The sequence below is a fragment of the Anoplopoma fimbria genome, chromosome 8 (assembly GCF_027596085.1).
Source record: "Anoplopoma fimbria isolate UVic2021 breed Golden Eagle Sablefish chromosome 8, Afim_UVic_2022, whole genome shotgun sequence".
Taxonomy (NCBI): Eukaryota; Metazoa; Chordata; class Actinopteri; order Perciformes; family Anoplopomatidae; genus Anoplopoma; species Anoplopoma fimbria.
In genome coordinates this window covers 637,027-920,921 of record NC_072456.1, presented here as the reverse complement: position 1 = coordinate 920,921, position 283,895 = coordinate 637,027, and the positions used below count along the sequence as shown (strand labels likewise).

Genomic DNA, 283,895 nt, shown 5'->3' with positions numbered 1-283,895 from the left:
ACACTCCCCACATTTCTTTGGGTTTTGGTAAATAAGATTTAGGAGGTTCCTTGTTATCATTGTTCACTGTTAGACAATAGAAAACGCAGTTATGTATTGGGCCACGTCTTTGTCTATTTTGCTTTCTTTTCTCTGTTTAAGCAATGTTATTCTAAAGAGACTGTAAACTTCTGGTACAATATAGTTGCCAGTTTATTAGGTACATCTGTGCAATCTGATGTAATCCAATACAACAAATAGTTCCATCTTGGTGAAGCTTCTAAGGTTAGTCAGACGTGTTTCTACTAATCTGTCCAGGGCGGACATTATTGGAGTGATGCAATCCAACAGAACAGATCTGACATCCTCTGCCTGCTCAGCTCTACCTCTATGTAGCTTAAACAGTTTAGTTTAGACAGGATGTATTAGGCCGTTGCATTGGATTGCATTAGGTTGCGCAGGTGTACACGATAAACTGCAGGCTCATAACAATAAAAGCTTTCACTTGTACCAACAGCAAAAAAAAAATTCCAATCACTTCAAGTCATGCGGTTAAACATGATCTTGTGCGGCGCGCTCCGAGAGCTGGTGGGCTGGGAATCGTGCCATGTACTGACATCAGCGTGGCTTTGAGTCTGGCTCACAACCTCGCTGATGTCAGGCCCTGTTCTCTTTCATCTTCCAGTCATTCTCTGCTGTGCACAGTCTCATTTCATGAAAATGCCATACACTTTGACTGGAAGAAATTATTTTATTGAATTAATATTTTTGATCTTTTAAGCAAATACATTTATTTTTTTTACAATTGTTAGGACATACATTACCCTAGATATAACCTTCTAAGAACAGAAGTTAGTCACTGCTATCATGGGACTTTACATTGACATGGGGAAAGTGGCCTTTGAGCAAGACAAAACAGATGTAGCTGCTATGTAACATATATGACACATCAAGATGCAGGGGACTGACTGAGGCAGAAAAAAAACATGCTGGACTATGGACGAAGTTAAAGGGATAGTTTGGGACTTTTGAAGTGCGGTTGTATGAGGCACTTATACATAGTCAGTGTATTACCTGCAGTAGACGGAGAAGAAGAAATAAGTACAGTTGCAGGAGCAAAGCAACGTACTTCTGTGGCAGGGGATGTCCGCAAAACGTATTTCAGACATTATCCATCTACGCTCTTGCCAAAGCCACCAGACTCCATTGAAAAAAACCGGTAATTTTACCTTGCAGAGCACAGGGGTTGCTGGTCTACCACTGCCTTGACCGTTAGTTTATTTGTGACATAGAAAGTGTCAACGTATATAGAATACATTTTGTTATATATATTTTGTTTATTTCTTTTATATTCTTGTGTTCTTTGGGGATGCAAAACAGCAGAGTTTACAGTTACTCTAATATTAAAAATAGTTGTCAAGAGTTGATATAATAAGTCCATTAACTGATTAGTGAATTGACAGAAAAAAATTTAAGCCATGTATGCCAATATGGGTTTTGGACAGTTGGTTAACCAAAACATTAGACAAAGTGGCCTTGGAGTCCAGAACATTGTAATGGTAATTTTATTGTAACAAATTTAACAATAAAAAGACAAACTGCTTAGAAAATGATTTAGTTGCAACCCAAGTCAAAGTCCTGCTTTCCACTACAAACACAAACAATTAAAAGATATATCCATAGTGACACTTCTTTTCATCAATTATTTAACACAAACAACTGAAATAGCCAAACTTAAAAGTCTTGGGAGGACAACACACACATTGAGTTTGGCGCTGTAGGCTTGTAAGGGCTGAGAGTGTCTAAGCAAATTCCTTCTCCTTGTTCGACTGAAGACCCGGGCTGGCAGCACAGTGGAGACGACGCTAAAAACCAACTGGGACCAGTCAGCCAAACCATTTCAACCGCCGGAGCTGTCTGTACGGATCAACAGCCAACCTCACATTCCTCTGCCATCGCTTCTTGCTGGAGAAATGTCTAAACAAGGGGAGCCGCGGTCCCTCAAGTACCGCACTACACAACTTCCTCGGCTAATGGGAACTATTGATTTATTTGACACAATGTGAATTTATGAAGCTGCCTCTTAAGCGTGAGAGTATCAAAGCGAGGCTCAAAAACAAACAGACGGAGATTCGGCTTGACATTCCGGTAATCCCAAGGTGAGTACATTCTCTCAGAGAAGGTGCCACAACAAAAGGAAAAAAAAGAAAAACAATGTTAAATTCTTCTTCTACTCTCTTAGCCCCTGCAGTTCTACACACGGTATCAAATGGCAGAAGAGCAGGAAGAAATTAGCAGAATACGCCACAAGCCAAATCTCTTTTTTCCTCAATGTGACGGAACAACATGAAACTTAAAAATACAACAGCAGCAGATTTCACGAAACACCCCAGATTTTCTTGAATTTGCACAGGAGAAATAGAGAGGGGGCTTCACACGCTGTCTTTGTCTGGATTACGCACTCTTTTATCCCACTGAATTCTTGTCACCCAAAGGTCATTTCCATAATAATGGCCTCCATCCTCCCTAATGGGATTTTGGCTGTGATTATGTATGCCAGCGTCTTGTGCAGACACTATCAGCCCTGTCATCCTGAATTGCACAAATGTAATTACACAAAGCCTTTGATAACTAAACAATGTAATTTACTGCTTGAGTGAAAATAGATACAGAGTTATATGACTCAAATTATACATTAAAGGAAAATGAGTGAGCACCAGAGGTAGTGTGTTGCAAAGAAAATGGTATTCTTTATTGTTAGAAAATTAAACGCTAATGCATGCTTTAAGAATATTGGGTGCCAATTCGAGCGATTTAAGACAAAAGTACTACTGGAAGTGGTTTTACTTTAGAGGAATAGTTCCACATTTTTGGGATATACTCTTATTCAATAACCATAGCCAATAAAATAGCCATATTATCTGTCTGCTAAATATGAAGCTGCAGCCTTTACGCCTAGCTTAGCATTAATACTGGAAACTAATAAAAAGAACTAGATCTTCGGTAAAAATGTGAACACACGTTCATAACAGAGAGCCAAAGTGAAACAGGAAGCTTCACTTTTTGTTCAGGGGTAAGAAAACCTCATTCAAAACCCCAGTGACATTTTTACTACGTTATTAACCAAAAGTCCAGCCTTGGAAAATAACTTTAACTAAAAATTTGACTTTGTGAAAGTCATGAAGGTTTTTTAATATCTAATAGCAAGGGTCTAATTCAGTGTCAGGGATATTTACTTATTGACTCACGGGCCAAGTTGCCATTTTTTGTGTTTCATATACATGAGTTCATTCAGTACATTTCATTGAGATAATCAGACATCATAATCAGGGTATCATAGCCTTCAGAGATTTACTCAGAAAACGGAAAATCTCCCTGCAATTGCCACTTGTCAGGCGTTATTGTCTGACCCTGGTTGTAGTGGATGCCCATTTGTCTTGTTAATATGGACAGTAAGCCCAGAAACTTTTCAATTGCTGAATGAGAGATTACAGAGAGGGAACAGGGCTGCACATTACCTAGGGATATCAGCTAACATGATCTGTCAAAAGGTAACCACATTCAACTATCATCAGCTCTACAGCTAATTAAAAATACATCATATTTTGTTAGTTTAATGTGTAGAAAAAGTTAATGACAAGTTGTTGATGGCGTATTATGTTACCTTCAGACAGAGCCAGGCTAGCTGTTTCCCCAATACCAATCTTTATGCTAAGCTAAGCTTACCAGCTGCTTCATATTTAATAGATATATAATATATATATAAAAAGGCATCGATGAATAAGAGTATTTTCCAAAATGACAATCTAAATTGTTTTAATACAATTTTGAAAAGTATAGAAAAGGGAGGTATATGTACATATAAAATAAATATGTGAACTTGCAGTGGACACTAAAAACAAAAAACAACAAAAGACATATGGAGACAGGACGCGGGTTAAACTGGTGAGAGTGGTGACTTGAACCAAAAGGTGAGACTGAATCTGGCGAACCAAAAATCAATCCTTCGTCCGACTTCCAACAAGAGCAACACATATCTGAATAAATAAAATCCCCAAAAACCTGCCCACAACAAACTTCTCATTGCCCCCCTCTCCTTAAAAAAAAAAAAAAAAAAAAAAAAAAAAAAAAAAAAAGGGGGGAAGGAGCGAGTCGGCTGTGATGGTAGATTTACTGATGAAAAAAGGTGAAGCGAGAACATTGGAAGTGATAAAAGGGGACAGGGAGCGAGTGACAGTTGGGTTAAGACAGAAGTCATGTTCAATAGCAGGTAGAAACATCAAACAGGGAGTTCACAGGAAACCCATGCAACCTTGTCTTGAAGGAGGATTTTCTGTTGTGTGGAGTAGATTATATCTGTTCAAGCTGCTGACACGGCCTCATTTGCTGCCCGTAGTGTTGGAGGGGGATTAAACGATATAAACTTTAAAGCTTTAAACAATACCTTTCAAAATTAAATGGATTAAGGGAGGGATGTCTGATGGGGATTTCCCAAGGCTTTGTTAGTTTTAAACTCTACTCCTTTTAAAAAAAAAAAAAAAAAAAAAAGAAGAAGAAGCGGTTGGAAATTTCTCAGGCATGTGACCGTTTTTAATGAGGCTGCTCTCACGTTGAAGAGGGCAGCGGGCTGCCGAAGCAGATGGCTCTCATAAACATCATATCTGCTCTGTTTAGATACACGACTTCTCATCTCCCGACGCCGAGAGGAAAAACAAACCCCGACCATCACCGCCAGAGCTACCCACTTGCCCACTTTTTGGCACGCTGCGCCGGCTCGTCGAAATGGCACATTTCCATTTTCCTTCCCCCCCCTTCGCAACAATATGCATGAGCTTCGCAATTTATACACATAACCTCTAATCTGTTCTAAGTATACGCAGAGGAGATGCAGCGACTGCGGCGCCGGGTATTCTTGTTTGGCGCCAGTTAGGGTGTTGACTTTTATTAAATGTTACGATTACCATATAACTGAAAGTGTACAAACACGAGGCAAGACAGAAGTTGTTGCTGGGATTGGGCGGATGCTTCCCTCTTGGGTTGAGATACGTTTATTAATATATATCAAACTTTGTTGCTGCCGCTTTGCTGCAGACATGTGACCATTCAGATGAAAGGGAAGTCGGTGTCAAGCTGCTCTCCAAATTGAGGACGGGCTCCGCATTGCTCAGCAGACATCAGTGAGCTTAAAATTCGGAGGGATGTCAAGTATCGCAGGTATTAGGATGAAACCTCTCATTATCTTTCTTTAAAACATAATGTGAGTGCAGCGCGGCAGGAATGGAGGGAGGCGGGAGGGGTAAAGCTGGGAGCATGGGCCCTCGCAGTCACTAATGGCAACCGCAGTGAGCCCTCAGCAGGCACCTTGAGTTCTATTATTAGACCGGGACAAACAACTCTAAACAGTAGCTGGATCAAGTGTGTCGTGTGCAGCCTCTGATTTGGGTTTAGGGAGCTCAGAGTGGCCTAAAAAGAGCTCCGGCGTGAACACGTGGGGTCAAAGAGATGAAAAACTGCGGCCGTTAAGAAGTCACGTGGAATTCGGATGGGCCGCCTATTTATCTAACTCCATCGGGGAAAGTGGACAGCTTGAGCGCCGCGGCCTTGAAAGCGACGGGATTCCTCTTGTCATTTCCCAAGGTCCACGTACGTACACACACACGCACACACACACACACACAGACACATGTAAGGCTATTATTCAGCGCCGCTTGTCAATTGTACCTTTTCAACCCAGATCAATGAGTCGTCTTGCACCGGGGGCCTGTATCAACGCCAGTCATTAACATGTGAGTGCCACTCTATCGGCCCCGGCTCCAAATAAATCAAAGGGGTCGGGCCACAGAAGAAAAGGGGCTAATATTTCCTCAATAACCCCAGAGGGACACCATGGAGAGATGCAAATTGCCTCCCAGGAGACCCCGGGGGATGTGGAGGAGAAGCTCGCTGGGAGGCAACGGGAAGCTAATGAGTATAATGGTAAATGTATACAAGGAGAAGGAGAAGAAAAAAAATCCTCCTCTCTATTCATACCAATTAATGCAATCTTATCAATGGAGGTGTACTGTAGGAGGAGGGCCCGTGTCTAACCCCTTGCCCTCCTCCCCACTTCCACCTTCGGAGCGTCTGTATTATTCAACGCGGGGCCAGGCTGCGGTCATTAGCCCTGTGGGAGGCTGGGCCAGGCCCGGGGAGTTAAGGAGATTTTAAAAACCACTCACTCCTCACATCAAAACAAATCGGGCCGAATCAAAGGGGCTCAAAAAATGTCCTTTCTCGGAGGGGCGAGGGAGGGAGGCGGCCATTGTTGCGAGAGACAGCTCTTTCTACGGCGCAGACGCCAGGAAAATACGAGATAGCATCAGACAGAAGTGGCTCTGCCAATCGTGCCGGGTTTGAGGGAAAAGGATTAGCGATGATTAGAATGTCGTGACATGAAATAATATGAATCCAAACCGTGATAGTGTTAAATGTCTTTGCATAATAACTAGAAAATGATGCCATCAATACATTTAATTGATTAAATGGGGATTAGCAACTGTGATATTAGAGCTTTCGTTCATTTCTTTTTTCTATATCATTAGCGGATTAACAGGATTTTTTTTTCAGATACTCGTTAGAGAGAAACGCTTAACTCTGGGAAATGAAGACATCCTTTCCATGCAATCTAAACCTTTTATAGTTGCAACAACTGCTGATACCACATCAGAACAAATAAAGTCCCAAAAATGTGTATTTCCTTCAAACAAATGAAAAGAAATGCTTATTAAATCTTTCCTAAAAATCTAAATGTTTTTTACTGGTGCAGAAATGAGTTTTATTGTGTTTTGATTTGACATGTTTTCTAGAAGTCTACATGTGAATTTGTGGTTGAAAACTGGTAAAAACAATCTCTACCCAACTGGCAGATTTCTACTTGTTGTTGCTATTAATAAACAAAATGTATTTTTAAGATGGAGATTCTAGTTGCAGTGCCTGAACGCACCTCTGGATTTCTTAAAACAAACATTTGACCCTCTATAGATCAACTGCATTCACACAGTGAAGCAAGCTGATAATAAATATGTAAATCTCTTCTCTTTTTTTTGCAGTAATTTCAGTCATTATAGTTGTTACTGAAATATAAACAGTGCACCAAATGGTCTACAGTACCAACAGATGTCACCTGCGGCCATGGAAACGTGCGTAAAATACAAAAATGATTTGCATGACTAGTTTCCGCGTCACTTACTATGATAGCTTTACTTTAGTTATAATGCCATGTTACGTGACTAACACTTTCTTTTAAGATAAGGATAATGAAACAGACCACTAGGATAACTAAAACGGTGCACAGTGAGGTGCTCCATGGCGCCTCTGGTGGTCAGAAACTACACAGCAGAACTTTTAGGTTGCCTCTGAATCGATAAGGCCGCGCCGCTGAAAGGAATCAAAGTGAAATGTAATTTAAGGAAGCATTTGAACTACCTGAAAGGGCAAACAAATGCTTCGAAAGCACAAAGAAGAAACGGGAATGCCTCGATCTATCATTCTGAAGGTCACTTATCAAGGCGGAGAAACGCACCTGACGGCGGGAGGATTTGCCTTGGAGAGATCACCGAGGGGACTCAAATGAAGGTTAATCACTATATAACTTTCTACACATCTAATCCTGTACTCCACGTTTCATTGAGCATAGCTGTAAAAAGCCCTCCGTCAGCATAATTGCGCCTAACCTGTGCCCCGCGTTGCTTGAATCTCGAGAATATCATATCCAACTCTGAGAATAAGTGGGAAATTAATGAGGAAAGTGCTGAGCTCAACCTCAGATATGTATCACAGGAAGGGTTAGCCGCCTCGCAGCTCATGCACAATAGAAGCTCGCTAATCCGAATCCTCAGAGATAGTCGCTGTTTGGACTAGTGAAATGTTCTGAGGGGATAAATTCTGATTTGACATTCTGATCAGACCTAAAATATGTAGCCTGGAAATGTAGATATCATTATTAGTTTAGTTAATTTTGTTCTGCGGAAAGATTAAACAATATTATTATTATTACAAAATATTAGTATTAATCATAAATACTATTTTTCTGTTATATTGGTACATGATTTACTTCCAGGTTTTCTTTTATGACAACCCTGTAAATAAAAGTTTTTTTAATAATGACCTATTCTTTGTGTGTATATGTGTTTGTGCCCCCCCAATCATTCCTTTTATTATTAATTCAATTTAATGAGATTACACAGTGCACATTTAACTGATGCTGCTTTCCAATGCATCATCCCTCTGAGCGAGGGCCGAGTGCATCAGTGATCATATTCTGCCCCTTAGTGGAGGAAACGCTCCATAACCGGAGTGAGGCTCATCTGCAGAGGCTGAGCAGCCGGCTGGATTGAAGACATCTGCAGCTCTTTACTTGGTGCTTCATTCAGGCTTTGATGGACCAAACTGCTCTCACCTCCCCCGACCCCTTAGGCTTAAGTAGCTGAAATTCTTTAAAACAAATACTTTTTAAAGAAGAAGTCACTATAAAAAGAACAGTGCCACACAATTAACATGTACATAGCCAAAACTCAAAACTGAAGAGAATGGGATTCTCAAGTTAGGTTGTGATGACATAAACTGTCTTCTTAAGCTGTTTGCTTGAGGGGGTTTGTATAATCAGGGTTGCATCGTGTGTGAGAGAGTCTGAAGCCAGAGAATGAATCCTGATCCCTGGAAATTCATCAAAATTATGTTTCCGTGAATCCCTCTCAGTAGAGCTGCCGTGGCAAGTTGAGGAAAGCCAAAAGATGCCTCCTCTCAACTCCGAACCGTTTTCTACTGCGGCAGCAGACCGTGAACGCTCACTGACATGAACTGAATATAAGCAGGGAATAAGCTGATGTTTCTGTACGAGGGTTGAAATTAGAGGCAGCAGTGTAAAACCAATGATATGTCTGAAATACATGTATATTTGTTCCAGGTTATTCTAGTTACAATCAGATGATCCTCCCTTATGCAACACATGGATTAAAAATGCATGACTTTATGAGCTGGAGCAAATGATATAAGGCTCCAGATGTGTAAAGAGGTGGAGGCCTTGTTAATGCATTAGGGTTAACATGTTTTACTACATGCATGGTACTTAATGTATTTGGTTGCATGAATTTGAAAGTATTTGTAGCTAGAAAAATATGAAAAGAGCTAAAAACTGGATAAAGTTCAATAGTATTGGGACGTGACCAATAAACAACGAGAAAATGAGAAACACTCGCCAGCAGATATTTGGTATCAAAACTATTCATACCAACAGCGATGCAAATTTGCGACAGTTGTTACACTTTCAATAAAGGTTGGAATAAATGTGTGAAGGTAGAGGACCAACTACCAGAATCCTATTGACCCAGAGCAGCGTCCTGAAGTCTGTCGGAGGTAAACTGGTGTATGAACTAAGCTACTGTAAGCTATTTGAGTTTCCTTTGGTGTAATAATCTGAGTTAACTTCAGTTCCCTCTGGTAAACAGTTACACATTGTTTATGTGTAGGGCTTTTATTGTGAAAGGTAAGAATGGAAGGACTGGATCTGGTCTACACTGCCTTTGTCAAGGTTGAAAGCAGTAATAAAGTTTGCTGTCTTGGTTCGGACTAAAGAACCTCTATGTTGTTGTAGTCTTTAGTGTACATTTTAAATATGCTTGTTCCGCGCACGTGATTGGTTGACGCCTTATGTGCAAAATCGTCCTTATTCAGAGAAAAATGTACGTCACTTTTTCAAGTAATATTCGCGTTCCATGTGAAAAAACAAAAACATCAGCTTGAAAAAAACATTATGAAAAAAAGGCTACAGTGTGTAAAGACCTTTAAACCCAAGGATACTTTACTGGAGACAAAGAAATGAAGCAAATCTTCATATTGAGAATTTTGATATTGAGAATGATTCATTTTCTTTCATCAAAAAAAAAGGGTGAATCAGTAGGGCAGTGTAGAGCCCGTCCTCATGGATCTTCATTTAAAAAGGGCCGACATCTTTGAGTACTAGTATTAAAAATACTTCTTTAAAACTTCTATGATACACAGCTTCTTGTGTATGCAAAGTGAGTGTTGTTTAGCCATGACCAGCATTGAACTATCTATATTTTGCAAAATTGTGTATGTAAATAAGAAAGTGCATCACCTCAAACGACCGCTTTGCAATACTTTAAACCCAGATTTAAATTATTAAAACTATGATGGTACAATTTCAAAGTAGTGACGGTTTCTCCACCGAAATCCTCCAGTGTCTTACATTTTAATAAAAAATTAAACTGGAGACTGGATCATCGTAAACACTTGTGTGTCAGTGATTTTTTTGTTTCACACTGGAGAATAATCAACAGCCAGCTTGTCACTCCCAGCAACCTGCCAAGTGTAGGAGTGGAAGCACTGACACATGTAACTGACATCTCAGATTTAATTTGACTGGTAATCACACCCAGCCATAGTTTCAGAGCATTTCACACATCTGAGCTACAGTTTCAGGTGTCAAGCTGCTGGGGAGACGTACAACTGTGCCTCTGAATGATCACACCTCTTCAGAGTAGGGTCACATTTTAGCTTTACGCTCCGCCATTGTGATTAAAATGACGATAATGCTAATACCAAGAACATTAGACACCGCACAACACAAATTATCTTGCTCTTCAATTTGAACGCAATCAACACTCGTTGATAGTCATAGTCATTTCAGTTCAGCGGCTATTTGAAACGAGTTCTGAACGTGTGTGTGTGACGCTTCACAGCGGGTCACCTTGTTGTGATTCCTGTCTGAATAATAAGCCATATAAAACACTTCTAATAAGAGACGCTATTCTGCTAATACCACCCGTGTTTGTCGAGTTTGAGCGAAGTGCTTCTCAGTAATCATGCAGAATGTTTAACAAGATAAAAATGAAATGAATGTGTACTTACGAGTCTATGTCGAATCACCGATTCCACCGCATGGCTCTGAGAAAACACACCTGTAAACAGAGAGAAAATGTTCTTTAACTACATTAATAAAGCTGATCAATATACAGATCCCTGTGACTTTAAAGAAGAAGAAAAACATTACAGGATTCAGTAAGATTTCATGATTACATGTGACACACCCTGCCTCGGGGAATCTGTCCCCTAATATTCAGACGCTTTTTGGATCCAAAAGTTAAAAAGGTAAGGACATTTATTTTTCATTGGCTTAACTTGGTAATTGTTTGGGGTCTAACACAGACCCTACTGCTGTAGCAAAAACTTTCTTACTCCCAACTCTTTAAATACTTTAACGCCATTTTACAACGTGCAGGGTAGCACGATGCACTTCAACACATGGTTAACGCTGTGAATTCAAACAAAACAACTTGTCTGGGTTCAGGCAACAAAACTACTAAGTTAGTTTAAGGAAAATATCCTTACGTACGTCAGTAAAGAACGTTACATAGGAACATTTTACAGTCTCTATGACCTACATAAGTACTGGAGACAATCAGCGACAATGCTTTTCATCTGTTCCACCTGGGTCGGATTACACACAGAATCAGATGAAATCATTCAGAAACTCCTTCAGCTCAAACTCCAGCAGGGGGCCTCCAGCAGCGACCAGTCTGCCAGGAACATTGCCCGTCATTAGCCACCACCCACACCACGCTGCTGGAGACACATGCCGTATCGCTGGGCCTGGTGGAGGCACGGGAGAACCAGAACTAGGCCTTGCGCGTAGCAGACTGTCAGACGGCTTATGTGGTAAAATGAGAGGTTTACTAAACGGACTAACGTGCTATGAAACGCTACCACTTTCTACCACAAGAATCCACACAAAATGAAAGTTCCTTGTAGTAGCTTTAACCTACACCTCAATATGATGATCAAAACACATAATGTTTTGCCAAGGTAGTGCCTTGACGTGTACAATGTTAATAAAATGGATCTAGAGCTGAAATGCTTTGTCAATTAATCAATCAACATTTTTTTAGAACTATTTTAATAATGTAACTACATTTCAGGTTAAATGCACCAAATAAACCACAAATCAGTGGTTCTAGCTTCTTATGTGTGATAATTTGCTGTCTTATGTTATATTGAACTGACATTCAGACTTTTATTTAGACAAAACAAGCATTCATTGACATGATGTGGAAGTCTGGGACATTTTTCACTGTTTCTTAAAAGTTCAACACAATAATGAAGATAATCTTTGTCAACCGCTCTAAGGGGACCTGCTGTTTATATTTAATTTGAGTGTAAATGGAAAACGGAACAGCTCAATGTGTTCGCCACTGAGAGAAACAACTGCGACAGTTATTCATTTCATGCGGAAGCTTTAAAGAGTCGAAGCACTAATTCAGCCAGTGTGATTGTACGAAAACCACGCCGCCCTTATTTCCCCCACCCCGCCTCCGATATATTTCTGCAGACCTTAATGTTCAGGGTAGACCCACCTGATTACTAAAATATCCCATCTCCACAGCTGCTCCTCAGCTGGGTTGCTAATTCAGGCCAGTGTACTCCCATTTAAGTAGTCCCAGGTGTCTTCATTTATAGCTGTGTAAGCAGCCGTCCAGGCCAACAGAGAACACAGAGCTGTTTGCTATGCTGAGCATTCAGGGACTACAGGCATCTTGGTTAAAATATTTGACCTTGTCAAGTGACACATAATCAATTTGTGGATAACACGCCTCGACCATCTCATTTATTTAGTCGAGCGGTTGACTCCTTCACTCTCGGCGGTATACTAATGCAGCACATCCGACACTTGGCCGTTAAGCTGCCACTGACTCCTTCCTATGGAAACGTAAGCTCGTCCTCAGACACCTGCAGGGAAGCGATGGACTCACTCATGTAGGTCTACGCTTTACAGACCTCCGATCCTGAGCAGACAACAGGGATATGAAGATGCGATGTGTGCGGTGGAAACGTGATGATCATTATTTCAACACTGTGCTCGTTATCTCTGCAGTCAGTTCTTTTGTTTATGATTGACAGTTGTCACAGAAAATAAATTATTGCTGTATTGTTCACAGATTATTGGTAAAATGATTCTGAGTGGGCACCGTAGACCAGATGTAGATGTAGATAGATGGAGGGCGGCTGTGGCGTAGTGGAGAGCAAGGTAGTTCTCCAATCAGAGGGTCGGTGGTTCGATACCCGGCTTCAGCAGTCGATGTGTCCTTGGGCAAGACACTTAACTTAAGTTGCTCCTGAAGGCCATCAGTGTGGACTGGATGATGAATGTTAGTTAGAGTCTGATGGTGGCACCTTGATGGTAGCCTGTCATCAGTGTGTGAATGGGTGAATGATATGTAACATACTACTGACTGTAAGTCGCTTTGGATAAAAGCGTCTGCTAAATGACTGTAATGGATCACCATTTTAAATGAAATGGGTCTTATCTGCTGATATTTAATTCACAAAGCACATTTACAGTTATTTTGTGGTAACCTGTGATGCATCTCCGCTAGCAGCTATGCTATTAGATGCTGTCTGGCGAGTGCCTGCACGTTGCTGTTTATTCAGGATTAGGTGACTGTTGGTCGGCCCGAAATTCCTTATTAAGCTCTGTTAATGGCACAGTTTTTGTTGGGCACATGTGTAATGTTCACTGCCACAAAAGATAAATATGTCTTCATCACATAGTGTTGTTTTCCCACTGGCTCTTATGAGGCTTGCTATTGCCAACGCAACCTATGCCCGAGGGAGGACAAACTGGGTCTTCTGCACAATCGGCCATTTTAGACGTCAATTATTGCAAAACTCAACTTCTGCACACTTACACATGTATTTTGACTATATTTGCTAATAAGAACCCTCAACTTTGTCCAAAACCACTCCTTGTTTACTCATTATCTACTCCCTACATAATGCACAACAGTTCACTCTATAACGAGCAGTAAAATTCAATTTTGGAGACTAGCTTATCAAAGTAATTTGCTTCATTGCCGACCGGTATAGTATTGCAGGTCTGTAATCGAGCATCTATAAAAATGACATGCAATGCATTGTGGGATTGTTAGCGGAAAGTAGATCGAAATCAATGCCTTGGACACGTCTTTTTTTTTTTTTTTTTTAAATGTGTGTTCGGTTTCTGTAATTCACACAAAATAGGCGGAGTGTAAATATATTGCACGATGTAGTATATAGGGATTGATTGTTTAGTTTAGTCTAGTCTAGTAGAAGTTGGTGGGATATTACAAATTGTGGCAATGGTGTGAGTAGCTATGTTTTATGCTGACTCAGTAGTTTAGTCATTGAAGTACTTCCACAGCTCTAGTTGGTCGCCTAGGCTTGTCATGTCTTTTGTGCCGCCTACTCTGCACCCAGCATTCTGTCCCTGCAGAGCCATCTCATCTGGACTTGAGGGTTGATTAGAGTTTAACTTTAGCCACTGGCACTACTTTTAGCGTTAAACAACTTCCATACAACAGGGGTATTATAATCCCCCCACAGCCACACTGTGCCTCACTCTCACAGTCACTCTCTGTTTCTAATGGGCCATTTAAAGTAATAAAAAAGGCTCTATATTGTGTCGCCACAAATTGACTGTCCTTTCGTACAAAGTAGTTTGTAGCACTTATTGTATTCGTATTAGTCTGTTGCAATTATTGTTTTCGTAGTAATTTGCCTCTGCACTATACTTTTGCTCTGGTTTATGCTTTAAGATGCTTGTTTAAGAAAGGAGATGCACTGATGACTTCTGGTGACTAGTAGTTCTCTTGAATACCTATGTTGAATACACTTCCTGTAAGTCGCTTTGGATAAAAGCGTCTGCTAAATGACTGTAATGTAATGTAATGTAATGTAATATAATGTAATAATGTAATGTAATGTAATGTAATATAATGTAATGTAATGTACTGTAATGTAATGTAATGTAATATAATGTAATGTAATGTACTGTAATGTAATGTAATGTAATATAAATGTAATGTAATGTAATGTAATGTAAACCTGGTTTTTTTACTTGAATAAAACCTTTGAATACAACTATTGACTTACTCCATTAAAGGTTAATGCATTTCTTTTGAAATATATTTCAACTTAGTTTTTACTTTTTATATGGAGTAAATGATTGGACTTAACATTTTAACATTTTAACTAATTGTACTTTTGCTCTGGTTTATGCTTTAAGATGCTTGTTTAAGAAAGGAGATGCACTTATGACTTCTGGTGACTAGTAGTTCTCTTGAATACCTATGTCTCTTTGGATAAAAGCGTCTGCTAAATGACTGTAATGTAATGTAATGTAATGTAATGTAATGTAATGTAATGTAATGTAATGTAATGTAAACTGAAACACCTGGGCTGGACAGCAGGGACCTGCCCACCACTAACGTTAGCCGGGACTGAACTTTGCCAGGCTATGCGACAGTAGCTGCTCCTCCCTCAGACTCAAAGCCTCACAGAAGAAGCTGCATCAGCATGTCTCGGAAAGACACTTTGTGTAGCAAAGGCAAACCAGTTGAAGTTGCATTAGCAGCCTCTCTCCCAGCTCTCGGTCAATGCAGTGTTCTGATTCCTTCACATTGAGCCGCGACAGCGACTCATCCCTGACGAATGACCACACCTGTCCGCGACGCTACCTGCGCACATAAAGGCTTAAGGCTTACCTCGGGACGAAGAGTCGTGTCCTCAGGGTCGTCATTGCACTGGACACCGTTACCCGTCCTCTCCTCTCTCACACTGTCGCCATTTTGCTTTAAAATCTCAGGCAGGTTGCACTGTGGTCCGGAGGAGAGGGATGGAGGAGAGGGATGGAGGAGAGGGATGGAGGAGGGAGCGTCACCCAAACTGCACACCGAGTCCTTTATGTCCTCTTCAGAGTGTCTCCCCTCCACCCAACACCTAGACCAACTAACCAGCCAGCAATAGTTGTATTGCTGGCTGGTTGAATTAAGAGCATCACGAAATGTATCAATACAACTTTTTTTTTTTAAGTTTGTGAATGGGGTCATGACCTTGAACTGAATGCAGCATTAATCGACAATTCACTAACAAAGACCACGCTTATCACGAGATAGGTTATGACTGATTTATTAGGAATGTGAGTCAGAGGGATGAGTTAGGGAAGATAAGATAGATAAGATAAGATAAGATAAGATAAGATAAGATAAGATAAGATAAGATAAGATAAGATAATCCTTTATTAGTCCCGCAGCGGGGAAATTTGCAGACTTACAACAGTGTAGAGTAAAGTGCACACAAGAGACATAGTAGAAGAAGACAAGCTAAAAATAAAAAATAAAATAAAACAAGTATTATAAATAAGCAATAAAAAAAAACAGTAGAAAAAACAACAATAACTGAAATATTATATTTACAGACAGAGAAAAAAAACACAACTATTTTAACTATTTTTAACTTTTTTAACTATTATTGCACAGTGTAATGTGTAATGTATTGCACAGGTTTTTATTGTCATGTTATTATTGTCATGTGGTCAAGGGGTTGGAGGGATGAGGGGATGAAGGGATGAGGGTCGAGGGATGAGGGGGTAGGGGTCGTGGGAGGAAGGGATGAGGGTGAGGGATGGAGGGGTGTAGGGTAGAGAAGCAGGGAGGGTAAGGAAGGTTGATGACTGATGGTGGGAGGAGAGCGATGGTGTCCGGTGGCTGGCAGGAACAGGGGGATGGGAGACTCTTGGGTGGGGGCTGTCTCTCCGGAAGGTCAGGTGGCGCAGAGTCCCCCGTTGTTCCTGTAATCCTGTGAAAGAGCGAGAAGGAAGGAGAGAAGAGGGAGAAAGATGAATGGTAAATAAATAAAAAAGGGGTTGGATGGATTCGTCATGCTTAAATACTTTGTGCAGAGCCAATTAGGTGTTCAGGGCGTGGTCATTGTTCCCGAACTACGTTATTTAAAACTTCATTTAACCTACTACATTCGGCCTACTTTCACCTAGTGAGTGGACTGTCAATATCATGTGGGTTAACTAACATTTAATAAAACATTATTGCAGATTATTATTTATGTCAGCTAGTTTACATGACTGTAAACAGGGAAAAGCAGTTACAGTTGCTCTGTTCTGGGTTTAACAAACCACAACAGTGTAACTAGGACAGAAAGGGTTAAATTTGTCTCATGTCAACCAAGATCTGAATTTAAAAAATATATATTTATTTAAATTTGTCCAGCTTTAACCCTCATTTAAAATGTAGACTAATGATGCAGAATGCATGCTGGAAATATATTATTTATATTTATATATATTTTTTGTTTGTTCCTGCCCAAGTGTTATTTTCATGATTGCAAAGGAGTCCATCAGGCCTTTCAGACCTCATCATGTCAGCATTGACATGTTTTTATTACAATGATCATTTCTTTTAATGTTGTTTGACTTGACATGATTGTCATCGGACTGGAACACAAGCTTTAAGCATGGTTAGCTTCATTCCTGATTGCAGCAATGACGAGCTAATATGTTTTAATTGTATGTCTCTTCCATCTTATTAGAAGGCATTCAAAATGTCTGGATGCATTTTTATCAAATGTTAAACTGACTGGAAAGTGGAAGCTTTGTGCATTGGAATATAGTACCAGTGTGCGGTTTCCATTTCTCCACTGTAAGGCTCATGTAAATGCTACGACAGACCTTGTTATTGTTACACAAAACAAAATAATGTAAAGCAGACATTCCAAACCCTGATATACTTTTATTGTGTATCACACTTGCTTTGCGTTGAGGAAAACATATTGTGTATGTGTGTGTGTGTGTGTGTGTGTGTGTGTGTGTGTGTGTGTGTGTGTGTGTGTGTGTGTGTGTGTGTGTGTGTGTGTGTGTGTGTGTGTGTGTGTGTCTACAGTGGTTGATTGGAGTGGTAATTCTCATATTCATATACATATAAAATATTGAACGGATTAAGCAAACAACTAACAAATCTTTGAATGTACTTTGCTCCAGCGACTGCTATTATCAACACAAAATAGTCCGCAGACAACTCTCCAAATCAGCTGAATATTTATTAGAGTGGGCAAAATATGACTTATTTATTTTTGCTAAATTATTTAATGTGTGGAATGCAGATCATTAATCATTAATATTGATATATTGAGAAACTGTAAGACATAAATATTTGTGCATTAATATTCATTCACTCCACGCCAGTGTGTATTAGCGCCCGCTTTAGCTCCTCATTCAACAGAGATGTGTTTCTTTCAAAGCTGTTTCCAAGTCACTTACTGTATTTGTGCTTGCCTCACTGTGATCTGAGCTTATCGGCGCACCCGCCCAGATGGCAGACAACACAAAGCAATTCCGAGGAGTGCGTTGTCTTTCTGCAGTGAGATATAGGGATTGACACAAGCCCTCTGTTTTTAGAGCATGAAGTAATTCTTTTAATGGCCTGCCAACTGTGCACTCCAAAGTTTGATTTTGCTCCGCGAAATGAGAGCAAAAATCTCGAAACAATTTATTATGCTGTTTGTGCTTCGCTTCACTAGTTATCGTCTGCAATTTATTTCCTACCTTGGGGTACTGCGAGCCATTTTTCTCCATTTTTCAGTGGCTCACTTTTTTTTTTCTTGATCCTGCATGCTGCTGACTAAACTCCTGCCTCCAGCCATGGTGTTGGAACATCACAGAAAACTACATCATTATACTGAAGCCAGTTAACAAAGAGAGGCAGAGAAGTTTAAATCACAGGGGCACAAGACAGTACGAGGAATTACTGAGTTCACTCGCTCAGACGTAGCTGCCTCTCTCCGGTTGCTCAGGTGAAGCGGCTCGCTAATGAAGGCTGTTTCAGGCCTCGGTTTGAATTCAAGGTCGGCACCGGACCACTCTTCGCTGCTTGAAATTCATTTTTCCTATCAGAAATGATGCCTTAGTTCAAACGTGAGTCCCATGTCTGCATCGGCTGAGCACCAGTGATGACCTTTTTAAATTTCCACTCATTGACATGTATTCATACATTATTTACACCTGTGCTTTTCCTGCTGCGACATGTCATAACGTGTGTCCAGAAAAGGCCCCATTACTTTCTCTACAAACTATCCGACTTAAGAGATGACAGACGTTTTCATTTTAGCCATATGAAGTCACTTGTGGTCACAGTAACAGTAATTATCATTCAATGGGCTTTGGGTTTCTACTAGAACATGTTCACAGGCTTTTATGTTCAAAAAACACATTTTTCTCATACTGTTTGTCACAATATACCTGTATTCACCTTCTTTCTGAAACGCTTCGTCTCTTTAAACCCGCTCCCTAAAAAAGCCCGGTCTGTTCTGATTGGCTTGCAAGAAAAATATGGTGCACCTTTGGCCGAGATACTCAGATAGGGGATGGGGGGTATATGCTAATGAGCTGCATGTGGCATAGGAAGGGGAGCCAAATCTGATCGGCCTGTTAAGTCACATGCATTTGGATCTAGGCTGGAAAAACTGACTAGGTCATCTTATTTGTACATTTGTAGTTAATCCAGATACCCAAATGGACTTAAGCAGTGCAAAAAAGAAAAAAAAAAACTACAAAACTCATTCACGATATGGCCCCCTTTTAAGTAATCGGGTCAAAACAACAAGTAAACATCCTGTATTAAAATGTTACTCAGAAAAAGTTCAACAATATTTCAGCAAAATGTAATGTAAAGGTAAAACTATTCACTATGCAGCTAAATATATATTCAAATGATCTCAAGTGCTTCTCCAGTAGTGCTCTCAGTATTGTACTTCACAAAAGTCAGAGGCCTCTAATTAAAGCAGCATACTTAGGCCTTAATATTCTGACTTTTCGTTCCCAGTGTGTGTCTCTCTGGCTGGTAAATGCTTTTCAAACTCAACACACTCAGTTTGTAACGCAGTCTTTCTGAGCCCAGACTGAAATAAACATGATGATTCTTATTTATCTATTTATTTTATCTAGTCTTTATTTTATCAGCATGTCTCACTGCGATCAAAATCCATATAAACAGGACTTCAATAATTTTGTTACAAGAAATATAAAAAAAAACATAATTTAATAACGCTTTAAAATCTCCAAGGGGGAATGTTTAACTCTAGTCTGAGGGCAGTTTGCAGTTCACTCCATTCAATTGTGCATAGCAAACCAGTTTTGCCAACATTAGTGGGCATACATGAGGGAAATCTCAGATGATGTACTTACTGGATCGTGTGCTGTAGTTAGGTTTAAATGAGAGAAGACTTGACAACGCTCCTCCAGAGCCAAAGAAGACATTATAATGAGGAGTAATACTCCTAAAAATGCAACTCTAACATGAACCTCGTGGAGTATATATAGTACTTCATGATGTTTGAACAGCCCTTCCTCCCTGCAGTGGTATAAATCGACCACTAGGTGGCAGAGGGAAGCCTGCTGTGTCCACTCCTGCTATGCCTTTTGAAATGAGTCTTATTAACTACCATTAAATCACCGCTCACAAATTGTATTTTGATATGCAAAACGCTTTTTAAACGCATATTATATGCTGTTTTAATCCCTAATATCAGTAAATATGGCATATTAGGGCTTTTAATATTCTTAAGAGATTACCAGGCACTCGTTGCCTGTGTGCTTATGCAGGCTTTCAGCACTATCAAATATTAATTCTTCTAAACTTGCTCTTTTAAGAGGACTTCTTTGATGTTGATGTAATTTTTCATCAGCTAAGCAGATCTCATACGGCGGCGTCTGTTGGAAAGCAGTGGGCCATAATTCATTGATGAGCCATGTGGGGCGCAGATATCCACATCCCGAGTGCTGGTGCGAGATCTTAAGCAGTTTTTAGATGTGGAATGGGTTTAACAGAGTGGCACGGTGCTGGGCTGCCCGGCCGCAATGGAGCCACAGATTTAAGGGCTAAGTAGAGGGCGAGGGAAAGTAATCTGTGTGAACTTTGCAAACATTTAAATGCTTAAAAGTAATTTTCTAAAAACTGCTTAGCCATCAGGGTAGATGAGAAGACATCAGGGCCTCAAAGACAAAAGCTTTGCACGCCTCCTTTCCAAATCTGTTAACAACTGAAGGTCAAAGCACTTTTATTTTGTCACCACCGTGAAATAAACGCGCACCACTTTGTTTCATGTTTCTTTGGCGGAGAGAGTGAATAAAAAAAAAATCAGGAAGAATATTACAGGGGCAATTATGGCAAAACAGAAAGTTTAAGGTTATCATTATTAAACTATTCATTTCTGACAATGTCGGCCCCTCGGAGTTGGGAATTGATCTCTCTGTAAACACGCTAAAGCAAGCGAGATTGACACAAATTGCGAAAGACGGAGCCCCTCTTTTTGAGCGCCCATACTTTCCCTTTCATGTTGCCTCACTGTGGGGGCCGAACACTGCTAATAAAAATAAAAAAAAGAGCGGGAAGACCTTGGGCGAGTAACACGGGGCTGATTAGTTTTGCACACTGGAGAGCAGCGGTGCTTTGGAGTCGGCAACGAGATTTGTTTGCTTCTCGCAACATATCTGAGGAAAGAGAGGCAGAGAGAGAATGCTTAAAAGTTTTCACCGACATGTTTGTTCTCTTCAAAGCGGAGAGAGATCTCGCGAGTCCGTGTCAGGGCGTGGTGCGCACATGCTCATTATTGCGATGAGCCCATTTTGGCTCCCTGTGATTGCTCTGTAAAGAGAATAGTGGATGACCCCTGGCTCTGTTGTTAAGTTAATGCTTTTGCACGCAAAGAAAAATAACTGGTTTGGGGCCTTGTTATCCGGGGCTAGATGAGAACACGCTGGTTTTGCTTGAGCTGGTAATCACGCGCGAGAACAACAAGGCCTGTTTGGGTAAAGTTCTGCACTAATGGGATAATTGATTGACAGTCTTTGAGCTTTCATGCAGCTGATTTATTTACTGTTTGCACTTGTATGCTGCAACGCTTTCAATTTAATTGAGAAGCAATTGGGTATAAGGGCAACACCGCCATGGGGGGGAATCAAGAGATGGGACTGTTTTAATGATTCCCCTGCTAGAGAAGTTAGAAGATCCACATTGAATTGAGTTTCTTTTGTACTCTGATCTCACAATGATAGCATGCTGCGATCATCAATTTCTGTGGAACCTAATCCCAGTTGCATATAAATATATATACGTATATGTTGCGAACGCAGCTTGTCAATTTCAATATCAAAGATTAACTCTTTTGTTTCCCAGACAGTTGTGGTGCAGTTTCACTGGGAGTGTGGCAGCATGTGATGCTCTCAGAGGCCTACAGGCCAGTTATTCACACACACTTTGGCGCCATGAAGCAAACGAGCCGAGCAGCTTCCGGTACATCCAGCTGCTGTAATAAATGTGCTACAGTTTTCTGGACAGTGCCAGCACCGCCGTGGAATGCAGACTCTGGCTCCAAGTCACAGTCTGCGATCCTCCTCCTCCACACACACACTCAAACTCATCCGTCTAACTGTCTGTCTTTCTGTGCTGGAGGGCTTCGATCAAGTTCAACAGCATCTCAAAGCACAATGCACTGTGTTTGTTTATGCATTTCAGTCAGAGGAGGGATTGGTGCACTGTGTGCATGAATTCAAAGAACACTCTAATGAAAGAACTGCCTCATTAGCTGTTTTTCTGTCTAAAGTTATAGGTTTAAATTTACTCTATTTTTTTTTTCAAACCAAATGTGTGACACACACAGCAGCTGTGGTAAAAGAGAAACAGGATGTTTGAATGTTTGCATTAACTGGAGAAAAAAAAGGTTAAATATAATATAATGATACAATGGTGCATGAGGCCACTACTGCCCTTGGGTTAAATTATTTTTCAAGCTGCCAAAAACACTAAATTATAAGTTAATATAACTTTAAACACTATTATTTCCTTGTGCCCCCTTCATCAGGTATTACCTACATTATTATATAGACCCTCCATGCAATAGATGTACATGCACACTATGCATTAACAAACGTTCTAAATGTGTTAATCACACTAATAGTTCAAATACTATCTGTTATTGTGTATGATTTACCACAGCTGAAGCATTTTCCATCATTCTGCTGTAGTCTCATTTTATGTCCACTAGAGGGTACTGCATATGAGCCAATTCTTCTCAGTGACTTCATCCTGCTTATACTTTCATACCTGAGCAAGATAAACAGAGCCTAACTCTCAAGATGCTGCATTAACTATGTATAATATACATATACGTATTATATGGCAGTGTATAATACACAATAATGTATGCATCGTTGAATTATCTCCGTGCACACCAGTGCATATGTGTGCAATTCTGCTGGTTCAATGCATGCATGCATGCCAAAATGTTTGCTTTATAGCATACAATATGTGCATCTGGCAAGCATGTGTGTGCACAACAAAGAGCTCGGTCGGCACCAGTGTGTGTGTGCGCGTGTGTGTGCACACATGAACTTTGCAGGCGGTAAGACAAAGTTTTATAGCGTAACCACGCTGACCTCAAAGAGAATTATGATGTTGTGTGTGTGTTATATCATCTCACACTCTGTCCTGAGGATGAGCTCACCGTTACAGCTTCACCTCCTGACAAGTCTCTCCGTGTCTCTTGCGCGCACTGACACGCGTACACACACTTGGAGACCCGGTTCTGGCTTATCCAGACAAAGACTCTGTGACAGAGCCGGAGTTGCGCTCCACTCATCACCTTTTATTAGAGGAGGATTTGGACCGGTCTTCCTCGTTGGACAGCTCGGCTCCCATTTTTTCTTCCATATAACTCTCTGAGCTGCCTCTGTCCCTCCCCTTCAGAGATATTACGCAGGGTGAGCTCAGCCGAACTTTGCGCAACTCTCTCTGCTGGTTCCCATCCAACACCAACCTCCTCTGCCTCTACAGTGCGTTACCGCGGCCTCTCTGCGGTGCCAATGAACACATCTCAGGCAGCAGCAGAGACCACACTTTGTGCCATCTGTAACTCCCTGGGGGGGAAGGTTTTCTCTGAGCAGGAACAAGTGATGGCTTCACTGCCCCTTCATAATGAACGGATTTAAAATGATCAATAAACAAGACCGGTGTTTGTTTGCTTTGGAACCCGAGCCACGCTGCTCCATGACCGTTCATTATGCTCTTCAATGGTGATCACCAGCTGTAGTCTTATTAATAATTAATGGGTCATTAAAGGTGTTGAATGATGCCACGCCTCTTTCTGGAGATATACCAAGCACAACTGGCTGGATGGAAATACTGGTTTGGAGCCAGGACTCGGAGGAAGGACTACATCTCCCAGCTGGCCTTGAGGAGCAGCTGCAGAAAGTTGCAGGAGAAATACTGTAGATGTGTTGTGTTGTCTAGTTAGCCCTGTTTCTTTTAGCATTATTGAGTTTCCTAGCTACGACCATTTAATATAAGTTTTGAAAAACCTGAATATGCTTTATTTTTAAAGTTACCCATTACTCCAAACACTAAAGCAGCTAGTTAAAGCTGATGTTGGTAACTTTCTTAAATATATATTTTTTCAATATTTTTTCAAATGGTCACTCTGTACTGACAGTTGTACATGAGACAGATAATCTGTAAGCAAATCTGATTTCTCTTCCTCCTTTTAGTACTCCATTTGGCATTTTTAAAAGATTCCACCAGGCCTAAAGAAAAGCAACCAATCAGAGCAGAGGAGTCTCAGCTGTCAATCACTCTTCATGAATCTGAACTCCGATCAAACTGTCAAACTAGGCAGTCCTAATCAAATGTGGATTGAGATTATCCCCCCCCTCAAAGTTTTCAGAAACATATGTTAGTTTGCTGTTAAGCTGTACAAAGAGAAGTTTGACCCGGCCAAAGGGCGATTGTTGTTTTTTTGGCTCGACTATATTCAACATGGTGGCAAACTTTAACAAACTTTTTAATTTCACAGCTAAATGTACAATCAAATGTATCCCTGTAAACATTTTAGGTTAAGCTACCAACTGCTGCTTTAATGATGTGCTCTTTGGCCATTGAAGTCTGTTTACAGCTGTAGGTAGGAAGCTAGTTGGCAAGACTTGCTAACAACTGCGGTTTAGATTAGAGCAGATAAACACACTGTTTAGTATTTTCTGAACACTTTTGCTCCTGTGGTTTTGTTTTTAGAGAACTTTTAATAGGCCCCCATCTTTCTCGATAACACTCTGGATGGATGGAGCTGGGTTTGTCTGAGGCTGATCACCAGACATCCACAGTGACCCTTTGGCAGCGTTCATACGAGGATGAATTATTCCTCTCCGTCCCGACACCACTCCTCGGGGAGTCGCTTCCTCCACACATCTGGATCACTGAGCCTCTTTTCTCTCTCTCTCCTGTCCTTGCGCTGAGGTTATTAGCATTAATCTGCAATGCAACATCTGTGAGTCCTTCTTCATTTCTCCATTTTTTTCTCCTCCTTCAGCCCTCTATATGATTTGGTGTCTGCTCACTGGGCTTACACCAGGCGGCCAAGTCTCTCCAGAGCGCAGATGTTTTTTGCTACCCTGTGGGGAAAAGCAGGTGGCCCGCCGGACTGCAGGTAGACAACCGCAGCTTCCAGAAGACGAGCAGTCTGGGAAAATGCCATGCACTGTTTCGAAAGATCTCAACAACAGACGCCACATTTACAAAAACGTTAACCTCTACCCACTTTTACCTTTTTTTTTTTACCTTCCCCTGTTAGTTGTGGAATAATAAAACAATACACCTTTGCTCAGTTTTCTGCAACTCATGGAACTCAATGAAAACGATTTGTTATTCTCTTACTCGATTTCCTGTTTACCTTGCTGAATGTGAGAATACATGTGACAGTAGTCTTTCTGAGAAACTGAAGACAGCTGATGTAATTTCCTCTGCTTAACACCCTCTAAGTCACATGAACGAAAATGGCCTCAACCTGGAAACATCTGGTCCAGATAATAAGGACTACCCATGCACGTTGAAACCCAATAACAACGGCACTGTTTACTGTGACAGGGTTTATTCCCAGTAGAGCTGCAAGGAATCAATATTTCAAAGAGTTATTAAATTAAAAAAAACTTGAGTATGGCAGACACTTGCTCGCTCCGTGCAAAGATTGCGTTACAAAATCTGAACCAGGCTCTGGAAACTGTGTGTGGGACAACCAGCCAACAGCCAAATTGTCAGTTGTGGCTTATCTAATGACCTAAATATGCTTTATAAGAGAAAGGGGGGGGGACTTTTTGTGTTTATGCCGCAGTTTTGATCACAACAGAGCCTGAATCTTAATGATTGCCCACGTGATTGCATTTTACCCCTGGGAACAGAGATTTGCTGCGGCCCTGCCACCACACGAGCTACGCTGCTGCCATTAACCACGCACTTTATAGCCAAGGAGGCCCGCCATCCGCTCTGAGCCCGCAGTCTGCACCTCTACACTACATTCCCTTGGCACCGCAGCGTATCAGATGCTGTGATGCAGACCTGGACTACACCACTAACATAATGTGAGTTTTCTTTTTTACACCAAATCCTGTTAATAGTCATGCATTAGTTTTATCAGTATCAAAGTCACACTTGTTTATTTCAGAATCTGAACACAGATTGCATCTGTTTTCTTTTCTTAGCTGCAGGTAAATGCAAATAACATAAATAACCCCCCAAAAAGTCCCTGGGGTTGAATTATTAGTGGTTGGCACTGCGGTTTCTGCAGAGATTACAGTAATCATGCAGTATTCACATCAAGAGCGTTATTTCTGTAGAGGGATTGTGTAAAGAAATGTATTAAAGGGGACACTTTTAAGGACTAACAACAAAGTGTCAAAAAAAGTTCACAGTTCATACAGATCAGAGGGAATATGGGGGATAGTCGCTGAATGCTTGATACAGTCCATGACAGAGACTTTGCATCTGCGAGTATCTGACCACTGAAGTCTTTGGATCAACAGCGGAGCGAGAGATGAAGAGCAGGAGTGATGCGTTTAGGACCTGCAGGGCACCGATGGAGCTCTTGAAGGACTGCAGTGGACTGTGCATGTCCCCGATGACACGGATAACAGAGCTGCAGCTCTGTGATGCCTCAAAGGGCTGCTTTGAAATCTCAAGAACACAAGTCATACACACATCAATCGGTGGGCCCACACTACCAGGAAAGGTCACAACGTGGGCCAAAGCCACATATAAGTTCATACACTGGTTAGGGCTGAACTTCTTGAGCTTTCTAATTCATTTGTTAGATCGGTGGTTGTTTGATGATCAGATTCACGTTTTTATTTTCTATTATTATCTTATCTATTCTATTTTTAAAAAACCAAAAATGGTAAAAGGATGGATAAAAGGGAAATTCTGTATCAGTCAATTCCAATGAAAAAACAAACATATATAGGATGCATTCATTCAGTATAAATTGAAATCTATGTATATAGTATTCATTAGGACGGGCTGGTTCTGGGGTTATTACCAAGTCAATGGCTTGTTGGTTAGGAAAGATGAGCAAAGGCAGAAGTTTGAGTCCAATCTTTAAATATTGCACAGTTCAGCTGGTTTATCTGACAACAGAAAAAGAAGGATAACAAAGGGATATTTAACTAGACATCCTAATTCCTAATTTCAATAATTAAAGGTGCAGTGTGTAGGATTTGGCTGCATAGTGGTGAGGCTGCAGATTACAACCAAATGAAACTTCTCCCATGTGCGCAAAGTCTATAGGAGAACTACTGTGGCCTTCATTAAAACGCAAAAGGCACCATGTGGAGCCAGTGTTTGGTTTGGCCGGTCTGGGCTACCATAGGAACTTGGCAGACTCTGTGAAGTGGACCGGCTCCCTATGTAGATACAAAAGGCATATTGTAAGGAAAACTTTCATACACACAGATGAACTATCAGAGGGACGAGGCATCCACATGAGGCCATCCAGCTTCTTTGTTCTGCTGGCTGGCCTCATTCAAAGCGTCGGCCCTGTGATAGTCATGCAACCTGTCAAGGGTGTACACTGCCTTCACCCAATGACAGCTGGGATTGAAACACCTGTAAATATTTTACGTCAAAACTATTCATACAAACAAGTGACCCAGAGACAGTGTCTGGCAGTATTATGCCTTAAAAGTCAGTTTAACTGCTCCACATCAGCATCCGTAGACATACAACACAGAAAGCACCGCTCTTCTGCCACAACAGTGATGGAGGTCATCATTACATTACATTACAGTCATTTAGCAGACGCTTTTATCCAAAGCGACTTACAGTCAGTAGTATGTTACATATCATTCACCCATTCACACACTGATGACAGGCTACCATCAAGGTGCCACCATCAGACTCTAACTAACATTCATCATCCAGTCCACACCGATGGCAAGCCTTCAGGAGCAACTTGGGGTTAAGTGTCTTGCCCAAGGACACATCGACTGCCGAAGCCGGGTATCGAACCACCGACCCTCTGATTGGAGAACTACCTTGCTCTCCACTACGCCACAGCCGCCCATTCGTCATCATTAAATACATATATGAAATACAAATAAAATCAGATCCAGTTTTGTTCCATTATTACTTAAGGTTTTTAATGTACGAATTTACAAAAGAGGTTTAAGGTCAAATTACATGTCTAAATGAAGAATCCTGTTGACAGTAGAATTTAAAGCTCTTGTATTCCCGAGCATCAAAATAATAAAGAGAAAACCAACCTGGCTCCCTGGCCAACAGGGAGTTAACAGGACCTTCATGTCAATGCTCATGGTAAACACTCAGGGGAACAGCAGGAGAAGATACTGACAGAGTGGAGAGAGAGCTAACCTTGATGAGTGCCTTGCCTACAATAGCAGCGAGGCAAAAAATAGAACTCAAGAGACCCAGTCAGTCAGCACTCACACAGCAGAGAGACAGTAGAACAAATGAAGGGAGGCTCAGGGCTAGAAATATGGCAGCCTTCAAACAGTGAGGCTACTCTGTCAAGGTTGTGGAGTAAATACATCGCTGATAGGAAGGGTGGAGGCTGGTGGGAGGCAGACTGAGTAGGATTCATTATGGATGCAACCAGTCGTGTTCTGCTGTGTCCCCAAAAAGCTAATGACCAAACGCTTCTGTGAGAAATCATAGGATTTAGTTGCTTAAATATGTAAATATAAACGTATTCTGAGCTGGCAGAGGAGATTTTACAAAGACAAGACTTTTTTTCCCATAGAATCGGGATGTTGAGGGTTTGTATCACAGGCAACTTTACTAGGAAACTTACCTTTCATGGATGAAGGTCAGTACAGTTGATGTTTAAGGGCCAATTATGTTGCTTGAGTTAACTAAGTCTTACCAAGTGTCATTTCCCACCATTCGGCGGCATGAACTTTGTTAATTTGCATATTAACCTCCACTTGGCAACGATACAAGGCCGGCTGAAAATATGCAACGTTTCCCTTTATGTCTCATTTGCCTCATTCAATGAAATTCTATGATCGGAGGGATCATTTTTGATAAGTCGATATAATAACATTTACTGCATGATTTTTTGTCCCTGCTACAGCAACCATTAGTTGGGCTTGTGTACATCTAACTCGAGCTTCTGTGTGGAATTTCGGCCTGAATTATGAAATGCAGCTGGTGCGGGGAGACAGGAAGAGTTCAGTAACAAAATGAAAATACAAAAGCTCACTGGCTTGGGAAGCTGGTCTGAACTGAATTAACGGAGAGTCCACCGGTGGACAGGAACAGGAAAGGTAAGAAGTACAGGCAGGCACATATTGGGGTTGACGAACTGGCAGGAAATGAGGGGAATTGGAAACAGGTGAGCGGGTGGAAGTGAGGGTCAGGTGACTGGGACAGGTGGGAGGGTCATAATAATAATAATAAAAACAGCTGGGACAGACTCTCTGTCAGATAATATTCTGGGTATCACTGCAGGGTTGGTTCGTCATCTTTAACACATATTTGTGTGAGTTTCATAATTTACTGTACTTGTTTTAAAAATGACACGTGCCTTTCATGAGCCTCGTCAAACTGATACTAGCAGTTCACTTCTACTGCATGAAGTATGGTGTATCACCTAATACAAATACAAACACATACAACTCAGGTCAAAGGAAGGATGGAAATTGGAAAGGTAGACATTCTACACATATTCTATTTACTATGAGGAACTTTTAACTGGTTATGAAATCAATTTAACACTGATGTCTCTATTTGACTTTGTTGTATTTCTTTGTTGTTTTATTTTTGGCCTTATGGTTTTACGTGGTTATTATTCTAATGTTGTTTTGTTGTGTTGTTTTTATGTCTTTGCTACATTGGATTGTGCAGCACTTTGATCAACTGTTGTTGTTTTTAAATGTGCTCTATAAATAAATAAAGATTGGATTTGGATTCATAAGTAAACAACCCCATCAGTGAGAAGATTGTGTATTTCTAGTCATTCTTAACGCTTGTCATCTGTGCCACATGGTGGGATTCCCCTTGAAATCAGACGAAATCAAACACAATAATTTTAGTTCACCAACTCCTTCAGCTCAGACTCAACAGCAGCATATAGCCTGCGGCAGACAGACCAAGATCTAGCTTTGCTACAGCCTACAACCTGCAGTCGGATCTCCAGCAGGAGGTGGAGAGATCGGCAGCAGCATCACCTCCTGGCCCCTGGCTGTATTACTGGGCCAATTGGAGGGAAGGAAGGCACAGGAGAACCAGAACCAGGACTACACGGTGCAGACTGTCAGACCTTACTGCAGTAAAACAAATCTGGTGTTAGAAAACACTACCGCCAAAATCAACACAAAACGAAAGATCCAGGTATCATCTTTACCTTTAATACATCCCAAAAGCAATTTTGATATGGCCAACTTCATGCAAGACCTCCATAATAAGAGAGTGGGGGTGGAAGCAGCTGGGTAACGCATTAGCAGATCGACCCAAATACCGTCTGTGCGACTATAGCGAGCTCTCACCACTGACCGGCAAGGTCACAACGCTCTGCTCTGCATCACATCCACATCTGATTTATGCCAGCACTGAGGTGTTTGCGCCAGTAAATTCCCCTTCATTACGGGAAAAACGATGAAAATGTTGTATTCCTAACAAACTGCATAGCTGATGGTGAGCAACCGAAGAGAGGTCCCGCATGGCGTTTTCAGGGACCTGAACTCTAATCCTGTGTATGTGACATATTGACCACGAGGGATTGAGATGTACTATTCGATGCACACTTACTACTGTACAGGGTGTTTCTCTTCCCTTTGTTTTCGGACTGAACTTTTGTGCAGCTGGGCTCCAGCAGACGACAGGAACTTCCACAAAAAAAATGTGAAACATTGAGACGGTGACACTTCCATAAACAGAGGTCCCTATGAATCATTGGTTTTCAGGCCCCTAGCCCCTGAGTGTTTTTACTACGCTGACCATATAGGGTGTCGACTCTCCGCAGGGTAGCGGAGCGTGGCTGGATCTGTTTATGCCGGAGCAATCAGGCCAGCGGGACTTTTATAAGAATCAGTGGGTTTCTTAGCATGCGTTAGCGTGCCTCCTGACAGCTTCCAGAGTAAAAAAGAAGCTCACAGAGTCTCGATGCGGTGTGCAGGGGGCCCTCATCACGAGAGCTGTTTATGTAATCCTACCGTCGCTTGTCTGCAGGATATTATTGATCTTCAGGGGAACTCAAGAGCACGTCAAGCCAGGCTGTCAGAACGTGTAAACAGGTAGATTCGTAATGAGGAGCATGCACAACTTTGCTTAAAAAACACCCACAATCTTGGTCTCAATCCTGGAAGACAAATGGCAGCGGGTATTGTGTTTTGGTGAGGGAGGGGGAGGGCCTGCTATAGCAGACGGAGACGAGGAGGAGAGAGAAACCATAGCCAGGTCTAACCTTGCTGTGATGACTGGGCTGCATGGAAGAGTCTGTTATTAACATTGAGATGAAAACTCCTCAGGGAGTCTTTATGGCAGCGTGTCTCTGGAATGCAACTCAGTTCGGCCAACATACAGGGCCCCTTGAAGGGATATATACCTTTGACAGTTGTACTCTGATGTTTTTCTTCGCCCGCCACGTGACCGATATTGGAAAAAAAAAACGTTCCACATTTGTCCTTGAGCTACCCTAAAAACAGACGTCAGCGTTCACCTTTGAGGCACCACTTGCTGCTACCGGCTGCTTTTTAAGGCCAAATATGTGCAATGAAATGTGGTGAAAGGACAAACCTGAGCTGTTTTTCCCTCAGTGGTTATACAATCCTCCAGAAACGGGGACAAAGTCACTGTTTTGCAAGTGACTAGTGAGTCTCAAATCTTGGCTAAGAGCCTCCAATACACTTGATTTAAAAAAGTCATCATCATGTTTCTTTTATGAAACCTAAAACTCTTTTTAAATGAATGCTTCAAGGAAAGTTAATTTGCTACACACTTTTTAATAATTATATATTTTTAATAAAAAAATGTTTTGTTATTCATTAGAAACAGATCAAGTTGAGTCACTTGTGTTTTTTGTGAAGTCATTGAAGTCCGACTTGTGTCCAAGTAAACGGACTCAAATCCTTTTTGTTATCAGAACCTGCTGAATTGATTAAATTAATACGATTGATGATTTTTCTGATTAAACCTTTTTCTCTTCACTTTGGCTCTGGTTCTTTTCCCTGAATATCAGCTTTTTTTTTGCAGTGCAGCCCACAGCTTCCCTCTCCACGCTACATTAGACTATTTTCTTAACTACACCTCTGCTCCATTCACCTTTCAGTGCTGCCTCGGGCTGCGAGAGTAATTTCTACGCACACAGTCCGCACATCTGTTTTCTGGATGACAGCTTTCACTGATCAGCTGGGGCTTCCACTGGAGCAATGGCAGGAAAGTTCTGTATTTTTCTCTGATTATTAGTTGAGGGCAGACATCTGGTTGTATTTAGGAGCGGGTACTTGGACCTGGCTTATTTGGTTTGGTTGCAGTGCAGATTTGCACTCTGGAGGCCTGGCGCGTCGGTTCTATGTGCAGGATTCTGGATGGAAAAACAAATCTTAATGAGGTCTGGCCTTCCCTCCCTTTCCCTCCTGCATCTCGTGCTGTGTGTCGATAGACGAGCCCCCAACGGCAGAGACGGCTGCGTTTTCATCAGGAGGACAATTTACCAGAAATCAAAAACATACCTTTTCTTCTTTGGTCAATTTTGAGATTTTGGGCTATTCGGTTTATATAACATGTCTTCTTTCAGTCTAGCGTAAATACATCACCCCAAATACACATTTAGGTGTTTTCTTAACTCACTTTGTCTATTTTAACAAGACAAATCTTTAAAGGCCGTTTTCTTAAAATGAGTTTTCTCTCAGACTCTGAGCCAGAAATCTCTGCTTCATTAACACTTACATACCACAAACTGTCCAGTTTGATTCCTATCTATATTCTGAAGGTTTTTACAGAGGTGTTTGTTCATATATCATTCATAGCCTGATTTATATGACATTTTATTTCTAAAAACATGGCCAAAAAGGCAGATATAGAGTATATTCTGATTTATGGAGTGAATAAAAGAAATAAACAAAATTCCACAAGTACAAACCTTTGATTCCTAACATGTAAACAAAATGAAACTATCATTTTAAACCTCCTGCTTTACCCAATGTTTAGATTTATGTTGTGTTAATGTATGCAAATGAGCCAATATTTAATAAGACAATGACTAATTTGCATATTCAAACAAGTTTTCAGAAAACTTCTCATACAGAAGATAATTGTCTTAATGTAAGTTATTGACTGAGGAAGATTAGTGGTGATAACCATTAGTTAAAAAGTTTTACCCTATTCACATGGGCTGTTCCTCTTAAATGGAAAACAGACTCAAACAACAGGTTCTTTTTGTGTTTTTGGAAGAATACGCTTCCTATTAGAATCATTTTATCTCAAACTTGCCTATATTACTCAACCCTCACTTCATGGCAAGAGCCCCGATCAGTCATGTGACCATGGAACACCCCAAACATCCCCACAGTGAAAATACAGCCATCATATCAGTTGCAGAAAATGGCACGCTTAAGGTGCGGTCCTGCTCCTGGAATTCGGCTCGTTAACTTCAATTGTTTGACATGTCCAGTATTTGTTGTTTCACTGAAATGTTTCTTTTTTCTTTCTTTTTCTTTCTGCAAAAATTATAATTAAATCAAAAGTACATGTACCTATTGGACCCTTGTACTGACTACATTGGATATGTGATGTCTCTTCCAATAAATAGATTTTTACTCAAATAAATACTTGTATCTGACACACTCAGTGCCATAGGTTTACAAATGAATTTCTTTCTCTATGCAAGTCTAAGGTTGTTCTGGTAGAAATATAATGCTGTTAAAGAGGGATTTTCAGGCAGCAAACACACAAGCAGTCACCGTCTGTAGCATGGTTTTGGCTCTGATCCAAACGAGCACTGCAAAAAGTTCCACTATTAGAAATAAACAGCGGCCGTCCTTCTCTATGGGAGTTTTGGAAGAATAGCCGTCACTCAGAAAACTTAAACCCACACTGAAGTTTAACTTCTGTAGTTGGATCAGTGTTATAATATGATCATTTAAACAATCTATCAGCATAAATGAGCTGATGAGCTGACACAACTGAATGATATCTATTTATCCATTTTCATCTGAAATTTGTCAATTTCTTTCTTTCTTTTTTGTCAAATATGATGTAATTTAATTTACGGCCACTTAAGAATCACGCACCTTGTGCCAATATGTCACAAGTTTAAAAATAAATAAAACTGGGATCTATATGAATGTGAATTTATGAAACAATTTTTGGACGAATAAAAATGATTTTTTTATTTTGAACTAAAGCATAAATACTCAGGATTTAAAATAACAAACCTATTTCTTAATATTCACAAGTTACAGCTGAACTGATCATCACTAACTTAGTTAACACTAACTTCAGAAACAGTTCTGCTCTTGAATATAATTTAATAGCTTATGAAAACTCAATCTGTTAAAAAGTATGTTAAATAAATTAAAGTTAACAAACAAATAAGATAATAAAATGGCAGATAATTAAACTTCAAATATGCTAAAAGACCATTTGTTGCGCTTGCTATATATATATATTTTTTGTGTGTGTCAGATGTGTTAAGGCTTCTGGCTGTGGTTCTGGTCGATATCTGAGTGTTGAAGGTGTTCGAAAGAAGATGGACCTTAATAAAAGAAACAACGGTAACTTAAGGTTTGGACATTTTATTTTCAATTTAATTCAGTTTAATATTTTATTATCATCATCACCATCATCATTATTAACAATGTATATTATATTATTATTATTATAATTATTATATATAATCCATTCAAAAATAAGTGAAATCATGTAAATTTGGGTGTGAGGTCAAGTCAATTACATTTTATTTATATAGCCAAATATCACAAGTCATATATATTTTTCAATTCATGATCCTCTTTTTTAAATAAAAGTCCTTACAGTCCGATTCGGATGAGGGAAAACTCCGCAAACCCCTTTAACAGGGAAAAAAATGGAAGAAACCTCAGGGAGAGTAACAGAGGAGGGATCCCTCTCCCAGGATGGACAGATCATAGATGTCATATGTACAAAATAGCAAATAAATTAAAGTATGGACAAGTTTTTTAAATTTAGATTTTAGATCAATTGTAATGGGGTAGATGAAGGATGATTAGTTCTTTTTTGATTTTTACAATTTTGTCATTCTGATGTCTTTTTTTGATACGTTGTGTTTACCTGACCCTCAAGATGTGAACTCATCTGTATAATCCTCGTCATCATAGAGGTCCATGGTAGGTCCGTCTCCGTTGGTGCTGTGGTGGACTCCATCGCTGTGGACGCTGTTGTAGATTCCTGGCAGAGGGACTCATCGTCATCCAGCAGGTTCATCATGTCGGTCACATTCATCGTCAGTGGATCGACTTCTCCGTCCTCGGCCAGGTCGTTGGACTCCGTGGTTTGATCAGCAGGGGGGCTCAATCGCTGTGGATGCTGTTGTTGTCGAGTCCAAGCAGAAGGACTCATAGTCATCGAGCAGGAGATTTAAGCTGCTGATGTCCACAGTGGCTAAACTCTCTGTGTATGGACGCTGTAACTGGACGGTCTCCATCACACCGTTCTCTGAGGTGGACATCTCTGTCACATATTTGTGTGTGGGAGGATCCTCCACCACGTCTGGGTTCACTGAGGTCACACACAGCTTCTTGGCATTCTGGGTGACTTCTTCAGATGTAGAAGTTGCAGAACAAACAAACAGAAACACTGATCAATCCTCTAAGACTTGGTAGAACTTGGTAAAAGCTTCTTATTCTATGTATTTTGACTATCTATGCTCTATCAAAGTCCAATATGATCCCGTCTTGGAGTTTTCATCCCATTTCACATGAAAACAAGCTGTGATCCTCAGAAATATTGTCTTACCTTCAGCCATTTTGGCGGCATTACTCCTGTCCCTCTTTCTCTTTCCCTACACAAAAACAAACACGTTAGACTTTCCATCTGACATGAGCTGATAAAAACAAGACTCTTTCAGTGATTTTGTTTCATAAACTCTAGTGTTCTGGTGTTAACAGGAGTTGTACTTACATAATTGTTGCTGGGTGTCCAGTCGGGGTGACGCTCTGCATGGAGACGTCTCTCTATTTCTGCCTGTTGGTAATATTTGGCCTGCTCATCGTTGGACAGAGACTTCCACTGTGGAAAGAGGACAACATTAATGAGAGCGGGCTCCAACAAACTCCCACAATGCATTTGTGTCGTAACAGTTTGCATTAAGACATGTTCTTTAGTTATGAGACAATAACTGAAAATCATCAAAAGTTGCTGTCAAGATGTGAAGATTTAGAGTCAGAGGAAAGAGTTTTCTTGGACACTGATCAATAAAGAATCTTTTTACCAAACTGTCATGAAGGTTGTTTAACATTGAGTGTCTCACAGAGCAAACACACTTACCTTCTGTCCCAGGATGGTGTTTACGACTGCACTCCCGCTGGTGTTCATTTCAGTCACAAAGTTTGGCCTCTGCTCCTTCATGAACAGGATGAAGGCGTTGGGTGGCTTCTTAACGTACGTCCGATCGTTGTGCTTGTCTTCACGCTTTCTCTTTCTGTGGGGAAACAGAAAAAAACAAAGCATTTTAGTAAGAAACAGTAAAGTATAATACAATCGAAAAACAGCTGCAAGGAACTAAATATAAGGTGAATGTGTTCAAAATTGCAGAGCTTACTTAGTCTTGACAGTGTTCAGTGGAGGAGCAGCTGAGGTAGAAGGGACGGAATAATCAGCTGGAAGCCTGTAGATCGGATGTCCATTCCTACACAGATGAAGAGAGACAGAGATACTTTAGTTCATAGAAAGATTGTGTTTGAAGATAGAAACAGAAGCTCAATATCTGTGTACACTCCTGTGTGTTTGTTTGCATTCATGTGCGTGTTACTTACAGGACTCCAACAATAGGCAGGTTAAGGGTCTTGTCTTGCACTTCTGGAACATTGTTATACTGGAGACACAAACACACACAGAGCAGATGGTTAGAGAAACTGCAATAGTGTCACCTGTCTATCAGGCTACATCACTAAAAGAAGATCTGGACAATCTTACTGGTTTACTGATCTAATAACCTAAAATTCAGTTGAATTTAAAGGTGAACTTGAGCTCAGCCTGACAAGTGTAACTCTGACGCAGACAGTTAACACATTTATGAATACATTGTTTATTTATCCTAACAAATAAATGCATCTTACTGGCTGTGGAGGAGCAGCAGGGTAACTGGTGGCTGCTGCACTCAGGACGTAATAGACGATAGGAAGGTTCTGTGAAGAGAGAGGGAAGGTTAGCCAGCCATAAAACACCAACACTCATCTCAAATGTATGTTAACACACAATAGAAAATCAATCAAGGAGTATTTTGTTAAACTATTATTTATGCCATTCCTCATAAATAATATAGCCAGACAGGCTTACAAGACACCATTATTTAGAAAAAGATGAAACCAGAGTAGAGACAAATAATTACAATTATCACTAAACAAACAAACCATCCTGACGTTTTTTTCAAGCTTTAGAAACAAAAGGTAGCCAACTTATAATAACATTAAACAAACATTATATTCTTCATGGTGTAAGTTAAGGTAGGGTTTGTAAGTTGTTGACAATAATTAAGAAAGTTTGCCATTTAGAAAAAAAGTTTGATCTCATGAATATTTCAGAGAACATTTTCTTTTTTTCAAATAAATGAAAAAATATGTTATTCAGTTATTAATCTTATGATGAGCAGAGTCGTATATGGCTGTTGTACAACTAATTACGTTCAACATCACGTGGAATAAAAGTGTATTTATATTAAAATAAGTCATTTTCTGTCCTTCTGTTGTCCTAATGCATCCACCATTGATACCCGGGCTGCTACTCATGATTACTTTCATTATTGATTAATTGACTCTTTAATCTGTAAATTTCAGTAAATAGTCCAAAAAATGTTTATCACAATTTCCCAAAGTCCGAGTTAACATCTTCAAATTCCCTTTTTGGTCTGACCAACAGTCTAGGACCCCAAAATATTAAAAAAAGTTAATATTCACATTTGAAAAGTGATTTATGGTCATTGTTGTTTTAAAAATAAAAATGTATGGATTAGCAAAGTAGTTGCAGATCGATCCAAATTAATGAGCTAATCCTTTCAGCTCTGACGTATCTTTTCTGATGCAGATATTGATAAGACTCTAATGATATCTCTCCCTAACCTCTACTTAGTATCTCACCTGTCCCTGGCTATAAGAACCTGCCTGACTGTACTGAGGACCTGGCTGCATAAGGTTTACTGGTCCTTGGTAGACGATGGGAGCAGCCGGTCCAACATTGAGAGTCTGAGGAGCCATTGAAGGATTTGGCTGCTCAGATCTGTGTGGAGGTGGTGTTGGAGGATTGGGTGTTTCCACGAAATCACCAATCACATCCTTGAGTGTGGAGAACAGGTCGTCGAACTCCATATCCAGATCTAATGTAGGTTCTGCATTCATATCCATGTTGGAAGACATTTTGTTTGCTGTCTTCCTACAGTTTGTTGTCACTTTCAGAATATTGACTATTATCCGAAGGTAACTGGGATCCTGTGACAAACATTGATAAGAAGCTGACGTTGAGACACTTTTATAGGGAGTCAAATCAGGGATTAAAGCTGTGTGCTTGACAGTAAATGTCTCCAATCAGCTGACAGAGTCATCACAGAATCTTGACTAATACCATAATATTAATAATAATAATAGCTCAATTAGAAATATCAGTTAAAGTAAACACACAGCTACACAATAATAATCTATTACTGACAGAATAATAAAATCAATATGTTACTGGAGGGAAAGTTCCCCATTGTAAAATACAATTGTTATTTTTTATCTGCTATTTTCTACTTCTACTGTACTACAGTTCAAAAGAAAATACTTTACATTTAACTTCACTACAACTATTTAGCAGAAAACATTTTACACAACTTATTTACACCTTTTTACAGTTTCTTTTATAAAATATGATTTAGCATTTTTAAAGAGTGAACTAAGTTACCCAACTATATGTAAAGTTGATAAATGGTTTCAGCTGAAGAGCATACTACGTTTAATATTTGAATCAGTATTGATAATGCAATAATATAATACATGACATAAAACTTTGAAATGAGCTGCATGATGAGTACTTATTTTAGTAATTTAGCTGATAATACTTCTTAAAGTATTTAACTGGTACTGTGTCTGAAAACAGACATTTACACGTTAAGCTCATAAGCTTGCTGTTTGAGTACTAACCTTATTGTTCTCTGACGGTTGAGTTTTCTAGCTAACTTTGTCTAAAGTGGTTTTCTTCCTGGAGAAAATGAGTAGTTCACTCGTTGAGGTCAACAGGTGAAGTGAGGAGAAGTGAGCAAAACGTTTGTCTTATAGGAACACACACATTCTATGGAACCCCACCGAACGTTCCGTCTTCGCATAAATTAGAACTTTACATTATGATGGACTACATTAATTTGCATATTAGATTACCTGAACAACATCAAAGTAATATCATAATCCATCTCTCCTCCTGACAAGTTCAGGTGACATGCCGAATAACACGCATGCGCATGAACCAACGTCGCACACAGGCCCCTCAGTTTAATATTTAGCACCCTCAGTTAAAAGTTGAATAATAAATGCAAGGCGCAAGGTTGTAGGTTCATCTTTTATTTTGGTTCATGGATGTGCAGCTGCGCAACTCGCAATACTGCGGGTTGAAGGTGGAAATCAATCAGCTGGTGTGTTGATTATTAAATACTCTCTCAGCCAATCACATCACTGCTCATAGATCTGACACAGCTGTGCTAATCACAGTTAAACATGATGAAAGCAGCTCAGCAAAGGGAACGCTTTACCTCATATCTGGGGGGTTTAGAGCATTTATGCTCTAGAGAAAGTTGTAAAGGAGGCTGTAATGGTCTGGTAACCGGTTTCCATTGTAAAAAAGCAGAATATTGAGATAAAACTGACAGTAGAGGCCTGGTATCGTAAACAATGTGCACGTTTGCGTAGCGGCACTGCCCTCTGGCACAGCACTTCTCAGATGCTGCAGAGATTTCATGAATTGAAGGTTTTCCCAAAGTATAAAACACAGGAAATTCATTCCAGTCAGTCTTAAAAAATATTTATTTAAAAATAAACAAACACAAGAACTACAACGTTGCAGGCCAGGCGCGAGGCCCCTAGAGACTCGATTCTGGTTTTGAGACACTTTGGGGTTGAAGCCACAAGTTAGCCAAATGTAAATGAATGATGTGTCTGCACAAGCCACGTGCACCGCTGTGCTCCTCCTAAAAAGTTAGGACTTCAACCACACCAGCGGAAACACAAACTCCAAACCACCTCAGTTATTTTCACAGGAAACTGTCGGGTCGATGCAATCACAAGCTCCTGCTGTGTGAGGGAAGATGTGGCCAGGTGTAAATCTGATGGGGATTATGCCTATAGTGAGATTTTGCATGAATCTTTAGATGCTGTCGTTGTCACCTTCCCAAGTCGTCCATTTTGACATAAATACAGCTTACGCAGATAAGACAGTTTGTCCAAACAGAGCAGTAAGAGTGAATGCCGCATGGTTAATTTTTTCCAGTTTGTGTTTGTTTTCAGTCTAGATTTGTGGTTTGGGCAGAAAATCAGTCAGTACAATTAAGTGCATACAGGAAGGAATCTGTGCTTAGAGATGAAGGAGAAAGGGGTACAGAGAAAAAAAAAGACTAACATTAATTGAGAGGGAGATGTTTGTGGTATAAAGCTAGTTATGATTGAGCCTTTTCATTATGAGCAATGTAATTTTAGGCTACAGAGATTTTTTTTCTCATACTTTTCTTCCCACTGGAAACACGCAAGTGTTTTCCAGCAGTAAGTTGGAGGGCCTCAGATGTCTAAAAAAATACACACATGCTGTACCCATGTGCCACAATGAAAACAGGGTTTGCAATTCAGCAAAATGAGAATGTTTTATGGATTCTGGCAGCAAAATGAAACGTAGCGCAGTCATATGTTGGTGCAGCATAAGAACCAGCTGTGATGGGAGGCTAAAGTTAGCTCAGGGGCTATACTGTTTCTGCATGGCTAAAAAAGAACAGCCCTGACAGGAAGAAGGACGCTTACTGGAGCAGATAAGGACTTAAATGGCTTAATATTTTAACTTGTTGAAAGTTACATTTGAGGAATATCTCAGGGGAGCCTCGTCTGTACTGAAAATGTATATCTGTATAACTGTGTGAGTGGTGGAAATCCTTTGGCCATTGTTACCCAGTGTGCTTTATAGTCAGAAAATGAGTCGCTTGTATGCTTTAAAAACAGGAATATTTGGTGTCCATTTATTTGAAATAAGAAAAGATTGACAACGAAAGTATTACTGGAAATGGTAGCTCTGGTCATAGATCCATTTTCTTGACAAATCTCTTATTTGATAAGATAATACAGCACTCATATTGAATTCAATAAAACTAAACTAAACCAGGGAAAAAAGGAGGAAACCTCTGAGGAGGGATTCCAGGACAGCCAGAGGTGCAATGGATGTTATATTTCAGAATGACCAACATACTTAATCGATATGACAGAAAAAATGCATATATTAGTAGTAATAGCAGTATTAGCACACAGATAATAATAGCAACAAATGTGAGTAATGAGTATATAATATAATAATATAATAATATTATCCTATATATGAAGCTACAGCCAGCAGCCAGTTTGCCTAGCTTAGCATAAATACTGGAAACTATTAAAAAATAAGAAGAGCTTTGTAGTAATGTTAACACGCTTACATAGTAGAGAGCCAAAGTGAAACAGGAAGCGTCATGTTTTGTATCAGGAGTAAGAAAATCTCTTTCAAAACCCTGTTGACATTTTTACTTTAAGAACTAAAAATCCAACTTTGGAGAAAAGCAACAACTAAACGTTGTTTAACTTTGTGAAAATCATGAAGTTTCTAATGTCTTACGCATTTTTCCTTTTTTTTTGTGAGTGTGAATGTGATTCTGTGAAGCAACATCTTCAGAGTGTGTCTCTCTGGCCCCAGTTCCTCACAGGGCGTGCTGTTATTGTTCCGACCTCATCGCAGTGTGCCATGGGACAGGAAGAGGTGCTGTTAGGGTTGGTACACACACACACACAGCCTTCTAATATGCTCTCACCCCCCCCACTGTTGTAAACCAGCCAGAAAACTCCAAAACATCCCACTTAACTCAATTCAAGTAATCGTGTTTAGGACAAAAGGTCTGGTCCAAATTAGTCCAGCCTCCCCTAGCGTCACTGTTTGGAATCCTGTCAGCTAAAATAAAATAAACCCCAAGAGCTCTTTTTAATGCGATCTCGTATTTGTCATGCACTATTGTCTGGGGCACATGCAATCAGTGACTAAATGGATTAGCTGCAGAATATGTAAAAGCCAAACAATGAATTTGTGTTCCAGTTACTAAAGGGGGAGAGCTGGAAATAAAAATAATGACAATGAGCGTTCGTTTAAGAATTCGATATTAGTCATTGGTTGGACAGGAGCGCGTCGCAGAGTTACAAGGGCGAGGGCAGTGTGGGGAAAAGAGGTGTGTCATCACAGAGGCCTTGAAGGGGTCACATGGAGCACTCAACCCAAACCTGGGCTGGCATGACGGGAGGCCTCCTATTCTGTAATCACACTGCTCACTCCGGGGCACGCTGCTTACAGCTGTCTCCAAGGAGCTGTGATCAAAAACAAAGATGGAGCAAATGCCGGTGGGGAGGGGAAAACCTCCGACCAGAAGTCCACATGGTCTGTATCACGCTATGAGCTCACCAGAGACGAGTCATGACTTCACCGCAACGGAGCCAAGCACCAACACATCATTATTACAGCTCATTGTTTTTAAACCCACACAGGAGGTATCCAAGCTGTACCCTCGGGCATTTGGAAATCATCAAAGAACACTCTTGTATATTATTACAGAGTTTTTATTGGACATAATAGGTATACAGATATCGTGCGTATTTACAGCATATAAAAACTTTTCAAAAAGCGAAAGAAAATAATAATGGCTTATCAAAGTTTTACACTTTTACAACGCTCCCCACCCATGAAAAAACAAAAGTCAATCTTGGCAACATGGGAAAGCTCAAACTCTTCATCGTTTGCTTTGAGATTGAAAAAATAAATGTGAAACTGCAATAAAACCACGCAGGGCCCCCTAATCGCCCGACTGCAGTATAATCTATGAGCGTCTCTAGAGCTCAAACACACAGAAAACACTCACACACACACAACGTAGCACGCACATTACACATTCATAGAGAAACATGAGGTAGTTAAATGGTAAAAAAAAAAATACAATCGATAACTACATACATGGATTTGTGTTCCGATTACAGCTGTTTTCAGGTCAGCATTAACTACTAGTCATATAGTGATCTACTAATGTAATACTGCTCCTTTTGTCTGACACAGCATCATTATTTCATATTGCATACTTTGGACACATTCGCAGTCATGAGGGGAGGGGCTGCTGGTGGAGCCCCCCCCCCAGCATGCATTGGGGTAAAAGTCAGGGAGGAGTGTTGATATTTGAGCAGCAACTCTCAAGAATTGCATGGTTAGTTTGAGTGGAAGAATAGTCCCATATGTTCTTGAATGAGAAGATTAGATCCAGAACATGAGTCAGGGCTCGGCCTAAGAGAAACCCCCAAACTACAGGAATGTCAGAAAGCCTCCATCCCACAATGACCACTGATTATGGGCTGCAACACATCTCCACTCTGCAGGACACGGATCATTCACTGCATACAGCAGGAAACCGTGTGGTTGTTCACAGTGATGCTGCTTGATAACATCAACATTTCACTGCTGCATATTCACTGAATAACTGAGGTTTTGGCATGGACACACCTGGCAACGGGCCCAATAAAACAAAACAAAGCCGAGTGGTTCTAATACTCAATAACAATTATTTCTTGAGTGTTATTGAAAACAGTTGGGTTTCCATAAACAAAATAATGGTTGGATTTGTTCTCCACCCTCCATTCTATCAGAATACAAACACACACGTATTATACATTCCACTTTCATTTTGGTTTAACTGCTGATATCTTCAGCGTAGATTTCATTTATTTATTTCATTATTTTAAGGGGGTTCCCGTTATTGTGACAACAGTTAGTGATGTGGGGTTTGTTATGTGACACTACAGTAACTGAGGAGGGACATTAAAGTGAGAATTCCCCAATTTGTATGTGGATTTCCAATTAGTGTTGATGTTAAATGTAGTCAATGAGTTCCTCAGTGCCTACATGCACCAGGATGCGTTGCAGCCTGTAGTTCTCCCTTACTTCCAACTCTTGGATGCAGGAAGAACATCAGATTTTCAGCAGCACACTCATATTTCTGGGTCAACATAGAAAGCACTGAGCTGAACTAAGTTTCTATTGACTACATCTACCGTCATCCCTGATTAGACATCAACATGTTGAATTTTCCCTTTAGGTTTGTGTCGAATTGACTCCATCATTTACTGATGCTATGTTAAAATATAGTTTCATATTAATTGCTTCATCATATTTTCAATAATGTGGTTTTATATTTCTGATAGATTAATTTGCGAGGTTCTATAACTTAATTTCTATACCTCATATGAAAATATTAGTGAAACAAATATTAGCTAAACAAATATTAAGTAAAAGGATGATAATGTTAATTTAAAACATTAGGAGTTGTATTCCATGAACAGAAGAAATGACCTGCATTATATACAATAACTATTACAAACTCATAACACGTTTTGTGACACATTCTTCAATAAACAAATGAAATATATAGTTTCAAATGTATACAAACACAATGTCAGTGCAGTAGCAAAGTTTGTTCAGATCAACTACTGGACTGTTGGTAGGCGAATATATCATAATAATAATTATTATAATTTCATTTCATTTTCATCAGTTAAAGTGTCACAAAACATGTTAAAGTGTCACAAAACATGCCACACGGCTTTTATGAATAAACTGTATAAATCCCCCATAAACATGTTATAATCGAGCACATCCACAATTCACAGTACTTACACACATAGAAGACAATAAATTTCTCTTGGTAAATATATTCCAAAATATAATTTTATACACAAATATATATTTAGACTCTGTTCCCTCTGTAGAAAGCTTTACACATGTTTACATAAGAAAGAAAAAAACACAAAAAAATGAAAATCTTTGAGATAATATAGATTCTGTTTTTTCTTGTTATGGTTAAATCTTTACAGGGAGAGCTCCGTTCTCCAATTCAAAGGGCCCAGTTAGTCCCAATAATTTTGATAAAAAACACATACAGGTTAAAGGAAGGCACGACAGCAAACATTCATATCATTCTGAGACGGTGGGGAAGTCGTGGAATTGCAGTTTAAAAAAAACAAAAAAACATGAAAATATATGTCTATAACAATGACCTTCGGCTACAGCTTATTCAACACACTGTCAGTGCCAAGATTTATACAAAAAGATAAGAAAACCCATAAACTGTACAATGTCCGGCTTTATTATGCATCAAATCTACTCTGTCTCATAAGAGGACAATCAGAGTGTGTAGAGAACAATAATCATCATTTAAGCTAGGGTTGGTAATGTAGAGAAACTAGCAAGAGTACGCTTGATTTCTAAAATGATCCGACTGAAAAACTGTTTTTCAATGAAAGCAGCTAGCGGCTCTAGCTCCAATAGTTGCTTAAGTTGTTAAGTCTGCATCACCAACACCCCATCCCTTTTTTTAAATAAAAAAAACATTCACAACCCTAGCTTTAAGTTATTTGTCATGTTAAAATGCTTTTTACAGTTTCTCAACTGTGAATTTTTGATGCTTTTCTTAGTTCTTTAAAGAAGACACTATTAAGTAGCATCCCAAGTGTAAAGGACAGTAGGACCCAAACCACATCAACTCTACGGAGATATGATTTGGAATTGATGTCTTTAAATTATACTCAAAGTTGAAGTATATTCCACATTCTGATTCTTGTTTTATCATTTTAAAACGAGGGATGGTATTAATTTGCATCTCACACTGATTAATCTTGTCTAATCCACAAGTACAGGACCAGCATTTGCACACACTCCGCCTCATAAGAATTTTGAGTATTTACAATATAAACAAAAATATACACGTGTTGAAAGAATAGTTTAGCATTTTGGGAAATATACGATGTATCTTAATTTTGAGCGAGATACGAATAGTGATACCACTGTAATGTCTGTGATTAGCCTAGCTTAGCATAACAATTTGAAGCGGGGGAAAATAGCAAGCCCGGAGGAATAGTTTCTCTTTCTGTAATTTTTTTTTTTTTAAATGTTGAACTATTTCTCTGAGCCAACTGTTTCCCTCTGCTTGTCGTCTTAATGCTAAGCTAATTACCTCCTGTATCAAGCTCACTAAATAAAGCACAGATGTTAGAGAGGTGTCCATCTTATCATTTAACTTTTGGATAGAAAGCAAATAAATGGATTCCCAAAAATGTTGAGCTATTCCATTAACAAAGACTGGTCAAAGGGAACCCATAATGCCCCTACGAAGTTGTGTATAAATCCATTGCAAGGGAAGTCGAAGTCGAAGTACATTATAAAATGTGGCATTTCATCAGCATGTCTTTCACATTTTACTTTCACATTTTTTGGTGTCTACTTTTCTGTATACATTCAATATCTACACTGTCTCACATCTTTTAAAAGCCAGAATCTCTCTGGCACTCTCTCTCTGCTTACAGAGTGTGACCTCCGTTCATACTGCACTTTTGTCCGCATGTTAATAGTGGTTGCTTTGCTCCTTTGCCACCGTAAGGGTTGCACGTTGTGAAGTGTAACAGTCCAGCCATTAACATCTCACCTACTAATACTGACATCACTGCAGCCTGATTGCTTTCCTTTCTCTACGAGTAAACCTGCCTGCTACAAACAGCATGAATCTCACCATTTAGGGTCAAAACAAAAGGCTGTGTTGTGGTAAAAAAAAAAAACTTGGATTGGAAAGAAAAGCCTGAACTCACATTTTGTTGTTGTAGTTTTTCGTACTAAATATGAGGTGAGGCTGCCAAGCTGGGATTGTTACTATTACAAACCAGTAACACCAGGAGAGTATATTTGTCTGCACGCACTTGAATTAGCACAAAAGGCATTTAAACAAGGTCCAAAGGTGTTATTGTGTGTGTTTTTTAGAATCATATTTTTTTTCCTTTCTATCACATCCCCGTAAAAATAGTTCCTTTCATAGAAGGAGATCAACAAACCGGTCCCCCGCCCCATGTTGCGTCCCGGGCTACTCCGTGCTGCTGCTGGAGCAGGGTGTGCTCTGTGTGCTGCCGATGCTGTGGGCCGCGCTGCTGTTCTCCGAGGCCGGCTGGGCCTTCTGGACCTGCTGTGTGCCAGCTGTCAGACCTGGAGAGAGACAGAGAGACATGGGGAGGGAGGGAGGGAGTAGGGGATTGGATCAAAGAGATAGACAAAATGTATATATATTATAGAAGAGCAGAGGTAAAGAGTAACATGACAAATCGGTCTGGTTAAAGCTACAAATTACACTCCTCTGAGATGCAGGAACCTCCATTATTCTTCTGAAAAAAACAATTATGTTTCTATCTCCTACTGTTTACTATGACTGTCACTATTTGACATTAACCTTACACTCTAGCTAAAATAAAAATGATTTATATTTTTTGTGCAAAGCCTTGTGTTAATTCAAATATTCCGTACAGCTAAGGAAATTAGCTAACTTTTATCATCTTCAAGCATAATCTGCCACTGATTCACAAATTGTTTTCAAATGCTCAGGGACTGGAGAAGTTCCAGCTCACAGAGCCCAAAAACAACCAGCCACATCCTCTCTGACAGATGACATTTTGAACGAGAGAGAGTTCATTTTTTTTAGTAATCTGGATTCAATTAACCTGGCTTTAGTAGATAAAGCAGAACAAACACATGACAGGGCCTTCTGACTGACAGACAATGAGCAGTTTTTGAAATTAAGCCAGGTCTGTGTTTAATTTCAGCATATTGCGCACTTATTACTGCAGTATTTTCTTTGTTTGTTTCCTGGCTAGTCCTCTTTGACAAAGATTTTCCAATCGATAGTTTGGTTTGTACTAAAAGTTGTGTGTGTGTTTGTATGACAGGCATATGTGTCTGCAGGCGATCTTGCATTGCGCTCCCTCTTTTGAGGCCCCTCAGTCCTGCTAATGTTTACCAGAGCGGAGCTGCCAGCGGTCTTTTAACCCGCAGGGCCCAGAGCTCTACAAAACAAAAGGGGACTCGGATTCAACTCATCTGTCTGAGGAAAATATAAAGCCCCAAGTTCAATATTATCTTTCAAGACCGGAGAGATAAAGGCTGCTTTTATGTCACAGTAACATACTGGGTATGAAAACTATGCATGTGGTTGTAGAAAAAGATGTTTGACTCGGGGACATTTTGCTTTCGACCTCAATCACAAAAAGCAGAAGAACATTCTCAGTATCTATTGGCTCTCCAAACTTACAAAGTCTTTGAATGACAAAACAGAAAACTCCTTTATAGGCCATGCCATTTCTGAAGCTCACTAATTTGACAAGTGAAAAAATGTATATGTGTGAGAGTTATGTCAATGACTTGATTAACCCTTGATAGACACTGTTGACACTTTGTACCCACTGTGTGCAGTGTGGACCAGCAGCATTATATTGTCATCACAAAGTACGATGAATACTACTTCAGCAGAAGTTTGGACTACTAACATAGAGACATTTTCTATCATCTCTCACCTGTCTCAGTCTCAGGCTTCAGTCTAGCCAATTACAAGAATAGCCTGCGTTACAAGAAATGTCATATCTGAATGGACAAGGTGAGACAGAAAGAGAGAGACATTTGAGAGAAACAAGTCGAGAGCCGAGCTAGCGGATCTGTGAGGCCGTACTTGGACAAGGCGCTGCTTTGAGCTGGATGCTAATGTCAGCATGCTAACACGCGCACTAACATGCTAATATTTGGCAGGCACAGTGGAAACCGCTTATATTGGTTTTCAAAAAGCTTAGAAAGAATAATTCTTATTTGGGGTCTTTTCATATATATGGATTTAGGAATATGTTTTTTCTCACACTCTGTTACAAGTTGGGCTTCGATGCCTACAGTTTGTTTTCCTGCCAGCCAAAAATGTAGAAATTCACTGAAACCACTTCCAAGCGGCTTCGTAGCTTATTGGCTCACTGGATATAGACTGTGGGTCGCCTGGTATCTCACGTGGCAGTGAGATATTCCAATTTTGATCTGAATTAAAAGTGACAATTCGTATTGTAAGTGGAACAAAACAACACAACTATAGCTCATGGTGGTGCTAGAGGAAAGGTCAGGGGATCACCAAAGTCATTAAAATCCATCTTTAGGGTGCAATGAATGTCGGGACAACATTTCATGTCAATCCATCCAATAGTAGTTCAGATATTTTGGTTTGAACCAAACTAAAGTAGGGACAGACAAACATTAGCCACTAGTGTGACTAAAAAATGAAGCTGGTGTGTAGTCTATATAACACAGCTGATCTCACTTTTGTGCAGCATGCGATCACCATTATTTTCTAATCTTGTGGCATGTGTTTGGATTTCAGAGCATGCAATGTGTGAAACTTTCTCCCCATGTGATTTATTCAGCCTGTTTTCACAATCGGTTAGAATGTTTCGTTCGTATGTTCTTTCACCATTTGAGCAGATCTCTTGCCAGACATGACTGCAGCCCTGGCAGAACGCAGACCTACTGTACGTTCCAAGATAACGAGCAAAATGTCAAATAATATATCGTGGAGTACTTTTCAAAGTGCTTATACTTGAAATTGCCTTATATGGAATGAAACCGTATTGGATACAAAACCTCAAATATAATGCCAGTGAGTATGTAACTTTAAATTAAAAAGTTTCTTTCTCAAGAGGCCATTGTCCTCAGAGCCTGAGGGGAAAGACCCAAATTTGTTTTCATGTTTCATCAGTCTGTAGTTTAAAATACACTCTGTACTGATATTTTTGGTGGTTGTTTTGGGGATCTACATTCTAAGGGTGAACATGGAACTGCCAATATTGCCATTTAAGGTAATTTCAGCCCAGCTAAGAGCCTCTTTCAATAACAACAACAGGAACATGTTGCAAAGTCTTCCCAGGACTACTATCCTTACACCTGTTTCTCTGTACATGTCCACTTCTAATATCTTTAGAAAAGCAGCCAACAAGGCACTCTAGGAAACCCATGAAGCTTAAATAAAGTAAATGTTCTAAAGCGTTGCCAATACCAATATTGTGATAAAGATAAAAGGCTCTAAAAATCTGACAGCTGATCTTTTCTGCTACATGAAATCCTGTTCAGCAAAACACTTATAGATGTGACTAAGCATGACTGGAACCGTTTATCTCTGACGAGTGTACAGATCTTTGCTACGCTCACGACATTTACTTATCAGACCGTTTAACACCGTCCAACTGTGAGCTTCTTCCAAACAGTCAACTTAGCGTAAACTTAAACACTCACGTTGTTGTATTTGCTGAAAGAATCTGACTTAAACATCCTGACCCCGTTTATGAAAGACGTTCATGGCGAACACATCAGCAGGTCAGTGGCATGGCAGGTCATCAGTCAAGCGCTCAGGCTGAATGAGAACAGGGCAGCTCTATGCAACGGTGAACTCCAGAGGGCTGCTGGGAGCACACTTCCTCCCAGGGGTCGGCTGGGGTCAGCGGGCCGGGGGACTATGGGGAAGATCTTGGCATCTAATGGACAGATTGTGTGTCTTTTCCTGTGAGGGCTGCTAAACCCAACAAGGGGAATTTCCAACTCGTCTCCAGCCATTGTACTGAGAATATTCGGCCGACCACCCCGCAGCTCCCGAAAACATTCAAAGGCAGGAAAGAGAGGAGCCCTCGCTGCTGACCAACAGGATATATTTACAGTAGAGGAGTCAATCTGTTATTGTGAACTGGCCTCTGTCAGCAGCAGGATGTTTGGCATTCCCAGAGGCACATTTCTGGCAGCAGGACACCCGGATATTCCTTTGCGTCTTATCTTTTCATTAACGTAGAGAGGTGAGCCAGGGTTGTGGAGCAGCAGGTAAGGCACCTACCTGTGTGTGAGTAGATAAACCACAGGGCTCCGGTCAACAGAGCCCCGATCACGAAGGCTGCAAAGGCGATCCCCACCACCGTCGGAGTGTCCAGCACGTACGGCATGTCTGGGGAAACATAGCGGAGCAAGGTTCATACATGTTGTTATCACAACCTTGGAATGTTTAAACCTTTCAATCAAAAAGTCTATGGAGCCCCAAAGTGCCCAATATCCAATGAATAAAAAGACATTGCAAATAACTAATAACATGAGTAAATTGAAGGATGAGCCAATCCTTTTTTTAATAATTCATTCATTCATTCATTTTCCGTAACCTGCTTATCCAGTTAAGGGTAGAGGGGTGCTGGAGCCGATCTCAGCTGTCAATGGGCGAAGGCAGGGTACACCTGGACAGGTCGCCAGTCTGTCGCAGGGCTGACATATAGAGACAGACAACCACTCACACTCACATCCACACCTACGGGCAATTTAGAGTCTTCAATGAACCTTAGTTGCATGTCTTTGGAGTGTGCTGGTTTTTTTTTGTTTTTTTTTAATTATAATAATGAAAAATATAAAAGATGCATTATTTACTAAATAATTTCACTAAAGCCATGTTTTTTATTTAATTGTCATACGCATTTTAAGCAAACTAGGTAAGTAGAGGTTTAACAGGAAACAAATCAAGCCGCCTTGGCAAATCTACGACAGGAAAATGGAGTTTATTTAAACTGGTCACATTTCAATTTTATATCAGCTAGTATTAGCTGTCAGGCAGCAGAAACAGCTGATCAGTCATGTGAGTTTAATGTTTGCTACGTCAGAATTTATTCTGCAAAGGCGTTTCCATGTACCATTTAACACATCAACTCTTTTCCGACAAAGCCAAAAACCAACTCAAGCGAGTGTTATTTCTCACTATTTCATTATTCATGTCTTATTTATAGATTTAACACTGAACATTTTTGGGCTTCGTAAAATTCACATACAAACACACACATGTTAATGTCAAAGACAGTGAGAATAAAATAGTGTTAAACTTTCGTAGAATAACTTACTGACCTTGTGGGCTTTGGGTTACTGCAAAACAAAAATAAAGAATGTAATTTGTAATGGATGTTGACCTTCATATATAGTGATGCACAGTATGAATTATGAATTTGAATTACTCAAAAACTGAAAAAGTCAGCCTGTCAGTCACAGGCCAGAGGATCAGCTGAATACTAATATTGTCCTGTGTTGATAAGCAGCTCTCTGAGGAATGTGACAGAGAAACCTGAACCAGGTAAAAAACGCTGGAAGAGAGCAGCTATTCTGTAATTCGACAGGGTTCCTAAAGGATGAACCTACTGACTCCCTCTGACCGGTTTATTTCAAGCCATCTGGAAGTCTTTCAAAAGTGAACTTGGCTGCAATGATGTCTTAACAAACAATACAAAGGCCCTTGTGTACGGGCAAACTCAAGAGGCGAAGCCTGGTTCATGTCCAAGACTCTGGCACAATGGGTGCTATTCTTGGACCGGACACCTTTGAGTTTTCATATCACATATTGGATGATGACGGGTCATCAGAGGGGACTTTAATATCAGAGGGGACGATGGCCAGAGGACATCCTCTCTGAAAACTCTCCACATGGCTCCAGCTTTATCTGTCTCATGTGACTTGAGCAAAGACTGCAGAGAGTGGTCAGTGATGCTATCAGCCCAAAGCATATAAGTTAGAGGAAGAGCTCGACCAATGGGGACCAGCAAAGTCTTAAACTTGACTCAAAGATTATGTTTAGTGTGGAGAAATTTACACAACTCTCGTCAAGCACATCAAGCCGAAAACTTAATGTAGCTTTTCAAATTAAAAGCTATGGCGATCAATACTCTGCCGGACTCTTGTCAGGTCTTTACAATGTTCACTATTTTAACAGAACCAGACTGAACCCCAGGAGTTAAACTAAGAACTTATGGTTGCAGCTTTAGTCGTTTCCAGAGCTGGAACAGTCTGATATCTCTCTGAACGTCATTTGTTTATCTTAGTTTTCTTCCTCTGGAATGAGCAAGCATGTTTTTGTTCAACTCTGACCTCTGTTCATAGGGATGTTGCCTGGTTGTTCGTACTTATAGAGTTTGTTACTGCGATATAATGTTGCAGGAATGATTCCTTACACAAGGAAACGAGTCAGCATTTTTGCACTTCCAGTTACCTCATCTCAAAGTCAAGTGTTTTTTAAAAATTGGATTTGGTAAGTGCCTTAAATAAGGTCTGTGGTTAACACAATTTTAAGAGATTTCAAAGTTTTGTTCTAGGACATAAAATACGTCAGTAAATAACCCACTTCTCTTAAAAAAGGCAGTTGCTAACACTAACTAGCTTAACTAGCCGCCATTACAGCCTTGTTGTGTATACTCCCGCTGATGCGATTGCGGTGTATTTGTTTATAGCCTAGCGTAAGCTTTTTACTTCTGTCGATTGCATTCACACTTAAAACATTTTAAATGGTGTTAATTTGTGAAGATTATCTTTCTGAACAAAATGTGTAAGTATCAAAGTACAGTTTGTTTGCCACAGAGCTTATTTCCTGCAATAATCCAAACTCCAATGGAAAAATCCCATTGAAGTTTTGTCGAAGGAAACAGTGCGATGCTAACTAGGTAACATATTTCTCTAATGGCCACAGTCTGCTGAGGCTTCATTCCAAACTATTGTAAAAGTAGAAACATCATTGTCTATTGAGTTATAGAACAATAAGTCTTGAGTTTTATTATCATTGTATACTATCTAAGTAAGCTTCTTGACAGCCCACAGTGAAAACAAAAGGACCTCATTCAGCCGATTTTAAGGTGATACATCATTACAGATATCTATCATGGCAGGCAATCTCAACACATTCACTTCCAAAGTACATTTTTAACACTGCAGCTTCAGCCTGTCCAATAGATTTTACTACAATAACCCTGTTACTGAGAGTTTTCTTTTGAAGCAGATTACATTACTGTTCAATGTAATGTAAATAAAGCAGACTTATTATAGGTTTTCCATCTGCTTCCTTTACTCTTTGCAGACTTAAAGTGAAGTAATACTTGTACTGGTGCAACAATATAATCAACACTGCCAACCTCTCACATAAATGATACTTTTCAACCTTTCCTGAACGTTACCAGATCCAGTAAAATTTATTGTGAAGCAGTAAGTCTTCTGATGGCAGAGCTTTGAGGCCGTTATGTTTTTCCATGCACCACGTTGGCCAAAATGTCCCTCTTTGATTTGTAGATCAAGTGGAGCTCTTTGGGATACTGTCCAGTGCTGAACTGTGGCCCTTGAAAAGGGAGCTTGTTTTTTTTTACCTTCCTAGCACAAGAGATGCCTTTTTAAATCACTGTGTTTATTGCATATTTGTGTTTACTTTATCTGTTCCATGGAAAATAAACCCTGCAGACCTGGCACAGTTGTGTGGGCAGTGCCTCTTCTGGGCTAGTGTAGCTCAGTCACTCACTCATTACTGGAAGTTTCAGAGTCTCTGTTCCCCAATACCTTCAGCAGCTTCTCTAACATCAACACTGGAACCTCTGTGCTAAAAAGTGACTGCATCTATATCCCGGCCCAGCCGAGAAACCCTATGTCCAATTAAAAAGTAATAAATTCACCCACTTCTGGTCAGCAATGTTCTGTACAACTCACTCACTACTCACTCTACAGCCGACTGATACTGGGTTGTTGAGGCCGATACTTAACCGTATATATCAATAATTGAAAGTTTTCAAAAATGTTAAAAATTCCTTAAAAGGAGTTGTGGCCAACATAATGTACTGAGCGTTTGGCTACTACTGACAATGATTTTCCTTTTCTTTTCGGATTAATAGAAAATTCTCCATCAGAAAATAGTGGAAAAAGCTCCCTAACAGCCCAAGTTGATATCATCAAATTGCTTGTTTTGCCAGGCCCATCCGAGATATTCAGATAATATCAGAGCAGACTAATGCCTCATTTGTACTTCATGCTTTATCTCCACTATAGGTCTTTTTTCTCTATTTCATTTCCCACTGTGGATAGTACGCCCTCAGTGTAGGCGGGATTCTCAGCTGATCACCATCACGATTCCATGTGAAGCTGCCGTGACATCATCTTCATTGGGAAACTCACTGAATCTTTTCATCAGCAACCAATCCTGTCTTGGTGGCAAACTATGTATGTGACACTTTTTTAAACTGTGTTTTAAACTTTGTCACTTCTCGTGTCACTTATCAGCTGACGTATAAACCGATACAATATATCCACACTAACTTCAAATAGGGCAGTATCGGCTGTGCTGATATATCAGTCAGGCTCCAGCTCACACTGATTAAAATGATGTGATTTATATTAAAACCATGAGTCAATGCAGTTGACTCAAACTGACCACTAGGTTGATGTTGATGTCATTGCTCAGAGGGGATGCTGATTTGAAAAGCTCTGGCAGTCCACCAGAGATCGGGCACTCATGATATCACCCCATCTCAGTTTAGGTCATAATTAGTAAAATGTGACCATGGTTACCTCAGGCCTTCCCCCCACATCTGCAGGGCTGCTCCCTCCCTTCGATCTCACTAACAACCCCAGAGACTCCGCAATACAATGAGCGGCTAAACAAGTGATGACCGAGGGGCCTTTAGGTTCTGGCTGAACTCCCAAAGCCAACGGGAGGACCTCTACTCTCACACACACACACCCTCCTCCCTTCTCAAGTGGAAAGGGGAGGCCACAGTGAAGGACCTAAGTGAAAACAACTGGAGCTTGGTGCTGTATGATTATTCTTTTTCCACCTCTCCCTCAGCATGGACCGGTCCTGAGCAGCCGAGCTGGACCTCAGTGTTAGCATGATCCCCATTATTGCAGTCAACCACATGCTAGTATGTACACACACACCCAAACACACACTCTTGTGTACAGACGGGAATGTAAACAGACACGTGGGCGCACACACAATAACACACACTGCAGTTAATCATGACCAGATGTGAGGAAGTGATGTGCAGTGTTTTGTGGTTTTGGTTTGAACGCAAAGTATCGGACCGAGCTTTCTCTGGCTGCTTTCACCCTCCGACCCACTTCTTACTCCAGTTTCCTTATCGCACTTTAAACTTAAAACAATGTAAGTCAGGGCTAAATTCATCATTTGTAGCGCTGTTAAAACCATAAACATGGACCTAAGTGACTTTTAAGACCGACGTGCCTGTTGAATGTGTGGCATTAGGTCTAAATATGTTTTGCTCTTAACTAACCTGTTTCCTGTGGTTTACTAGGTGCATCCACCACTACCAGTGGCTTGGTAGACATCTTGCTGTTCATCATCATCGCCAGGATGTTGTCCAAAGACATAGAATCGCAGGTCTCACCGGGTTGTAAGCACTGTGTGGACAGAATTTACTTTAACTTAAAACTTAACAGAAAAAAAAAGGTTTTATAAAAACAAAAGCAAACATTCACATTTCTCAAGTAATGTCTTCTGTCATACCTGACAGGAGTATAAACTTGGAAATCAAACAAATGACAAACTCAGGAGCCTACACCAGACCCTGATCAGATCTGAATAGAACACTTAGCTTCGCCGTCAAAAGTCAGCCACAACTTTATCATGACTTTTTTTTCGGTGAAAAGAGGTACAAAAAAAGGAAAGAGGAAAGTGCTTGCAAGAGATTGTATGGGTTGGACAGATAACACAGTAAGATAAAAATGAAAGATGCTTATTTAGTTCTGCAGCTGGATACTTGGCAAACCTGACATTGATTCATGTTTCCTGCTTAGCTCTGGGTGCAGACCTGCTGCTGAATGGCTCGGGCCAGCCAGAGAAAAGATGGTGCACTACACAGACTTAAGATCTACTCAAAATAACACTGCCAAAGAATAAAAAGTAATTTGGAGAAAAATGTAACTGCATACCATTGGTAGTCTCTGGTTGCTCTGAGATCTCTTGGAGCACAGAGACATCTCGCAGTGCAGGAAGAGCAGGGACATGTTGAACTGTGAGTTGAAGGTGAAGCTGAAGATCTTCTTCTCCGCCTGTGTATGAGGGACAGGGAAGTCCCTCTGAGGATAGTACATGACGGAGTCGTCCGTGGGGCAGACTGTCTGGATGAGAGTGTAGTCTGAGGCCACGCTGGGGATGGAGTTGGGAGAAATGAAGCACGATATGAGGGTGAACCCCAGCTCCGGATCGGATGCGGCTGATGTGACCTGGAGAAGAAAAAAAATAACTTTGGTTCTTCAACGACATATTATTTGTAATTTGTAACAGCAAGCCGCTTTGTGTGAGAAAGCTGATGGATGTGTGGATTTTATTGTTAATAACAAAGTTGAGCAAGAATGCAATGCTACTCTGATAAACACTACCACCTTCATTAAATATTTCCATTTCACACCCACTGGAGAGTGGTATTGATCGCATTTAAAAAAACAAAAAAGCTCGTTCCCCATACATTTCCCCCAGGAGTTGGTGGAAACCAGACCAGAGCTAAAAGGAGATTTAATATTGGACTATTATTCATCAGGTGGACACGAAAACGACTCAAAATGAATTATATTGCCTGTTGGATGCTTAACAACTGTTCGCTAACAGATGTTAACAGCAGTCGTATTTCAGTTAGGATGCTAGTGATGTCGTTCCATCCACAACCATTCCTTGAGTTTTTATTCATCCTTCTTTTGGATTGTCAGCGATGGTATCCTCATTGAAAAGGTCTCGCTTACACAAACACAGAAAACCCTTTGTAACCAGCTGGCTCTGCGTCCATGCTCTCACCAAAGCACCTCCCGCTGATATCGTCATAAATCATCTTGTCAAATGACCTCAGAGTACGACTCTTTGCCATCTCTTACATGACCTCCATAATTGTGTTGTGAAAGGAGGATTTTGAGGCAGACAGACATGATACGGAGACAGAGGAGAGGCGATACAAAGAACATGAGGGGGTGAAAGTGAGTATTAGCTTATTTTAGCCGCAACTAGACAAAATACAAATTGACTTTGTTGATGCCACACTAAGAGATCAAAGCAGTTAAAGTGCCAGACAGAGAGCACAGTTTTATTACTAAAGCTTTCATTTGGGAGCAAAAACACACGCTGCATAAGACAAACACTGCATTAATCTGCAAAACACGCAGGACACTTACCCTGACATAAAACGATGATTTATTAGAAATGCAAGGCATACCTCCACAAAGACTTGCTGCTTTTGCGAGACGGTGTAGAAAGCCTGGCGCGAGGGGTTGTGGAACGGCAGTGTGTTGTACAACTCCATGTTAAACGCCACGTTGCTGTCCGGTTGCCTGCCTGGTCCTGGTACAATCTTGGGAAGCGTTGCTGAGGTTTCCTGGTTCTTTCGGTACGTGCAGTTGAACTAGGAGGAGAGAAAGAAGACACCAAGACAAATATCAGCAGGGATCTGACATCTGATACTACTGCTAAGCACTTTCATCATGTGTGTTAGTGTTTAAACCACATTAAGACGTTCAGAAAACCAGGAAGGAACATAAGAGAAACGGTATAAACAAGAACAATAAGTGGGAAAAGAGGAATGGATGAATCAATGGGAAAATATGTTCGTAGAGGGAATAAGATGGAGAAACTTCAAAATGGAAAGAGTCAGGTCAAGTCAATAAAACAGAGGGATCGCAAGATGAGTCTTTACGTGCACCAGGGGACTCTAGGAAATTGGAGGTTCCTCCAACTCTATGATTTACATAGAGATGTAGATGATTATTGATTTTGACTTGTCAACTCTCACCCTGCAATGATGCAGCTCTCACAGTGACAGACCCACAATGATTCTTACCGCTATAACGGACTGGTGCTCCACCGGCTCCGTAAGCCTCTTCTCTAAGTCCACCGGGTCTCTTGGGAACAGCACGTCTCCAGTTTCCTGATCGTCATAATTGCCACTCCCATCCTTGATCTCAGCATGACTTATGAAAACCTGCAATCCACAGAGACGTAGGTTACTCACAAAATCAAAGCAGCGTCAGTTAGTAAGGGAAAGGAAAGCCTTCACAAAAATCCTTTCCAGACGTTTTTTACTTTTTTTTAAACAGATCCAGTTGTGAGTAGTGTTCCGTAAGCCAAAGACACAGCGATTTGAATCTTTGAGAGGAGTTGCCAAAAGACATTCTGCAACCGATGAGTTTGATTTAAAATGTGGGAATGTCCCGTGGCTTCAGCACAGGGACTCATCCTGGACAAAAACATAAAACATACTTTTCATTTCTCAGTAGAACGGAAGAATGTCAGGGGTCTGCCATGAGGGCTCGCCGCTTTAAGAAAACTCAGATTTAATGAGGTGAGGGGACAATCTCGTTGACGCTGACAGTGTTTTTCTTGAGTCTGAAACAAATTAGTTAGTTGATTTGCTGTTGGTGCCACTGCTGAATTAAATCAACATGTCACAGGACAGCAGAAACAACAGCCACAACACATTATCTTTCATGTGTGGGGACCCGGACAATGACATTTTTATCTCTTTTGAGTAGAGGTCAGAGGTTATCCCTGCATCCAAGTGCTAACACAAAAGATGACCTTGGACGTGTGCCCAGGTTTTCAATCTGCGTTGGACAGCAAATGTGTTGTTCCAAATTTCCCCCACAAAAGATCTCAAAAGGTTGGGGAGGAAGTGATTCATCCATGCTTGTTAGAACAAACACGTTGAATGAATGCATTCCACAATAATGAAGACAACTTGGGATGTCGGATGTGAATGCTGAATTCCACACTGGTCAGCATTACATTAAAATGTACTATAAACTCAATATATTTTTCCATTTTCTATTCATCCAAAAAAGAAAAAGTAAAAACTATTTGTGGAAAAAGTGTTTAAGCTTCAAGCCTCTGAGTGGGTATTTCATATCAGCTCTTGACATCTGATAGCTGGCGATGCTAGGAAACATGTTGTCAAACTTCTGTGATGCTCTGCTGACTGGATGATGTCATTTGATCCCTCTTTTTTCAACAATCCCACATAGCCTTGGTTATGTACCAGCAGCGATTTAAGACATTTGTATTCCACCCAGAAAACAGAAGCTGGCCAGCTGCGCTAACTAGTTTTCACTCAGAAAGGGTTTCCACCTAGATAGACTAGTAAAGCAGTGGCTGACAATGTTGGCAACGATGGTTGACTGCCGGTGTTGGAATGGAGGTGATATTATTTCTCAGCACCCATCAAATAACCGACATTGTCAGTTGTAACCAGAAATTCAAGCCACCTGAATAAAGAGCAACGTTAATGTAGAAGATGCTTGCAGACTGCAGAAAAATTAATTAAACGTACTAATTTCTTCTTTTCAGCAATTACAATTTTAACCAAATAAGTACACAAAGCAAATACCAGGGATGCTAACAGAAGACGATTAGGGCTACATGTGAAACATTTATTTGAATTATGACTTAAATGTCAGAATTATGACTAAGCAAAAAAGACTTTGGGGCATCTAGTGGTGAGGTTCAGATTGCAACGAATTGAAAACCTGGGCTTCTGTAAAAACATGCCGGTACAACATTGCGGACTTTGTGAAAAGGATCCGCTCCCTATTTAGCTATGACGGGCTCATTCTAAGCTAATGAAAACACGATTAAACTAAGGGACCACTTTACATGGTTCAGGTCAACCAGTTTTATTGGCATGACTTGTTTTAGACTCAAATAATGGGTGTTGTACTCACAGAGTTGATGTGCAGGGCCATTGGGCTTCCCTGCATGGGATACACAGTGGTCAGACAGCCAATCAGAGGAGTCTCCAGCGTGTAGTGGGTGGCATTGACTGTTGCTTTGCAAGCTGGGTCTTGAAGAGTGATGTTGGCATGAGTAAACCTATTGGTCTGAAGAAATGTAAAAAAAAAAGGCAGCATTGGATAAACATCAAAAAGAAAAACTTTTCCTTTATTAACTCATTTTCAGAAAAAAAAGAAAATGGCAAAGCAGTTGTGTGAGAGTTCCCAGGAATAAACAAATCCCACAAGGTGGTCTAGCTCCAGCCCCAGCTTCTCCTAATTACAGTCTATGCCAGTTTCCATTCTGTGATGTGGGCTGACTGCGCCAGACCCGCGTTCAGACGCCAAATGTTGGGAAACGTCGTGCTTCAATGTCAGCTTTTGTAAAACAGGGACGCTGTCGTTTAAATAAAAAGTAAAAGAATGATGACAACATTTCTCATTGTAGTTACGTATTTCTTTTTATTTAACTTTTGTGGACCCGAAACTTACTTTAATCAGGTCGTATTTATCAGCAGCCAATACTGATCTCTGCAGCTGAAGTCCCACATATGAATCTACAAGTGACCTTAATATTTATTCCCACACTGAGCATTGTGGTATTATAAATTGCATGTTTTAGAGGTGTTTCAGATATCAAAAACCTAGCAACTTGGAGGTTAATGTTGGCATTTTCTAATAGCAGTGCAAAATACATTCATTCTGCCCACTAATTGGTCCTGACAATGGCATTCTCTTTGGGTGTCCTCCATGTTTGTTGTTTTCTGTTCTTCTTGTCACAGTTTGTCACGTCAAATTTGTGCCGCAAGAGCAGAGATGTAAAAAAAAAAAAAAAAAAAAAATACTCTGAGGCAAATGTGATTGATCTGACCCTGAAACAATTTTCAGATGAGCAATTTGAATCGATGAACCTGGATACATTTTTGTTGTCAAACAGAACATTTCCTTTATCTGGTCATTGCTTGAACAAAGTGTTATCAAGCATCAAATATTTTGAAAAAAATGTTCCGTCTGTCTACTTCACATTAGAGGGGAATACTCACCCACTGCTTCTGTGCTGTAACACTTTCCTGCTTAATTGATTAGCTGATTGACAGAAAAAGTATTTATCTAATATCATTATTATTATTATTACTAGAACTGGAGCGACGGGCTGTAGTTCCTGCTCTTGGATAGGGACTGGAGTCGCAACAAGAAAAACATTATTTTCTGGTTGGAGCTAAATAAGCCCTTATATTCTTACTAAAATTAATAAATTATTACTTTTGGTAGTAAATCATTTAATGTTTTTTTATAGTTATATGCTATTCAAAAATAATATGTCTGTGTATCTGGTTGTGGTTTTCTGTGATTTTCTATTGTGCATATTTGAACATGTGTGTTATACTTATCAAAAATAATCATTAATTGTAGACCCATAATATGTCTCTAGGTAGGATCCATGATGGATAGATTATGCTGCCCACTCACTTGCAGGCTCTGTTTATCGATGCTGACCACCATCCTCTTCTCCTCACACTGCACGCTGATGCCGACACTCAGAGCGCCCTGATGCTCTTCGGGCTCCACGTTCTCCCAGGGCCGGTCGTCGAGGGAGGAGGGCCCAGGATGGAAGGGCGGGGGGAAGGGAAAGGGCAGACTGGAGCGACGGGCTGTAGTTCCTGCTCTTGGATAGGGACTGGAGTCGCGCAGGATGGAGAGCTCTGGAGGCAACATGCTCTCCAGAGGATCCACCACATCTGGAAGTCACACATTGTAAGAACCTCATGAGGCTGATTTTACAGGCAGGGAAATTACACAGGACCACGACTATAAAACCGTCTCACGATTTCACGCTAGTTCCTCTATAAGGACTGTAAAATGTGCAATGCTAGTCATGAAACAATTGCAGCAGCTGCTAAAAGTTCAGCTATGATTTACCTGAACACACTTTTTCTTTTTCTTCTTCAGTACAATTTAATTCAGAGGATGTTTCTTCAGTTTACCTGGCTCTCTGAGTCGGATGGTGAAGTGGTTAGCTACGGGAGTGTTGGTGTAAGACGTGACTGGACCGTAGCCGTGCTCCTCTGCCCACTTGATCAAGGCTTGTGGCCCGGATGGCAAGGGCTGCTTGGGGGATTTTGAAACTTGCATCAGTCTCTCCGTGTTCGAACTGACACTCACCGTATCAGAGGCCTGTGGATGAGAAAGCAGAGGTGTAACTTGTCTTATCAAAGAACAAATTGTCATTTCTATAAGTGTAATTTCCATGTATTTACGTAAGCTCCTTTAAGATTGTCAGGAACAAAAGACATGATTTACTGCTCCACAGGTATCCAACTTCAAGTACAGTCCTGCTCTCATTCTGCGTCAAGTGTGAATCATGTGAGGTAATGGTTGTGTCGGTGCTCGATCAATGCTGGGAAACCAACGTGTTAGTTTACTCGTAAAAGTCGTGTCCTGCCCTGCTGCATAACATGCAGTATTGATACTTTCTCACAGCCATTTCCCACACACTCAGGTCTCTTGAGCAACGCTGAGGAGAACCAGCTCTCTGACAGAAGCAAGGCCTCGATTTACGAGACTATCATATCACATAAAATGTTGTCACTCTTCCAACACTGGTTGCACAAGCACAGCATCCCGTGTGTCACTGCTGTCAAATAAAAGTTTAAATGTCAGCTATTTGGGAACAAAAGCGTGGCTTTGTGTTCAGACTGACCATCCCTCTGTGATTTTACACTGATGATAATGTGTGGCAGCAACAAACAAACCAGTCAAACACACATTCACCATGTATTTTGATAACTTAATGTTATTAAATGTTGAGAAAGTTCTGAGCTAAAAGAAATTAAGTAGCTAGATACTAGAGAGTTTTTTTTACAATAAACACAGTCTTTTTACAATCCTCCTTTGTTAGATGTGCTTGCCCCAAACTTACCCCTGCTATGGGCACTACTCTCAGCATGTTGCTAAGCAATTATGGTTTATGTAGTGTATAACCGCGGATGCCACTGATATCGAATTTATGTAATTGGTTTTGAAAAGGTTTCCCGTTAGATAACATGTAAATGTTTTTGAAATACGACTGTTTTACCCAGATTTAAAGTTTTCCCCATCAACAATGAAATAAAACATTAACTGATCAGTTGATTTGTAGCTGGACAGATTTTAGTTTTTGAGTGTGTATAACAACACAAACATATGTGGGGAACCTGCACATTAGGCCTTACAACCAACTTATGCTGATGTACAGTACGACCAGCTCTGACCTGGCAACACGCTCAACAACCTAAATGACTCACTGTACAGCAGTGACCAGGCAGCTGTACAAACACAGCGCGCCTGGCAAAGTGCAGTGTCATGGTTGAGGCAGCCCTGTAGGAGTATCAGCATTACACAGTGATGAAACACAGACCCCCTTGCACACCACCACTGAAACCCAGTACAGGCCTAACAACGACTTACATAAAATACATAAAATACCAAAAGTCACAAGACAAATGAAATATTTTGATGAATGCACAACATTAGTAAGTCTCTTTCACTTTAATACACTGTAGAAAGCCAAGGTTTAAAATTCCATCCCTGGAGCAATTTACAGTGTTTGGACGACTGCCAATTCCCCATCGACATGATCTACAGTTGAACTACTCTTCCAAAGTGTACATAGGTGTCATTTTCGTATATATCCTAAGGGTCCTGAGAGGCTTGAGCAGCACTAATGAAGATTTAATATCAAAACTGCGTACTCATACTGAGCTTTGCTAAGTATAAAACCATATTTCTAAGTAAAGGGGATTCTGATATATCGCAGTAATTAGCCAGCGTTTGTCTTCTGCGTGCGGCGAGAAGCTCCTAGCAGCTCGCAGCTTCAGAAAGTGCCTGAAGCGAGCTCGTATTTCACATTCTGACTAACAGGGGGGAGCAGCATAGGCTCGGTGTGCAGCTGAAGTACAGCAGTAGTCTTGGCTCTGAAAACATGTGTGACACCCCCGACTAATCTCTCCCATCCCTGGCTCTCCGAATGTGATGACAATGCCTGGAGCTGCCACCGTGAAATTTCACAGTTCCTCCAAAACCTGTTATCCCCACCCTCTCCTGTGGCAGGGACCAGGCGCCGATTCAACGAATAAAATATTCTGGTGTGACAAAATTCTTCAGTCATCGGTGCAAAGTGATGACATTTCTGTCTGAGAGCCTCTGTGATGTGATAAGACTGCATTACAGACTTGCAATACAATAATTATTCTGTCTGTATATATAATATTTTAGTTATTGTGGATTTTTTACTTTTTTTACTTACTTATTTAATATTCTTTACTGTGTTATTACTTATTTACTTATTTATAATACTTGTTTTGATCTTGTTTTTTACTATGTCTCTTGTTTGCACTATCCTCTCTGCTGCTGTAATCCTGCAAATTTCTCCGCTGCGGGACTAATAAAGGATTATCTTTTAAATTAATCTTAGTGGTGAAGATGTTCCTGAGTGAAGAGCTCATGTGTGTCGTCATGCTGCTCGCTTACCACCACATCCAGCTTTCCTATCACACTGTGGGCCTTGATGACCCAGTTGACGGACTTGGCACACTTGAGGAGCAAGACGACGTCACGATGCAGCGGGGCATCGTCCTCCAGAGGTCGTAGATCCACTATGACATCCACCTGGAAAGCACTGCAGGAAAGGAGGGAGGGGGAAAAAAAAGAATTTTGGATGCTGGAGTCTACGTGGTGTTATCGCGCCTCCTGTGTCTGGCCAACTAATTAAGAAAAGCTGGACGCATTCCCAGAAAAAAAAAGCAGACATATGCACGACAGACCAGATAGCACTGGAGTGAGATACAACGCAGTTACAGACACATTCCCAGATCTGCTGTCTTTTGGGGCGAACTAAATAATTACTCCACTGGGGGGGTGAGGAGATTATCTGGCAAACCTGGACTTCTAGACCCCGTTTTGAAATATCTTTCTCAAAAAGAACATGGCTAAGTGAAGAGTGAACCCCCACCGTCCCCCACTGCTCTCACAAACTCTGCAGAGATTTGTGAGAGCATCTTGACCTCAAAAAATAAACCATGACAACATGTTTTCTTGGCTTTGGCCGCTCACCTGCTGGAGTTGGGCGCCTGGAGCTCAACGATGTGGACCTCTTGGTCTTTGTCGGGGTCTGATAGGACGCAACCCTTTGATGCCTGTGGTTCCACGTAGCTGCCAAGGTAGTTCAGAGACAGGAACTTGGTATCAATCTTGCAGGTGTCAGAAAACAGCGGATCTGAAAGAGGAGAGATTGTTTGCATTACTGGTCGGGGGTTTCAGTGAGGCTATTTTGATCTCCCATAAGTAGAAATACAGCCTTTTTGTTACCCCCCTCCACAGGGAGGTCAGAGCATGAGGTCAGCTAAAGAACAGCACCCCCCGCTCTGCTCCTGGGTGGAATTCAATGCCCCGCTCACGGAGACTTTGGTAGGGTGGATGTTTGCTTTGTTTGACCCATTAGTTGCAGATGAGGAACAGTCTCCCCGCTCACTTCACCACACAGCCCTGCATCTGGTATTCCCATTGTCTCAGCACTAACTGGGCCAAGCCCTGTGTTGGATGAGGTCGTCCATGCTCTGGTTGGCATGACCTGTTTTTTTATCAACAGGGAAATGTTTTTTCTGTTTTTTACGTGGGAAAACTAAGCAATGTTTTTGTTTTTTTTACTGGAATTCCTCCACAAACTCAGGACAATAATATTCACAAACACATTTTTATATCAAACCTTCTAGTTTTTTTTCCTCCACTTTCACGAATGTTAGAAAATTTGTCAACTGCAAAGAAAGTTCTGAAAAGTTACACCCTTTCACAGCACTGAGAGAAAAACGCAAGACAGCTGCTTCCTTATTTGGCAAACAGAGCCTCGGACAGAGTGTAAACTGAAAGTTGGCACCTTCCTTTCCGGAGCCCTTGTGGCTCTTGAAAGAGCTGAGGGGAGACCTTGACCGCCTGGTTAGGAAGCGGAGTGAGGATCTATCCATCTTCACGAAACACCGCTGATGATGTGGAGGAGTGGAAAACTACGGCTCTTTGCTTGAAGTCAACACTATGGCACTCTGGGCTTCAGCCAAACCACAGCCCCTCTAATGACACAAGCCAAACGCTTGCAGGCTAAGCAACAACTCTGTGCTCCAAAGCAAATAACAACACAGAGGGAGAACTTATCAGCGGCAGTGGTGGAGCTGTTATTTCTCTCCAGACATGAGCCTTGTTTTATTTCCATGTGGTAAAGGATGCTCATTAAAAGTCAAGATGTCCTGACTGAGAGCTGATGCAATGCAAAGTAGGACGTGCTGTTCACTGTATGGGCCTGCCAGTGGAGAGGAAAGTCCACGTGAGGAGATCAATCATAGCCTCCCGTGAGAGTCCTGCAGTCCCCCCCAGCCCTTCCCCTCGCCTTACTCATTGGAAAAATGTGATAGCGATGATCTATCACCTGCTTACCTTTGGGCTTTTTTACAGCGGTCATTTGGTCAACCTATATACGACCTCCAGCAGGTTTTGTACATTTTTTGGGTTGTTTTAATCAAGCCATATTAGCTTAGTGAAAACTATGGCAGTAACACAACTTGGAAAAATATAGAAATCACAGACATTTTAAAACTGTCGGTCTATCTGAGAGCAATTCAACAAGGCAAAGTCTTAAATAGCAACCAGCCTGTTTTATAGTTTTTTCTTCAAATCACTATCGTGGCTTCGCATTTTATTTCTGTAACTTCTATATCTTTATTCGTCTCACACATACATACATGACTACAATTACTGCCTTGTGTATGCCGCCACTAACTTATCATGTAGCATCCATGTCCATGTCTGTCAAAAATGGGGTCCCTTGATTATTTTAACCTAATGGACATTTGTGTGAAATAGATTTATTTGGCCAAAAATGTGAGGTCACAGTAAATTTCACAATTTCTGGGGATTTACAGTTGGTAGCAGTAACTTGCAAATAAGACAACCAGTTACCAAACCTGTATATAAATATTGCATGATTTAAAATATCAACATGTCTTTGTTAGTGTCTTACAAGGAAGTAAATGTGAACATAACTTTACATTTTTTGTTACGAGAAAACTCTATAGGGGCAGCTTTAAGTGAGGCAGAGGTTAACATTTTTTATAAATAACTATGAATAACACATACTACATGTTATTAATTTGAACTTTTTACTTTTTGTTATGCAGCAAGATGCTCAATAACAAACTGTGGTTTAACTGAAAAATCAAATATCAGTGGCCAGCAGGTCAGACTGTTGTTGTACTGGACAGGTGTGACTGTGTAGCTGTGTGAAAGTGATCAGGGTGTTCATGAAAAAGAGAGGTGTCCTTGCTGAATAAATAAAGGTTAAAAAATGATGATAATAAAAAAATAAAAAATACTGAAATATTTGCATATTAATGAATCATTCAACAAATCTTTTCACCTCTATTGAAAATATTATGAGGAGTTTAAAAAAGAAACAGTATATTTTCATACATTACCAATATTTATCTATATAGTGATACTGCATGAAATTATTTAATATGAGCCACAATACTTATATCTGTGAGCTCCCATAGTTCTTCAGCTGAAAAGCAGCTTACTTTTACCACGGGTATCCTGTTAAACAGTAAGAGGGTGAATGCCCGTTGAGGGAAGGAAATTATTTTCCCAGAGTGGTGCACGTAAACCTTTAGCCGGGGTTCAAACACAAAAGCTAAGTAAAGTTATGGGAGCTGAAGGGGAATGGGGAGGGGAGCCTCGGGGCCCAAAAGCTATGTTGGGAATTTGGGGAATCTAGCACACACCTTCTCCGACTTTGATGTAGATGTCTTGAGTCATCCTGAGCTCAGAGAAAGAGGTGACTGCCCTGTACTTCTTCTGGGCCCAGTTGAGGAGGTGCTTGTTGCCATGGGGAAGGCTCTCATTCTGGATCTGGCAGGAGAGGGAGAAGTTTCCCGGCTGGAAGAGGACCTCTGAGCCCTCTGATACCTTTAGGAAGGGAAAGTGCAAGTATTAGGGGACAAAGGAGCTCCTGTGTTATCTCAGCTTTGTGCAATGTGATAGTAAATGATAACTGCATGTTTTCTATATAGCTTTACTGAACTCCAGCTTCTATTTACATTGAGGTATTTACTAAAATGTTCTGTATTTCACCTAACAGTTTAACATTTCAAGATTACAGCCGACGGTGACCTCTCTGTTGAGAAGGATTTGGGTATTAAAGTGAACTAAAAAAGAAGAACCTGCAGGCAACGGGAAAAAAAAAACCCTCAGCTTTTCCAAATTTAAACCTGCTCTCTAAACATTGGTGAAAGCCATCCTTCACACTCCATCCCAAACCGTTATTTCAAAGCTTCCACAAATATTCCCCACGTATTTTTACACATGTTCCACACAATAAGGTGTCTGGTTTCCAGTGTTTGTACCGCATACTGCGTTTGTAGTGCGTCATCGCAAATGTGTAGGTCTATGTGAAAATTGCCACAGGGGAAGAAGACACAAATATTTGACACAGACAGACCGACAAGACAGGAGGGCCGGTAGGTAAGCCCACACTCTCGTTACAGGTCAAATAGAAACAGTCACACAAATGAAGGGGGAAGTCTTAAAATGATGGAGGGCAAAGATCGTTTGACAGGCAAACTGTCCCAGCCGGATTGAGGAGGGACCACCCTTTAGCACTTACTGGAATTCAGCCAGTATGCTTCATTTCAGAGGGATAAACATTCACATGTGCCGAAAAAACCCTACCGGACTACCAAAAAGAGTCCAAGCAAAAGGTCTAGACAGCCTACCTCATTTTATTTCTATGCTTGTTTTTCTTCCTCCCTAGGTATCCTATCTGTATGCATGAGCTGAGACAGTGCTAGCAGGCCCAATTAAAACATGAAATCCTCTCGGATCCAAGAGGAATACGTAAGACCACTTCTTTGCGATGATGTTATGAAGTTGTCCCTAAATTTGCAATCGCGCTTGAACGATAATATAATAATATCCCTATGGGGTGTTGAGGTTTTTCAGACATAACCGTACAAATCTCCCTCATGCACAACATCTGTCTGACCTCTGGACGCTCCTCTCGGTGTTACTGGCATCGTCACCAGAGGCAGTAAATTCTGTGGGCCGAGGAGACAGGCTCTGTCGAAGAACTCAGGTTGATTTTATTTTTAGTGCGTTTACTACGGCGAGAAGCAACAGAGAGAGAGAAACATGGCGAAGTGGTGGTGCCCTGAGCGGGTGAGGAGGAGGGGCCGGGGTTTCTTTGCTCAACCTTGCCAAGCTCAGCAGAGTTTATCAGTTTAATTGCAGGAATACGACTGTAATTAGTCGCAAAGAATTAGAGGGGAAAGCCTGAAAGCCAAATTAGCTCCAGGCCTTCCAGAGCACTGAAAACCTCAGGAATTTGAGCCAGGGAAGTGAGGAACCCACTGTGGGCTTTAACAAACTCTCTCCCCCCTATCTCTCTCTGTATCCCCTGTTGCATGCTCAGTTGACAAACCCAAAATACTTTTACATTTTGGTACAACTCAATGTTTTTATGTCTGCCCCTGTTTGGTAGTTTCCTGGCAACAAAAGAAAAATGTTTGGGCCGAGGTGGGAGGAGAGGCGCAGACCAGGCTGTGTCATGCTGATTAGTTGGCGTGGTGGAATTTTGGTGCTCAATTTGTCACTAAACTGCGTTTGCGTTTTCTTATCGCAGACGCTGGGCAATTTTAGGTGGCTTTAGTTGGCAGAGGCACACGCACAAAAAAAAAAACAACAACACCAATTTCAGAGGCAGAAACACCCTACATGTTTTCCGCTGATCGTGCTCACTTGTGTTTCCTTCTGCTCAGAGCTCAATGGAGGAGAATCACACTCACACATAGACAAATTCATTAATCATTCACATCTTCTGACGAGACATCGGAATTTATTGTTAACTGACATTGTGTGTTTTTCTAAACACAAACTAGCAAATTTCCAAACTTTATATTGCATTTGTGAGTATTAAGATATGAGAACTAATCCATTAATGAACCCCTCCGATATTCCAGAAGCCGGTGCAATATTATATCACCTTTTTATTGTCTCGCTCAGGAACCCCAGCCCCTGGTCTCAATCTCTAGTTTCTTGTCTTCTTCAATACAGCATGATGTTCAATTAGTAAATTATGGTCCCATTCAGAGTAAAATTTATTTAACCCTTTCACAGTGTGTTTTCAGTACATGGAAGTTAACTGCACATGGTCGTTAAAAATGCGTTTGGTTGTACTTAGCTCCTTTCAGATCTTGTGTAACTTCTAGTTACAAAAGAAAAAAGATGGCGACAGCCAAAAACCACAATGTCGAACAAACCTACGTCACTGTGACTATGTCCATTTCTTATATACAGTACGTGGTGATTGGTCATTATTGAAATTTGCCCTGACTCTGACCGTTCATTCCATATTCCTTATTCTAATAATTATTCAGCCTGCTCCCAGCTGGTTGCACCTGATCCGCACCGACAACTGTGGTCACCAAAATTGAAAAAACTTGCTGGTCACGCTTACTTGTGTTTCCTCTCTACTTCAGGATAATAGAGCCCTTAAAGTGCTGGAAAGGATAGAACAATTTCTTTCATGGTCTTAAGTGTTTGTCTTCGCCCTATGTAAAGTGTCTTTGGGTATCTAGAAAAGCGCTATATAAAATTAAAGTATTATTATTATTATTAAGTGTAAAATATACTGTAAATATAAATTCACTAAAGTGATTACTATTATATAAGCTGTCACTCTCTAAATACTGTTATTTTTGTTGCTGACGCACTCCCGTTAAGCAAAAAGGCCCAAGAGCCGAGTTCTTCTGAGCTGCGAGCGGCAGCCCATTGCCAACAAAAGCATAGCCTCACTATGTGGAAACAGAGTTCATATCTTATGAAGCAATCTGTTACTATTACTACCAGAAAGTGTCTTGAATGTAGTTTTTGTTAGCTGCGAAGGCCTTGTAATGTGTTCTGAAGTTAAGAAATACATGAAAACTGGACGTAACCTCGATTTAAGAGGAATTCCTCAGACTTGGCAGACAGTTGAGCGCAAACAAAGAATGTAGAAGAGCAGTTTGTTACATACCATGGGGGACTTAGACTCTTGCTTTCATGTCCTTGATGATAGAAACTCATGTAAATTATGTTTGTAATGGTATTTGCAGGCAGGAATTTTACTTTAACCACTGTGAGTTTGTATTGGTGTATTATAACTGTTTAAAGTACTATTCTAATGTCTTTTAAATTCTAAGATTACATTTCACAGTACGTTTCCTGCCCTTTCTGCCTATAAGCATCAACATATTACAGCCATATGAGCAGTAAAAAAAAGAGACTGCATGCCAAATGTTTGAGATCAATTAAAGCTATAATCCTCCACTGAGCAACACCCTGAGCCTGGGAAATCGCAAACGGCTGTTTAGAAATTAGGAGGTGTTGCACACAGAGGAGGGGGATGGAAAGTGCAGAAAGGGTTGATAGATGATATGAACGTGCATTAACTCTCCGGTGATATTAATGTGATAAATGCTTTTGTGGCTGGTTTGATCTCGTCATTTCTTGATGAGATGCTGCTGATCATGCTGCTCGCTGCAAAACGTGCGTGTGTTCGTGTGAACTGACATGCTCTTTCATTGGGAAAAACAATACCATATGTCTCAGCACCACTCGGGAGCGATCTTCTCCTATTCCTGTCTCCAAATAAAAACCAATAGCGGCTACCCGAGGTTTCCATTAACGGTCACGCCGAGGAGAGAGCTCATGTGCGAGGGGCGAACAAACTCATACCACGAGCATTAAAGTAACAGGCCCTGTAAAAGCAAAGCTTGGCAAACAAACAATAGGCAACGCGAGCCAACAGCAAAACTTTACAGCGTTGTTCCATCCAGAGTCACAAAACATTTGATCCAGATCGAATCTTTCAAGCAGAGATGCAACACAGCCCCTCCTCCCCTAACCATCAAAAAAAGAAATATATGCACTTGGCCACAAAGTCAACAAAGCTCTCTCTGCACATGTGTCTCACTTAGAACCCTAGAGTCCCTTGGTAAAATCAAATTTGGCATGATTTCAACGTTCATATTCCATGTCACTTTAGACCCACGATGATTCCTGGCTGCTGCTGATTGACGTGGAGTACTGCAGAGAACATGTTTTACAACAGAAGTCTGGATTCTGGCATTTTAAAAGGCGGCAGGGTCCGCTGGCCAACAGCAACAGTGTTCAGCGTCTCTGAAGCTTTTCCAGGCAGCTCATCTGTGTCCACGGAGCCCAGAGCACCGGGACCAGGAAACTAGGACTGGCAGGGCCGAATCAGAGTCCAATTAGCCCCAGGAAACAGCCACTCTGATGGAAAGGCAGTGCGAGGGAGGTCTGGCTGTGGGTTTCTGTTCTGAAGTGTTAAGCTCAAAACCAGCTCCTCTTGACTCTGTTACTCTACGATCTCCACACAGCAACTTCTCCACCTGAGAGGCACGGGTGGGAAATGTGTGGGAATTGGCACTAACACGCAGAGATTTTTTAAATCTGTGGTCGTGGTGCATACATAGTTTTGTAACTGCATGCAAGTTTTTTATTTTATCAACTGACTTTTTTTGCTAACCCCCCCCCCCTCCAGATGACTATCCAGCATAGTTTAGCAACCGTAACTAGGTGCTTTGGATTTCACCTTATGTTGTAGCAGGTTGCATAGGGCAAAGAGACTTAGCCTTTGAAGACTTTGGAGGTTGGTGTCCCTGTTTTAGCTTCTTTTTCAAAAGACAAAAAAAAAGTGTAAGGAATAGATCAAATCATGTGTTTACTGCCTAACTGCCTTTTACATTAATCATTGACTGGGAAGGATGCTGACTTTTGTCTGGGACATAGCTTTTAGCATTCATGTATGTAGCCATCATGCATATTAAAGACCCCTTTCACATGGTTTTCATTTTATAATAAGACACATGGAAACACTAAAAACATTGCGTAATCCAGATATGGTGTTTTCAACCAACCCATGGAGCTAATGCTAGCTCAATTCTTGGTAAATATGCCCACATTAGTATGTTAACTACATAATCATACAAAGGTTAATTAAATACATAGTTAAAAATATTAAAAATACATAGTTGGTCTTTCTAAAATCCTAAGACATAAATTAATTCATTATGTTATTTTAGATTTTAAGTTATTTTCTTACAACCAAATTTTGCCACGACCAAATGCAACGACAACCTGCGGAGTCTTCACACTTCCCAAAAAGTATGATGGCTTGGTCATTACTCTCCAGGCAGGATGTTGCGTGGTATTTGAGTTCAGTGGCATGTTAAGGAGGTCACTGTGGAGAGAACCTGAGAACCTGGGACTCCTCCGGGTCACGGCCATGTGAAGTCAGGCTGGTGGATAAGATACCGACAGCTTGTGCCGCCAAAGGGCTCGGTGCTGTCACTCAAACTCAAAATACATAACACCTAATTCAGCGGGGGCCTCTGAAGTCAGTCCAAGCCAATAGATCGGCTTTGTCTGGCTGCAGAGTCCTTCTGCTTCACTGTTAAGATTCCCTTCATCTCTCCGCGCCCCACTTAAAAATCATCATGAATGTCAGAAAGTAGTATCATACTGAAGGGCCAACAGAGAGGGCTAACACCTCAGTTTTGCCTCCAGTCAGATAATTAGCCGCAGCATGTGTTGCTACTGTAAATTATTCAGAAAATACACATTCCCCACATTCAGGGATGTATCATTTAAAACGTATATACATGGCAGCCTCTTGCTCGGTAGAGATTAAGAAGAAGTGCTCTAGAAAAAGCACTGATGTCCAACATCATTAGACACACAGCAACAGCTCTGTAGGGTCTAATGATGGCTGTCAGCTGTTTTCTGTCTGCCATCACTGACAAGGGGGGGACATTTACTGTGATGCAGGCCTGCTGGTCTCTGCAGAAACACACATATCACTGGCCACACATTATCACAGCTTGTGAAAATACAAGCAGGCCAGATGCACATCCATCTGCATGAAATGCTACACTCTCCTTTGACATGAGAGCATTTATTTCCATTACTACAGGAAATATTAATTAAGAGGAGGCACTCGGGCCCCTGTGTCTTCATGTTGTTCTCCGACAGCTGCGGTCCTACTCATGCACAGGACAATGATCTTTAAACGCAAAAGGTTTTGTTTAGAATTGAATTATTTGGATGCAATATGAGCGAAGGTTTTAGCTCTAACCTTTAACTATGCAACCAATTTTTAGCACACAGAAATCCCTCTCAATGCAGAGGAGATGATTCAATGACATCTATTGCATTCTGTCCATCCTGGAGAAGGATCCCTCCTCTGTCGTTCTCCCAGAGGTTTCTTCCTTTTTTCTCCCTGTTAAAGGGGTTTTTAGGGGAGTTTTTCCTGTGCGATGTGAGGGTGTAAGGACGATGTGAGGGAAGGACAGAGGATGTAACATGTGTACAGATTGTAAAGCCCTCTGAGGCAAATTTGTAATTTGTGATTCTGGGCTATACAAAATAAACTGAATTGAATTGAATTGAATTAATATGTTTGCTTAAAGTGACTTGTCAGATAAGTTGAAAATAGTTCCATGTGGTCGCAAATGTGTTTTAATGCTCTGGTATTACAGTATTGTCTTTGTCCCAGGGGCTGGGACAAAGACAATACCATAATCTCAGTGGAGTACAAGGCTCTTTATATGTGTTTGCGTGTGTAAAGATGAGCCTGTGCATAACACAAGGATTTTGCAATCCATAAATGTTTTCCTCTGTGTTGGGGCAGGGCTTTTTGTGCGTGAGGGGTAAGCAAGAAATCACTGGGCCCCATGTGGAAATCACTTGTGTACCTGATACTGCATTCTTGGGGAATGCTGTGGTGTTAACATACGATTGAAAGTGATTACTTCTGGGAAGCCACAAATACAGAAAGGCCTTCAGCGAATATAAAGGCAAAGAGAAAAAAAAAGTTTTCAGGGCAGCATAGTATAGTTGAGCCCAGGCTGAGGTTTCTGGCTCTCATTTTGCTGTGATTTTCTCATGTGATACACAGGCTTTGAACATGGGCACTGAAGCAGTCCATTTTTACATTTTTTATTAAGTTTCCCAGCGAGGCCCCCTGGTACCTTTACTAAAAAAGGCTGGCTCTCCAGGGGACCTGACTCAACTGCACTGGAATATCCCTCTTCCTTCCCCATGTGTACTCTGATCCTAACTCTGTAGAGCTATTTTGATAACTTTAAAGTGACACAAAGTAACTTTTGAAAGAAAGAATAAACACTTTATTTTTCCTACAAAGTTGAGTTCATTTAATAAAACACACTATTTTTGATTAAATACTGCTTCATCCTTCATTACTCTGGTATGACAAGTAGCTTATGGCGGCTTATGTTCGCAAACCTGACCTGAATGAGTCAGTTATGATTGTTCTCAATTTGTGCTGTTGTTACGCTACATTTTAACATGCCACAGAAAAGTAACATGGAGAGGAAATTATATATACAATGTGCTGTAGTCCTGTAACTACCACTTTTAACCACAGAGGCTGCTGTTCTCCAAAAGCAATATTGATCACTTTAAGTCTGCGATGAAAACATATTTTTTGAATGACTGCCTTGCTGATGTTACACATCTGGATCAATGTCATCTCTGATCGTACACCAAAATGCAACTATTAAGATTCATTATTTTACAAACAAATAGGCATTATGGTTCCAGATTCCAGTAATTACCAGTGGGTTAGGGATTAACTCCTTACTCAGCACAGCTTTAGTGGTTTTGTGTTTGCTACCACACATTCCCCGTTGTTAGGGTTTTCGTGGTATACGGATACGCCCAGTATGATTTGAACAGCTGCCAAGCTATCAACAAGACTGTTACCAGGAGGGAGGGAGGTGGCAGGGATACGGCCCCGAGGTTATAGGGTGTGAATAAAGCTGACAGAGCACATTATATCTTTATACATAAATACATTTTACACTTCAATGTGAGGGAGTGATATTGGTTTGAGTTTGGCAAAATAATGATAAAATAAAAAACTCAGTCACATACTGAATCATTTCATATGAATCAAAGAGTATTCATATTAAATAATACTTCTATAACTAGCTCCACCGTTTCTTTTACAATCATACAAAAGAAAACTTGTCTGCACACTTCTGAGGAGAGCGCAGAGCTGCAGCTAAATAAGGATGCACTGATGAAACGCTATGTTTGTGTATATACAGAGATTAATGCCTCGCCACCGTTACCGTGGCGGACCTCTTAGTGAGAAGGCTACTCAAATGGGAGCACAGTTCAGCATGTGAGGAAATGAATGTGCAGCTTTAGGAAGTAGGACTTAAAGTCTTCGAGTGATGCTGGACTCACATGAAAGGTACGTTTAACGCCCAGGGCCAGGTTCTCAGTCTTGATCTTCCATATCAGCGGCTGTGGGGAGTTGAGCACTAAGACCAGTGGCTTCTGGTGGCGCAGCAGAGACTGGATCGGCTTCAGATGCAGCTCAACCTGGTAAGGGCAAAAGAGAGGGATTGAAGTCACACAAAGGACAAACACACCTGTACAAAAAAATGGTATAGCGTGGAAAAGATTTAGGCATAAACAGAGATAATTCACAGCATGCCACGTGATCCAAGTTCACACGGCAAATATCAAAGCTTTGATATTCTCGTGTTCACTAAAACACATCCAAAACCACCAGGCGGTACAGTTACTATGCTGGTGTAATTGCTGTGCTGTGATGCTGTAGATTGTTCTTCTTTATCGGGCTCTGTGGTTGTTTATGCACTCCCTTTGCTGATAAACTCACAAAGACGGCATGCTGTGTTCTCCCTAAAAGGCACTCAGCTCTGATATAAAGCCTCGGCGGGGTCTGAACTTTCACACAGTGGAGTCTTTGTTAGCATGAGGGAAAAAATAGTAAGCGGCGGCTCTCTGTTACTATCTCTAAAGCATGCAGCGATGCCTTTTGGTTCTCAGACTGCCATTTAAAATTGATTTTCACAGTCTGGTAGTGAGACGGGGAAAACAAACGTAATGTTTTGGGACATAAACTGTTGTTTTCTTGTTTCCACCATTTGGACCAAATCTAGTCAGGTGGTTAATGGCCTGAGCCTGCACTCAACTTAAACTTATCCTGGGCAAGGATCTGGCTTTCTATCGTCCTCTTTGCAGATAAGCACACCTTTTAAAAATTACTACTTAATTGGTAACATTGCCACTGACACCAGAGTTGTTAAAAAAATTGCAATCGTTCTCTCTTGCTAAGTGATACTCTAGAGGCTATGGTGATCTGTCTGACACTCTTCTTTAAACTTCATCCCCTCTGTATTCCCAAACTAATCATATCAGCCCCATCCTGTGTGACAGCAGTACAAGCTGCAAATCACTAATTCAACCCACAAGGATTCATATTATATGATAGAACGACCCCTACGGTAACTTAATGAGTCACAGCCCGCGAAAACACTGGCCCGATGCTTTTCTCTATCAATTCAGCGTCTGGGCTTCTATTGAAACGATCTGTAATTAGGATGATGGTGTTGTTGCTGGGGTGTTGTGATGTTGATTTTTCAAGAAAATCCAGACCGTTGCCCTTTGTATAGTGCTATTAATCCCATTCTTTGACGTGGTAATATTTTTTTTGATTTCCTGCATCTGTGCATTTTATGCAAAACATAGTAACTTTCCTCTGTATCATCATAATACTGCTGAGTCTTTCCCTAGATAAACCAGGTGATCACCCAGCTGGCTCGTTACATAGTATGATGTGATTTCATAACACGCTAGCTCATCAGCGTGATTAACTGACAGCTGGTAGATAGTCAAAACTTTTTAAGCAAATTATATCTTTTTGGAGCTTCTAACATTTAAAATTCAGTGCAAAGCTGTACAACTATATCATTAGGGGTCAACAGATTAAGTTTGTGATTACGATCGAAAAAACATATTTAATAAAACCTATCTCGTCGTCGCGGTGGGGTTGCTAAGCAGCGTGCAGTCACCCCTGGAGTCTGTGGCAGGGCCAAAAACCACAAAAGGTCTGAAGACATAACAAGATATAACATGTCAATGAGTGAGCTTGAGATGTGCTGGTATGCGTATCTTGTCACCTTTGGACAGAGCCAGGCTAGCTGTTTCCCCTGTTTTCAGTCTTTACGCTAAGCTAAGCAAACTGGCTGTAGCTTTATATTAATCAACCAGCTCTTCAAAAGAAAAATGTATATGCTTACTTTCCAAGCCAAATTTTTCCACTTTTGATTGCTTGTTGAAAATTAAAAAAATATTGCATGTCAACAATAATGACAACTGGGCAAACTCCATCTGCTGATGAAGATGGTGTGATATGATAGAAAGCTCCAGAGCAGCTACTGAATTAACCTTCAGGTGAGATTGTTAGAGGTCAAAGGTCAAGAGTGAACTCTGAACCTCAACGGGCCCACAGTATCTTGCTCAGTATTACGCAGACCATAAACACAGGCCTGCAGTTCGATTCATAGACAAAAATCACTATTCAAATTTCCATATTGGTCAGAAAGACAAGGTCAGTAGACAAGATATGAAAAATACTGCTCTCTCTCTCTCTGTCTCTCTCTCTCTCTCTCTCTCTCTGTCTCTCTCACATACACACACACTCTATGCTTGCATGCCAGACTCCTGCTCTCCCTTAGAAGAGATCTGTTCTTTATAGTAAAGTGAGATTTTTATCTTCGGGCAGACACATTGCGCTCAAAGACTTGTCACTGTGATGCTGCATGAAGCCATTTAACAAGAGACACCGACAGCACGACAGAGTGAACATGAAGCATCAAAGCCTAATTACCAGTCGTCCTTAGATGTAAGCCCGGGAGGAGAGCGACACAAACGAGTGTTTAGTGATGTGGTCCATGAAAGTGCTGCACAAATCATTAAAAAGTCCCTCCAGGAGAGGAAAGTGGAAGAAATTACTGAACAGTTATCTATCAAGCAAACTGGATGGTGATCCAAATAAATAGATCGTAGACTCGGAGACGCACTGTTCTCTCTCTCTTTTTTTTCCCTGCATATTTGCCTCCCCCTTAGTCCACAATCTGGAAAAAGCGAATGCATCTCTCCTCTGAGAATAACAACAACCAAGATATAATCATACCTGGCTTGGCTTTGAGGCCCTGGCTTTGAGAGATCGAAGAAAGAGAGGCAGACGAAGAATGGGAGTGAGGGAGAGAGTTGTAAAAGAAAAGGAATTTTAAACTCAGACAGAAACATTTCCAGGAGACGTGAGTCACCTGAAAACACTGGCATAAACAAAGTGCTGTGGAGAGGAAGTGCCAAGAGGCACTGATGGTGCAAAAGGGAAAACTGCGGCGATTATCTGCTGTTATTCGAGGTTTAAGCGAGTAAACAGTGATAATACCAAGCTAGATAAGTTCTGACAAGAGCTGGGTTGCACAATGTAAGCAGCGATCAGGATTCAGCAGCAGCTGGTGAGCATCTCTTCTGCCCACAGAGATGACTTCATGAGGTTTGACAGGACTGGCAACAGACCTTGGCCCTGGTTACACTTGCCTTTTCAATGTGAATTTTGTGATCATACCGGAACATAACTGTGTCCGCATATGTGTGTCCACACTTGACACTTCAACGCAGCCTGCCTGATCAGATCGGAGATATTTCGTGGTCAATGAATCGGCTATAAACACATTTCAATTCTTATAAATTCTTTACAATGAAAGTTCTCCAGGCAGAAAAATCTTCTTCAAAATACCCACCCTCCTTTATTTTGTTATTTAAAAGCTTTTATTTTGTAGAAGCAAAATCAGCTTGTGTTGAGTTTTCAGCTTGGCTCCAGCCCTGGTTTTCCTACTCTCTTCCCTTTTGCTCTCCTCAGGAGAGTAACTCCAGTGTGGGGGTGGAAGATAATGTGACATATAAGTTTGATAAATGTTCAGGATTGTGCCCACATGCTGTCCACACCTCACTGAGATCCAAACTCAATGCAAGCCAGGCAACCTCGGCATGCGGTCTGGCTCATTCGGATCCAAATTTGAGCAAGATCCGATCTCGGAGCGCACAGACTTGGCATTTAGCGCGTCCTGGCGTGACTGGATGACAACAGCACACAACAGACAAGTGTCCCCACGGCCTAAGTCACACAGCCCGGGTGTGGAGAGACGAGGTGCAGATACTCTAGGCATCCCAGTGCCTCTAATGGAGTTGGCACGGATCAGGTGGTGCTGAGTTGTCCCTGTTGCAGCTACCTTCAGGAGGCCACGCCTGATTGATTATCAGGAGGCTGGCAATGGGATTTGGGGTTCCAGTGTCGATTACAGTTACGAGGGTGCAATTTGCCAGCAGCCACGGATGGAGGCTCTTCTAGAACTATCAGGTTACTGAAACTACACTCCACACAAGGGACGACAGCTGTAGAAGCATAAGAGGGGCCTGTCACAGAGCATACCATTAGTGGTGGTAGCATGTGTAAACAATGGTAATGTAAAAAAAGAAACAATACAGCTTCAACTTTAACCTCTAAATCAACAGCAAACACAGCGGCAACTGGAGCGACAACCCCAACGATGAATCACACGCTGACCTTAATTGTATAACAAAGCCACAATGTTAGATTTAGAACGTGCTGATGCCTGCACAATTGTAATTATAACGCCTGATTTGTTTGTCCATGTCTTGAGCATGTGGTTGCAATTTCATGACCTTTCAGGCTAACTGAATCACACCATGTTTGGTTTCTTCTTGGTAAACTCCGACTTTGCAATACAATACTTTCACAATATTACCCAGCAGACACCCTGCAGTCGGAGCTCAGTATCAGTGCGGCTCAGTGTCCTTGCAGTTTCCTCTATTGACAGAGCTGATTAAGCGCCTGATGATCCCGTGTTGTTGCAGAGAAAACCCATAACATCCTTTAATTAGCCAAAAAGTGGGACTAATCTAGGAACACACTCTCCCCCCAGGAAATAATTATCAAAGGGAGCACAATGTATTCCATGGCATGAAACAGGGACACGCGGAGCAATGTCTGAATAACAACGACTGGGTTGCGAATTTTTAAATAGGAGAAACTTAAAAATAGAACTTCATCCAAGATTGCAAAAGATGAAAACAGAGAATGCTGGCTAAGAGCTAAGAAGCCATGTCTCCGAGAGGAGAAAGGCTCACTGCCTGGGACCAATCACACTGTTATCTGATGCCTGAGCATGTGCGTGTGTCTTGTCTGTCTGGATCTTGGTTCTTTCTGGATCACCGAGGGTGTACAGAGGGAGGTGGGAGCCGGACAAAAACGTGCTGACCGCTCTTATCAGTGCCACCCACATATTTGAGTGCGATGGGGATGCTACCTGGAGCCTTTCCCCCGAACTGCGATGGCAATCAGTCTGCATGCAGCTCAACGCCAAACTGCAAGAAAACAGCCTGGAAGGACGTCAAAGTGAGACGGGACCTGCTGGATAGCAATCTGTGAGTGATATGGCAGAATGGCAGGACATGCTGAGGAAAATAACACAGCATTGATGGGGGGGGGTCAGGAGGGTAGACCGAGATAAGACTCTGATTAAAGTTGAAAAGGAATTAAAGTAAATTTTTGCAAAACAAATATCCCCAAAAATAACTTCTATTTATTTAAATTAGTATTTATATGTTTTGACAGCCCCCCCCTATGTGTTCACCAGGGTATGAAACTAGATTTCCATCCAACAATGTTGGTACTGTGATTTCATTGGTAATATATATGTATGCAGGCACACAAAATGGTTTGTAGTACCTCTTCAATTTCAAAGGCCACACAGCCAGTTAATGAGCTGATGTTGATGTCACCTTTATTATAATATGTACTCACATCTGGAGAACTCCAGAAAAAACTCCTTGGAGTGTGATAAAAAACGGTATGACTGCATGACATTCGTTGAGCCCTAAAAGCAAGTTTAAACTTAAACGTTGCCTGCTTTGTGTGTGTGCCGTTTGTCTTGTTTGCGAGCCCTACTCTTATCTGACACTGTGCTTTCGCCAGCTGTTTGTGCTCGGTGAGCTCCTCCAGCTAGTCACTCTCACAGTCAAAAGATATCTGGGAATTCCAGCTGATAAAACAATCATCTGCTCTGCCTCACCCTGATTCGGAGCAGAGTGGCTGTGTTTGATGTTTGCCTTTGGTAAGCTGATTAGAAAAAGATGGCAGATTGGCGATATCACCGGCCCCTTATGTTTATTTTCTGCCCCATCACACGGCTGTATCCCCAGACAGGCCTCTTGTCTTTGCTCTACGGTTTGCAGTAACTGGGGAACTAGGTTTCTGTTACAGTTCCAAGCTCATTCTGTGCACATGTGGTGGTGGTGGTTTTTTAGCAGGGTGCAAAAGGCCACTTGATCATGTGACAGGAGGAACATATGGAAAAATGTTCAAACTTGATACCTACACCGTTGAACCACGGCTGGGGGAACAGAAAAAAAAAAATCAGGATGAGGTCATTGTTTTCGTAGAGCTTAAGTTGCATAACACCAACACCTTCAGGTCAATAGTCAACCGGCAAAAATATATTTTGCCTTGAAATCCCTAGGGGGTTAAAGCTCGGATGAAATTTGAGCAGCAAGTTTACAGTCCAGCTCCTCTGGACTGTAACTCACATTTGATCTCTGTCTCTAGAAGATAAAACCTTTTTTATATAATCTAATAAAATTTTGTGAAAATGATTTTACCATTGTTTGAGGAAATCCTTTCCTGCAGACATGTAAAGCCGCAACCTGGCCCTACAGCCTTCACCATGACTCGCCAGACCAGGTCAGTCACTTTACTAGTCCTATTCCAGGACTCTAGCTCTCAGCGTGGTCTTTTATTTAAAGGCCCACATGGGTATAAGAGAGAAAAGGGGCTTCTGTTTCTTTGATCAGGACCACTGGAGCTGAGGAAATCATCATTCTTTTTTCAGGGTAATGTGAGTAACACTTAAGGAATAAAAAAATGATTGTGCAGACGAGCCAGTGGCGGTACTGGCCATTTTATGGTTAGGACGCTATGAAACAAACAGCTCATTGTCTGAAAGAGACTTTGAGTAAAAATCTGCAGTATGTATGATAAAAAAAACGAAATTGTTGGTTTGAAATTGCCAACTGGCCAAATAAAGCCAGTCTGGCAATGCTCAATGGGCATTGTCTAGGGTGGGTGTCATTTCAGATTACAGCAGACATTTTGAATTATTATCGTAGGAAAAGCGAGTTAGTGAGACAACACAATACCAGGCCCTCCCCTGAGTGGAATGCAGCAATTGTTAAAGTTATTAAATACACTTGCCTTCCATGAAAAGCGTCTATGTACCATTGACTAGTCCAGAAAAAACTTGTTACACCTAAGGCTGATGGAAGTGTCATACGTTTGGTTTTTCAAGTATTTGGTCATAAACCATTAGTATTGAACTAATTGAGTTTTTAACCCAATAATGTTACAAGGTGGAAAGTTAATGGTTAATACCAAAGTAATTGCAATACATCCTGAGTGTGACAGGAATACAAAATTCCATGGCAATTCATCCAACTACCTCATCGTTGTACTAGAGGAAAAGTCAGAGGATCATCAAGTCATTAGGATACATCATCTGGGAACCATAAATGTCAATACAAATTTCCATGGCTATCCATCCAATAGTTTTTTATATATTTCAGTCTGTACAAAAGTTGTGGATCGACCAACTGGCCAGCACACCAACAAACTGACAGACCAACATTGCCATCCCTAGAGCCATGGCTAAAAGGTACACTAGTAAAAACTGAGCTGTACATATTTGGCTGCCTTTGCGGGCTTTATCATGTTTAACGAAATCAATAACATTGACTCAACTTGATCAGTCTTCTTCAAAGCTTACAGCTTAAAATGTCCCAGCACTAAATCTAACCAAGAGCAGCAGAAAGCAAATTTTAGGAAGAAGATATGCGGTAAGAGAAATAACAGAGTAGGGGTAGAAGTAAAATGAGACTGAACCAATCATGGCAATGATTATTTTAAATCAGCAACACCTCTATTAAATACAATGGGTAATACTAATCATACTTTAATAATGGATGCATCAAGAACAATAAAAGAAAATGTGACTCATCATGACTTCATTTAAGCTTCAGTCATACAGCATTAAGCTTCTTTCAATGGGGCACAGACGGCTATACTTTCACCTCAGCAGCTTTGAGCACATGGCTTGTACATCACTAGAATACTATCCAAAATATTATGGTGGGTATTTCTAGCTTTAGGCTACATGAATGAACGATTAGCATATTTTCTCCTTCTGTTGTGTTATTCTACGGTGACTGCCGGCCCTGTGAGTGTGATCGTATCTCAGGCGAAGCACTACGCTCAGTCACTACTGAGGTGTTCTGTTGCACTTAATAACTCAGCTGCGGTGTGTAGTTTGGCCAGGAGCCAAAGTGTGTATTCTGAGTCAGGTCCAGCTGTGCATTTCTTTCTGTGGATAGCAGCTCGTACCCCTTAGTTAATACCCGTACTGAATGGGTTCACTGGTGCAGACAGGAAACAATTCATTGCTCTCACGTCTTCACTGGATACATGGACAAACTGCAAGCCGCCACTTTCACAAGTGGATGTGAGAGAGATGTGAAGCAGGCCTCACACGTCGTAGCCCAGGACCATGTGATCCCTTTTGTCCACATTAGTCCATGTACACATCATGGCCAATAGGGGGTTTATTCCCCTACCTGGTCAAGGCCTGGCTTTTGCAGACACTTGGAGATGAGTCACTGGGGCACATCGCATTCTCTCGCAGCCCCCTCAACTCAGACAGCCAGTCACAGCCACAGGCACCCTTTTTGTGCTGCAGGCCTTTGTTCAAAACATTCGAATACAGTCTACTCTGTGGCCAGACACTGCTTTCTACCCTCATCAGCAGAGGTAAGGAGGAGCGCTTTATGAAAAAATCTACAGAGCCACAGGCTGACCAGGCACCTCTCTGCTGACTTTGAAAATAAGCAAAGGATACACATGTGAAAGCAAGCACGGGAAGAGACCCATTACTGAGAGGGAACTCAATTTGGACGCTTCCAAATCTGACAGCCAAAAGCACTTAAATTAAATAAATAGTTCAACATTTTGGAAAATAACCTTTTGGCTTTCCTGTTGAGATTTAGATGATCAATGCCCCTCTTGTGTTTGTACACTCAATACAAAGCAACAAATTCAGCTGTATACATAGCCATATCTTAGCACCGATATGAGTGATTGCCACAAACTGAGCATAGAGATGGACAGAGGAGAAATGGATTATGCCGCAAGAGTGGTTTGAGAAGTTTACGTAAAAGTTTTATTTCGCAGTGAAACTGGGATGCTGTTGGAATCCACTGTAACTCTTGAATCCAAGACTGGCAGCAACTATTCTCCTTTGCAAAAGAGCAAGCTATAAAGTTTTCAGAACCACCTTTCAAACCTAAAGGTGTTACTGTTTGATATTCAAACCTCATTTTCAGTGGAATGTCCCTTAAAGAGAAGTGGTTGTGGAGATTCATGGCTTGTTTTTAGAAAGTACGTTCAAGTAACAGATGAACCTCCTTATTTCCAACTTTACTTGTTTTCAAGTTGCTTCAGAAACCAGGAATATGTTTTATTCTTAAACTGACATTGATCAAAGATAAATCATAAAGTGCACTATGTTCCTTTTTCATAGTCTTTTACGTAAGAGCATCCTTGTCCAAATGGGGCCAAGGGTGTTAAACATTTTAAGATATCCCTCGTTTCAATTTGTTATTTCCTTTTTTCCACTAGATTATCACCTCCTCCTTCACAAAAGATCACAGATCAGGGGTAAATTGTGTCAATTAGACGACAATGTGACGCACTGTGTGTCCTCCAACACAGTCTTGTTGAAGGCTAAGAACTGAAGAGGCTGCTTGTGTCAGAACAGGCCAATCTGTGCCCACGAGCCAGGTGGAAATTCAATCACGGACCAGAGTGTGAGTGCTGATCTTATCTCATCACGAACAGGAATCTCCACGCACGGAACAAGCTTCTGCTGGGCAAACTAATCTCAACCAGAGCTGGAGTGACCTTCAGCAGCCGAGGCTGTGGGCAGAGGGGAACAGACAGCTGGATGTCTGCCTCCTCCGCAGAAGTCCTCACTTGACCACTGAGGTGATGGGTTACCAACAGCTGGTTAAATCGACTTGAAGAGATGGATTTCACAGAAGGTTTTACTGGACTATCTATTACAGTTATGCCGTGAGCTGTCATTTATGGAGCTCATTATTCTAAACATCTGTTAAAAACAAATGCAATTAACAATGTAAATTAAATTCTAAATTGAATTATTCTTGATTTTCTTTTAGATGCATTAAATTCAGTACAGAGCCAAAAGAAAAAATGGACCAAAGTCCAAATTTCTTTAATTTCCCTTATCCCTCTGCCTTAGATTGTAATAATATGCATTAAAGACAAATATATTTAACTTAGGACAAGATAAACAAAAACATACAAAGAATCTGTTTCACTACCTTCTCAGCTGACTGTATTCTTGAACCATTACTTGGTCCATCACTACCACCAGAAGGATCTCTTGAGAGCAAGTTAAACCAAGATTTAGACAGACAGTCTCAAGGGTTGTGGCAGCTTCAACAGCAGCAAAACATATTAAGATTAAGATTGTTTGACTTTCTAAAGTGTCCTTATGGAACAAATTGAAAAACTGAAAAATAATCCTTGTAATTTACGTCAAAGATCTTCACCGTATGTAAGGATTGCACTCAACATGCTTTCCCATAAAGACCACTCAATTGGTCTGAAAATAAAACCCAATACGATTTGTTTTGTGTGAATATAGATCTGAGTCTAATCATTTTCTACCTTCACACATTTATATATGTAGCTACTGTAGATGAAACAAAGCAACCTCACTTGGCAGGACACGCCAGCAGTCATACATTTTAGGGCTGAATAAATCCATCCACTATGTGTATCAGAAAATTTACTTTTTTTAATTTTTGGGCCGGATTAGTGGAAGCAGTATCGGCCGATATTGTATCGGTGTGATATATCACCAATCACAGGGTCTATTTGAAGCCTTCTATTTCTTGCGTGTTTAGCGTCATCTGATCGGCTCTTTTAATCGGCCTTTACACATTTACAGATTCAATTCCCCCGATTCCCATTCCATTCAATTTCAAATTCCATCCACTATGTGTATCAGAAAATTTACTTGTGTCACTTATGTTTGCGTTTTTGGTTTTTAAGTTACGTTGTTATTCCACGTATTTTCTCAATTGTGTCCAAAAAGAGGGCGGGCGCACTGAGCAGACACACACACACACACACACACACACACACACACACACACACACACACACACACACACACACACACACACACACACACACACACACACACACAGACAGATATACAGAATACAGCAGAGGAGCGGAATTGCCAGGCCAGTGTTAACCTGGCATCAGTGGTAATGGTAGTAAAATTTAAAAGAAAGAGTTCTTGTCTTCTGTAATAAATCTTCTTTGTTTAAACTAAAATGTTGCTCAATGGTATGTAGAATTTATTCTCACGATCAATTGGTTTCGTTTTGGCAGTGTCTACTGTCTCTATGTTAAACGTTTTGTTTTTTTTCTTTTTGTGTAAAACAAATCATTCCATTCGTAATAACTGTGATTGGTTATTCAACATCAAAACAGGATATTTATGAAAAAAGAGACACCAAATTTAATTTATTAAGTACTGATTAGGTAATTCATCAACTGGATTACAACGCTTGTCTGTATTACAATGAAAAATAAACTTTGTTACTTTATATCAAGCGGGGAAAATGGTTGAAATATTGTATCATGTTGGACATAATTACAGTGCATCTTTGCAATGTATCTTTTTCTCATTGCAATGCCAATGCTGAAACAACATCCTACTCAGTCCTTCATAAAGATTGTAATCAAAAATATCCGTCAAATCTCAAATGTAAAAGAAGCCTTGTAACTGGTTCAAGTCCTCCACATTACATTGTGTGGCGTAAACATGAGAGACTACAACAAAAGACAAATCCCTCTCGTTGTTATGATCACAGAGCTCTTATCATTTAAGTTCAGAAAAAGCACAGCCTCTCAAACCAGAGAGTCATTCCTGTATTTACCTGCCGATGCAGCAAACTCACTGTGTTTCTGTGTATTTGGGCATGGAGATGTTTAAGCCTGCATCAGCAGCAAAATTGCAATGGCAAGTGTATACATGCTGCTTTTCACACTGCTGTGACTGAGGGGGATGGGAAAGTGGGACTGTTATGTTTTCGAAGGCCTTGGGCACATGATTCACCTTCAAACTATGGCTATAATATTGAGTCGTCTGTATAACACCTGAAGACAGGGAGTGGTTTCTAAACCTCCATCAACCTATGGAACACTATCAGGAGATGTGCTGACAGTTTGAATGAGTGCACTGAACAGATCAGTGGTTGGAAAATACCTCTGTGCAGACATTTAAATGACTGACTAATCATTGTCTTGTTTTTTCACCTTCTAGAAAGTCATGTGTTAGGTAAGGTAAGCTCATCTGATCATGGGGTTTACTGTACCTAGTAGAGCTTCCACTGACAATAGCAATGCTTCCATTCAATTGCAAATATTTAAGCACATTTTTGAAGGGTCGGGAAAAACTAAAAAGAATTAGGTGTGTTTTCTTCAACTGGTTTGGAGCAAATAAACTAGTCTTTGTAGTTTCGTCAGAATTTGGTGCCCTGTGCTACAGATGGCTGTAATCCCCAAGTTAACAGAGTAGAAGAACTAGAGGTTACGACCTGGAAACAAAACAAGTCGCCTTGGCCGTTTAACAAATGTACAATAGAAAAATGGTTAGGTGTTTGTTTCAACTGGGAGCGTTTTAATGGTTCTTTCATGTCAACTGGTATTGGCCATGTTTTATGCTGTCTATAGGCAAAGACTAGCATTAAAATGAGGTCCAGGTTGAAAAATACCAGAGTTACCCTGTTATGTTAAAAAACACTGAAAGTAAATATGGTTTTAGAGAATTGTTGTAGGCTTCCCTTTGTACTATTTCGGTTCAAAGTTTAATTATGAATGTTTTTATTGAGGAGTTATGGTGGTAGACAATATAACTCCAAGTTTAGATCTTTTACTAAGAATGACTCACTTCAGCCGGGGTGTTGTCTGGTCCCTCTGGAACAAGTCCTCTCAGGTTGATGATGTGGACCTCCTGAGGGAGGCCGGTGGTGCCCCGGCTGGCGCAGCCTGACAGGGCGGTGAAGCTCCTCAACGAGGCCTGCACCGGGTGTCCCACCGACAGCAGCTCACATGGGCTGCGGAACAATGGCCCTGCAGGGAAGAGAGGAATAGTTCTGACTTAATAATGTAAATCGTGTATGAGCTCTGGAGTCATGTCCCATGGCCATTATGATCTCCTCCTGAAAAGAGTCAGTCTAAATCCTTTCAACAAAGGGAACTTAAAAAAAATGCGAAATGTTAATTTTTCTGAGAAACTGACTATTTATAATGCCATCCGCAATGAGTTTTTACAAGTAAATCCTCATTGTGACAAGCAACTTATACCAACAAATTTTACATATACAAATTATTAAGCAAATGTCCTTTTTCTCAATCCTCTATAATTAAGTTTTTTCTTCTGGACAAGGTAGTGCCTCTCAGTCTGACCACCTATAAGCTGAGTAACACGTGAAACATATAATCAACACAGTTTGAATTCTCTTAAGGCAATTTCAACCGTTTTCATTTTCCTGGAATGGTCAAATTTGACATTTAATCGCATAAGAGGTGAAGCAGACTTTACACTCTAAGTGCACTCCGTCTTGTAAAGCCTGTAGGTAACCATTAGCTCTGCCCTTCACTCGTTGCCTTGGAGAAGTGACAAGATCCTGGACAAGACATGGTCTATACTACAGCAGTAATGATCCTATTCACACCTTCCTATGTCATACTGCACTGGGAATGTAAGTGAACCTCTGAAGCAAGTGTATCTGACAGGTATCACACTTAAAGTATCAACAAGACTAGCAAAATAAATAATTTGGCTCTAAATAGTAGGGATGCATGATAAATAAGCTGCAGATATATTATTATTGTTCCCATTGCGGAATTGTGGCCAATAATCACATCTGGTAAGGTGGAACTTTTTCTCTTATGTGATTGTGAATGAATACTGAAATAATAACGTCACAGGTAGATAGATACATTTGTTTAAAATGTAAGCACTTTAAAGGGGAGCTTAACATTAATGTCTGTTTACAGGTCTTGCGTAGTGCTACTGTATATGTAAATATAAGTTGTACAAAGCCTTTAGTGTCTCCAGGAGGAGCTGCACAAAGTCTGATAATTGTCATCAAGTGATGTCACTTGAGTCAGCCCAGATTTAAATAGTTTACAAAAAAATATCCGGTGATGCGGATAAGTGAGCTTACCAGACTGAAGCCTACTTTAGCTGTTGTTATTATAATAACACAACAGAATCTCCAACCTGGACTATCGGAAGTCCTTTTGCATTGTGGGTAATGTCGGCCCCAGATTTTGACAAGGATGAGGAATGCATTGGGAAAAAAAGATTACATATCTGGTTCTGATGCATCTATTTTGATGCTCCTTTAAACAGTATAAACAGACAATATTAAAAATTGCAATGCTAAATTGGTGCAGTGTCCTTATAAGAGAAGAAAAAATAAACAATGTCTATAAAAAAAATGTCTTTCTTATAATAACTGCAACTTATTTTCAAAATTGTATTGACAGTGGAAACATAAAGAGGTCTTAACTAGAATGCTCAACTGGCTGCTTCTCAGATCTGATTTGGTCATAACAATCTGTCAATAATAATCAGTGATCTTTATTGGCCATGAAGTTCCATAAAAGGGTTACGGATGGACGCTTATCATCTCTCTATCTCTCTCTAGTAGCTGCTCTCAATTCCGTCACAGACATCACACACGAATACAGAAAACAGAAACTGAGCCCGGTCCATCAAGCAAAGCAGCCCTCAGCAGGACACCGAACCTCAGTCAGTCGGGTCTCTGTCAGTGTTTTGTCTACTGCACAGTCAGCTGTAATCCACTTCTGTGAACGCCTGGGCTACTTGGCTCAAACAAAGTTTCCCTGATGTTTACAAGAAGTCACTTAACATCCACATTTGCTCTCTTATGACATGGAACTTCCATTTCAACCACAAGCTTTCAGGTGGTTAACAAGCTTCGCCACAGCCTGAGATCTTCATTTAGTGCTGGCTGCTTTATGCTCTACCTCTGTATGACCCACTTAATCACATTCAGGGTGTAGATTGCACATACAAGACATACACCCATCTCACATAAAGCCAGGGTGGCACACACCACTGAGGTTTGAGTGAGCAACCAAACAGCCTGTTTCTATTAGAGCGTCATCTATACTGTGAGAACGTCCTCGACCAGGTTTTTTGTTTTTCACGGGGTCAGACCTTGTGTTTTACCCCTCAGCCTTGTGCCAGCCGAGGCCCGCTCACATTTCAAACACATCACGCTACACCCAAAATGTAGCCAATTTGCAATCAGATGAAACATTTGGAAATCATTAAAGTCTGAGTGAAAGACAGTTAGATAACAATGTTTAATTCTCCTCTGACTGACTCCAAAAACATGGTGCCTCAACAGCGGGGTACAGCTAAGGGGGAAACCTTTTTTTCGGGTAGTTTCTCAGAACACATAGCTATTGTTTTCTCCTTCCGTGCTTTCCAATAAGCTTATGGTATATCAGCATAAAGCCAGATATTATGTATGGCATAGCTCCCCTCTCCTTGTTGTGAGTTAAAGAAAAACAGAGGCTTTATTATTACCTTATTTGTCTCTTGAGACGAATCCCAAGCCCTTGACAGATGTCTCAACCTGAACTTTGTGCTGCCTCTTGTCGATTGTGAATCACTCCAGATAGATTAACTGTTATTGGGAGCATACATATATAATAAAGCACGCCAAGGTCCTTTTTTATGTTGATAAAAGGACAAGGCTTCTTAATGGCAAAAACCTGTGGTGCATCAATATTTCAACCCCCGCTTTACCCCCCCCCCCCCCTTACTCCCAAAGGACCGAAGCCTAACCATGTCATCAAGTCTCACTCCCACAAACACGTCTGAGGGCAATCCAACTCACTTTTTCCCCTCACACATGGAGAATAACAAACAACTGCCAGACAAACAAAGAAAAACGTAGTTCTTTCTGGGAGACTGCCAAGACATTACAATACTCATTGGGCAATGATCAGATTTTTTTTATGCTTAAAAATACAACAGAAAAGGGTGGCGTGTGGGAGAAAAAAAAAGGGCCACATGGATAGAAAAGTAGGGCATTTAAAAGTTTTTAAGAGTATAAGAGAGGCCAGTCTCTCTGATCAATACTTTGCTCTAGAGCAAGAAATCTCAACAAATTCCTTCTAGGCTTTTATGACATTCTCATAGATATTCATTGTCTCCAGAAGATGTCATTTAGGTCATTTAGGTGATGTCCCTGACCATGACTACCATTACCACTGATGCCAGGTTAACACTGGCCTGGCAATTCCGCTCCTCTGCTGTATTCTGTATATCTGTCTGTGTGTGTGTGTGTGTGTGTGTGTGTGTGTGTGTGTGTGTGTGTGTGTGTGTGTGTGTGTGTGTGTGTGTGTGTGTGTGTGTGTGTGTGTGTGTGTGTGTGTGTGTGTGTGTGTGTGTGTGTGTGTGTGTGTCTGCTCATTGCGCCCGCCCTCTTTTTGGACACAATTGAGAAAATACGTGGAATAACAACGTAACTTAAAAACCAAAAACGCAAACATAAGTGACACAAGTAAATTTTCTGATACACATAGTGGATGGAATTTGAAATTGAATGGAATGGGAATCGGGGGAATTGAATCTGTAAATGTGTAAAGGCCGATTAAAAGAGCCGATCAGATGACGCTAAACACGCAAGAAATAGAAGGCTTCAAATAGACCCTGTGATTGGTGATATATCACACCGATACAATATCGGCCGATACTGCTTCCACTAATCCGGCCCAAAAATCCTGATCAGAACACCCTTACTTTGTAGCTGACAAGGGGGAAAGAAAACAACTCGTCTGATTTTAATGATGCTATGCTGATTCCTTTGGTGCCACTCTTACGACAATTGTTTGCCTAAACCTGATCTACCTGCAAATTTGGGAAGAGCCAAAACAAGCCTCAACACTGACCTTAAAGTCACCTTTAAATTGATGTAGCTAACGTTTTAGCACAAGGTTGTTTACATCCCCAAGATACATAGCAACTTTAGCGTATATTTGGAGTCATGTTTCTGTGCATCTAAAGAATAAAAGTTAGCCGTTTGTTGCTGGGCAGATTGCATGAATCTGTTTATAAGTGCTATTACAACATCGACTGGTAACATCGATAATGAGACCCGTGAGACTGAACTGAAACAGGTCAATTGCAGGCAATGAAACCAAATCATGAAAAACAATCATATTTTATATATGTGTATTTGTGTTTCATCGAATAATCATTTAGATTCAATTGATGCTTTCAATTGAACCACATATGTTTACTTAATTGGATCAGGTTGATAGAAGGAGAAAATCATGAATCCTTTATCACTCTTTCAATTGTTCTGTCCAGTTCTAAGTCCATCACATATGCTTTTACCATCAGCCTACAGCCTAGATGGACAGAAGACAAAAAAGGTTTTGAGGAGAAAAACACTTACAACTGTTGGCCCTGCCACAGCTTAGTATCTTCTGTCACCTTGTCTGTCTTTCTGCCTCTCTCCCCCCGATTCTGTCTCCCCCGCCTCTCTCACCATGTTCCCTCGGTCATCGATGGAGGACAGAGTACGTCCTGTCCAGCTGCTACTAGTGCCTTTTAGCTGGCCAGGCCAAACGCCCACAGCAGAGGAATGAGAGAAGCTGTTGTTCAGTCTGCCCGAAAAACAAGTCCAGCTAGACACTCTGCAGACCATGACACAAGTGCCGCCTTAACCCGACAGATACAGCCAGATCTGATGTTAAATCTGATACTCCAGCTGTAACAGTAATCTCTCCAATTTATTGAACGTCTTCAGAGACATGAGAATACCAACTGTATGGAAGACGAATCGCAGAGAGTGTAACCCTAACTATATCCTACAATGAAATATGCAAAGACTAAAAAATCTGTTGTGTCCATTTAGATGCCTTTGTAGCTTGCAGCTCACCACTCTTGGTACCTCAGTACTGAATTATTGCCGTAAACTTACTGTACAACTGTATTGTGGTAAGCTACAGACTAATATCTCCAAACCTCAGCTTTCGATATATGAACATGATGAAACATGATGCATTGCCAAAAGGTAATTGCAGTGCACATTTTGGTTTGAACATTCATTTTTAAAAACACTGGAATAAAGTGGTGAGGCGCTTCTTTTCCTCAAGGTCAGACAAAATCTGATCCATGATTTTCATCGTGCACAAAGATGAATGTTCCTATACCTTCATCATACTGTACATCAATCTCAATCCAGCCAACCAAAGCATACTGACCCCGCAGCCAATCCACAGTAAAAAAGCAGGGGAGCTCCAACCACCAATTTCTAGTTCTCAAAGAACTGTGTCTAAATCAGCAACAGCACAGCTTTAGGAAAAGTAAATATGGACAAGTCGGTCAGATCCTGGTCTTCCTGATCTGACCCAATAGACTCAATGTCAACATCTAATCACCACCCCGATCCCATCCCCTTGTCCAGCTGTGAGGTCAAGCCACATTCACAATTAATTAAAATGAAGCAATGATCTGAATGGTAAGTAAGAAAATACATTAAAATCAATAAAAATCAATAATTAAAAAAAGATTTTAAAACTCGAAAGTAAGACCTGAATGTCGGTAAAAATCTGTATTTTTTGTTATTGATATATTTACAAAGTTATTAGCTTTTGCATTTTGTCTTTTTAGAGTCGCAGAAATGTTCAAATCTGCTCTTTGAGCTTTGCATGCTGGGAGTTGTGATACTGTTTTAATGGGGGAATGATCTGAAACTCTGAAAGGAAATAAAAAAACAGTTTAAAACCATCTGAGCAGGACTGGGTACCACCCACCAGCTTGTTGTGCTCTGCGGTTCATACACACACACGACACTGTGCTCAGAGGGGCGTTTAAGATAGCTGCCATATCTAGAGCAAACAAACAAATGGTCAGAAATTGATCAGACTTTATTTAGCCAATAGCGTCTATCAAAAGATGCTTGTTATCGGCAGCTATTCAGAGAATCCAGTAGATCACCTCATCACATCTCTGCATGTCCACAATACCTTAAACGTCTTTTTAATCAGAGTGAGGACTGACGTCTTTGGAGTCAGCAGACAATGCGGCATTTGAATAACTCTGAAATGTCACAGGTGTAAAACCACATCTAAAAGTGTAAGTGGAGTTTTGCGGTTTGAGCTGTGAAAGTGACAAGTTGGAGGGAAATTTCTGTGTGGAAAAAATTACTTTCTTCAACACTTTCGGTTTTCCACTACAGTTAGCCCCAACATAAACCGTTATTTTATTATCTATTTTCACCAACTCAATGAGAGGAACACATTTTAAATTGTGTTGGGGCTTTTTAATTGGAAATATGTTCGCTTGTAATGAACAACAAAGCTAAAGCATATTACACACCAAATAATAGCTGCTTGACGATACTCAGTACCTGGTAAAAAAGTTAGTATTGGATCCTACCACACATTGTAACAAAAGACCCTACTGTATAATAATATCACATTTTACCTGGCTTACTGTGCCACGTAGAAACTAAATAACCTGGGAAATGCTAAACATTTTCTAAAGAAACTTATGCACTGCTGAAAATGTACTGTTAAAACCTTTGAACAAGATGAAATACTGAAAAATGTTGAAGCGGAAGTAGGGGTTCCAACTACAGTTACTGAAGTAAAGTGAAGTGCTGAAAAAAAGCTTTCAGTTTAGGTTGAAGCACTAAATAAAGTTAGAGCAGTTACATACTTTATTCTTGGTTCATCCCTGCACAGCTCATGACCTGTGTGACTCATTCTACACAAGACGTTTAGGACAAGAACATGAAAGATTTGTGACGTGCACCTTAAAGTACCTCTTTTTCTCCGAACCACCCACAGTTAAATGTTTATTTCTTGAGTTATGCCTTTTTGGGGGATCTGCACTAAATATACACAGACTGATTCTAAGAGCAACACTGGATTTGGCATTACAAAACCAAGTGCAAGAGGAATATGTATTTTCTGTAACAGGATATTAATTATCGTCTTTTGTTAATTTACATTGCCAAAAAAGCATGTCGGCTTGGCTTTGATAGTGTTGGAGGTAAGACAGGAAGTGAATATAGTAAATCCAAATTAAAGAGGGAGCATTGTATAAATACCCACTCTTGATATATTCAAACAATGTGAGATCCAGCTGGTGATGTCACTAGACATTCACATTCACATTCTTTGGCAGCCTCCTTTTGGACTATAACCTCTTTTATGATTTAAGAGCTGATATTTCTTTCAGATATGTTGTAGTCCAGTCTATTCCAGCATGTGATAAAAGGACGGTGATTAAAAGTCCTGCCACCATTTTTACACCTTTTACGAGACTACAAGCTTTTCAAAGTGTGTTTTAAAAAGTTTACTATGTCCAGCAGTATTCAAATTGTAAAACATTCAATCACAAATATGAATTTAAAATAATATTTATTTGTTTGTTTCTGTTAATGCATTCCTCCATGGGTGGCGCTGTTGCAAATTGTCTGCAGTGCAAATGATGTGTAGTTTCGAAAACATTACATTACAACCTGAGAAGCAGTGGATTTTTTTTCTCTGCTTAAACATCATGGAAGCATTTTTGCTTAAAATATTACCATAAACAACTTACCAATCATCAAAATACTTTAACAATGAATGAATCATTTCAGATTTAGACAAAATAATCCCTCTTTTATAGTGTATGATCCAAGCTTCTTTCAGTTTCAAAGTTCTGGTTTACTTAGGACATAAACTGGAAAGTGGACCAAGTATTTTAATCTCAAAATTTTTAATTGAAAGATTACGAAAGTAGGACCCTTCCTGTTAGGTCAATTTATCAATACAGTCCTCTCCTATCTTACCAGCGATAAACGCCTCTGTTTCCAAAGAATACACTTTGTTTCCTTCCACACTGTGGCGCTGAGCCAAGACTTGGGCACAGGAAGTGATGTCAGTCTGTGTGCCAGTTGGGGACAAATCTGATATTCCCACAAAGCCATTTCCGAAGATAAACAAACAGAACCTCCCCCCATGTGTGTGTGTGTGTGTGTGTGTGTGTGTGTGTGTGTGTGTGTGTGTGTGTGTGTGTGTGTGTGTGTGTGTGTGTGTGTGTGTGTGCATACACATCCTCACATGTCTAGTTCCCAGTATTACATTGCAGGCTAATTGTGTTTCTGATTCATTATAAAGTGAAAGCAGTAAAGATTACCTTACACAGGTCAACAGATAACACAATGTTATAATTTCCTATTGGATAAAGGACAATAATGAAACTGAATGCCTTTCCAATAAAGTTGTCCAATAATGCAAAGATATAATAAGGCCAATTTCATTAAAGTAGCACAAAGGGGCCTCTTTGTTTCTATATATCTCCTCCGTATACCTGAGATATCCCAGTTTCCATATGAACTAGAGGATTAAATGAATCCTCTGGTCTCCTTTCTTTTTTTACTGCAGGGCATGATTCTCATGAACTACGCAAACCAGTTAAGGGAACGTAATATTCTGCCCGCTTTTGTTGGCCTAAGGGGCTTTGTACTAAAAGAATCGCTGGCTCTGCAGTGTTGACATTAGCGCAGCCCACTCACCCCTGAACCTTGGGCCACTACTACAGGAAGTGAGTAAAGCCTTTCATAAGGGTAATGTAGGTTCACTTCATTGGCCTGACTATGAAAAGGATTTATCTCTTGAAGGCAGAAGAGGAGGAAGCTGGAACGGGATGAAGGGAGGAGGGAGAGGGGTGAGCCTGAATTCCACTAGGGAAGTCGTAAACTCACCCATCAAAGTGTGAAATCTGAAGTTCCATATCTTCTGGAACGTGATGACCCTGTTTGTGTCTTTGGAACTTGGAATATCACCCAAGAACACCTTATTGGTCATCGAACATGATCTTGTCAGCAAGCACGCAATTGAAAAAAACAGCTAAAAGACAGGAGTTTGAATGGTTTTGATTTTATCTATATGGGAGACGTGGAGCAAATGCAAGTATGCATATGTAAGGAAAGCTTTTTTTTCAGTTTGTAAGTATAATAACAGGTGTTCAGACAAAACATTACATCCATGTGGATGGTTAAACGTCCGCAACAGTGAAGGGAGTGGATGCAAAGGAAAACAAAGTGCCATTGAAAAAATATGAATGCTCTTTCCTAAATGTATATACATGTATATTAATGTAGTAAATTGTTATTAAATGTAAAAAATGGTTAATATACTCTCAATAATGTTTATAGTTACCAAAAACATGACTAAGCATCCAAGGCAATGCTACGGCGGCTCTACTAGGCAGGAGCTACATGCTAAAATCAGCATGCTAACGTGCTCAAAATGACAGTGCTAACCTGCTAATGTGTGGTAGCAGGTATGTTTACCATATTGCCACATTTTAGTTTAGCGTCTTAGCATACCAACATTTGCTACAACTGAGGTTGTTAGTAATGGCATTGTGCTGGTGTTTCCTTGAAAAAAATGTAAACCATTTTTTTTAGGAATAGTAGAATTAGGTTGATTTTTTATTGATAAAAAATATATAATAAACTATTCTGTTTGATAAAGATACAGTAGTTGATAGGTTACAATAAAAGGCGGGTAAAACACTTTTACTGCTCCTGACAGTGAGCCTGGTTATTATTCATCAGCCCTGACGGATGAAGTGGGCACCTGTTGGTAAACCATCACCATTAGTTAAAAGAAGTACAAAAAAAACCTGACCAATTACAAGCGGCATAAGAAGCCACGGGCAAGCAGAGGAGATGGAAGCGGGTACATTTCTCTCTACCTCTAAATGCAGACATAAATCAGAGGGCTTTGAAGAGATGGATGACAAGGCTAACTCCCAGAGGAACACAGGAGCCACTGTGTAAAGTGAGACAGCCGAGCATGTGTGCATACGACTAAAGACTTTACTGAATGTGCTGTCACTGTATGTCTTTACTGATGGGTGCTGACATGTGCTGTCTGGACCAATAATATCAGAGAACAAAAAAGTTGTCAGCACAAGTCACAATACAAGGACTGGCTGCATGTGTATCTCAAAAGTAGTAAATGGTTAAGCAGTCAGGTATCTATGTTCCAAAGCAGTAGATTTTGGAGTATAAGGTTGGTTAAGGTTGTATAACGCGATGTATATCTCTTCATAGTTCTTCATGAGGGAGCATTCTCAGATATAAATTAATTATTGTCACACCCTGAGCAAAACTGAAATGAGTGAAGGCTTGGTTGGTAATGACAGAAAATGTGTTAACAGTAAGGCTGATTATCATTTTAAAATGTACACTACCAGTACCCTTAAAGTGAAACCGATACCAATAGAGTTCTTCATTTACACATCATAACTGTGTCCCACTGGCTAGCTAATCGCCACCGAACTGCACAGCCCTCATACAGTGGTTTCAGATTGATTCTTTCTTTGACAAAACTCCTCCTAAAACAGTTTTGCAGAGTAGGTGTCAATAACTGCGGAACGACTTTGCAAAAAAGAAATAACACAGTGCCGGGACCACGTTGTGGGAAAGGCGTAACATTCCCCCTCCCTTCCCCCCTAGTTTAAAAACTGTTAGCTCTGTCAGCACTGTTACCATGGTTAGCGCTGTTTGCTCTGTTAGCACTGTTATCTGCTAGCCACCGGCTTAAACATCTCTGTGTTCAGAGCCGGCTGTATGGGTTGTAGCTGCTGCCGTAGTGGGCCAATCACAGGTTGCATTGAATCAAAGGACGCTTATGGTGATTGGCTTTGAGAAAAATCTTACGAATTGTATTTTTTTACTATACACTAAAAGGATCAATTGCAGGTATCGTTTGACTGGAGAAGTTTTGATACTACTTGGTGCTTGGATATTTCGGTACCTTAAAGGCATCGAGTACAGAAACCCAGCCCTAACCAATAGAATAGTGCCATTATTACACAGTGGTTATGTGGCAAGGTTTCAACCAGATAGGACTTTGTTGACATACTATAAATGGACTGCATCGAGCATGGCAGTACTTAGAAGTATTATAAGTATCCAAGCAGAAGTGCCTTTCCTGGTTAAACAGGGCGATGGAGAGAAATGAACGGCATCTCCATCATCAATCATAAATGCCTGCAAAAGCCATGTTCTCCGACAGCAGCTTGGTGGGGGGTTCGGGAGCTGCTACTTCATCTGCATTCACAAAGATTCAAACCCAGTGGGGGGTGCAGGGAGCTGCGCCCCAGGGTCACTTGTGTTGTCAAACTTGATATCAGCCTCATTCCATTTGTGTAGAATCATCTGCCTCGTCAGAAATACTTAATCCACAGTATTTAATATCAACCGGCGGCAGTGATGGAAAGTCAATATGTTGGACAGGCTGGGGTAAAAGGCTAGCTGGAAGCTTGAAGGACGCTTGTCGAATTACTGTCTGTAAGTCCGGAAATTCCAAAAGCCACAGAATGGAAAGACATTTGAAATACATGTTGTAAAGTAAACACAACACTATAAAACACAATCGATTATATTTGCAATGACTCTTTTCACATTTCATCTATGTCATGTCTCAACTGGATGGTCGAGATCAGAGATATTGTTCCTGGCTATCAAAACGAGCGATTTCTGTTCGAAATGAACATCCAAGGGGGCATGTGGAAAGAATTTTGCTTAATCAATAACAGCAAGCACATTTAGTGCATTGACGTCTAAAAAAAAAAAAAAAAACATCAATCAAATAGCAGCCCCAAAAGAAGTCCTTCCTGTGATCCTGTGATATTTTACAAAAACATCATCACTCAGACGCGATAACGGACGCTTTTGAGAAGCAACAGAAAGCAAAGAGCGACACAATGCCGGCCCTTTGTGCCAGTGTGTGAGCCCAGTGTGAAGGAGCCAGAGAGGTGAGAAAGGGCAAGGCAGGCCGTGTTTTCACACAAGCTGGAAGGGGACTACATTCCTCCGGGGTTCTTCATCTTCAGGAAAGGGAGGGCGAAAAAGAGAAGAATGACTTGTCAAATGCCACGCTGCCGTCGTGTTTTAACACGTACAAAGGACGCTGGGAAGGCCTCTTTACTGGACAGCTCACAAACGGAAAAGTGTGATGTATAATAGGCTTGTTTGAACAGTCACCACACAATAAATACGCTATGAATAGATTGTCAGTAAAAAAAATACAAAGATAGCAGATGATTAAACACATGTGCAATACAGTGATGTGCTACTTAATAGTCATTTATATTAAAAACAAAATAATGACAGCCTATTACAGTGCTTCTTAAAGGGCATACCACTGTAGCTAATGGTTATCCTTTTCCTACAAACAGACCACAAATACTGTCTCTATTAAAAATCTCAAATAAAATTTTGAAAAACAAGTGGAAAAAGAAATAATTTCCAAGTGTGCGTGCGTGTGTTTGTGATCTAACCCAAATGACTGTTAGGGCAAAGTAAAGGACCTGCAGTAATTTTTTGGACGGACACTCCTGTTTTCCAAAGAACTATTCCAAATTTGGGACATTGTCTTTCAGCGGCACTCATCTGGTGGAAAAGGAGTGGGGAAGGTGAGGCCCCAGGAGGGGCCGGTCTGATGAAAGACACCACCTGGAAGCCTTCAGCTAGAATCCCATACTAGGACTTATATTGCAGATAAAGAGTCGTGCGCTGAAAAGTTGGCACCGCTGCAGCCTCATTAGTTAACTAGAGTTCTAATACACGCACGCTGGTTACGGCTGAAAAATAAGAAATTACACCTCATCCAAGGTGTACGACACGATAGCAAAATTATAATTTTTTTCACATTGCTTCTGAAGGTTATCTGAATAGAGTCCAATTTTGTACAATTACTCTCTCTTTCTTCAATGAAGTCACACTCTGCATGACTCTATAACTCTCCCCAGCTCCAGTAGCTTTCTTTTTTTTTTTTTTATAGTGCTGTGAAACACAATGGAAAAAGCACGATAGGCCCAGCTGTCTCCCATTACTGGCTTTGACCAAAATTATTTACACGCCTGCTTACTGGAACTATGGAGAGAGAGAGAGGAGGGGGAGAGGGAGGAAGAGAGAGAGAGAGAGTGAAGGGGGCGTGATTCAGTTTACTCCAGCAGATTTGCGTAAGCGTCCTCTTAAGGGGAGGCTGACAAGATATGAAAGAGCTGGACGAAGATACGAGTCTATCTGTGAAGACCCGTCTACTGCAGCTCATTGAGGTTATTCCTTGTGTGAGAGTCACAGACAGAGTCAAAGTTAAGCTAAATAAATATCCCACAATCTAATTTAAACACGGCTGTAAATAAAACTGAGTAAAACCGGTGTGACCTTTATTCAATAAGCAAAAGACACAAACAGGGTCATCACGGCGGCCTCCTCCACGACAGCCCTGTTGAGATAAAGGCCTCACCGCGGGGGAGAGCAGACCTGTAATTAGACACACACTGGACTCCCGTTGCTACGTAAACATCCCAACCACTGTGCCTAGCAGCCCGTTGCCTCTGTGCTGCGCTGCTCCTCGCATGAATCACGGGGCAACATCTGGTTTAGCGTGCTGGAAGGGACTCTGTCGGTTTGGCACGCCGTACGTGTGCGGAGTGTGTCGATTTGGACCAGACGTCCCACGCCTGCGCCTGCCTCTCTCCTCCCCCTTAGCCCGACCACCCCACCTCTCGCATTACAGCGGTTGCACAATGCATTTTGGCAGTCCCCCCTCTTGCTTGGCCCTGCGAAAGCATTGTGCATATAGAGACGAAGCTTTTGCTCAACCACAGAAAAAACATTAAAACCACTTTTGGCCTCACAGTGACTAGTGTGTCTGCCAGGAGTAAACAAAAATGCAGACAGAGAGAAAGTTGTTTTAGTTACTGTAATAAGTTGAACGTATACGTGCTGTGATTGTGAGCAAAATTAAATTCCCTTTTCCAGTTATTGTTTTCGTTAACAATCCCGTTGTAAGGCTATGTGGTTCCACAATGAGTAGCTGGAGACAGATTTGCACTAATAGCTCCATCATTCATCAAGCCGACCCATAAGTAAAATCAGGAAAGGCTATAGGAGGAGGAGGAGGAGAAAGTGCTTCGGCAAAGACGCTGGTGTGTTTTTCAGTGAGTCACCAGCCCGGCGTTGTGCCTCCAGTATAACCAGCATCCTGTCCGGTGCTGTTTCTGGCAAGTGCCTCAAATTATTATCTGGCAATGGTTCCTGAAAGCGAAACCCAAACTCAGCCCAAATGTGAGCGATATATTCGTCGCAAAGTAACGGTTTTGGCAAGCTGGGGACAGGCAACCACAAACTGGTAGTAAGGAGTTTGAGGAAAAAGTTAGGTAAAAAAACAAAAACAGAGTGAAGCAGCAGAAAGGAGCCTTGAAATATGGATGTCAAGGTGCTCTCGGCCCGACTTTTTTAAGAGTTATGGGAGGCCCAGATCCTGGATAGCATTACACTGAGAGAAGACTCATTGCAGACTAATCTAAACATTACGTAAGAGCTTTCCTGACAAGTTTAGAGGGCAGATGTGACTGTTTACACAGATGCTGCGAGATGATAGAAAAATGCAGAAAAAGAGAGAGAGAGGTGAAAGATAGGCTGAAGTGGTGGTGTGAAAAAAAAAAAAGATGTCAAAATTGGTTGGCTTCCCACTGAAAGTGAAAGTGATTTTGGCCAAATGGAGGTGGAAGAATGACTTAAAATTTTAAAAGAAAGTTAGTTTTCTCTGTGTTAAAAAATCATCTTAAGAGCTTCTGAAGATTTGTCCATAAATCAGTGAGTCCACTTGCTGCCAGTGTACTTTGGGGGAAAGGGCATTTGGTTGACTATCAGTAAATATCAGTCCCTTGTGACACTGTAAAACAATGCGTTGAGCCGTATGAGGAAGAATTTAGAGGAAAACTTCATACGTGACTTCATTGTGTTTGAGATCCTGGCATTGTGGTAGAAATTATGTTTGCTCTACCCACAGTGCATGCTGACTACACTGCTATTGTTTGAGGGAAAAGTCAGCTCTCTGGAGTGCAGTTCAAGCCTCCAGAGAATAGAGAAGAACTTTCAAAATAATAATAAACTATGGCGGCAATCAGACTGAGGGCACGAAAAAACGCGAATACTTTTTTGGAGTGCTGGCTATGCGGCATGCCTCCTACCGGGGGTAATTATTCCTTTTCTACCACGGAACAACAACATGGGATGTTGTAGATTAAAGCTGTGGAGTGAGTTCAAGTCCAAAACCGTACATTGTGAAACCAGTCTCTGTAAACAAGAAATCTCAGTTTTGAAAAAGAGGAATGTACACCATATTCTCATTGTGGTTTTGATTGTTGCCAACTTGACAGATTTTTCATCACACTGTGGGGCTGAGTGTCAGGCTTACGTCAGTAAATTGAACATTTTGGTCAAGTGATGAAAACCGCTGCTGAATTTTCAAGCCAATTTGGACAACAGTAACAATCCTTTTGATTTATAGTGGTCAACTTTACAACAACTTCTAGCCAGTACAGCTATGACCGAATACAGCTTCTGACTGGAAACAGAACATTTATTTCTGTGATAAGAATTGCAATGGAATAAGGAAAAAACATGCATTTCAATAAAACAAGTGTCATTACTGTTGGGAATAACAATGTTGACTGACCATTTTCAATTGGACTTTCCCATGATATATTTTTTGTTGCTGAACACGGCTAAAGCAAAACTGGCTGCCTAATATGATTGGCCAATCTTGGTGTACATTGTTGGCAGTGTGACAGATGCAATGAAATTGTCTGAACCTTGCACTTTTATTACCATACCAAACAGGATATTATTTTAGAGAAATAATCTGTGACATAATGTGTTGTATTTTTAAGTACACTAGCAGCAGGGATCTATAGCAATGTCTGTTGGTCGGTCAGCCAACTAGTGGAGGGATCATCATGAAATATGATACAGACATTAATGGCTGGTATTTTTGTTGTGTCCTAAATCTATACTAATTGTATACCTCATTTGCTGTATATAAATGTCTAATTGGCTGATTTGAGCATTTAGTATACAAAAAAAATCAACATACAAACGATACAATATGTGTATCGTTGGATGTCAGTCAAACAGTAACTTTAGAATGGTCCACAAAAAGGCTAAATGGTTTTCGAAACATTTTATGTTTCTTTCTTTTTCTTTTTTTTTCCATCTCACCACATCTACATTTTTTTTGCAGCCATGAGTGAAAAAAATCTAAATTGCTTTTTTGCATTGCACTGTGGTCAAATAATACATAGCTACGGCACACAAAAAAAACAATAATTTTTTGGTATACTTCATTTTGTATCTTTAAAGGGATCAGACTTCATACCAAAGCCTGCTCAGCCTTAAGACAACGTGCTGTATGGAACTGGGACACAGCTTTTGTGTGTAGTGCTTATTACTGAATGTTAAGGTGCTAATGTGCTAAGCTAAGCTACTGAGCATGTTAAACATTTTACCTGCAAAACATCAGCATGTTAGTATTGTCATCGTGAGCACGTCAAGTTAGCCTTTAGCTTGAAACACTGTGTGTGAGTTTAAATATTATGTCATAGTATTAATCAACAAAAGAATAAAACATGTTGCAGATTTCTTTGAGGGGTAGTATTAGATTTGATTATTTCATGAATAATCTTTCCAATTTGTCATTGCCTCCTGCAGCCGGAAACATTCTTAACAATGAACAGGAGTGCAATATTAAGAAGATAGAGTTGACTGTGACAAAGTAAAGTAAGTGACAGGGTGTCACAGATAAAAGTCTAAGCATTCTGGGAACCTGTTGCTCATATTTACTACTTACTATTTAGTACCAATTGGGAGTATAAAAGGTCATAAGTAGCATGCACATTCCTCAAAGGGAGAGGTACACTATTTCTCATCAATTAGATAAAGTTCCTGTGGGGAAAGTTGTAACATCAGCAAGAGCCTTGCAGCAATTGATATGACACACTGATAACGTACATACGTTTCCTGCATTCGCCTCTGTAGCCGTTTACTTTTTTTTGCTTTCTCTCTCTTTCTCTCTTTGGTTGCCAGTTTAACTGCTGTCAAGTAACAAGGCATTTGGCATTATCTGATAAGCCTCATTCCAATCAATCACACAGATACGTGTAGGCTCGCTGAGTGTTTGTATTCTGAGATTGAACTTGTCAGCCCTTTCTTACACGTAAATCCCCCTTACTCATAACTCTGACAAGCACTGTCTAGAAAGGCATGCTGGGAGAAACAGTGGAAAATCCCAGGGTATGGGCGAAGTTTTGGTTGTCTGACAACGCAGCACTGCAGGGCTTGGTGCATAGTCAATATATTTTATTCCTGATACCAGAGTTGCATGGGTTTGACTTTGGCACCTACCGATGATAATTTAAATTATTTGTATGGATGTGTACAACTCCTTTAGAATCACATGTAACGAAGCAATAGGAAGAACTTACCTGCAGATGCCAGGCAGCAAATTGCAAGAAGCAACCAGGGAATGGGTAATCTTTTAGCCATCCTGCAGCTTCCACTATGAGGATGGTGAGTCACTTTCTCCTGCTTTTCACAAGGGTTCCCCTCTCTATGAAGCAGTCGATAGGAAGTCAGCTTCAAGCCGCAGCTGCAATAATGAACAAAAGCAGAGAAAGTCAACCAGAAGAAGCGGTGTTGTCTTGAGCGTGGACAAACAGCAGGGAACTGGGCTCGGCTTAATAAACCCTGTGGGTGTGATGAGATGAGACAAGAGAAGCAGAAGTCTGGAGATTAATCCAAGAGGGGTAATTGGGGGTCATGCTTACTGCGTCCACCTTCCCGTGCCCACGGCCAGTCAGAGTGTGTGAGGAGCGAGGGACGGCTGACTGGCTCGCTGGGTGTGAAACATTGCCACAGGTTATTACAGCACTTTAATTGAGAGCGCCAGGAAACGCTGAATGCTCCAGTGGGGTCTCCAGTAAGCAGCTTAGTACCACCACGCTAATCAGCATGACCTCGCCTCTAGCTGCAACTTTAGTATCTAACCTCAAACATTGACTAACATGATGCGGCAATAAGTCCATGTATTTTTATACACTGAGGATGTCCATCATTTTTTACATGCTCAACAGAGTTCATCTCAACCGACCTAAAAAAAAATGTCACTTGATTGGTGACATGTGACTTTATGAATTATACTTGAACTAAAACGATATGTATTTTTATATATATATATATATATACATTTATATATTTATATTTTTGATCAGACTTTTAGGCTAATCAACAAAAGAAAGACATCTGTCGTTGTTTTTTTCATTGACAGGCCCCCCTGAATTTTCCAACTCACAATGTTCTGTTCTACATTAGGTTGCAAATTTCCCCGCTGCGGGACTAATAAAGGATTATCTTATCTTATCTTATCTTCAACACCTGTGGAGGTGGGCACAAAAAAATCAACTGTTATATCACTTAAATCCCAATGGTCACATAGAAAGTTAACCAGCCATGGAAGGTCAACGTCGTTAGTCATTGCTTAAGGCCTTTACAGACCTTTTTGTTTTGCACGATTCATTTGTTTTCCAGGAACAAGGTTGATTTTTCTGAGCATTTAAATGATGTGCAGAACGCACTGAGTTGCACCTATATTTATATTTATATCAACTCGAAGGCTTCGTACTCCAAATCAAGAAGGCAAACTTTATTACTCCTTTCAACCTTGAGAAAGACAGCGCGTACCAGATCTAATCTTCCCTTTCACATTAAAAGCCCTAGACCTAAAACATTGGAGTATTTTACTTTTTTGTGTTGTGCCCTCTGTGTTTAAAGGCCTTTAGTAACATCTGTTTGCAGCACTCCTTACATCACTCTGTATAGTGATTTAAAACACTGGGTGACATTCGCGCTAAGGTTACTACTAGTTGTTCCTGTGAGTTTTCACAATCTGGTCATTTGACATTACCACTTCTGATTTTTGACTTGACTTCAAATAAAATGTAATGACATTCGATAGAAAGATATCATTGCCGTTGCATCCATGCAGTGAGCATTGAGGATCAGAGTAGAGAAGCAGAGGTTTACAAAACAAGCAGATTAGGAAGGTATACATTCAGAATACATTTGTTTCGACCCTATTAAATCCAAAATAATACAAGAACTTCTTCATTACAATAATCAACGGCCATCAAGTATCAAAGGGGGATTATTGAAAGGCTGGTGAATCATTTAAACAGTATGTTTTGTGCTGTGGCTAATTCTTGTTACCCGGGGGTTGTAATATTTTTAGGAAAACATCATGCAAACTACTTCTCTAAGTGATATCTGATTCTAAAGACAACTAAACTGTAGGTCAAGTTAAATGTCAAACCCTCAGACCAGAATTGCACCCGTTCACCATTTGAAATCTGCCGCGTGGTAGAAACAGATGTGCACCTATCTGACTCGTGGTGAACCATAGAGGGTGTATGGGAAGTGATGCACAGAACACTAAGGTGCATCGCTCTGCAGCGCAAGCAGCTTGCATGGGACAAAGGGGCCTTTCACAGTGCGGAAGCTGGCGGGCCAGGGAAGTCATTTTGGAAGATCATGACAAATATTGCACTTTCAGCTAGTCAAGGAGAGCCAGTGACCTCTGTTTGATTTACGCCTCTTCTTGACCTTCATCTCCTCTCTGACTAAACGAAGGCAAACTGTGCTGTGGGTGTGAGGCAATGACCAAATCAAAGGAAGGACTGAAAGAAAGCAGTCTCTTACTCTGTTGGTAAAGATTTGGGTTGGAGATGAAAAGACCTGATCCAAAATGTGTTCCCACTATAGTGAGAGGTTGCGTAGGATTTTGATTTTATCGCAATTTGAACTAACTGGTAACGTTAAAATTTAGGGCAACAAAGCTTACCTTATCCTAACTTATTTTGGGTCAACTGTGGAGGTTTTAACCACGGCGCTGGTTTTGTTGCAGCAACAGCTCAAATCACCTCATGTGACTTCTCTTCGACCCTGACCGTCTAAGCCGAGCAACTATTTCACCCAGGAGGAGGATCTGGAAAGTACATCAAAACATGCAAGACCCCGGACTGAACGTACTGCACATTACGGAAACCGAGCTATATACTTGTGGTCACTTCGATGTTAAAGGCCTGGCTTGTATCTGTGTCATCACGTATGCACACGCTGCAGTTAAGCGTTGGTAGGTCCAGAGGGGCATATACTATGTTACCGTAATCACAAAGCCATAAGTGAGGAGAGCAGCAGCACATAAGGCTTAGGCACTGTGTGTGTGTGTGTGTGTGTGTGTGTGTGTGTGTGTGTGTGTGTGTGTGTGTGTGTGTGTGTGTGTGTGTGTGTGTGTGTGTGTGTGTGTGTGTGTGTGTGTGTGTGTGTGTGTGTGTGTGACATGCTGCCTCTTGCGGTACATGAGTGAGACTTTTATCTGAAACATTCATCTAAACGTTCATGTGGTCCTATGACGTGTTGAATGAACCTTACAAGCTCAGTACTAACAAACCACCAAAACTCCCACTCTTTCCATCACAGCCCCTCTCTGACTGACTGTTTACAAGCCTTTATCGCAGCCCTGCTTTCTGGCAGAGCTAGAGACCCTGTCACCACAAGCTAGAGTACAGTCAGACACCACGCCGTATGACATCCTGGACTGCTTTCACAACCTGACACCTTTGCCAAATGAGTCACCATGCAGACGGATCTCTGACACGTGTAAACTATAAAACAAGTAATATAAAGTAAGTCCATTTTGCTGGATATCATTTAGTGTACCTTTATACTAACATTCATGATCGGGAGCGATGGACTTTGTGAAGTCTGCTGACTTGAGCACATCCGATAGATAACATTGTTAAGAAGTGTTCTTCTACACTGCGCCACTCCAAAACATGAACCACCATCATCCTCTGACACTGAATGACATCAGTGGTAACACATACACAGCGATTCACCAGTTTCCAATGTTAACATGCCCTGAATTCATCTAAAAGTCACGTCTCATCCCACAGAGGCGTAAATCCATCCATACACACTCTGTTTACATCTGTCGCATGTTTTTTTTTTTTTTTTTCCCTGTTTTCTCATTTTAAAAAAAGTGACCCCCAAAAAAATGTATGCATGTCACCTCTTCAAGAAGTACTACCCTGAGCCTTCCTCGTAGCACTTATTGAATTCGTATTTGTTTACTGCACTTATCCTATTCGTAGTAGTTTGTAGCACTTATTATATTCGTATTAGTCTGTTGCAATTATTGTTTTCGTAGTAATCTGCCTCTGCACTATACTTTTGCTCTGGTTTATGCTTTAAGATGCTTGTTTAAGAAAGGAGATGCACTTATGACTTCTGGTGACTAGTAGTTCTCTTGAATACCTATGTTGAATACACTTCCTGTAAGTCGCTTTGGATAAAAGCGTCTGCTACATGACTGTAATGTAATGTAATGTAATGTATAATGTAATGTAAATGTAATGTAATGTAATATAATGTAATGTAATGTAATGTAATGTAATGTAAATGTAATAATGTAATGTAATGTAATGTAATGTAATGTAATGTAATGTAATGTAATAATGTAATGTAATGTAATGTAATAATGTAATGTAATGTAATGTAATAATGTAATGTAATAATGTAATGTAATGTAATGTAATAATGTAATGTAATGTAATGTAATGTAATGTAATGTAATAATGTAATGTAATGTAATGTAATGTAATGTAATGTAATGTAATATAATAATGTAATGTAATGTAATGTAATGTAATATAATGTAATGTAATGTAATGTAGTAATGTAATGTAATGTAATAATGTAATGTAGTAATGTAATGTAATGTAATGTAATATAATGTAATGTAATGTAATGTAATGTAATGTAATGTAATAATGTAATGTAATGTAATGTAACGCGTTCCAGAGGCAGATGTTCAGCTGGACCTATGGGCGGTTATGTAAACATAACATAATAAGAATCCTATCACAGTCTCCACAGACACCGTGCACAATAGAAGCCTTTTCATCAACTACTGCTATTCTATAAAGAAGCTGCCGTTAAGTGGAAACTATTCAGAGCGACCTACCATGAAGAGTCTCCAGAAAGCAGCAGTCAGCCTGGTGGAAGTTAAAGTCGCTCCGGTGGATGCGGATGCAAAAAGTCGTTCTTCTCTCTCCTTTCACGTCCACACAGTTCCGTTATATCATTGGGGAGAGGGCTACAGACGATGCTGACGTGATGTAAATCATAAAAAGTATGCATAAACAGCCCCTCTCGCTCCAAGCTTTAAACACTTCACTACTATCTATCTGCTTTTACCAGGGGCTTCATTGGGGGCGGGGCGTGTAGGGAGGAGACTCTGGATGGGAGCTTCCCAAAGAGGGCTGACAAGAGTGACAGCAGGTCCTTCACCCACCTCTCCTTCATCATCATTCTGCAGGTTTCCATGAGTCGTTGTGGTACCTGGACCTGGTGCCTCCTGCTGTGAGCCCACTGACACCCACTGCTACTTCCATTATTATTATTAGTCACATTACTATCCCTATTTTCATGGCTATAACTCTACTGTAATAATTGCTGCTGTTATTATAAGTAGTCTTATTCTATGAATCATTTATGTCATATGCATTGAATGTGTTGTATCTCTGTTATGCTGTTCATTCTGTACACATGACATCTATTGCATTCTGTCCATCCTGGAGAAGGATCCCTCCTCTGTCGTTCTCCCAGAGGTTTCTTCCTTTTTTCTCCCTGTTAAAGGGGTTTTTAGGGGAGTTTTTCCTGTGCCGATGTGAGGGAAGGACAGAGGATGTGAGGGTGTAAGGACAGAGGATGTGAGGGTCTAAGGACAGAGGATGTGAGGGTCTAAGGACAGAGGAGTGTGATGTGGGGTAAGGACAGAGGAGGATAAGGACAGAGGATGAGGGTGTAAGGACAGAGGAGGTGAGGGTGAGGGTGTAAGGACAGAGGATGTGAGGGTCTAAGGACAGAGGATGTGAGGGTGTAAGGACAGAGGATGTGAGGGTGTAAGGACAGAGGAGTGAGGGTGTAAGGACAGAGGAGGTGAGGGTGTAAGGACAGAGGGTGAGGGTGTAAGGACAGAGGAGGTGAGGGTGTAAGGACAGAGGATGTGAGGGTGTAAGGACAGAGGAGGTGAGGGTGTAAGGACAGAGGATGTGAGGGTGTAAGGACAGAGGGATGTGAGGGTGTAAGGACAGGGTCTAAGGACAGAGGATGTGAGGGTGTAAGGACAGAGGATGTGAGGGTCTAAGGACAGAGGATGTCGCATGTGCACAGATTGTAAAGCCCTCTGAGGCAAATTTGTAATTTGTGATTCTGGGCTATACAAAATAAACTGAATTGAATTGAATATTATACATTTCAGTCAAAAGTTAAGAAGGCATGACTGTGTGCTGACATGAATTCGCGCTCAGTCTCCAGTCACAGTGCAGACAGATGTGCAACTCAGTAAGAAACTTAAATAACTGTTATTGTATAGGGTTGCTATAGGTCACTCTTATCACAAAAGGGCCCACAGAGTGATCTCTATCTATATGGGGGTCCTTGATGCCAGATTATGGGAATGTCTGGCTAAGCAAGAGTCTTGTTACTTATCATTGCACACTTGCATGTCTCCGTTGAGCACTTGAGCATCTATTGCTGCAGAAAGAGGGCTTCATTTCTAGCTTAATGTTGAAAAAAGATAGTAAGAATGTCGGGCCATCTATCTGCATGGAAATTCTGGTTAACATTTTAACTAACAAATGGCCCTTACTACATTTTGCATTTAAGTACAATAAAGTGCTATTACTTGACTAGTACTATTTTTGGTACTTTACACATCACATTAGGAAGGAAACGATTGTATTTTTTACTTTACTACATTTATTTAACAGAAATAGTTACAGATCAGTTTATACGATACAATGCATTGCCAAAGATTGAAGCAGTGCTGGTTTCCAAACTGGATGCCGTGTGGATAAAGATATATTAACTGTGTATTTTCGATCATGTTTGACCACATCAAAAACAAGGAAAACATTTACAGAATATTGAAACATCGAAATCGGCACATTAAAAACCCTCTGAGATTATTATTGGATTGGCAAAATCAATAAGGAATGCTACCGCTTAAAAAAGCTAAATTAAATAAATTTGTAATTAGTGTATGAAGTTGATAAAATGAGTGTCAAATAGCAGATTTAGCATTAAGAAGAATTAAAAAACACTGACTGTTGCCCCTGAAAAACCTGAAATATATAATAATAATAATAATAATAATAATAATAATAATAATAATAATAATAATAATAAGACTAACTTGAACTCCCAGCAATAATTATTTTTTACAAAAAACACATCATAAACTTTATAAATATGTATATATGTTTATTTCTATACATATTTGAAATTGAAATTATCCATATTATTACACTATAGTACTAAGTTTTGTTCACTTCATAATGTGAAGTTAGGATAAAGGAAATACTGCAAGTGACCTTTAACCTTTTTGATGATTAGACCACAAGAAACATCACTTGCAGTCTTTAGGTGGCGATGGAATTTGACACAAGACAGTAACCATAATGGCTTACTGGGACACTTTCATACGACAGAGCCATCGTTAATGTTATCAGTAACGATGTGCTTTTACTAATACAACAAAACAACAGGTCAGCTGTTTAAACTGCCTTTATTCACACAGATACTCTCTAGAACTAGGCCTTACCATTTACCATCAAAGGAGTAAGAGCAGTGCAGACTGTGCCATGTCCATGCTGTGTTTCCCTAGTAACATCTGTATGGTCATCACTGGAGATGCTTTGATTAAATACTTAGGTTATTGGAACAATAAAGCAGGAAGTTAACATCTTTATTGACATAATCCATTGCCAATAACAGACATCTGCAGCCTCTGGAACAGCATTCATCAAGAATAATGAATTTTTCAGAGAAGTGGTTTAAAATGCTCAAAAGGCGAGTAGATAAAACGCAACCAACCAATCTGAAAGTCATGTTTCCATCTGGTATTGTTATAGAGATAATTTGGTTATTTTACTGTTTAGGCTATGTATGTATGGTTATGTATGGGATATGTTTGACTCAGTACAGAGGAAAGCACTTAGGTTACATCAGATTCATTTGGCAGATGCTTTTGCTCAAAGCAACATACAATAAATGAGTTAAACTTCCCTAATAAGTGCACTAAACCTCTTATAAATGCTTTACATTTCCTTTTGTACATTGTTGCTTTTGATTTAAGCCAAAGAGGAGTTCAGAGTTACATGCTTCTCATACAAGGAGAGATATTATTACATATGTAAACACAATAAACATCAATTAAATATCGTGGCTTCTCCCGTATTATATTTTGGTTGGCTTCTAATATTAGGATGTAAAAAATAGCTCTCAAAAGATGTTTTTGTCACGCGCTTTCAACCCACCACCCCACAACCCCAATCACAAGCACTAAACTGTGTGCAGAATGATTTCCACGTGTGAAATCCCTCCTTGAACAAACACTGCATTGCTCTGCTGTGATATCAGACTTCCAGTGAAAAGAACATGCCGCGTGACTGGGAACAACATAAATGCCAGCTTAGTGATTTATCGCTAACAAGATGGCACCTGTGACAAGAAGGAAGGAAACTTTTGTTGTGGAGAAACACACATACAAACAAACGCTGCCACTTTTGAGAGCTGACAAGGAAAACGCTCAAAGGGATCAAATTATTTTACATCTCATACATATGCATGTCTCTGTTAAAGTGTTCCACTTTGTTTATTTGCACTGTGTTGGGGTTGTGAATACAGCTGAGAGGAAGGGGAATAGAAAGCGTAACAGTGCTTCAAAGGTATGTGCAATCTGAGGCGTCTTCACTTCCCATTAATGTAACCACAGTTCTTGAGCTTGTATTGACCCAGTTGATTGCACTAGCTGTCAAGACCAACAATGCTCTGTCAGAGGCATCATGCTGCACTCAGTGCGCATGCTTCCAATTATAGAACAGGCATTGACAACTTTTATGATATGAAGTGCCATTCTATCAAAATCCTTGTTAATTAGTGTGCCATATTGACATAAAGGTAAATAATAAGTTTATTAATGACAAATACAAATCTAAAACTACAACAGATCGTTAATTCTATTCCATCCTTATAAGCAACGTGGATCTCAACATTTGTGAAGGTCCCATATTATGAAAAGGGAGATTTTCATGTCTTTCTTATGATAAAGTATCAAACCCTCAGTCCATGGAGAAATACACAAAGGCCATATTCATGAACTGAGCCTTTTAACTAGCCCTCAGAATTTCTGTGCAGTTATGATGTCACAGCTGTACAATATATCCCACAATCAGGACACTGTTATAACATATGAGAGCATTACACAAGATGCACCACATCTGAGTTGAAATAATTAACCCTTTCAACCTCCCACCAATCTTGTTCATCAGCAATAAACTGATTGACGAATTCTGCAAAGATGTCAATGAGTACCAGCCAATCAGAGGTGGAGTAGGGCGGGTATTGGTGGAATGCAGGTGGGAAGAAAAATCAATCAAACTACCGTAACTAACAGGCTGTGCAACTGCCAATGGTTGTGAAGGAGGTAACTTAGCATGCAGATAAGGGGACACTTTAACACACACTTATTGCTAGTGTGACATTGGTTGAGCTACTGTAGGCCGGTGGTCTACAATAACAAATTACATCAGAATTTGAATGGATTGTATCAAAGCCAATAAAGACAATTTATACTTATGTAAATGTCATGTTCTTGAAATGTGTTCACTTTATTGGCAATTTCACCATATCCACCATGATGCACTCAACTGCCGACTCTATTGAAGGCATAATGGAAAGTAGTGAGGAGTTCAAACTGTGTTGTGACCAAAGCTCACCTAAAGGCCTTTATATGCTGAAATTTAAAAAGGAACACCTTTATTTTACAAGATGCAAAGAAATGCATTTAAAACCACATTTAATCTACAATAAAGAGAAGAATAAAATCAATATAGAAATAAAAAGTTTAGAGCACAGTCTCATATATAAAAAGCCATTAAAATTGCTTTACAGTGTGATACAACTTTAGAGACTATAAGCTACAACATAGATACATCCATCCATCCATCTTCTGTAACCACTTATCCAGTTAAGGGTCGCGGGGGATGCTGGAGCCAATCCCAGCTGTCAATGGGCGAAGGCAGGGTGTTCACCTGGACAGGTCGCCAGCCTATCACAGGGCAGACATATAGAGACAAACAACCATTCACACTCACATCCACACCTACGGGCAATTTCAGAGTCATCGATTAACCTAAGCTGCATGTCTTTGGACTGTGGGAGGAAGCCGGAGAACCCGGAGAGAACCCACGCTGACACGGGGAGAACATGCAAACTCCACACAGAAGGTTGTCCAGCCCGGGAATTGAACCCGGGCCCCTCTTGCTGTGAGGCGACAGTGCTAACCACTACACCACCGTGCAGCCCAACATAGATACAGGCAGAATAAAATAATAATAGACACAAAAAAGAAAAACATTTAGAAAAACTTGTCGTCACTGTGAGAATCCTCTTTTCTTTGTCTCCTCTCCAGCATCATCTTTGGGACACTTTAAATATTTGATTTGGGCAGAGATTGTAATTGGAGTGCTGCTGTCTTTAGCTACAAGGAGTTATCAGAGGGCCAGAGAAAAGAGGGATATGCTACCCCCTCAATCAAATAACCACCACAATAAAAAAACGTACATCCAGTGTTAAGACTCTACTCCAGCTGTCTCTTGGTACTATACCCATAGATGATTTTCATTTCTGCACAGCCTGTTTCTTTGCTTCATTTAAGTTGTGTGTCCTAAATCAAAGCAGAAACCCACCTGAATTCTATTTGCAGACTGTCCTTTTAATTTAAAAAAAACCAGGACCACACATCATTATGTACTGGGCCACAAACTTCTTTAGTCATTTAAAACAGACACCCAATCTTTTACCAAAAACATGTGGGAAACTTTAAAAATAAACTTAGATAGAAAGCCAGCTAATAACAGATTCATGCTGCCCCTGGCCAATTTCATTAAAATTTCGAAAAAATGTTTAGACTTTCGTGACTCTCGTGCCTTCATGTGTACTGTATGTTTGTGAGTAGGTAATAACTCGTAATTCTGCATTTTAAACTCAAAATAAACTAAGAAATACAATATTCATCCCTAACAACCAGCTTACCATGTAATGTAATCATTCAGTAAACACAAACATGTGGATTCTGTTGCCCTCTTATGGAGGGTGTAGACCAAGATAATAACAGTATTTTAAAATAATATAGTACTTGTACTTAAGTAAACGTACTTGGTTAAAAGTTGCTTGTTCCATCACTTGTTTTGAAAGTTTATATGTATTCAATCAAAAACAAATTGCTGTTGTTACTCCTCACATTTGAAACATCAGGGGGCAGAGCCCTTTCCTGTATGACCTCCTCCCTTCTGAACAAGCTTCCTGTCATTGTCATGGGAACAGACACTGTGTCAGTATTTACAGTCAGATTCAAAACTCATTCAGGAAATGTGACAATGTGACTTTAAAGCCATGCCTTTCACTTTCTAAATCTCTCTGCACCGCTGTCGTGTATTTGCTGTGCTATAGTCTTGTGGACTCAGATTGGGGGTTTCTGGCACAACTTTACCTAGCCTACTTCCAAGGTGTATGGAGAAGAGAAAATACTGTAATTCAAGTAGTCTGTGAGTTATGAAGGAAAGAGTAAAAATGTTACAATTGCCCCTGGTCTCCCCAGTCGGTCCATATGACAAACTGAACCCTTCAAAATAAAGTCAGCACAGCCTCCTGTGTCTGCTTTCAGGAGTAAAAAAACATTATGTCACACCACAATGAAATGTCTCTTGTCTTTGCATAACTGTAGATATCAAAAACACAGGCCACAACAACATTCCACAGGCTTCTCTCATCAAACCTCTTTTGCAGGACAGTTTAACTCCCACATTTTGGCCCGTGGCTCCATCTTGTGGCCAAAAGGTGTAAATAATCAAGATTATCATATGTTTGAAGTCCTGTGATTTATGAGCTTATATATTGGGTGTTTCACAAGTGTAATGTTTTGCAAGCCTCTTTGATTTATTTGTTTTTTTCTATTGTGGTTACAGAACATATTGGATATTCCCAAAATCCCCTGATCTTTAAAGTTAAAGCTAATATATTTATTTGAAGTCTTCACCTACAGTGTAAGCCTAAATGTGCTGAAATCATATGTTCACATGTAATTCATGGGGAGGCTAAAAGATTCAAGAAACCAAATATTAAATTATGATCACAATTGTTGCTGAATGCATTTGAGGATTTTAGCTCATCAGTATTGTATTTTCATTAGCTGGTTTCAGCAATCCTTACTTAATCACTGACATACTGTGACAAGTATATAGCATTTAGTAATTCAGTCCAGTGTCCTCACCATCATTGGTGATTGTGTTTTCTTCAAGTCAATTACATAGTGAGCAGAAACAGGATTTCCTCCGTGTTTCCAGCACACAGGAAGTAAACGCATGCCTAGTTCGAGTGACCCTGGTAAAGTTCAAAACAATCATGTTAATGCTGTGAACTCCACATTCAACACTCAGAAACAGTATTCCTCAAACATTTGTGATTCTACATGTCGGTTATGCCCAATCTGACTTTCATATCATAAAAGAAAACCTCTATAACATGATCTTTGAAGCTAAGGGAGGTGTTACACAAGTTGTTTTCATTGCATACAATGTGTATATATACATATAACCTGTAATGGGGAGAATCAATCATTAATGTAGTACTGTCCCTGGTAAATAGGGGTTTGTAACTTTAGTCTGTTCAGTGAAACCACGTTTTCCGGGTCTGGGTCTGTACGTGAAACCAGCACTCCGCCCACATCCAGGTTCTCCGTTCCTGTCGGTGGAACGGAGCAGACACGGGCAGGAACCCAAACAGGAACCCAACCAGGAACCCAACCAGGAACCCAACCGAGAGACACTACTGACAGCAGTGTTGGTGGCGTTGCACCGACCAGTCAGTACTCATGACACCGAGTTGCCATTTTGTTTGGAACAACACACATGTTGACTTAATGCTTAAAAAGCCCGGGTAGCTACACCTGTGCAGAGACCACAGTGGGTTGTGTTTTTTATTTATTTTTTATTTTGCATGAAAGAAAATGTTTCGAGCGCCTTTTTCCTGCAGGAAAGCGAAGTGTAACACGTGTAGCTGGTGTGTGGACCAATCAGTCCCAGGCCCCGGCAGAGCCTATAAACGCGAGCCGGTTGCCGTAGAGACGCCTGCGACTGAAGGACGCAACAGCCCCGTGACACGGCAGGTAATGCTAGCAGACAACGGCACTGCTCACCCGGGGCCGGTGAGACAAACGCACACTCGTGTTGTGGTGCTCGGTGTTAACAAACGAAACATTTGCGAAAGCTGTCATTACCGTCGGGGAGCGTTAACTCAACCACAGCTCACTGCTAAGCTAACGCTAGCTGGCTATGCTAGCTGGCTAGATGCTAGCTGGCTAGCTGGTTATGACGCTGGCTGGCTAGCTGCTATGCGCTGGCTAGCTAGCTGGTTAGCCAGCTAGCGTCTAACCAGCTAGCATAGCCAGCTAGCGTCTAACCAGCTAGCGTCTAACCAGCTAGCATAACCAACTAGCGTCTAACCAGCTAGCATAGCCAGCTAGCGTCTAACGTAACTCGTGCCGGCTTTACTGAGGTAGATGCAACACCTGGAGCAAAGGTGAACACACGTAGCTATTGCCAAGAGAACTGTAATAATGTATATGTTGGTTATTGCAGTTCCGAAGCAGTTAGCTAGCAAACAGGCTAATGTGGGCAAAGTCGCCTGGCAACGTTTTTAATGTCTAACATTAGAAAGCTAATGTGACTGCGCGGGTCACGATTCCGTCTTAATTAAACCTCACTCGTCGGATAAAATTGAATATATAGATTATTGTTTTGTGTCATCGCCCTCTTAATTGTTAATTAAACGTGCTCGCAGAGATGTGGAGGTTGCTGACGTCACGGGGGGCGTGGCTTCACCTGTCGGCCTGACAGCAGGGGTCTGTGATCCTACCTGTGTTAAAGGATATAGGTAACACTGTAGATATTTTAAGTCAACCACTTTTGGGTATCAAAAACACAGGCCACAACAACATTCCACAGGCTTCTCTCATCAAACCTCTTTTGCAGGACAGTTTAACTCCCACATTTTGGCCCGTGGCTCCATCTTGTAGCCAAAAGGTGTAAATAATCAAGATTATCATATGTTTGAAGTCCTGTGATTTATGAGCTTATATATTGGGTGTTTCACAAGTGTAATGTTTTGCAAGCCTCTTTGATTTATTTGTTTTTTTCTATTGTGGTTACAGAACATATTGGATATTCCCAAAATCCCCTGATCTTTAAAGTTAAAGCTAATATATTTATTTGAATTCTTCACCTACAGTGTAAGCCTAAAAGTGCTCCATCCTGTGTTAAAGGATATAGGTAACAAATAAAAAATGAAGTTCTGCTCAGCTTTTTACATTTTACCCATCTCATTGTAAGATTATAGTAATCATTAATGCATTTAGAGACTGGAATCCAATCCAACATGTTTCTTCTATTCTTCAATAGGCAGGTAAAGTTATGGTTCACTACCATATGGTCTGTCACATTACAAGGGCACTGGCAGATTCATTTGAATATATTCCGAACAGACCTAAATGCAACTCGATGTTGATTATTGTGAGGGTTTGATGGGGAGCACTATACGGTTTAAAGACAGTCTTAATCACCTTGTTTTCTTCTGACTAGACTCCCTCATCCTAGTTTGTCATTTAAATGTTATTCCAGATTATTAGGTTTGTGTTAACATGCAGGACAAGGTGATGTGTTAGATGTTGATAGTTTTGATGACAGAATGCAAACAGTCAAACCATATGTGTTTTGGCCGAACAACATAATCAGAGTATTGTGGAATGTGTATAATTAAATGTTTACAGTGGAATGTTGGCTGTTGGGGTGAAGACAGCTGCCATAGAGGCCACCATCATTTGAATGATATCAAATTAAATAGCAGATATGTTTCCATTGCCTTTGCTTTGTGCATTGCCCACAGTACTTTTGTTCATGTCTCCGATAAACCTTTTACATTTACTACAATATATATTTTTTTTCCATAGCAAAAGTGTTGTCATAACTTCTTTTGTCCACTAATTGGTATCTTACATTGTCCAGAGTCTGATGAAGCTTACCTCTTTACTACAACATATATTTTGTAGCAGCTATCGCAATGTGTGCCACAAGATATGACTTGGATCCATCAAACCCTTCACAATAATCACCATTAGACATTTGTTTTTATTTTTAGACTGACTGACCCATGACATTGTATTTTTGCTATTAAACCGTCTTGGTTTGGTTGAAACAGTTGGTATGTTGATCTTTCGATCGGAGATGTAGTCGAACATCATTTCTATTTACTCATTTGCATTATGTTACTTTTGAATAATGGAGAGTAAGAGCTTAACAGTGTTCTTAAGAATAATTTATTTGATCGAGATCTATCACTGTTGGTGTTGTTTTTTTCAGATAGACGACAAACTACCCTTTGCATGCAACGCTTTTACAGTAGGATAGTGTCTCATCTTAACCTCGGCAAGAAATTATTTTTATTATCTAGTATTTATAAATTATTTTAAATTTACTGATTTATCGTTGCTTCTTTGCCCTTCACTATTATTGTTGTTCGTGTTCCAAATTATGGCAAATTGCTTGCCTGACCAACTCCTAATTTTGCAACTTAATAACAAACTCATTACCAGATCATTGTGACAGAAAGAAGTGTGACACTGAGGAACTCATCATTGAGTCTCCTAAGTATAGGTCACATTCCCACATGCACCCAACAAAAGGACAAAACTATGATGCGCTGGACTTCACTGGAAATTATTCATGTATGAAAGTACTGTCTTCATTTGTCATCTTTTTTTTGTTTTTAAAGAATAAAATGGAAATAAGAAACAGAACTTGCAATGTAAAATTATTTGGTTTGGGTTTAAAAAGAAAATAATTTGTACATTTGATGTTTTCAACTTGCAGGTTGAGAACCATGATTTTAATAGTAATAAGAATGGATTTCAGTTTTTAATACAAATCTAATTGTTTTACAGGCCCTCTTTTTTTCTACGTGCTTGGTCATTTTGATTCTAATATTATTTTGTATTTTAGGTGCTTTTTCAAAGGGCTGAGAACAAGGATTTTAATAGTTTTTAAAGCTCCTTTTTTTTTTTTTTTTTTTTTTTTTTTTTTTTTTTTTTTTTTTAACAATGAACCTCAGTTCCCAGAAGGCAGGAGTACACTTGAACTGGGTTTTTTGTAACTATGTAGCATCGTTTGTTGATGGAACTCTCTTAGTAGTGCACGGTGTATCCTCTGTTACTTATTTAGTGTTTTACCATATGAAATACTCAAATGCTTGTTAGAAACATGGATCTATCAATGGTTAGTTTTTGCTGAGCTACAATGTTGAATGGAACACTTTCTGATATATGCTGTAGGTGGCAGTGTTACCTTTGTTTAGCAGAAAAGTTGCTCCTGAGCATCAACGGTGCTCTCGTGTAAGTGTTGCTGTCCAATGGCAATTTCAATATACTGTTGTGTCATTCTGTGATTTTTGTCTTTTTTTCTCAGGGAGTTTTTAAGTGCACAGACATAATGAAGGCATATCCTGTCTGCAAAATAATGTCTTCGATTAAATGAATTAGATAATTGTTGCTGGTGTAATCTTCAAAGTTCTGTTGGTGCTTGTTTGTTATTTTACATTAACCTCAAGTGCCCGGTTTTCTGCCTGTATGCCATGATCAAACATCACTTTAAGTGAATAATTAATAGTGACTTTTTTATTTCATAGCCAGTCAGCAACATTGAGCATACTGTAATCAATAAGCTATTTTCTCACCATGTCATGCCTAATGTTGGTAATGAGTGCAGACATATTTGTACATCCAGCCACCCTTTTTTTTAAAAAAATGTTTATACTTGATTTGTTCCGAGGAGATTTCAACCAACCAGCAGGCATTTTGGGCTGTTTCTGTGGTCTATATACAGTGGGTACGGAAAGTATTCAGACCCCTTTAAATTTTTCACCCTTTGTTTCATTGCAGCCATTTGCTAAAATCGAAAAAGTTCATTATTTTTTTTCGCATTAATGTACACTCAGCAACCCATCTTGACAGAAAAAAACAGAAATGTAGAAATTTTTGCAAATTTATTAAAAAAGAAAAACTGAAATATCACATGGTCATAAGTATTCAGACCCTTTGCTCAGTATTGAGTAGAAGCACCCTTTTGAGCTAGTACAGCCATGAGTCTTCTTGGGAATGATGCAACAAGTTTCTCACACCTGGATTTGGGGATCCTCTGCCATTCTTCCTTGCAGATCCTCTCCAGTTCTGTCAGGTTGGATGGTGAACGTTGGTGGACAGCCATTTTCAGGTCTCTCCAGAGATGCTCAATTGGGTTTAGGTCAGGGCTCTGGCTGGGCCAGTCAAGAATGGTCACAGACTTGTTCCGAAGCCACTCCTTTGTTATTTTAGCTGTGTGCTTCGGGTCATTGTCTTGTTGGAAGGTGAACCTTCGGCCCAGTCTGAGGTCCTGAGCACTCTGGAGGAGGTTTTCTTCCAGGATATCTCTGTACTTGGCCGCATTCATCTTTCCTTCAATTGCAACCAGTCGTCCTGTCCCTGCAGCTGAAAAACACCCCCATAGCATGATGCTGCCACCACCATGTTTCACTGTTGGGATTGTATTGGGCAGGTGATGAGCAGTGCCTGGTTTTCTCCACACATACCGCTTAGAATTAACGCCAAAAAGTTCAATCTTGGTCTCATCAGACCAGAGAATCTTATTTCTCATAGTTTGGGAGTCCTCCATGTGTTTTTTGGCAAACTCTATGCGGGCTTTCATATGTCTTGCACTGAGGAGAGGCTTCCGTCGGGCCACTCTGCCATAAAGCCCCGACTGGTGGAGGGCTGCAGTGATAGTTGACTTTGTGGAACTTTCTCCCATCTCCCTACTGCATCTCTGGAGCTCAGCCACAGTGATCTTTGGGTTCTTCTTTACCTCTCTCACCAAGGCTCTTCTCCCACGATTGCTCAGTTTGGCTGGACGGCCAGGTCTAGGAAGAGTTCTGGTCATCCCATACTTCTTCCATTTAAGGATTATGGAGGCCACTGTGCTCTTAGGAACCTTGAGTGCTGCAGAAATTCTTTTGTAACCTTGGCCAGATCTGTGCCTTGCCACAATTCTGTCTCTGAGCTCCTTGGGCAGTTCCTTCGACCTCATGATTCTCATTTGTTCTGACATGCACTGTGAGCTGTAAGGTCTTATATAGACAGGTGTGTGCCTTTCCTAATCAAGTCCAATCAGTTTAATTAAACACAGCTGGACTCCAATGAAGGAGTAGAACCATCTCAAGGAGGATCAGAAGAAATGGACAGCATGTGAGTTAAATATGAGTGTCACAGCAAAGGGTCTGAATACTTATGACCATGTGATATTTCAGTTTTTCTTTTTTAATAAATTTGCAAAAAGTTCTACATTTCTGGTTTTTTCTGTCAAGATGGGTTGCTGAGTGTACATTAATGCGAAAAAAAATGAACTTTTTCGATTTTAGCAAATGGCTGCAATGAAACAAAGAGTGAAAAATTTAAAGGGGTCTGAATACTTTCCGTACCCACTGTATGCAGGAGAATGCATCCCACTTGCTGTCTCAATTAACCTCATTCTTGTCTCATAATGAACTGGATTATGATCAGACTATGTTTTATGAGAGATGGCTCTTAAAGTTGTACCTTACTGAAATCCTGAGCTGCTAAATGAGTTCAACACAGTTTACATCAAATGAAACAAAAATACTATTTTAGGATAGTAGTTGGACAAACTTAGAACATATTGACGAGTTTTTCATACTTTCGTATGAAAGTTACTGTCAACAATCCCTATCGTAAAGACCAAAACCAACAACTTTCTGACTTCCCTACTCCGTCTGTGGTACTAACCCCCAATCCAATTAGCTCCCACTCAAAAGCAAAAGAAATGGGACGCAAATAAACAGTTTTTTTTATGCCTCTGTGCCGGCTACAGCCGCGGCTAAAATAATTATGTTTACGGGTTATCTGTCCATTTATTATGATTCGGATTTGGAGGTCAAATGTCAAGGTCACTGTGACTTTACGTCTATCTATCTAGTCACGTTAAATCTACAGAAAACATGTTCTTGGCCATAACCCATATTATGACAGTTTCACACCAATGTCTAATAGGATAAAAGGATGAAGTGATTACTCTCTTGGACAGAGATGGATGTGAACTGCAACATGAGTGGTTGGTGGAGGCATTCAATTGCGAGGCACTAATTTAAGTTTTTACATTGTTGTTATTTCCTAAATCAGCTGGGCCTTGTTTACTCAAACAGCAGTAAATATGCATTTGATCAGAGACTGTTTTTCACTGGAGGATACATATTTAATGCTCCGCAAACAATGCTATTTGTTGACATGGATAAGCACCATTATTGTTGATTTTGGTCTTGTCATTGGATTATTTGGCAAACACAATATCCCTAAGGCTACATAAACTACTGCTAGCACAACATATCCAAATGTTGGAATCAACTGTCAGCGGTGAAGTTGCAGACTAGGTTTCAGCACTGATGTAGGATTAAGGAGAGACTGTGATTCACTCAACAACTTTTTCTGTTGTTTTTTTTGTGTTCTTTTTACAATGTAATCCCAAATATAATTTTTTTACTGACGCACTGGATACAACTCTTCACTCCTTGTTTAGGAAAACGTTTGATGAACACTAAGTTGCAGCAAAGCATACGACCAACTGTTTCCCCATGAATGGCCTTTGGACAACACAATGACTGATGTGAAAGTCTGGCCCACTGTTAGAGGAAATCCCCCTCCGCCGGAGGTCATAAATCCCAAGAGTCCTGGACGTGTAACCAACCAGCTACAGTACCTGGAGAAGGTTGTGATCAAAGCTTTATGGAGGCATAACTTTTCGTGGCCCTTTCGCCAGCCAGTTGATGCAATATCACTGGGTCTCCCGGTAAGTGATAAGAGTGTTATTGCAGCAACACAGCCCATCTATTAAATGTGTTGTGATTTTTCTTACTCCCAGTTAAATGATAGTATTTCATTGTTTTGAACCTTAATTAGGTCTTGGTTGATATGTTCCATAGGACTGCGATCTGTTAAGGAAAGATTTTGGTGTATTCATGCGAGTGTATTTGTTGTCTTCCAGGATTATTATACAATCATAACAAAGCCTATGGATCTGAGCACCATTAAGAAGCGTCTTCAGAACAAATACTACTGGCAAGCACTTCAATGTATACAAGACTTCAATACAATGTTCACCAACTGCTATGTGTACAATCGGGTAAGAGAACACGGTTTGTGGTGCTGTCTTTCCCACCAACATGGTCGTACAACTGCAAAGGGCATTTCAAACTGGCCGTTAATAGACATACTAAATTAGCTGTGAGGAAGTTTTGGAAGGTAAAAGTAGGTCTGTGAACTGACAGACTGTTCACTAATGCTGTTCTATCATACTGTAATGCAAATGAGGTAATTCAAACTCAACCACCCAGAATTACTTCATTTTTTATAGGCTTTCGCAGTGCTGGATATTATTCCTGCAGTTCAAACGAGATTGGCATAAGAACACATGCTACATTGAGTGCTTTTATTTCATTATAATATACACATTTCTTTTTTTCACAGCCTGGGGATGACATTGTTTTTATGGCACAGACTCTGGAGAAGCTTTTTTTGCAGAAAGTGTCCACAATGCCTAAGGACGAGTGTGACATTACAGCTATCACTACAAAGGACCCAATGAAAGGGAGAAAGACAAATGCAGGTATCTTTCACATTAACAGTCCCTAAATATGTACTCCAATATGATATGAAAATATATATACATCTTTTTTTTAAGCATTCATTTTCATGATTGCCATAGTTGTATTTAAAGGGCTAGTCTGGCTTATATGAAGTAGGGTTGTATGAGGTACTTATCCATAATCAATGTTTTACCTACAGTAGATGGCGGTCAGAATATTTTCACTGATTTATCTCACTGTTAGAAAGTAAAGTAGAATTTAAAGCCACAAGCTCCCATAGGGAAAACAAACAGTATAGATACCTTTAACTTTCATTCAGTTCCTTATCAGAATATATTCTTAATATAGCATACACTTAAACTGATTTATATTCTTTGGTGGGTCTTTTTTTGGGTAGCTAAAATACTACAGAAATCTTGACTGCTCATTTAAAGGACCATTTTCTGAATATAGGATGTGTGCATTTCTCCATTGATTGAGCGATTTCCTTATTTAAACAGTATTCATATATAGCTCTTAGACCTGCTTTACAATAAAGAAAAAAAGACGACACAGGACCTTTAACTGTCCCAAACACCCACTCTGCAGTAACGTCGATTGGATGCTAATTGTGCTGCCTAAATTTACAATTTGAAAATAATATCCAATTCTTGTGCATGTATTTACTCTACCTGTTGTCATGCAGGTCCAATTAAGCAGAGATCCCTTGTGTCAGAAGTCGTTCTCCAGCAGACAGTGACAGTCATTCCACCTGATATGAGTCAATTCATCCCGCCCACCCAGCTCTCACAGATTGATGCAACAGTGAGTATTTTATTGGTTTGCACACAACTTGCACAGTAAACAAACTGACTTTAAACAATGAAGTTCGCGACCGAGGTCATCAAACACTGCGTTCACACCAGACAACAATAAATGTTTTCCTCATGTTAGACAAACCGTCTCCATTGCATGAAATTTGTGAGACTAGCAGACTTTCACAAACTTGAGTCAGTCCCATTTCCAAATACTATTTGAACCACTATACTTTGAACCTAACTTTTAAATGTCAAAAAAGCTAAACAAATTGTAAATTATTTGTCCCACTGCTTTAACTTTTGTAGTGATTTACTGTTTTTGTGCTTCTTTTTTCCCCAGAATATCCAGATTAAAAAGGGTTTTAAGAGGAACGCAGACATCATGACCTCCACCACCTCAGTCATCACCAGTGGTGACGTATCCCTTGCTGAGGATCAATCAGCACCTTGCACATTATTCTCCAGGAGAGGCAGTGGAAGGCCCATCAAACCTCCAAAGAAAGACTTGCCTGCCTTTGAGGGCAAGAAGACCAGACTGTCTGAGCAGCTTCGGTGCTGTAATGACATCCTGAAGGAGATGCTCTCAAAGAGACACTATGCATATAGTTGGCCCTTTTACACCCCCGTTGATGCGGTCGCTTTTGGCTTGCACGACTACCATGATGTCATCAAGCAGCCTATGGACCTGAGCACCATCAGGGTAATATGATTATAATATATATTATAACACTTATTTTCAATATATGTCCGATCAGTTTTTTTATGAAGTGCTATTTCCTCAGAGGAAAATGGATCAACGAGAGTATGCAAATGCAAAGGAATTTGCCGCTGATGTCCGACTGATGTTCTCCAACTGTTACAAATACAACCCACCCACGCATGAGGTGGTCAACATGGCAAGAAAACTGCAGGTATAGATTTTATATACAACGTTTCCCACCAAAATGCCCTCCGAGTGTCCTAATAAGTGTGCTGAAGGTATTTCCTCTTCATAAATAATTTGCAGACACAATTTTTGAAAGAATTAAAAAAAAAAAAAACTATATTCATTTATTCCATGTGTGCTTGCTAGCAGGCCCCTTCTTTCTTGCCTTTTGTTGGCACAATGCTACATCTCCTGGCATTTTACCGCCACCAACTGTTGGTCAGTGGAGTAGTGTGAAACCATCTGCAGGACTGTATATCACATTAGCAACACGCATGACTAACAAAATGGGGACCCATCAGCAAAGCTGCAATGTGTAACATCTGTGAAGAATTTTAGTTTAAAACATTGAAAAAAATGAACTAGCACTATCAACAGAATGTGAAGAGGTTACAGTTGACGTTAGTCAAAGACGTCTATGTATTGTGTTGCAGAGATATCTACTGAAATGAGCATGCTCACCGTCTAGCCCCTGCCTGTATTGTCTTGTTATACCACTTGTTCCGCTAGATGTGAGTGTTAGTGTATTGGATTGAATCCAAAGTGGCAGAAACGAGAAAATGTCTTGCACCCTTCCTTTCCGCCCGTGAGCTGCTTTGCAGTAGAGCGTGCGGCAGCTCCAGGATTTAGAACATGGACTGCCCAGCCTAGTAGTGGCACAGATGGCTAACGTATACTAAAGGCTGACGCCACAGTTGAAAATTATAAGATAAAGTTATTTTGACTTGCTTTCAGGGTTTCAGCAGTTTTGTTGAACTTTGCTTATTCTTGCCCTGCGATTACATACATATTTTTTTTTATAACTGTTTGCTATAAATTTAGATTGTATGGGACAAATAGTAAAGATGAAATACTGCTCCCAAAATGTTACACATTGCACCTTTTTTAGAGTCATTGTTCCAGTGGTAAAACATTACAGAGTAAGTACTGGCAGGATTATTTAGAATGAAAATGTCTAAGTTATTTTGCCTGCCTATACATGCTGTGAATACAGACATCATTCAGTGAATGGTCACTGTTTATTTGTTCGCAATACTGTGCAATGTGGAATATGGATTTATCCCAAATGGATTTGGATTCCTGGCCAGCCCTAAATTGAAGCATTGGTATCAATATTATAATGTTTGTTACTACTATAATAACATTAGTCTTTGTATCAACAGGAAGTTTTCGAGGCCCGATATCTGAAGGTTCCCCAAGAAGAGTGTTGTCCCATACCTCATCAGCGAGTTGACAAGGAAGAAAAAGACAGAGCTCAGAGTTCAACCTCTGAAAGTGAAAGCTCCTCATTGGCAGAGAGTTCCTCCGAAGAGGTGGCCATGCAGCTGGCCAATCTGGAGGAGCAGGTTGCTATATATTCATGCCTGTAACCCTGCAAATGGCTTTTGAGAAGTTATTCTTTTCAGTGCATTTGACCTAATTGGCCCATTGATGGCTGGCTTTTCAGTTAAAAGCTGTCCGTGATGAGCTGAAGAGACTTACCAAAGAGCCCCTGATTAAACCTAAGAAGAAAGACAAGTTGAAAAGGGAAAAAAGAGCCAAAGAAAAGGATATCGCTCGACTAAAGCACAAGTCTTCAAAATACAAGTCTGCTGTAAAAAAAATGGCAAAACACAAGAGCTCTACTTTGTAAGTTTTAATACGGTTTATATTTTGTACCCGAGACAAGTATGGTTGCTCTAAGTATTCCACATGTGCTAAGGCTAACATTAGATGTTTTATATTTACGTCTAGGCACGACAGCAGACACAATACTCATGAAGTGACTTTAACATGTGAGGATGACGCTTCATCAATACCAGTCACTTACCAGGAGAAAAAACAGTTGAAGTTGGACATCAACAAGCTGCCTGGTGACAAACTGGGCAAGTTGGTGAACATCATTCATGCCAGGGAGTCCTGCCTGCGGGATTCCACTCTGGAGGAGATCGAGGTTGACTTTGAGGTGCTGAAGCCCTCCACGCTGAGAGCCCTGCAGAGGTTTGTTGCAGCATGTCTGAGGAAATGCAGCGAGGACGTTCGCAGTAAGTACGGCTCAAACCTGTGTCTAAAGCTAGAGAGCGGAACCTTTTTTCAGCTGCTTTGGTCGCGTCTTTAGATAATATGATGCAGAATATCGCAGAAGTAAATGTTGGTACACGGTAGAGTACGATGAAGCACGTAGGGAGAGAGAGCCTGCCGACCTATGTTTCTAATGAAATTGTGTGGAGGAAACCTCTCGAAAAGAACCATTGTTTTGTTCTGATTCAAATCAACTTATTTATCCCAGACGGCGAAATTGGTTTTATACAGCGCTCCAGACATGAGGACACCATTAAGTCCACAATAAAAACATAGAAAAAAACAACACAAAGAAAGAAATACACAACAGGGCCACAACATACTCATAATAGAACATATTTGATCATGTCTTTGTGGTAGGCTATTTGTCCCCTATATAGGGCACCGCTCAGTGCAGAATTGGCATTTAGTGCTGCGCCTCCATGGCAAAACAATTTAAATACGCTTTAGTGGGCACAGCCCCTTGAGAGGGTTCTCATCTCTTCTGTCCTGCAGAAAACAAGCTGGTGAAGCCCACAGGAAGTTTGCTGACTGGGAAACTAAAGGATGCTGGGACATCACAGGTTGCCAATAAAGAGCAGCACTTGATTAAGAAAAAAAAGCCATTAGGTAAGATCTGAATTGAATTAACAATGTAATCTGCACAGTTGTGCTTCCACATGTGACGCATTGATTGTAAAAATGACCTTTTTTTTTTGTTTACAGCTAAAATCATGCCAGCTCCGGACCTTGGCCTCAGTGAAAGCAGCAGCAGTAGCAGCTCGTCATCCAGCTCTGGCGGCGGCGGTGGCAGCAGCAGCGGCAGCAGCAGTCATTCTAGCACTTCGGATAGCAGTGATTCTGAATCAGGTTAGCTGCTTCCTCCCCCCCATGCACCCTCCCTCACTTACCTTTGGTTCACCTTTCCCTTCTCTCCTTTTTGAAAACAAGAGATATGCCATGGGCATAATTTACCTGGGTGCCTTTCTACAATGTTTCCAACCCTTCTTTATGTTGAACACCGAATATTAAATTGTTTTGTAATTTTGCACATTCTTTAAGTGTTTGCTCTTTGTTTTTAATGACACATAAGACTATTGTGGTCAAATATTTGATTCAACGGTTATTTTACTGTAGTGGACATAAATGTATGTCTGCTAAAATTAAGCCCACATTGGATAAGTCAAGGCAAGGAACACCAGTCTGACGCTCTACACTGTTCTTAGAAGACAGTGTTCTATTTTGAATCAACCCACGTGTAAATTTAAACATATGGAAGAAAAAGATTTGTATCTATGTATTGCTTATTGTCATCCATATTGACTAGCAACCCACTTTAAATTCAAATAAGCGCCCAATAAATGGGAGGGATGATTACAGCAAGCAAAAACTGTTTCAATGCACTTATAGGCATATGAGTTCTGGTTTAATACCAACAAGGAACAAAAGTTAACCTACCCTTTTAAGTTTAATTTGCAATTGTGTAGCATTCCCTGGTATACCTTGTGGCATTTTATTTGCAGTTTAGCAAAGCTGATCTTAAACAGGCCCTATTATGCTATTTTCCGGGTGCATATTTTTATCTCCAGTTACAGTTACAACATGTTTACATGCGTTAATGCTCATAATCCGCCTTGTTTTTCCTCATCCTGGCTGTCCTGCAGCTCCTCTTCTCCCCCTCTCTCTGAAGCGCTCCGTTGTAGCGCTTGCTCCTCCCTCCAGAAAGCAAAGTCTGCTCTGATTGGTCAGCTAACCCGTTCTGTTGTGATTGGTCAACGTTTCACATTTAAAAAAACTTTTCCTCCGGAGCTTCAGCTCCGTCTCTCTCTTGTTGTTTGAGGGCCAAACTAGCCGGAAGGAGTTTTACGTCACTTCTGTAACATTGTGATCTCATAAAGTTACGGAAGTGAAGGAGAGAATTCAATGGAGCTGTTTCAGGAGCTCAGGAGCTTCTGAGGGGGAGGGTAACTCCTTTTAGGTGTGGACTTCAGGTTTTACACTCTACGGACCTTTTTACATGTACAAAAAAAAATATATAACACACTAAAGAAGAGGGGAAAAGCAGAGAAGCAAATTAGGGCCACTTTAACATTACTCAACCATGCCAACTATAACCCTATTGTACTGAGTATTGTTCATTTCTGAACTTAATAGAAGCCTTAAATGGTAACTTTGTTCTGTCATCTCTCAACAAATCACTTTGTACAAGAACCCCCACTTTCTGTTCAGCTGTTTAAAGGACGTAGAACGGTGGAAAAGCATTTCACTAAGGTGCTGTGACAAAATGGACAAAAACCAGTATGAGACTTACCAACTAGCTTACTACCGCTCATTGTATATTTTTATCATATATTTTCACGGCTCTGCAAATAGAAAATGTTGTCTTTTTGAACACGGGGGAAAGAAAGTGGTTTCAAATATTTTTTGTAAGACCTTTTAAAGTGTGGGTTGGGATGAAGATGGATAAAGTTCAGATCAAAATGTATAAATGGCTAAAGAAAGAGGGAATTCAGGGAATATCTAAATAAAAAGTTTTTAATAAAAAAATTATATTTTAGAAATAGTGAATAGAAATAATGATATGTTGAGATGTTTGTGAAAAGCTAATCATTCAAAATCATTTTGACTTTATTTGTCAATGGATATTTAAAGATAGTTGATTTAATTGTCATGTTATATTCACATACCCGTCTACATTACTGGCGAGAAACACTGCAGAATCATGAATGTGCATGTCTTTCAGTGCCAAAACCAAAGAAGACGAAAAGTAAAGACTCTTGCCAAAAGGTAAAGACGAAGGTAAACTCAGTATTTGCTCACTGTAAATCAAGAGTTTCATGGTGAGATCGCCTTACTGGTTAGAATGAAAAGTAAGAGTGTCATTTTTCCTTTAGTCAACGGTGACCAGTGCTGGCTGTGGCAAGCGGATATTGGGGGCGAAGGACTTGACAAAAGCCTTGGTCAAGACTTGCCAGCCCTCTCTTGCTGTGCAGTCCTCGGTGACAGAAACCAAAGGCCACCCAACACATCGTAATGTAGACCTGACCTATGATGGGCTGACTTTATCTCCTCCAGGTACTGCTTACATTTATCCTTAAAGCTAAGCGGGAATTAAGATTTGCCAACGATTTAAAAAAATGCACATTCACATTCATTGCAATTTACAGGATCTTATGGCTTAAAATAATGATTTTTTTCCTTCAGAAATGGAAGTCAATATTTCTTGGGAATGGGGAAAACTGTGTCCCTTCTGCTTCAATGTGATAATTTTAAACAAATATACTTGTTGCCCATACTGGTGCCTAAGTGGAAACTGTTAAAAGTCCATTTAATAGGATATTTGCTTTTACTATTAACATTTTCATACTTTTTTTTTTTCTTTGATTCTGCGTTATTCTGATTCTTTCCCGGCCTTAAGGAGCAGTCTCTTTTTGTACTTCAGAGACCTGGTGCCAGACGGGCATCAATACCTTCCACTAACAGAACTCACAGATCAGCTCTTTTTAACAAATACCTCTCATTGAGATTGTTATTATTCCCTCACTAATGTGTCTCCTCATCCAATGAACCTACCCTTTACGATGCCTCTTCACCTCAGGCTGCCTGTTCCCATTTAAATGTCCCATATGCTCAGTATCCTTCAGAAACAGAAGTTTCACGTGGCTCACTCGGTCTCGGTTAACAGGGCTGAGCAGGAAAGTAAAGTTCCAGTCAGTAACCGCCGCTACTGCTTCCATCTCATGCTGCCTTCAGTTGATTTGACTGTACACTAGCTCTTGCTCGATATTGTATGAATGCACAGTAGTTCCTTGCCCTTTCACATGGTTGCCATGTGTTGAATATCAATATCTGTCCTTTATGGTTTGACAGATCTGTCTGCCCTTTTATCCCCCATGGCATCTCCGGGAGTTATGCTGGACTGGACTGCCACCAGATTTGAGGTACGTATGATGAAATGGCAACACTTCACAAACACCGTTTGCTTTGATTTGTTAAAAACACAACTTTTTTTAAAATCTTGTGGGGCACACTTCTTATGAGGAATCTTGTTACGGACTGCACCTTTTTTTTTTTTTTTTTTTTTTTTTTAGAACGACCTGTGTATCAATGAGATTATACAAGTCAGTAAATCTAGTGGTAAAGGTTCTATGTGTCTTTTCTGCCTTACTGCCGACCTATTGTATCATTTTACAGTGTGATTAACCTTATAAAATCAACACGTCATCGACTAGACCAAGTTGCATTTACAGTGGTCTTCCCTGGCTGTGCTAACAGAGCATTAAAAAACGTCATCAGCCAGTTCTGTTTTATAGTAGACCACCAGAAATCTCCAGATCAGGTGCATCACAGTTGCCTTAATTTCAGTAGAGTTCATCAGAAACACTGTTTATATAATCCTAAATGGTCTAAATTGTTGCTCCACATGTAACTGGTTGCTCAAACACATTTATTGTACCTTATTGCCAATATGTTTTTTTTTTTTTTGTATTCACTCCTATAGTAGCACTTTCCTGTACCAAGTTATCTTCACAGTTTTACATCAGGTATTTTTATGATAAACATAAGGTTTGTTTGTTTGGACTTGAATATTTTGAAATGATAGTTAAAGGTTTTTAATGTTTTTAATCTGCTTAAATCCTGCCTTTCAGCAGGGCCCGGTGCTGTCCCCTCTAAGAGACAGCCCACTGCAGTCCAAAGATGCGACCAGGTCCAGTAAGTCTCTAGAAGACCCCTACTCTAACATCACTATATCTGTTTGTTACTAATCCTTTAGCAGGACACTTATTTTTAAAGTGATTGTGCCAGATTCCAGATACCCTGAGGATTTTCCTGACAGCCAGCTGACCAATGTGCCTTACACCAACACAGCAAGTTACTCTGCTGAAGAGGAAAAAAAACTAATTCCAAAAAAGGTTTGCATAGTTTTAATTGAGTTTACTATTACAAACGAGTGTTAATATCTTGTGGTGCATTTACATGCTCTTTAGAAGCTCCCATTTCACCAGTTGGGAAATTGTTCTTCTGACTTGTGTATTCATAAGCTTTAAGTCGTAATGTGGAAACAACATGGAGGCCACAAAGAAGATGCGTTGTATTTTATTGCTCAGAGCGTTTAAATACAGTGTTGATGACTGTTTCCAGTGTTTGAGTGGCAACAAAGACCGAGGAAATGGTTTATTCCTTCAAACTACTAAAAGTAGCAAAACATTTGCAGTTGTTTTTTCAACTTGAGGGTGAGTTAATGTGACTTTTCCCAGTCGGGAACTCTTTTTTTTTTTTTTTTTTTTTTTTTTCTGATCATTCCGACACCACATGAATGCAGCATTTTTCCTGAACTGGTTCTGCAGATCAGGATGCAGAGGGTGGGTTGCCCCAATAAGGATTCATTTTGTGTCTGTCTGCACCAGGCGGCAGATGGACACATTTCTGCAGGATAGTGACTGAAATTTAGGATAATGTTCAAAATACATACTTTACCATCAAGACACTGGCTCTAAACAGCAGTATTTGCTATTTCACAATATCGAGTTTCGAGTCTATATCCTGCAGAAATGTGTTTTGTGTTTTATTATTTATGCTTTGAAATTAGATGATCTTTTATTTAATGTTTGGATTGTTATGCTATTTTAAGCCTTTAGCACTGATGTAAGGGTCAGTAACTTGTCCAAGGAGAAATAATAGCGTCTTTGAATCGAACCCCTAATGGACATTAGCCCATTTTAATGTTTTTCTGCCCTGAAGTAGCCAGAATTTGTTTAATGCGGCGTTAAACCTGAACACAGTTGGCGCCACAGTTCCCACCTCATTCGAAATAAACACGGTGATTTGTCTTGTTTAGGACATTGTTTTGAAAAATGCTGAGTCTTGGGCGAAGCTGGTGCGGCAGTCGGTCAGTGAGACTGCAATAAAGTCCTCTAAGGAGAGCTTCCAGAAGTTCCGTAAGGCTGCCATAAAAAAAGAAGAATGCGAAAAAGCCCTGAAGAAGAAACATATGGAAGACAGCACAGAGAGGGAGGCTCCTGAAAAGAGCAGGTATTCGGCCAATGCATTAAACTTGCTTCTAAATTGAATACCTTGATCAAAGTTTCCAGGCTAAAAAGCATAACTTAGAGTGTCAAAATGCCAGTTTTTGTAACCGTCCTGATAAACCAAAGCAATATTTTTCTGTACAAATAATTCTAATCACCAAGGATGTTCTCCTTTTAGCTTACCAGGCCCATGTGAAGCAGAAACAAAACCACAACCTATTAAGGAGGATCACGATTCACCGGAGAGCATTTGCACAGAAGTTACCCTGGATGCCCCTAAAGATGTGGAGCGGGAAATGTCTCCCACAGAATCACTACCTCTCACCACACAGTCCCCGGTGGACAGGGAAAGAGAGTTGGCCCGCAGAAAGGAGCAGGAACGTCGCAGGCGAGAGGCTGTGAGTACCCTCATTCGTGTTCCTGTGTTATTTTGTTGATCTGGTGGTAAAATGGCTTTTTAACAACTGCCTTGTGGTTCATTTTCTCTCCATAGATGTCTGGTATTGATATGACTATGCAGCGGGACATCATGACTTCATTTGAACTTAACCTGGACTAAAAGACTTCTTTATGTCGTCTCGGTGAATAGCTGGTGCTGCTGGTTTTTTTCTTGGCGCAAAAGACAACTTCAAAATCAATCGTATGTACGTCCAGGGGACTAGGAAAAAAGAAAAGTTAACTGGGAAAAAAAGGCTCAATCAAATATAAATGGCCCTTGATTTGCATTTGAAATGGATGGTCAAATGTCTGCAGTGATGCACTGTTGAATTTGAGATGACTGGGGGATACACTGTCAAAATTTATTTTTGGATGTAACCTTCAAAGTGTGTTTTTCTGTTCTTTTTACATGTGGACGAGTCCTCCTTCAGATTACAGTTGTGTATGACAAGCTAATTCATGCATTCATGCACTTTAGTTTGCCACATAGTTTTGTTTGCTGAAATGTGCAGTGTTAAGTTCTTTCTATGTTATTCCATTTGATGAACCCTTACCACTTAAAATATACTAAATGTAGACAAAACTCTTGTTTATGTGATTACGTTACATGCACTTATGACTTTTGCTTTCATTTGAAAATTATTTTGGACAAAAGTTAATACAAATTTTGACTAAAAAGGTTGGTAGGTCTTTGTCAAGAGTTTCCAGTGTGGAACTGAAGTTAATAATCTCAGTTCCTTATTTGCCTGACTACTTGAAAATGCCATACATGCGTTAACTGTACACGCACTGCACTTTGTTGTTCATACAGTTCTGGCTGTTCCAAAGTTGCTTTTGGAGATTATCAACATGTTCTGTATGTTACAGTTGGTATAAGCTAAATAAATAAGAATTTCTTTCCTTTTTTTTTTTTTTTTTTTTTTTTTTTTTACTCAAAATAATAAAGCTATTTTCACTAAGCGATCTTCATTACTTCATGACTATATTTAAATATATATACACGCAAACCATTCCTCTACCTTTATGCCTGTATTTTGTCATTTATTTAAATAATGGTAGCCTGCAAAGGAAAAAAAACAAAACGCTTTCTTTAACCACATTTGAATTATTCACGTTATACTATTACTTAGGCTTGCCATCGGTGTGGACTGGATGTTGCATGAATGTTAGTTAGAGTCTGATGGTGGCACCTTGCATGGTAGCCTGTCATCAGTGTGTGAATGATATGTAATATACTACTGATTGTAAGTCGCTTTGGATAAAAGCGTCTGCTAAATGACTGTAATGTAATGTAATGTAATGGATGCAGTTACATTTGTGCTTCATTTGGTCAGTATTGTGGATCCATATTTTGGCGTAAGAAGAGTACAACGGTCTTAATATGTTACAGATGCAGTCACGTGAAAGATTAAGGTAATCTGAAATCGGTTAACTGACTTAATGCGTGTGTTATCTTCGATAGTTGTCGAGTTGTGTTTTGTAACACAATCACCGACCTGCGTATGGTTCACGGTTCACTGATGAAACCTGTCACCATATCTCAGCTGATCAAGGGGACACACCCCCAGGATGAAACACTATTCAAATGTGAGATTGTGGGCTATTTCACATGTCTTCTTTCAGACTAGTGGATGGAAAACATGCAGGATATACGTTTAGCTCTTTATCTTACTACTTTCATTTGCGTCTGTAGCGTTCTACTAAATGCACTACCAGTTAGCATTAATACCAAATTTGCATAATTACGCATACATTTTCAGAAAACTTGTAATACAAAAAACAATTGTCTTAATATAGGTAATCAATTTTGAAAGTTGTTTGACGATATATACAGTGGGGGAAATAATTATTTGATCCCTTGCCGATTTCGTAAGTTTGCCCACTGACAAAGAAATGAACGATCTATAATTGTTATGGTAGGTTTATTTTAACATTGAGAGACAGAATATCAAAAGAAAAATCCAGAAAATCACATTATATAAAAGTTATATATTGATTTGCATTTGATCGAGTGAAATAAGTATTTGATCCCCTAACAAAACATGACTCAGTACTTGGTGGAGAAACCGTTGTTGGCAAGCACAGAGGTCAGACGCTTCCTGTAGTTGGTCACCAGGTTTGCGCTCATCTCAGGAGGGATTTTGGTCCACTCCTCTTTGCAGATCTTCTCCAAATCCTGAAGGTTTCGAGGCTGTCGCTTGGCAACTCTAAGCTTCAGCTCCCTCCACAGATTTTCTATGGGATTAAGGTCCGGAGACTGGCTAGGCCACTCCATGACCTTAATGTGCTTCTTCTTGAGCCACTCCTTTGTTGCCTTGGCCGTATGTTTTGGGTCATTGTCGTGCTGGAAGACCCATCCACGACCCATTTTCAGTGTCCTGGCTGAGGTAAGGAGGTTGTCGCCCAAGATTTCACGGTACATGGCCCCGTCCATCCTCCCCTCGATGCGGTGAAGTCGTCCTGTCCCCTTAGCAGAGGAACACCCCCAAAGCATAATGTTTCCACCTCCATGCTTGACGGTGGGGATGGTGTTCTTGGGGTTATAATCAGCATTTCTCTTCCTCCAAACATGGCGAGTTGAGTTGATGCCAAATAGCTCGATTTTGGTCTCATCTGACCACATTACCTTCTCCCAAGCCTTCTCTGAATCATTCAGTTGTTCATTGGCAGACTTCAGACGGGCCTGTACATGTGCCTTCTTGAGCAGGGGGACCTTGCGGGCGCTGGAGGATTTTAATCCATTATGGCGTAGTGTGTTACCAATAGTTTTCTTGGTGACTGTGGTCCCAGCTGTCTTGAGATCATTAACAAGTTCCTCCCATGTAGTTCTGGGCTGATCCCTCACCTTTCTCATGATCATCGATACCCCACGAGGCCAGATCTTGCGTGGAGCCCCAGACCGAGGGCGATTGATGGTCATTTTGTGTTTCTTCCATTTCCGAATAATCGCACCAACAGTTGTCTCCTTCTCACCAAGCTGCTTTCCGATGGTCTTGTAGCCCATTCCAGCCTTGTGCAGGTCTACAGTCTCCCTGACGTCCTTAGACAGCTCTTTGGTCTTGCCCATGGTGGAGAAGTTGGAATCTGATTGATTCATTCTGTGGACAGGTGTCTTTTAAACAGGTAATGAATTGAGACAGATGTCTTTCATACAGGTAACAGTTGAGATTCAGAGTACTTTCTTAAAGTGAGAGGACTAATCTAACCGGTCTGGGAGCCAGAATTCTTGCTGGTTGGTAGGGGCTCAAATACTGATTTCACTCAATCAAATGCAAATCAATATATAACTTTTATATAATGTGATTTTCTGGATTATTTTTTTGATATTCTGTCTCTCACTGTTAAAATAAACCTACCATAACAATTATAGATCCTTCATTTCTTTGTCAGTGGGCAAACTTACAAAATCAGCAAGGGATCAAATAATTATCCCCCACTGTGTATGTTCAACCCTAAAGCTCTTCCCATGGGAGTCTGTGACCGCCTGCCTGATGAACACCTCTCATCGGACGGCTACCTGCTCATTAAGTCGCCTTGCAGCCACTTATTGTCCAAGACACGACTGAAACCCCCGATCCTGCCTTGTATAGTCATCACCACCTCATCACCACCTCTCCCTCCGAGCAGCCTCACACGCAGGCGTGGAGTCTGACGCTGGTTTGGATCCTCCCTCCAGACAGTCGCTGGTGGATCCACACAGCATCCTCACGACCAGGGTTCTGATTCTTGTTTTGTTTTAGTTTCGTTTCTCCTGCGGGGATGTAAAGATGGCGAGAGTGCTCCACAACCTGCTGCTGTGTGTGCTGAGCCTGGCGCAGAGGACCAGGCTGTGTGTGTTCTGGTCCCTGGTGTACGGGTATTGTGCGCTCTGCACCGCCGTGGCCCTGGTCAAACTTTGGTGGAACATCATCTTGAGGCCGACGGCCACCTTCCAGTGGGTGACTCGGGAGACTCCCCCGGCTTGTCTGAATGACACGTCCTTGGGAACCCACTGTTATGTTCGGATCAAGGTGAGACGCAGGTGTGTGTGTGTGTCTCTCTATGTCTCTCTCTCTCTCTCTCTCTCTTGACAACACCTTGGCCGTGTCGCAGTCGTGCAGACACAGACAGGCCTGGTCTGTGAGCAGATCATGAGACGTCTGTTTGTTGTTGGTGGTGCTGAAGGAACAGCTCCTCCAGCCTGCAGCCTGTCAGCCTGTAAAGAACCCTTCTGTGTTCACGGCTATGTGATTAAATACAAAGGCATGTCTGTCAGACACAAACTATCCTAAGCCTTTCCGAATTGACCATTGTCAGAATCATGTATTATTCATTGGGTAAGGAAAGAAGCGATTTTGTATTCGTATTAGTCTGCTGCAATTATTGTTTTCGTAGTAATTTGCCTCTGCACTATACTTTTGCTCTGGTTTATGCTTTAAGATGCTTGTTTAAGAAAGGAGATGCACTGATGACTTCTGGTGACTAGTAGTTCTCTTGAATACCTATGTTGAATACACTTCCTGTAAGTCGCTTTGGATAAAAGCGTCTGCTAAATGACTGTAATGTAATGTAATATAATATATTTTACAATGTAAACATTTTAATTCAAAGTCCTGCATCTAAAAGTACAGGGGTATTATTGTCAGTAAATTGTATTTAAAGTACCTAAAGTACTCACTTTTCAATCGTTGGTATATTGACATGATGTATTGGATTCTTGATATATTAACATGAAGCATTTAAATATTGTGGCTGGTCTAGAGGGAGCTTCTTTTAATCACTGTATACTCTGTTTAACCTATAACAGTGTACAATATCTAATAAGCTGATCATATGTGAAATCTTATTTGCAAAATGACTACTTTACTGTAGCTGTTGGATTAATGTTATGCGGTCATAAGTACAATATACCATTATTTAATGTTCCGAAGAACAAAGAAGCAGAAAATGGAAATATTCAAGTACTTTAAAACATAAGCACATACGTACAGTAGGCTTGAGTTAATGGTTACATTCTTCTGTCTAGAGTTATTTTGTCCATAACTTTAGGTCTCAGCTAAAGCTGTTGCAAGAGCAATAAATCATGTTTTTTTTGTATTTGCTGGGATAGTACATGAAGCAGATGAAACTAAAACAGAGATGACTTGTAGAAAGTTGACTCCCAGATTCATGTTTCTTTGAGGATATATGCAGGCAAAGTAAAATAAGAATAAGCACGGACAAAGAAAAGCAAAAAAAGGCTGCCAGAGTAGCAAACAATGTGTCCATGCATGCCAAGATATGCTGCGTCTCCAGTGTCCATAGCTGCCTCAATGTTCATTCAGGCTGAAATTGTGCCTGCACAGACACAGTGTGGGGATGTGTCGTTTTCTGTATAATAGGATTTGTGAATCAATCTGCTAAACCCACACATCCAAGGAACAACCTGTTAAATGAGTTTACGGATATTTTTTTGTTTTGTGTGTAACAATGATATCAGACACACATTATCATTCAAATAGGGGTATTTTTTGTGTGCAATGTCTTTAAGTTTATCTGAACACTTCGATAATATTCCAGTAGCAACAGATTCACAAAAGTGACACCCCGACATGCACGACATTGCAAGTCTGTGACTGTGACGTGTTCATTTAGAAGTAAATAAGCCATTCCTGTATTGTTTTCCTGATATTTACATGTTTGTCCACCTATTTCAATGCAGCTTCATCTTCAGTCATAGTCATTTTCAAAATGCTGACTTGTTTCACATTGTGTCCACTAAGTGGCTGTAGATACGACTGGATTTTTGTGTGTAAATACACTTGTGTGTTTTCTATTTCCTCCAGGAGTCTGGCCTCAGGTTCCACTATGTTGCTGCTGGAGAGAGAGGAAAGCCACTCATGCTGTTTTTACACGGCTTCCCTGAGTTCTGGTAGGTCAAAAAAGAAGAAGAAATCAGGGTGGGGGTCAATTGTGGCAACAGTAGCAGCTCCACTCCACTAGACATTAGCAGAAAACCCAGACTGTAAGATTAGTTTGTTCACTTGCTTGGTGTTTCACCTCTCCTAAAATCCTGATTATGGGAATTCTTTAGCTCTCACATTTCGGCTGTACTGTTAAATCTCTGCAGCCTTTCTCCCGGGGCTGCAGAGACTTCACTTCATGCCAGCAAGGAGTCCTCATTCCTGATTTGCCATCGGGGGTAAAAAGGTCCAAAGCATTTAAGATCTCTTCCTCCTGATATGAAATGGAAGGAGAAAAAAAATGGTGTTGAGCGTTGCCACTGGATCGGGGCCAAAGAGGTTGTCAAGAGCTATAAGCCTGTCTATATCTCTAACATACTATCTAAGCTGCTGACAGGACAGGGATTAATTAACGGGAGGTGGGCGCTCTTTCTGCTTCACTTCCCGTATACTCTTCACAGGAATGATGAACTGTGCTGAGAGTGACACGGTCGGGGAGAACTCTTAACACTTTCTGAAAAAACGTGCTAATTCCTGCTCAGAAATGAGAAAGAGGAGAGTGTATGCGTGTGTGGGAGGGAGGGTGGAGGGGTTCTGAGGGGCTTAATCTGCTTTAAACCTCATCTATATTCTAAGATCTGAGGGGTTCAGTGCTGGGGTCTTATACTGACTCATCAGAATCACAGTCAGGGCTCTGCATCCTGCCTCCCCTCGCTGGGAGGAGGTGGAGGGGGAGGAGGAGGAGGAGGAGGAGGAGGAGGGGGATCTCAGGCCTGATGAGGAGCCTCTGCAGCAGACAAGATCTCCAATTAGGAAGTCATCCCAGTCCACATGATAAGTGGGCGGATTGCTGCGGAGACCTTCTTGCTGGAGTGCTAGTTTTAAAAAAGTTTGTGCTGTTAGTTTGTAACTCAAATTTGTATAATATAAGAGTTTAAAGGGGCACTCACTGATTTTGCACAAGTCTAGTTTGATTTGGGATCATTGGGAGTACTACTCAGTCTGTAAAAACAGTTGTAAAATGTGTTGTGTGGTTCTAAAGGGAGATTTTTGAAAGTCTGAAAGTTGCATCATGGGGAATATAGGAAACAATGTTTTGGGGGTTTGACCCCACAATAGGGACTAAAAGTCAGGATATCTTGACTTCTATGATAATTAAAGATGACTTCTAAATGAGAAATCTTTGCACCTGTTTGTGTGTGCAGGTTCTCCTGGCGCTACCAGCTGCGCGAGTTCAAGAGTGAATTCCGCGTGGTGGCCATCGACATGCGCGGCTACGGGGAGTCTGACTTGCCGCTCTCCACCGAAAGTTATCGCTTCGACAACCTGGTCACCGACGTCAAGGACATTGTGGAGTACTTAGGTGAGAGAACGCAGGCGAACTGTGACTGTGTTACTGTAGTCTTTAAATTCCCTCCAAGGAGTGTTTGCTGTTTTGACAGCGTCTTGAGTCAACAATAAACTTGTTTATCAGTCTTATGCTGTGGGCCTCCCTCAGGCCTGCAGCATGCCATGACAAACTTCCTGTGACTCACTCTTACTGAACATGCAACATGGTGCAAATACAGAGCCCACAGCCCGCTGACTGCATGCTAACACTAGCAGGATGCTGTAGCCTGAAGCTGCCTGGACACACCAGCATCCACTGATGATTATCTGGACAGGTTGACATTTTTCGCTCTTTTACTGGCCAGCATCTCACAGTTTTAGCACTGCTTACATGATGTATGAATGACCTGTTTTAGCATTGAAATGTCATTAAAGGTGCTCTGATGCTAATGATGCCAATTCAGTACTGTTTCCCTACTTCACACATGTCACCTCATATTCCAGTGTGGCACAGTCAGGCTACTGTTTTAGTGCAAATCACAAGAAAACTGAAATAGTTCAGATGGTCATGTCTTCATATTGCTACACATTCACACTTTCCCAGTTCGGAGAAACAGACAGGAGCACCAGCACGGGAGAAAAGCAATGCTCTGCTGTGGACGGGGGCAGCAGCAAAATGTATTTTAGACACCTAAAAGAAAAGCCCTCCAAAAACAAATCAATATCAGTTGAAAGTGCATGCTTTATTTAGAATATTTTCACTGTTTTGCCTCGATGCCAGACAGCCCTCTCCAGCAGGGAACTGAAGCTGTTATATCTATCAATGCTTCTTCTAAGCCAAACTTACACTGACTTATACTGACTTTGGTGAATTTGGACTAATCCTTTAAAAAGCCAAACTTACACAATAACACAAACTTACTGACTCAGTGTAGGGCAAGCTATTTGGAAAGTGTAGTGATCGAAAGCTACCAGTTACTCTGAATTATATGAAGAGTCTCTATACTGACGCTTCTCCCCAGAGAAATAGCAAGCTAAGCTACAACAATATGGCAAATGTAGTCTAACTACATCGAAGCAGTTTTTTGTTTTTTTTACTACATTGAACCGACTTCACTTTGGATCATTGCTATTTATGTGTAAATATATAATATAAATATATACAATCATAATAAATCCTTAAATTATATAACTATTTAGTAATATAATTGATGACATAAATAAAATTTGTTAATGTTATTGATGCCCACTTTAATCTCACATCTATGGACAATCGTGCACCTTACTACCATAGCAATATCCACCTGCCTTGCTCTAATGTACAGCGTAATCCAACTACACTGTGGCATATTCATTTAACTAAATGGTGTATGTTCTGGACAAGATGTGTTGGCCTACGACCATGGCCATCCCTCATGTAGTCAAACTAGTGAGGTCACTAATTGGTGCGCTGCTGCTGTCCCACACTGCTGATGGTGGCAGGAGTAGACAGAGCATCTCCAATGTTCTGCAAGGTAAAATCACTGTTTCTGTCATAGGAGACCTGTGGCTTTGTACGGTCTACAGCAGTACATTGCTATGCTCGCTAGCTGGTACTCATGTCTGTTTCTCAAAACTCCGGGCCCCCACTGACTTTGGATAAGTACCTCATTCAAGCCCTCTTCAAAACACACAAACTCTCAGATATTCTTCATCGTTGATTTTTTTTTGGAAGCATGAAACAACCTGCTGGGCTGGGTTTTTAGCGATTCTTTTCACTACAAACAACTGGCTGCTGCATTTCGAAACATAATTGATTAAGTTTAAAAATGAGCTAAAAGACGTACAAATGCTATAAAGCTGAAGGGAACAGAATCAGATGATAATTCTCAATGTGGTTCATCGCTACGAGCCACAACATTAATTTCATTACACACAGTCCATTGTTGTTAAATATTGGGTAGTGCAGCTTTAAATAATGCCACAAACGTCTATGTTTCACCATTTTAACCAAGTAAAGGTCGAGCCCAGGAGAACCACAATCTTTTGTAAATATTCTCAAGCAACACATTTCTTATTAAATATTTACATTATCTTAGAAAGTGCTTTTGAGAGAGGTCTAATGTAAATTGTGTGTAGCTCCTTACATTGTTCTAGCTGTCTACAGCTAATTTCTTAACAGCGCTTTCAGGAGATAAGCACTCAATAATGCATAATGCTGCGCAAATTATTCACTCAATGATCATTTGTGTGGAAGTGGGAGGCTTGCATTGATCACATGTTAACTGCTGTACTCTGATCTGTGATTGGACTACAAGGCCATTTTTACACCATGCTGTTAGAGCCCACATGGTCCACATTACAGTCAGCTAATGGGGCTACGCCAATCAGAGGTTTGGCCTTTAACCATGCATGGCAAGTAGCATTGCCCTTTTCAACAGAAAGGCCGGCAGCAGAAATGGCAACGGTGCTTTCCAAAAGTAGCTCCTGGAGTTAGCTTGTATGACAATCCTTTTCTGAACAGCAGGTGATAATAATAATTATAAATAACATTTATAACATTTATTTATAAAGCGCTTTTCACAGACAGGGGTCACAAAATGCTTAACAGCAGCGGAAATTACAGTCAGCAGGAAAGCAAAACCAATTCAATAAAAACAAGACATAATACATGAAAACGTGTTAAAATGGTACAGAAGACAGTCAATAAATAATAAAAACAAGTTTAAAAGCAGACCTGGAGTATTATACAAAGGCCTTTCTAAAAAGGTATGTCTTAATCTGGAGTTTGAAAGAAATCACAGATTCAGATAACCGTAGGTGTGCAGGCAGAGCGTTCCATCATTTTGGCGCTACTGCCTCAAAGGCTCAGTCACCACTGGTTCTAAGGCGAGTGCGTGGTACCGAAAGCAAATTCAAGTTGTTTGACCGTGATGTCGATTGCTTGCTGGTGTGATTCATACCGGTGGTTGTAAATGGCCCCAGCAAAGGTAAGAGGATTAGTTTGCAGTCATTGGAACAGTAATGTGATCAGAATCCCTCAGACTGATGTCCTGACCTTGACTGCATTTGGCTGTATGTCATGAAATACATCCATTTGATGAGTGTAGATCTCCTCTGAGGGAGGAATAAAGCAATAAAGAATAAAGAGTGAGAACAGTATTGATTTCCAGCCAGTGACATGCCTTAATGCCCTTCTGCTACATAACAAAGCTCCGTCTTATGTGTGTTTGCTTTGCTCCCAAGGATACAACAGATGTTGCCTTGTTGGCCACGACTGGGGCGGGACCATAGCGTGGCTGTTTGCCATTCACTACCCAGAGATGGTGACGAAACTCATCGTCCTAAACAGCCCCCATCCTTCTGTGTTCACAGGTATGATTTTTAACTGTATGCAAACGTTCCCCAGATAGCCTTCTTTATGTTGTGATAGTAAACTAAATCTCTTCATACTAATTAGAGAGACTCTGGGTTCGGCTTTCGGATTATTGCCGTAATTATTATTATGATTAATTAGGAAGCATTATAACTCCAATTCCATGTTTGCATCCATCTGGCAAATCCTCTTCTGCCTTAAGGGGAAGATGATGAGAAGCTAATTACAGGAGGCTAATGGGAAGCCGGAACAGCTGGTTAAACTGAAAAATCGTTGGGAGTTATCGCGCCCCACGACCTCGCAGCCAGCATGTGCAAACTTGGCCTTGAATTACGTTGGAAACAGCTGAACTTTTCTCTCCTCTCCTTCCAGATTACGCTCTGCGTCACCCGAGCCAGTTGCTGAAATCCAGCCATTTCTTCTTCTTCCAGCTGCCTCGCTTCCCGGAGCTCATGCTCTCCATCAACGATTTCAAGGTGGTCTGTTTGTGTGGGCTTGATCGCTTTCAAGGTCAAGGTCGTGTGTGTGTGTGTGTGTGTGTGTGTGTGTGTGTGTGTGTGTGTGTGTGTGTGTGTGTGTGTGTGTGTGTGTGTGTGTGTGTGTGTGTGTGTGTGTGTGTGTGTGTGTGTGTGTGTGTGTGTGTGTGTGTGTGTGTGTTAGTTTGCATGTGGGTGGTGTATGTTGTTATTACAGTGTCAGTGTGAGTAAAAACATCCTGCTGTGATACAGGTTGGTTGTTGTAAACAAAAGGATGAATTAATCTTGGAGGAAATGGTAAAATTATAGATTATTAAAAATCATATGCTAAAATGGATAAGGGCATTTTTGCCATAAATAAGGCAGCGCTGTTCAGAATGTTGAAAGGCAAGATAAAACTTCTGAGGAAACAGAATAGATACATAATGCTGAGACACAACAAGCCACATATGATGCAACTCTAGGCTTAACTTTATCGTTGTTCTCAGTAAAATGTACCCCAAATTTAGTAATGTTATTGACATACTTTGTATACGAATACTAAATCTAATTGACTTGCAGTGATTTAGAGTTGTATGGCCTTTTAAATTTAATCTGATGTTCAAAGTGTTAACGTAGTTTAGTTATATGCTAATTAAATGGTTTTTTTGAATAGTGTTCATTTATGCCTGTGTTGGAGTTTTCAGAAGTAAAAGCACAGCATGTAATGTTGTGGAGCCAGCAGTAAGTCAGAGTGCCAGAGCTGCGACCGAAGGTCATGAGAACTGATTGTAACGCCATAAAAGTACCTTTCCTGACATGGCTGTAAATGTTTTAGAGATCAAATAGTATCGGTCATATAAATTCACCCAGGTGTTTTTCGCTGTCTCTGCTTTAGGCTCTGAAGTCCTTGTTCACCAGCCGCAACACAGGGATCGGAAGGAAAGGCCGATGGCTCACTGCAGAGGACTTGGAGGCCTATCTGTATGCACTCTCACAGCCGGGAGCTCTGACCGGGGCCCTCAACTATTACAGGAATGTCTTCAGGTGGGGGACACTTCACTCACTAAAAGATAGATCCTGTCAAAGGCTCTTTCTGAATTTTTACAAAGATTTGGAAGAAGCATTCCAATCTTTACTGCTGTCAGAGTGCTTATATTTACATTTACACTGTCATTCTTACATGTGAGACAGGCTGGCTGACTGGCTAAGACTGATACGCCACACAGCAGATCAAAGAATATATCAGTGCATGTATTTTTGACATGTGAACAGTACATGCATGGCTGAGCACGCCATCTGCTCCCTTCTCAAGCAATGAGTTATCTCAGAATAGCTTTTATATGCTTATGTAAAAGAGATTTCAATGACCCATGCCCAATTACTCTCTCCACAAGCGCATCCTGTACCTAAGCACCAGGGACACAAATACATGAACCCACCGCAACATCCACCCATCCATGCATTTTATTTATATCCACTTATCCTGTCCAGAGTTGTATTACACCACTGTTTGGGTGAGTCATAGAGCAGCATGAAATTCATAATATTAAAAGACAAAGACCAATTAACATGCAATTCGGAAGATCACATTTCAGACATTCAGCCTTAAATTTGTGCAGTAGCTTACTAGAAACATGACTACATGACTGTGGAGACCATCCAAGAGACTCATTTGAGCCATGCAGCTGTTTTTAGACTTGTTACTTATAATAAAAGCATTTGCTTGGTTCAATTCAAGTGTCCCAGTAAGCTGTGACAGTGTGACAGTGAGCCAGCATGAACAATCATGGGACCCTGTGCTTTTCTTATTGGGACAAGTAAAAAAAAAAAAGCCTGCAGAACAACTTAAAAGTCTCAATTGTCAACGTCATGAATTCAGTTTCTAACTTAAATTGTAGATATTGACTTACTTACTTACTTACTGTCCAAAATTACTTTTTTTTCTCTTTTAAGATACATTTTCCCTCTAAAATCTTTCATAAAATAACCTTTTGGTTGCACTCAGGTTTCTTTTTTACTCTCTTTCCCTAGCTCCCTCCCCCTCACCCAGAATCATGTCAGGTCTCCGGTGCTGCTGCTGTGGGGTGAGCGGGACGCCTTCTTGGAGCAGGAAATGGCCGAGGCCTGCCGCCTGTACATCCGGAATCACTTCCGTCTCAACATCATTTCTGGGGCCAGTCACTGGCTGCAGCAGGACCAGCCTGACATTGTGAACACCCTCATATGGACCTTCCTCAAAGAGGGAGAAGGACGCAAAAGCTACAGGAACTAAATCCACAGCGAGGCCTCCCACAGCCTCTCCCCCACCCGCTTGCCACACCCAGAAGCCTGGAATATGCCTGCAACGCCGAGCGACATCGTGAAAATGCAATCATTCTTTAAATCTTTCACATTTGAAATATTTTTTTAAAGGAAAGAAATCAAAGCACACTTCACTGGAGAGGACACTGAGCAGTACGTCTGACATACACCCAAGATGTTTTTTGCACATGACACCCGCCTTAAAGTCCGTCAGTTACAGCATTACAAAATGTGTGGCAAAATCTCCTTGTGACTTGTATTGTGTGGTGCCTTTTAACTTTTCGAGTTGTTGCGTTGTAAAGATGTGCTGAGAGGCTGAGATGCGGTGTCGTCCTGCTGTACTTGTGCGTTTCACTGGGTCGCTCCACTCTTCTTTGGGCACACTCCTTTGGGAGCCATAACTCTCCCACTCCCTTTGTCAGGCAGTGTTGTCTGAAGGAGCTTTCTTTTTTTGTATTTTTTTTCCTCAGAGATACTCAAATGTAGAGAATGTTGTTATCTTGATCTTCTTGTATAGAAATGTCAGTACCGGTTGACTATTGTACTCTTTTGTATCTATTCCTACACTCTGCATTTTGAAAATTCACTGAGCCAAGTCTACACCATTTGATTTTATAAATAAACTAAGTGTCAATCTGTTGGACTACACTGCTCTTTATTCAAGATAATGATAACAGTGGTGTGTTTGAAGCTGTGCAGTTTGCCCAATGCCCCCAAGTGTTTGCTGCCGTCTCTGTCACTCCGAGTTTTTATACAGAAGAGATGAAAAACACCAGAAATAGTCATGGACGTACTGTTAAATATAGCACAGACCTGAATGACACAGCAGTTGACGTTGGTTATTTTGGGTCTCCTCTGTAGAACAAACATTTATATATATATTTTTTTAGATTCACATTCCATCTCAATGTGGTTATATGCCAACAGAATTGTTGATGTGGAATAACACCAAGGTGCGTATTCATCAGTCTTACATAAACAGGATTTAGTGCTGTGCCAGCACACAACAGCACACACATTCACTGCTCAGCTTTTTAGAGAAGAGATCATTCAGGCAATGCATGATTATGTCTGTTTCAAACAAGCAAACACAATACGAATCATTTAAGTATATTGTCCTTATTTGTTGCTTATTGTTTATAATTTATAAAGCTTTAATAATGTATTAACTATTGATGAACTCTAACTTAACACTATAAAGTATGCCTTTAGAAAGTTGTAAAATCAATATTGCACCAAATCACTCTGCAGTAGATCTCACTATCAAACATTTACAGTTACATTTGCGCTGACATCACAGGTCAGGAGTAATGAAGCAGGAGAGGCCAATGACATCAGCGCCGGTCAGGGGCAAGCCCTTGTGTTGCCTTCTCGGGCGGTCGGAAATATTGATATCCACACATATTTTTTCAGGTCAGTATTTTTATGACCTTTTTTTTAAAGAACATAAATTATGAATATCATATATGTTGGAGAGGAGAAATTATTTCACCTTTATAAGCATTGTCATTATTAATTTATTTTTTTGTTCCCTTCAAAAATAAATGAATGAGACAGAAATATAAGCTTGCTTGACACTGTATTTATTTAAAATATTTAACTATTACAGTCTACTATAAAGTTGTCTATTTACAGTGTAACTTTACACAACAACAAAATATAATAAAAAATGCTCCAAGCTGAATCAAATTTTGCTGCAAAAATAGGCCTACTGATCAATTCAGATCTGAGTGGCATTGTTGCCCTAGACTGAGTCATAATGTGAGGTTTTCTTCTATGAGATATGTTGAGTGGAAAACAAGAGAGACTTCTACACCAGATTCATCTTAAAACAAATGTGACATTTATTGAAGGATAACAGGAGTATGTCGCCTAGCAGTTGTACGTGCACGGGCCTAGCAGTACTGAGAAGTTCAGCAACTAAAAGGCGCTTATACAGAGTGCACATCATGTTATATAGGTTTTATGAGTTGAATATGGTCCAAAAAAGAGGAAGGCGGCTCTTGGTTTAGACTTTTAGACTTTCTGAGGGTCTCATCAGTTGGTCGTAAAAAGGGCCTCTGTTATCTGGTTTCTCTGCAGTAAAAGCACATTCCTTCTTTATGTGTCTCTGTTCCTTTTCCATCGTACGGCCAGGCACTAGAATGACCTGTCCGGAGTATTTGACCTTCTAAGAGAACTCATAATCATTTACCGCAATGTGCACAGTGATAGTGTGATGTGAAAGCATGAGACAAAATATACTGTGTTTGAGATTTGTATGTGTGCATTTATACATATGAATGTAATATTTACATGACAGATAGGAACACAAAAACCAGAGGGCGTCTCTGTCACATAACATTCTCATTATCACCGGGCAGACCAGAGGCGTTCATTTTGACACACAGTTCAGAATTTCGAGGTTAGTTGCAGCACTTGAACGCATCATTCCGCCCTCGTCTACACTGCGCATGTGCGGCAGCTTCCGGGTGTGACGACTCGTCCACACCTCCTCCCGTTTATCCCGGCGAACAGCGTGCAGCGGGGATGTCAACAACACCGGGCAGCGGGTCAGCCCGGTAATGAAGACACTCCAGTATGTTACGGAACCTCTAACTAATAGCCTCGTTTTTGCTATAATTAATGTCACCCGGTTTGTTTTTTATCACCGGGCATTCAGAGTTTAACTACGTTAGCTTATGTTAGCTAGCGCTGGCATGCTAGCCACGGGAGGAAAACCAGAGTAATGTTACTCAGCTTAAGCCTTGTTATCTATGAAACCCTTATTCTCGTTTTAATGATAACGTTGACGTTCCTGTTAAATCCTTTCATTGGACACATGATAGTAACTGAATTGGCATCCTGTTCCATTTCAAGTGGTTTTCTTTAAACCGCTCAACAGCGCCTCTCTGGGTTGCAATGCTGGTAAACGTAAGTCAATGTGTGTGGTGAGAGATGGTATTGCACTCCTGACAGCAGAGACAATCACCCCGTGTCACCTCTGGGAGTCAGGTGAAGTTGCCATCATATGATTAAAAAAAAAAAAAAAGAATATGAAAGCCTTCAATTGCATCATATGTGGCTTGTTGCATTCCAGCAATGTGTGTCTGTTTTGTTTTTCCTCATAATGTTCCCACAGCATGCCACTGGCATTGATCCAGCCCTACTCTTTGGATTCACAGGTCTCTGTCTTAGGGAACCCATTGAACCATGATCACCACAGAGGCTGCCAGAGAGTTCCACGCCAAAGAGCGGAAACACAAAGAGCAGCTGAGGAGATGTTTATCATCGGCTTTATCTGCAGACCTGGACAGGTAAGGCGTGTGACAGTATGCACTGAACTGCAAAAGCATGGGGAAAAAACATTGATTATTGGCAAATGTCAATAAAAAAAACTGTATCTTGAAGTTTCCCCACTGTGGTCAAAGCAATGCAGGGCAGTGAAATGGAACAAAAACGTAGGCTTTATGTGGAGCCTGGGAATGGCCTGCCATCATCCAGTCAGTAGGACTGAACTGGTTTAAAGACCTGCTGGTTTATCCAGTTTGATCAGTATCATTGCTGTCACATAAATCAAAAAAGAAAAATCTTTACTCTTACGTTTTTAATGGTGCATTTCACCAAATTCAGTCATTAAGTTCAGTTTACTTGACACAAATAGTATTCGCTTGTAAAACAATTATCATGTGTTACTCGAAAGGATCTTTCCAAAGTTAGAAAAACATCCCTGATGATGTCATCGGGGGGATCTCAGCCTTTACTTAAGACATAAAATCATTTTTTTTAATCATTGGGGAGCGTCTAATGATTAAGGTGCCTTATTGTTGTGTTTTCATCAGCATAGAATGAGCCCTTCATATCTCCATAGGGAGGAGTCCTCTTCCTGGATTTCTTTTTTTTTTTTTTAATACAGTAGCCCAGTATGGACACCCCAGATACTGGTTCTAGAGAGAGCCTTTTGCTATTTCACGTTCGCTGAAGGCCACTGTATTTCCTTGACGCGCTTGTGAAACTGCGGTAACATAAGCAGCAGAGTGCAGACCTGTGGTTCCACCATCCGCTGTCGGATTCCATTGCTCCTTAAGTATTGTTATAATGGGAAGGATGGTCTATGAGTGTGGCTCATTCTACCACAGTCTTTGAATGGTCTGCAACCCAACCGCTAGATGCCATCAAATCCTAAACACTGTTCAGAGCATGATCCTTTAGAGGCAAAGAGTCAGAGTCAGGGTGTTTGAAAGCAGTTAAACTGCTTTCAAATGTCAGCAATCCTGTAGAAAACTGCAAAAGAGTCAAAAAATACCATACACCTACATATGACAGCAAAGCTATTTTTTGACAAACATATCAATTCACTCACTGGAAAAAATGAGACAAATCAGTTCAGGAACTTAATAATCAGGTAAAATACAGGTCTTAGTCTCAAAATACATCCTAGAATTTAGAAAATGTAGCACACCTTTGTTACGTATTACTATAGACAAGAGTGAGGATATCCCTCAGATAACAGGATCAGTGGATCTGGAATATAAAACTTGGCACAGAGTAACGTCACAGTAAACCTCACAGATGACTGGAAGCTCAGGAAAAACAACCTAACGTTGACCTTTGCAGCACTTTTGTTGCTTAGGTATCTGAGTCTGCGCATTGCACTAGTGCTTTATCTATTTCGGCCCTTTTCAACAGAGGTTTACAGTAATGGACATAGCACAAGCAATTGAATCTCATACCACCCTATTGGCCTTTAGCTGACTGATTTCTGGGTGACCCAGATCAGTCATAGAGGCGGAATGAGAGATAATGATGGTGAAGAATAAATGGACCGCCTCAGGACTGTGCTTCATAGATTTCAGAGGGTGGCTAAGAAGCTCATTGTTTATTTTCTATTTTCTATGTTGGCTTTTAAATGTACGTTATATATTAGACATTTTCTTTCAGATTCCGATACCTGAACTTGCATATCGGCCGGTACCACATTACGATCTGATACCATTGCATTAAAAACACATCGCTGTGATAGGATTTTCCAGTGTACAATATTCCAAATTGCTGACATTTTGCTATCTCAGGCTAATATTACCACTTTCCACTAGGAGAGTGAGCCGTCTCGCTTCTTTCTCATCTCTGTTAAGAGTTGCACATGTGCTGGATGTACGGATCAGGTGGCGAATGACACGTGTTGTTGTTTTTTCCTGTGTAGCGTTAATGATGTGATATCGGATTGGTGCATAGACTTGCATTCTCGCTGATTACCGATCCGGCATTTCAGGCTGTATTGGAAACATTTAAAAATACTGCTATCACTATCAGAACAACTATATTAAATATGTACATTTTGCCAAATTGGCTCCAAACATAGTTGGTATTGTATTGTTTTTTATAGTCAATAGAAATTAATCCACAGTGATGGTTTACATGTATGTTAGTTTTCCTTTAATCAGTTAGTTAAAGAGAATTTTAAAGGAACCGCCCTGATAAAGTGTTGTAATGTATTTCCCCAGGTTGCTGCAGGAGGAGCTGGAGGCTGACGTTTCTCTGTATGCCGGGTCCGGCTCCCTCCAAGCTCACAGAGCCGTGCTGTTGGCCAGAGCTCCTCATGTCCTTCAGGGACAAACGCACAAAGACCCCTCCATTGTTCATCTGCCCGGCTATGAGCTGTCCGGGTTGAAAGATTTCCTCAGGTAAGCAGTGGGTGGGGCAAATGGTGATTACAGCGTATATTTGCTGTTTCTTCTGCCGTTTTTGGGGTTTTAGATCATTTCTTTATGCCCCTCTAGAAGAAAAGGCTGTAATAGCTTTTCTGAATACCACTCAGTAGTTTCCGAGAAGCAATAACTCTACATCTGCTCTCTAGTAGGGGATGTTAAGATACAGCATTTATCCCTCTCTTGTAGTGTTACAGTTTCACAGACTCTCTGACAGAGGGCGCCATGCGCACCATCTTTAATCTGCAGGATCTGCTGCTGATTGTATGGTGTATTCAAGGGGCATCGCAAATGCTGCAGCTATTCAATAAAACACAGCGCATCTCGTTTTCATGTCAGTGTTGAGATACACAAATCCTGTTTATGACTGTTAATAATCATCTGTACATTTCTAGTGTAGCAGTTTTCATCAAGGTTTGCAGTGTGGTACCTCAGAGAGCGCAGGTCTGTCATCCACTGATTTGTGTCTCTTTCTCGTTAGCAGTTTATAATTAGGACAAGAAGAAAGAGTCGTCCTTGTTTGGTTAGACTATCATGGAGTCTAAAAGTCTTTTATAGCTCCTTTTACACCTTGCAATTGCAACATTGCTGAGTTTAGGTATCAATGTAAGACAGATATTCTTGCATGCACAGGTATCCTGTTAAAAAATATTTGTTAGTTAGATACTTTTCTCATGAATTGGTTAGACAATCACCGGAAAATTAATGTGCAACTATTGACAATAAGTTAATTGTTTGAGTTATTTTCCAAGAAAAATACTTTGCTGCTGGTAATCTGATTAATTCTGCTCTTCCAATTTTCATTTGTATTAAACATCTTTAGGTTTTGGACTGTGGTCGGACCAAACACGCAATCTGAATCAACTTTTGCTCTGGAAAATCTTCTGGCATTTTATTGGCAAAAATGATTAATCAACTATTTAAATTTAACAGAATCAAAAATTAGTTAGTGAAGATAAAAAATCCCAATCCTAGAGGTTGCCTCCAAATTTTATTAAGGAGCTACTGATGATTACCAATCAAACCATGTCAAAACAATACTCTTTTCAATTCTTTGGTTTGAGGAATATGAACATGTTTTTCAACAAAATCTGTATTAAACAAATAATGCCAAACCTCCCGCTGCACTAGCAGAAATAATATTTGTATCATATATTTTTATTCAAAAGGGAAAGTTGAGGATAGAGAGAGATGAGGAATGACTGAAACAAAGACCATTGGCCAGACTTGAACTGGGAATGTTGTGGTTTAATTTTTGTGCTGGATTTTTATGGCAGACCATTCAGGGATGCTACGGCATATGTCATAAGAAGTCATGGCAAGTGTACTATAACAGTTTGTAACTTTATAAGATTGCCATTCACTTTATAAAACCTTGCACTGAGGGAAAGAACCTCAGCTCAGGCTTGTGGCTTGAATTCTGTGTCAGCAAAGTCCCTTTGCATCAAATGAGATTATAGTTTTAAATAAGTATGGAAGGCCTACTTTTAATTAACCTTTAGAATCCCCCCTCCTGCAGGCAGCTGTACACAGCAGACCAGAGCACGCGCTCGTCTGAAATAATCCCAGACGTGGAGGGCTCAGTACCAGAAAGTTCTTCGCCTCTTCCTGACTCGGCAGACCTTCATAGTTCCACTGACTCAGGTAAACAGATGAACACCGTTTTCCACAGAGGGTTTATTCCGGGGTTATATGTGGCCGCTCAGCTGCCCCCCTCCCTCCCCCCTCCACACATCATGTTATCTGAGCCATAATCCATTTAAGAGCTAATCTCATTGGATCCCTGTTGGGGCTACTACTAATTGCAGCATGGCCACTCTACGGATTCTTTTAAACGTTTTTGTTCACTGTTTGCAGTTAATTTAGTGGTGTAGTGAGAGTTACCACTGCTTTTTCACACACACACACACACACACACACACAGAAAATACCCGTGTCATGTGTCTCACACTTTCTCTTCGTCACCCTCTCCCTCCCGCCCGTCCTCATTATCCATCTAAACTTCACTCCAGACACTGGTCTTGAGCCAGCGTCGGGCCTCGGCGCTGACTTGCTGGATCTGTACCAGAGGGGGGAGCAGTGTGACATCACCATCCAAGTAGCGGAGCAGGTCTTCTCCTGCCACAGGTAAAGCTCTCTCTGGTGGCCTCTCAGCCATTTCATTAATACATCTGGAAACTAAAAGCACACTCAGTCTGTTTTTTGTTTTCCTATGAATGCCATCATAGCGGGCAGGCACAGTGCAAGCATGTTCACTTCAGCACATCACATCCACGAGATGTAAAACACTACAGAGGTCGCACATCTGCTGTTGACTCGCGCCAGTGTGGAGCAGTGGTGGGTGGTCATTCAGTGATGCAGAGGTAGTAGTAGCAGCAGCAGCTGGTAACCATGGAGACAGGTTTCTCCCAGCTCATGCTCAGGGGAGCAGCCAGCCAACGAGAGGTTGTCAGAGAGAGGAAGCTGGGCTATTTTTCGGTCTGCAGCAGTGATCTTTGAACGGCGAAGTGTGAGGTGCTGCACCAAGAGACTGAATCAGAGCTGCTCCAGCCTGACGCCTATAACACAGTAACATAACATAGAGCAAGAACATAGGACCTAAGAGGCATAAAATAGAGAGTTTTCAAACAGTCATAGTCTCCACAAAACATTTATTGAATGAAGGGTTTGAATGCCTGATGTGAATGTTTCTAAATATCTATTTAGTAACTTTTTTGTTGACGATACCTGCCCATATATAGAACAGAACAGGCATCCTTATATGGCTGATTAGGGGAGTTGATTATGCTGCCAATCAAACCAGGCACCTTGTCATGAACAGGAAACATTCATCAGGCTATAATGAGCAATAATGAGAATATGTGGGAGTAAACTTAACGGAGAATAATAAAACAGATTTAGCCTTAGAATAAAAGAATGTTCATGCACAAGGCCTATTGCCTCTTTTTAAAGGGTAGTTTTGATTTTTTTGAAGTGAAGTTGTATCAGGGACTTATCCATAGTCAGTCTATTACCTACAGTAGATGTATGTCGACGCGCCCTCAGTTTTGAGAAACAGACAAGAGTAGCAGCACGGGAGCAAAGCAATGTACTGCTGTGGTCGAGGGCAGCAGCAAGGCATATTTATATGGTGTTTGACACCGTTTAATGCATGCATGTACAGAAAGTCACCTTAATCCATGACTGATAAAAACTGTGGACTGAGGGTTTTCTTTTTGCTCCAATAGAAAATAAATCTTCTAAAATAAATCTCACCTCTCAGAGGTTGCTGCTCACATCGATGTTTCATTTATCTTACTTAGAAAGGAATATATTAGTTACACATCATAGAAAGTAGAGCTTTGCAATGAATTGAATATGATCAATGATATATGATCATATATCAATATATTGGCATACAATCTATTATCGTTTTAGATGATTATAATGTCGAGGTGTCTTATGAATGTTCAATTTTCAATGAATGTTGGGCATTACAAATTATTTTGAATATATTTCTCATATCACTTCTGTATGGATACCAAGTTATTGGTCTGAACTTAAGATCTTATTATGTGGGTTTGTCAATATTGCCTTGGGCTGATTTACCATGTAGTTAATCATTTCTCACTCATACTGTACCACAATATATAACACAATCTTGATGTAAAAATGATACCTACTGTGATTTATTTTATTTTTATCTTGTCTTTCTTCTACTATGTCTCTTGTGTGCACTTTACTCTATGCCGCTGTAAGCCTGCAAATTTCCCCGCTGCGGGACTAATAAAGGATTATCTTATCTTATCTTATAATGGATATCCATATTATAAGCTCTTAATTGGAAGCTACCTTTATGAAGTGACACATAATACACTCAACAATAAAACAGGATTAGCAGATTTTTAGACAATCTTAAAGAGTTATGCTGGAAGAATTCATGGGTGAAACAGAGAGGGGTCCAACTGTCTTTAATGACACTGTAAAGTAATAAAAGATGATAAGGCTGGCATTTACTGTATATTATTCTATGTAACAGCAACAACATGTTTGTTGGTCTCACAGTAATTTATGATATACCTACCCTGTTTGTAGCTCTCAACCTCAAGCCCTTTGGTTCCTACTGAAGACTTAGAGGTGCAGTCAGCAACTCTAATCCAATAGAATGGGGAAAATAGATAGATGTATACTGAGAAAGACATTGGGAGCGAGAGGGACAGTACATCTTTAGGGGGGGACTTCTGTTGAGTTCAGATATCACAATCTTTCTCCATAATCACTGACTCCGTCTTTACATGTATGCTTACAAAAGTGCACACATATATGGTTATTTCCTGAAACAGATGGGCAATGTAATTTTAGCTAACTCAAACAGGAGAAAATAGTGAATATGTTTGGGACTATTATCAGCTGCAGATTAATACACATTTGGCACGCTGGTAAGTATTTTTGGCAGCGGACAGTGTTTGTGGTAAACAACAGTGTCATATTTATGTCACCCTGTGCTACGGTTCAATGGCTCATTGAGTGTTTAATAGTTTTTGGATCCTCAGGGGAATGATATACATCAGGATTTGATACACACATAGTACTTGTTAGAGGGATCGATTTTGGTTTGTTTGGTTTTGGTCTTTTCATGGGATTTAGAATATCGCCAGCCTTATTCTTTATTGAAGCTAATTAAGTACTCTATTTCCATATCTGACAGTACAATCTTCGGAGGCAGGGGATAATAGAAACAGCGTCTCCAGAGACCACAGAGCACACACTATATTTTTGTCACTTGAAAGCCACTTAAGCACACACAGGCCCGCCAGATGACATGTGAAATATTAAAACGGTGGGTGGATCTGACATGCAACGGCCTGCTTTGTTGGGTTTCTAGGGCAATCCTGTGTGCACGGTCCCAGTACTTCCGAGCCATGCTGAGCGGGAGTTGGATGGAGAGCTCCAGACAGTGCATCACTCTGCAAGGGTAAGACTGACGCGTCAGCACGGCCTGGCAGCAGGTCGCAGGGATCAATAATACAGCTCCACTCCTGGTCGAACAGTGCTACATTTCATTCCAGAACGATACGGCTGAATTACTGCATGTGCCACATTAATTATTCAAGCATCGCAGCCGAGGTGGCTCTGTACAGTATGGGGGGGGGTTCACTCACAATGCCATATATGAACTCCACACACGCGACCACCCACTGCCGGTGGAATAACAAATGGCTTGCTTGGATTTTCTACCAAGTAAGGTTGCAACGTCGCCTCTGTGAGGCATATAAACTTTTTCTCATCCACTGCCTGCTCCCCCACGGCCCCTCACCACCACCACCAACGCCCGTCTCGCAGTTTCTTTTCAGAGCGGGGAAAGGCAAATGAGGCCCATTTTTATTCCTCCAGGGAAAGATATGTCACTTGCCTCAGCATTACTGATCTGAGGGTAACAGGGGGAAGACTCGGCTGTCAGAGTGAGGAGCTGCTGCGTTGACGTGCGGGGGTGGGGGGTGTGGGGAGAACCTGTGAAGTGGACCTCGGGCTGCAGTAACATGGATTGAGTGCGGCATGATATATGGATTCTGTTTACGGTATCCTCAGTTGTGTTTCCAGTATACACAGAATAAATACATCCACATGTGTGACCGGATTCGTGAAGATAATATTGGACTGTGCTTGGGGACAATTCTGCATGTTAACATGAGGAATATGACCTGTAAAGTACTATTATTTTGTTAACCGTTCCAGCTTAGGGCCAGATGAGATGGAGATCCTGCTCCAGTTCATGTATGGCGCCATTGTGGATCTGCCACCTGGAGCCAGTGCCAGGTACCGTATGGGAGCAGAACGTCCAAAATTAGAATACAGGGCCATAGAGTAAAACCTGATCTGTATTTGGTGTCTCCTGTCCCACAGTCAGGTGGTGTTGGCAGCAGACATGTTGGGTTTAGAAGGACTGAAAGATGTGGTGGAGATGGTTCTGACCCGTGACTACTGCCGCTTCTTCCCCAAGGTCAGCTCTACATCAGGAAAACTAGTGAATATGAGAGGTGAAAAGAAGGGTTTCATAGGGTTACTATTACCTCTCTATATGTACAGTGCGTATATGTCAGGTAGGTTCACATGTGCAGCATTTTTTATTCTTCAAATATTTTTAATATAGTTATTTTTTAAATATCCAAATTGAGTATTATTCATCTTTCAGAATTGTATTTTTTCACGTCTATATTTGACTTTTCAAACATCCAATTGAAATCTCTGAATGCACAATTTGTAAAATCCAGATAAGGCTTTTTTTAAGCATCAAATAAATGTGCCTTCCTCATGAATAAAATTAGACTTGATATGCCACCATGGCATTTAATCAGATGAAAAGATTTAATGCCTCTGTAAACAACACACTTACATATTACAGCTGCATATTTCCTGTTCTCTGGAAAATCTGTTGCCTGAACTCGCGTCCGAGTTTGTGAAGCGAGAATAGGTTCACCCCGCACTGCTTGAAATAAAGCCAAATACTGACCTCATTAAGTGGATCTGTTATCTGCCATGATTTGACCGGTCATTAATAAATTCAGTTACATTCATTTAATCATGGCGGGCCACAAAATCAGTTTTGTTGCTCCACAATAATCCCTGGTCTCAAGTTACCTTATTCAATTCAATTCAATTATATAGTTTAAAGGTATGTGCACATGCCAATAAATTCCACATAGTGAGGTACACAGATTTTGAATCTAGTAGAAGAGAGCACTGGACTTAAGGTATGACATCCAGTACCAGGAGAGAAACAGTTGGATCGATGCATCCCTGCTTAAAGGCTGATTAGTCACCTGCCAATAGAGAGTGCCTGATGTGATTCACAGAGCATGGACTCTGTATGCAAAGTGTCATTATAGCACCTAATTAGATGTAAATGATGGTTAGACTTTTTCTTCTTATAATCTTTCTCTTTTCTATAATTTTGTTATCGTATATCAGATCACTTCAGTGATCCTTTGTAGTAAAGAACAACAGGGACATAGCAGTATGTGGAGCATCACAGCTGAAAACACAGAGAACAAATCCCATTTTTATTCCTTTGGCTTAACACTTGTTGATTTTGTATGGTGCTTGCATGCTCAAAGTCAATAGTAATGCTGTTTCCACTTCTCTGAACACCTTTTCATTTCCATTTGACCATGTGCTTGTTACTTGGTTTATTGTTTTTCACTCCGGAGCCCTCAAAGCTTCACGAATGATTGTATAAAGCCCCTTTTTCTTCTCTCCTTCATGCGTGGGCAGCCCATTGACGGGGTTCAGAGAACAGTTCTTGAGTGTCTCTCCCTCACCCACGCCTTAGGCCTTCAAAACCTCCACATGCTGTGTAAGAGGTGAGTGTCGGATGTGGCTTTTCGAGAACTGTGTTACAGCTTGCAAAATCATGTACATAAGCATATTGATAACTCACTATGTTTTAATTAATGCTCCTAAATTTTTCATTTTTTTGTCAAACTCGACCTTAAGAGTTGCTTGTGTAATTTGAAAAAAAAAAAAAGGCCAACACACTAACCTGTCATCATCATCGCCACTGCAAGTTATATCAGCAGTTTGTTGCTAGGTAACCAGCATGTGGGCTCATACTTCTGTGTTATTAAGTCGCTTAGGCTTGGGGTTAGTTGTATAATGAAGTTTGCTTTAATGTGATTCAATGCACCAGTCTGTTGAGTAAAACCTTATCAAGACTTGTGATTCTTAAAATGAATTACATAGGGCAAGAAAATAAATCTGCAGAATACACAATTTTCCACATGTCTTTATTGATTTGTGTTGATTGAACCTAAATAAGCTGTATTTAAATCAAGTTAATAAGGGTGAAGCACCTCTAAGAATGCTGTTCAGTTAACAATACTTCATAGACACTCGTATATTGCATTGCTCTTGGATGAAATATAACTGGAAACCTTTACGCTGTCATTTCTTTAAAATTGAGCATGCCTCAAGGCTTTTATCACTTTCCTTTTGAGTCAGTCTTGTGTGCATTTCATTCGTGTGTTTTCCTGTAGCTGTTTCTTCATGCAAGCGCACTACAGCCAGTGCAGCAGTGAGCGGGCGAGAAGAGTGTGAATGTAGGTCAGAAGGGATGTGTTGAGTGAGACTGCGATCTGGTCCTGATTTGAGGTGGGGGGGGGTTGTCTCGATGAGTCACGCGAGTATGACGGTGTATCGAGCTGCGCTGCTCTGTGCAGCAGGGCGTTACTGACCTTCCCATCCTCGCTCACTCCAACGTTCCCTCGAGCAAAGCCCTGCCGACCACTGCTTCGAGGCTCTGAGACTGCAGAAATGTAGAAAAGGCCCCAATGAGTTTGTATGACTGACTAAGGTGGAAACCGTCAAATTGCCCAGAAACCAAACTGTACTGTTGCAGAGCCCCAAAAGCGAGTGATCTACATATACTCTATGTTTATTTCCAGGTGGGTTTCTGATCATTTTGTGAAGTCCTGGTGTGAGAGGAACTTCTCCCTCCTGTCCCCTGAGCTCCACGTAGCCTGTCTAACAGCCGTTACTGAAACCATGGTGAGTTCCTCCCTCTCACAGTCATCAGCTGCACTGTATTCATGTAATTGCACAAATATCATCAACCCATTCTCCAGAGTTTCTTTCCACAGGAAGGAAATTCAAACATAATCCAATCAAACATGACCTTTATTAAATTCTCAGTTATTAAAGATGTACTCATTTAGGAGTATGATGTGGATACAGACAGGCGGGGAGTGATCCAGCCTTGTAATTGATAATTGAATCTCGAGTCTGTCTTTCATCACTTTCAAAGAGGTGGGGAGCGCTCTGCGAGTAAAGCAAGACAAATGTACTATTGTTCACTCTTGGCAAGTATTAAGATTCAGCGCTGGCCAGGAACCATTACACAACTCTGGGACTCCCTCCACCAATCAATAGGTCCTGGGCAGAGATAAAAGAGTGCTTTTATATAGGGCTGTGTTCATTTGACTTTATTCTGCGTTTTCACCTAGAGAGAGTTACCTTAGCTGATAGATGTTTCCATTCAGACTGTGCAGAACGCTGTGACCATGCTCTGTGGCACTGAGCAGTTGATTGGCAGCCTCCCAGAAGTCAAGTGGGCCCAACAGGTGAGGAGTCTCGCCACAGAGCTCCAGGAGGAGAGCCTGCATGTCATCGTCCAGTATCTCCCCAGAGTCATCCGCACTCAGGCCTTCCAGGACCTCTGCAGGGTAAGGCGGCGGTGCAGTCTCCTTGACTGGAGGTTAGGACCACTTAGGTTTCTACGGGTTTTTTCAGTGTCTGTTACTTTCCGTTACAGAGGGAGGAGTTTACCCGTGAGCCCACGTTGTTGAAGAAGCTGTGTTCGGCCATCAAAGAAGGCGTGACTGTGGACAACTGCTGTGAGCTTTTCACTGCTGTGCACTGTCTATGTGGAGATGACATGGAAGAGGAAAGAGGGCAAAAACAAGAGGAGGTGAAAAGAAGCACATTCTCTATACTGAACCAGTTGTCTTCTCAAAAGCAGACATCACGCTGAAACTAATAGGCTGTGCCCACCCCTAATCGTGTAGTTCTGGTCCCATTGAGTCCTGTTCATTAAGACCAGGGAGAACAAAGTGAGTCCAACCTGCACTTCTGCACTTAAACTGCCTTAAAAGGGGAGTTGTGGTCTACTTCTAAGCAAACTCTGTTGCACTTTGACATTCTTAAATCAATCAACAAATCAATGTTCACTCACTAGCTTTTGCCAGAGCTTTCAACTGCTGCTCCTGATCTTACTCGAGGTACAATGTTTGGACATAGGAACTCCAACTACAAGAAAGTTGCATCAACAGTGGTGGGAAGCCCAGAGGAACTAACTTCTAACCATCTCACTCCCTCTGCAGAGGAAGAGAGATACAGTTGAAAGCTCTATAAAAAGCTAGTAAGTGGAGTTCGAATTAAGTTTTGTGTGCGGCAGTCGTGGCCACAGGCATTTTTAATTTTTTTGGTTTGTCTTTCCGGCTGCCCAGTCCATCCTCATGGGCGCGATATCTCTGGAATGCCTAGAGGGGTTTATAAATGTAGTCAATGAGGCAATACATTTCTCATTGCCTTGTTATTGACCAGAAAGCTGAGTTCTCCTGCCCGTGGAGCCGTGTGAGCAGTGCCTACATGTACCAAAATGAATTGCGCGTTAGCTACTGGCGCCTGGAGGATCCCTGCCGGCCATATTTTTACAGCTAATGCAGCTGCAGCCTTGGCCTTTCTTCTCTGCATTTCCTCGGCCGTTTACTCTGGCTCATATATATACGACTGCATATCCGAGTTAACCAAAACAAGGTCAAATGTATTTGTGTCCTCTAGACTCATATTTCGGGATGCCATTTTCACTTTTTGATATGTATCTAGTTTGCAATACAAGCAAACGGAACAAGTTAGTTCTGTTTTTGAGCAGCATTTAGAGCAACGTCCGTCTGGCTACCCAGATCCGCAACAAAATAGTTTGTTGTTCTTCCTTGCATTCAACTACGTCACTGTCGCGGCAAATGATGCCGCTGGATGCAGGTAGAACATCAGATTTTTCAGCTGAGAACTCATCTTTCTGGGTCAATATAGCAGGCACTGAGGAATTTATTGCTTCAATCGAATACATTTACCATAATAACTGATTGGACAGCGACACAAAAGGTCGTGAATTTCCCCTTTGTTGGTAGTAAGTCAATTTGAATCATAAATAGACTAGTATTAAGGGGCAAAAGTGTTTTTTCTCCTTGTTTTTGTCTGGGGCAAGTGACACAGGTGTAAACACAGCTTTACCTTTCTGTGAGAAATGTTTGCTCTCTCTCTTCTTCAACAAGAGTTACTTGAAAATCTTTTCTAACAACCATAATGTATTTTCATCTTCTTTATCATCATGTGCTTTACTTCTTTCTGGATACAGCTTTGGAAGAGCAGACTTCACATTAATTTGGCATTTCAGACCAAAGCAAGGACCTTGGGGTAAATATGTGTTTAGGGTTGGTCTGAATGGGTCAGCATGAGTTGTCCAACCTGACTTTGCAACGCTGCTCCTAACTAGGGTGTGAAATGGGTCTGACGCTGCTCGGCTTTGGTATGAAAGGGTGGACAAGGGTTTCTATGATGGTGGTTCTTGGGCTTTCAGCTATACATTACTTTGCTCACCATTACAAATAGAACTGGACATTATTATCCGTATACATTTTATATCGTTGTATACCGCAAGTTGTTGAATTAGTGTTTCATAAGGTGAGAAAATCAGGAAACAAAATCATTCAAATACACCATTCTTTCATGTGGAATTTCACTTAGTACAACTTTCCAATGAGAAGTAGCACAAAGAAGTGTGTTAATCTTTTAATGCTTTATAAAGACGAATTCTGCAAACGTTATTTATTTTCTAATCCGAGTCCTCAAACACGTATTTAGTGAGTGTCATTATCAATGGATACAGATTCAACAAGTGGCAGGACTTTGATGGTGTCAGCACTATGTGCGCATGCAGATGATAAACAAAACGTTGACACATCATAGTGCTGGTTCTTGAGTCACAAGAACATCATCACAACATTTGACCTGTACCTGTTATGGTTATTTAGTACTATAAATGTTGGCCTTTTGATTATAGCAAGTTAGTTTCAATGACAGAATGCATTATTTCTCCAAACTTCCAACCCCGTCCTTCACCTTGGATGTCTTTAAAATATAGATTTAAGCTGACTGTATGGTGCAATTATGAGTTGATGCATTAATGAGTATTGTAAATGTTGGAATGAAACTAAACAGATACAGTTGAAGTTGAAGAATTTTAAATCCTATCTGTCAAACAGTTAAGAGATTAAAGACTAACAAAAGGTATATGGCGAGCAGCCAGGTTAAGCCTGTGAGCCGACTTCCAGGGGAAAGTGACCCGGCTGTATAAGTTGAAGCACATAACCCCTGTAAGTACCGTACAGTATGGCAGAATGGATTAGACCGAGGGAGACTATGACGTGTGCCAGCGGCCTTCACTAATCTCTCTCTCTCTGTGTGTGTGTGTGTGTGTGTGTGTGTGTGTGTGTGTGTGTGTGTGTGTGTGTGTGTGTGTGTGTGTGTGTGTGTGTGTGTGTGTGTGTGTGTGTGTGTGTGTGTGTGTGTGTGTGTGTGTGTGTGTGTGTGTGTGTGTGGTGTCAGTGCAGCGGAGGAGGTGGAGATAGCTCCTCCCCTGCCTTCCAGCCCTGTTTTTATAATCGGGCGTGGAAACAGGAGAATAAGCATCAGCCGCTGACATCACTGATTTCGCTCAAGGGAGCTCAAGTGGATTCTGCAAAGGAGACAGAGGAGGAGGAGGGGGGAGGGACAGAGAAAGGGAGGGAGGGGAATTTGTTGCCATGGTGAAAGGTTCTTCAAGCAGCTGCTGATTCGCCTGTGCCTTAGCGCACCCCTTTCCATTATTCTCCCCTCCCTCTCTCTCGCTCCCTCCCTCTCTCTCTCTCTCTCTCTCTCACTCCCTCTCTCTCTCCTCTGTGTAACCGCCAGCCGTTCAGGCAACAGATTTGTACTCTGCGCAGTCGGCTGTGGACGTTCCTGCTTCAGACCTTTTACGCCGTCCGCCACACGCAGGGATGGGAGACCCTGTCCTCCAAACACAGAGAGAGGATACTGGCAGGTAAGGGAGGAAATCCTTGCTATGAGCAAAATCTTTCTAGTCACACACAGCAGGATATTCATGCTGCGGTGTATGTGGATGTATGTGGGTTGTTGTTTTTTTTACCCCTCCCCTCCCCAACCCAGCCTAGCGCTGAAGCAGTGGCTCTGCATCATTAGAGATGAACCGAAGCCCTTGGAGCATACACTGTTGGCTGATTAAATACTTAATGGCTTCTTTCTACACAGCTGCATGGCTACTACTAACCCATTTACCGTTTGCCCAGTGCTGTTCTTAAACCTGTTTGCTTCATGTGAGCTACCTTTTTAACTGTCTTGGGCAGATGAGTGTCTGCTAACATGGTACATGCACCAGACACGGCATGCTTGTTTTCATGGGTGGGAGTGAAAGGCTGGATTCCTGTCTTTGTGGGTCTGCACATGACTCGAAGCTCCCACAATTACAAATAATGTGCTCTTTTCTTTGCTGTAATGTGTTGAAATTCACTGCATGAATAATTTATTTGGCTGCTGGTATCAGCGTGTTGCTATTACTGGTACATTTCTTGCCAGTGAAATCGGATTCCAGGTCTCTCATACAAACATAACACAAGTAAATAGAGTCAATTTCCCCTCATTTGCTTTTGATTATAAAATAAATCAGTAGGTTCTGAAATTGTACTGTATTAACTATAGAAATGGCCGTCTTTTGTTTGGAATAGTCCTTGCCTGACTGATCGATCCATTGATTTATTGTTTGTTTCTAAATAGTAAACACAGTGGGATGTGGAAATAGGAATTTGTGAATGAATAGAATGGATCCTCTAGCTCACATAAAGAGCAGCGTCTTGGAAATACAATTGGTGCAGCCTTTTTCATCTTTTTTATTCTTTTTTTAGGATTTTCAGATTTGAATAGTCTGTTTTGCAGGCAACATTCTAATTGGTTAATGAATGATCTTTTGTATTCCTTTTATCCTGTTTTGACAGATGCCATTGATAAAGGGGACAATCGAAGACTTGGCAAAAAGCCTGTATTCACTAGCTCACAGGTAATATCACTCAACCATGCAACATTTTTTTTAATATGGTTCAATTTTGTTTCAGTTTCAAGTTGTCATTTCTGAATCAGAACTCTGACTTAGCTTGATGGTGTGAAATGTTGAGGCTGTTTTAACTCAGATAAATCCATGTAAGTTTGTGTAATCCCTGACCATGATGACAGTCTGTGGCCTTCAGATGCCATATGTCATAAATGCCCCACCCTCCCAGCAAAGAGATACAGTATAAAATTAGCAGCAGGGCCTCTCTAAACAGATGTATAGCTAAGATAAGTCCGGCTGAGGTGATCCAGAGAGGGATTGGCAAGATGTTAGGCATGAGTGGTTAAGAGCAGTGGAGCTCCTACAGATCTCTGGCAAAGTGGTTAGATGCAGTCAAAACAAGAACTTTGTCTTTAGGCTTATTGTACTGATTCTCGGAACCTGCAAGATACAACATTTCACAGAATGACACAAAGTAAAAAGCAAGAGGGACTATTTTTTCAAATAATTTTTGGCTTAAAAACCTTACAGTAAGAAACTAATTGGTACAAGTCGGGAAAAAACACAACAGGATGTTTAGCACAGACTATAGAGATCTCAAAAGACTGAGTAGATTATCAGGTCATGTAGTCAGCATTTTTCCAGTGGTATTCTGCACTAATGTTATTCAGTTTCATATGACCATGCTCTGGTTCTTTGCTGATTAATCCTGTCTCACAGTTACGTGACGAATTTGTTAATTTTTTCCCCTGCAGTCGAGGGCTGTAAAATGCCCTTCATCTGCACCTGAGAGTCCTCCTGTGCACAGGACCCAGAGGGTGTCGGAAAACGCTACTTCTGTCCACCGTAGTGCTGCTTCAGCCATGAAGTCTGATGGACTGGGGACAGCTACCAAACCGGGAGAGGGTCCCACATCCAAGGCAAAGACTGCGAAGAAGCCAGGTGACCGGAGTGTAGCAGCAAAAGCAAAGACGCCATCAGCCGGAGCACCAGTTGTCAACGGCACAGGAGCTTCAGGGGCCAGGCGGGATGTAGCCAGCGCCAATGGCCCCAGAAGCTCTCATGGTGCTAGAGAGCAAGAGAAGAAGCCAAACCCAGGTGCAAGGCCTAAAACATCTCCCCCGAGCTGCAGCCAGACGGGAGCAATGAAGGCTCCAAAGAGCTCAATGGGAAAGGCTGACAGCACCGTTGGCACCAGCCAAGTTCAGCCCAGCGCTTCCTCCACATCAGGCAGCGCCTCGCCAGAGAACGGTGCCAGCAGCCCTCGCAACGACACCCACTCAGTCCCAGGTTCACTCTCTTTATTGACTTCTTTACATTTCACCATTGTGACAGACAATTACATTGTAGGAACGTCGGAGTGGATGAGTGGCTCCAGGCATAATACTGTAGCTGGAATACAGAAAGAGCCTACAGACTCATTGGTATGATGAATGTTGTGTTATGGCCAAGTGGGCTTTGTGAAAGACGAGGGCAGTGTCATGTATGAATGTGGATTTATCAGGAAACAGAGCACAGTGTAGAAACTCTCAGCAGAACAGCAGAGGTCAAAGTCTGTAGAGCTCTCCCAAAGGGGCATGTGACTGATCACTTTGAGTTTCTGTGGGGAGGATGGGTTTAAGGAGGCGGGGTAACCCAGACTGATATTTTTGGGCCTCAGCTTCATGTTCTGCCGGTACCATCTTAGCATGTGTCCTTGTACCCTGCCCTGAAAGTAACTTGCTACACGACTTTGATGTGAGCTTGCTCACTAGCAGCACAGCACCCTACCTTACTATGTGTCCCTGCTACCCTGAAGATCATTTGGTTCATTCTTCAGTAAATCGAGATTCAAATGTATCGGGGTAGGGTTGGTTGCTATCAAAACTATCTGCCTGGAAAAACTTCTATTAACAGTTGTGCATGTGGTTCGTTTTCTGTGTTTTAGGTGCAAAGCCCAAACACCAGACTAAGGCGGTGAACAAATCCCCACTGACAAAACCTCCTCAGAAATCAGATACAGCAAGGATCAGCAGGTGAGCGCTACCTCTAGTTTTATGGTGCTTACCAGTGGGCTTTCTCATTGCGTCTTGTGTATTCAGTGAAATGCTAACTGCAACATTAAAGGGCACTAAGTGATGTCTTTGTCAACTTCACCTTGGACGTTACAATTAGGTGAATCCACCTTAAGTGTCATTCTACCACCCAAGGCCTTTAAAAATACATTCAACTCAAGTGAGGATTTAGGGGACTCTCTTTAGGGGTTTAAGGAGCAAGTCAACAAATCAGCAAACTTTGCTGTTCCCATACACAAAACCAACAATAATGAAGAGCATTATGCAACTGTGAATAAACAATACTCAGATAATAAACTATGCCCTTGAGATATTTCTAATTTCTGAGACCGATGAACTCCTTCGTAACATTCCACGAGTATCTTTTTGTCATATATATATATATATATATATATATATATATATATATATATATATATATATATATATATGCCCAATGACAACCAAAATAAAGCCAATAAGAACTCATAGGTAAATCAAGTGGCTATATCAGAAGGACAAAAGTTTAAGTAGCCCAAAGATAGATCATGAGAGTCCAAATCTTGAAGGATAGCTGAATCATTTCTATTATTGTCTAAAAACATTTTACAAAACCATCTTACTTTTTTCCACTTTTGTCCACAGTCACCTACTCTAAAGTTACTGAAATCATTTGAACTGACTATTTTTTACTGTTTGTGTTAGGTCACACTGCATCCTTAAAGGCTGAATTTGAGTTTAGTCTGAACAAGTCTGAGTGCCATGCATCCTCACTGCAGTTTTAACATGGCCAGGCCAAGTTGCAATATGAGCTCAATGCCAATACACCCAACTCCATTAGATCAAAGCATTCATGGGCTTTGAAGCAAAACAAACCTACCTTACTACGTGTAATGTAAATGTAGGACAAAGTAAGATGATAGTATCACCTGGTTGTTTTTTTAGGCCACATGCGGCTGTCAGGAGGTTAAAAGCATCTGTGCAGCGTTTTCTGACAAGCCTCTTATCTGTCCTTCAAAAATGTTAAAAATATCCCTTTTACAATCTGCATCAGCCAAACTCCATCTGTCCTGGGAGCACATCAATATTTAACAGTCTTCCTGGAAAGCAGCCGTGCAAATAAGCCAACAAATAGCCGTTAGCCTAACAAAACATCTTTGTATTGCCATCTTGTGTAAAGAAACAGATGGTCCAGGTAGCAGTTAAATAAAGATTACATTTGACATTTACATTTTTCTGGATTTTTGTGCTGAAGTTAGAATGAAAATGCTCTGTGAGAGTAGTTAACATTGAAATCCCCTCCATCCTCAATTTGGGAAGCGATACAAATCCTTTGTCCATTATATATTTCTTTAAACTGACCTGTAATATTATTACTTACGTGACAATCTCAGGTAGAATCTATAAAACTGTACTGGGAAAACTCACTATGATGTCAGATAATGAAATCCATCGATGGGCACACAGCAAATCTCAAACTGTAAAATTGTGCTCTCTTATCTCCAGCTCCTACAGTTAAATGTAGTTAATAACCAGGGTAGAACATCCTTCACAAGTAACAACTTGAAATTCTTTGCATTGATAATCAGCTCATGTCTGAGCGGCTTGCCCTTGACAAAATGGGAGAAAAAGCTCTGCTGCCCCCCTCTGGTGTTGAATATTAATTTGTGGTTTACTTTCACTGCAGCTCCTCTCATAAATATTGTTAAATGATGATGTGAGCCAAAGATATTCATCTTTTGGTAAAAACGTGTGGTGACTTTGTTGTATATGTTTTGATTAACCAATCACAGTCCTACCAATAAGTCAAGTGCAAGAGAAAGTGGCAAAGTCAAGACTGGTGCAGCAGAGAAAGCGTCTGCTGGAGGGACAGCAGCAAAGGCAGACACCAAGGGAAGAGGCACAGCAGACCACCATGGTGAGAAATCCACAGTCTGCCTGATTCAAATGTCTGTATGTATACTGTAGCAATGTCTTAATTTCCTGTTCTGTCTTTGGGTTAGTCTCTAAGCATGGATCCTCCATGAAAAAGCCAGCCTCCCCCAGGAAAGAAGACGGCAAAGACGGGTCGAAATCCTCAGCACCAGACAGAACAGCCAGTGAAGCTCATAAAAAGAAGATCACGAAACCCTCTTCGGCGACTGGAGCCTCAGCTAAATCCAGTGCTAAACCACCAAAAGCCTCTCAAGCCCCCTCCAAGCAATCTTCAGTTGTAGCTGCCAAGTCTGGACCAAAGCCAAAAAGCACTACTGAATCATCTGCGGAGAAAGCTTCTCCAAAATCTGGACAAGCTTCCAAAACCTCAGCTGCATCTGCCTCCAAGAAATCAGGAACTAAAGGAAAAGAGTCCGTAAATGGTAATAATTCCGATTGTAAAACTGAGCTTGCACCAACTGAAAACGAAGGAGACGTCGCAGTGCATAAAGAGAGTACGGATGCAGCGCTTTCTGACCAGCTTGCAGCACGCAGTACACAGCCAACAAGCCAGGGTGGAGGGGATTCCCTCAGCCTTGAACTAGAATCAAGCCCTACGCAGAGTCTCCAGAAGACTGAAATACAGTCACTAAACACTACGAGTGCACCAGCAGCTCACAAACCCCCCCACAGCAAACGGGCTAATGCAGACACTTGCAAACAGACTGAGGGGAGTAAAGTGAAACAGTCTCCAGGCGGTGTCATCCGCGCTCATATCAACGGAGGGCAAGCTCAAGAGGTCAGCTCCCCGAATTCTCCCAGAGACACCGAACGCCCCGTAGACACCCCGTGTAGCATGGGAAGCACTGAGACTCCCGTAGAGGACTCCTCCTGGAGCGGCATCCACCATCAGGTCAGCCCAGAGTCTGAGACCGGCAGCACGCACACCACGTCCTCCGACGACATCAAGCCCCGCTCTGAGGACTACGACGCAGGGGGCTCGCAAGACGACGACTGCTCCAACGACAGGGGCGTGTCCAAGTGTGGCACCATGCGGTGTCATGACTTCTTGGGTCGCAGCAGCAGCGACACAAGCACCCCGGAGGAGTTAAAGATGTGTGAAGGCGGGGCCGGGTTGAGAGTGGAGGTGCGTCTGCGCGGGAGAGAAGCAGAAACCACCAGCGAGGAGGAGGTAGTCAGGCAGCGTCCTCGTTCCTGGTTGCATAGAGACGAGCTTCCCGTCCAGGAGGAGCACTCAGAGGCCGCTTTGACTGTGAAAAGCGTGCCCGACTCCCAGCTCTTCTCCTCTGAGGAGGAAGAGGAGGACGAAGATGAGGAGGCAACGGAAGACGAAAGGTCTGAGGTTGAGGTCATTCCAGGTCCGGCGCCGCCGACTGAACCCTCGCCGCTCTTTCAGGGGATCGTCAACCTGGCTTTCGACGACGACGGCGTGGACCAGGAGAACGACCAGCCCGACTTCCAGTCGTCTTCTAACTTCCGTCGCTCAGTGTTGCTCTCTGTCGACGAGTGCGAGGAGCTGGGCTCAGAGGAGGGCGGCGTCCAAACTCCACCTCAACAGCCGGATGACGCTGTGACTCCCTGTGACGTTTTTGAGTCTGACTCGGCAGCCCCTCAGTCCAACTGTGCCCCCTCCAGTGACCAACAGAACCACCTGCCGTGCCACCTTGATAGTGCAGACAGAGAGCACGAAAAAGGCGGCGAGGAACATAAAGAAAAGTCCTCTGTATTCCTCGCAGAGATCGGGGAGCCCGCTCAGGAGGAGGGCAATGGAGTGAAGTCCAGTGGCCCTCTCCTGGATGCTGACGCCAGAGACCTCCCTCCCCAGGAGCGCCCATGCCACCTGGATCTGCGGCACACTGAACAGTACAACGGAGGGCCGCGCAAAAATCACACCAATCCCTCAGAAAGCAAGAAAGCTGATTTACATCTAGACTTAAATGAGCCTCAGCTGACAGGGGACTCTCCTGTACATGCTGCACAATCACCATCAGGTAATGTATGATCTACGGACCCTTCCTAGACCCCAAATCCAAAGCCATCTCTTATCCCTAAACTCCCATCAGTGAAGGTTTAGTTTATCCCTGCAAGATCCATTCTCCTCCACTCTGATTCCTAGACCTTACCTCCATCCAACATATACCTATCCCTCTTTCAGAAAAAAGGATATAGTGCAGTAACTGATAAAAAATACAAGTTCAAATTCAAATGAAGTCATCATATTTTCATAGCTGAAGCTTCCTCTCATTTCAACCCATTGATTGTGTAGCTGTTGTAAATTTGAATTTGCAACATCCATATCCTTTTAAAGATGGAGATTGGTTTCATCATAGCAAATAACCTAAACTGTACATTTTAAAACAACTGAACTACCTGTAGTCAGAGGCATGTAGGCCTTGGTAACTCAGTTTACACACAAAAAAGGGAAAGCAGTGTACATTTCCTAAAGACTGATCATAGAATTGTATTTGTCAAAAAGAATCTGCCTTGGGACAAGGCCTGTGACATAGTCATACCAATGCACTTTTATGTACATAAAAATACGATTTTTTGATTATGTTTGTCGTTTCTTTTATGCAGTGGATCAGTCTTTGGCATTTTTATCAAGCCATAGATATATTGACATGCTTGGAGGTGCTTTAAATATAATTTAACATCAATATATCATTGCCAAATCATTTATGGTTTGTTGGTATAATTACTTTTACAGTGACCATCGTTGAGATAATTTTATGCCGCGCCGCTGATAGTGATGTTGATAAAGCTAAAGTTTCTTAAAATGTTGTTTACATTTCCCCTAAACCCCATCCCTCAGGAGAGTGTTGCCATTTATTTTGCTTTATTGTAAAAGATAATTGTGTTTGGCTTTTTACTCATTGAACCGTTGCCATTTTGAGAAACACAAACTTTTGGCTCCAGACGCTCTCCTTCTTTTGTGCCAAAAAGCACAAACAGCTCTGGACCTTGTGGTACACCACGTCAGCTACAGCGTCACTACGTGCTGCTTGGCTTCTCAGTGATGGTCTTTTGGTTTACAGTAATTATACTAACATCTGGAAATTAATTTCAAAAAGATGTGTTGATGTTAAACTGCTATATGTAGCACCTTTTTAAGAATTTGTGTTCAGGTAAATTACAAGCAAGTAATGCTTTCTTTAAAATTTCTGTTGAGTGATATACCGAACATCAAGGTAAAATGCAAAACAATGGTACAAAATAGTTGACACTAAACTGCCACTGCTTCTCAGAAAAGATTGTTATACTGGGGAACTTTTCCCTTGCATCTCCTTGCTGTTTATTTTTTTTTATTTCTATTGGAGAATGTACCTGTTCCTGAGGTTTCTTTTTGTTTGTTTTTATTTTTATTTTGCACTGCACTGCGCACATGCATGCTATTATTAAATTATTTTGACATTCCCCTCTACATCAATCATTTTTGTGTATGTTTTTTTTTCTCCATTATCCATTACCTTTTGTCAAACCCAGTAGACGTTTATATGTCTAGATACATAGACATTTACTTTTAAAGAAGACTGTGTTTTGTTGTCTTTAAGCTTGTGTTCAGTAGGTTTATGTAGTGTCAGTAGCTCCTATGTAAACTATGTGATGTGTCTCTAGAACAGCTGTCACGGTCCTGCCATGTCTCTCTTTTTTCACTACCATATTCAGAAAAAGAAATCCTGCTGCACCATTACTGAGGGTCAACCCCGATGCAAACATGTGAATCGTTTTGTTTTCAATATCAAACAGTGATCAGTTACGTCATCCTTTGCATTTTTGAAATTGTAAGAAATCGAATGTCAAAAGAAACCTGGGGGTGTCCCATCTTTTTTTGCTACTAAGTAAAGCACTGTTGCTTGCATTTTAGTTATTTTTTGTGACCGTATTCAAGTCTGTTCATTAGGTCTGCCCGTTCAAAGACCTGCACGTAAATCTCAAAAACATATCACTGTTACTGACTGACACATGCAGTGTCAAGTTCACTGGTGCTGGCAATGCATGGCTTACTTTGTTTGAACAGGTGGATAAAGAGATGCATTCAGATTAGCGTTCCTCCCATCATTACCTTTAAGGCAACTGTATACCATTGACATCCATATTTGATGTGATTGGTGAATATCAACCTAATAAATTTATAATTGGTGATGGTATAGCATCAAACCGACCATAATGTGACCATCAATGTGCTTCGGTACTGTCCTCACCTAACATCCATGTGGAATGTCTTTTAAAGGACACAGTTGCATTAAGAGTAAACAGTGACTAGTCTCTGAAACGTGTAAAAGAACTGTTGAGGAGTGAAGCAGTTTGTCATTTTGCAGTATTGTCAATTGTTTTTAGGGGACAATGGTTGTGACAGATTGGATCAAACCTGCAAACATGACCGGCGACCATCCAAAGCCCTCTCTCCCATTTACGAGACGGATGTGGGAGAAGCGTTTGAGCGCTGCTCGGACAGGGACAGGAATGTTAGAGTGAAGGCAGAGGAGGAAAAGCAAAGAGGGGACGATGACAAAAGCAATGAGTTCGCCGAGCGGGACTGGAGCCTGCTCAGGCAGCTCCTCTCGGACCACGAGTCCAGTCTGGGCGTCATAAACCCCGTGCCTGAGGAGCTGAACCTGGCCCAGTACCTTATCAAGCAGACACTGTCACTGTCACGTGACTGCCTGGACTCGCAGGCCTTCCTGTCCCCGGAGAAGGAGACCTTCAAGCGCTGGGCGGAGCTCATCTCGCCCATGGAGGACTCCTCCACCAGCATCACAGTAACCAGCTTCTCCCCAGAAGACGCTGCATCTCCACAGGGGGAGTGGACCATCGTGGAACTGGAAACACATCACTGACTCCACAGGGGAGAGAGAGAGCCTGCCGGACAGTTCACCTTTCTCTATGAACTTTGAACGTCTTTACATCAACTTTGTCTTAATTCATTATAATTTATATTCATTTCCTGTCTCTCTTTTTTTGAAATGTCTTTTTTTTCCTGGACTCTGCAGAACTCTTGGCTTTGCAGCAGCTTATTTGACATTTTGCCCTTGGTGGACTGTTTTGTTTTTTTTGACACAAATGGGCTGTTATGCATGCTGATATTTTTGTATGTCTGATTGTTTAATTGATGTTGCTTTGAAGCTCTAGAAAAGAATAGAGTAAGAAAAAAAAGCACCTCTCTCTCTGTCATCTGATAATATGGTTGACTGAAGTTTCTTAAAGAAAAAGTAATATTGGCCTACTGGCTTGCATTTAGTGTCATATTGAAAATAAAGGTTTGTGTTTATTGAAAAAAAATAAAAAATGTCACTGTCAATTTATAGAGGAATGTGACGCAAACACCTTGTACACTGATTTAGGTTCAGTTTTTTTTATTGCAATGTCAATTTTCCTGGATGCACAGGTGTAATTAATAACATTAGTTTACATTTGCTTATTGGTTGGCTTGCCGAGACAGATGTGGAGCCTTCATTCGTACATCTGTGCTTATCCTTCAAAGACGAGTTACAATGCCATGTATAAGGTTTTTACAGTAACAAGTGGACAGATATTTAATAAGACAAAAAACACTTAACAGCTGTTGTAAATTAGTATAGCTAGTAAAGAAACGTCTGTTCACCACAAAATAATTCAATTCAATTCAGTTTATTTTGTATAGCCCAGAATCACAAATTACAAATTTGCCTCAGAGGGCTTTACAATCTGTGCACACATGTTGACATCCTCTGTCCTTCCCTCACATCGGCACAGGAAAAACTCCCCTAAAAACCCCTTTAACAGGGAGAAAAAAGGAAGAAACCTCTGGGAGAACGACAGAGGAGGGATCCTTCTCCCAGGATGGACAGAATGCAATAGATGTCATGTGTACAGAATGAACAGCATAACAGAGATACAACACATTCAATGTATATGACATAAATGATTCATATAATAAGACTACTTATAATAACAGCAGCAATTATTACAGTAGAATTATAGCCATGAAAATAGGGATAGTAATGTGATTAATAATAATAATGGAAGTAGCAGTGGGTGTCAGTCGGCTCACAGCAGGAGGCACGACTACGGTCCAGGTACCACAACGATTCATGGAAACCTGCAGAAGCGAGAAAGCAAAAAGGGCTTCAGGGTGGAAGTAAAGCTAAAATGCTTAATGGTACAGGTAATAGTAATAGTAATGTGACTAGTAATAAATCTGTACATACATCTGTGCTTATCCTTCAAAGACGAGTTACAATGCCATGTATAAGGTTTTTACAGTAACAAGTGGACAGATATTTAATAAGACAAAAAACACTTAACAGCTGTTGTAAATTAGTATAGCTAGTAAAGAAACGTCTGTTCACCACAAAATAACAATATTTTACACAATTTTGGATAATCCAGAAAGTGTAATTAGATAATACCGCAGCGCCCTCTGGTGGCCTTCTGTTAACACGACACAGCGCCCTCTGGTGGCCTTCTGTTAACACGACACAGCGCCCTCTGGTGGCCTTCTGTTAACACGACACAGCGCCCTCTGGTGGCCTTCTGTTAACACGACACAGCGCCCTCTGGTGGCCTTCTGTTAACACGACACAGCGCCCTCTGGTGGCCTTCTGTTAACACGACACAGCGCCCTCTGGTGGCCTTCCGTTAACACGACACAGCGGCTGTCTCTTTCCACCGAGCTGTAATGGCAACACACGCAGAAACGAGTCCTCAGTGGAGGACGACGATCATAGTCAGCTCCTCTCTCCAGGCAGGTGTTCATGTTTACTCTTGACCTGTCGAAAACATGTGAAGGTTGCTTTCAGGTGTGAAGAATGTGGGTTTGCTAAAGGGTTGGAAATTCATTTTTGATTTTTTGTCCACCTGCCACTGTGGCATTACCAGCACTTCTGTTTTAATTACCCTTATCTTATCTTATCTTATTTTTTGTTTGTTTGTTTGTTTGTTTGTTAGTTTCGGTTGGTCAGTAAATCAAATCTAGCAGCCACGTGCATGTATTACAAAAAACATTTCTTTCTACAATCAACACTTGAAATGATGAAGGTTGTACAAAATGTCAACCATACTTTGGTGTTTCATTTTTTACCTCTTTACTAAAGATTTCATTAAACTTTACAGAAAGTACCAGCACTTGTCTGCAGGCTGGTGCTAATCTAAAACCTTTGTTTGCTATCTATCTCACTCAGCTATCTTAAAGCTGGGATAACAACAGTTAGTGAAATGTTACTCGTTCAAACTTGTCTAACTTTATTTGTTTCACCAGAACCATGACACCAACAGGATTTTAAGCGCGCAGCAGCACCGGATCAGGTTTTCAGACAGTGTTGAGTCTGGAGCCTTTATTTTTCCTCTGTCAGGTAAACCTGCTGTTAGAGATCATCCTCAACCCCACCTCCACAGAGCCCACTCCTTACATTCTATACCCACCTTACAACAGTAACAGTGGTGCTTTGATAGGCTGCCATTGGATCATTATCTGATCTTGAAAACAGACCACAAATGCCAAAAAAACAAACATTTTTATAATCTGTCATGGATGTTGTGGCCCAAAATGTGCCTCACAGTAAACAAGTAATGCCATTTTGTGTTTCGCTGAATAAAGTTGACATTTATCACTTATTTGCCTAGGAACTGCATTTCTGTTGGTTGACCCCCAAGACCTCCTGGAGCATTTTGAGGAATCTGGACTCATTGAGAGGATAAAGACTTTTGTGCAAGTTCACCGGAACAGTTTCCTCCTCCTGTATGCCCCCTTTAATGGGAAAAAGGAATTGGAAATCTTATCGGTGATTCAACACAGGTACTTGACTGACTCTAATGTAACCAAGATGCGGGTTCTGGCATCATGATTCAAAGATTCATATAATTTCTCTTTTTTTTTCTCTTTCAGATTCTTTGGCAGCAATCTCAGGATCCTTCCTGTGCGAAACAACGCAGAGCTTGTCAAAGGAATGTTGACAATAGCCAAGGTAAAGATACAGGCAGTGCAGAGGAGTTATTTGGTAACTCTTCATAATGATTGAGACATGCTGCTGTTCCCTTGTGATACTTTAAAGTTAGCCAAGGCTTCTTTGTCTGCAGGCCACCAGTAAGCCCCATGTGGACCGAATCCGTGATCGGATGTCTCTGGCTCGGGCTCACGTCGTTGAAAGCAGTCCTGTGTGGGAGATGCTGAGAGACTCTCTCTAAAGCGCAGCATATAGTCCAGCAATTTTTCACACACTTAACACTGTTTTGTGTTGTTTTATTTGATGCATAGTACAAGTGTTACTTGGTAAATATACAAAAGCTAATTTAAAATATGTTTTACACAAGAATATTTTTGTGTTTTTTTTGTGTCCTTCAAACAGAAATAAAACGGTGTTTATAAAAATAACCCAGCTTTCTGAAGTGACACTTGGGCACCTGGATTCAGTTTGGGATCTTCAGCTTTTCCTCTGTGATCTCTTCAATACGGAATATAAGACTCTCCATGAGGTCAAATGTCACCAGGGCGCTCTGCAACACCTGTGACACATGGGAAAAGTCAGCTTGCTGATCCTAAAAAGGCTCAAAATCCAAATGATAATTAAAAAGAAACAAAGTGTTTTTACCTGGTGCTGGGCCTCAGGGGACATATTGGACACTTTCTCATGTTTTACCGTCATGCTTTTGAATAATCTTGTGGATCTGGCAGCCTCTCTGGCTTCTGGAGAGGAAAATGGAGATAATTCACAATATGGAAACAATCTATCGTACAGCCATCAGTGCAAGGTTATTTCTATATCGTTTTGTTACAGATTAGCAGCTAATGTCTACCTTTTGCTTTTAGCTTTTGATCCTCCCTCAGTGCTTTCAGTTCAGCAGAGTAATATCCTCTTGATATGCTGATGCACACACGCAGTATTTTCAGGTATTGGTCTTTGATCCGGCACAGCTCTTCCCACACATCTGTCTGAGGGTGGGAGAAGTAGAGCATCAGCTTTGTGCATTAGCCAGGCTGAAGAGCAGTGAAAGTATTGAATCAGACTGACTTACAGTGCTCCTCAGTTCTTTGTCTCTGAGGAGGAGGTAACGGAGAAGATTCAGACTCTCCATTATCCTGGACAAAGACAGACAGGGCATTGCTCAATGGCTCAGTCTGGATGAAGTGTTCCAGTTCTCACAAAATGCAGACCAATATTGTCTTTGACTCTATGCAGGAGGGGAGCTGAGATTGGTTTCCACAGAGCTCTTTAACTTAATTAGGTCTGAAGTTGATTGTGTCATAGATTTGAACATTTAAATCAACATTCATTTAGCTTAATTTTAGTTGTAGATACGTTTCATATATTTTACGTCGGACAAAAACATATATGAGCCGGCCTGTATGTAAGTTTTACTGTTCTTGTTACTTACCTGTCCATACTGTTAAGCAAATCTGTCTCAGCACCTTGTGGCAAACAGAACACCAGTCCCAACAGTGAGAGAAACTCCTCCCCAAGGAACCTTTTATTGGCATCACCCGACTGGAGGAGAAGTAGCATAGATTAAACAACTGCAAATAAGATCACCAGCTCACCTAAGCAATCGAGACTTTGGTTAAATACAGAGGCAGGAGCTTATTCTAATAAAAAAAAGTGATGTGATGTTTGTAAGTCTTCTTTTTATTTCACCTTCATAGAAAATTCAACTTGATTCCTGATGTTCTTCACTATGTAACTCTCTACTCCCGCATGGTTGCTGGTTTTCAACATGCACCTGCAACAGAAAATATGACTTGGTAATCGACTTAAAATCAATTTCAGATAAGATGTAGCTGCTGAATATACTTGGCTAAATATATTCAAATTTAGCTAAATCTCTGTAAGATAGTTATTCTAACATGTGTAGTTTAACAGTTTAACTCAAGCCCATTAACTGAAATGTATGGATTCAATCAATAATGAGTGGGAAAGAACAGCTGTAGTTTAAATTAGGAGTCATGTATTCAATAATTATATGAAAATGTACCAAAAATAGTATTAGTATGAATAAGATAAGCAAAAACATAAAGTAGATGCTGAATCCATTTGACAGTGGGATAAAATCACATGTAAATTTAAAGCAAATAGACAGTAAATCCTATGCAAAATATATTGTATTCACGCGATCTTGTACACAGCAATGCAGCAGGCACACTTATAAGAGTGTCTACTGTATATATTTGTGCTGTTGACACACTTGAACGTTTAGTATTTTCCTTCTTCTGTGCTCCTCTCACCTGAAGAACTTGTGCTTTGCTTCAGCATCTAATTTATTGATGAAGAGCTGGAAAACCTTCAGTCCCGATTCTCTCTGGGGAAGCAGTGATCACACAAAGAAGAAAAGTCAACAAATTTGGTGTGTTTATCATAACCACAGATGTAGAATACGTTCCTCTCATCAAGCATAATTGTGCACTCACCAGATGCTGCATCGGGCAGTCAGTAAGAACTTGCCTCAGATTCTGTGAATTACAGCACAATGATTCATTTTAATCAGCTACGTCTGTAGATCAATATCAGGGCTGGCCCACTGTGCTTACTGATGATTTGGTCAGAATTGTAGTTGTTATTGAAGCAGAGATATGTTGATTTCCAAGTATTAACAATTTTTAAAATATATTTAAGCCTTATCCTACAACAGATCTGCAGTTCAATTAAGGTCAACCAGTCTAGGTCAGACGTCTCATCAAATCTTAGTAATTTCACACAGTGCTTCAGTTGAACATCCTACCAGACCCCTGCAGAAAAATGTACATTTTAATGATGTTTTTTTTAAGACCGTAAAACTGAGACTGATTGGATGCTTGCCTCACCTGTGGTACACTGTAGAAGCTCTTCAGCTCCAGCAGACTCACTGGGAGGCTGTTGTCTTGCACACTCTCCAAGCTTTTTGCATACAGTGCCTGAGTGGAAAACACATAATTAGTCCCAAGAAAAAATTACCTCATCTTTCTGTTTTTTCTGCTCGTTGATGTGGCCTTACCAGTCCTTTGAGCAAGTGTGATTCGTTTTTGCTGGAAAGGAAACACGATAACAGATTACACAATGAACTCAATAATTTAAAAATGAGATTTATTCAGTTTACATTGTACTTGACAGCATACCTACTGAGTAGTTGATTGATGTACTCCATGTTGCACTGAAGAACAAATAGAGGACTGGAACACAAAGAAACGGTACAATGTGAGTTTTTTTTATTAGAAGACAGTAGAATTGAGCACTGTCTCCTCTGTGGGTCAGAGAATGTGCATCATCTGTCAGTCTGATCACGTTCATGGCTAAGCAGTAGCTCACCTGAATACTGCCGGATAGTTTTGGATGCCCATGAGCTGGACGAACAGCAGATAAGCCAGACAGGCTCTTGACTCCTTGGACTCAACGCTGTCCATCTGGGTGTTTTTCTTCAGAGTGCTGAAGAACAGGATCTCTGACAGAGACTCTTGGATGGCAGGCAGTGTGACCTGCAGTGATGCACAGTGAAAAAGTTTTAAGAAACCAAATCAACGTTTGAAACACCATCTGATGTTCGATTGCTTTACCCACTAATAGGAACGGAAGGAAAGTGTTCTCTCACCATTATCTCTGTTGCAAAGAGCCACAGTGGCGATTTCCTGTCCCGGTTCAGTTCGGCCTCGAGCAAGGGCTCCCTCAAGCTCCTCATGCAGCTGCAGATAATCACAACCAAGCCCTTTTGTAATTGTCACTTATGCTTCTCAAGAATTTTTAAATTATAACATCGTACTAAAATTAAAGGGGTGTTCTTTAGCCTTTCTTTACTACAGCTAGAAGAAAAAACTACACCAAAAAAAAAATATTGACACATAGAAAGATGATGATAAATTAAGTCAAAAAAAAACTACAAACAAGTGAAACATCTCAAATAATAAGTGAATAACATCCCATTTCTCAGCCAAACATAGAGACAAAAACCTACAACTTGAGAAGCTCAGTCCTCATCTCCTCATCCTCAGAAGTGGTAACCCAGCTTCCACGTTTCCCCTTCACCTCCTCTATGAACGGCTTTACGAACACAGCCAAGGCGCTGTAGCAGCGACACAGGCCGTGCTCATCAGCCTCCTCCTGCTGCCGGGTGTAAGGCACGGGCAGCCGGGACAGCTGCCTCTGCAGGGCGGTCAGAGCCGAGCCCACACTGGCTGCCTTTCTGTCACCCAGCTGGAGCAGCACTGGCCAAGACACAAGCACAGCACAGCAGAGGGAGACAAACACCACATTTTAAAAACAAACAGCTCTATGCCTGATTAGCAGTAAGCCCAAGGGGCTGCCAGTTTATTAACTACAGAGCCAAAACAAGTGCACTCTAATGCAACAGTCCTGTAATAAATCTTCCCTTCATGAAGTTTGTGTAGTTTTTGTGGAAAGGTGTTGATTTAACTTTATGGTCATTTTGGAGGCAGCACTTTTGTCTGCGGCTGAATCTTATTGCATTATACTTAGAATGTTTCTTTTATTTTGTCCACCTTATTTATATCAAGAAGGGTAGGGTATTAAATAACAGAAACACCTCTCCTCTACAGGAAAAACTGGCTTATGTGCACCACGACTCCCACACATCCATTGAGCTGCGTGATCGATGGTGTTTGTTGTGAATATTTTGAAGAAAGGTTGGAGACGTTAACAAGTAATATCAATAAATGAATACATTTTAAAAGGGAATATTTTGGATATATATATATTTAAAATATTTTTTGCATGAATGACTTTAACACATCAAGGAGATTATGAGCAAATGTTGTATATTAGACATTGTAAAGTATCATGGTTATTGGCATAAATGCTTATAAAGTTTTTTATATCATAATGCAAGAGTTACAGGTGTCATAGAAAGTGTTAATGTTGTGTGTTATTTCCCTGTGAGTTGAGTGTGTGTGAGTAGGTAACAGCATTGCATCTTGAGTTGTGTTACCTGTTTGAAGATGCGGAACAAGGGCTAAGATGCTCTCAGAAATGGCCCCTGGATCAATGTCTTCAATTATTTCAAGCAAGCTATGCAGGAGCTCATTCGGCCTGCAAGTCTGCACAACAGAACAGACTTTACATCTAATGTGTAGGAAGCATGTCTCATTTTATAGATTAATTGTTTGAACCTACCCTGGTCAGATGTGTGATAGCAGCCTGGCAGTGATCGAGACTCTTCTCCTTTTTAACCACTGCATTTAGAAGAGGTGCCATGAGAACGCATCCCATAGACCTCACAATCTCCTAAGTGCAAGAGAGACCAATCATATTTATAACATATTCATGGGTTACACTTTAATGTCCTGGTCATTTCCAAAAATTGCCTGAAAAGTATTGTGTCCTTGACAGATAAAAAAATGTAATAATTATTTTAAACGTAGTTATTAATATTTATACATCTAGACACTTTATGCATGACTGAAAGACACAAGAAATAATTAGAACATACATCATGGAAATGCCGTTTTTATTGGTAGATGCTTTGGTTTTATAAAGTATCTCCCTTCATGACAAAGTTGTCTCCTCCATGTTCAAAGCCAGGGATTTCTCATTTGATAATCAATCATTTGAACCCCTTGGGATTGATTTAGCCACCAAAAAGAGCAGGAAATGACACATGCTTCTAAAAGTAAGCTCCACACAACTGCGTGAAGCGTGGAGAGATGGGACAACCAAGGGCACTTAGAGGAGTGCCCTATCGAAAAGGGTTATCAGTGGAGCGAGAAATCTGACTGAATATCTGCTTGTTTCCTCCCCGCACCTCCAGGTCAGCAGGTCTGCATGTTGATGCTAAGCGTAGCCGGGGCAGCTGGGAAGTGGCTGCTGCTGTTCGCTTCAGTGGCTGTGAGGCCGTTGTTGCTCAGGAGGCTGCAGTGTGACTGCGTCGGTGCTTTTAGTGCTGTATGACAGTTTAACACTGAATGTCACTGTCACAATGTGTGAAGTGTGAGTAGGATTAGTCAGGACAGAAGGTAGAACAGATCTTTCTCTGTCAGAGGGGTTGATGGTGGGGTGGAAATACCTGTTTTTTCTCATCCCGGAGGAATTTCAGAAGTTGTGACCCGTCTCCCTGGGTGAGACAGGCAGATCCCAAATTCTTGAACTGCTGGTAGTCCTCTGGCTTCAGATCATCCTCTGGAGTATTTTGCTAAAATGAAGGCAGAACACCTGTTAGTTATCACCAATGTGAGCAGAGTTCTATTCTCAGCATAAACAACAAGAAACAAATATTTAATAAAATAGATTATTTCCTTATTTTATTCTGATAAGTCACATTTGTGAATGAGTAGGACAGCATGAGGTGCTATGCAGACTCACAGCAACTACTGTATCAAAGCGGATGTGTTATTTGATCGATTTCTCAAAAGTGCACAGAAAAGTTCCCGTTGCATGAAGGTCACGGCCCACTGCATCATAATGAAAGGTGATAATGTGCACAGATTGTAAAGCCCTCTGAGGCAAATTTGTAATTTGTGATTCTGGGCTATACAAAATAAACTGAATTGAATTGAATTGAATAATGAGTATGATTGCCTCAGCTAAATTGTATTACAGTGATAGAATATTGTTGACTTACCCATCTGTGGATTACGTCCTTCACCTGATCTTCATTCATCCTCAGTGTCTCCTCAGCCCTCGAAGGCAATCCTATTATCAATATGTCTTTATTTAAGGCTCCACAATAGAGACCGTAGCAACTATAAGAACCAGTTTCAGCACTAGTATCCCAGTGACCAAATGTGTAGCTTTCCTGGTGACACGAGGGAGAGAGAGAGAGAGAGAGAGCGATTGTCTGTAAGGAACCAGAACATAAACCTCTTATCTCCCTTTGTGCTCGACATGTAATAGGATTAAACCAGAGCACTTGTGTGTGGTCACAGAAAACGTGGAACTGTCTGGAAGGATCTAGTTGAATAACACTTTCCGTTCTGTAAAATAAATAGTACAGAGGTGGTCACACTTTGATATCTACACCGGGGAACCCTCTGTGAACAGTTTTGTAATCCAGTCCACTGAATTTGTTTGTTTATCCAGCACGTTCTACTCTCCACTTTGAAGCAATGAATAGCAATTCATATGCAATTTCATCTTGCTGTAACATTTGGGAAAATGTAAATGTTTTTTTCACATTTCATATTTTAGCATAGAATTGTATAGACTATAAGGTTTTTCTCTCTCGTCACGTGAAAACGAGTCCCGGCGATAACTCAATATGATATAATTTAATTGGAATGAATTATATATTGAGATATCATGCAACACAGTTACGTTGGCTGAATTGATAATAACAAGCATATACTACCTGAAATTTGTCGTAAAATTTGAATTGGTAATAATTCTGCTGATGGGTATACCCCAGTGTATTTAAATCAAACTAATTGGATTACTCTATATGTGTGCATTGTATATAAACATAGTTAGTGCATAGCTAGGAAAAATAAAAGAAATCCTCTTTAAATTTTACTTGGAACGGCTATATTCATTTCGCACTAGAAATCTTAAATGAATGCAAATCTCAACCAGCTGAGAGTTCTGCATTGGGTCAATCATGTAGGAGAACTATGTTGTCCGACGGGAAAATGTGAATGGCTCTTTATCTAGAGCCAGCGTTTGGTTTGTCCCTTCTGGGCTACTGTAGAAACATGGAGGTGGCACTCCATTAGGAGGACCTGCTCTGGATGGAGATTTAAAGGGCACATTCTGAGAAAATAAAATACAACAATTCTTATTTTCAGGAGACAGAAAACACTGAAAAGCAAACATGCTTATTCATTTTATATTTAATTTCTGCCATCAGATCCTCCTAAATGCTACACACTGTTCCTGTATATGAGAAAATACTCAGTACATTTTGTTTGCCTAGCATTTAATTCACACAGCAGTATAAAAAATAGGCTTTACCATGTGGTTATTTCATAAATACTATTCATTTATTAAATTAACAGAAAACATGCTATAATGTAATATAAATGCTTATCGAGATATTACATGACCTATATCGGGATAGAAGACTTTGGCCATATCGCCCAGCCCCATGAGAACATCATGTCTGATTTTGTTATTATCAAATATATGTTCTTGCACAGGTGTACATAATAGGAAGGCATCTTAGTGTACATTAAAATGGTATGATTTGGTAAAAGGTCAACAATAGAGCGATTTATTTGTTGTAGTTATTGCAATAAAACAACTGCTGTGTTCCTCTGTAATTTGATTAATTGACCGAGGAGACATTTGTTTAGCCATATAACATGAGCAGCACTGGTCTGAGCCTCATTGTGATTTAAAAGTATATTAGACAAATAAATTCACCTGTGCCTCTAGCTGACTTTTTATAATTCCTAATTAATTTCCTAACTAAATGGAAGAGCCTGTTGTACAGAGAAGCACACGGATTAGGAATGCTTTTCCATGATTGTGTAATGACAACATATTGCTCCTCTCTGTAAGCACAAAGGCTTCAAAGGCTCGGATCATCTTTTCCCCCCCAGCGTTGGTGTGCATGTGTAATATGATAGAAGTACAATCACTGGCTTCCTGCTCCAACAGACAGCTTCAGTAAAGAAGCAGCTCAAGTCCTGATTTTAGATGAATAGGGAGAGAAGCGTGTTTGAACGGTCGGATTTAGCCGACATCTGCCGCTCAGGTTTGCTCTCTGTATTGGTGTGTGATGAAAGCCTTAGACAAAGGCCACACAAAGCAAACACAGTACACACTGCTGCTCACTCCGTGTTTGTCCCTGATTTTGTCATTTTTAATTGTTGGCTGATGAGGTTTTGTTTTGACAGTGGATGCTGGGTGCCTGAAACACAAAAGTAAATAACATCTAGGATCAGTATGTGTTTATTATATTATTCATGTCTTCTTATACCTTCGATTGCTGAAATACAGCAGATCATCTAATTCAGTAAATCAATAATTTAGTAAATGTTTGAAATTAAATTGAAATAGAAATATTTTTTAGTAAAATGTTGCTTTTACTTTTTAAAGCTGCAGGTAAAGCTAGGTAGTGGGCCTTGAGTTAAAAAAAAAACCTCTAAATATATCTGTGAATCTGTGGATTCAACACCTTTTGGACACATAGACAGTAGTGAAAGAAGTGTTCAGGTTTTATTCTTAAAGGTCACATTATGCAAAATGGTGTATCTACAGAACCCCAAAGTGTCAGACAAAAACATGCTCTCACTTTTTCTCTTGCTCCATCTATCAGAAAGCCTGGGTAAAAGTACAGTATATTGTAAAAAAAAATCATAGCATACTCTGTCAATATGAGTCATGAAAAAATCATAGTATAGTATGTCAAAAATATTATAAAAATGTAGCATGTTGAAAATAGCCTAGTATGTCGAAAAAAATCATCAAGTCGTCATATTATAGCATGTCAAAAAATGTCAGAGTTCAGAATCCTGTTACTCTCACCATTCATAGTTTCTCTATCAAAAAAACTAATCACATTTTTTATTGATAGAGATGAATGGTGAGAGAAAGAGGATTTTTGAACATAATATTATGTGACTGAATAGACATACTCAACTCTAAGTATTTATACTGACTTATTCACTTTTTAAATCTTTTGTTGATAGTACAATGCTGAGAGATGTTTTGAAGAGTTGAGCTGATTGGATTTGAATCCTGGATGCAGAGACAGTATTTAGTCATGAGATAAATGTTCTACCAGGTGAGCTAATGGCTTGAGTTTTAAATTGAAACATTTTGGGGGCTTAACTATAGTATTATAGTATTGGCAAGATTTATCCCAAGATGCATTGGGTTGAGTCTGGCGATCAATCAAGGGCAGTGTTGCTTGGCATGTGTGCATTGCGGTGTTGATCTTAGATTCACAATGGAATAACATAACAGTCACCCCATTGTAGTAGATTGTTTGTTTGGTTTGTTCTACAGTAAGGTGTTAAGGTGCCCTGTCGCTTTAGTTCAACAATAAATGAAAATCGTGGATGCAGAATAATAAACTGAATAATACATTTAAAATGAATATCCATCCTATAAAACACAACATATGACTTCATGTTAATTACAGTATTTGTATGTCATTACTCATTTTCCAATTCACAAGTTTTGCATATCTGTCCTAAATAAATTTGAACACTATTTCTGTTGATCAATTGAGCAACTTAAAAAATTCCATTGTCAAACCTTGATTCATCAAAATGATCTATTTGGCATTAGATATCCTTTTTATTCCAGAAAACATCTCTGTGAGTACTGATTAGACTAATGCCCAGGCTAATAGAGCCTATAACTTTATATCAAATTGACCATATTTTACCACTGCATATACATAATAATGCAAAGAAAATTAAGTTACTGAGTATGAAATATCAGTATTTTATTACTATGTGCTACACATACTTTTGACAAATGTTTTCTCTTTGATTTGGTTTGGTTTGAAAATTAAATGACACACAGCAGTGGCTATTGGCATAATGAGGCTATTAATGTATATTGCTCCCTGTTTCATTGTGTCAGGAGATAAAATGCTCCAGTGTGAAATCTGACCCAGAGTCTGCTGCTTTACACCTGCAATTTATCTGCAGGCACATTTTATTTGGAAGCGCCGACTTAAGTATCCATTTCCATGAATGAGTATCCTTAGCGATCATCAAGTCAGGTGAAGATACTGTATGACAGTCTGTGTGCTGTCTAGGCATGTGGGGAGCGGTCGGCAGTGTTCAGAGGCATACATGTATCTCGGGTCACCGATATCGCATTTCCATTTATATTTAATTTGCTGGATAACAACAACACAGTTTGGAGGATGGCCTTTTGTAAGTCCCAGCTCCAGTTTACGAGCTTAGGATGAGTATTATTCATTTAAATGTATTTTTCTCTGATGAAATTTGTATGTAGCTCAAGGTCTATTCCATGTTGATGTATCCTGATGGACCATCAGCCAGAGTGGCTTTGGTTTGTTCTTTTCTTGAAGGAAAAAAAGATTGACTGTATCATTTCAGCCGTGCAGCAGATAGTGCAGTATTTATTTATGGAGCAGTCTAGTATACAAACAAGCAGCAATCCTATGAGAGCGAGATAAAGCCTCTCCATTTTCCCTTTCCATCACACATTTCCTTGGTGGCCTCTTAGAGAGCAAGAGGTTCTAAGTGAACTATTTATCCAGCCGGCTTCCCCCGGAGGCCTCTGCAGACTGCTGCAAGCTCTCCTGTCTGCCCAAAAACCTCCCCAGGCCCCGCTGTGCTTGTCAGGAAAAACTGCCATGTTTAGGGCCTCTCCCACGGGTCCCGCTTCAGCTCCACATGCTCATGCTTTCTGAGCCAGGCGGATGTTTTAGATTTTTTCTCTTTTATAATATATATATATATATATATATATATATATATATATATATTATATATATATAATTTTTTTATATATATCGTTCAGATTTGCTTTGTGATTGCTGCTTTGCTTTTTGATTTAAAGGATCTCAAATGAATCCAAATCACACAGAAAATATATTTATTATTTATACCAACTGGTATGGCACAGGCAAAGACCTGTTCAGTACACGGGACGGCATTTCATCATTCAAGCCATCCGAGTCTTACGTTGTGAGTGTATATTTCCAGAAGCTGTAGAAGTATTCAGATTCACACACTATGTAAATACCCCATAACAAATTAAACTCCTGCATTCAAAAGCTTACTTAACTACGAAAAGCTTGGAAAGGGAGGGATTAACGGAGGGGTATTTAGCTGGATGAAATCTGTAACCTCACAGACAGATGCCACTAAATCCTACACACTTTTTCTGTGGAGGTCAATTTGCATTTGTCTTCTTTTTCTTCTTCTCTCACCGATGGTGCTGGTCTTGAAGTGGAGTCTAGAATATCTTTATATGTTTAGTGGGAGAGAGATACCCCAGTGAAGGGAGAGCTAATGGAGATGGTGGTCTCATAAGGGAGAATCTTGACCTTGGCCCCTTTTTGTAAAAGCTTTGCCCCTGTAGCAAACAATGGCAGGGAGGGGCTGTGCGGGTGCAGCCTGAGTGTATGAGTGTGTTTCGTGAGCGTTTGTTTATGCTCTGGTAAAAAGGCTGGTGCGTTAATGTGGTCCAGACTTTTTCTGACATCTTTCAACATGGCGATGAGCTGCTTTATGTACCCGTGTAACATGAGGTGAATGCTCCCCAGGTGAGACAAAGGTCCAGGCCGGCCAGACACCTCAGTGTTTCCAGAGCTGAAGCATCTGTCTGGTGTCGAGCACCGCTGGGGGAAACTGCATCAACAAAATCCATACTGCCTGGACCATGCAGAATCCACCACGGCCTGCTCAACCTTTTGTAAATCGGCATTTTGATGACAAGTCCCTGTGTCGAGTTGTTCCCAATCAATACACACAGAGCGGACGCCTTAATAGACACAGATAACTGCTGCTTGCCTCGCTGTTTCTCTTGGCTGTGGAGACTGACACCCTGTCTGACTCGGATCAATAAGAGGCGCGTGGCGTGGTGCGCAAGCCCAGGCCCTGCCCACTCTACTATCACACACGAGGGCTTGGTTTCCCCCGGCAGCGGAGGGGGAAAAACTCCCCAAGGTGGACGAATCGGAGATGTTACATGTGAACTGGCTGTCAAAACGATTTTGTCATCTCCCCTTCTCTCCGGTGTTTAAAGATGCTGACACACTGTGTTTGGGGTACCAATGTCTTGTTTGGAAGTGATGGAAGCTTTTAGCCTCTTTTTTTTTTTTTAACTCCTTTTATCCGTTTAAGTGTTCACTCAAGTGTTAGAATTTCTATTTCACCTGCCAAAGATGTCTCCTGGCACATTTTGCCCACTCACAGCTTCCTTTCAGGTCATCTGATCCGGACCCTTCTTTGAATTTACAGAATTCAAAACTCTATCTGGAATCTTTTCTTTCACTAATACTTGTGAAGGTCAAGCTTTTTTATCAGATACTATAGTATTAATTCATTTTATTTCCAATTCATTGATTTTGTGATGACTTTAACCCTAACCTTTAACCCTGTAACTCCAATTTTTGGTAAATATACTAAAAATGACCCTGAAGTTTATAGCCATTTTTTGACACATAATCCGCAATCTATATTTCAGATGAAGTTAAGTGAATATTATCAGTGGGCAGACCGTTCTGAGTAAAGATACAACACAGAGTAAAGAAGGCCAGATCAGATTCAGCTTGGGGTCATTAATGTTTCAGAGGATGCCAGAGGGGGAATGGGAGAGTCGCTGCACTGCCAGGATCCATTTCCTTTGACTGTGGCTTTGTCATTTTGGATCAATCCCCCCCAACGCAGGCCTGTTGTAAAGTGGCTCGTCTCCTAATGGAGTGATTGCAACATATCGGCACATGAGTAAAAAAGATTTAGAGATATTGGGTTAATGTTCTGCCTTGAAGACACGTGCAGTGCCACTTTGCATTTTGATGCATCTTTTATTCACGGAGAACGGAAAAAGGAAAAATCTCATTTAAAACACCTTTTTTTCTCCTGCTGGATTTTCCAACAAAGACAACATATAGATATAGTTATTATTTCCGCCACTTTCTCGCTTCACCTTCCCCAGCCATGGCCAGTGTAGACCTCTGGGGCTGTGGAAGTACTTACCATCCTACTCCTCTATGCTGCGATCCCAGCAATGTCATTACTCTGCTTTGATCCTGCTGCAGTCTGACACATGACCACACAGACCCCTGAATGGGCATTAGTGCAGGCTTCAGCACACCCAACATCTGTGCCTCCCAGCACTGCCACTGCTCAAATCATTCATTAAATCAGAACACAAAAAGTAACTTTACTTGAATGCCTCAGCATAAATATTTGATCATGGCTGAGAATAAATCTTTGTCATTTTGTACTCCTTCCTCTGGCTGCGGGCTCCTCTTATAGATCTTCATCGCCTCGCTCTCTCTCTTCTGTATGGATACAGGCGCATGCTTGGCTTGGTCATTTGTGAAACGGATCTTATGAATTTTTTAGAAAGATTCATAGCTGCAATCAGACCTGGTTAAGGCTGTATCACAAAGTAACATGTTCTGCTGCCACGCTCACCTGCAAATCATGTGCTCTCTGCAAAGATAATAGAGGCTGAGAGAGGTTTTGTGTGTTTATTTGATAGAGGCCACACTAAATGTTCCTCTGTTGCTACTGCTTTTACATTTTTGGCAACACAACGGGCAGTTGTACTGTACATGGTTTGTTTAGTTATGCATAGTCCCTATATAAGTTAACTCATTCATTTAGAAGAAGTGACTTAGGTTCACTTTCTGTTGAGCAGAGCCAGAAAAAGACCCATTTAGTATACTTTGATTTAATATTATTAAACAATCAAATATCAAAACTTCAGATGAGGGTAAATACTTTTTGTTGTCACAGCTAGTACTTGTATTTTAAACTACTGAGTGGTAGGATAATATTAAGCACAACTGCTGAGCTCTAGATCTCCTTTAAATTTCATCTTTGATGAAAGAACGATCTGAGCAGGAATTTTGTGCGAACATTGATACATGACGTTTTCTTTTAACACTCAAAGTTTCTATTGTAGTAAAAACGTATTGAGGTTAAATGTCCAGCCCTAAGAGTGCCTCTTCTAGAATTTTATTGCACAATTAAGAGCCCAGTCTTATTCTCTGTATTGGATGTATGGAGCTTTACACTCCACACATCCAATACCCAGCGTTGTCAAACCTTTTACCAGCAATTAAGAATATCAACTGCACACTAAAAAGCTACAAAGCTCTCAATCTTGACACTTGTGTTCAGAAGATTTCCTTTCCACGTGTTTTCGTTCCCCTGAAGAGAAGGGAATCTTTTGTTATCAGTCCTTTTAGCCGGAGCGGATCCTTTTAACGTCACCTTCAGGATTCATATGTTATTAGACATGACTTCGGATAAAAGACAAAACCAGGCCAATGAGAGAGAGAGCGTGGTCTAGGAGCAGAGGCGGTAAAAGGATTGAACACAGGTTCTTTTTGTACAGATACAGAATATAAAATGATATGTGTAAAAACCACCCAGAGAGCAGGGGAGTGTGACACTCTCACACGAGTTCTAACTGAGCGGCGGCAGAGCAGCCTTCTTTTGTTCCTGAGTGACAGCTCACATCCAAATGGTCTAGTGATATGTAATGCTAAATGAACCGGATAAACAGCTCTTTAAATGAGCGGACAGCCTTAGCACCACCACCCCCTCCCCTCTTTCATCAAACCTGTGGGTCCCTATCCCAGCCCCCCCCCCACCACCACCACCACCAGCAGTCCCCCATGGACTCATGCTGTTCAGGGCCTCAGACCCTCAGAACAGAGGCCGGCTAATGGAAAGCTTTCAAGGCGGCTGGAGGAAAAAAATGTCGGCACTCATTTGGCCTCCACCATCTTTGTGTGCGTGTGGTCATGGCTTTAGAGTCACACACGCACAAACACCCAGGGACACGCCATTACAAACAGTCCGAAAACAACAACACTGTTCACCACCTCCCCCTCCACACACACGCTGGAATTGGCCTGCATGTATGTGTCAGATTATATTGAACTAAAAGTATAATAATAATCATTATTATTATAAAAAGTAGTAGAAGGAGTATAAATTAATTTATAGAGCACATTTCTCAAAAAGAGTGCTTGACAAAAAGCAAGCCATAGCCAAAACAGACAACCATAACAATGAAATACAAAATATGATATAAATATATAAAAAAAGACAATTGTGGACATGAAGAAATTACTGGATAATATTAAATCATATTAGAGGAAGTCGAATTCGCTAAAAATCAGGGTAAACTATGATAAAAGAGTGATTGGATAAGAGGTATGTAGACTAGTCAGTTGGCTGGTCATGCAATGCTTCAAAAGTTAGCAAACACATTTTGAATCATCTCTAATTCGAACTGTCAGCCAATGTAGAGAATCCTGTATCTTAGTTCTAGTTAAAGCCTGAGTTTGATACAATCTGCACCCTGTCCAAGCCTTCGTGATCACGGCAGGAAATAATTCCATTGCTATAAATGCACAAAAAAATGTTTTAGCAACACTTTAATGTTGCATCATAAGAATCCTATATTAGCAGGGTTAAGTTAATAATAGTTTTTGATGTCAGCCAGACAGCTCTGTATTGACTGCCGCATACCAATCGCAGTGGGCCTCCTTTATTTTTTTAACATGTCATCAGCAAGACAATCAAATCTCACCAAGTATGATTAAAAACGGAGAAAAATATTTTTAAATAGAATTCTGTATTATCAAAAATGCTAAAGCCGAAATTCAGAGCATATATATTGCCTCCGCACAGCTCTCAACATAGCAACGTCTGAGCCGGTGGCTCCCAGCTAACAGTGCTAACAACAGCAACAGTGCAGACAGAGCTAACAGTGGTCTGCGGCTTTAATGCTGTATCCACCATACAGTGCAGAGCGTCGGCCATGAGCTAGCCCACTAGAAGCGGTGCGGCTATGTAAACAAAGCACAAAGAAGCTCAAAATAAAACTCACAGGACACACATTCTCTGATCAGGAAGATAGTAGTCCAATATCTTTGCCAGGGTTCTCTTCAGCACTGTAGCCAGGCTGACAGAGAGTCACAGCTCTGTTGAGCCGTGTATTCCTATAAACCTCAGTAGTAGTGACTTCATGAACTTCTTTAATGATAAGATTCTAACTATTAGAGAAAAAATTTATAATCTACTGCCCTCAACCAGTACTGATCGATCCACAGCTGTAGAACCTGAAATATATTTAGATGGCTTTTCTCCCATCGACCTTCAACAATTGACTTTAACTATTTTTAAGTCTAAACCTTCCACCTGTCTCTTAGACCCGATTCCGACTAGGCTGCTTAAGGAAGTTTTACCTTTAATTAGCAATTCTTTATTAGAAATGATCAATCTGTCTTTACTAACGGGCCATGTACCACAGGCCTTCAAACTAGCTGTAATTAAACCTCTTCTTAAGAAACCTACTCTAGATCCAGAGGTGTTGGCTAACTATAGACCTATATCTAACTATAGACCTATATCTAACTATAGACTATATCTAACTATAGACCTATATCTAACCTTCTAACTATAGACCTATATCTAACTATCCTCTCTAAGATCCTTGAGAAAGCAGTAGCAAATCAGCTCTGTGACTTTATGCATAACAATAGTTTATTTGAGGATTTTCAGTCAGGATTTAGAGTGAATCATAGCACAGAGACGGCACTGGTGAAAATTACCAATGACCTTCTAATAGCTTCAGACAAAGGACTTGTCTCTGTACTTGTATTGCTAGACCTTAGTGCTGCATTTGATACCATTGATCACCAAATCCTATTACAGAGATTGGAGCATCTTATAGGCATTAAAGGAACCGCACTTAGCTGGTTTAAGTCGTATTTATCAGACCGATCTCAGTTTGTATATGTAAACAATGAAAGCTCGATGAAAACCAGGGTTAGTCACGGAGTTCCACAGGGGTCTGTTCTTGGACCAATTTTATTTACCTTATATATGCTTCCCTTGGGGAATATTATCAGAAAACACTCAGTAAACTTTCATTGTTATGCAGATGATACCCAGTTATATCTATCAATTAAGCCAGACGAAACTAACCAGTTCTCTAAACTTCAAGCATGTCTTACGGACATAAAAACCTGGATGACCTGTAACTTCTTAATGTTAAACTCTGAAAAAACAGAAGTTATCCTACTAGGCCCAGATCACCTTCGAAATCAATTATCTAACGATATAGTTTCTCTAGATGGCATTGCTCTAGCATCCAGCACTACCGTTAAGAACCTTGGAGTTATCTTTGATCAGGATCTGTCTTCCATCCATCTTCCGTAACCGCTTATCCAGTTAAGGGTCGCGGGGGTGCTGGAGCCGATCCCAGCTGTCATTGGGTGAAGGCAGGGTACACCCTGGACAGGTCGCCAGCCTATCACAGGGCTGACACATATAGACAGACAACCATTCACGCTCACATTCACACCTACGGGCAATTTCAGAGTCATCAATTAACCTAAGCTGCATGTCTTTGGACTGTGGGAGGAAGCCGGAGAACCCGGAGAGAACCCACGCTGACACGGGGAGAACATGCAAACTCCACACTCACCACTTTCAAGAGCAGGCTTAAGACCTTCCTTTTTGATAGCGCTTATAGTTAGGGCTGGCTCAGGTTTGCCTTGGCCCAGCCCCTAGATATGCTAGATATTAATCTCCTATTTATGCACATTACTGAGTTCTTGTGCTTTCTCGCCTCGCAGGTTCCCAGGAATCGGGGTTATATTTGGACTGTCATCGCGCCACCTGCTGAGGCCCTGCTGACACCCACTACTACCACTATCATTATTAGTCACATTGCTATTACTATTACCTGTACCATTAAGCATTTTAGCTTTACTTCCACCCTGAAGCCCTTTTTGCTTTCTCGCTCTGCAGGTTTCCATGAATCGTTGTGGTACCTGGACCGTAGTCGTGCCTCCTGCTGTGAGCCGACTGACACCCACTGCTACTTCCATTATTATTATTAATCACATTACTATCCCTATTTCATAATTATAATTCTACTATAGTAATTGCTGCTGTTATTATAAGTAGTCTTATTATATGAATCATTTATGTCATATACATTGAATGTGTTGTATCTCTGTTATGCTGTTCATTCTGTACACATGACATCTATTGCATTCTGTCCATCCTGGGAGAAGGATCCCTCCTCTGTCGTTCTCCCAGAGGTTTCTTCCTTTTTTCTCCCTGTTAAAGGGGTTTTTAGGGGAGTTTTTCCTGTGCCGATGTGAGGGAAGGACAGAGGATGTGAGGGAAGGACAGAGGATGTGAGGGTGTAAGGACAGAGGATGAGGGTGAGGGTGTAAGGACAGAGGATGTAACATGTGTACAGATTGTAAAGCCCTCTGAGGCAAATTTGTAATTTGTGATTCTGGGCTATACAAAATAAACTGAATTGAATTGAATTAACACATTGTTGTTTGCTGCTATATTAATGCTCTGAATATCGTAAAGTTAACTATTGTCATAACCACTTATTCTATTCACATTCATGGGCTGACCTCACCCAGCATGCAATGGGCAATAATTAGGGTAAACTCTAGGTTGGGCTACTACAACATCACAAGATGCTAAACTAAGTCACCTAAGCTCGTTTTCTGAAACTTCATATATTTTCTTTTAGGGTGTAAAAATCTAAAACTGTATAAAAGTCACAAGTTTTACGTTTTTAGTGTGTAGCTCTTAATGATGATTTTAAATGTCTGTAATTATTATTATTATTATTATTATTATTGTTATTATTATTATTATTATTATTACAGCAAATTCAGCAAACTTGCCACACTATAATAGCAGGTCTGCATGGTGGTGTAGTTGGAGGACGCTTGTCGACCCGAAGAGTCCCACACACACACACACACACACACACACACACACACACACACACACACACACACACACACACACACACACACACACACACACACACACACACACACACACACACACACAGCCTGTCAGCTGCCTCGCTGGTGTCTCTTGTTATTATTTTCCTCTCATTCTGCTGCCTTTTCTTTGCGGAGTCATGAATAATTTGTGCCTACGCCTTGTTGCTTGATGACAGCTGTGGAGTTGGTTTTGCAGTCTTTTTTTTTTCCAGATCAGGTGAATAATGAATAAGCCTCTGCAACAAAAGAGCTGTGTCCTATATGTGCCCTGCCTCTCTTCATCTGTCCCAGCTTAGTTGGCGTGTAGACCGCTGGGGAGGGGGGACAGGTGAGCAGCAAAGTCTCTCTGGTGCAGAAAACTTTACTAAATTAAATGGGCATACATATGAAAACAGTTTTATTTCACATATGCTCATCTTCCAAGAACTCATCATCATTTCCCGTATATCCAAGCATAATAATCAATGCTTTCTCTCAGAAGCTTGCTGTAGAAATCATCCCTCTCTCTCTCTCTCTCTCTCTCTCTTCTCTATCTCTCTTTGTAACTCGTCCAACCTGTGTGAAATCTGCTGATCGGAGCGTGAGAGCAAATACCACATTATTATTACAATATACACACAGCTCTGCCCTCAGGGAAACAATCACACTGGCTCTCTGGCGACTTCTCTACCTGCTCTCAATCTGTACATTCACCAGGTGTTCCTGATTCTATATATGTACTCTTGTCAGCTGTGTGGGCGTGGCCTGGATCATTTAATTGTTATCTGAGGTTTTGCATGTAGTGTTTTAATCAGACTCTATCCTGACGTCTTTTTTTTCCAGATTGAGAATTCATCCGTTTTGTTTAAACAGTAGAAGATGTACAAAAAAAAAAATCAAAATCAAACATCAAAGTGTGTCTCTAAAATCTCTCTTTCATTATTCATGTTCCATTTTGTGTTAATAATGAATCATCCGAAAAAACCACAAAACCAAGACGCTGAACTTTCTAATTGCACAACTATGTCTGTCAAGAACAATTAATCCAGTCATACCTCTGGGTGGATGCACATGTGGCCGTGTGCAGGGATGTGTGTGCACTTATGGACCGAGATGCAGGCCTAGATTCTGAGCCTTTAGACTGCATTGCTCTGATTATTTTATTCCTGTTCTATCTTTATTTTGTTGTATAGTATGTGTATTTATTGTCTGTGTAGTTGTATAGTATGTGTATTTATTGTCTGTGTAGTTGTATAGTATGTGTATTTATTGTCTGTGTAGTTGTATAGTATGTGTATTTATTGTCTGTGTAGTTGTATAGTATGTGTATTTATTGTCTGTGTAGTTGTATAGTATGTGTATTTATTGTCTGTGTAGTTGTATAGTATGTGTATTTATTGTCTGTGTAGTTGTATAGTATGTGTATTTATTGTCTGTGTAGTTGTATAGTATGTGTATTTATTGTCTGTGTAGTTGTATAGTATGTGTATTTATTGTCTGTGTAGTTGTATAGTATGTGTATTTATTGTCTGTGTAGTTGTATAGTATGTGTATTTATTGTCTGTGTAGTTGTATAGTATGTGTATTTATTGTCTGTGTAGTTGTATAGTATGTGTATTTATTGTCTGTGTAGTTGTATAGTATGTGTATTTATTGTCTGTGTAGTTGTATAGTATGTGTATTTATTGTCTGTGTAGTTGTATAGTATGTGTATTTATTGTCTGTGTAGTTGTATAGTATAGTATGTGTATTTATTGTCTGTGTAGTTGTATAGTATGTGTATTTATTGTCTGTGTAGTTGTATAGTATGTGTATTTATTGTCTGTGTAGTTGTATAGTATGTGTATTTATTGTCTGTGTAGTTGAGCTGCTGCAACACTTGAATTTCCCCCATGGGGATCAATAAAGGAATATAATTACTCGCCCACTCCGATCGATTGAGCCGTCTTCTATTCATATTTGATATTTGCCTCGGGGCAGTGGGGTAATGCTTTAAGCACAATCCACCCGTACCCTTGGAGGAAATCTGGTCAGCCTAATGGCTCGTTTGAAGATTTTTGTGGTTGGAAAGCTTCTCTCTGTGATTGTGCTTGAGGATTGCTCTCTCAGAGGGAATCGGGCAATGAGCTGCCTTCTGGTTCAGTTTCAAATATGAGCCGCTGTTCAGTCGCTTAAAGACAGCTGTGAGAGGAGGTTCATGTATCACTCCTTGACATAACTACAATTAGGTTCATTTTAAGGGTGTTGAGGATATAATAAGCGAACAATGACTACAAGCTATGAAGCATGCCAATTTGTATTTCAACCCTCACGACAGACAATCCATCTCCATCATGGTTTGAGAAAAAGATCTTTGTAATATAGTCAGTAGTTACAATAAAATTATAAAATGATAATCCTACATAAACTGTAAATGGAATGAGCTATGTAAAAATAGAAAATTAAATGAATACTTAACAATTTCTCATGTTCTTTTGTTTTTTTTTTATCATAAATAGCAATATGCAATGATGATTGCTAGGTAATATGAATGTTGTCCTGTGTGTATATGTTGTGTGTGTGTGTGTGTGTGTGTGTGTGTGTGTGTGTGTGTGTGTGTGTGTGTGTGTGTGTGTGTGTGTGTGTGTGTGTGTGTGTGTGTGTGCTTCTTAACTGTCCTCCTGTTTGATTTTACAGGAGGACACATGTCCAGGTGACCAGGTTCAACAGTCTGAACAGTCAAACTGAAGCATTTGTCCTTTATAAACTTCACATGTCTCTTTAAGTGAGCAACCCCCTTCAAACGGCGCTTTTAATGTGTCATTTCATAAATGGTGGATGGGAGGGAAGCTTATTTATATTGTAAGAGAATAACTGACGTGGCTGTGCTGTGCCAGTGTGCACAGCTCCATTAAGTCTTGCTTGAAATGAGTCTTCCTGTTCTCCTTTCTGTGTCTCTGTTCTCTCTGGTCGGTGTTTGAAATATTCAGGCCTGGATGTTGTACGATTTTGGGGGAAGTGATGCGTAAAAAAAAAAAAAAAAATCCTTGTGAGTCTGTGATTTCAATCAATGTTGAAGGAAGACAACGTACTGATTGTTCCTGTTTTTGGTAACCTTGTGCTGGTTAGAAAGGATGAAATGATGAAATGATGAAAGTATGAAATGATGACAGCTGTGTTTAAACTCAACAACTGTTTAAAGCATCAATGTAAAATATGAGTGGGGTTATTTGAAAATATCTGAACTTTCTTTTCTGAAAAAAATGTATTAATTCATTTCACATTCATGCGTTATACTTGTGATGATGAATGGAACATCTGATGTTTTATACACTCATCTTTGGGCCACAAAAAGGAATTCATTTCAATGGGATTTATTTATTCCTTATTTCAGACGGATGTTTATAACATTCTAACTCTTTCTAACTCCAGCAGCAGCAGGAGTCCCTCGCTGGGTCGCAGCTGCTGCTTGTCTGCAGCTTCCTGCCGAAACCTTTTTTTTTTTTGGCCCTTCTTATTTTTAAATAACAGCCATGAGGGTGAAAAGCATCTGGTTAACGGTTAAACCCTCTCAGGCTGTTTATGGTTCAAACACACGGCTGAAGTAGTCAAAACAAACAGGAGCCTCTGGGTAGAAACGTGCTTCAAAGTCCTGCCTTTGTTTGTTTGTTTGTTTGTTTGTTTGTTTGTTTGTCAGCTTTCATTCACCTCAACACTTGTTTAGTGCTGTTTTGCAGGTGGAAGATTTTAAAGAAGTATTTTAATTAAAGATACATTATTGCCAAAGCGTGTTGCTAATAATAATAATAATTACAACATTTATATTTCATGAAATAGACAAATTCTTAGAACTTTTACTATAATTTGGGGGATGAAACCTGAGTTTAACGAGCATGTTTTAAATGATGATATTCATTCTGTGGGGATTAAAACGTATCCTTCATTTGGAGGAAAAAGTCATCTTAAATCATTTCACTTTCAGATTTTATTGCATTTAAAAGGTTAATAACAAAAACAAATAGTTATTTTCTTCTCGTCTTTCCAGGAGGAAAATATATATCTTTGATTCTGACAATCAAAATGTGCAAAATGGAAGATTTGGTGAGTAACCCTCCTGTTTATTAAATCACACAGTCTGTTTTGCCAGCATGTCTCGGTTCTCTGGAGAAGCGCAGATTTCCATCTCTGCTGCTTTAAATCGTTGATCCGGTTATTTAAATGTGAGGACAACTATTTGGGTTCACTGACGCTGATTCCTATCAGTCGACAACACAAACATGAAACACTTATCTGATCATGCTTCAGCACATGTACAGCTTATCTCTGGTTCTCTGGTTCTCTGGTTCTCTGGTTCTCTGGTTCTCTGGGCCTTCAGAACAATCAGCAGCAGGATGGGAGAATAATTAGTGTCACACTGCAATGATGTTTCTTTATTAAAATAAATAAATATTCTGCCTATCGGATGAGATAATTGTGTATATATATATTGCCAATGCAGTTTTTTTTTTTTTTTTTTTTTTTTTACAAAGTGGATCGAAGTGAGTCTTGAGCCAAGAAATGTCCTCAAACTCGGCGCTTGTTTGTCAGATGTCCTCCCTCCTTTCAGGAACAATGATTCACATAAAGTCAGTTACATCATGTGTTCGCAGCCCGCCTCACTTCAGGCCGTGCTGGGTCTCGTTGTGTCTCCTCAGGTCCACTTTCCTCTGGAACCCTTTCCCGCAGAGGTCGCAGCCGAAGGGTTTGTAGCCGGTGTGCTTCCTGCTGTGTGTGATGAGGTTGGAGCTCTGGCTGAAGGCTTTCCCGCACACCTGGCATTTGTGTGGCTTCTCACCTGTCCAACACAATGAAGAAACACATGCATTTGGTTATTTATTATTGAAGATTTGGGGATTTTACGCACAGATTACGCACAGATTCTTTAAGGAACACTGGAAACAACAGTGTGATAAATAAAGTGTTGCATTATGTCTGCCTGTTGTTCTCCACTCACCTGTGTGGATGAAGGTGTGCTTCTTCATGTCGGACTTCTGGTGGAACCTCTTCCCACAGTACTGGCACGGGTAGGGCCGGGTGTCGGAGTGGATGAGCAGGTGAGTGGACAGAGTAGAAGACCTCTTGAAACTTTTGCCGCATATCTTGCAGTCGAAGCTTCTTTCCTGAAACGTGACGCAGAAGCTCGGGTTAGTCATGAGAGGAAAGCAAGCCGAAAACAACATGCAGAGAAGCTGTGAGCTGTGCAGGAAGTGGGTTAAAGTGCTGGTGTGTGCTTGTGTGAAGTTACCTGAGAATGCACGGCTTTGTGTTGTTCCAGGCTGACTGCGTGTCCGAAGGTTTTGCCGCAGATTTCACACGCAAATGGCCTGGTGCCACTGTGCGACCTGCGGACGTGGACCTCCAAACCATGCGGAGTGGAAAACACCTGGTGGGAAGAAAGTAACAATAAAGTTACAGGTGAAACGTTGTAACAATCCCCGATGATCAAGGAGGTCAGAGGTGTTTTTGTTTTTTAAAGTCACATTCAATTCAGTTTATTTTGTATAGCCCAGAATCACAAATTACAAATTTGCCTCAGAGGGCTTTACAATCTGTACACATGTTACATCCTCTGTCCTTAGACCCTCACATCCTCTGTCCTTAGACCTCACTCCTCTGTCCTTACACCCTCACCTCCTCTGTCCTTACACCCTCACATCCTCTGTCCTTACACCCTCACATCCTCTGTCCTTACACCCTGTCCACCTCCATCCTCTGTCCTTAGACCCTCACCTCCTCTGTCCTTACACCCTCACATCCTCTGTCCTTAGACCCTCACATTCACAGGAAAAACTCCCCTAAAAACCCCTTTAACAGGGAGAAAAAAGGAAGAAACCTCTGGGAGAACGACAGAGGAGGGATCCTTCTCCAGGATGGACAGAATGCAATAGATGTCATGTGTACAGAATGAGCAGCATAACAGAGATACAACACATTCAATGTATATGACATAAATGATTCATATAATAAGACTACTTATAATAACAGCAGCAATTATTACAGTAGAATTATAGCCATGAAAATAGGGATAGTAATGTGATTAATAATAATAATGGAAGTAGCAGTGGGTGTCACGACTACGGTCCAGGTACCACAACGACTCATGGATCACATGAACAACATGAACAATTGAACATGATTTTGAATGCAGCACCATTAATTACTATTTTCTTTTTGATGACCAACACCATCCATGTGTTTATTTATCTCCATCCTCACCTTGCTGCACTTGATGCACTTGAAGGCCCCGTTGAGGACCAGACTGGAGCACAGCAGGTCGGCCCGGGCCTTCCCGGTGTGGGCCTTCCCGTGCAGGCCTCCTCCCTGTGGGAACAGCAGGGCAGCAGAGTGCCTCCTGTAGTCTCCGTACGGCTCCTCTGCGTAAAGGCCCGAGGTGCTCCTGTCCCCGTAGAAGGCCAACGCTGCCGGGGCCCTGTCCACCTCCAGGCCGGGGTGGAGGCTCTGCTGCACCAGGGGGTAGCTGCTCCAGGCATACGGCCGGAAGGGGATGGTGAAGGGCCGGGTCTCTTCCACCAACGGAGAGAGCGATTTATCAGAGTCCACTGGAGAGGAGAGAAGAGGAGAATGTAAAGAAACGAGGCTCCCAGCAGACCACATGACCACATGACAATAATAACATGACAATAATAACATGACAATAATAACATGACAATAATAACATGACAATAATAACATGACAATAATAACATGACAATAATAACATGACAATAATAACATGACAATAATAACATGACAATAATAACATGACAATAATAACATGACAATAAAAACATGACAATAATAACATGACAATAATAACATGACAATAAAAACATGACAATAATAACATGACAATAATAACATGACAATAATAACATGACAATAATAACATGACAATAAAAACATGACAATAATAACATGACAATAATAACATGACAATAAAAACCTGTGCAATACATTACACATCACACTGTGCAATAATAGTTAAAAAAGTTAAAAATAGTTAAAATAGTTGTTGTTTTTTTCTCTGTCTGTAAATATAATATTTCAGTTATTGTTGTTTTTTCTACTGTTTTTTTTTATTGCTTATTTATAATACTTGTTTTATTTTATTTTTTATTTTTAGCTTGTCTTCTTCTACTATGTCTCTTGTGTGCACTTTACTCTACGCTGTTGTAAGTCTGCAATAATAATAATAAAGGATTATCTTATCTTATCTTATCTTATCTTATCTTATCTTATCTTAAAGAGGGGCGTTTTCAGGAGTCATGCAATGTTCTTTCAGAGAATTCCCAGATGAGGATACCGTTGGAGAAACCATAATATCAGATGTAAAATGGGGAGTAAGCACTATACACATTTTATTTAGGCCTAAATACAATTATAAATCAAAAAAAAATCAAAACCCAATGTAGCTTAAAAGAAGCCTAATTAGTTATAGATGGATCATATAAAATGTGACAGCGATCTTAAAGAATCATACAAAAATATTTAAACTCTATATGGAGTAATTAAGGCCTCATATACCTTTGTGAGGGCATTTAATTCACCAAGCAATAATTCAATGATTAAGTGCTGAAATATGAGAGTGATGTGTCTGTGTGGTGGTGGAGGTGGTGGAGGTGGTGGAGGTGTGTGTACCTGGGGATGCTGAGGGAGATGGAGGCCTCCAGAAGTCCTCGTAGTCCGGGGAGCGACCGCACACACTGTCGGTGCAGCTTTGCGGGGAGAAATCAGCAGCGTCGGACAGGTGGTGGTCCGGGGAGAGACCGAACCTGTGGGCCTGGAGCTGATCTGCTTCTGTGTGTGTGTGTGTGTGTGTGTGTGGGGAGGACAGTCAGCATATCTGATGTTTTTAAAGTCACTTCACAGCTGTAATCTACAATCTTAGATGGAGGTTTAAAAACTATGATACATTATAATAGAGGTCACTGTGTGGCATTTAAATAAAAACTAATGTCTCACTATAGCGATAATTGTTAAATTCAAACAAGATTATTGGGTTAATTACAAAAGGGGTTAAGTCAATATTACTTCATATACTTAAATAACCAAAAAAAACACATTATAATACTTATAAAATAGAGGACAGATGCATTAGTGTGTTATGTTGGAGTGAGATCTCAGAACGGATTTTCCAGCTATAAACATCAGAAATTCTAATTTGATTTCTGTTTCAGCATTTTTAGACAATTTAATGAAATGTCTATTTCAATAAAAAATACTCGACATTTTCCAGTGTTTTAACCTTTAAAATGAGTGATTTTCACACCAGTATGCATACATACAATGCATATTTAAAATGCATTTACAAACATAAATCTGCAACATGTTTTGCAATTATTACCATGAAAGAAAGTGTATTTCGGTTTTAAAAGAAAGAAATGGAGCAGAAATGGAACATTGAATGACACACTTTAAGCATAAAGACTGTTTAAAAACGGAATAGATTCGTACACACCTGAGCAGATGTGCACCGTGTCCAGCCTGTCCTCCTCTGACCGGGGCTGGTGGTAGCTGTGCGCCTTCTTACTCTTCACCATGAAGGAGCGAGGCATCTCTGGGGTCGGACGACAGGGAGGAATAATCCAGCTGTGTGCAGAGAGGAGACCTGGAAGGAGACCTGGGAGGAGACCTGGAAGGAGACCTCTGAACCCTGGCTAGACCCGAGCTCCACTGGAGGGGAGGTGCTGGTCCAAGAGCTTTAATAGACCTGATGATGGCGCATGCGCAGACCGCACCCCGTCGGCCAGGTGTTGAGCGGACAGGTGACAGGTGACAGGTGACACTAGAGACTCCTCCGCTCACTGCACACAGACAAGAAGAAGACAGACAGAATGCATTGAGCCTGCGGTGTCACAGGTAGAAGCAGAACCGTCTCTTCACCTCCAGAAATCACTCATTTCTGAACTGAAGACGTGACGAGGATTTCAAGAAAACACCCGTGTGGAATTATCAGCAGATGATTTGATTTCGTAAATAAGTGTCATTTACAATCCTGACTTCTTTTTTTCTTTTTTTTTTGGGCAGAATCTGGTCCACACTGGGGTCAGACTGACCAGAGGAGAAGCGACACAGGCCTTATCAGTGACTTATCAGTGCCTTGCTCAATGTGACTGTCAGAGGAAACGCAACCCCAGAGTGTCTGCATGGTGGAGGAAACTCTGAACCGACAGTCATCTTATGCTTAATATAGAAGTTGTATAGTATGTGTATTTATTGTCTGTGTAGTTGTATAGTATGTGTATTTATTGTCTGTGTAGTTGTATAGTATGTGTATTTATTGTCTGTGTAGTTGTATAGTATGTGTATTTATTGTCTGTGTAGTTGTATAGTATGTGTATTTATTGTCTGTGTAGTTGTATAGTATGTGTATTTATTGTCTGTGTAGTTGTATAGTATGTGTATTTATTGTCTGTGTAGTTGTATAGTATGTGTATTTATTGTCTGTGTAGTTGTATAGTATAGTATGTGTATTTCCCCCATGGGGATCAATAAAGGAATATAACAATAGAACATAATCACTTATATCATGGACGTTGGAGCTGGTGGGTCAGGAGTGTGTTTGGTCTTTTTTCTCTCTCCTTGAAACACCACAGAACGAGATATTCAATAATTTAGTATATATATCCTCACATAAAATACCTTTTAGTTGTGTTTAAACCTCAGGCTCTTCTGGAGGAGCGTCGTCCCGGTCTGCTGCTCGGTTGAGGCTGTAATTATGAGACAGTTTCTCGTTACTCTGCTTTATGCTCAAAGGAAGAAGCTCCAGAAACAGACACTTGTTGTCTGTCTCATTGTAGCGCAGGTTAAGCGTCATTACACACCGGACAGTCCTGCTGCCTCTCACCTGCTGCATACATGAACCCAAAGAACACATTGTTGCAGAGAACCACCAGCACCAATGCAGGTTAATATCTGATTGGAGCATTTTTTTTTTCCCTTATGATATTTTACCAATGCGTCTCAAAATGTAGATCATATCTTTATTTTGGATCACATAGCAGCATTGTTTGAATTCAACATATAATACACCCACTCATCCATAACTGTGAAGTTAAAACCAGTCCTGGAGAGCCAGACTGGTTTTATCTCACTGGGTGTCTCTGCTGTCCTATCTTACAGGAGGGCAGGACATGCAGAGGCTGGATTAGACTCTGCATCCGGACACCGTGTTGAGAAGATATGAAGATATGAAGATATGAAGCCCGAACACGATGAAGCAGCAGCAGCAGGCCGACCCCCCACAGGCCGGCAGAGGACCTCCATTATGCCGCAAACTAGCTGCCAACCGTGGCATCCTGTCATGACTTGTGACAACATTTAATATAAGAAAACAATCATCAAAAATAATAATACTAATAAAAAGACTTAAATAGTTATTATAGGCTAATAATAATTGACATAACCTGTTCTGCGGAAGACAGAGTTTGACTGATTTTTTTAAATAAATTGAATAATTAAAATCCCTAATAATTCATTCTATTTTTTTCCCCCTTTCTACTGAAATTCAACACCTCAAATCAGCATTTGACACCTATCCTATGCTGAGTCATATCTACTTAATCAAAAGGGGATTTCTATCTCCAATTCGGGTAAAGTTAATTTAATCTTGATCTAAAACATTGAGTTTAAACTGAAGACGTTCTCTTAGAGTGTCCTTGGTTTTACAACCAGCCTGTTAAAATGTGATTTAACTGTCACTGGGCCATGCATGTTAAAAATGTCACGCATCATCAATCACTGCAATATAAAATATAAACTCACTCACGTTACTTTGTTGCCTGGGTCCAGGCTTTTGAATCCACCCACTCCACAGAGATGACACTTCTGTCTGGTATCAGGCAAAGTACTTGGATCATCACATCTAGACTGTACTAATAACTTATTCAAATCAGCAGCAGCAGCATTTGGTAATAATACAGACCTGGTGAATGTTTCCAAAGGCCCGAAGACAAATGCTCTTTTAAAATGTGGTTTTCTGCATGAAATGATTGGTAAGTGGAAGCTCAACTTTTAAAACCGCGAGAAATCACTTCCTGAAGCAGTCAATCTAAGCAAGAATCTTCACAGAGGAAGGCAAGCGTTGAGACACAACATCCCCCGTGAGCTCACAGTCATCTGAACACACTGCTGTCTGCCTGAGGAAGCAAGGGTTAGAGGTCTGCTACCTACTTGGAAAAAGAGGCATCAGTCAAGGAGTTTACCAAACGTTTTTATTGTGAACTCACACACACACACACACACACACACACACTCTCACACACATACACACACTCACAACAATCTCATTTAGTCTCCAGAGTGTGCCAACTGCTCCATAGTGTTGCCATGTGTGTCCTTACTGCACTGCAGACTCAAAAAGTGCCATAACGTGTTCCTCTCCCGTCAAACAACACTCGTTCATTAAAGGGGACATTATCACCACCAACTCAAAAGTCAGAATCTTTTCTGTGACATGTCCGGTGCATTCACCTCCACTGAATACAGGAGTTAGTGTTCCATACAGACATTCAGAGGAATTCCAAAGTCTTACGCATCCCGGGGTCCTCGCTGCAAGAAATGGAGTGGAACTGGTCTGTGGACGAGCACGATGCAGAAGACAGTGCTTACTTTGGTAACACTTGATGACTCCTGATTCTTCCCCAGTTTGTGTTATAAAGTGTGCTATGTTGTGTTATCTCCCAGTTTAAGTTCCCTAGGACCACCATCCATTCCCGTGCATATTTTGCATCACACAAATCTTCTGATAGACATTACTCATCTTTGACTCATCTTTGACTCATCAGCTAGAGCGACTCATCGCGGGGCTCATTTTGAAAATAAACTCATGCTGCTTTCAGAGAAATCAGTACAACAGTAACATGAACCTGCCCCCTTTGCTGCACTCGAAATGAACCGCTCTGAAAAACAGTCTTCTGATGATGGAAAAAAACAGCTCTTTTTTTTCTCTGAACAGAAACTGACCTCATCAGGATTTGTCATTTGTGTTACCACATTAAACTCTTATGTCCCTTTTTTTTTTTTTTTTTGCATTTTACAATATATTCTAAACATTAGATATGCAATAGATACATAGTTTCAAGTTCAAAAGGAAATGAAAAAAACAAACAAACATAATACACATTTACATATCTACATGTATGCAGATGTCACATTGACCTTGTGATACACTAGCCCCGGTGAAAGGCATATGCGGCATGTGCTAAGGCCAAAAAAGTCAACATTAACCTCAAACCAGCGCTGGCTGACACAAACGGCTTTGATACCGGCCGCTGACCGAGCTCATCAAGAACATAGATATGTATATACACACACACACACACACACACACAGCGCTTTTACAATTCAGCCTCTGCATGATGGACACGTAGTAGTAACGGCATCAATACGTGTTTGATGTTCATTTATAAAATGCTTAAAAATATAAAAACACGTTGGATGAAGTGTGTAATATAACGTAATAGGATTTATTGCACAGTCTCTTTCTCTGTGTTGTACCTACAGGAGGAGGTTAACCCCTCCACCCCGTCCTCATCGTGGCCCAGCAGAGTCTGATACGCTCCACATTATTGAAGTCTCTGCTGAGGTCCACACTGATGGTCTGCTTCTGTCAACGGTGCTCCGAAGTTTGCTGTCCTCAGGAAGAAAACAAAAAGGGAGGTAAAGAAAACAAACTAAATCCATAAGTGTGATTCTCATGATGTGAAATGATGATGCATTTCATTTCTGAAAAATTCTGAACTCCAGATCCAGGCTTCTCCTCTGAAATGGCTGCTGGGAACACCTCCTCTTCCTCAGTGAGTGCTGACAGCTTCAGTCCTAACTCTTTGGGGCCAGCGGGTGTTCGTCACACGGTGGTGGACTTGTGGCTGCCGCTCGGAGGTACAGAGAGTCGCAGGGACTCCTCGTCCTCGTCTTCCTCGTCTTCCTCGTCCTCCTCCTCCTCACTGTCGGTGTCCTCGAGGTTGGCGCGCAGTCTGATCCGGCCCCTGCTCCTCTGCTGGGCGTCCTGGAGCCTCAGGCCCTTGACTCCGTCTTCATCTGAAGACTGGTAAGACCCATCATCTCCTGCGTAGTGATTGACGATGTGGATCCCATCAAAAGAGGGCTGATTGGCCAAGCCCCTCTGTCCTTTCAAGCAGCAAATCTGTGAGAGTGGGCACGATGAGTATTAGGAGACTGAAAACATTAAATGTGTAACTTCTGAGTGAGAAAACAAGGACTGACTGATATGACATGTACAAACACAATGGGTCAGTGATGTTTAAACATTGTCACCGGCACAAATAGAGGGAGATGTCTTTCACAAACCTAACATGCATGCATCAATTCAACCACAATGAAACAATTTAATTCCTAAGATATGAGTTGTGTCCCAATAGTACATACCAGTTACTTTGTTTACGGATTTTACAGCTAGTATACAATAAATAAAATATTCACCATTCTGTACTAAAAGGAAATAGAAGTGAGAAGAAGTGCACCAAGAGAGGGTTTTGCAAAGATTCAGTACTTTAAATACTTAGTTTTCATTTAGCCATTTCCTTTGTTTATTACATGGTAGGCAATAGTGTCAACTGCACAGTGACATCGTTGGAGAGTGACTTTTCCCCATTGTGAATGCACTCAAAACCTCCTCAGAGTTAATAGGTAGTATTGATTTGGGACAAAGCTATTGCGTATTTTTTTCATGGGTGAAGGCAGCTCCGTCTGGGACTTTGTGGGAGACAGTTCTGAATGTGTCTCAGTGAAAGCATCAGAGAAGGGGCTGTTCTCTGCTGTTAATCAGAGGCGGAAGCTAACCCAGCGTATGTGTCAAACCAACCAGTTAGTCCTCATCCTGTAAGTCTCTTTTTTTTTCTATTGATGAGGCGTGAATCTCATCTCTTTGTGGCGTGTCAAACTAAGGTTGCAAATACGTCGTTTACTTTGCCTCTTTCTGTCGTATCAAGGCAGATTGGGCCCCCCTTTGTGGTGGATGGAGAAAAAAAAAAAAAAAAACACGTTGCTGTTGAACTGCAGCTGTGGTGGATGTTTTTTTCACCCTTCCATCAGATACAAGGGGCAGCAATAACACTATTCTGGCTGCACTCACAAATCAATCTTTGTCTAACTGTGCAAAGATGATAAATACGCTGTTCGTCTTTTCTAACAGGATGCTTGGGTTTTACAAGAGAAGTCTTACTGGCTGGTTGTGTTCCCTACCGCCAATTAAGAGCAGTTCACTGTCACTTTTCTAAACTTTTTTTATGGAAGCATTCAGGACTGCCTCCGACGCTGTGAAATAGACCGACCCAAATGGGGCTAAGATGGGAGCTACACGATGGTCAGTGGAATGAAAGGGGCACATGTGGACCAACTCACCTGAGTTGGCCTGCCATTCAGCAGCCAGACATGTAGGAAGAGACGCATTCAGAGGGCGGTTCAGAGGACAATACACGACAAACAAAATAACAAAAATAAGCCCACGTTTACCTGCGCCTGTCTACATTTGGGGATCCGCCTTCCTGTTGGTGCCATGCGTGAAAAGAAAATATGACTGGCTGCAGTCAGAATAATATTTCCAGCAATACGAGGCAGGTTTAACTCAAATTGCGAGGGAGAGAAGATGGGGGGACTGGAGCCACCACGCGCTACTTTCAAGTTTGCTCGCTGCAGACACATTAGCATGATTCATAGCTCGTATACCAAAATGACCACAAGGCAAAACCAAATGAGCTTGGAAATGACTGTGACTTCACAGACTTGATATAAACTGGAGTGATGGGGAACAAATACAACACCGGTTTAACCACAATCACACTGCATTGGGCATTGGTCAAGTTGTGTTTTCTCGCTCGGTTTGACCTGCTGGAAACAACAATGACCTGTATCTGTGGTTTGAAAAAAAACATCTTATTGATGATAAGGTTCTCAATAATTAATAACTAAGAAATTCATCATCAGATTTACAACCCATAACATTGGACCTTCTTTTATAGAACATGCATCAAAAACAGTAAAGACTACAGAAGAATACAGCTGAATGTCTGTTCATGATCCAATCGTCTCTTATAATTTCTAAACTCTAAACGTACGTTGTTATATATCTTAGCTCTACTGTGTGATCAGCTATGTAAAACACTCTCGTAGGAGCATCTGTAGGGACGGTATCTGCAAGAGGTGTGCATTGTCAACTCTGTACAGGAAGTCTCTGGGTGTAGTTAACACTTCTTCTAATCTGTTAGCCTCAAAGAAAAACCATATCTGAGGCAATGTTGTGAAATCTTCTGAAACCCTAGATCAAAGAAATGGCAACAGGCAAATCTGAATCTTTACCAGGAAGAAACTAAACAATAAGAAAGTAGCGTGATTACTAATTGAACTGATGCGAGTCTCACCTCGTGTTTTAATTCAGCTATCTGGTCTTTGAGGTCGTGGATGTACTGGCTGGAGTCTGTGTGGTTCAGCTGGCCTTGGACCTTTCCTTCTTCTTTCTGTTAGTAGAAGAGACATGAGTTTCAAAAATAAGATACAAGTGGTTTTTTTCTGAAATACTGAGGATGGTGATGATATGTTTCAGCATCTGCAGAGCAAAGTGGTTAAACTTGAAATCATATAAATGATATAAGCAGAATTCATGTAAAAACACCCAGAGTTTAAATGTTGTGAAGTACTGTACAAGCAGGACAAACTGCAGGTACTGGAGCCCCACTATTAAAAAAAGGCAGCCTCACAAAGTGACAGATGTTGGGGGAAACACAAAAACAGTGTCATATGTGCTTGATTTCCTCCTGGGGCCCTAGGGATGAGGCTGGTTCTTAGCTTTAGCAGTTAAACAGCCCATGTGATGTTTACCTTCCTCAGTGAAGACATCTGCAGGCATTGGACACAAACACATGCGCTATTTTCAAACCTCAATCACACTCTTGAATCTGCCAGTTTTTACAGTGAGACCAGTTCAAACCACAGGCTGTAGCAGGGCAACACTGACACACACAAATAAAAGGGAAGATGTGTGTTCACAGCAGGGGTAGGGTGTTGAGGTAGAGAGGGGAGATGAGTCTGGCACACACCCTAAAAATACAGATGGGGGTTTTTGATTTCTGTGTGGGGTCGAATATGATTGGGTCCCAGTAGGCCTTTTTTTTTTTCCTTACAAGAAGTCTAAACAAGTGAGATTATTCCAAGAACCTACTGTTTTTGAGGTTTCTTTGCTCCAAAACACTGCACCAATAAGGGGCAGGCAGTTAATAAGACTTCCTCGTGTTCAGCTGTGTGAATCAACAGGTGTCGGGCTGTGGCCGGGGACGCCAAACGTCTCTCAAAAATGTCATCCTCACGTTCCTGCACCCTTAAAGTCTGTTGAACTCTGTTAAGTTCTAACAGATGGAGTAATATAAGGAAGAAGACATGGGCTTTCTCTGTGAAAAAGTCAACTGTGTATAATGACATGGTTGAATGAAAAAAATAAGGCAAGTTCAATTTGTTAACTGAAACCAACCGCAGTGAACTGAACAACTAATATTCTAGCAAATCATCACAAACATCATTATCATCACATCTTGTGCAAGTGAGCAAAATCATGGCTACAAAAGAAATCCCCACTTAGCACATTCACAGTATTTGTTTTTTTCACTTTCTGTGCATCCCCGTTGTTGTGGCAACAACAAATAGCATATTCTTAAAAAGACATCTGCAAGGGGTGTGTGAAAATGTATGACTTAAATGAGATTTTTGCAATGATTAAACTTTCTAGAGACCAGACATGATTTGTATAAAATTAGCCTTCCAAGTGATTTCTAAAGAGCGATTTAGAGAGAATTTTTAACTGTAGCACGGATGTGTGTCATTAGTTTGCCTTTTTTCTGAGCATACTCAACATGTGGAATTAATGAAATTTTCCCAATCACTTGACAAATACAGAGTAAACATGAGAATGTCCTTAAATCTAAAACATTAAGTATAAATCTATGAGCATGCCATAGAAACCTCAAAATAAACCATGCATTTGGTCACGTTTGGTAGAGCCTCCACTTCAAGACGAGAAACCACTTCCTATCAGCCCAGAGACAGTGGAGCTGTGGCGTTTAGCGGAGGTTATGACTGCGATAGTGAAAGAGTCCTACATATAAACCTCTAGACATCTTAGTTTCGGCCAACAAATGTTTTCCATCATTACTCAGAGGTTGTTATTACTCCTTTGCAAGTCATTATTAAATCTCTGCAGGATTATCGGTGTTGTTGTTAAGGGACGATAAGGCACAAACGAAGCTAATCTGATCATAAGGTGACCTCTCACATCATAGAGCAAGCGGTAGATAGTCACCGCCAACATGCGTCACTCCATCTCTGACGAGGAAGGCAAAAAACTGATTTCTTTCTTTTTTTAAAAAACCCTTTTTCTTGTAATTGAAACAGTTTTCACCCACAACTAATAGACCAAGTAACCAAACCACAGACCAAGAAGCTAACGGTAAAACAGTGATTTCAGCTCCGACAGAAGTTAAGATAGTCCCTCTGCAACTCCTTTCTAGATGCTGATCATTAGATAAAACAAAGGGAAAATAGGTTAAATGTATAGTGTCTATGCCTTACTGAAAGCTCATTACGCAAATTCTGAAAAGCACGAGGGCGGTAGTGGTAACTTTGGTGTTGCATGTTGATGTCCCATCACTTAGTAACAAAACCTCAGACCACACCGTGTGATTGTGTGTGCCTGTGAAGGGGAAGAGGGGGAGGCTTTTTTGTAGGTGTCATACTTATAAATAGTCTTCAGGTTAGACTATCTGAAACAGCTTAAACTCAGGAATAAATATACAACGGTACTTCACAAAACCTACTCCACTTGTCACAAATGTTTCCTATAGACCCCCCCATATTATTCCAACTATGTTTAGCTATATTGTCATTCATTGCCCTTACCCACCAGCCTCCACCTATAGGTGTCAAGAGTAGTTATAGATTTTGACAATTACATTATTAAACACTTGTATCTTCTTACAATTACAACTTTGTGGTGCCTTATAAACCATTTATTGACTGTTTATGTACTTGTTATACATGCCAAATAGGGGGACATTAAGTAAAGTGTTCCAACTAAAATAAATCAGTGTGGGCAATAAATACTTTTCCTACTATATGTATCAATTCTAGAAATAATGTTGATTTTAATATCTTGTTTCTATGTCTTTTACCATTTACTGTTTATTTTCTTTCTTTCTTCCATGGAGCCTCTCAGCGATCTAATACGGTATCAATGTGAACGTGTTCCTCGTACTGCTGCTGCTAACTGAGAATAATGCTGCTTTTTGCAGCTTCTGGTCACGTTCATTGTTTGGTTGATTTCTAACAGCCTTCACACACATGTAAAACCACAAAGGTGCTCAGTAGACAGCAGCCAAAGTAAATGGGCAAAAATACACACAATCATCACCTGTCTGTTGCTGCACAGCTTTACTCATTTGGAAAGTGTGCTGTGTTGAGCCGACAAACAAGCCTCAAACTAAGCATGCTTGTTGTTGTTTTTTAGATCATTTAATCGGTTATCAATCAGAACAGCTGAAAGTCGGCAGTGTAAAACAGGCCTGTATTTGTATTAGTCACCCTTGTTGTGTGTAGCGTTACATTTGTTTGGGGATAAATAATACTTGTTTTTTCACCCTTGCTTGTGGAAATTGGTTCATACAGGGACGTACATTTATGTTTAAATCTGCACAACTTCATTAAATGTCATAACAGTGTCTGAACTAAAAAACAAAAACAAAAATATTATTACAAGAGGTTACAAGAGGGATTAAATCAAATCCGTTGTTGAAATTGGTCATTACTAGTTTAAGCATACATCATGTTTGGTTTAACAGGATGAAAAAGATTATTGGATTTGATGTTAAAATACGAAGAAATTGAAATGTTTGGAATTAGTTTTTTTGCATATATTGTTAAATAGGTGTGCAATATTACCGGGGTTGTTGTGACTGGGGAGAAAAGTAATTTTTCATTTGATCTCGACTTTAAGGTTTAGTAAAAATAACTTGACAATCAAGACATTTGCCAAACTTAGAGAGTGTTTATCCCCAAAACCTGCGTTAAATAACATTAAAACATATTTTAGGAGAAAATGTCAAAAAAAAGAAAAAAAAAGAAAATCAGATTTGAGGTAGATTTGTTCTTTTACTAAAGTTTAAATTTGTTAAAAAAAGACACTACAATTCTGTAATGAACTCTCTATCCGACCATCTCCTGGTCTGCTGTTCACCATGCATGTCTAATGTCTTGCATTTACATATCCATGACTGAATAAGCAACAGTCAAAGTAAGAAAAAACATGAAATAACTCTGCGATAATCTGCGTCATCAGGACTGTGTGGGTGCGGTTAGGTTAGATTTGATTCAAACCGGTGCTCCCTTGGCAACGTAGGCAAGCAACACATTAACTGCTATCAGATTCAGAAATCTTATTATTTTAAACAAGTGAGGAAAGCTCAGAATAAACCACAAATAAAGAAATCTGTCTTGTGAAATAACCAATTTAGTTCTAATTTAGATAATGATATGTAGGGAATGATAACTGAGAAACAACCAAACCATCTCTTACCATCAATTAAAATAAGAATATAACTCATTCACAATTATTGCTGGATGGGACAAGTCTCTCTATGCCTCAGGGGAGTTTCAATTTGTTGAAATGGCAATGCCAAACATAGCACAGAGTGTGTTGGGACTTTACCTGAATCTCAAGCTCTGAGATCTGTTGCTGGAGTTCAGCCATTGCAGCAATGTTGTCAGCTTCCCGCAACCTCACGGCCATCACCTCTTCCTTACTCTGCAGAAAAACACAAAAGAAGCTTGAGACGGTTCTGCCTAAACCCTGCTGAAGGGGTATGCTGAAAGGCCTGTATAAAATCATGCATTGCCAAACATTTGATTATTTTCTATTTGCGTATGCATGAGTCATGCAGGTGGAATTTCCTGAGAGATGTAGAGTGTAAAGGGCAGTTCAACAGAAATCTAGCAGTATCTATAGACCCATCAGAAGGAAATACCATGAAACAAATTACTGATTGCATAAGAAGACATCTCAAGCATCATAAGATACATTTTGGCTAAATAAAGTTCAAGAGAAAAACCGACCTTGAACTACATTGTTGAAAAAAATCAATAATATTGTCAGCACAAACTTTGAATTGATTTAGATCATGCCAAAACAGAGCTGTAGTGGTTTGTCCTATGTTGCAGATCAGCAGTTATACCTTGCACTCAATCTCAGCTTGTCTCCGCTTGATCTCTTGCAGTTGCCCGTGCAGGTCTTTATTTTGCACCGTCAGTGTTTGCACACACTCCTGGAGACAGCGGCTCTCCTGCTCCGCCCGTCGCAGCTGGTTACTGTGAATCTGATTCTGTGTGAGCAAAGGTTGTACATAAAAAAAAATATATATATTTTTTTACTTTAATAAATTATCAATTCAATCCGAAAGTGTCTGAGTTACAAAATTGGATGACGAAAACTGCCTGCACACCTTAGTTACTTGTTTGGAACAGAGGACTACTGCCCTCTGAAGGATACTGTGTGACAATACAGGTAGGGAATTCAATTCTTTTTTTAGCTAATTTGCTGTTAATTAGACCAAGTGTAGCGCCGCCTTACTTACTAAAGTCTGCATACAACAGTATACCTTTTAATTTCCTAGAATTATTGGCATTATAAGACCAGAAAAGGTAAGAATCTGAAAATGCAGTACAAAACGGTGATCGAAAGAATAACTGAGCTTTATCAGGTTTATGTGGTTCACAAGCTAATGTGACATCTGACCTGTGTCTCCAGCTCCAGCATCCTCTGCCGTGTCTCCCTCAGCTCTGCCTGGGCCTCGGCCTCACGTAGCCTCACACTCATCAGCTCGTCCTGCAGCTCGCTCAAGGTATTCTTCCTGGGGCTGTCCTTCCAGCGACCAGCGGTACGTGCCAAGTGACGCTGAGGAGCAGGCATTATGGGCCGTCACATTTCCATCACTTATTAAATGGATACACTTTCCTTTTCCATTTCACTGACATGGGCATTGTGCACATTGAAAAAAAGAAATGTCTGACTGATATAATGTATGCAAATGTAATTAGGCTGCATTTTAGACATTTAACTAACTTGATGACTTTGTATCTATAGTTTTTCGACCAAACTGTTTTTCGAATATGATTTTTACATACCTAAGGAGTCAGGTAAATATAAGCTTCACCTACAAGGTGTAAATATTGATTGAGGACACTTCTCCCCATGACTGAGCACAGCGGTGTCCTATCCCTTTATTAATGGCTGTGGAGCTGTTTCTGTCCATCAACACCCTGAAGAAAACTGTCATGTCCAAACTTTGGTAAATCAATGAATAACGTTTTGCAGCGTGGCTTCAAGTGTGCCACTTCTTTTTGTACAGCAGAGATAATGTATTAACATGACATTGAAATGTTGGGGCTCACCTGCCAGTGCTCTTCCAGGTCTCTGACTTGCTGCCTCAGCTCTTTCAGGCCGGTCAGAGCCTCCGCCTCTCTCAGCTTCACCCCTATCAGCTCCTCTTGAAGACGCGCCACATTGGTGTCATCTGGTAGTGACGTGTTCCTCTAAAGAAGGTGTGTGACAATAACGTGTTGTAAAACTGAGGCAATAGGTGTACAGTGATACATCCAGGTCTATATATTATTTTATGTTTGGGAATATTTAGGCAGAACAGCCTGGACTGAAGCAACACCTTTTCCACATCCAGGATCTTGTCTTGCATCTCCTTGAGAGCGCACTGAGACTCCGCCTCCTTCAGCCGGGCCTGGACCAGCTCTCTCTCCAGCTGCAGGACGGACTCCTCAGAGTACCGAGGGGCTCGCTTCTACAACAGGACATGTGTGTGAGCAGGGACAGCAAAGCAGAGCTACAAATGTCGATACCTGTGTGTCCTCAATGTTGGCATTAAATGTAAACCAGGGTCCCAAAATAAGTCCAGTCCGTTAGTCATGTCCACCCAATATTATATATATGCTAGGTCTGAGCAAATGTATATGAAAATGTATCGTCTTTTACTGGTATTGTATCGTGATTACATCATATATCGGTATATCGTGATACACAATTAGTCAAGTATTTAATTTCCCAGAGGATTATACAAATGTTATTATACAAAAGTCTATTTTTTGTGTATACATTTTGGCCATATCACGCAGCCCTTATATATTTTTCCGGAAGAAAATACACCTCAATGCCTCGTCACTCTCCGCTTCAAAGAATTGAACCTTAATTGATGCTGACACCAACCATTTTGCCTTTCACTTTCACATAAATAATTCATGACTGCTCATTGAAAAGCAACATAGCAAGTTATGTAAAACATTGTAACGCCTGCACATTATCATCTGGAATGTAATCATCAATATTTAAGAACGTCGATGGATGTGCAACGAGAGGATTCTGTGAACAGGGTGCCATGTGTGAAATCTACCAGCCTGTGAGACAACTGCTTACATATTCATGAATGCATTTCTGAGAATGCAGTTAGACAGTAAGGTGGCTGAACTGTGTAGTACTCCGTGTCCCAATTTGAATTCATGCATGCCAAAACAGATCATTACCCAAAGCCGATGTGCAAAGTGAGAGAAACCCTGCTCTGCCACTGCTATGGTTTTTGTTGCTAGGCAACATGTGTCAACTGGGCGGGTAACCGTGACTCATCAGAACTGTTGTGAAACCCCATTTTTTACAGGCCCAGGTGTCTAGCACAACACATAATCTTGAAATGGTCATCCTGAGCTTTCAGCACAACACAAACTGATCCGGGAATCATCCCAGTCTCACAGTCTCAGCTCCTGTCACAAACTGGGCTGGATCCGTGCCAGTGCAACCTGCCAGCTGGGGACTCGCTGGCCCTCCCTTACCGCTTTCGACTGATGCGGCTGGAGCTGCCTGATGGTTGTCTGGGCCTGCTCCAGCTGAGCACTGGCCTCCTCGCTCTGCTGTTTGACTGTGGCCAGCTCCCGCTTGACCAGGTACAGCTCCTCTGCCTCCTGGGCCCGAGTCACTTGTCCCTTAACATAACCAACCGAGGAGGAGTGGCGTGAGCACGAAAAGAAGTGAAAAACGAGAGGGCGGAATGGATGGGGGAATCAGAGGAGAAGATGAGGGATTGGATTTTCTAAGGACATGCTTAACTCTAGCTACGTGTTATTTATATTCCAATTCCTTTGCTTTCTTCAGCGTAATTTGTGATTGTCTCACTTTTATTGACATGCCACAATGTGCTATTTCATGCACTTATTAAACAAAGTAATACGTCAGCATAATCTGATTTGTTCTTAATTCAGTATCATTATAGTTCATTGGATTCTGCATTATAACTGTGTGCTTAATTATACTAATCATGAGCATGCAATGCTAACGAGAGGGAAGGAAGAAGGGAGTTGAAACATGAGTAATAGAGAAAAGAGAAAATGAGGAATATACCTGGATCAATCTATCTGCCAAGGAAGCACTTTCCTACAAAACAGAAATATCAGCAAGAGACAGCAGAGGGAGACAATCCAGAGGACAGTTTAAAGCACACAACAACAAAAGAACACTTGATTGTTTAAGAGAAGAAACGCAATGTTCATTTCCCATCCAGAAATATTTGTATACAGACTGTAGAACCGTGTGTACATTCAGGTCTAGAAAAGGAACATTGCATGCAGGTGTGGTGAAAAAAAGTTGCAAATAAGGTGAAGGCGGTGTAGATAAGAGTGACAGGTTTCAAACGGGAAGACGCACAGGAAAGCTTCGGTAATAGCAAGAGAGTTGTGGAACAACAGCACAACAACAGTGTTAAGGAGCTATGTGTTTTTGAACCGAACAGAAGCCATGAACTTTGACGTGGTCCATCTAAACTTTTGAACAGTTCAGTTAGTTAGTGAAGAGTTAAAAAGGCCCTCGGAGTTACGTGACAGAGACGCGTCAGAGAGCAGCAGCCCCGAGCCGGTTGTAAGTAACAGACTCATTTAGACCACAGTGTTCCTCCCTGCAGGCAAACATGGCGTAGCCCTTTGCTATCCATGGCAGACCTCATGCATGGTGCCCTTTAACTGGCAGCGGTAGCGCTCATTCAACGGAGACACAAAAAGTTGCAGGATGTTACAAACAGTGCAACTTGGCATGCAGTGCTTTGCATCGACTTGGACGGCATCAAGTCACAGCCACTTTCACGTTCCGAACAGGCTTGTTAAAAGTCTTTGCTTCAGTTAGTGTCTGTTATTCGAGCCACACAGACAGTCACCGAGACAACTTCTGTTTCTGATTTATCGGCAATCAGAGAATGTACCATACTGTACCAGCCAACCAGTGATGGTTTATCATGAAAATGAGCTTTCAACTAACAGAGCCCAGTTAGTGAAAGACAAGACTCCTTCATTAAGAAGCGATGCATGATGTATGAGCAGCTGGATGGGGTTAATGTAATGTTGATGAGCATTGTCCGACTGCTTATTCTGCTGACGGAGCACCTGTGACAGACCCTGCTGCACTCACTTTCTCTAGTGTGTCTATCCTCTGCTTCAGGAGCCGGTTCTCTGTCCGCAACCTCTGCAAGACAGGACATTGCAAAAATCACATGAAACAAAACACAAAGAGTGGAGCCTTTAGAGAATTTCTTTTTAACCCCCGTGAACCTCCACGCACCTTTATCTCCACCTGCTCCTCCATCTCTTTAGTTTTGATTGTAGTGTATTCTTTTTCTAACCTGAAAAAAATTCAGTGAAGACAAGAATGTTAGTGGTCACTCACAAAATTAAGACATAATAAAATCTGTCAAGGTTGGGATGGGGTATTGAAGAAAATAGCAGGCAACAAAAACAGAGCCAAATATAAAACTTCTGCAAGAAATGAGACCTGCAAATTTGTTTTCCAAGCCATAATAACAACAAAGGATAACAAATATGTTTATAGGTTCCGTAGCCTTAATTAAGAATAACAGTATCTGGGAGTATGTAATCGTTAAAGCACATGCCACGTAACCGCAGTGGCCCAGGTTCGATTCCAGCCGCGGACCCTTTTTGTCCAACAAAGGTGAAAAGTGAACCAAAAAACAAATGATCTTTCAACAATCCAACCCGAGGAGAGGTTTGTGTACTAAAAATCATTGCAGTCATGCCTGAACATTTTGTACAAAGTATAAAAAATTGTTACAGATAAGTTTGTGAGTTTAATTGTAAAGTTAATGATGGAACCCAAAACAATATAGATCCATGAGTTGCTTTGAGACGGGCATAACAAGATGTGCGTTTTATCCCGAGTCGTTTATAAATATAAATGCATAAGCCAAAAGGAGAGGTTGGTAGGTGTTGATGAACTTGGAGCAGTGCTTACTTTTTCATCTTCTTTGCATTGTATTTAACTTGATAAGCGGTCTGGATGACCTTATCCGGTCCGCTGTCCAGCTGGTGTGGGATGACTCTCTGGAAATGCTGGGGCACAATAAGGAAACAGGATAAGAGCCACAGACATGTAAACCAGCTACTTTCAATCAACCCACAGCCTGCTGTCTCGGTTAGGCATCAAAGCACATCAGACATCAGCATGTGCGCAGCAGGTACGTATTGGATTGATACTCTGTATCAATTATCTGGGTGTGGGGGCGGTTCCTAGACCAGAAAATCTGAGCTGATTGAATGACAAGTTATATGGAGGTCATGGCTGATATACCTGTAACATTCCCTCCATGTCGAGCTGGATGAGTTCGGTCTGGTTCATCTGAAGGATGGCCAGTCCCACGCGGAAAACTATCTCCAGACCCTGAAGAGAGAAATCACCAGTAATCACTGAGGAGTCATCTTTGAAAGAAAACAACAACAACATTCAGTCTAAAACCTCTTTTAAAATGGATTGAGGATTTAAAATGTGTTACATCAGGTCTCAATGGAGTGATGATGCAACTCACAGCCACTATCAAATGTGGAATGTAGTGTTTCAGTTTTCTCCAACAGGTGGTGCTAACGGATAACCCTTCCATGACTGTTAACCTCATGTAATCGAAAAAATGTAGACAATCTCAGAGCAATGGAAGAAATGTTAACCTTTCTAAGTGTAAACATTTGCCTAAAGCACAAGGGTTTACTGTTCCAATTTTAGATTTTCAAATCTGCATGTAAGACATTTTGTCTTAGGTTATTAGCCACAGTGACAGTTAGTACACCTGCAGGATAATGTTCAACCATTACATCACAACACAGTGAACAATGCTAGCTGAATAATCAGAATGACAAATATATGATATTCTATCTTTATTTTGTTGTATAGTATGTGTATTTATTGTCTGTGTAGTTGTATAGTATGTGTATTTATTGTCTGTGTAGTTGTATAGTATGTGTATTTATTGTCTGTGTAGTTGTATAGTATGTGTATTTATTGTCTGTGTAGTTGTATAGTATGTGTATTTATTGTCTGTGTAGTTGTATAGTATGTGTATTTATTGTCTGTGTAGTTGTATAGTATGTGTATTTATTGTCTGTGTAGTTGTATAGTATGTGTATTTATTGTCTGTGTAGTTGTATAGTATGTGTATTTATTGTCTGCTGCAACAGCTGCTGTGTAGTTGTATAGTATGTGTATTTATTGTCTGTGTAGTTGTATAGTATGTGTAATTGTCTGTGTAGTTGAGCTGCTTGAATTTCCCCCATGGGGATCAATAAAGGAATATAATAATGCAAAGATAATTATACCTTACAGACTGATATATGTAAGCATACACATATATTATTCAAAGCAGGTGGTTCCTCCTGAAAACAGCCGCAGTTCCTTTAAAACTGACCTCACACATGAAGATGTCAAAGATCCTTGTGGCGACAGGAAGAGGGAAGGAGGTGAGGAAGATGGTGAGGAACCAGGAGGAGGCATACATGGACGTGTGAAAGCTCTGAGCCTGGAAATGCATGTGCAGCTCCGGGAGTTGTTCCTGCCAGGCAAAAATAATAATAATATGGATTCACACCATTATCACTGTACCAGGGAATGAAGGTAAAGCGTTTAGGCCACATGCCACCCTGGTAGATATATAACCTTATATTAGGAATTTCTTTTTTTAAATAATATTTCTTAAATTAAGGTTGCATGACACATTCCATGTTTCCACTGTCTGTGACCACTGACTTAGTGTCTATAATTTTAAAGCATTCTACATAGAGTTCAGGATTGGCAAACAAAAACCTATGAGTGGCTGTTAGAAAGGTTTAGTGACCTGCCACAGTGGTTGGGGAGGAAAACATACTTAAAATTCAGACCCTGCACTATACATGACTACTGCCATCACGACCAAGTACGAGGTATCTACCTGGATCATAAACTCAAACTGGTACATGCAGAGTCCCAGCTCAGCCATGCTGGGTTTGAAGAGCTCTCGTAATCTGTAGTCTTGCATCAACTTCACGAACACGCAGAAAGCCTCCTCTTCTGGCATCTAGGAAAAAAATGTGAATAACAGGATGAATTCAAACCTCAAATCCATCTGTTAGTCATTAAAACATGTCAAACTGTTGAACGGGTGAATCAGTGTGTTTGTGTGTGCGTGTGGTGAAGATTGGATCATTACCTGCATGAGCAGCAGTCCTACAATGAATGCACTCCCTTGACAATAGCCGACCTCACGGTCAACCAGAGAATATGCCTGAGGTAACAGATTAGCTTCGGATGAGTCTCAGTGATGGCTGTACACACTTCATTATGCATTTACTGTACTCACAGTTTTATCCCTTAAAACATCTTACTGTTAAATACCTCTTTTTGTTATCTGTACACACCCATATCAGTTTATCTGCATACGATCAGGTTGCTTAAACACAAATGGTGACCTACCTTCATGACATTGAAAAGCACTTCCTGGCCCAAGCTGTCTTTCTCCTTGAAGAATTCGTGTTCAGGATAAGTGCGTGCGATGTCCCTGCGAATCAGCTTTTCGCAGGGTGACGTCATCTTCAGGAGTTCGGAGTACTGATCCTTGATGGGCATATTCTGGGCGTTGCACAACAGCTGCCAAACTATTGCCCGAAAGTGGTGAGGAATCCCTTTTCTGACCAGATCCTGTGGAAAAAGAAAATAATAGACTTATTTTGTTAAAATCTAGCTGTTTTGTAAAGACATTTATGAAGAATATTAAATAGCCTTTGGGGCTCGTCTTTGTTCATTTTTGAATGTGGACAACCGGGTAAGAGAGTAAGAAAAAACATTGGCTTCCTGTGGAGGAAAAAGAACAGACACTTGTATTTCTTACAATAGTATACAGCCATGGACATTTATTATCCCATTTCAGCACAGTGTGTATCTCATAACAATACCATCTCCACTGACAAATATAATCTTGTCAGTGAGGCACTTTGTAGAGCGATTAGTTTCCATATTTTACTGCTGATACAATTTGATTAAGCAATTTCCTGTGCTGACAGAGAACACTGGTCTTTCCTGCTGTGTGTGTGTGTGCATCTGGTCGGCCCAGGGTGCATCTGGAGCAGAGGTCCACCCACACAGGCTTTCAGCAGGGGATCCCTCTCGCCTCTCAGAGGCCAGACAAGACAAACCGAGCTTTGTGCTGGAACAATGCACCGTCTCATATCTTCACTGTGTCTGAAGGAAAGCTGCTTTCTGAGGCAATCCACTGCGTTAACCACCTCTTTGTATATTTTAATCAATGCTCTGTAACAGGCTACGACATCATCAATGAATTCAATGTTCTGAGTTTTCAACAATGTATTTAGTGTAGATGTGCAGGACAAAAATCACATTTAACCATTCTATTTACCAAATTAAATATATTTCTCATCAGCAGTAGCGGGTGTTGAAAACATGAACACATCAGGGGTTTTGCTGACAAGTGCAGAAAAGTGCTTTGCACAACAAAATCTTGTCTTTCTCTGTAAGCCAAGGGGAAGAAAACATACATTTTGTGGAGGCCTCAGCACTTATGATTAACATCCTAGTAATGCAACCATCTGGTCATTACTACTTCTGTTAAATTACATAATAACACACCGTGCATGTTCACAGGTCCTGCCCAACACTTCTCCATTTATGCTCACAGTGCGTGGCAAGAAAAACAGAAACCCTGCCCTAGCAGAAGATGTTCCATCCCATTTGCATTTGGGTGTTTTCATCAACAGGTTGATGCAAGATTGACTCCATGTCCACACTTGTTTGTGCATGTGAACGGGTTACAGAGACTATGAGAAAGGCATAATTATCGGCGACAAAGACACAGTTTTAAGTGTCACTATCACTGTTTAGTGTCTGGGGTGTACATAAGAAAACTACAAGTTATTTGCTTAGTTACTGCCTTAACTTCATCTGCTATCAGAATCTTATCAAACAAAGTACTTAACAGAGTTTTCTATTGTTCCACTGTCCCGCATGTGCAGTTTAAATCAAAACTGCCATTTGCGGCGAATGGGCATTGAGGATTATCACAAGACCTCAGAGAGTAACCGTAGAAACAAGTGATCTAATATTAGCTCCAAATGTCAAGAACTAAAATAACAAGTTCAAGCACAACACTACAGTGTCACCTAGAACAAAGATAGCCTTGGAAATTATTTCTGGAAGGGGTAAACACTCAAATAGATATGGCCATTGTGGCATTCAGAGCTTGATACGAATGCCTGTGAAACAAGAGTATCACGAGAGTGACCACGTAACCTAGATTTTAACTTTCATATAGGATTTAAAGCTATTTCCATAACGGTGCCACAAGACAAATCTTCTTAATTAATTGACTTTAAATCTAAACGGTAAATTTTCTCCCAAATAAAACTAATTGACCATTTCATTTAAGCTAATTTTATTTCGACAAACTGAATCATGCAGTACAAATAATATGTAAACAGAGGTTTACATATTTAAGTGCAAAACCGTAGGTTGATATGAGCTATCGAGATGTGCTACTTACGGTTCTGCACTTGCAAAAAATACGTTCCCCAATATGTTCCCCCTTGAAATCTTAATTAAGATATAGATCCTGCTATCGATCCGCGCTATGGTAGCAAGGCGGCATTAATTCAGAGACCAATTGATGCCGGTGTGTTGCCCTCAACTTAAGTTCGGACTTTGGCCGGCTGGCACGGAGGGAGACAGGGGTCAGCAGTTACCCAGAGTGCTATGTATCCTTTCAAACTCTTATTCAATGTTATTTCTAAAGGAGCAAGCAGAAAACGTTATGGTGTTATGATTAATATAGCAGCTAAAGGGACAACAGATCTTTAAAAAAGACGTGTCGTTTTAAAGTATTGTTGCCGTGATTGAATTCACCGACTAGTTGCAACAGCCCTAATTTGCATCCAGAATATTAATGGAGCTCCCGTCTGTTTTTTGGGGATATGGAATGCTTTTATTCTTGTCAAATGGACAATTCTTTAAAAAACAGAAAATATCATCTCTTAAATACATCAGCTCTATGTTTTAACCCTATTTTCAGCCGACGGGTCAAATGTGTTTAAGTAAGCTCCTAAAGCAGTCGGGTATCAGTAAGCTCTTAAGCAGCGCCGCTCACTTCTCAGCTAGCCCTGTGCAGGGGTCTCACCTTGAGCTGCTTCTCCTTCTTCTTGCGCACATCCTCCCACTCGTTGACGATTCTTCCCCACATGATCCATGTGTCCTCCTCAAGGTGGGAGAGGTTGGAGGAGGCAGAGGAGCTGGACACCAGGGAGGAGCCGCTGTTTCGCCTGGAGCCATTCATGGAGCGCAGCGACTTGCTGTCTGTCTCCAGCAGCCTGTAGTTAAGGTGAGAGGCAGGATGGACCATTAACGCTGTGCACGGAGAGAATATTTATTTCCACTACCAGGAAATAATTGTAGGCTACACGGTGGTGTAGTGGTTAGCACTGTCGCCTCACAGCAAGAGGGTTCAATTCCCGGGCCAGACAACCTTCTGTGTGGAGTTTGCATGTTCTCCCCGTGTCAGCGTGGGTTCTCTCCGGGTTCTCCGGCTTCCTCCCACAGTCCAAAGACATGCAGCTTAGGTTAATTGATGACTTTGAAATTGCCCGTAGGTGTGAATGTGAGCGTGAATGGTTGTCTGTCTATATATGTCTGCTCTGTGATAGGCTGGCGACCTGTCCAGGGTGTACCCTGCCTTCGCCCATTGACAGCTGGATCCCAGCTGTCAATGGGCGAAGGCACCAGCACCCCCGCGACCCTTAACTGGATAAGCGGTTATGGAAGATGGATGGATGGAAATAATTGTTTTAATTTTTTAATCAAAATCTAATTGTCTGAACCTAAATGTCGGGCCCTATTCAAGAGTACATATTTAAGAATAGAAAGAAATAAAAAAGATTTAGTATTTTGCTTGAGTAACAGACTTCTAATATATCTTTCACCTGAATTGTTTTAGTTTTTTACATCTGCAAGTTAATATGTTGCTGTATTACTGTCCCTGGTGGTGCATTGATATCAGTATCAGTAGAAATGTGAATCAAATTCACTCAATGCCAGAACAACGTTGTCAGCATCTTATGAAACAAGTGTGTTTATCTGCGGTGCAAAGTCATCTCAACAAAAAGAGTCATAGCTCTAGTTGGGGCGTCAAGGTTGCCTATTGGTCAATATCTAGACCGTACAACTGTCCCCGCTATCCCCCTCTCACCCCATGTTTCCTGCTGTCAATTGTCCTACAAAGACAAAATAGCATGTATTAAAAAAAATTCTATTGGCAAACAGCATTTTTAATGGCAAATCAGCAAAACTCAGTGCCAGGCAATTTTCTGCACTGTTATCTGCAGCAAACAGACAAACCACTTCCAGTGTTGAAATCAAAGCCGCCCACATTTCAAGCATAGTGCTAAAAATGGGAGACCTTATTTATAAGCCACTTTGCAGTGATGTATTACAGCTGAGCTTTGTGACGATTAAATAACCCCATGCATCACAGTGACAGAAAAGCAGCTGTCAATTGGCAATTGACGGATTAGTCAAGTCTAAGATTTCACATCTGATTGAAGAATTGCTAAGTCACAAAATAAACGCCACCATCACTTATAAAACAGCTTCATCAGGAGCCACAAAACAATTATAAGGGAGAACTTAGGTACATTCTAAATGAATGTAAGCCGCCAAAATCCTCTTATTCAAGATGTCACAAGAACTGGAAGGTGATACTAACATGGATAAACAACATACTCACATTGAACGACTGCACAAAAGGGATAGAAAACACTTGTTGGCACTTATTCAAAATTCTACTTGCATCAGCTTTAAGTGGCTTTAAAAACTATAACAGGTCTGTTATTAAAGCAACAATGAATATTGGAAGTCAGTAAAATATTAATTTCAAATCATGGTCAGCATTTGAAATGCATTGTGGGGAATGAAAAGCTTGGGCATTGCTTTTTTTCAGCAAGTTAATCTTGTACTGTATCACTCTTATCAGTTTGTCACTAGAGTTACTGACATGGTGACCCAATCAAGGATCAGTGTGCAGAAAAAAGAAGCTGGGCCTGCCAACCTCACAGCTCGTGACAGACACACAAAGGCTCAGATACCTGATCTCGGAAAAAAAGAAAAAGAAGCCTGGGCCTCAACACTGGAGCCTGTGACGTGACTGAGGGTGCTCCCAGAATGGCTAGGGTTACAGCCGAATGTGGGTCATGTGGGGAGAGAGCGAAGTGGACGGTCAGAAAGACGAGTCTGCAACAGAGCTTCTTCACTTGTGTTCAGCTCTGACGGAGGGCCAAAAGGTGAATAAAAAGTGGCATCTTGTAGCCAGAATTTGGAAGGAATTTCCAGCCGTTTCGGTCAAGGCCGTCACGAATGGTCACGCACACTGCAGTAACAGGCTGCGTTACACATGAACCTGAACATTCTTGCAACTCTGCTAATAATTCACCAGTAGTCAAACACAAGTCTGAAGCTTTACAAACACTAAATAGCGTAACACTGCGGTGAATTAGTTGCAGTCGAGCAACATTAGCAGTGTTTAAAAGGAAAGACATTTTTTTGAGCTAGGACAAAAAGCGAAACCATTACTTTTACTTTCTTCAGCAAGCATTTCACAGTCACAATGTCATAACTATAATTTGCAGTTCATTACAGGAAGAGAACAAGCCTAAAAATACTTTTAACCTTACCAAGATAAACTCATGATGCACTCCTCATGTCTCTGGTTTCTAGGGATTTTGGAGCAATGGCATTTCTGATTTACAGATTGGAGCGGTCAGCGTGGGACTTCCTCGTCTGTGTGACACTACTGAATGAATACCCGTGCCTTTTATCTGCTCTGTAGGGTACAAAGGCCTCACCAAACACACAAACACCTGGTAAGCAAGTGCAGGATTCATCGCGGTATCTGTAACATGCATATGAATAACAAAGTCCTCCCTCCTGTTGTTGCACTTGTCTTGTCAAAACACACACAAGATTATAAGATCTGCATGTTTGGTCGGTATCAGTTTGTTGCTACAGAGTTGTTTCAAAAGAATAGACTTGTATGATCAATCAGAAGCAAAGCGTGGCAGCGGAGCAATGTGACTTGTTAAAGGGCCCAGCTGTGTGTTGGGGTGGAGGCAGAGGTCAAAGGGCAGATGAACAGTGAGCCGCCCGACATAAGGTATTCTGTTTACCAGATGGGAGTCTGCTCGGAGCTTCATGAGGGTAATTAGGGAGATAATGAAACAATAAAATTGGTAAGTTTTGATCTCCCATAATGAGGGGAAAAGTATCACAAGTGTCACTTGGCATTCTGGAGTGGTAGCTGCTGTGGGCGGTACCGATGAGTCACCAACCTCTGCATTCAACAGAGCGTTGCTGTCTTCTTCACTGGAGTTAATTGTGACACAATGCCGAACTCTGAACTGAGCGCTTGGTTTCCATGCTGACACAGAGTGCACTAGCCATGGGTGAGAGTCACGGTGGGGGAAGAATTCACAAAGCTGGCAAAGGAGGGCCGTTGCGTCACCCTTCAACAGTACTTGAATCTGATGTGAACAATGAGCACCTCAGGGTCTGCACATACACATTCATCTTAACTTACAAAAGATTTGTACAGTTCAATTTGTGGCATTTGTTAACAATTACTTCAAATAATTACATGTACCCTACTATTTGTAGTAAGATACAGTACAGAGCGGCATGACATCTGCAATAAATGAAGAGCTCTACAACTAAGCATGCTATGATGTAGATTTGTTAAGATATTACCAATTTCATGGAAAACGAGACTCTGACACAACAAGTTCTGTCTCTTGTTCTAAGAGGCAGATTAACTGATTTATCTGGTCAACTTGAAGGAGGAAAACCAGGAGTCACCTCTAATCCGGTTCAGGTAAAACTGGGTCAAACATCATCAAACCAGCAAATAACTGACGGACCAAGTAATGTCAAAACAGACCCACAACTTTACATGCGATGAGCATACAATGATAAAAAAGCGCACAAACCCTCCAAGAACAAAAACAAAAAAGCTTCCCAACAGACTGGTTAAACCCCAAAAGACCACAATGTTCCAAACTTGAGTTTTTTTTCTTCAGACCAGATTTTACTCTTCATATTCTCAAGTCAGCTAGTAGGCAAGTCTCAACCCGTCAGGTGTCTCTTCCCTGTAGGTGTGTGTGCAAATATGATCAGGAGGGGGATGGTGGGGATGTGCAGAATGATTCTACGACGTCAAAGTGCGAATGTGTAAAAAAACAAAACAAGGCAAAGAGAAAATAATAACAACAAAATAAAACAAAGGTTCAAATACTTGCTTTAAAATGTGAATAAAAAGGTAATAAAACAATATTCAAATATCTGAGGCCATTGTTTATATCATTTTGTATCACAGTTTTAAAAGACATGTATATTGTTTTATTATTTTTGTAATTATTATTTTTAGTTGCATGTAAGTATTAGAATTAAAAATCCAAACATGTAATAGTTATTAAAACATCACTGTAGCCTGCACAACAGACCAACAGCATATTGTACTTCCTGAGGAAGTTTAAATTGTTTGGGTTTTACCGCTTTCACTTTTCTGAGCATAGTAATCCTTCTCCTGGTGCCAAAAACCAGCTGCACAGCATAACGAGTGTCCAGTCATATCACAGGCCAAAACATGTCTCACATTTTTAAAGCAGGAGGATGAGTATCCACTCTATCCTCCTTGTGTGCAGTCTGAGCCCCTTCCCTCAGGCTCTCATGGGCCAGGTCATAAAAGGTCAAATTGTTTTGTCCTGTGCCATCAGCTTGCTAAATTCTAACTAACTAGACGATGACTGCTGTGTAGAAGACATGGTTTAACTACTGCAATAATTTCAAAGTAGATGGTCATGCTGATAATGAGTGATGATGTGTTTACTGTTGATTTTAGGCTTGGGTTTTTGAATATATATTTTATGTTTCTCATTTTTAATTTTGACTGGAAGCCTTCATGTACAATGCATTTCATATTCTAAATGTGCGTCATTTGATTCATCATCTGCAAAAAAGTTTGCTTTCACAAGTTAGTTAAAAGTTGATGAGCGTTGTTTTCTGCCATTATGTGAATATAATAGAAGATAACTTAGTGAAAGGCAAACTCACACTGTTCAGTTCAATGGGTCTTCTAACCAGGGAAAGCCTAAAATATCTCATATCTCGTCTAAGCAACAAGAAGATGAATTCAACACTCTTCCTACCATATTGTGGAAATGGACTTACTGTACAATGACGAAACGGTATTGGACACCATTATTTAAATAAATAACAATTCAGTACATTTGTATCTTTGTATTTATTTGTTACATATTGTTTTGCAAAGTAAAGAAAGCAATGTTTAAGTCAAGACTGATGTTGCCTTCCACATAAAAGAATGATCCCAGTCTCTTCCACACAGTGAGGCATACAGCCTATTAAATAAACACTGGTTCCAGATTGTTACCCAGTATCGGCCGAGGTATCTGTATCAGGACTGAAAATGTTGGATGAGTACATCCCTAATTTAAATTGTTTTAAACAATCCAAAAACAGCCTCTAATGATTGTCTTTCAATCAGCCAGCCTGTGTTGTCTATCTTTGTGTAACCAACTACTGAAGATTTGGTATCAAACCGGTCGAAATGGCTCTCCCCTACAACCACAACTCAAAAACTGATAATTTGATGGGCAGGAGAAGCTTGAGAGACCGGCTGCTCACCTGTTCTGCTCCTCCAGCTTGGCAAGCAGCTCCACATCGTCAGGACTGAGCAGCGCCGGTGAGGACGGGGAGAGGCCGGGCGAGGACAGAGACGTAGAAGAGGAGGTGGCGGTGGTCTGCAGGGACGTGGGCGTGGCCACCTGGCTAGCCATCTGACTGACCGTGTGGGACACCGAGTTCTTCACCCATGAGAGTGTAGAACTCAGCTTACCAGCAACCTTGTCTGTCGCCACCTGCAGAAGATGGAGACGAATTCAGCAAAGAAGTCTCAGTCATAAAATGTAGGTTTTATGTTTTGGGGTATTTTGCATTTTCCACCTGCTTCACAGGGCAGTCCAACTTGAATAAGATAACTTCTTGACTTCTCTCCCTATCAGTTATGTTTTACATAACAACATTACCATCAAATCAAATATAAATATGTATTTAAACATCATTTCTGGCAGAACTATGAAAGAAAAAGTTCCATAATTTTCATCTTGCAGCTACTGAACATCATTACACCTGCACCCTTTAGTGCTTCATTATTAGTTCTGGAAGAACTGCACCGGTAGCATAGATTCAGCAGTCAGTATCGTCTGGATCGATAGAGCCGCTTAGTTTTCAATTTAGCATTAGCAGATTAATCTCTCGCTTTCTGACACCAAGGTCAATTGATCAACTTTTAGCAATACTCTGCAGCAGTACAGACATTCCTACCTGATATTCAAAATAATCCAAAACCCTTGGCTTTCAGCTGCTTACATACTCCACGAGGAAATAGAGTATGTATTTATTAAGAGAAAACAACTAAAAGAAATGTAAAAGTCAGTAACAAGTTCTTCCCTGACGGTAATCAACTCCTCAGACCTTCGGCCGGTTTAATAACACACTGCTCTGTAGTCATATGCTGATCACACTGTCAGGAGGGGTCAAAGTGCTCCACTAAAGATTGTAGGACTTCCTAAAGTCTCCTGCTGAAATCAGTATACAACAGGAAGTAAACCTCTGCACTCAGCAAAAAAAAAAACCTCATTCTGAAAATCCCCTCGCACCTGAGAAAAGAAAATGAATTTGCCTTCGGTTTCAACCCAACAGGAAGTCTGGATAATGCCGACAGGCAGGATACTGAACATTTCATGCATCTTCTTCTGTATAAAATAATAAGTAATTTTTCTGTGAGTTCAGGCCTACAGAGGGCTGAAGACACAGCGGAGAAGGAGAGAAAAAACAAAGGAGGTGGAGGATAGGACTATGGTAAATGTGGTGGCAGGAATGTGCTTTAGTACAGAGTGAAAATATCTTGGCTAAGGTATTTTTACCCTCCAGTACACAAACACTGAGTGACTTTACTGTTACCACACAGCACAGAGATGGATGGTAATTTAACATCTGGTTATTTTTAAATATGTAATGATATCGTAGATATAGATATAGGGTACCGTAGATCTGAAAAATAACAGAACAGTTTTAGACGATGATAAAAATTGATAGAGATCTTGAGAAGTGTGTGTAGAAATTGGCAACAGGACAAATTACTAATATTCTTTCTTAAATCAAAATGGTCACTGAGGTGCAAATCTAAAGTTCAAAACCCTCTAAATGATGTATCATAAAAGCTCCATTCTAAATATGGAGAGAAACAGGAAGCTGGTGCACAAAACTTTAACTGTTTTCATAACAACACCCTGTTCCTGAGCTTTTACTGTGGGGGGGCATAATGACCTTCATCAGCAATATGACATGACAGGCAGCTAAACCAACTGATCCACATCCTGTAGATCCTACATTAAATGAGCCTGGATAGACTCTCTTAATAAATTATTACTCTTACAAAATATCAAGAATTCAAAGGAAGGCAAGGCAGTTAGCCTTGAGTACTGTTACCTTTACACTGTAATGGGATTTTATTGCGTATTTTTGCTGTACAAAAAATTGACTGAGCTAAATTTCTCCCTGCTTGATTTCTGAAAATGTCCAGTTTCACTTACAGATAATATGTAGATCGCTGTCTTACACATCAACAAGTACTATAAACAGACAATTAAAATAGTGATTTATCCATATCCGTATAATATCTGTCTATGTCACTGTGATTTACATATAGGAAGACCTTCATGATTTATGTTTTGCTTATACAACCCAGTACATTGCTCACACAAAGAATAAGACAGCATTTCTGAAAATGCAGGTTGCATTTACTCAATCTGACTGCCATTAAGAGAATTAGGATCCACACCAGTACAAGACATTTCCTCCTCACAGAGCCAGAATATGTAATAGGTGCGTGCGGTGCACTCTGACTCAGATGTTGATCAGCGCATTTTTCCATCTCAACAGCACAACAGTTAAAGCAATTACGGTAATCAAATTAATGAAGACATTCCATTAATTGACATTAGAAAGAAATGAGTCAACGGAACGGCACAATAAATACAGGACATCTAATCGTCCTTACAGCCACATTAATCGACTTATAGATAACTGCAATAACGTGATTATTATATTTTAAGTGGATATTGAAAATAATTATATACGTTGTGTGAAAAGAATCAGCAATGTTGGTAATTAACTGCTGATCCTAAAAAAAAAAATTCCTTTCCCCCTATCACCTTCCTTTTTTGTGCATCACTGAGCCAGGATAGCATGGTGTCTGCATCTTTCTCTTTGAAAGCAAAGAAGAAAATGTAAGGGCATGAGGTTTCTTCACAGACTGACTCTCAATGTGGGATGCCATGCGGAACTAACTGGGGGGTGAAAGGATGAACCAAGTGGAGGTAAGGCCTGGACGTTGCCTCTAATGTGTGCTCTTATCAGGTCTGATTAATGATGTACCTCATTGATAATAAACCTTATTAGTTGATTTCCTGATTTATAAAACCTTGGAAAAAACAAAAGCAAGTGTGCTTTATTGCAGTTTTTTTAAAAGCAGAATAAAAATGACCTGAAAACTGAATTCAAGGACCAATATATGAGCAGCGAAAAACTCCAATGAGTCAGGACGTGGGAGGCCATGCTTTGAGAGATGACCAGGCGGCAATACATTCCTTCTAGCAAGCCCAGCAAACCGAAGCAGGGCTTCCCTATAAATCCTGGATACAGGAGATTGTTTCTGCTTTTGTTTGCCAAAAAACTCAAAAGGGGCCCTGAGACGCAGTGCGCATAGCTAATGAAACACACAGCAAGGCAAGAGGAAAACCCCAGCGAAAAAACAACTTCTATACAATTGTGGAACTGAGAAAGACCACAGGCAGAACAGAGAAGCATTTCCTTTCTCTTAATTCAAAATGCACGGCACCCGACAGATAACTCACAGCGCTGTAAAACGTACCAGGGAAAAAGGACGGTCACAAACGCTTAAGCCAGGAAAAATGTAAAGGTCTATTAGATGTTTTTAATGGTGCCTTTCCCTCTTTTACTTCTCTTCCAACACATCGTTTCAAGCCGGTGAATATAAACAAAATTGTCTGGCCCAGCAGGAGAGAGCATGGCTGTCTTCAGGGAAACATGCCATCCAAGTGCTGTGTGAGGGTATTAAAACACAGGCCTGACTTACAATAACACACAGCCCCCGAGGTAGAAAGGCCTTTCACTTCACACACAGGAGGAAGCTCACATTTTCCAAGCGTACAATCGGCATTTCAATGGTCTTGATGAAGGCTATTCTTCATGATGCAGCCACACAATGAGAGCTACAACCAGGCGCTATTATGTCACACTTGGCCTGCAAAACCTGCACCGCAACAAGTAGCCTTAGTAGTACAGGAAAAAACGTTTTAAATCAATAACACCAACACATTCATTTTAGCCTTGGCTAGTTTTTTCTGTGGGAGTGATAGCTAAGGTCAATCTAACAAACAAACTAGTAGGCTAAGCATTCTGCTGTGAAAGTGTGTGCTAACTCCATTGTCTACATCAGTGACTGGCATCGAGTCTTCCAACGACTACTTCTAGATCCCTGCAATATGCCTACATGTGGCATTACTTGAAAAGCCCACTTCTTTCACGTTCACTCAATTTGTTTTACAGATGCCACGGCTTCTTAAAGTCATTCAAGTGTATCTTTTCTATTTGCTGTTCATCCATTCTCACTGAAAATGTTTATGTTATCTACCAAATAATACTACTAAAAATAAAGCAAAAAACATATCGGCTTACATGCACACCTTCTGCTCCCGTCTTGGTCCCAAAATATGTAGTAAAACTCCCTCATGTACTATATGTTCCTCAGCGTCTATACTGAGGTTAGGGGAGACTGAGTAAAGCTTGTGAAAGCTTCCATCACAGCTACATGGCAGTCTCTAGTCTCACATACACGACTTATAGAAAATGCAAACAAGCGAGGGGCGGTTTAGTGTTAGTCACAGAAGCATCTGGCCAGGACCTCCCAGGAAACTCATTTGACACTAATAGAAGTGTTACTTTACTTGTTAATCTAAGCATTATGAGTACATTCTGATAACAGAAAAAGAAATAATACTTAAATTAACAGTGAACTTCTCTACTCTATTTCTTCTACCTATTAGCTCTAGTCATAGGCACACTTCTCAGCTCAGAAAAAATAAGGTTTTAGGTGAAGAATCTAATATAACATTACATTTAATGGGGTATTGTGTATGGCAATGGTTTGGCTCTGCATATCAATAGCCCACAACCAATTTCCCCAGTTACTGGATATACATGTTACAATATATACAGTCTATGTGTGAGATACAGCTTTTAAGTCGTGATCATCAAGTTAACCAAAGACACATATTCCACAACATTACAGTCAGTCATTTAGCAGACGCTTTTATCCAAAGCGACTTACAATAAGTGTATTCAACATAGGTATAGGCTACTTCTATACCTTAGAAACAGCTGTAGAACCTGAAATATATTTAGATGGCTTTTCACCCATCAACCTTCAACAACTGACTTTAACTATTTCTAAGTCTAAACCTTCCACCTGTCTCTTTGACCCGATTCCGACTAGGCTGCTTAAGGAAGTTTCCCCACAACGGCATCAGTCAGTCATTTCTGCAGTTTTAAAAGGTGTTCAACTTTGGGTAGATCGTCCTCTACATCTCTGTGTTGTTGTAACTTACAAGTCACTTCTCTGCAGTCTGAGTTAAATATATCCCTGACTTGAACACAGTTTAAATGTGTTGCTGAGATGCTCCACACTTGTCTCACAGGCAGAGGACAGAGGACCGAGGACAGAGGACAGAGGACCGAGGACCGAGGACAGAGGACAGAGGACAGAGGACAGAGGACCGAGGACAGAGGACAGAGGACCAGAGGACCGAGGACAGAGGACCGAGGACAGAGGACAGAGGACCGACCGAGGACAGAGGACAGAGGACAGAGGACCGAGGACAGAGGACAGAGGACAGAGGACCGAGGACAGAGGACCGAGGACCGAGGACCGACCGAGGACAGAGGACAGAGGACCGAAGACCGAGGACAGAGGACCGAGGACAGAGGACAGAGGACCGAGGACAGAGGACAGAGGACCGAGGAGAGGACAGAGGAGAGGACAGAGGACCGAGGACAGAGGACAGAGGACCGAGGAGAGGACAGAGGACCGAGGACAGAGGACCGAGGACAGAGGACCGAGGACAGAGGACAGAGGACAGAGGACAGAGGACCGAGGACAGAGGACAGAGGACAGAGGACAGAGGACCGGTGCATTAGACCTGGAGGAGAAGGCTCTGCTCTCCTTGTATGGCTCTCTGGTGTGGAGCTGAAATGGAGATCTAGCATCAGATCCAACAGTCTACAGTGTCTTTCTTCCACAAAGTTCCAACGTTGGCGAGCTCGAAAAGTGTTACAGTGGAGTTAAATAGTTACACCGGCCAGTTTACTCGACATTAACAAGTAGAAGAAAAAAAAAAAAAAAAAAAACAACACCCACCCTTTAATTTTAGTTTCGTTCCAGACGATAGCCGGAGCCCGTCGCAAGCAGATTAATTAGCTAGTTTTTCCAACTCAAGGCTGACAAACCGGTGACTAAAGCTACTATTATAACTAAACACATGCAAGAGATCCGCACTGACACCGACTCCTTCCTACATGTAATGTCACAGCCTTCACCTGAACTGACACAGTGCTAAACTTGAAGTTGTTTCATGAGTTAGTTTTCACTCCAGTGCTTAGTCAGACCCCGAAAAACTCAAGCACATCTTTACCTTGAAGCGTTTTTAACCAGCAAACGTCGTCTGCTTCCCATGCACCAGAGTATAGTCCTGCTGTTAGACAAACACACTTTACCCGAATACATGAGCTATTTGTTTACAAGTTAGCATAGCTGTGTTTCCACCTGAGAGCTAGTGAGCGTTGGTTAGCTAGCTGGTCCCATCGCTCTGCGGTCCACCCATGCAGCCTGTAATACGTGTACACAGAGTCTGCAGAGCTCAGACGGACGGCGGCCTACTCAGCTCAAACCCGACTCAACACCACCACCGTGTGGCCGTGGTGAGAAACTGCACTCCAAAGACATTTAACTGGGCTGTTTCTTTTCAGCCATTCAGAAAGAGGAAATACTGAATTAACAAATATGTGTTTGTGGGTGGAAGGAGAAGTAATTGCTGCTGTTATTATAAGTAGTCTTATTGTATGAATCATTTATGTCATATACATTGAATGTGTTGTATCTCTGTTATGCTGTTCATTCTGTACACATGACATCTATTGCATTCTGTCCATCCTGGAGAAGGATCCCTCCTCTGTCGTTCTCCCAGAGGTTTCTTCCTTTTTTCTCCCTGTTAAAGGGGTTTTTAGGGGAGTTTTTCCTGTGAATGTGAGGGAAGGACAGAGGATGTGAGGGAAGGACAGAGGATGTGAGGGTCTTTTGGATGTGAGGAAGGACAGAGGATGTGAGGGTCTAAGGACAGAGGATGTGAGGGGAAGGACAGAGGATGTGAGGGTAAGGACAGAGGATGTGAGGGAAGGACAGAGGATGTGAGGGTGTAAGGACAGAGGATGTGAGGGTCTAAGGACAGAGGATGTGAGGGTGTAAGGACAGAGGATGTGAGGGTCTAAGGACAGAGGATGTGAGGGTCTAAGGACAGAGGATGTGAGGGTCTAAGGACAGAGGATGTGAGGGTGTAAGGACAGAGGGTGTAAGGACAGAGGATGTGAGGGTCTAAGGACAGAGGATGTGAGGGTGTAAGGACAGAGGATGTGAGGGTCTAAGGACAGAGGATGTGAGGGTGTAAGGACAGAGGATGTGAGGGGAAGGACAGAGGATGTGAGGGTCTAAGGACAGAGGATGTCGCATGTGTACAGATTGTAAAGCCCTCTGAGGCTAATTTGTAATTTGTGATTCTGGGCTATACAAAATAAACTGAATTGAATTGAATAGAAGTAGAAATGTAATCATGTAGCTCCAATTATTTTTGTTGCACACAAGCCTCTGACTATATGGACACAATTTACCTTGTGTTGGATAGTAAACAAAGTTAAGGGGGGGTCAAGCAGGTCATTCTGGTTGGACAATTACAGCATCACTGTAGGCTTCTCTGTAATAGTTACATTACAACAACTAGTTGAGTGCCATACTATGTCATAAGGGTTACCCAGAGGGAAAGTCAGCATCGATGACATTAAGTTCATTTATGGCCACAGCACGTCCTGGAGGCCAGAGCTCCAACAGGTTCTCAACACTAATCATAACAATATTCACTAACACTGTCCTGTTTGATCTCTTATGCCGCCTGCTTTTTACCTTGGTAGGCCAGATGTTTTACAGGTCATGTAATAGATTATTTAAAAGATGACCCAATGTATGGATGGTACATAGATAACATGACATCAGTTAGATGGATAAGTGTATTTGTTCCATTCTGTGGTGATGCAGGTATTTAAAAGTATCATAACAGCCTTTTCTATTGTGACGGCTCCTCTGTTTGGTTCCCCTGTTGTCTCCTTTCTTGGGTGGTAATCACTGGCATCGGACACACCTTGGCCTGTTGTGTCCCTTGCATAAAAGCCTGAGAAGCAGAAGTTACTCGTTGGCAGACCTGATACCTTTGTTGTGGCGGCTATTGGTTTCTTTGCTTTGATTCTACAGCACAATGCACCACATCCTCCCATCCAATTTGTTTGACTTATCTTTATTTACTTTTTGGTTGTTAAGTCACTTTATTTTCTAAGTATACACGTTTGGTTCTTGATTTTATCACAAGCCGTGCTGCGACACTATTCAGACATTTTACATCCAATTTTGGAAACTGTACATGTTGAGTGATGTCAGGAGCAAACTGGTCGTAGTTGAAATTAACACCAATATCAAATTGAGGATATAACGATATTATTTGGCAGCACACTCAGAACAGGGGGGTAGAGGGTAGAAGAATGTGTTTAGGAAACAGGAGGCAAGAAAAGGGAGCATCTTAGAGTCAGCGAAATCACTGTTACTCATTCTTTAACCACGTATATGATTACATGTAACCTCACCTTAAGTTCTATTCAAGTAACAGGGAAGTTTCAGCCAAGCACATTAAGTTACAGATAGGAGTCTTAGGTTTCATAATAAGTATCTTACTTTTTAATTAACTTACCTCAAGTTCATTGCTGAGAGGAAAGATACTTCTGTTCCAGTCGACTAGAGGGTCGAATTGTGTTCCCTTAGTGGTCATTCAATTAGGGCATGTTGTCTTCATAGTTTAATCAGAAAATCAGTCTGTTCTTCCTCATTGGTTAGTCCTCAAAAACATAAAACCATAAACCTAAATTAAAAGAAAATGCTGTAAAATGAACTAGAAACTGACGAGGAGCTCCTTCTCTACGTTTGATAGTTTCACACAGCTGCTTTCACTGAGCGACAGCTGCCAATAGAAACTCATGAAGTAACCACATCCCGGCTCTGGTGAAAATATGAGTTATCCAACTGCTTTGACTCACATACCAAACAGTCCTGCAGCCTACTTTTCAGGTTTTACATGGGAGCAGTGACGCATGTCTTTTGTCGGTTGTTGGACACTCCTCTGCTCATTGAAGGAGCTGAAAAGCAGCTGACGTTGTAGGTTAGACTTGGGAGCACCATGGAGACTTTAGGCCACGGAATCCGATACACCGTCACAACAATCACATCTCAGTCTGTCAGGCATAAATAATTTGATATCTATGAACACAGGGAGGAATAGTAATTATCAGTAATGAGGTTCCAATTGTCACTAAGCCCCTGAAAGAATTCAAATGGAATGGAAAGAAATGCCTAAAAATATTTGTAGGTTTGTTTTGGCTGAGTTAGTCAAAGTCAATATGTGGCATTAGATATTAAATTGACTTATTATTCATTACCTGTGACTGTCACACCCATATCCCCATAGGCACTCTACTCATGCACTCTTTAATCCTCACCTGCTAAATAAATGCTTTGCTACTGTAATGGGTAATCGTACCGGACTGAGCGTGGTGATGTCTGAAGACTGAATGGTATGGATATTATCTTTAAATAGCACCAATGAAACTATCTGCCAAATTGCACTATGAGTAGCTGGTTGAATCTGTTTTTGTGATACCCATGTGAACTGATCTTCTGAGGAATACATTTTTACCAAATTTACTCTTGATAGAACGACATGGTATTTCAGTTTCTGGGGACCTAAAACCAAGATACAAGCTCCAAATCGAAGGCAGCCACTGCATACTTACTCAAAAAGATTTTTAGTTTAACATTCATCTGCAAAGTGCAACAACAATTTGCTTTTTAACATACTGACAAGAATGAATCTGCAACTCAGATAGGTATTTACACATAAAATGTTTTTGCCATTTCAAATTAAGGGGCTGATCTAAGAGATACCTAAGTCTATGTATTTATAATCGATACCTGAGAGTGCATTTTCTGCAGAAAGTGTCTTGTGAATGCTACAAACGAGTGTTACGCTTTGTTTGGAGAAAACAAAAGTGAATAGTGAATAAATGTTATCGATTTTGCCAACTATACCACAGTATCCATTTCTGTGTATATCCAGTTAACTGTAGAACATATTGCAAATCAAGGCCTAGGATTGATTTATGGCAAAATTTTATTTTAAAAGGATTTCTGTCACAATGTCAGATATGTCCTTTGCTGTACCTCTTAATTGTACAATATCATGACATACAGTTTATTGATATCACACAAAAAAATATCCATATCATTATCAACATATTTTTTTTGTTCTATATGTTGACACTGAAATGTAGAAAAACACAAAATAACAAAGACTCACTTGCACTGTTTTCACATTTAAAACTACTTGAATGCCACACATATTGTGTACTTCCCATGTTGTACATACATCATCACGTTTTAGTTATTGTGGATCATTCATTCTGTCTAAAAAAGTTGAATATTTTAAAACAATATGGAGGAATAGAATAGGCATCATGTCCTAGATGAGCTTAACATGTTGTCGTTTTAATGAAATATGTTGTTATAAGTGAATCCCCCCAAAAAACGAGAAGAACTGAGCTTGAAAATGGTAATATGACAAAAAGAGAGACCTTGGCGAGATTTGAATCACATTTTGACTTGTCATCTGGTTAAAGGAAGATAGCAGAGTGCTGTTGTTTTTGGCTCCCCTCCACACTCCTCATACACTGCACTCCATGACCAGCACCCCACCCCCACTCCAACAACCTACAGCACACCACATTGGACCCACTTCAGTTCGCCTACCAATCTGGCATCGGGGTGGATGACGCTGTCATCTACCTGCTACAAAGATGCCTTTCTCACCTGGAAAAGGCTGGAAGCACTGTGAGAGTCGTGTTCTTCGACTTCTCCAGTGCCTTCAACACCATCCAGCCTTTGCTTCTGAGGGACAAGCTGGAGCAGACCGGGGTGGGCCACCACCTCACTGCATGGATCCTGGACTACCTCACCAACCGTCCACAGTACGTGGGGATAAGGGAGTGTGAGCCAGACCTGGTGTCCTGCAGCACGGGGGCCCCACAAGGAACCGTTCTGGCTCCATTCCTCTTCTCCATCTACACATCAGACTTCACATATAACTCTGCTACCTGCCACCTGCAAAAGTTATCTGATGACTCTGCAATCGTCGGCCTCATTTCCGCCAGCGATGAGAGGGAATACAGAGAACTGAACCAGGACTTCATAGGATGGTGCCAGCGGAACCGCCTCCAGATCAACTCTGGTAAAACCAAAGAGCTGGTGGTGGACTTCCGCTGGGGTAAACACTGTCCTCCGGAACCAGTGAACATCCAGGGACAGGACATTGAGATTGTAAAATCTTATAAGTACCTGGGTGTTCACAACAATAACAATAAACTGGACTGGACAGATCACACAAATGCACTTTATAGTCAGAGCAGACTCTATCTGCTGAGGAGACTGAGGACCTTTTTCGACTCTGTGGTGGCATCAGCCATCTTCTATGCAGTGGTCTGCTGGAGCAGCAGCATCTCGACAGCCGACAGGAAGAGGCTAAACAAACTTGTCAAGAAGGCCAGCAGTGTCCTGGGCGTGTCCACTGGATACGGTGGAGGTGGTGGGAGACAGGAGGATGATGGCCAAGCTGTCATCCCTGATGGACAACACATCCCACCCCATGCAGGACACCCTGGCAGCTCTGTGCAGCTACTTCAGCCACCGGCTGCTTCAACCCCCAGTGTGTGAAGGAGAGGTACTGCAGGTCCTTCCTTCCGGCTGCTGTCAGGTTGCTCAACCAGCTCTGCTCCCAGCAGACCACATGACACATGACACTAAAAACCTGTGCAATAAGATAAGATAAGATAAGATAATCCTTTATTAGTCCCGCAGCGGGGAAATTTGCAGACTTACAACAGCGTAGAGTAAAGTGCACACAAGAGACATAGTAGAAGAAGACAAGCTAAAAATGAAAAATAAAATAAAACAAGTATTATAAATAAGCAATAAAAAAAAAAGTAGAAAAAACAACAATAACTGAAATATTATATTTACAGACAGAGAAAAAAAACAACAACTTTAACTATTATTGCACAGTGTAATGTGTAATGTATAGAAATGCACTGTGCAATAATAGTTATAATAGTTATTCTGTCTGTATATATAATATTTCAGTTATTGTGGACTCTTTACTGTTTTTATTGCTTATTTGCTTATTTATAATACTTTGATCTTGTATTTTTCCTATATCTCTTGTTTGCACTATACCCTATGCTGCTGTAAATCCTGTAAATTTCCCCACTGCGGGACTAATCTTTATTTTGTTTTGTTGTATGTGTATTTATTGTCTGTGTCTGTGTAGTATGTGTATTTATTGTCTGTGTAGTATAGTTGTATTTATTGTCTGTGTAGTTGTATAGTATTTATTGTCTGTGTAGTTGTATAGTATGTGTATTTATTGTCTGTGTAGTTGTATAGTATGTGTATTTATTGTCTGTGTAGTTGTATAGTATGTGTATTTATTGTCTGTGTAGTTGTATAGTATAATATGTGTATTTATTGTCTGTGTAGTTGTATAGTATGTGTATTTATTGTCTGTGTAGTTGTATAGTATGTGTATTTATTGTCTGTGTAGTTGTATAGTATGTGTATTTATTGTCTGTGTAGTTGTATAGTATGTGTATTTATTGTCTGTGTAGTTGTATAGTATGTGTATTTATTGTCTGTGTAGTTGTATAGTATGTGTATTTATTGTCTGTGTAGTTGTATAGTATGTGTATTTATTGTCTGTGTAGTTGTATAGTATGTGTATTTATTGTCTGTGTAGTTGTATAGTATGTGTATTTATTGTCTGTGTCTGTGTAGTTGAGCTGCTGCAACACTTGAATTTCCCCCATGGGGATCAATAAAAGGAATATAATAATAATAAAGGATTCTCTTATCTTATTTTAAATAGCCGCCCCAGCCCGGTAGGGGGCAGCACCAGCTCTGACCCTCAGCAGCATGGCGCCTCATCCTGTGACGCGCTATTTACAGCGCATGCGCACTGGCCTCTTCCTTTTTCCAGTGCAGCGGAGTCTAGCCCCAGTCTTTGGCTCCGGGCTCCTTCATAAGGAGACAAAAAGACTGCAAAAATGGTTCGTAATTTGTCCCAATATGTGTCTACATGCGTGCCTAAGACACACATGGTGCGCTGTGTGGTGTCAGACGTTTATAAACATGCTACTGATGCTCAGATGGAGATAGATTGAGTCCTGCTAGCTGGACCCCGGTCTGCTTTAACGTGGCCTGATGGCTGCCCTCACACACTCAATGCTTCCTTTTTCCTGTAGAATATCTTCCTGTGAGATGTTCCTCAGTTTGTGACCACCTAGTCCCTCAATCCACATCCCCAGAATGTCCATTTCATACCCGTCACTATTGTCTCGTTTGCTGGTCGTGAGCCCTGCGTAGCGTTATGCTAACTCCAGCCTGCTAATGTTAGCTTGGTGTGACAGTGACAGTCCAACTACTTTGATCAAATTAAACCCAACGTGGAGTGAGCTTTTGTGGCTGTCTGTTTTGTCCCTGATGCTAACTTGATTCGTGTCCTCTTGCAGGGTTTTGTTAAAGTAGTGAAGAACAAGTCCTACTTCAAGAGGTACCAGGTGAAGTTCAGGAGGAGGAGAGGTAAGACACCACCTGAGAGTCATGCATGAGCTTGGTGACGTTTCAAAGTACGCTTGGTCTCATTTTTAAGTATTTTTTTTTTTATGTGATTCTTCCAGAGGGAAAGACTGACTTCTTTGCCCGCAAGCGCCTGGTCGTCCAAGATAAGAACAAGTACAACACACCCAAGTACAGGATGATCGTCCGTTTCTCCAACAGGGACATCTGTTGCCAGGTGAGCACACGCTGGGATTTACCTGCTTTTACCTGAACAGGGCTCAGCTTTTACCTGTGAACATATTTGAACTTACGGTGTGCGTATAAGGCCTGCAATGTGTCAATGTTAGAGAATCTTATGAAAGAAATTGTAAAAAGCAGTTTCTGATTAACTTAAACTTAGTCATGTAAACGTGGTCAAATCACGATGTGGAGTTTCCCCCCAATTGTTTCTGATCACATGATTGAACGCATCAACCTTGCATTAATCTGAACTGCATTACAATATGTGGCGTAATGGGAGTATTTGTTAGTAGTCAAGGCTTTCGCAGTCCTTATCAAGATTGTGCTGTGATTTGATGGATTACTTGTGATTGATTTGCAGATCGCCTATGCCAAGATCGAGGGTGATATGATCGTGTGTGCGGCCTACTCACACGAGCTGCCTAAGTATGGGGTTGCCGTGGGCTTGACTAACTACGCAGCAGCCTACAGCACTGGTCTGCTGCTGGCTCGTAGAGTACGTACAAACTTCTCTTTTACATGCCCCACCCTGTGTCATTGATCCCAAACTTTAGTGGACTTGATGGCAAATTGCTTTTTTTCTGCTGTACCAGGTGTTGATCTTGAATTACTTTTTGTCCTCAGCTGCTGAACAAGTTTGGCCTGGATAAGGTGTATGAAGGCCAGGTGGAGGTGACAGGCGACGAGTTCAACGTGGAGAGCATTGATGGTCAGCCAGGCGCATTCACCTGCTACCTGGATGCTGGGCTTGCCAGAACCACCACTGGCAACAAGGTGTTCGGTGCCCTGAAGGGGGCTGTGGATGGAGGCCTGTCCATCCCTCACAGGTAACCTGTCCCGCTGGCTGTCACAAAGTTTTGGAGTTGATGCTCTGCTTGGCCGTATGAGAAATTTTCCTTCCAAAATGGGCTTTGGATGGAACATAATCACGTTAATGAGTCCATTTAAGAGCCTTTAATTTACCGGAGCCCCTCGTTAATGTTATTAGTAGCACCTGTGATTTTCATACCAACAATTCAAATGTCTGATGGGAGAACGTTCAAGTGGCACAATTGCCGAGGTTTGATATTAAAATTGTCGTGCAGTGAATGAAAAGGTTGGGTTGGTATTGACTCATCTGTCTAGGGGAAGTTTTTGTGACTGCTTTGACAGATACTAAGCTATGGTTGGCTTAATCTTGTCCACCAACTGCTTAAAGGCTTCATTTTTTTTTTTAATCAAGATATATCTTAGAGGCTTTCAGGAAATTACAGTAAACACTTGAAGGTTTGAGGGAGAAGGGGGTTATATGAAGGAGGTCCAGCGCAGGTTGAATGCCGGAGCTGAAAGTTACTTGTCTAGTGGCTTGTTGCGTGAAGAGGCCTGTAAGTTCCTTAGTCATCACCCCCCCACCCCCCATCCTGTCAGATGTCTTCCAGAGGTGGCGATTAGGAGTTTACATGTTTGCTTCATCTGTGCAGTCGCACAATGAAAATATCTGACTGTGCACTGAAACACTACTTTGGCATGTACACAGATCTGATTTGTGTTGGCTGTTTTTCAGAGAAGATAATTTAAAGACACAATTTATTGAGGAAAAATGGCAAAGAATAAATGCATTCAGTCAGTTGTGAAGCTGACTGCCAGTTGTTGTTGTTTACAAATAGATCCATATGGCAGGTTCTGTTTCAGTCCTCACACCCTGTTTCCACAGAGCACTAAGAAGCAACCTGTAGCTGAATATACTTTGCGTTTAAGTGTCAGTGTAGTGGATCTGCCTGGCCGCATATGGAGGTAGTCTGGCTCGTGTGTCTATTGCGTTTAAATGCAGTGCCTGCATTTGTGAGGAAGAAAACAGCAGTAGAGTTTGAAAGCTTGCTTGAATGCAAAAGACACAATGCAACGTTGTCATTTTGAAGCAGGTGTAGATGGGGCCCATACTGAATTTAATGCAATGCTGTTTGATAATGCACAAGAGTTGTGCACACCATAATGCAGCGCTGTGTTTATTGGGCCTCTTGCGTAAAGTCACAAGGTTCTGCTTGACTATTGTGAATACAGTCCGTTAAAGGCTTACTGAACCTCCTGGGATTCACCTTTTTTTTCTTTTTTTTTTTCCTCTTCTCCCCCAGCACCAAGCGCTTCCCCGGTTATGATCCAGAGAGCAAGGAGTTCAATGCTGAGGTCCACCGCAAGCACATCATGGGCATCAACGTGTCCGAGTACATGAGCTACCTGATGGAGGAGGACGAGGACGCCTACAAGAAGCAGTTCTCCCGTTTCATCAAGAATGGAGTCGCCCCCGATTCGGCAAGTTGTCTTTATGCTGCGTGAAATTGTGCACACTGTATATCATCTGGAAGGTAGCTGTGAACGAATCAACTCGTGGGTCGAAAAGCTTCTATCTATAAACTGATCTCATTAGTGGCAGATTTCACACACGGTTGTTAGTGATTCATCATGAGGAAGCTCTCCATTCATGGCACAGTGATCACAGCCTTTGACTCAGGAAAATAATCACCAAATATTAATCTGGATTTTGGTCCAATTGGTGCTTGTAATAGATATTATTAAAAATATATGAATCTTGCGCATCAAAAAAACGCTTTAATTCAGCCGCAACCCTTGTGTAATTAGTCCAGTAATTCATATTGATGAACTTAACATTGTAATACCAATGACGAAGAGATTGATATTCTCAAAATTTGCTCTTGAGTAAAACATTCATACATCTCTTACCCCGTCTTCAGGACAGGATCAAGTTTGCCTCTTACACATTGCTTGGCATATCTTGACACTGTGTTCTGGACTAATGGTGTTTATATCAACTGATCCATTTTTTTTATTAATTGGTAAACAAAAAGGATGTACATTTGCCCAAACATTATTTCCTTTCCTAGGATTTCATGTATTTGTGATTCTTGGCAATTATTGAGACGGCATCTTTAGACTGCTTGTCAATTGGAAATGACTCAAAAGTAAGAACACAGAAAGTGCCAACAATCTTGAAGCTACATGACAAATGTCTGGTAAACATTTTCAGTTTAAATTTCTTGAATATGAAACTACAAACTGGATCTTCAGATTTTATCTACCAAAAGTTTTTTGTTTTTTTTAAGCACGGCTAGTATTGGTGAAGAATTAATTGCACCCATAAACCGGATGTGAAGTAAATCATTGGACAAGAGTTTGACTCATCTCATCTTTCTTTCAGATTGAGGAAATGTACAAAAAGGCTCATGCTGGTATTCGTGAGAATCCAGTCCATGAAAAGAAGCCTGTCAAAGAAGTCAAGAAGAAGAGGTGAGAACTGCTGATGTGTTAATACATTTGTTTAAGTGTATTTTAAGGTCGCAAACCAGTTTAAATTAAAGTTGGGAGTAAAATATTCAGTCTGAGCTCTTGATAGTACAGAAGGAATATGGCAACTCATGCACATGGCCGTAGTATAGTACAATTTGGAATACATGTCAGGCCTATTTGGACACCAGTAATGTACAAAAAGACTTGCAACTATCAAAAAGAACTGCAAATGCTAATTGTGTTTTCTTTTGTGACCTAGATGGAACCGTGCCAAGCTCTCTCTGGCCCAGAGGAAAGACCGCGTCGCCCAAAAGAAGGCCAGCTTCCTCCGGGCTCAGGAACAGGAGGATGCCGATTGAGGAGTCGATCTGCGCCATTCCTCACATGGAAATTTGTTCTAATAAATCTATTGAAAAAGAGTAAAGTCCTCTTGTGTACTTTTAAAAAATATATTTCACTAAATGTACCATTTATTAGCAGTGTCGGGTTTCTTGATCCCCATTCACATTTATTTAGGAAAGTTTGTGTAATATAACCACACGATGGCGTCATTGAGTCATGAAATAATTTCTGCAAAAACGGATATGTTCTGGACAGAAAAGTTGTCTTGAGTGAGTTAAATCAAAGGGTAAATTAAATATGGTGCACTGCAAAGGGTTGAGCAAAACTCACTATTCCGGCTTTTACAGTTTCAAATTTATTGATTTGCCATTCTCACGGTGACAGAAAAATTGCTCTTGCTCATTTTGCTCCATTTTATTAAAGTTAACCGAGTATATAATATGAAAGTAACATTCATTGACAACTGCTTTAGGATAAAACATAAGTTAAACATTTAAAGATGAATAAATAAGGGGAATCATGTTATCTTTCCAGAATGGGGAAACAGTCCAATATTTTATTTAAAAACTAAGGAATCGCTTTGTGCCTCTGAATGCTTTCCTATTATGAGTCTTTTGTGTGAGAGATTTTCTTCCATAGCAAAGTCTTGAGATTGTTCAGAATCAGTGAGTGCTCGATCTCCATCTGTTCAGCTGAACCTTTCAGTGCGATGCAAGCATACAGCTGCTTCTCTAGCTCCTCCCTGACATCGGACGGGGCGCCTCTCAGAATGTAGTCCTTGAGTGCCTCGCAGGCTTTGGCCAAGTTCGGCCTGGTGACCTCCGGTGTGCAGCGGTGCTTGGTGAGGTCGCAGGAAGTGAGGCAGTCCGCCCCGTAGAGACAGTCCTCGTCCACATCGCAGCGCTGCTGCCGGATGTCCTCTTGGAAGATGGCTTCAGGAACAATGTACCGCGCGTCCATCACCTTCAGGTCATGCCGGTCATTGTAGCCGAAACTAGCGGCGCTCACATCGCACATGAGGAAGCTGCCAAACGTGCCGTGGAAAACGTCCTCGACCAGTTCCAGCAGTCCGATGGAGATCTTGGCCTTGTGTGGCCAGGAGGGGGTGAACCACTGGTCCATGCTGCGGCGCAGACCTGCAGGAATCCACACCTCCATGATCCAGGGCAGGCTGATGCCGTACAGGGGGGAATGTGGCACCTTCTCCATCACATACAGGTCTCCGCAAAAGCCCAGTAACTTGGGCGTGTGCTCTCTGTCTTGCAGGACCAATGCTAACAGGAATTCATTTAGCTGCAGCAGAGCCCACGTGGAGCGAGCCTCGGGCAGCGAGATATGACCGTCTTTGTTGGCATCTGTTATGGACAAGACTTGTGTCGCCAGGTCAGCAAGGTTGGCCTGATCCCCCACTTTAGCCTGTAAGAGAAAGAAAAGTTTAAGGCAAACCAGAGCTTTTAAGTTACTCAATTCTATTTGTTGTGTTTAAAGCTACACTTTTTAACTTTTATAAAAAGATATTTTTATTATATTTGTTCAGGCTGTCACTATGTCCTGATAGGAAGTGCATCAGACAGATAATCTTTGAAAAAAGCAGGTTCCTCCATCTTTTAATGCTCCTGATGGAATTTTAAAGATTCTATCACGGCCGTAAAAATCAATCAATCAATCAATCAGAGCCAAGGAGTCTGTAAGGCTGCTGTCAATCACTGCTTGTGAACGCAGTGATTCACAATTATCTTACTATTTGTCTATTTCTAGTCTCCAATGATAAAAAAACAAAAAAAAAACATCCTTTAGTTTACTGTTTAGCTGTAAAATGAGAAAGTTTGCCGCCATGTTGAAAAATGACTAGAGCAAACTTGCTTATTTTACAGCTGAACAATACACTAAAATCTGTTTCTGATAACATTTGAGGCAAGAAGAAGTCAATACAGTATCAGAATCTTTTTTTATCTGTTCAAAGCTGCCTGAATTTCAGTTTGATCGAAGTTTAAGAGCTTCACGAGCAGTGATTGGTTGCTGCATTAGAGACTCCTCGGCTCTGTTTTGCTCTTTGTCTTTGGGCGAGATGGAATCTTGCAAATTCCTTTAGGAGCACTAAAAAGGGGTAGAAACAAGATGACCTTTCAGGATATAGTGATAATTTGAGCAAATATGAAATAAAGTTATTCTTATGTATGTTACCAGCTGCAGCGTTAACGAGGGCTTCCTGACCTTTAGGTGGTTGAGGATCATCTCTCTGAACTTCTCCACAGACGTCCCCTTGGTGGGCTTGTTGAAGGCTGCAGCCTCCTTCCTGGGTTCCATCTCACTTCCCAAATCGTAATGAGGAGCCTCCTCCATCTGGCACTTAATGATTCCCTCCAGGTCTCCCCAGCTCCCAGAGTACACCTGAAATAAACAAGGTCGGCCTGAGGTGCAGCTGGATTCACTACAAGCAGAATGGAGAGGAGTATTTGATTTAAAAAAAAAAAGACTGACCTGGCTTTTGGGCTTGGCAGTGAAGCACTTCCCCAGGTAAAGCGTGTCTTTCTCACACAGGCTGCTGCAGGCCGAGCCGTCAATGACTCCTGTCCTGTATTTATCACACTGAAAAATACAATGGAATTGTTGGTAAGCTGCACAGAGGGAACTGGGGAAAAGAGAGGCAAGAATATAGGACATACAGTATGTAGGAAAAGGTGTGGAAGGGTCCACAATGCATATGCATACTCACTATTGAATTTTTGCAGTCGTGCCCACGACACAGCTCTGTGTAGGACGAGTACTCGACATACACTATCCAGCTCCCCACAAACACTGCCAGCCAGGAGAAGAACAGGTACTTCATATGCAGGTAGGAAAATTTGGCCTGTTGGAAACAGATTTCAAAGGGTTCTATCATTTTTTTTTTGGAAAAAAAATACAAGCTACAAGCTACAAAATGACATAGCTGTTCAAGATAAGCTCATGTATTAAAGTTCAGTGGAATATCAGTGTTCTAAACGAAATACTCCTTGCTCATTAAATTATCTGCAGTGGGGATGTTTCAGTGCATTAAGCTGGCCGGGGTGATCTGAGGCCAGACGGATAAAATGGATTTTTCACATGACATACATCAAAATGGAGATTAATGAGCGGATGAGAGTCATGCTTGTTGTTAAAGGCCCGTTCCTCAGTTCCTCACTCCCTCATTCCATGCGCAGAGCTCACAGTAAGCCCTTACAAGGATTTATTTATTTTTTCTAGCAAAGCAGTGACCTTTGCATTAACCTGAGTATTCTTAGAAGCAATGTTAGATATATAAACCTGCACAATACAGGACTGAGAAATAACAGCCATAGAGATTAAATCACTCCATTGACACTAATATAGATGTAAATATACCTGACTGTAAACATTAGAAACTGCCTTTCGGATGGGCATGGCCCAGGACAGGAGGGCTATGTAACGGGGGATTAAAACCGTCATCCAAGCATCAGTGATATTGGTGAGATGAGGTGCCTGCATGGAGCCCTAAGTTTAGAAAATACCCATACCGGCAACAGTCTTCTCAACAGTTCACCCAGCTGACATCTTTCAAGCGATACAGAAGTATCCCCTTCTTCTTCAATGCATTTAGGCATCTAGACGTGGTGAAGACGACTTGCTGAAGTTCAAACCGAGCATCAGAATGGGGAAGAAAGAGGATTTAAGTGACTTTGAACGTGGCATGGTTGTTGGTGCCAGACGGGCTGGTCTGAGTATTTCAAAAACTGCTGATCTACTGGGACAACCATCTCTAGGGTTTACAGAGAATGGTCCGAAAAAGAGAAAATATCCAGTGAGCGGCAGTTGTGTGGACGAAAATGCCTTGTTGATGTCAGAGGTCAGAGGAGAATGGGCAGAGTGGTTCGAGATGATAGAAAGGCAACAGTGACTCAAATAACCACTCGTTACAACCAAGTTTTTACAGAATACCATCTCTGAACCCACAACACGTCCAACCTTGAAGCAGATGGGCTACAGCAGCAGAAGACCACACCAGGTGCCACTCCTGTCAGCCAAGAACAGGAAACTGAGGCCACAATTAGCACAGGCTCACCAAAGTTCGACAATAGAAGATTGGAAAAACGTTGCCTGGTCTGATGAGTCTCGATTTCAGCTGCGACATTCAGATGGTAGGGTCAGAATTTGGCGTAAACAACATGAAAGCATGGATCCATCCTGCCTTGTATCAACGGTTCAGGCTGGTGGTGTAATGGTGTGGGGGATATTTTCTTGGCACACTTTGGGCCACTTAGTACCAATTGAGCATCGTTTAAACGCCACGGCCTACCTGAGTATTGTTGCTGACCATGTCCATCCCTTTATGACCACAGTGTACCCATTTTCTGATGGCTACTTCCAGCAGGGTAATGTACCATGTCACAAAGCTCACATCATCTCAAACTGGTTTCTTGAACATGACAATGAGTTCACTGTACTCCAATGGCCTCCACAGTCACCAGATCTCAATCCAATAGAGCACCTTTGGGATGTGGTGGAACGGGAGAGTCACATCATGGATGTGCAGCCGACAAATCTGCAGCAACTGCGTGATGCTACCATGTCAATATGGACCAAAATCTCTGAGGGATGTTTCCATCACCTTGTTGAATCTATGCTACGAAGAATTAAGGCAGTTCTGAAGGCAAAAGGGGGTCCAACCCGGTACTAGCAAGGTGTACCTAATAAAGTGGCCGGTGAGTGTATGTGCTCAGCATGTGTTCTGTCAAACTAACAAAAAAATATCAAAACTTTTAAAAATGACAATACAATACTCAAAGCCATCTTTTAATTGATGTTTACAATAAAGTAATTTTGCCTAAGAGTGTGGGAACAGGCCAGTTAGTGGAATACAAATGAGCTCCTAAGTGATTTGTGTCACTGAGTACATCATTAGTGCATTTGCCTCTAAATAGGTGCTCAGTAATTAACAGTAAATGGTGTTTGTGGTCTGGCACAGCAACACTGGAACATTTAGAGCGAGTCGGACTCATTACCTTGTCCTTTGATTTTCTTTCTAATTCCCCAGCTGATGAATACAGTCTGCTTAGATCAATAATGGCAGTCTTCCAATTGGAGAACAGGAGTTTTTAACAGTACATCCATTATGGATTCTTGCACTTGACAGTGATGGACTCGCCCTGCTTCCACTGTCTGCCCCTTTCAGTTCCTATTGTCTTCATTTGGATAAGTATCTCTATCTCCTCCCCCTCCCACTACCTTTTGCTTTCTGTAACACTCGGTGCTTCATCTTCCTCTGGGATCTCTCTGACACAACTTAACAGTTAACCATAAAATAGCTTGTTGGTCACTCTGCTCTTTTCCATAGCACTCAAACTAATAAGAATAAGCAAATTTAGAAGCACAAGTGGTGAGGTTTCTTCTCAGTATTGACAAAGGGATTACATTTGTATCTGTCTCTAAATGGATCTCCCATCCATTTTGTGCCTTTGACACCACAGATAATACAGAAATAAAGCTTTCAGACAGCCTCTATATGTCACTCTGTAATATAATTTATCTCCATACAGTGGTCGTTAATCTCATGTTACTCTATTCTTTTTAGGAGAAAGCATGTCAGTATATTTCTCTGCCATTGCCGCCAGGGCAGGTGCTACCAGTGAGGACATAGAGGTCATGTTTTCTTCATTATTTGTTAGAATGTCTTTATTTTCTTCTCTATTTCTGAGAATTAAACAACATGAGGAGTTTACACTCTGTAGTTAAACAAGCTTGTTTTTGAAGGGTATTTCTGATCATTTTAAGACTAAATATCTTCAAACCTGCATTATTTAATTTTTTGGCCACTTGGGGGCAGCATCACAAGCTGTAAAGACAACATTGGAATATTATCAACATGTCGGTGAATGTTTTACCAATTTACACTTCTAGCTGACAAGTTCTTTCTTGTAATCTGAAGGAACTCCATTGCTGAAGAAAAAGCATGTTGAAGCTCGTTTAAAGTTTGCTGCACAACATTTAGACAAGCCTGTGAAATACTGGGAGAATATAGTCTGATGAGACCAACATGGAACTCTTTGGATGCCATAATACACACCATGTTTGGAGGTCAAATGGCACTGCACATCACCCCAAAAACACCAGACCAACAGTGAAGTTTGGAGGTGGAACATCATGGTGTGGGGCTGTTTTTCAGCATACAGCACTGGCAAACTTCATATAATTGAAGGAAGGATAAAAATCTGCTGCCATCTAGCAGGATGATGAAGATGAAACGAGGGTGGACATTTCAGCAAGACAATGATCCCAAACACACAGCCAAGGAAACTCTCCATTGGTTTCAGAGAAAGAAAATAAAGCTGCTAGAATGGCCCAGCCAATCACCTGACCTGAATCCAATAGAAAATCTATGGAAAGAACTAAAGATCAGAGTTCATAGAAGAGGCTCACGGAACCTTCAAGATCTGAAGACTGTTTGTGTGGAAGAATGGGCCAAAATCACACCTGAGCAATGCATGCCACTAGTTTCTCCATACAGGAGGCGTCTTGAAGCTGTCATTACCAACAAAGGCTTCTGTACCAAGTATTAAATACATTTCAGTAAGCGTGTTCAATACTTTTTCCCTGTGTCATTCCATTTTATTACAGATAACTTAATTTCTGAACTTATTTGTTTGGTTTTCTTTGTATGTATGGATTACTTGGGTTGTTACCGACATCTGGTGAATATTTCATGTCAATAGCACCTTTAGAAATATATTTACTGAGAAAAATGGTGACGTGTTCAATATATACCCGCTGTATATATTAAGAAAGACAGCATACAAAAATGTAAGTGTTTTTTTAAACTTTCAAGCATGTAAATATGTCAAAGTAGAAACCCAAAATACATGTTTAAATATAGAAATTAACATGTTATGGCCGCTTTAAAGACAATGGAATTCACAGAATGTACAGAAAATATTATTTAGCAAGTCAATTTAGGAATTCAATTATTTCACAGGCTTCTTTTGAGTTGCACTGGTACTAATTATTAATGAACTATTAGTATTTTTAAAAACCCTGAGTACAGTCAAGATTACCGCTCACATATCTGAATCCGGTCAGTTTACAGCTCCTGTGTGTTTTCTGGTTTACGGTCTTTATTACAAGTCTAGAAAAATCAAACAGGTTGTGTCACCTAAATAAATTTTAAATTACTCTCTGACTGCTGATTTAGCTGTTTAAAGAAATGAGTCCAATTGACAGCCTGTATTATACGTACAATACAAATCATCTCACAAACACCCCTAAGAAATAGTAAATGATCAAATGATCAATAACAAACTATCTAACTCATGCTATTTAAATATGATTTCTGCCGCTTTATTTATCGACTGGTTTACTAACAAATCTGACCGTGCTGGCCCACAGAACATGTCAAAGCAGTGACCACACTATTGCTGCCTGTACCTCCCTATCGATTTTTTTCCGTAAGTGAAATGTATCAACAGCAGAAGCATTATGGAAATAACGCTCTGCGGGGAAACAAATGTATGGTCTGCCTTTTTCTAATCAATAGCTTGTGGCTTTCATTTCAACTCTGGCCGATGCATTCCTATCTCTGGGATTATGTATTGACCATCTGTGAAGGGAGAGAGTTACACAAACACAGCTAATGGGGTGATATTGATTGTGGCTGCTGTGACAGCTATTAATTAGAGACTGACTGGGAGCTGTGGCCATGTGCTGAGGTGGGTGGAAAGAAATGGTCTGCGTCGATCTGGTTGAGCTCCATCCAAGTCTACCCCCACAAACACAGCCCTGTTGGGGAACCCTGTGTGTTCAAACCATCTCAATTCTGAAGGTTCAGTTATATTCAAAGACTCACAAGCTGAATGGTTAAAGGCGTGCTAGCTGATGTCGAACTAGTGAGGCAGAGAGGAGATTAAAGCTGATCAAGAGCAGCACATTGCTATTCTGACACTTGGCTTTTGCAGCCTGCACGCCATTCATCCATTATGTATGATTATAAAGCTATCCCTCAGAGGTTGCCGGTTAATGGGCCGCTGTGCAGAGCCGAGAAAGACATGATAACAGAGAAACAAAAGACGGACGGGGCTGGAGGAGTGAATAACAGCATATAACCGCAAATAGTTTGTTTGACAAATAATAAAATAAAAAAGACAAGGCGTGCTGTTTGTGCATGAAATGCTGATGACAACCTTAAAGAGCTTTGCCCCGGTAGCGGTCAAGCATGCCTCTCCGCTCACACTTTCTGAAGGAAAAAAAAGGATGCCACGCTGTCTGCACAGACACTACAAATATCTGACTCATCACAGTCCAGACAGCAGGCACCACACACACACACACACACACACACACACACACACACACACACACACACACACACACACACACACACACACACACACACACACACACACACACACACACAGAGCACACATTTCCATGCTGACTCAATACTGCGACAATAACACATGTGAACATTACTTTATCAGCAGTTGTTCTGTCTGTCATGGTGCTGTAAATCTAACATCATGAGCATGACATTCACCTACAAACACTGCATGTGAGGACTGCAGCTTCCTGTAAGGGGGAAACCCCCTCCCAAATCTGAACCAACAAGTGTAATATGTAAAATATCTGAGAAAGGCTGCTGACTATTTATCGCCAACAAACATTTGGTCTGCTTCAACATCATCTCAGTAAGTACTGGGTGTATTTATAAAGCCTCAAAATCATCAATGACTTAACTTAAACCGTGTGTTTGAACTCTGCAATATGACTTAAGACATAAGAGACAAAATTATCTTTGAAACACCTGCACAGGATGAGCACAAACGTTGTGCTCCACCAAATATTTCTGTACTAAAAAACAATCTGCATAGGAACAAGACCAACATTTTTATCTTGCAGGACTTGTCATCTTTTTGTATTTCAGTAGAACTAGCTTCCCTCCAAGGATCACAGACTGACACTTCTTAAGTTGTCACTGGAAGGCTGAGGTGGCCTAGAAAAGTGAGCGATGCAGGTGGCTGTCCCTGGAGACCGACTGTTTCTTCCTCTATTCACTGCACTTGACAGCTTTTTTGTCTCTGACATGCATGGGGGCAGGCGGGCAGGAAGCACACAGCAGCCACTCAGACGACACTATGTACAACCAAAATTAGCCGAATGTCTCAAAGACAAACAGCAGAGACTCAAGTCAGAATGGTCTGATGACGCAGCAGCATGGAGGCACTTTGAACAACCAAGCCAGCCAGGGAATGTGCTCAAGTTGACTTTCTATCCATGATCTATCTGTGTGGATCTTAAATGTGGGTTCCTGAGACCTCCACGTGCCCTTGAGGGGCTTCCCCTAGCAGCAGAGTTTAATTATACTTATGAGGAACGCCACAGTGGACCTCGCCTAATTTCACTCACATCAAACACGTTACGTAATGTTCCTCAACATCTTCCAAGATGAGGATAACCAGGGCAGCAGCACCATGTCATTTACAGGTCTATGATTTCATACAATCCAAGGGATGATGGTAAAGCGTTTATTGTTATGTGGTGAATAAAAGCCTCGAAAAAGGCATAAGGAAACACTGAATGACTCATTTAATGAAAGGTGATAAAGTTTTGCATCCTCCGAAACAGCCTCATTTGAATGTGACTGTAGGCTATAACAGCACCATGTATCATGGACGTGGTTGCTACAGCAACGAGGATGAGGAGGATGGTTGAGCCGTCGTTCATAAAGTGACTTCATGATTCAGTCCTAAAAGCCTTTTACAGTAATGCCTGCAATCCGTATGCAAAATGAAGGTCAGATTGTAGAATGAGGTATATGAGCTATGTGAGTGTATAGAGATAAAAGCTATAGCAGAGGGAGGAGGGATTTCCTTCAGCTTACCTGGATGTACAGCGGCTTCCTGAAGAGCCCCCATGGAAACAGACCTCTTGCCATGGCAAATTGGAGAACATCTCACAGCAGCTGTTGAGGGGAGAAACTCGGCGCACGCTTCGTGAGGTGTCGGGCAACGCCTATATTACTAACCCTGAACAGTGTAAAACATGAAGCATCACCAGTCCTGTCGGCAGCCCAGTGGAGGATGGTGGAGGCAGGTGGAGGCAGACCTACATGCGCCGTCGACTGCAGCGAAGTGAGGCTCATCTTGGCCGCGATCACTGTCGGGGCGTTTCGACACATGAGGGGAGGATGGAGGATGGGTCACAGTGTGCAGCCTCCAGTGGCTCATGTACACACACAGCTTAGCTTTAGGGTGGAGGCATGCTGGGCTCTCTCTTGCAACAATCCTGAGCCTTCAATGATGCTTATTTCCATTGCAAATATGTTTATATGTTCAGGTGCCAGTTTTTAATCATAAATGACTTAAAATTCACATGTGTGTTTTGATTATTTTAAATGAGAAAATAAATCACAAAAATGTAATATGTGAATTCAACACACTTAAGACAAATGTGCTTTACAATATACGTAAACTGCTTCATACAGAAAAACACATTTCATTAAACATTTCAATAAAACCTCACTAAGCAACATGTTTGTATCAACAATGGAGCTTGGTGAATACTTGATTCTGATTGGCTGCAGGGTGTCCACTTATACCTGATGATAGAGACCCACTAAGTTGTTCCAGTGAAACTGTCTCTTCATCGTTCTAATTGAATGCGCTGGCTGCAAAAACATATCTGAATATCTTACGTACAACACTGAGTGTAACAGTATGGCAAATACATACCAGGCAGCGGTTCAGTGCCTAACTGCATTAATCACATGTCTCTGCGACTAGGAGGCGTGTTCATGCTTTCCAGGCAGGAAGAAATTATTTGTATACATAGGTCAACATGTCACAATAGTCACAGGACTCTGTTCCCTGATTGGCTGCGGGTACTTTCGAGCTGGACATTGGCGCTTAAAGATAAGCCTTCCCCAACTTTGCAGCAGAATAAAAAAAAAAATCAAGTGCTGCCGAAGCTTTCCATTGGCATTGCATGGCAGCTTGCTGCAGGCCGCACCTCGCCACTGCTCTGGTGTGTTTTCGTTGGTAGTCCTTCACTCTTAGTGACAAAGCTATAGAACATTGTCACCATACTGTGCTGTTCCTTACAGCTCTACAGGGCTTTTTTTAGCGTCTTTCAGCTCAGTGTTTTGCTTTTTAATGGTCATAACTTTACTGTTTTGGTTAATTCTCAAAGCTCCTATTAGCCGCTTTTCTTGCTGTAGGCCTACTGCATTATACACAACGTTTCCATCACCAATCGTCAGACAAAGTAAGCAACTAACCGGTGAACATAGGGAAGCATTTAGCAGCTAAGGAGCCAGATGTTTCCCTCAGGAGGTGGTGGAGAACAAAACAGAGCTAAATGTAGAGTGAATATATGTCTGCTGCATGTTTTATAGGCAATTACTAACATTCATCAAGGCAACTGTATATGGTTTAATACAGTATGTCATTCATATAGAATTAAATGTAAAATTGCTAAATGCAGAGTTTAGAATCTTATTCAGATTGACCACAGCTGTCTAAGATAAAAATGTCATTTAGGGTGATGGACAGACGTGACACAGAGATGGCAAGAGAATTCTGAAGACCCGAAAGGGAGCTTACCTAAGCTAAAGGGACCTTTGACATTTTGCCCTGCTGCGTTTAAAATACAAATACATATTAAAACAAATTGCTGACACATGTTACCTCATTTCCAATGAAAACTTCCAATGAAAAAGATTTGTAATGCCTTGCTGGCTTGAAACACAAGTTATTTCAGGAAGAGTATCAGTCTCATAGGGAGATGAGACAGATGTCTTCAGGCTTTCTTCCATGGACAAGTCTCACAGCTCAGAGGGAAGCTTGTGTCAGGAGGAGGATGAAGAATACGAAGCTGTCGGTTCCATTACCATGGCAGGATCATGAATCATGTCATCCTTTTTTGATGTATATTTTATTACTCATTACATTTCATTGGGTTTAGCCTGTATTAAATGCATGTATGTTCTTCTTGAATCTTAATAGTGGGGGAGCAGAGGGAACAGCTGTAGAGCCTCCTCTTCTTTATGTGCTCAGGAAGAGATTTGCATATGAATGTGACATATGAAAAGCATAAATATCACATTATTGCTTTGTCTATAATATTGCACTAAAGCTACCGGAAATTTGTTTGGATTTCTTAAATTCTCGCCCTATATATTTGATCTGTAAGATCTATTGCTGGCATCTTACAAACGAACACATACTAGAGTGCTCTCATGGAATGCACCAGTTAAAGGTAATGGGCACATGCTAGTGTGCATCATACTGCCCACTAGCATGTGCAGCATGCTGCACATTACCATCCATCAAACCAGAAAAAAACTTTCTGTGATTGCACAAACGCAATATGTCATTACAGTTAGAAATAAAAGAGATTCGATTAGCCAAGACTAAAGAATGCATGCAGGGCAACAGAGCTGGGATAGCTGCACTGCTAAATTCTTTATAGAGAGAACATTTGGGAAGACAGAAACAAAGCTGGCATCACTGCCTGGTATATTGGATTTGCTTAGAGATTGGAGGAGAGTTATGTGAGCCTGGAGGACAGAAACCGGATGCACATATGGTGTTTCCTGCGATTATGTAATGCTGATTACCTTGAGGCACTTTGAGTGGGCAGATAAAAAAATCTATTTCCATATAAGAACAAACAAACAACAACCTTGATGCAGAGAGGAAGGCAGAAGTGGCACCACTGGTGTGGTGCATAGAGAATTACTGAGATAGATGGGCTTCAGAAATAGTCATCTTTGGATGCCTGACAACTAATCATGCACAATGTCAAATGTAATGAAGGCCTTCTCCACAAACATAACCTTTCAGATTAATCAACAGTGGAAAACATCCACAGAGATTTCGACGTCTAAATTCAGTTTACCTTTGATTAATCCCTCTTTAGTCCTGCAGCCCACACCTGCTCATTACCTCGTCGTTCCACTGACATCCGTCGCAAGCCAATAAGTAACCATGGCAACAAATGACAAGATGTTTTCCTGTCACCAACCCGCCTAGAAATCATTTCTGATTTGGAACTATTTGTACCTGCGCTGCAAATTATCCTTAACAGAGCTTGTGAGGACAGTTGATGTGCCTTAAAATGATTCACAAAAAAGAATATTGCTTTAATAAAAGCACTTTGTTGAGAGAGAGCAGGCAGACTCATGTGAAATAACTGATGTTAGCCTTCCACCTCATGGTGACTCTCCTGTATTACAATTTTACAGATGTATCCAGCTTGTGTACAAAGAACATGGATATTCAGAATGTGTGGGATTGGGTTCATGAGCTTGAAGGATGCGAGAAAACATCACACCAAGAATGTATTTCTGTTTTTAAAATTTTTCTAGTGATTCCTGCCCAGAAAAGATCCAGTATCAGGCGTCATTCTGTCTTTAGACAAGGATTGTCAGTGTATCCAAAGCCTGATCTATCTTAGTACTTTGTGCTTAAGATCACCATTGTTGTCCAAAAACTAGTAAAAATACATGAATGAGCCACTCTGACTTTCTGCTTTATTACAATGGAGCTTGTTTTGAATTAAAGGACCACTGTGTAGCATTTCTGGATATGAAATATAATATTCATTTCATTTGTGTAATCACCTGAAACAAGGAATTGTGTTTTTGTTAGCTTAGAATTCAATTCAATTCAATTCAGTTTATTTTGTATAGCCCAGAATCACAAATTACAAATTTGCCTCAGAGGGCTTTACAATCTGTGCACATGCGACATCCTCTGTCCTTACACCCTCACATCCTCTGTCCTTCCCTCACATCCTCTGTCCTTCCCTCACATCGGCACAGGAAAAACTCCCCTAAAAAACCCCTTTAACAGGGAGAAAAAAGGAAGAAACCTCTGGGAGAACGACAGAGGAGGGATCCTTCTCCAGGATGGACAGAATGCAATAGATGTCATGTGTACAGAATGAGCAGCATAACAGAGATACAACACATTCAATGTATATGACATAAATGATTCATATAATAAGACTACTTATAATAACAGCAACAATTATTACAGTAGAGTTATAGCCATGAAAATAGGGATAGTAATGTGATTAATAATAATAATGGAAGTAGCAGTGGGTGTCAGTCGGCTCACAGCAGGAGGCACGACTACGGTCCAGGTACCACAACGATTCATGGAAACCTGCAGAGCGAGAAAGCAAAAAGGGCTTCAGGGTGGAAGTAAAGCTAAAATGCTTAATGGTACAGGTAATAGTAATAGTAATGTGACTAGTAATAATAATGGTGGTAGCAGTCGGTGTCAGCAGGGCCGTAGCAGGATGCACGACCACGGTCCAGGTACAGCCACGAATGAGCTGTTTATATCTCCATGTTTCTACAGCAGCCCAGAACGGACAAACCAAACACTGGGCCCTTTGCATTTACACGTTGCTTTTCATGCTGTCTAACTTCCATTGCTCCTAAAATAGTATAAATATGGTAAAGATGGCCTCTGAGTAGGCGAACGGCATAACCACAGATTTGCACTTGGCAGCTCACGTTACCAAAGTCTTGGAAAGGCAGGAGTGAGCGGAGGGGTATCCAGTTGGTTGCAATATGCAAACTCACCCGAAGATGCCACCAAATCCTACACACTGTCCCTTTAATCCCACATACACTTACAAATATGTATCAATCCGCAGCTGAAAATAGTTCCCAACAAATGCACTCTATCCTTCTGTTTGAGTAATGGTGCAAAAAAACTAAAATGCCCAGCTGTTTGAGGATATTATTTGGCCTTTTAAAAATGTATATACTTCACAATGTTTTTTAATAATTGCGTCTTAAAATGGGCTTTGGCCAAAAGTGACAATAGGGCCTATTGACAACAAACAAAATATACATTTCCGCCTTATCCTTTAAAGCTAAGATTGACTCATTATTGTATCTTCTTGTGAACCTTCTTCTGACCCCCATGAAGTCCTGCTCCTACATTCTGTGAATAAAATTGTGGAAAGCACCTTCTTCATTTGAGCTCATACAGTGGTCGTCAGAAAATATGTATAGAAACCTGAAATCTTCCAATTAAAGCAGTTTCATGTTTCTGAAAACATGTTTGTAATTCCTCACAGATGGTTTGATTCATTTATTTATCCCCAGTCTCAGGTAGATTGGATGATTTAAAAGTAGAGAGTTCCCTCAACACATTTTATACACCACATATGAAACGATACATTTATTTACAGAACAGCATTCTGGAAATATGCTGTCCTTGCTTAAATTTATGAAACAGATGGTGTGCTTCACTTTCAGCAGTCTTATGTTAATGTGATGACTAATGCTTTCGGTATGAGCCTGATGAATAATTCTATTTAGAGTGACCCTTTTATCTCCAACTCTTTTCCCTCTAATGTGATGGATTTTGGAGATCACAACTTGGGACAAGTTGAATTGTTGACAGCAGATTTAAGCAGCCAATTATTAGTTATTATAATTCTATTATCTTCACCACAACAAGAAATACGCTGCACAATGCACAACGCACTGCAGCATGCCGCATGGCCAGGCTTTTGGACAGTGATGAGGGTCAACATACGTGATCAACAATGCTTTATGCTCTCTTTGGTCATGTGCATGTACTGAGATTTCTGGAAAACAATCGCTTCATTGTGGAGAAGTGTTTCAAATATCTTACACAGCAGCGTTTAATGGGTCGCTCCTCCAACTGGATGACCCCGAAAGGGAAGAGGTCTCATTTGATAAACTTTTTGTTTGAAAAAGACATTGCTATCTTGTTCGGATAAGTAAAAATGTGACTGTGGCTGAGTAAATTTTTTACTGTTCAAAATTTGGTTTTGCATTGTATCATCCACAGTTTCATTAGTTTAGGGTGTAGGTTTTTAAAATCAATGTGATTTGTTTTTTGTTTCTGCATGGGACCAGCCTGGAGGAGGGAGTCACGGTGCAGGAACAACCATAGACTGTATATAAGAACCAAAGAAACAGCCCGAAGCCCAGGAGTAGAGGGAACTTCTTGCAGGGGACATGTGGCTAAGTGTCAACAGCACAGGAATTACTGATTAAACTACCATGCGTTGTTATTGATTTTTTATGGGTCAGCTTTAGGTTTCTTTATATTGATAGTGATTGTAAACATCAGTTTAAAACAGCAACAAATGAAATCTGCAATCTATAAATATCCATGATAAATAAATATTCAACAGGTAAGTGTATTTTGACACTTATGCCACTGTATTATATACTTTTATTTTTTTTAATTCCTGCAACTTTGTGTCATTTCCCCTCAGTCTCTCTAACTGGACGTGCAAATCAATGGAGCAAAAGTCCTTCATGACTATTAAAGCTTGTCCATGTGCTTGCTGTCTCTTCCCTGCTTCAGCAGACATCCACCCTGCAACACCTCTACAGCACACATGTTGAGTTGAATAAATTGTGTTTGCTTTAAGTATAATCTTGGGAGGACCCCTCCTTGTCACAATTCCTCATCTGGGAAGCCATCCCTTCAGTTAAGGTTTAATTTAGACTAAATGTGACAAAGAAGGTTTGATGATTGTCACGTTTGAGCAATCTGGTTTGTGACCATTGCTTTTTGTTGGCGCTAATAAATTCGTAGCAAATTCTTGATTTGCAATTTGAGCAGTGCAGATTATTATGGCATTGATTTTAATGTAGAAGACTTAGCTAAACACTAATTGTAGGAATTCTATTGCAGCACCGGTTTATGCTAAATTCCTATATATATACTGCTGCACGGTGGTGTAGTGGTTGGCACTGTCGCCTCACAGCAAGAGGGGCCTGGGTTCAATTCCCGGCCTGGACAACCTTCTGTGTGGAGTTTGCATGTTCTCCCCGTGTCAGCGTGGGTTCTCTCCGGGTTCTCCGGCTTCCTCCCACAGTCCAAAGACATGCAGCTTAGGTGCATTGAAAACTCTAAATTGCCCGTAGGTGGGGATGTGAGTGTGAATGGTTGTTTGTCTATGTATGTAGCCCTGTGATAGGCTGGCGACCTGTCCAGGGTGTACCCTGCATTCGCCCATTGACAGCTGGGATCGGCTCCAGCACCCAGCCCCCGCGACCTTTAACTGGATAAGCTTGGTTATGGAAGACTAATAGGTACCCAGATAACATGTCCTACATTACCACAAACTGGCAGCAGTGTAGACAAGTTATGATATGCTCTATCAAACATTTAGCCATCATGAAGAAATAAAGGAGGGATATGGTGGTCACTAATTGAGAGCAGAGAGAGGCTGTGGAAAAAGTGCAAAACACTCTCACTGGCTGAAATTAGGCACAACAGAGTCTCCATTGATGCCCCATGCTGTGCCTCCAGTCTCACCTCAAGGCCTTGTATGAGTAGAGCCATACTTTTAGCAACGGTACCCCGAGGGGCCTGACAAAGTGGCGATGTTTGACCTGGGAATGAGAGCGAGCTGCACATCTTGCTTATTAGCCATGGGTTACATCCCCACGTGGGTTCCAATTTTTTTTTGCATACTAGCCTTTGGACACAGTCACACTTGCATGGCATGTGGGAAAAAGCCTGACTTAGATGAAGATTATTCACAGACTGCCTGACTACTTCCACATATACTTTTGTATGTAACACAATTACAGAGTTGTAAACACAATGCTCTAAAGCTTCCATTAATATTTTTTTTGTAACATTATCAATAAAAGACAAAGCATGGCTACTCTGTGTGTTTGTGCCGGTCTATTTTGAGATAAAGATAAAGTTTTCTTTGATTCTACTTTGTAGTTTAACATTTTTAATAAATAAAAATATTTTATATACAAATTATTTTTGTTTTAAATACTAAAGGAATCACCAGTAGAATATTGAGAATAGCCCACTGGCGTCATATTGTCAAGCTCATGTTTTCAAGTTGTTTTGAAATTAATTCCTCCTTGTCTCTTTTGTTCTAAATCCTCCAAAGAGGAGCTTTGTCACCAGTGAGTAAGTGTAAAAATTAGCAATTTTGCTCGGAGCCAGTCTTATGACTTATCTATTGTAATGATGTGAACTGAGAACTGGCTGTTTCCAGATGACTTCCAGACATGTGCCGAGGCTACACAAAGTTATAAAAAGCTAAATATCACCAGCCGTGCAGTTCATTTGCAAACAAAACCGCCGTTTCATGAGCTGGAAGAGAAGTCTGCCTCAGTGTGGAACATGATTGGATGTTAAAATCGGGTTCAGAGGCGTCATCCTTGTGTCTTATGTTCACTGAGGTTGCCGGCTGTTGTATCACAGGTCAATTGGAGTCGTTGTGTTAAGTTGCAGATCGTGCTGTTTAGATTTTGAAAAACTCAACATGAGTAAGTTTCACGGGGAGCTCACTCAGAGGGAGCAGGAGTTACTGAAAATCCGTCGAGACAGCGACACCAAGGCAGCTGAACTTGTCAAGATGGAGAAGATGCTGCAGCAGACCAAGAACCTGTTTGACAAGAAGACGGAGACTGGTTCAGAGAGCATGGGCTACCAGGAGAACATGGGTCTGTATTGCAAACAAAACACTCCAACATCATATTATCTTTCGATCTCTAGCTGGTGGCTATGATGAGTGACTGTTTGTTTTCCGGTCGCTTGTTGCAGTGGAGGACCTGGAGGAAAGAGTGCGCTCCAGCAGGCGACACAGGAGGAACTCCCTCCATCACACACAGATGCTGGAGAGCCAAATGAAGACAGTGAAAGGCGAGCTGGTGGGCACGCTGGACCATCTTCAGGAGCTGAGGAACGTCTTGCGCCGTTCCCAGCAAAAAGCAGAAGAGCGCAAAGTCGCCATGGAGAAGCTAGCGGCAGGGCTCAGGTGAAGCACCGGGCTTTTGATTTCCATAGGAGGCTTTAGCCTTTTAAAGCTCCCAAACACCGACTGAACGTCTGACCTGACGCCCCTAAAATCTGCCAACAAAGCTGCGCAGAGATTACATCAAACACCCATATGCTACTTGAAAAGTGGAAAGAGACTTGAGCCGCTGCGCTGGTCTTCAATCATCGCTGCAGTGAGGCCATTGTTTGGCATCCGAAGACAAAATTGAGACTTTGTTCATGTTATTTCACAACCTGCCTCTAACGCAAGTTTAAAGTTGCTTCTAGTTCTTTTTATTCCCCCTTTTTTTCCTGATCTTAATAATCCAATGTTTTGAAGGCTCTATGTTGACATGCTTTGTCAGTTTTTGCCCAGAAACTGCTTCTCTGCGTCCTCTGGAAACAATCAGGGCCATGATTCTAAACCATTGCTGCTTATACCATCGGGGAAGGCAAGGATCAGTTTTAAAATATATGAAATTACACATTCTTTTACTTCTTCAGCCTGAAATTTTGGAGACTGTACTCATATGAGATCGCTCATCTTAGAACCAAACAAATATCCAGAGCTGCTCTCATGCATGTCATTTTTTTCTGGGTTGCTGTATGATCATCCATTTATGAAACTAAAACACCTCCATGATTGATGACAAAGATATCATTCTCCATCTGCAGCCCCGGAGATCACCTCCATGTTATTGCTTTATGAACCCAATTTCATTGAATTCCTCCCTGCCAATTATAACATGAAAGTCATCGTTTGTAATGCAAATCTGTAACCACCTTAGTAATTGTGATGTCATTAAATTCTTAGGAACGGATTAGTTTTGTTTCTTAGACTATAACAGCCACGTTTGTATGCACATCTACATTATAGCAACAGAAAATATTTGCCAGCAGAGTAAAATTTGTCTTTTAAATTAACAATTTGATAATTTATTTTCAGAATTACACAAATAACCATCCTGAGATGTGAACGTTTAATGGTGAAGGAAAACAAACTATAGTTCACATTGATGGAAAAGTGTGTTCAGTGTTTCAACTGACTCTGGGATCAATAGCCTGTTGTCTGTTCCCTGCGGTGAGTCAGCTGAAAGCCAAGTTTGGTTCTTCCCTGTGGCTGAGATGTGATCACACACATCTTATTTAGCACACTTTGTTCCACACAGCCTCACACCATGTGACACTTTTGTTCACTGACCCTGGCATAGATCTTTAGCTGTAATTATAAAACCATTACAGGGTGAAGACTGCTCATTATGAACAGTCAGGGGTGTAAAAATAGACTCTCTTACTTACAAGTCTCTTAAAAGGGATTCATATTGGCCACTCAGAAAGACACAGTGTTTATTATAGTTTATATATTTATATAATCCCTCGAAAATGCAATCCCATCTCTGTCAGTTTTTTTGTTGTTGTAGCTTATTCTACATAAACTATTAATAAAAATGTTGTGATAAACACATAAGCAATGATCAAGCAATGATGATCTCTGGGTAATATGCATGCAGATGTTGTCCAATGTCAAGTCTCTATTTGATCATGTGAGGAGACAATACAATATTGTGTGTGTACTTCAAATCTAGAAGTTAACTAGCAAGTACTGGGGCCCGTTGTAACAACCTTAGCCTCTGCAGTACAGCCAAAGAACTCACTGCCCCTCTGAACTTGACACATAAACAATCGCCTCTCTGATTTGAATTTGCTTTGTAACTCGCTACTCCAGGCTGTGGCCCGACAGTACACATGTCCTCTCATTTGTTCTTTCAAAACTTCATATAGATTTGGGGACAATGACAAGGGTGGTTAGCTAGCTAAGCTTGTTGTTGAACAAACTGTCAAATTATATTTACTGTTTCTCAACTGTACCCAATTATTGACCAGCTAATCTTGCTAACATAACATTAGCTTCATGCCAGTGTTATGCTAATCAAGATTTCATAAAAAAAAAATAGATTTGGGGACAATGAGATGCCTGGTTAGGTAGTTAGTCTTGTTGTTAAACAAACTGTCAAATTTAATTTACTGTTTCTCAAACATACCAACTATTGACTAGTTAAACTTGGTGTCATAACATTAGCTTAATGCCAGTGTTATGCTAATCAATATTTTATAAAAATAAAGATTAGGGGACAATGACATGGCTGGTTAGCTAGCTGGTGTTGTTTTTAAACAAACTGTCAAATTATATTTACTGTTTCTCAACCATACCCAATTATTGACATCCAAACTTGCTAGCATACCGTTAGCTTTGTGCCAGTCTTACATTAATAAAGATTTCGTAAAAAATAAAGATTTGGGGACAATGACATAGCTGGTTAGCTAGCTGGTGTTGTTTTTAAACAAACTGTCAAATTATATTTACTTTTTCAACCGTATGCAATGTTATTGACTCTGATTCTGAGCTGAGGAGACTGGAAATATCTTTCGTTGCCAAGTCGCAGCTAAGGTCCGTCCTATTTACTGGAGCTGTGATCAATGTTCCCATTGCATAAGAACCTCATGAGAGGGTAATAATTGTTCCAGGTATTAGCGAAACCCTCAGGGTTATCAGGGACCAGAGTGAAGGGCTTGTGAAAAACTTAAGATTTTGGTTGCAAACGCATGAAAAAATATAATGCAAGCTCAGTTTTCATTTTGGCACATGGGTACAGCATGTGTGTACCTTTTTGAGGTAACGTATCACGTGACCGAGACAAGCGTCTTGACATGTGTGAAGAGGCACAGGCGGATGTAATTAAAAATAAAACATCTTTCAGAATCTGATAATCAATAAAATGGAAATAATATAAGTTATTTATTCTTTCTGTGCGGCCCGGTACCAAATGACCCACGGACCGCGGCCCGGTGGTTGGGGACCGCTGCCTTAAGGGATACTTCTCAAGTGAGGGAAACGGGGATGCAATAAGAGACTTGGGATGTACCCCAGATCTTCTTTTAGTGATGTAGCCTGATAGACAGGGGACATTATTGCAGCTTCTCTAACCATCTGCTCTGTGTGTGTTTGTGTCTCCAGTTTAACAATGTTCCAGTAGTGCAAGACCAGATCCAGAACCTGCCTCTTGTTGGAGTCCTGTAAGTAACAGGACTGTGTACACAGATATTGAGCTTCTGTTTCTATCTTCAAACACAATCTTTCTATGAACTAAAGTATCTCTGTCTCTCTTCATCTGTGTAGGAATGGACAGTTGATTTACAGGCTTCCAGCTGATTTTGCCGTCCCTTCTACCTCAGCTGCTCCTCCACTGAACACTGTCAAGACTAAGTAAGCTCTGCAATTTTGGACACATTTACCTTGTATTTAATTCCTTGCAGCTGTTGTTTGATTGTATTATTCTGCTCACTTTAGTGTTTCTTCCTAAACTTTATTTTTCTGTATTCCAACAGAAAGAGAAAACGTGAAGACAAGCACAACGATCGGCCGTAGGTTAAGAGGCCGCCAAACACCTTCATCCTGTTCATGAAGGAGCAGAGGCCAAACTTTGTGACTGAAATGAACACCAGCGGGAGTGCAGTCGTAAACACCATCCTGGGACAGAAGGTAAGTGTGTTTGCTCTGTGAGACACTCAATGTTAAACAACCTTCATGACAGTTTGGTAAAAGATTCTTTATTGATCAGTGTCCAAGAAAACTCTTTCCTCTGACTCTAAATCTTCACATCTTGACATCAACTTTTGATGATTTTCAGTTATTGTCTCATAACTAAAGAACATGTCTTAATGCAAACTGTTACGACACATATGCATTGTGGGAGTTTGTTGGAGCCCGCTCTCATTAATGTTGTCCTCTTTCCACAGTGGAAGTCTCTGTCCAACGATGAGCAGGCCAAATATTACCAACAGGCAGAAATAGAGAGACGTCTCCATGCAGAGCGTCACCCCGACTGGACACCCAGCAACAATTATGTAAGTACAACTCCTGTTAACACCAGAACACTAGAGTTTATGAAACAAAGTCACTGAAAGAGTCTTGTTTTTATCAGCTCATGTCAGATGGAAAGTCTAACGTGTTTGTTTTTGTGTAGGGAAAGAGAAAGAGGGACAGGAGTAATGCCGCCAAAATGGCTGAAGGTAAGACAATATTTCTGAGGATCACAGCTTGTTTTCATGTGAAACAGGATGAAAACTCCAAGACGGGATCATATTGGACTTTGATAGAGCATAGATAGTCAAAATACATAGAATAAGAAGCTTTTACCAAGTTCTACCAAGTCTTAGAGGATTGATCAGTGTTTCTGTTTGTTTGTTCTGCAGCTTCTACATCTGAAGAAGTCACCCAGAATGCCAAGAAGCTGTGTGTGACCTCAGTGAACCCAGACATGGTGGAGGATCCTCCCACACACAAATATGTGACAGAGATGTCCACCTCAGAGAACGGTGTGATGGAGACCGTCCAGTTACAGCGTCCATACACAGAGAGTTTAGCCACTGTGGACATCAGCAGCTTAAATCTCCTGCTCGATGACTATGAGTCCTTCTGCTTGGACTCAACAACAACAGCGTCCACAGCGATGGACTCTTCCACTGCACCGGCTATAACAACAGAGTCCCACGAATTGGATGTGGAAAAGTCGATCCTCTGAAAACAAGTGAAATGGAGACTGTAAGAGCTAGAGGTGTTAGTATTTAGTTATTTTATGCAAGTAATATTGTTTAATTATTCTAGATTTTGCTTATTAAGGTTAGATTTTTTATATATTAAGATAGCTTTTTCTATTGAAAGTCATTCGTTTAGTTTAATAATATTTTTGTTGTTGTTTAGTATACTTAGTTTTTTGGTTTTGTAATTTGTTTGTAATTGGGTAACACTGTGGGCACCTGCGGTTATATATAGGAGTAGGCAGGTATAGGACCAGCATGTACCGGGGTGGGCCTATGGTTTATTACCAGCGCAGGAGAGTCAGAGACAGGATTTCCTTTGTTCTTTTGATTGTTTGCTTGTTTTGTTTTACCAAATAAATCATGAGAAACACAGAATTCTGTATGGACAATAAACTCTTTTGCCTGCGTAAACCACAAACCCATGGTGCGTCACTAGCCCTTTGATTTAAGTTTGTTTTTGGATTTTTCGGACAATAGGCTAGGTGCAGGAGTCTCCAACGGTTTTTACTTCCGTATTCCGGTGTGGGTTGGTACGCTTCCGGTCTCGCTGCGCTAGTGATAGAGAAGGCAGCTACACTATGGCTTTATTTTATTCAAGATGTTTGCAGGATTTGCCTTCAATCTCGAAGTGTGTCCAAGTGGACACAATCCGACTGGCAGTGCTGCGGTGGATACTGAACCTCTCTGCAAGGTCCCTGAGATGTAAACCGGCTGACAGATGCATCAGGAAGAGCAGCAGCTCGTCAATAGGTGGAAGTTTCTGTTGAAAAAAAAAATAAAAGTTTTTGTAACCTTGCAGACTAACATTTTAATTACTTATTGTTATTATTAAAGAGTTTAATCAGAAGACTATTATAGAATTACAATTTTAGTGTTACATAGGCTACAACTCTTCTAGCCTACATACCGTTGTTTGGTGAGAGACTGTGTTGCTGCTGCTGGCAGATGCCGTCGTTTTGGCGCTGGTAATCCTCACCATCTTGCTGTTCACGGCAGGCTCCACCAATCTCCAAAATGCCATGAAATGCTAGTGGGACGCAAACCTGGTGTAGAAACGAATGTCCGCGTCCGATCCTACCAGACGCTCTATCCCAAAACGCTGCCGTAGCTGTAGCACCTCGACCTGGTGTTGCAACTCTCTTATTTGAAGACGCAAGGCTTCGTTCTCCTCAGTCAACACACTTGCCCTCTCCCCTGTTTCTGGAATCACACAGTAATCGTGATCAGGTGCCACTGTCACAACTTCCATCTCAGTCAGATCCTGAATCCGGGATATCCATGTCTGGCCGCGGACGCCGATCCCAAACACTGGGTCTGGGTACAGGTTTTCATACCCATTCCATTCAAAGAGAACAGGAAACGTTCCCTTCTGTAACCTTCTCAATCCACTTGCAGTCACAATGATATCTGTTGCATTAAAATGCCTACTACAGACCCGGGTGTTTTTGGTAGGGTTGAAGTCATCTCTCCGGATCGTTCTCATCCACTCAGCCCTCAGCGCGGAGTCAACAGGGAATGAATGGAAGCTAATTTCCTTATTGAATTTGGATGAGTTTGAACACTCTGGCACACAACAACATAGCGCTGAATTTCTAACCTTTTGATAGGCAAGTCGCCGTTCTTTAACTCGAAACACACTCATACTGCTCTTCAAAACAAACTTGCCGGGGTTTTGACGCTCTAGCTGTCAAACGCTGGACCGGAAGCGTACCAACCCACACCGGAATACGGAAGTAAAAACCGTTGGAGTGCACCTGCAGCCTATTGGCCACCACAAAGACCAGTCCAGTTACAGCGTCCATATACAGAGAGTTTAGCCACTGTGGACATCAGCAGCTTTAATCACCTGCTTGATGACTGAGTCTTTCTGCTTGGACTCTACAGCAACAGCGTCTGCACCGGCTCAAACAACAGAGTCATACGGCTTGGCGGAGGTTGGAGAAGTCGATCCACTGACGATGAATGTGACCGACATGATGAACCTGCTGGATGACGATGAGTCCCTATGGCAGGACTCTACAACAGAGTCAACAGCGATGGAGTCCACCGCAGCACCAACGGAGATGGATAACTCGGAATTGGCCAGAGCAGTGGAAGCCCTGATAACGGTGCTGATGAAACTTCCTACCTTTGAGTCCCAGTCTGAGCCCTACTCTACCATGGACCTCTATGATGACGAGGATTATACAGATGAGTTCACATGTTGAGGGTCAGGTAAACACAACGTATCGACCCCGACTTAATCAAAACTAGAAAATTGTGTACATTTGAAAAAATAATAATAACAACGTACTAAATCTACCCCATTACAATTGATCTAAAATCTAAATAAAATTTAAAAAATTACTTTAGTTTACTTTCATTTATTTGCTTTTTTGTACATATAACATCTAATACCCGTCTGTCTGTCCTTGGAGAGGGATCCCTCCTCTGTTGTCTCCCGGAGGTTTCTTCCATTTTTCTCCCCGTTAAAGGGGTTTTGGGAGATTTTCGTCATCCGAATCGTCCAAGAACAGAGAGTGTCATATGATGTACAGACTGTAGACTTTTATTTAAAAAAAAAAAAAAAAGATTTATGGATTCAAAGAAAATATATGATTTGTGATATTTGGCTATATAGATCAAATTAAATTGAACTTGACCTCGCATTCAAATTGACATGATATGAACATTTGACTCTTTATTAAACAGATATTGCTTAATAAATTAGAAATAATGATAAGATTACTGCTACTAATAAAAATCTTTGAAATATTCTAAAAACTAATTTTGGTTTGATTTTTCAGTTTACATAATTGGTTTAGCGTGTTAACATGCCAAGATTCCCTTATTAGCACTTAACACAAAGTACAGCTGATGGGGATGTCATTTATTTGGCAGGTATTTGGTCATAAACCAAAGTATTAGAAAAAATCTAATTTTGACTTGACGGTTGCTTTAAAATGAAAAGTTGGGAGATGAAGGTTTAACTCTTCATCCTCTGGGCTCACAGTAGACAGATAAAAATATTTTCAATAAAGAGCTGAAATATTAGGTGTAATGAAGCAGCAGGTTTGATTAAGCTAAAGAGCCTTAAATAATATCCAGAGGTTGCATTTATGTACCAGTGTTTCCAGTAGTTTGCTTCTTAGCTTTGTGAAGAACTCACACCCACTGATGTTAAGCCAGTTCTTGAAAAAACTTTAATTTGGCTTTTCGTTGTGCTCTGTGATGACTCACATAATCAGGCAAGACATTAGAGTGTTCGTTAAAGCATGTTCGTCATAACACTAGCATACCGTTAGCCTTATGCTAGTGTTATGCTAATAAATATAGATTTGTTGACAATGACATTGCTGGTTAGCTAGCTAGTGTTGTTGTTAAACAAACTGTTAAACTACATTTACTGTTTCTCAACCATACCTAATTATTAACTAGCCAAACCCGCTAGCATACCGTTAGCTTTATGCCAGTGTTATACTAATAAAGATTTCGTGAAAATATAGATTTGGGGACAATGACATGGCTTGTTAGCTAGCTAATGTTGTTTCTCATAGTTTCATGGTTTTCAGTCACGTAACCTGCACGGCGTCCTGGAGGGCAAAACAATGAGTCAACATGGCGGCTAGCGCTGGATTCTCCATAGAGACGCAGCACAGACCGGTCAATTTTCCTCCAGTTTCAATCCATGAATGTTTGAAATACCTCTCAACTAAAGAAAAACAAAGATATCAGACCAAAACTGTATGTTTTGGACACTTTCGATCTATAAACAGCACCTGTTGCTGTATTTCAGTCACTAAAATCCTCATATCCAAAGCTCAACTTCAGCGATGTTAACTTCTATCTTATGGATAATATCTCACCTTGCTGTCCCCAGTATGAAAGCTTACAATAGTGTTTACAATCCTATTCTAGCAACCACATGATACCACTGAACCAACTGAAGGCAAGGCCTGTTACTGTGGGAAGCATGTCCTGCATAATGATGACGGACTGGAGTGTAAATCGGGAATCGGATAAAAAGTTAATTCACAAAGGTTCTTTAAGCTTGACACCACACATTTAAAAATATAAAGCTGGAAATGCAGCGACTGTAGGCGGGAAATAGCTTAACAAAAGAGTGATAAAGGAAAAAAACGGCACACTGTATATGTATGAAGAGGTTTATTCAACACAGGACGCATACTTTCTGACATATACAGTGGGGGAAATAATTATTTGATCCCTTGCTGATTTTGTAAGTTTGCCCACTGACAAATACTTATTTCACTCAATCAAATGCAAATCAATTTATAACTTTTATATAATGTGATTTTCTGGATTCTTTTTTTTATATTCTGTCTCTCACTGTTAAAATAAACCTACCATAACAATTATAGATCGTTCATTTCTTTGTCAGTGGGCAAACTTACAAAATCGGCAAGGGATCAAATAATTATTTCCCCCACTGTATACATGCATATTTTCAGCAGATATGATAGCTGATAATTACCTGCTACTCATGGCGAATACTGATAAGATAAACGATAATTTTACATTCTTGCATTTTTAAAATAAGTGGACATAACCTGTGGCTTATGCACACCTCCGGGTAGGAAACGCTCAGATTTAGTGAACAAAGATGGATGGTTTAATATTCCAAGGCTCAAACTGAATCAAATCTACCTGACAACATTGTCGATTATTTTCTTGATTAATCGATGACTTGTTTGGTCTATAACATGTAAGAAAAGGTGAAAAATGTCGATGTTCTTCTCTTTTCCTCTTCCTCAAGGCTGGTGTGTGTGAGGAGACGGATGGAACCCAGTTGGGGGACAACGGGTCATCAGATT

The 283,895-nt window shown here is 40.8% G+C and overlaps 10 protein-coding genes across 22 annotated transcripts; 5 read left to right on the top strand and 5 right to left on the bottom strand.

The window, feature by feature from the left end:
• Positions 1-43,168: 43,168 nt before the first annotated feature.
• tgfbr3 (transforming growth factor, beta receptor III) lies at positions 43,169-112,404 on the bottom strand. Of its 2 annotated transcripts, XM_054602646.1 has the most exons (17): positions 112,182-112,404; positions 107,587-107,750; positions 90,136-90,317; positions 77,385-77,522; positions 68,837-69,020; positions 66,123-66,285; positions 65,541-65,688; positions 63,017-63,206; positions 62,502-62,770; positions 60,984-61,139; positions 59,108-59,248; positions 58,487-58,672; positions 57,216-57,509; positions 56,558-56,684; positions 52,371-52,388; positions 51,328-51,435; positions 43,169-47,633 (listed from the first exon to the last, which is right to left on the bottom strand). In XM_054602646.1, the coding sequence occupies exons 2-17, from the start codon at positions 107,645-107,647 to the stop codon at positions 47,515-47,517; spliced, it is 2,484 nt and encodes an 827-aa protein (XP_054458621.1). In that variant the 5' UTR covers positions 107,648-107,750; positions 112,182-112,404; the 3' UTR covers positions 43,169-47,514. The 2 variants fall into 2 exon arrangements, with proteins under 2 accessions (XP_054458621.1, XP_054458622.1); XM_054602647.1 differs by lacking the exon at positions 52,371-52,388.
• Positions 112,405-120,016: 7,612 nt separating this feature from the next.
• Positions 120,017-139,137, top strand: brdt (bromodomain, testis-specific). 5 transcript variants are annotated; one of them, XM_054602760.1, is made up of 21 exons: positions 120,017-120,145; positions 120,317-120,449; positions 126,955-127,224; positions 127,420-127,557; positions 127,902-128,040; positions 128,706-128,824; positions 129,158-129,517; positions 129,600-129,728; positions 130,906-131,088; positions 131,190-131,371; positions 131,477-131,766; positions 132,299-132,412; positions 132,509-132,652; positions 134,526-134,581; positions 134,677-134,857; positions 135,653-135,723; positions 136,432-136,495; positions 136,589-136,695; positions 137,622-137,815; positions 137,990-138,209; positions 138,305-139,137. In XM_054602760.1, exons 3-21 carry the CDS (start codon positions 127,033-127,035, stop codon positions 138,368-138,370), a joined length of 2,949 nt encoding a protein of 982 aa, XP_054458735.1. In that variant the 5' UTR covers positions 120,017-120,145; positions 120,317-120,449; positions 126,955-127,032; the 3' UTR covers positions 138,371-139,137. The 5 variants fall into 5 exon arrangements, with proteins under 5 accessions (XP_054458735.1, XP_054458734.1, XP_054458736.1 ...); XM_054602759.1 differs by having other exon boundaries at positions 120,017-120,246; XM_054602761.1 differs by lacking the exon at positions 120,317-120,449.
• A 2,879-nt stretch (positions 139,138-142,016) lies between these two features.
• On the top strand, positions 142,017-152,202 carry ephx4 (epoxide hydrolase 4). Its single transcript, XM_054603368.1, has 7 exons — positions 142,017-142,259; positions 144,054-144,139; positions 145,376-145,533; positions 148,725-148,853; positions 149,227-149,330; positions 150,209-150,357; positions 151,345-152,202. Exons 1-7 carry the CDS (start codon positions 142,017-142,019, stop codon positions 151,583-151,585), a joined length of 1,110 nt encoding a protein of 369 aa, XP_054459343.1. The 3' UTR covers positions 151,586-152,202.
• A 1,908-nt stretch (positions 152,203-154,110) lies between these two features.
• On the top strand, positions 154,111-180,147 carry btbd8 (BTB domain containing 8). 3 transcript variants are annotated; one of them, XM_054603060.1, is made up of 19 exons: positions 154,111-154,192; positions 154,779-154,910; positions 157,098-157,277; positions 158,821-158,945; positions 159,314-159,428; positions 162,166-162,255; positions 163,017-163,097; positions 163,185-163,281; positions 164,553-164,641; positions 165,722-165,824; positions 166,316-166,498; positions 166,588-166,743; positions 169,788-169,917; positions 170,885-170,946; positions 171,693-172,227; positions 172,865-172,952; positions 174,764-174,888; positions 174,974-176,896; positions 179,244-180,147. In XM_054603060.1, the coding sequence occupies exons 2-19, from the start codon at positions 154,807-154,809 to the stop codon at positions 179,741-179,743; spliced, it is 4,686 nt and encodes a 1,561-aa protein (XP_054459035.1). In that variant the 5' UTR covers positions 154,111-154,192; positions 154,779-154,806; the 3' UTR covers positions 179,744-180,147. The 3 variants fall into 3 exon arrangements, with proteins under 3 accessions (XP_054459035.1, XP_054459037.1, XP_054459036.1); XM_054603061.1 differs by having other exon boundaries at positions 154,151-154,175; XM_054603062.1 differs by having other exon boundaries at positions 174,974-179,337.
• Positions 180,148-181,561: 1,414 nt separating this feature from the next.
• On the top strand, positions 181,562-183,188 carry LOC129095006 (protein SPO16 homolog). 2 transcript variants are annotated; one of them, XM_054603345.1, is made up of 5 exons: positions 181,562-181,629; positions 182,143-182,236; positions 182,508-182,679; positions 182,770-182,848; positions 182,961-183,188. In XM_054603345.1, the coding sequence occupies exons 1-5, from the start codon at positions 181,564-181,566 to the stop codon at positions 183,066-183,068; spliced, it is 519 nt and encodes a 172-aa protein (XP_054459320.1). In that variant the 5' UTR covers positions 181,562-181,563; the 3' UTR covers positions 183,069-183,188. The 2 variants fall into 2 exon arrangements, with proteins under 2 accessions (XP_054459320.1, XP_054459321.1); XM_054603346.1 differs by having other exon boundaries at positions 181,601-181,684.
• Positions 183,189-183,290: 102 nt separating this feature from the next.
• LOC129095005 (glomulin-like) lies at positions 183,291-189,455 on the bottom strand. The gene is made up of 18 exons (XM_054603343.1): positions 189,417-189,455; positions 188,862-188,987; positions 187,973-188,083; positions 187,788-187,896; positions 186,798-187,047; positions 186,438-186,528; positions 186,158-186,324; positions 185,968-186,021; positions 185,847-185,877; positions 185,677-185,766; positions 185,284-185,325; positions 185,101-185,174; positions 184,514-184,598; positions 184,257-184,366; positions 183,897-183,960; positions 183,678-183,813; positions 183,473-183,567; positions 183,291-183,386 (listed from the first exon to the last, which is right to left on the bottom strand). The coding sequence occupies exons 1-18, from the start codon at positions 189,453-189,455 to the stop codon at positions 183,291-183,293; spliced, it is 1,770 nt and encodes a 589-aa protein (XP_054459318.1).
• Positions 189,456-206,713: 17,258 nt separating this feature from the next.
• gfi1ab (growth factor independent 1A transcription repressor b) lies at positions 206,714-213,279 on the bottom strand. The gene is made up of 9 exons (XM_054603054.1): positions 213,166-213,279; positions 213,010-213,072; positions 211,884-211,951; positions 210,700-211,045; positions 209,880-210,038; positions 208,458-208,801; positions 207,487-207,624; positions 207,196-207,361; positions 206,714-207,036 (listed from the first exon to the last, which is right to left on the bottom strand). The coding sequence occupies exons 4-9, from the start codon at positions 210,794-210,796 to the stop codon at positions 206,858-206,860; spliced, it is 1,083 nt and encodes a 360-aa protein (XP_054459029.1). The 5' UTR covers positions 210,797-211,045; positions 211,884-211,951; positions 213,010-213,072; positions 213,166-213,279; the 3' UTR covers positions 206,714-206,857.
• Positions 213,280-213,444: 165 nt separating this feature from the next.
• Positions 213,445-244,756, bottom strand: evi5b (ecotropic viral integration site 5b). 5 transcript variants are annotated; one of them, XM_054603048.1, is made up of 20 exons: positions 244,494-244,756; positions 238,345-238,577; positions 232,778-232,967; positions 230,068-230,292; positions 229,805-229,879; positions 229,547-229,672; positions 229,028-229,171; positions 227,923-228,012; positions 227,587-227,684; positions 226,900-226,960; positions 226,750-226,803; positions 225,694-225,726; positions 225,129-225,278; positions 223,958-224,089; positions 223,689-223,829; positions 223,033-223,191; positions 222,473-222,619; positions 221,950-222,045; positions 217,622-217,717; positions 213,445-215,388 (listed from the first exon to the last, which is right to left on the bottom strand). In XM_054603048.1, exons 2-20 carry the CDS (start codon positions 238,494-238,496, stop codon positions 215,089-215,091), a joined length of 2,469 nt encoding a protein of 822 aa, XP_054459023.1. In that variant the 5' UTR covers positions 238,497-238,577; positions 244,494-244,756; the 3' UTR covers positions 213,445-215,088. The 5 variants fall into 5 exon arrangements, with proteins under 5 accessions (XP_054459023.1, XP_054459024.1, XP_054459026.1 ...); XM_054603049.1 differs by having other exon boundaries at positions 244,625-244,756; XM_054603051.1 differs by lacking the exon at positions 244,494-244,756 and adding an exon at positions 242,482-242,573.
• A 6,475-nt stretch (positions 244,757-251,231) lies between these two features.
• Positions 251,232-255,779, top strand: LOC129094792 (60S ribosomal protein L5). Its single transcript, XM_054603055.1, has 8 exons — positions 251,232-251,322; positions 251,785-251,854; positions 251,953-252,068; positions 252,435-252,569; positions 252,698-252,900; positions 254,185-254,362; positions 255,267-255,355; positions 255,615-255,779. Exons 1-8 carry the CDS (start codon positions 251,320-251,322, stop codon positions 255,712-255,714), a joined length of 894 nt encoding a protein of 297 aa, XP_054459030.1. The 5' UTR covers positions 251,232-251,319; the 3' UTR covers positions 255,715-255,779.
• A 280-nt stretch (positions 255,780-256,059) lies between these two features.
• On the bottom strand, positions 256,060-265,806 carry LOC129094828 (divergent protein kinase domain 1A-like). Its single transcript, XM_054603103.1, has 5 exons — positions 265,566-265,806; positions 258,414-258,548; positions 258,179-258,286; positions 257,912-258,088; positions 256,060-257,113 (listed from the first exon to the last, which is right to left on the bottom strand). The coding sequence occupies exons 1-5, from the start codon at positions 265,617-265,619 to the stop codon at positions 256,301-256,303; spliced, it is 1,287 nt and encodes a 428-aa protein (XP_054459078.1). The 5' UTR covers positions 265,620-265,806; the 3' UTR covers positions 256,060-256,300.
• Positions 265,807-283,895: the final 18,089 nt, after the last annotated feature.

Excerpts from the sequence above, each read along its gene's own strand:
- tgfbr3 (XM_054602646.1), bottom strand. The coding sequence starts at position 107,647 with ATGGCTAAAAGATTACCCATTCCCTGGTTGCTTCTTGCAATTTGCTGC. Across the intron at positions 65,689-66,122 it reads CAGGCGCCCAACTCCAGCAG|TGCTTTCCAGGTGGATGTCA; the intron begins GTGAGCGGCCAA and ends CCTTTCCTGCAG. Across the intron at positions 56,685-57,215 it reads GCAACCAGAGACTACCAATG|TGCTTACAACCCGGTGAGAC; the intron begins GTATGCAGTTAC and ends CTGTCCACACAG.
- brdt (XM_054602761.1), top strand. The coding sequence starts at position 127,033 with ATGACTGATGTGAAAGTCTGGCCCACTGTTAGAGGAAATCCCCCTCCG. Across the intron at positions 127,558-127,901 it reads ACTGCTATGTGTACAATCGG|CCTGGGGATGACATTGTTTT; the intron begins GTAAGAGAACAC and ends TTTTTTTCACAG. Across the intron at positions 134,582-134,676 it reads GCCAAAAGGTAAAGACGAAG|TCAACGGTGACCAGTGCTGG; the intron begins GTAAACTCAGTA and ends TTTTTCCTTTAG.
- ephx4 (XM_054603368.1), top strand. The coding sequence starts at position 142,017 with ATGGCGAGAGTGCTCCACAACCTGCTGCTGTGTGTGCTGAGCCTGGCG. Across the intron at positions 145,534-148,724 it reads GGACATTGTGGAGTACTTAG|GATACAACAGATGTTGCCTT; the intron begins GTGAGAGAACGC and ends TTTGCTCCCAAG. Across the intron at positions 149,331-150,208 it reads TCTCCATCAACGATTTCAAG|GCTCTGAAGTCCTTGTTCAC; the intron begins GTGGTCTGTTTG and ends TCTCTGCTTTAG.
- btbd8 (XM_054603060.1), top strand. The coding sequence starts at position 154,807 with ATGATCACCACAGAGGCTGCCAGAGAGTTCCACGCCAAAGAGCGGAAA. Across the intron at positions 158,946-159,313 it reads TCATAGTTCCACTGACTCAG|ACACTGGTCTTGAGCCAGCG; the intron begins GTAAACAGATGA and ends ACTTCACTCCAG. Across the intron at positions 163,282-164,552 it reads ACTGCCGCTTCTTCCCCAAG|CCCATTGACGGGGTTCAGAG; the intron begins GTCAGCTCTACA and ends ATGCGTGGGCAG.
- LOC129095006 (XM_054603345.1), top strand. The coding sequence starts at position 181,564 with ATGGCAACACACGCAGAAACGAGTCCTCAGTGGAGGACGACGATCATA. Across the intron at positions 181,630-182,142 it reads TAGTCAGCTCCTCTCTCCAG|AACCATGACACCAACAGGAT; the intron begins GCAGGTGTTCAT and ends TTGTTTCACCAG. Across the intron at positions 182,849-182,960 it reads GAATGTTGACAATAGCCAAG|GCCACCAGTAAGCCCCATGT; the intron begins GTAAAGATACAG and ends CTTTGTCTGCAG.
- LOC129095005 (XM_054603343.1), bottom strand. The coding sequence starts at position 189,455 with ATGAATGAAGATCAGGTGAAGGACGTAATCCACAGATGG. Across the intron at positions 187,048-187,787 it reads TGTTCCGCATCTTCAAACAG|TGCTGCTCCAGCTGGGTGAC; the intron begins GTAACACAACTC and ends TGTCTTGGCCAG. Across the intron at positions 186,325-186,437 it reads TCTTTGCAACAGAGATAATG|GTCACACTGCCTGCCATCCA; the intron begins GTGAGAGAACAC and ends GCATCACTGCAG.
- gfi1ab (XM_054603054.1), bottom strand. The coding sequence starts at position 210,796 with ATGCCTCGCTCCTTCATGGTGAAGAGTAAGAAGGCGCACAGCTACCAC. Across the intron at positions 207,625-208,457 it reads AGTGCATCAAGTGCAGCAAG|GTGTTTTCCACTCCGCATGG; the intron begins GTGAGGATGGAG and ends TCTTCCCACCAG. Across the intron at positions 207,362-207,486 it reads ACAAAGCCGTGCATTCTCAG|GAAAGAAGCTTCGACTGCAA; the intron begins GTAACTTCACAC and ends GTCACGTTTCAG.
- evi5b (XM_054603048.1), bottom strand. The coding sequence starts at position 238,496 with ATGGCTAGCCAGGTGGCCACGCCCACGTCCCTGCAGACCACCGCCACC. Across the intron at positions 230,293-232,777 it reads AGAAGGAGAAGCAGCTCAAG|GATCTGGTCAGAAAAGGGAT; the intron begins GTGAGACCCCTG and ends CTTTTTCCACAG. Across the intron at positions 222,620-223,032 it reads TGCTGGAGCTGGAGACACAG|AATCAGATTCACAGTAACCA; the intron begins GTCAGATGTCAC and ends TTGCTCACACAG.
- LOC129094792 (XM_054603055.1), top strand. Across the intron at positions 251,855-251,952 it reads GAAGTTCAGGAGGAGGAGAG|AGGGAAAGACTGACTTCTTT; the intron begins GTAAGACACCAC and ends TGATTCTTCCAG. Across the intron at positions 252,570-252,697 it reads GTCTGCTGCTGGCTCGTAGA|CTGCTGAACAAGTTTGGCCT; the intron begins GTACGTACAAAC and ends TTTTGTCCTCAG.
- LOC129094828 (XM_054603103.1), bottom strand. The coding sequence starts at position 265,619 with ATGGCAAGAGGTCTGTTTCCATGGGGGCTCTTCAGGAAGCCGCTGTAC. Across the intron at positions 258,549-265,565 it reads GGAAGCCGCTGTACATCCAG|GCCAAATTTTCCTACCTGCA; the intron begins GTAAGCTGAAGG and ends TGTTTCCAACAG. Across the intron at positions 257,114-257,911 it reads TGATCCTCAACCACCTAAAG|GCTAAAGTGGGGGATCAGGC; the intron begins GTCAGGAAGCCC and ends TTTCTCTTACAG.